The 288,358-nt window shown below is 40.2% G+C and overlaps 3 protein-coding genes and 2 long non-coding RNA genes across 6 annotated transcripts; 3 read left to right on the forward strand and 2 right to left on the reverse strand.

Annotated features, from left to right (window-relative positions):
• The first annotated feature begins 14,952 nt into the window (after positions 1-14,952).
• LOC130439073 (serine/threonine-protein kinase pim-2-like) lies at positions 14,953-19,188 on the forward strand. 2 transcript variants are annotated; one of them, XM_056771491.1, is made up of 10 exons: positions 14,953-15,261; positions 16,399-16,671; positions 17,015-17,109; positions 17,306-17,356; positions 17,500-17,875; positions 18,003-18,179; positions 18,318-18,406; positions 18,504-18,645; positions 18,816-18,908; positions 19,104-19,188. In XM_056771491.1, the coding sequence occupies exons 1-9, from the start codon at positions 15,051-15,053 to the stop codon at positions 18,878-18,880; spliced, it is 1,479 nt and encodes a 492-aa protein (XP_056627469.1). In that variant the 5' UTR covers positions 14,953-15,050; the 3' UTR covers positions 18,881-18,908; positions 19,104-19,188. The 2 variants fall into 2 exon arrangements, 1 of the variants encoding a protein (XP_056627469.1); XR_008909403.1 differs by lacking the exon at positions 19,104-19,188 and having other exon boundaries at positions 18,509-18,645.
• On the forward strand, positions 19,105-21,299 carry LOC130439452 (serine/threonine-protein kinase pim-2-like). Its single transcript, XM_056772070.1, has 7 exons — positions 19,105-19,461; positions 19,605-19,980; positions 20,108-20,284; positions 20,423-20,511; positions 20,609-20,750; positions 20,921-21,013; positions 21,210-21,299. Exons 1-6 carry the CDS (start codon positions 19,105-19,107, stop codon positions 20,983-20,985), a joined length of 1,206 nt encoding a protein of 401 aa, XP_056628048.1. The 3' UTR covers positions 20,986-21,013; positions 21,210-21,299.
• A 584-nt stretch (positions 21,300-21,883) lies between these two features.
• LOC130439263 (uncharacterized) lies at positions 21,884-22,415 on the forward strand. Its single transcript, XR_008909427.1, has 3 exons — positions 21,884-21,947; positions 22,077-22,147; positions 22,239-22,415. It is a non-coding gene; the product is annotated as an uncharacterized LOC130439263 (long non-coding RNA).
• Positions 22,416-37,318: 14,903 nt separating this feature from the next.
• LOC130439453 (protocadherin-15-like) lies at positions 37,319-173,134 on the reverse strand. The gene is made up of 38 exons (XM_056772071.1): positions 173,095-173,134; positions 172,828-172,941; positions 159,727-159,741; positions 159,390-159,455; positions 143,044-143,204; positions 142,704-142,859; positions 139,452-139,571; positions 138,845-138,955; positions 137,774-137,944; positions 125,090-125,198; positions 124,468-124,580; positions 121,109-121,315; positions 117,483-117,617; positions 113,036-113,185; positions 112,475-112,668; positions 108,991-109,123; positions 108,006-108,085; positions 106,397-106,490; positions 101,604-101,732; positions 95,149-95,454; positions 94,518-94,745; positions 89,694-89,810; positions 83,291-83,431; positions 83,063-83,175; positions 71,766-71,875; positions 69,565-69,705; positions 68,077-68,204; positions 64,071-64,286; positions 56,618-56,706; positions 53,781-53,957; positions 52,337-52,555; positions 51,818-51,826; positions 50,639-50,749; positions 44,792-44,813; positions 42,987-43,025; positions 42,708-42,781; positions 42,040-42,169; positions 37,319-39,984 (listed from the first exon to the last, which is right to left on the reverse strand). Exons 1-38 carry the CDS (start codon positions 173,132-173,134, stop codon positions 38,782-38,784), a joined length of 5,871 nt encoding a protein of 1,956 aa, XP_056628049.1. The 3' UTR covers positions 37,319-38,781.
• An 81,138-nt stretch (positions 173,135-254,272) lies between these two features.
• Positions 254,273-256,409, reverse strand: LOC130439323 (uncharacterized). The gene is made up of 4 exons (XR_008909440.1): positions 256,279-256,409; positions 255,240-255,423; positions 254,782-254,943; positions 254,273-254,687 (listed from the first exon to the last, which is right to left on the reverse strand). It is a non-coding gene; the product is annotated as an uncharacterized LOC130439323 (long non-coding RNA).
• Positions 256,410-288,358: the final 31,949 nt, after the last annotated feature.

Below are 288,358 nucleotides of genomic sequence, written 5' to 3' on the forward strand. Positions count from 1 at the left end.
GGAACAGCTTCGCTTAGGGACTTAATGACGTATGCCATTAATCCAACAATGTAGTGTAACATTTAAAACGGGAACATAAAAGGCATGTAAACACCTTAATCGTAATATAAGTTTACTCAGAATAAGGCAAATCATTTGATTACTGACGTCCATGTAAATGTGGTCAATAATAATGTGAGATATTGAGCTGTTGAAAACGATTTTCAAGCCGGAGACATCTGCTACAGTCTTCATTTGCTCTCACGTCAACATGGTTGGTCTCTGAGAGAAACGATTGTGATATTAATCTTTCTTTTCTATGGGAGCTATTCATGATACATCTCTCTTGGTGTTATTGCCGCATCATCTATTTGCCCGGCTTGCTCCTAATTTCCTGAGCTTCTCATCACTGTCAGAGAGTTGCTGTTTGATCTGAGAGACACCCTCTCTCTCTCGCCGTCTGCAGCCTGGGAAAAGCCGCAGGGACACGGCTAACTGTCGCTGACTGGCCGGGTGGGACGAGGGGGGTGAGGCGTGCGCTTTGAGAACATGAAAGACAAACGGCAGCGGTCTGCTGCTGCACCGCTGTCGCCAGGCCTGGCCGTCTGTCTGTGGGGACGGGCAGATGAGAGCCGCTGCTCCTGCTGGAGATGATGAGAGGGGGCGGAGCCAAACTATGAACTGTGATGTTTGGTTCGGTCTGACCAGCTGGTCTGGGAACAGTTTGCCTGGGAACTAAAGGAATAATAGAATAAAGCAGGGACTCCCACCAGAGGGTTCAAATAAATCTTCGAGGTCATATTGAGATCTTCACTCATTTTGCCTTTGGATTGCAGACTCGACAAATCTGCGTTCTGTTTGAAAAGAAATTTGAAAAAAATTTCACATTTTAACTCATCATTTTAGACTTGCGCGACTGACAAAACAAGTCATTCCTTTCGTGCGTGTCTGAAACTGAAGAATGAGGGGCACTTAGTTAATATACACGTTTCTGGTGTCTCAAACCACAAGCACAACAGCACACTCCCAAAACTATGTTTAAAATGTCTGGCATTCACTCAGGCTCTCAATACCCATAAACTACACGGGCCGGACGATTATTTGGATAAATGATGGTGTGTTAACCACAGTCATCATTACAATAGTTTACACAAACTCTGGTTTTACATCCACAGCCAGGTCACGTCTCCAGGATGAGGGCGGCCGGGCGTCATCATAAGTGACTGGATCTCTTGCGAGCTGCACGACAAACACAGCTGCGGTTATTCAGGACACACACATGCACTCCTGACAGAAACATCTCACATTCTTTAAAGAAACACTGTTTACTGGGAGCGGTGAAATGACAATATTGTGATTGTGTCATTGAAACGGCCTTTACAAAAGCAAATGTGGTAACGTTGACAAAATAACAGACACAACATATCATTAGAGATCCATTAGAAACTTTTGAAGTTTCTGTTGAATTCACACCCAAAGCAAGACTGAAAGAGGATCATGTTTGTTTTACTATGACAAACACCATTTACAATTTGTTGAAAAGACGAGAAAAGCACAGCTGATTTCGAAAGCCCGACTCTCTTCCAATTTAAATTATGTTTCAAGGTTTGAAGGAAAATTTAAAGCAACAATCCTAAGAATACACTTCTATAAAAATGTACTCTGAATTTAATCTGAATTGTTCTGAATTAAGGCATAGAGCAACTAGGATAAAAGACTGGAGATGGGGTCCTCAGTTGTTCCTTTATATTTCAACTAACAGATAATTATTGATTTCAACTAACAGATTATTATTGCCTTTCCGTATGTTTTCAAACTTGGTTTTTAAAATCTCATCCAAAATATTTTCCTTTGGGCCTTTATTGGGCTTGACCCCATAATTACTGCTTGCAACTATATTTATGATTATTATAATTGACATACAGCACATAGGATTTTGGCAACACTTAACAATAAGGTTCCATTCATTAACATTAGTTTATTAATTCATTACTTACAATTATCAACGTGAACTAACAATAGCCAATGCACCATTTATTAATCATGGTTATAATAAATGCCATTTTTTGACATAAGTTAATATATAACAAACAAACATGCCCAGACAATGAAGATAAACTGCATTGTTCATTGTTAGTTTATGTTAGCTAATGCATTAACAAATGTTACCATTTGCATCCTTAATGTAAAGTATTACCTAGACTCTAAAATCTGGCTCGCATTTAGTTTTGAATACAAGGTTGTTTGGGTCAGTATTATGATTACTGAAATATGCGTATTAAAATAATTTAAGATCACTTCATTCAGAATAGCTCTCCATGAATGCCACAGACGGATGAAAAGTTCACCTGCCAAAAGACTTTCCCCAAGAAGGTGAACGAAGGTTAATAACAGTCAAGCAAACATTTCTGAAAATCAATTTCAGAACGATAGCACTTTGACTTCATGTGATTCAAAATGTTCAAAGATTTGGGCTTTGAATAAAGCGCCAGAGATACACGACTAAGGCTGAGACGAAAGCCAGCCGCTGAACTCTAATGGGCCGCTTCTTTATAATTAACCTGGGAAAGGTCACAAATCAAAGAGTCTCATACAACACTGGCGCCACGAAATCTTCTCTTTCACCACTAATGACTTCACAGAGAGAACATGTCAATGGTTGACCTCTGTTTTATCACTTCTAATGCTAAATGCTATTATTATCATCCCAGGATTAAATTAAAAAAGCATCACCTCATATAAGTGTGTCCATATAATCGTTCATAATCAATAGAAATTCCATGCAAATCAGCCCCAAAAACACATGTATACTTGTGTATATGTACTGTATGTGCATAGTGCATGTGATATAAACATCACGATCGGCAGGGAATGCTTGTATTCTGTGAATGGGTCTGCTGGCGAGCTGTGTTGACCACATGTGTCTGTGCATGTGGTTGGTTTATACTTCAGAAGTCAGAGAGTATGACTGCATGCACGCATTAGCAAGCTTTGGGCTGTAAATCACACTTTACACGTGTGAATGAGAGTGTATTTCACAACAAATGATGAGTGTTCTTGGCACGAGTGTTGGGCAAGTTACTCTGGAAATGTGTTACTCAAGTGTGAAATGTGGAAATCAAGTTACTGTTCTGATTACTTTATTTCAAAAGTAACGTATTACATTACTAGTTACGTTACTAACGTTACCCCATCCCTCAAAAAACAAAATAACCTCTTTAGACTTCTCATGACTAAACTTTATTGGGAAGTGCACACTCTATCTCACAAAAAACTAAATCAAGCCTGTCTTTAATTATTTTAATAAATTATTTCTGCTTATTCCATAATAAAGCCTGTCATAAATAATAATGATAATGAAACTATGTGACGTGAGTGCGTGAGTGAATGAGTGAGTGTGTGTGCCCTGCGATGGGTTGGCACTCCATCCAGGGTGTATCCTGCCTTGATGCCCGATGACTCCTGAGATAGGCACAGGCTCCCCGTGACCCGAGGTAGTTCGGACAAGCGGTAGAAAATGGAATGGAAAAAAAAACTATGTGACAATTTAACTTAAAACGTTTTCATATGTTAACTGTAGTATTTCTATTCCTGCATGCTCCATAATGTAAAGTCTCTCCCTACTCTCTTATAACTTGTATATTTTAACTAACATTAGTTCATACGCATGTTTCTGTGATTTCTTCGCAATATAATAAACATGACAGCGTTAGAGCAGCAAATACTAGACTGACCAAACCAACTGATGCCAAAGTTATTTGTGACGGAAATCAGTTCTTTTCAAGTTCACACTGCATATTACGTGTGGACATGCTCCACTTTTATCATAAAATGGTATGATTTCTGTTTTTTCTTAAAGTCACAGTGAAACAAAATGAGATTTTTTAATGAGATATTGCAGTATTTACAGTTAATAAGTTTATCAATGTGGGTCATTTCTATTTAAAGTTCATGTACCCTCATAATCTTCAGTTAAAATCTGAAAATGCACTTCCCCCTGATAAGACTATCCATCTCAAATGAGGTTTATTTGATGGCTTGGGCGGACCATCAATGAGCTGTTCTTCCACATCCAATCAATTCGTGGTGAAAAACGCAAGCCCACTCGTTTTCTACTTTGAAATTCCCTTTTAGTTCGGAAAGTGATGTCTTCTGCACCACTCACAGTTTCAAATGGTTTTATATTCCAACAAAATACATATTCAGTTGGTCAAAGCTGTGTGACGTTTTCTCTTCATGGATAATACCAGCGACACTCATGATAACAAGGGATCAGAATACATCTTAAAATAATATATCTTTATTTCGGCACACAGGAGTTCATCAGGGCTAAAAAGTTACAGTTGTGAATGAATTCCTTTCAATACAAACAGAAGCAAAATTCAAACTTGTAAGCAGCCAATCAGAAAGTTCAACTTACAAATAACCAACGGGTATGATGTCATAAACCAATCACAAACTACTCAAACAAACAATCATACATGAACCAATATTCCACATACAGTCAGATAAAAAAAAGACACAATTTAATATATGTCATACACGTACAAGAAGTTAAACAAACTCAAACTTCATTTGGAAAAAGTGTTTATAAGAGTTATTGTAGGATCAATTCTTCATTCATCCCAATTGGAAACAACATTTTAAAATAAAAATCTAAAATGCCTCTCTTTATACTCTTCCATACTCTTGTTATCACATGTGTCGCTTGTATTATCCATTAAGTGTTTCTCTCACAAAAGAAGATATTTTGAAGAAAGCTGATGACGTTTCTCAAAATATCTTCATTTGTGCTCCACTAAACGCATGAGTCACATACAGATTTACAAAATATTCTTTTTGGCTGATGTCTCTGCTAGCGACTGTACGTCAAATGAAACCTTCAGTAGCCACACGCAGATGACGTCTGGAGATCACAGATGTTTCTCAGGCCCACATCTGTTAAGGGGAGATAATGTTCTAGCCGGTTTAATACGTACTGGAGAGAAAAAGGGTGTGGCCTGAGTGACTGACAGCCTCATTTGCATTACAGAGAGATCAAAACCCAGCCGGTGACTGACAGCACAGCCCACCATTGTTTCCCCATCACTCAGCTGATGGATGAATGAAGCTGTGCGCCCTGAGGATGTGATCCAGTTTAGTGCCGTTCTCTTTCTATAGATGGGAAACACGCAGCTGTCGTGTGCAGTGACGGCAACTGTATGATGACAATTGAAAAGTGTCGTTTCTCAAGTTCACACAGGTGTCTGAGCACAGTAACCACAGGCGAGACGCCTTCTGGACAAAGAGTTCTTGTCCTCATTTTGCTATTAAACATTCTTGCACTTTTTGGATACAAAAAAAAGTGTCTAAATACGATGACAGGCAACTGCTCTGGCTTTTACTTCCGACAAGAAGAACCCATAACAAACCGTACACCCTTATAAACAGCGTGGATTACACATCAGGGGACATGTGACGTGCCTCGTGGCAAAGTAATCTCTACAAATCTCTGGGCTTTGATCATCCGGTCGAGCCAGCCGCCCAAATCTGGATGTCAAACCTCAGATGTTAGCGTCATTTAGCCGTTGTCGTTTTAAGAGGCATCATCGGCGCCAGACTCAGCATTGCCATGATAAACAGAGAATAAAGCCTGGACTGCAGCGGGACTCGACCGCAGCCCTGAGCACTCAGTGTTTAACTACTGTTGTTGAGTTCAGGATCACACACAGAGCTGGCAGACGCTCTGTCCACCGCCACAACTCATGAGCTGTAAACTCAATGTGGGCTGTAGAGGTGAAATCATATGGATTTGTGTCAATTTGATGAGAAATGTTTAAGATCTTCGATAAGATTGTCTTTCGATTGCAGACTTGACTCATCTGAGCTCAGTTTGACACATTGTTGACGTCTTGTCTGAAACTCCATCGACAGAGACTTTTGTGAGATTTCTGACTCTTTTTCTCAAGAGAAATATCTGAGATTGATTGTTCTCAATAACTGAGATCTTAAAGAGATCTTTTCTGTGACAAACATTGGTAATGTCGGTTTGCTTCTAAATATATCGGATGCGGTACAAGTCATGCTAGTTGGTGACATACAACTTAATTTTGTTCAGCGAGGCGATTCGACACCCACAGATGCCTGGACAACACACAGCACTTCTGTTTGCTCTCAGAGCGCAAGCGGTGGAATAGACGCCGCGGTTTCCCTCGCGCACTCGGCCCTCGCCGAGACTTTTATGAGAGCGGATAGTCAAATTGTCATTTAAAAATCTGCGTTTAACCTCAGTCCAGCAGGCGCTTGTACCGCAGAGCGTCTCACTCCTCTCATCTTATTTCTCTTTAAGTAGAGGCCCTGCACATGAATCCTGGCGGACCGCTGGCCAGCTCATTCAATGCACAGAACACACAGGAGCTGAACAACTTTGTACTGCGATGAAAACACCAATAACAGAAACACAGTGAAATCTGCTGTCTGCTATAATAATTCTTTAGGAAACAGAACTAGCCATTTTGGAGGATCTATTGATCAGAAATGCAGTATAATATGCAAAGCTCTGTGTTCAGAGGTGAATAAAGATCTTATATAATTAAGCTTTGTGTTTTATTTCTTTAGACTGAGCTATTTCTATCGACATACACCGCCGGTCCCCTTACATGGAATTCGCCATGTTATTTCTACAGTAGCCCTAAACGGACAACCTGCTCTACAGACCGCTTTTCATAAAAACGTTATCTCCTTCGGCAAAGAGGCGAAAACTTGACGACAGCTTAATTTGGTGTCAGCCACCATATAGTGCTTCAAAAGGGAGGGTTGGAGTTAGCCATTGGTTGCAATTTGCATCCTCACCACTAGGTGCCACTCAGTGTTGGGGAATAGCTAATTACAAGTAGCGATGCAACTAACTTAACTATATTTTTCAGTAACTTGGCGGTAGCTCATCTACTTTTAAAACAGTGTAGATTTTCCAGTAGTTAATTACTTTTAGAGAAAGTAGCTGTGTAGGGTGACCAAAAGCTACATTCCGCTCATCCTGCAGGGCAACGCTGTGTAACGGCAAACTGAAGTGGTTTATTATCGCCATCTACTGCATTAACTATGTATTGCGGCTTTACACTTCACTGAGAAGAGATCATAAAGGACTTACATGAGTTGGTAAATATTTAAAGTTCAAAACAACCTTCCTATTAATTATTAAATATGAATCTTATGTAATAAAAGTAATAAATAAACAATACAATGATAATGGTATTGTTTTACATTGTTTTAAACTTCTCTATTTATTTAAAACATAAGTCAATAACACATGTGTATCACATCACATAAAAATATAGTATACTTAAATTGTAGTGTTTTACAGCTGAAAAACGGTGCTATAAAACGGTGCCATAATAAAAAATAGTGAGCTGTATCTGTGCGAAATAAAAAAGAAGTTTCAAAGAAGCTAACTACTTTTTTATAGTAAATAACTATAAAAAAGTGTTACTACGTTTTCAGATGGGTTGGTAATCTGTAACTTAACTACTTTTATTAATGAGTAGCTTGTATCTTATCTAACAACAATTTCAAATTAGCTTCCCAAACACTGGTGCCACTATATATAATTTGTGCTCAAGAAGATCTCATTCATACATTTTAGTATGATTTGCTTTCGCGTAAGTGACGTTATGGTTTGAGAATTGCTTTTTTTCTAGTAATCGCGCGTTTTTGTATGATTCACAACATACAAATTAAACCTCGTAAAATAGTTACGGATTCCTGTGAGATAAGGTTGTCTGCTTATGCTGGCATGAAAACAAAGGGGTGATATTTTGAATATACAGTACTGTATACTGTATATCCCGGATGACCTGGACAAGACCTAGAAATGTTGGAACAGACCAATCAAGTGTTCCAAAGAGCCCTGTAATAAGCTTATTTAATCTAAATATCATTTTTTTCCTTAATCCTTTTTTTTGCCAAACTTGGCACCATCTCCTAATGCAACACATTTGATCACTTCAGTAATTTTAAATCATTTATTTCACAAGATGGAACACATCTTGTTTTTTATTTAATTTCTAATTTGCTTTCCTGTGCTTTATGCCAACGGCTGTAATGTCTGCATTTCCCTCAGATGATTCCCACACCACCTGATCTCATCCTATAGACTGGATGACAATCAATGCTGGTTTAACGCTGGAGCAGGCAATCTTCCAATATCTTTTAAGATTGAATTATATATGTTATATTTAAAATAATAAAAATTAATCAAAACGGAAGATTTTCTGGACCAATGTTTACATCTTACATAGGCCTATTATGGTTCTATATCAGACCATCACACCAATCTTCCATCATTTGTGGCACAACAAATGCAAAACAAAAAACACACAAACCTTCTTTCCTATGACTGTCAATCAAGAAAGATGCATTATGTCCACAGAATGACTACTGCACAGAATGTACAGTATTATCCTGCAGAGGCAGACTGCCGATGTTAAGAAGTTGAACCTTGACCCCTTACACCTTCACAGACGAAAATATATATTAATATTGATCATGACATTTGATGATATTTTAAACACTACATTATAAAGAAAGCAAAATATAACAAAAATAATTTATGATAAAATACATGATAAAAGAGTCAATCGCCACCTTGTGGCTCTAGGGAAACAATGCGCAATTAAAGGTAAAGTTCACCTAAAAATTGAACTTTACCTTCAGGATATCTTCTTGTGTGTTCAACAGAACAAAAAAGCTTATAAAGCAAGTTTACCAAATATGGAAGTCAATGGTGGCCATTGATTTGGTTACAATCATTCTTTCAAGTATCTTTCTCTGTGTCCATCAGAACAAAGACATTTCTACAGATTTGGAACAACTTGAGGATGAATGAATGAAGACAGAATTTGTATTTTTGGGTGAATTGTTCCTTCAAACACATATTATATGGGAGGACACTTCCTGTTTTTATTCTTTGCCATGGCAACCGTAGATAACTAAATGCTGAATTAGCATCTGTATCTATGGGCCGCAATATTGGAACGGTGCGACCCTGTCCCTTAACGCTTAAAATCAAGCTGACTGTGTATGATTATGAAAACATATTTATTGTTGTGGAGATACAAAGATGACATCACTTACGATGTATACATTTGCTTAACATTATCATATGCATACAATGCATACAGAGTATAAATAGTTTGTTCAATATCATCAGCATGGAACATGGAAATGGATTGAACAATATTAAAGTAAAAAAGAAAGAGAAAACAAAAGAGAGAAAACCACAGTACATAAATTAAAGTGCCTATAAACTTTAATCGTTTTAGTTGCTTGCTTGTTTAACGCAGTTGAAATAGAATCCAGATACATCTTAAAATCTTTTAGGAAGACCAGAAACATCGGTTCATTATTGGAAAAGGCACACTTATTTGTGTAAAATTTGCAAAGAAAATAAATTTCAATTAAAATAAAACAAACATTGTTCTTAGTAGAATCAGAATAATATTATCCCAAAATAATTTCCTGATAAGTTATTGATAAATAATTCTCGATATTCTCATTTATAAATGTACTAATGTTTTTGTTCTGTGTTATGGCAGGACCAAAATAAATCAAAGACATTTCATGACACTTTGACACTACAAAATGAGCATCTTGTATCAATATCATTTTTATATTTCACCATGGGATAAAATGTAATAATTATTTTGAATGACACTTCCTTTGCTATATTAGTGAGAGCACATTCTAGTCATCTGTGAGTGACGTCAGTGGACCGTTCCAAGATGGCGGACGCGTCTACGTGCCTGGAGAACTTGGACGTGGCATCTAGTTATTTATATCTATGATGGCAACAACATTTGAGATACCAAAAATCTGACGATCTCAATGTCTTGAATAATGTGAGCCAGATAAGATGAAAACAGCATGCAATGTTCAAAATACACAAATTTGGTCCAAGTAGGAGCCATCCTGGCGCTCAGCTTGATGAAAACAAGTAACCCAATGTGTTGACCATAGGTGAATGTGTAGTCAAAAGCGGGCACAACAGACCCCCACCTCACACAAATGTTATTTTTTTGTCCAAGCATAATGGCTGACAGCTCAGAGTTTCAAGCAAGCTCCCCAAAAACACAGAAAAAGAGAATCACATTACCCCAAAGGGCCTGTGGCAGGTGCCTACGCACTAACAAACGAAGGAAGTTGAACAACTCTGAAAAGCGTACAGGTACTGCAAGCGGGGCGGCCGAAGGAGCACAGCGCAGTTTTCTGTATTCTTGTGACATGCTATATTACTGGTTATAGTGGCACGATGGCCAAAGCATATCTTCAAATGTCTGCCCTGGAGCCGTGCCTGATCAACCCCGTCATTACGAGAGCCAGACTGCCAAACTTATATTTTTCTATATACCCTGCCTTTCAGAAATAATAAAATGCTTGGGTGGGATGCCATCAGTTTTTTTCCTCCGAGTCTATGCGGCGTGCGTTTGCAAGCGAAGCCATTCTTTTTTCTCCTCAGGACGATCGCAAACATCTTTCAAACGCTAACTCTCTGTGTACGGATATAAATTACACAGGAAGAGGGACGCTCAGCATATAGTTTAGGAAACCAAAAACTAGCCAGAAAATGGCTCCAAATACATACAGCTCACAAAAATAGTTGCCGCGTCTGGTTTCGTGTTGCATGAATTCGTTTACTCTGCCGGTAGACTTCGCCTAGACGGGTGTCACTCGTAGAAACACACAATCTTTTAGGCGACACATCAATGAAAACAGCTCGACACTGAGGGTTTGATATTTGAGGTTCAGATGCGTTCTCCACACTCTGTGAATTTGACATGACCACGAAGCCATTATCATGGCCAAACGTGCGGCTGGGAAGATCTTGAACAGCAGCCAGCGGAGCGAAGGTGAAAAAACCCTGTGTTTATGTATTTGGGCCTTTTAAAGACACGCTCACACACCCCGACACTTTACGTTGGCTCCAGGACGTGCAGTTTGATACTTTGAAACGTTCTCTCTCTCATCCGACGGTTAATTATAGAATTGTAAATATCCATGACACGTAGGTAGGTGCCCATAATAACATACACGCCAGCTTGTAATTATTGACTTTATTTACTTTTCGGATGTTTGTTTGAAATAATGCCGCGCAGGGATGGAGATCTGGAGATCAAAGACCCGAAAACGTTATTAAGGTGAACTCATCAGGCACGGATAATCGTTTCAAGTGTAATTGCTTCGCCAAACCCAGACCAATCTTGTTTTTTCTTGCTCGTGGCATTTTTTATAGCATGATTCAGACGGTAGCGTGTCCCCCAAGGCCTGTTTAAAGACACAAGACAGAGGTCAGAGACGTATTACCTCTCAGCTCCAGTCGGCGACTTTATCGATGAGTTTAAACATGTTTACTGTCTTTGTTACTCCCTGAATCAACGAGACTTATTTAAATTGACCTGGAATTGAAATGAAACCAGATGACAAAGAATATGATCACATTTTACAGCAGATTCATTTAACACATGAGTTTGTTTTGGACTTGTTTGGTGCCGTCCCATGGTGAATCCTTCGCTCAAACAAGAGCTCTTGAAACGTCACTTGTTTTTAACAAATGGACACTTACGAAACCTAGTGGAGAAAGCGAGAACATCGAGAGCTCTGAGGTGTGCTTAAATAAACGTATTTTCTGTTCCACAGACACAATGACCTGTGAATGATGGTAATCATTAATGTCGATCTGGGATTAATATGTTGTCTAATGTAAAACTAAATTCACCGGCCACTTTATTAGGTACACTGTGGTCATAGAGGGATGGACATCGCCATCGGCTACAATGCTCAAGTAGGCCGTGGCATTTAAATGATGCTGAGTTGGTACCCAAAGTATAATAACAGGATGCAGGATGGTTACATGCTTTCATGTTGTTTAGGCCAAATTCTGACCCTACAATCTCAATGTCGCAGATGAAGTCAAGACTCATCAGACCAGGTAACGTTTTCCACTCATCTATTGGAACAGTTGACAGGTAACACAGTTGACATTTCGGAAATTTTAGTACATGGAGCTTGATTAACTTAATGTTTTCATATTATTTCTGTACATATTTATAAATTAAACATTTTATCCAAGTTCATCAGAACATGTTGATAATACAGTTGAAGGTCAATTAATCTACTCTATGTGCAGACAATAATATGGATGAAGTATTGAAGAGGAGAAGTTATGACACACTGTCTTCAAAATTCTCTTCGAAAAAGGAAATTACATCATTTGATGTTGGACATGTGACTCTGTAACAACCCATCGCTCATTTATTAGTTATTTTTTAGGGAGTAACAAGGTTGACACCGATTTCTAGGACACAGACAAAATGGATGAAATAATGGAGATGCGTGAGCAAAATACTTTTTGAAACACCTTTCTCATAATTTAATGATTTTTTGGGACAAATATTTACAAGAACTTTATACAGAAACATGTATATATTAGCTAATCCGAATAAAAATCGAACAGCACATGGACAGCTAATTCCAGTTTAGAATATGACATTTGTGTATGTCAAAAATCTTTTAACATAAACTATGTACATCAGAAATACCTCTTACTTCTGCCGAGATTTGGGAGCATGCATTATGGCCATTATTATATCCCATGATTCCACGGGAGGTGAAGAGCCACCAGTTGATGATCACCAAAAAGGCAATACGTACCCAAAAATGTAAGTACATGGAAAATGAACTCATTCAACAGGTAAATGATCTCAATGGGTCTCAGGAAAAACCGTGCTAAACACGAGCTCAGTTTATAATCTTTTCTGGAAATCTGGATAATATATACAAGTGCTGTTTCAACAGATTTCTACTTATGACTTCCACAACATCAACATGAACAAATATATAATAGGGTTAGATTTTAAGTTGAAATAAGTTTATTGCAGAATATCCACATACCATGTTGGAAAAGGAATCCTTATGTTTGTTTTCATTTTTGTAACATATTTGAAGAAAAAGATTTTGTGTGCATGTATGTGGCGCCATCGTCTGGTGTCTCAAATCAAAGCACTATAACGTATCCTGAAGTGAAACACAAATGACTTTTGTTTGAAACTGTGTCTATCTGGATAGAAACACAACATCATTGTCATTTTTAAACTAATGTCAATACTTTTCTATTTACGTGGAGTACCGAATCTTTTTTGCTGAAGTTAAATATGGTAAAATTTGTATTTATTGTCGTACAGAACTGTTAAAACTCAGGCTTGTCAAGCAATCAATTTGGCCTAATAATTGTGTACACATCACTTTTGTGAAATAATTGAAGGTCGATTAAATGCACATGATCAGTACACAGCTCGTTCACTTTAAAATCTAAATATTAAATATTACCTTGGGTCTTTTGTTCGATGATTCAAATAAAACAATCTCTACATGTCTGTGTTTTATTCTCGACTACTGCAATGTAATGTATTCTGTTGCTTGTCTTGTCTATCACTGAACATGGTGTCATCTAGTGGATTGTCACGAATAACATGCACAAATAATGGATTTCACATTCATTTTGAAGTAGACTATAACTGTCAATATATGAAGCAACTAGACACTAGAGTACTACTAAGTAGGTAGTTTCAGTACAGACCGTCACAGTGATTTCAGTTTTTACACACATGACACAACAGCACCTCTTGTCTGGTGAGATCAACACAAGTCCAGTTAGTGTTTCTGTGTTTAATACGGTTGAGTCTAGAGTTTTGTGTTTTTCTTCAGTCTTGTTTTTATGGTCTTCTCTTTTGGCTAGAGTTTGGGCTTTGGCTCTATTTTGTTTTATCTATAAAGTTATTTTTTATTTTACGATGAACTGGTGGTGGGGGTGTGTCTTCACTAAGTGTGACACATATTGTGTTGAAATGTGTTGTTGTAATTAATAGCCTCATTAAATGAATACATTCTTGTGAACTTGATGACCTTTATGTTTTTTTTGTCCAGTGACATCTCAATGGGGCCCAGAAAAAAACTTAGATATGATCTTATAGCCCACTGGAAATCTGTATAATATTCTGAATGCTTTTTTAACAACAAACAGATCTTACTTATGATTTACACCATATCAACAACATGGACAAAGTCACATTTAGGCTTCAATTTTAGGTCGAAATGTTTTTATTGAAGAAGAGCCACATGCACACACCCTCCAGAAGGAACTCTTACATTTAAAGCAAAAAAGTTTTGTGTGCATGTATGTGGCGCCATCCTCTGGTGTAAAAGCGCTACAACATATTCAAGTAAAGCACTAATGACTAAAGTTTGAAACTCTGCCTTTTTCTTTCTTTATCAAAACAAACCTCTTGGTTTTATATTTTGTTCTATGAAATGACATTAAGAAATTTTTGTGGTTCAGTTGTGTTTCCTAGTAAACTCTGGAAAGTTAAAATGGAGGATGCCATGTCTACACAATTATTACTCACGAACAATAATGCAATATTTGTCGATATTTGACAAGCGTTTCACTCCTTTTTATGATTAATGAATACAATATAATTATACAATAACATGAATTCTGACATTATTGACATTTATACCACAGACGCAGCGACAAACATAAAAATCTGCAAATAATGAATCTTACCTCATTTATCCTCATTTAGCGCTTTCCAGTTAAAGTGAACTAAAACAAAATAAATTCAGGAATAATCTACTCTTACTTTAATACAAGCAAACATAGACCAATGAAATCTTTGTGAAAAAGGTTTTTGTGTTTATTTGCTACAGCTTTCCTGTAGCTCAGTGGTAAGAGCATGGTTGTGGGTTCGATCCCAGGGGATTGCAAATAGCTATGTAAAATGTATAGAATAATACAATATAAGTCGCTTTGGATAAAAGCATCTGCCAAATGCCTAAATTTGAAAATAAATATAAATTTGAAATGTACAAAACAGTCAGGTGTGGTCCTTGATTCTGATTGGCTGAGCAGTGTTCTATTAGCCCTTCTATGACGCACTCAGCCTTTATATACACAGACAATTGTTATTTTGCTCATTCTGCTTCATATTCACTCACGGTTAACTTGCGCTTTATTGTTGTACTGTTGATTTAAAGTAAAGATGGGTCAGACTTTTGCTAAGTGCTGCAAAAAAGATGAATCTAACGATAGCAGCAGTGTGTACGAATTACCTGCGGTTGCAATCGACGACGTGAAAGAGAAAGAAGGAGGAAAGAAGAAGAAGAAAAATAAGTTTCTGAGATGGATAAAAGGCCGCAGAGTTCATCCGGCTACAGAAACACCTCCTGCGACCGCTGACAGGAGCGGTGATGGTCAGTCACAATATCAATACATTAAAGGGATATCGAGACAAAATGTTTTCAGTCAGAAGACATATTTAATCCATATTTCACAATAACAGTAAACACATCTGGCCTATTTAGTACGACGGCGTTTTAGTGCCGCATTAAAAAATAAAAATAAATCAAAGATTTTGACAATACAATCGAAATGTAACGAAAATAAACTCGTCGTAATACGTATTTTGTTTACGTGAAAGTTTTAGTATAAGAGTTGAAGTTTTGTGTAAGCACGTCTGAACCAGTGAGTTATTGTTAGTTCATGTCTGATTTGTTCTTCTGAATAAATACATTTTCCTACATAACCGCTGCAGTCCTTTTACGATTATAACTCTCCAAAAGACAAACAATTTCCTTATTGCTAAATCCTAATCTAAAGTATAAACAAATCCTCCACATACATTGTTTCTAGCAATTCTGTGATTTTTCTCAAAATATTACGAGTTTATTCTCGTAACATTTCGACTTTATTCGTAATTTAAATACACAAATGTAAATAGGAAATATTTTCTCGTCTTTAGTCAGAATTTGCCGAAACGTTTTGCTATTTTCACCCTGAGAGGAGTTTTCAACTTTCTCTCTGTGTTTGGCTCTTGTGTTTCGCTCCCAGTCACCCATCCATAAGTTGTGTAACTATATATGTTTGTACAGCTTTGTGTGTGTTTATATGACTCATTTCAGACATTAAGCACACAAGGACAAGACTCTAAATCTCTGAACATCAACACTAAATTACAATTAAGGATGATGATGACAAACCAATACAACAAAATATCAAATCAATAGCTCTTGAACTTTAACATTATATTGTATGTGTGTGAAATATTTCAGTCAATCTTTCATGACATTCATTAGATATTACTTGTATTTTAACTACTGATCTGTTATTGTTTTAGAAACACACGCGTCAGGCTTGAATCATTTATTTTTTAGTCTGGATGTTGTTATTTACCGCTCAGGTTAAGGTACTTTTGTCTTATGAAGATGTTAAATGTGTGATGATAAATTAAGAAAGCGAAATTTGCTCTGTCGCTTTCTAATACTCTAGTATCAATAGGATTGTTGAACATTTTATTTTATTTCATTGTTTGACATCATTTCTCTCTACAGATGTCATTTCAGGACGTCATCTCACTGGAGAAACTGAGGCGACTCCAGCCGTCACAGGTCCTGGAGTCCCGGTATCTCCAGACCGCTCTGTGTCCCACTCCGTTGATGATGTCGTTCAGATTGTCAGTATCATCCAGAGTGACCGGGATAAAGATGACCCTCCAAAATCATTCAGTCGAGAGTCAGACTGGGAACAGGAAATCCAGCAAACTCCAGTGAATCAGCCTGAGGAGAAGCTGGAATATGAAAAGAAGATGAATGGGTCAATAGAAGGTGAGTTTGCCTCCAAAATCCCAACACGCATAGACACTCTTCCTCATATGTTAAAGGCGGGGTTTCCGATTTCTCATAGCCATGGTTGATGTTCAAATCACCAAAACAGACACACCCCTACCCCCATCTTTGGCTTTGGTCAGCGCTCGGCTCGACTAATGTCCATCCTGTGCACTGTGTACCTTACTGCTGATTGGATACAGGGTTGTTTAGGTACTCGGCCCGACTTTGTCTAAACGAGCGTAATTCGTAAATCGGACACCCCGCCTTTAAAATATTGTAATATTGTTCATTAGGTTTGGAAGTATTTCTAATGCTTGACTTTTCATTTCTCTTTGAACAGAAATCAACTCCTGGCTGTATGAGATTGGGAATCAGCTGGGTCAAGGAGGATTTGGGACCGTGTATGAAGGCACCCGCCTCAGCGACGGCTTGAAGGTTTGACTTTTGCTACGTTCAATAGCTAGCAGATAGTTTTATCAGTGTGTTTTTGATATCTCACTCGATTACGTGTCTAATGTTCATGTTTAGACCGATCAAACATGATCTCTGTTGTTATAAATGTATGTCATGTGTGTTCATCATGAATGTTTGAGTGATCTGATTTAACTGTAAATCTGTTTCTGTTGTTCAGGTGGCAGTGAAATACGTCGTCAAGGACGAGGACACAGATTACATCAGCATCGTAAGTATTGATTGACATTCAAACATCTTCAATATTGTTTTCTTACACACACACACTTCTGTTGACTTAAGTTTGTTGAAGACTGAGATAAATCCTTGTTTGTCACCTTCATCTGATCCTGATAAAAACTCTCTTTCTTCCAGCCGGGTTATGATGAACCCATTCCTAGAGAGGTCGCTCTTCTGACTCTCGCCAGTAAGGGAAATGCTCAAGAGATCATTCAGCTTCTTGACTGGCAGGACTTTGAGAAGAATTACATCATGGTCCTGGAGCGCTTCACTCCCTGTGAGGATCTGTCTAGATTCCTCTATAAAGAAGGGAACAAAATTGACGAAGGGAGAGCGAGAGTCATCATGTGGCAGGCGGCAAAGACGGCGTACATGTGCTGCAAACGGGGAGTTTTCCACCGAGATATCAAATTGGAAAACTTCCTCATCAACACCGACACCCTACAAATCAAACTTATTGACTTCGGGTGCGGTGATTTTCTCAAGACGTCGGCCTACACAGAACGCATCGGTATGTTTCATCACTTCACACGTGTCTGTTATAAACAGCTCTTGATATAAATACTACGATGACATCATTCAGATTCAGTGCTCAACTAATGTAGACCAATGGCTAACATGACATCTTGTTTCTTCAGGCACAGAGGAATACTTTGGCCCAGAATTCTTTGAAACGGGCAAGTACTACGCAAAGTCCACAACGGTGTACTCGCTGGGTGTCCTGCTGTTCACCTTGTTGTGCGGGAGATTCCCAGACTCCATCGACAAGGACCAGATGAAGAACAAGATCTGGTCTGTACATGGCTTCTCTAAAGGTGAGATCTTCATCAGGTCCACTGAGATTCTCAATGATGTCAAACAGAACAAAATCAGAGCAGATGCAAAGTTTAAAGAGACATTCAGATGAATTGACAGTTTAAGGTTATAACTGACTTCTCTGTGTTTCCTCCCAGAATGCTGCAGTTTAGTTGAAGCCTGTATGATGGAGAACCCGAAAGAACGCATTCCTCTGAGAGATATCTGCGGCCACAAGTGGTTTCAGGTACTGATGATCTGCTCACATCTATTTCACTGATATTATTCTCATTCAATGAAGCAAAATATATTCAGATGAAACACTGACTTACTGATTATTTCAGAGCAGACATCAGACAGCCCAGCAGCAGAAAATCACTGAGAGTCCAGCCGAAAATGACGTCAATAGACTTTCAGAAGGAGAGATTCTACCCCCACTCGCTAGTGTCAGTCAGTCTGAGGACAAGAAGTATAAGTGTATTGAAGGCGAGTTTATCTCCATAATCCAAAATCATATTCTGTGTTTTCATTCAAGTTGTTTTAAAATTCTTTTAAGATCAAATAAGATTTTCTTCAAATAGTTTTTGATGAAGTTTTGCATACCATCCAGTAGGACAGTACTGCTTAGGCTTGACATTTCATTTATCTCTGAACAGAAATCCACTCCTGCCAGAATGGGATTGGGAAGAAGCTGGGTCAAGGAGGATTTGGTACCGTATGAAGGCACTCGTTTGACCGACGGCTTGAAGGTTTGACTTTAACTCTTTTTCTTCTGTCTTGTGTTCATGTTTTTATTATCTCGTTGTGTATTTGTGTTCACTATTTAGACCGATCAAACATGATCTCTGTTGTTATAAATGTATGTCATGTGTGTTCATCATGAATGTTTGAGTGATCTGATTTAACTGTAAAGTTATAACAGCCTCTTCATCTTCATTTCACAGAATGCTGCAGTTTAATTCAGTCGTGTCTGGGCTGCCGGCCGATTCGCCGGCTGGGCCGCCGGCCGATTCGCCGGCTGGGCCGCCGGCCGATTCGCCGGCTGGGCCGCCGGCCGATTCGCCGGCTGGGCCGCCGGCCGATTCGCCGGCTGGGCCGCCGGCCGATTCGCCGGCTGGGCCGCCGGCCGATTCGCCGGCTGGGCCGCCGGCCGAGTCGCCGGCTGGGCCGCCGGGCGAGTCGCCGGCTGGGCCGCCGGGCGAGTCGCCGGCTGGGCCGCCGGCCAAGTCGCCGGCTGTTTCTGTTGTTCAGGTGGCAGTGAAATATCTCAACAAGGACAAGAACAAAGATTACATCAGCATCGTAAGTATTGATTGACATTCAAACATATTCAATATTGTTTTCTTACACACACACACTTCTGTTGACTTAAGTTTGTTGAAGACTGAGATAAATCCTTGTTTGTCACCTTCATCTGATCCTGATAAAAACTCTCTTTCTTCCAGCCGGGTTATGATGAACCCATTCCTAGAGAGGTCGCTCTTCTGACTCTCGCCAGTAAGGGAAATGCTCAAGAGATCATTCAGCTTCTTGACTGGCAGGTCTTTGAGAAGAATTACATCATGGTCCTGGAGCGCTTCACTCCCTGTGAGGATCTGTCTAGATTCCTCTATAAAGAAGGGAACAAAATTGACGAAGGGAGAGCGAGAGTCATCATGTGGCAGGCGGCAAAGACGGCGTACATGTGCTGCAAACGGGGAGTTTTCCACCGAGATATCAAATTGGAAAACTTCCTCATCAACACCGACACCCTACAAATCAAACTTATTGACTTCGGGTGCGGTGATTTTCTCAAGACGTCGGCCTACACAGAACGCATCGGTATGTTTCATCACTTCACACGTGTCTGTTATAAACAGCTCTTGATATAAATACTACGATGACATCATTCAGATTCAGTGCTCAACTAATGTAGACCAATGGCTAACATGACATCTTGTTTCTTCAGGCACAGAGGAATACTTTGGCCCAGAATTCTTTGAAACGGGCAAGTACTACGCAAAGTCCACAACGGTGTACTCGCTGGGTGTCCTGCTGTTCACCTTGTTGTGCGGGAGATTCCCAGACTCCATCGACAAGGACCAGATGAAGAACAAGATCTGGTCTGTACATGGCTTCTCTAAAGGTGAGATCTTCATCAGGTCCACTGAGATTCTCAATGATGTCAAACAGAACAAAATCAGAGCAGATGCAAAGTTTAAAGAGACATTCAGATGAATTGACAGTTTAAGGTTATAACTGACTTCTCTGTGTTTCCTCCCAGAATGCTGCAGTTTAGTTGAAGCCTGTATGATGGAGAACCCGAAAGAACGCATTCCTCTGAGAGATATCTGCGGCCACAAGTGGTTTCAGGTACTGATGATCTGCTCACATCTATTTCACTGATATTATTCTCATTCGATGAAGCAAAATATATTCAGATGAAACACTGACTTACTGATTATTTCAGAGCAGACATCAGACAGCCCAGCAGCAGAAAATCACTGAGAGTCCAGCCGAAAATGACGTCAATAGACTTTCAGAAGGAGAGATTCTACCCCCACTCGCTAGTGTCAGTCAGTCTGAGGACAAGAAGTATAAGTGTATTGAAGGCGAGTTTATCTCCATAATCCAAAATCATATTCTGTGTTTTCATTCAAGTTGTTTTAAAATTCTTTTAAGATCAAATAAGATTTTCTTCAAATAGTTTTTGATGAAGTTTTGCATACCATCCAGTAGGACAGTACTGCTTAGGCTTGACATTTCATTTATCTCTGAACAGAAATCCACTCCTGCCAGAATGGGATTGGGAAGAAGCTGGGTCAAGGAGGATTTGGTACCGTATGAAGGCACTCGTTTGACCGACGGCTTGAAGGTTTGACTTTAACTCTTTTTCTTCTGTCTTGTGTTCATGTTTTTATTATCTCGTTGTGCATTTTGTGTTCACTATTTAGACCGATCAAACATGATCTCTGTTGTTATAAATGTATGTCATGTGTGTTCATCATGAATGTTTGAGTGATCTGATTTAACTGTAAAGTTATAACAGCCTCTTCATCTTCATTTCACAGAATGCTGCAGTTTAATTCAGTCGTGTCTGGGCTGGGCTGCCGGCCGATTCGCCGGCTGGGCCGCCGGCCGATCCGCCGGCTGGGCCGCCGGCCGATCGCCGGCTGGGCCGCCGGCCGATCCGCCGGCTGGGCCGCCGGCCGATCCGCCGGCTGGGCCGCCGGCCGATCCGCCGGCTGGGCCGCCGGCCGATCCGCCGGCTGGGCCGCCGGCCGAGTCGCCGGCTGGGCCGCCGGCCGATTCGCCGGCTGGGCCGCCGGCCGAGTCGCCGGCTGGGCCGCCGGGCGAGTCGCCGGCTGGGCCGCCGGGCGAGTCGCCGGCTGGGCCGCCGGCCGAGTCGCCGGCTGGGCCGCCGGCCGAGTCGCCGGCTGTGCCGCCGGGCGAGTCGCCGGCTGTGCCGCCGGGCGAGTCGCCGGCTGTTTCTGTTGTTCAGGTGGCAGTGAAATATCTCAACAAGGACAAGAACAAAGATTACATCAGCATCGTAAGTATTGATTGACATTCAGCTGAAAACATCTTCAATGTTGTTTTCTTACACACACACTTCTGTTGACTTCAGTTTGTTGAAGACTGAGATAAATCCTTGTTTGTCACCTTCATCTGATCCTGATAAAAACTCTCTTTCTTCCAGCCGGGTTATGATGAACCCATTCCTAGATAGGTCGCTCTTCTGACTCTCTCCAATATTGGAGATGCTGTTCCAGAGATCATTCGGCTTCTGGACTGGTAGGAGTTTGAGAGTGAGTCAAGGTCCTGGAGCGCTTCACTCCCTGTGAGGATGTGGGCGGTTTGTTCAAGTGTTATGGAGGCTGAATCGATGAAGCGACGGTGTACTCACTGGGAGTTCTCTTGTTTATCATGGTCTGCAGGGTGTTTCCAAACTATAATGACCTGTACCAGATGAATGAGAAGGTGTGGTGTGAGGACGGCTTGACCACAGGTGAGAAGATTTATTCTAAATTAGATCCAACAGATTTATTATTCTAAAACAAGTGTAAAGTTATAACAGCCTCTTCATCTTCATTTCACAGAATGCTGCAGTTTAATTCAGTCGTGTCTGGGCTGGGCTGCCGGCCGATTCGCCGGCTGGGCTGCCGGGCGAGTCGCCGGCTGGGCTGCCGGCCGAGTCGGCAAGAACAAAAAATGGGTTGGGGTGGGACAAAAAAAAAAACAAAGAAGGGAGTGGGGGTGGGGGAAAACAAGAGTACATGGGGGGCAGAACAAATGGTTTGGGACTTGGGGGACCAGTCTTTGACTGGGGTGGCGCTTGGGAGCGGGAAGACCCAGGGGGCTTGAGGGGGAAGTCCTGTGGGGCACGGTCTTAGTTCCAGAGGCCTTGGTAGGGAGAGTCTTGGCCCGCCGGCTGGACACGGCTATTACCCGGGTATGATGCCAGCTGTAGAACCGGCTGGGCTGCCGGCTGGGCTGCCGGCCCATTCGCCGGCTGGGCTGCCGGGCGAGTCGCCGGCTTGGCTGCCGGGCGAGTCGCCGGCCGGGCTGCCGGGCGAGTCGAAAACAGACGTGCCGGCATGGAACGCACATTTCAGAGTGCAATAACTGGCTATAGCATTGCTTTTTGGAAAAAACATTTCCTAAATGTCTATGAACATATTGAGGTAATGTTTTGATTTAATACAGTAAAATTAGTACACACAGCTCCTTTAAGGAACTCCAGAATCTGACTAACACGCCCTCTATGGTAGAGGCAGAGCTGGAGCTTGATGTGTGATCGTCATGAGTTTTCCTGGGGAAGTCACTGAAGTAGTTTAACAACTCTACAGTGGCAAAGCCCCAGGGACTGGTGAGGTCCTTTCAGAAATGTTGAATGCATTGGCTGTTGAGGGGATCTCTTGAATGACATGCCTCTTTAACATTGCATGGGAGTCTGGGACAGCTCCAAAGGAGTGGCAGTCAGTTTGAAAAGGGGGAAATGAGAGTTTTTGCCAATTACTGGGGTATCACTCATTCTGGTAAAGTCTGCTCCAAGGTGCTGGAAACTTTACTCTCATAGGGATCCTAGAGGGGGCCTGGGAGTATACCCAGCTGGTCTACATGTGCTTTGTGAAGCTGCTTGGATGAGGATTAGGACCTCTAAATCTGAGGCCATGGTTTTTAGCACGAAACCGATGGAGTGCCTGCTCCGGGTGGGGAACGAGTTCTTTCCCCAATTGAAGGATATTGAGTACTTTAAGGTATTGTACACGAGTGAGGGGACAATGGAGGTGTATAGAGTAGTGGGGGCGGTACTGCAGTCGCTTTATTGCACCATTGTGACAAACAGTGAGCTGAGTCGTAAGGCATAGCTCTCGAGTTATCGGTCAATTTTCTTTACATCCCTCACCTGTGGTCGTGAAGGATGGGGCACGACCAAAAGAACTCGATCTCCAATACAAACGGACGCAATGGGTTTCCTCAGGAGAGTGGCAAACCTCTCCCTAGAAGTTTGGCCATCCGTGAGGAAATTGGAGTAGAGCCGCTGGTTCTTCATGTTGAAAGGATCCAGTTGAGGTGGTTCGGGACTCTGGTAAGGACACCCCCTGGGTGCCTCCCCAGGGAATGTTCCAGGCACGTCCAGTTGGGAGGAGGCCTCGGGGTAGATCCAAGGCCTACGTGGAGAGACTAAATCTAGACATTGGCCTGGTAATGCCTCGGGATCCCCCAGTCAGAGCAGGTTTATGTGGCTCGGGATAGGGGAGTTTGGGGTCCCCTACCAAACCTTTGATTCGGATGAGCGGTTGATGATGACGATGACTTTTTAAGTATCCGACTGATATAAGAGGATGTTGCAACATCCATCAAATATAAAGTATAACCTCATTGACCATATGCTCATGGATTTTCTGTTTCACAGATCACAAAACAGATCTTTCTTGCATTGAAGCATTTCTTTCATTGCTTGTTATGTAATGTATACTGTATAATAACATTTGTTAATTTAGTGAAGCATCAGTTATAAAATACATACAATACGACAAATGCACGTGATTTAGACAAATGTTCTAGGATGATAAAAACAGATTTTTCCTCAAATTTAAACTGGTGATAAAAAAGACTTTTTATTTCCAATTAAAGACTCCATCTCTTCAGCCAATCCTTTCATTCCAGTTACAGATCAGATTAAATGTAAATGATGATCTCTTTCTGAGATGTTATGACCAGCAGATACTCTTAACTATTCTCTGTTTTTCTGTTTCTATCTCGGCCCCGGATGATCATCATGAGTTAACTAGAAACACCACTATCCCCTGCTTTATGGGATATGTCACGTTTTACTTGTAGCCTGGGAGAAGTTAGCCAACAGCTAACAGTAAGACGAAACGATCTAGTTCAACGGAAGTCTCTAAACCATCACCATGGCAGAGCCAGAAAATTAAAATAGAAAAAGAGGGAGTGATCGGACACGAGCTCGACCACAATTCAATATGTGACGAACTTACACTCAGCGATGCGAGCTGCAAGAGGTAACGGGTTGCAAAATATGTTAATTTTTTCTTACTCTCCTGTACTTTTGAGCTAATTAGTAATTTGGCTGTGCTCAGGTTGTTTATTGGCGCACTAACTTTACTGGTTCCCATTTTTTAATCGCAAGGTAGAATAGAAATAATGTAATGTTGCCGGTCTCAATAGCTTAAGTAGCATGATCGTGCCTCATCGCGAACTTAGTGTTATGCTTGTAAATGATGATTACCTAACCACAATAAAAATTTTATGGTCAAAAGTTACTGATTCCTTAGTTTATGCACGTAGACTAATGCTATCGGTATCTATAGTTACTTTTAGAGGTACTATTCCCATAGCGAGTTGAGTGTACGTTATTGATTGCACCCATTACACAAAGCACAACGCCTGGTCGCGAGTTTGTTTCTGAAAATATAACTACAGAAAGGATTTGTGTTGGTTACTGGTCCGTGTACGTTTTATTCATTTGATATCCTTTTTGAAATAAATTAATGGAAAATGAAAAATGACACGTACTTTCATTTTTCGTTTGCCGTTTAAAAAACGGATTTCGAAATCAATTTGGCATTCATACATGTGGGCGGCGCTATAACGCCCCTTTCACCCGATTGGTCAAATCGTACCATTCTGTACGGACTTAATTCTGCCCGGCAGAAGAATTCACCTCCAGTTGTTCGTTTTTTGGTGTATTGTCGCAACGCGAACAAATGCTTATTGTCAACTGTGCGTGATATTTACGCAGAAATCGTAAATCGTGTTGTACTGTACGACAGAGATTACAAGCCATGCAGTGTGCTGTATGCTATTACTTCGACATCTAACACACCTTTCATAGACGTTGATCGCAGAAAAGTGCTGTATAATTCCATGAGAGTGCTGCTGTCAGTGGGATTGATCTAGAAGGGTACCTATTTGTTGTAGTAGAAGTATTAATAAAGTTCCCTGCATCACAAAGCGCCCTGTGTAAACAAAAGGCAGGAACAATGCCATAAGGGGTCTGTATAGTGATGACAAGTAAAGTGGCTATAAAGACAAGCGAGCAATTTATGTTCCTCAATTATTTAAAAAAAATTGGAGATTAACTTTGTCTGAGGCTAAAAGTCTGCCTGCTTCCATCACCGGACAACACTCCCCATAATCCTTTTCACCACTCTCACCTGATCCCCATCATCTGGACACTATTCCCATCACCTGTCTACCCCTTGTTTTCTGTCTTATTTAAATTCTTCCTTTGGTTTTGTTATTTGTCCGGTGTTGAATGTGTTTATGGTGTTGTGCTTTTTCCTGTGTCTCTGTGGATTAAATTATACCAGTTTGGAGAATCCGCTTGTTTTGAGTGTTTGCTTCTCAAACCGTTACATCTGTATGTAAGTGTCTCTGTCCACACCTAGGCTACTGTACAGACTCGACTTTCAACAGAAAATTTAGATGTGCTTGTTTTTCTCAACAAAACTAATCTGCTTAATTAATGGGTTTTTCATTTTGTTTATTCAGAAATTGTTACAAAATCTAAACAATAAAACTAATAGTCTACCCGCTACGCGAAGTCTTCTTCAGCACATACCAAAGATTCTCAATAGGGTCAAGGTTTGGGCTCTGTGGTGCCCAATGAGTGAAAATGATGAATATGTTTCCTGAACCACTCTTTCATAATTTGAGCCCGATGAATCCTGGCATTGTCATGTTGAAATATGCCCGTGCCATCAGGGAGGAAAGAACCCATTGATGGCCTAACTTTGAGTCATTCAGTCAACTGACCTAATTTCTCTGGGCACATAACGTTGCTGAACCTAAACCTCAAATCCAATGGGAGGCTCTTACCTATTTTCTTTGTTGAATTCATGCAGTTGTTGACTGTTTTTGAACGGGCAGTGTATATAACTCTGCTTTATAAATGAGTTTCTCATTCGGTCTGCATGAGCTTTTTCAGAAATTGTTACAAAACCAAAATGATAGAACTATATATTTACATTAACATTTAGTCATTTAACAGACGCTTTTATCCAAAGAGATTTACAGAGAGTTCAGGGAGCAATAAGCAATTTGTCAAACAGGAGCAATCATACAATAGGTACTGATATAAATAAGACAAAGATAATTGGATAATATCTACAGTACACATGGATGTCCAGTTCACAGCATATCTTCAATACTGTATCACAACAGAAGCCCTAGTTTAGGCACAACACGGTTAGCATATCTATAAATCTGGTCACCTACAGATAGTCATTCCACCACCAAACACATACACACACACTGCTCCCTCAAGCTTTATCTCAAACATTTCCAAAACATAGTGATATGTAAATTCTCACAACCGGATAAAGCTGTTATTTTATACTGGTAACAAAGAGTCAATGTCTAAACTAAAAACTAAAACAAAAGACAAATGCTAAAACTATTGTTAATCATACATACAGTGAGGGAAATCATTATTTGATCCCCTGATGATTTAAGTTTGCCTGCTTACAAAGAAATGAAGGGTCCATCATTTTTATGGTAGGTGTATTTTAACTAATAGAGACAGAATATCAACAACAAAAAATCTGGGGAAAATTGTATATAAAGGTTATAAATTGATTTTCATTTCAGTCAGTGAAATAAGAATTTGATCCCCAAGCAAAACATAACTTTGTTCTTTGTTGAGAAACCCTTGTTGGCCAGCACAGAGGTCAGACATTTCTGATAGTTGGTCACCAGGTTTGCACATGTGTCAGGATATATTTGAGTCCACTCCTCTGTCAATCTTTAAGGTTTCTTGGCTGTCGCTCAGTAAATTGGAGTTTTCGCCTCCACAGATTTTCTATAGGACTAGGGTCTAGAGACTGGCTATGACATTTAATGTTCGTCTCCTTAAGCCACTCTTTGGTTGACCATAGTGGTGGAGAGGTTGAAATGGGAGATACAGATTCTGTTGGCAGGCCTCTTTTATATACATAACAAGATGATTTAGGAGTACTGTCTTAAAGTGACAGGACTAATCTGTGGGCCATGTAGGCACATAACCAATCTTTGGGGCCAGAATTCTTGCTTGTTGGAAGGGGATCAAATATTTTTTTCACTGACTGAAAGGCAAATCAATTTATAACCTTTATTTCCACTGATATTTTGGTTGATTTTCAGGTTCTATCAGTTAAAATAAACCTAAACATTATAGATCCTGCATTTATTTGTGAGCAGGCAAACTTACAAAATCAGTGTGGGGATCTAATAATTATTTCCCTCGCTGTACTTACATACATGCATACTGTACATATAATTTACTCAGATCACAATAATTATTGGGCAGAAGAATATTGATTGAATTATTTATTATTGGAATATACTGTAACTGATCAATAATTTATTTATAATAACTACACCAAAGGATGAAATTGAAGCTATCTAGTTGGAGCTAAGGAATCCACCCCTTCACATGTTTTTTATAGATGACATGAACTATTTCTCATTAAAGAATGTTCCCAATCATCATTACACAATGCTGTTTTAAGTTCAGCAATGTCCATAAACTTGCACTATAAAATTGTTGCTGTTGAAAGAAAATTATTTGTGATAAATTGACTCAAATTTCTAAAACATTTCAGGTCACATTTCGTTTGGTTCCATGTGATGTTGTGAGAATAAAATAAACGTTTTTGCAGAATTAAATTTTGTGTTTTACAAACTGACATACACATCTGCATGCAGGCTCCCAACTGTGCAGATTCATTTATGTTCCTTATGTGTGATGTTTGTTCTCAGACATACAGCTACAGACATACAGACATATTCATGGCAGTACAGATTAAATGCATAGATATATTTGTTACTTTATCTGTACGGAGAGTGGATCAAGTAGATTGAAAGAGACTGACACTCCCTCTTGTGGACAGAATTAAGAATTATGGTCATCATGGAATTTTTGGAGTTTGATCTAAATGATGTGTATCCAAGTTCGTGATATAGAGCCTATTCATCAAATTGTTTTATAACAATAAACATTAATATAAGTGAAACTTGGCCAAACTTGCATCAGGAGTAGACATTGAATTTATAGCGCATTAAGAGAGAGCGCATTTAGGCCACGCCCACACCGGGGAACGTCTCAGGTTACGACTGTAACCATTGTTCCCTGAGATAGGGAACGAGACACTGCGTCATGGAATGACTCTTTGGGGAACTCCATTAGCGTGACTTGTCTGAATCGTGTGTGAAACTAACTTTCGCTTTATAGTCGCATGATGATGACGTCACTGATGACGTCATGACCACCATGACTATCGGAAGGCATAAAAAGGAAGCGGAAGCAGTGCAAACCAGCTTCTGTAAAAAATGAAGCAAATGCTCCAGTCATAAGGAGTATGGCAAAGAGACGCAGTGTCTCGTTCCCTATCTCAGGGAACAATGGTTACAGTCGTAACCTGAGACGTTCCCTTTCGAGGGAACTCAACACTGCGTCATGGAATGACTCTTTGGGGAACGAAATACCCTCTACGCCATACGAGTTGTGGCTGTCTAAGTGTGAAGGTGTTATGCACATCCTAAGACATAAGTACCTGAGAACCAGGTAAGGAAGAAAGATCAAGATTGTAATATCTTATGAATGTGTGCGGGGAAGACCAGCCCGCTGCATCACAAACATCCTGCATAGACGCACCTGACAGAAGGGCCTGCGAAGAGGCCATACTCCTTGTTGAATGTGCCTTGATTCTCAGAGGTGAAGGTAGTCCACGCACCTCATAAGCCAAGGAAATGGCCTCCACAATCCATCTACTAATGGTGTGCTTAGAGGCCGGCTGACCTCTACTATGAGGTCCAAAACTAACCAACAGTTGGTCCGATTTCCTCCATATGGAAGATCTTCTAACATACTCTCCCAGTGCCCTGACTGGGCATAACAAGTGTAGTCTCTGATCCTCTGCTGACTCATGAGGTGGAGCATGAAAGGCTTGTAAAACTAATGTTCTGGCCACATTGCTTGGCACCTTAGGTACATACCCTGGTCTAGGGTGCAGAATTGCTTTTATATTACCTGGAGAGAACTCCAGACATGGTGGAGAGATTGATAGAGCCTGAAGGTCGCCTACCCTCCTCAGAGAGGTAATAGCGAGTAAAAAGGCTAATTTGAGGGACAAATACTTGTCTGAGCTACACTCAATAGGTTCATAAGGAGCTTGGGAAGCCCCTTCCAAAACCACAGCGAGGTCCCATGCTGGAACTCTAGCCTGAGGAGGCGGTCTGATCCTCAAGGTACCACGCAAAAACCGGGAAACCAAGGGGTGTCTCCCCAAGGTGCTCCCAGGCAGAGGGGAGTGAAAGGCTGCAATAGCTGCCACATAAACTTTCACCGTAGAAGGTGCAAGACCTGCCGAAAACCGCTCTTGCAGAAACTCCAGTACTGAAGCCACTGGGCAGTTAACTGGATCTAAATGTCTGTTATTACACCACAAGGTGAATAACCTCCACTTTAGAGCATAAAGTTTTCTGGTGGATGGAGCTCTAGAATTAAGAATGGTTTCAACAACCTCAGTTGACAGACCTTGATTCAACAAGCCACTCCCTTCAGCGGCCAGGCCCACAACTTCCATAGTTCTGGGCTGGGATGGCATATCGTGCCCCTGGCTTGGGTCAGGAGGTCCTGCCTGAGGGGAATCTCCCATGGCTGGCCTTCTAAGAGCATTAGAAGGTCCGAGAACCAGACTCGTGCAGGCCAATAAGGGGCTATTAACAAGAGTCTGATCCCTTCCTGTCGAACTCTCTCTAGGACCTGCGGGAGCAAAGCGATTGGGGGAAAAGCATACAGACGCCGCCTCGGCCATGTCTGTACCAGGGCGTCCAGTCCCAATGGGGCTGGAAGAAATATTGAAAACCACAGGGGGCAATGAGATGTCTCCTGAGATGCAAAGAGGTCGATTTCGGCCTGACCAAATCTTTCCCAAATCTGTTTCACCACTTCGGGGTGAAGTCTCCATTCTCCTGGCCTCAGTCCTTGTCTCGACAACATGTCTGCTCCCACATTTTGAACTCCAGGAATGTAAGTCGCCCTGATAGATAGAAACTTCTCCTGGGACCATAGGAGAACCTGGTGCGCCAGCTTGCAGAGAGGGCGCGACCTCAGGCCCCCTTGATGATTGATATAAGAGACCACGGCTGTATTGTATGTTCTTATTAGAACATGATGGTTCCTGAGGACTGGGAGGAAGTACTTCAAAGCTCTTATGACAGCTAACATCTCCAGGCAATTTATGTGCCAATGGAGATGCTGCTCTGTCCATAGCCCACTGGCTGAGCGACCTTCTACTATTGCCCCCCAGCCTGTGAGGGATGCATCCGTCGTCACTGTCATCCTGTGACATTGAGCTCCCAATTTTCGACCTTGATTTAGAAACTGTGTCTTTTTCCATATAGCCAGGGAACGAAGGCATCTGCGCGTAACCCTGATTATACGAAACGGGTTGCCCCTCGGGGAAAACCCTTTGTTCTTTAGCCACCATTGTAAAGGTCTCATATGCAGAAGGCCAAAAGGAATCACGTTGGACGCTGCTGCCATTAGACCTAATATTTTCTGAAAATGCTTGACAGTGTATGCCTGACCCATCTTGATTCTGGATATTGTTGTCAGGATGGACTCGACACGTGCAGGAGACAACTGTGCCTGCATCATGACTGAGTTCCACACTACCCCAAGAAATGTAATGCTCTGCTGAGGAGTTAGATTGCTCTTCTTGGCATTGAGCCTCAGTCCCAAAAGCTTCAAATGGTCGAGGACGACATCTCGATGTCGAACCGCCATTTCTTGAGACTGAGCTAGCACTAACCAGTCGTCTATGTAGTTTAATATGCGAATCCCCTGAAGTCTCAGTGGAGCAAGGGCAGAATCCATGCATTTCGTGAAAGTGCGAGGGGAAAGAGCAAGGCCGAATGGAAGAACTCGATATTGGTAGGCTCTGCCTCCGAAAGCAAATCTGAGAAACTTCCGGTGTTGAGGAAGGATGGATATGTGGAAATATGCATCCTTCAGGTCTATTGTGGTGAACCAGTCGCCTTTTCTGATTCCAGCCACAATAACAGGAATCGTAAGCATCTTGAACTTGTACCTCCTCAGAGATTTGTTGAGATATCTCAGACCCAGAATAGGCCTGAGCCCTCCATCCTTTTTCGGAACTATGAAGTACCGACTGTAAAAACCTGTCTGACTCTCGTGAGGGGAAACATATTCTATGGCCCCCTTCATCAAGAGAGATTGTACTTCCTGTTCTAACACCCGAGCCCGATCGGAACTCACTTCGGTGCAAAACACCCCTTTGAACTTTGGAGGGCTGACAGCAAACTGAATTCTGTACCCCTTCTCTATGATGCGGAGAAGCCATGGAGTCAGATTCGGCAACTTTCTCCACTCGTGGAGGAAGTGCACTAAGGGAGTCAGCGTGATGACATCGGCTTTGGGTGAATGCGGATCGATGCCTTGAAGTAATTGACCTGCAGGGGATAGTGGAACTATTAGCATGTTTACAGGGTCTACCATGGGTAGATTCTGTTGACCCCGTACTAGGGAAACTGACGTGCCCCGAAGCGCACTGGGCGGCGAGGTTAACGTAGTGGCCTCCTGAGGCACTCTTGGGGGAACCGGACTTGTCCACCCCCCCAGAATGGGTGCTATTTGAAGCGCTGAGGTACCGTCAGGACCTCTTGGCAGCAGCCTTCCGATTGGAGATAACAACTGTCCTCAAATCTGGCTTGATTTGCCTTGAGAACTTCTGGGATTGCGGTCTCGACCCCCAAGCTCTCTGAGGGGGAGTACGAGTAGCAACACTCTGTTTTTGCTGCTGCCAATGTAGAGCACTAGTAGTAGATGGCTGGGGCTGCCTTTGAGCTGCAGGACCCTGAGGGTAAGAACGGCGAGGTAAAAAATTTTGGAAAGCTGTTGCTTGACGCTTTGCCTCCTGAAAACGATCGACCACAGTGTCGACCGCATTCCCAAAGAGACCTTGGTCAGACAATGGTGCATCAAGCAGCACAGACTTGTCCTTCTCCTTAATACCAGACAAATTTAACCATAAATGCCTCTCTGTAGCTACCAGGGCCCCCATGGAGCGCCCAATAGCTTGGGCTGTCTGCTTGGTAGCTCGGAGAGTAAGATCTGCTGCTGTCTTCAGTTCATTAAGCAGGTCTATATCAATAACCTCGCTCTCTTTTATGTCCCCCAGCAGGTCGGCCTGGTATGCCTGTAAAAGACCCATAGTGTGCAGACATGAGCCAGCCCGACCTGCCGCCATATATGCCTTACCCACCAAATTTGACGTAATCCGGCATGGCTTGGTGGGCAATGTCGGAGGTTTCAATGATGATGCCGCTTCAGGTGAAAGGTAGGTGGCCAAAGACTCTTCCACCTTGGGCATCATGCCATAGCCTTTCTCTCTAGCTCCTATAACTGAGGAGAAACTAGTGGCAGTGGTGGAAATTCTGGAAGAAAATGGCTTTTTCCATGATTTAGAAACCTCAGTATGTAAATCTGGAAAGAATGGCAACACCCGACGTAGAGGTTGTGCCCGTTTTTTTAAGTATCTTTCATCTAATTTACTTATAGGTGTAAGTTGTTGTTGATATTGGGGCCAATCAACACTAAGCTTGGCTACTGCCCGTGTAACAACCTCTAATAGCTCCTCATAACCCTGGGAAAGTGGAGTTTCATGATCTTCAGTTTCTACTGCTTGCACACTAACACTCTCTAACTCCTCAGAGCTAGAGCAGTGCATAGAGCTTCCAGATGGGGCGGGAGAAGCCGCCATGCGGGCTCCCAAACCCTTTCCGGAAGCAATGGGATTTGAGGGATGAGAAAGGACCGAAGTCGTCTCACCCTCCAAAATATCCATCTGCGAACCCCATGACTGCAGACCACGCACTGCCTCGGCAGAAGCGGGACCTGAACCATGAGGCTTGCGAATACTGCCTGACTCATCAAACAGTGCTAAACGTGAGAGAAGAGATCTTAGCGGTAGCCACAAGCAATGTTCACAGGCAGCTCCCTCAAGAGCTGCCTTAGCATGTTCCATTCCCAAACATTTCACACAAAGCTCATGTGAATCCCTATCCGTAATAAAACGGGGGCAGGGAGGAACACATTGCTTAAATGCCTTCTTTGACATACGTTTCATATTGCTAATCTATCTAAGATAAACTAGAAACCTTCACACACACAAACAGACGCTTTGCTGAATGGCAGAAGCTGGTTTGCACTGCTTCCGCTTCCTTTTTATGCCTTCCGATAGTCACGGTGGTCATGACGTCATCAGTGACGTCATCATCATGCGACTATATAGCGAAAGTTAGTTTCACACGCAATTCAGACAAGTCACGCTAATGGCGTTCCCCAAAGAGTCATTCCATGACGCAGTGTTGAGTTCCCTCGAAAGGGAACAATCCAACCGCCTTTCTATTGCGGGAAAATACCACCTTGACATTTATGATTTATAGCAAAAAAACAGAACAATGCCTAAAACTGCTGTGTGACGGGTCCACAGCAAACAAGAGAAAGTCCAGTGAGCACGTCCCTCTTAACCTAGCGGGTGTAAGATATGCGAGGCTGTCTGGTGGTTGTCAGTATCGCACTCGTACAGACTCTTAATCTGATGGGTAGAATTAAGTCCGTACAGAATGGTGATCGATTTGACCAATCGGGTGAAAGGGGCGTTAATGCACCGCCCACATATACGAATCCCATATTGAATCCAAAACCCGTTTTTTAAACGGCAAACGAAAAATCGGGCCGAAATGTAATTTTTCGTTTGGTGAACTAAACGAAAAAATAAAAAACGAGTCATCTTTCAGTTTCCTATAATTCATTTCAAATAGGATATCAAATGAATAAAACGTACATGGACCGGGTCCGTGTACTTTTGCGTCCATTCCTTTTTCTTTTTTTAACAACTATATAAAAAACAAAAAATGTGCTTTTCTTTATATTTGTTTTCAAGTTAATGGAGAGATTAACCACAAACAAAGTACATTTTCTTATTTAAAATTATTTTATAAATGAAAATCAAATTATTGGTATACAACTATTTTTTCAGTTTTACAAAAATGCAATTTTTTTAAATAATTCTTGTCTAACTTCTGGATATTTAATGTAATGTATATGCAATTTGTGTTAGTTGCACTACGGATAGCTCGGGATCATGGCTTCAAAAATCTAAATCTTCTAACAGTCCTCGCCGAACAACCTCGTCCAACACCAATTTGAGACAGATGCTCAGCAACGTCCTTGTGTGTGTGATGTTTTAAAATCATGTCTGTACGGTTCCAGAGACATGGTGCTTCGCATTCAATGGTGCGGGAAAAAATATTTCCGGGTCACTAATTTGGCCTCAGAAAACTAGTACAATTTAATAATTTGTGTATTTTATAAATGTAAAGTAAGGTGCAAAAAGTCATAAACAAAAATCTGAAAATAAGTCAATATACATTTTTTTCGTAGAATGTTCTGAATACAGTTCTAATTCAAAATTTTGAATGTAACTTTTTTTTTTGCTTAAAATACAACAACCGTTTATATTTTATTTTTATCGTCATGGTTAAAAAAAGAAAAACGAATGGACGCAAAAGTACACGGACCGGACCGTTACTAAACACATTCACGTGCAAATGTCTTATGTAGCTAACGTTAGCAATTTAGCTGTTATGTAGCTAGCACACTATGCGCTAACGGCTAATAAACAACTGCTACCTCAGAATCTAGTTTGAGCTATTATTATAGTCCAGTAGTATAACCTGCGGGATCCAAAAGAGTGTTTTAGTACATGTACACTTTATGAAGCGACATGATGTTACAGTGGTTTGTGCTTACTCGACAAATTCATGTGTATTCCGCTGCTCAAGTGGAAGCTTAAACAGAGGCAATATTTACAACATTTATAACAGACAATTGCGCTTATCAACCACATGGGGGAACCATATACCAAACAGCTCATTGTTTGCTTAAGTTAATGATAAAAAGCTGATTAAAAAAAAACACTTTTTCTACGGACAATTCTTAAACCCACAGCTGTAATAGATCATTGTACCACTGTCAGGTTTCTGTTTGATGCTGTATTTTGTTCATGATCATCACTACATACAATCAAATACTTTCTTGTAAAAAGTTGTTATTAGACAGTGAAGTAATCATTTCCTTTCTTTCTCTTCATTAAACTGATGAGCGTTAAGTAATGATGACACAGTTTTTAGCAGGAATGTTTATTTCAGGGGCCATTTCTCCGTCTGGTAAAAACAGTCAAACATTATTATTAAAGGCAGCACAATGAGAGAAGTTTCTGCATTGCTTTTCATATACATCACTCTGCCAATAAAAATAAAGAAAATAAAAAAATACTGAAAAACAACAGAAGTATTTCTTCAGTTTGGCAAATATTTGTACCAGCTGTGGCCATATTCTTAATGTTTTCATTTAAATCTGTATTAAAACGCACAAAAATATAGCACTCTCAGGTTTGGTGCAAGTACATCCAAATGACTGTGACATTAAGTAAATGTAAACAAAGGAAAAAAAGTATGCTTTTTAAATAATAACAGTAAAATAAAACGATAAATAATGACAATAATAAATATTATGATGTTAATAAAGTATCACATATAATATTTAATAAATATTTATGAAAGCATACAGTGTATGTTAGCAACTTAAAAATGCAGATGACAACAATTAAAGGTGCATTAAGCAATTTCTGAGAAATGACACTAAAAACTGAAATCCAAACAAACAATTTTGTTAACATTTACTAGTCCTGACTGTGTACTTAGTTAAAAAAGTAGCCAATCAGCAGCAGGGGACGTGCACACCCATAATGAGGGAGGGCGGTGCAAAGAAGGCAGGATTGTTTCTTTTCACATTTCACATTCGATGGCGATTTGTTTTAACTCTCAACAGCACTTGTCAGAAACTGCTTACTGCACCTTTAACTGGGTTTGAATTTTAAGGTAAATATGAATGTAATAATCAATGAGAAAGCTCATTACTCAGGGCCCTGAACGCAATGATGTAATACTGAATGAAAGTGCAATTTCTTCCGTTTATGCTTTAAATTCAGCTTACGACAGAAGTCACAGTTTTGTCATGGGTATGTGCAGGTTATTCCACGGCCCCATCCACAGTTCCTCCTCATCGGACTGTGTGCGGTCACTGTGTGACCCTAAAGGGTCCCTCGCCTCGTGACTGTCCACCATGGACTCCTGTTCATCTCCGCTTTGTGTTCTTCCATCCCCTCCTTTCAGCACATTTGATTTTGAGGCTATACTCTCTGGTCCTGTGGTGCTGGAGGCCAGGGACCCGCTGGAGGGCCTGGTCACGAGGTTCTGTTCACCCGTAGAGGCGTCTGTCAGTACGGGGCTGTTTAACGGAAGCCGCTCTTCATGCGTTACAGCCAGTTTGTCCAGTTTCTTAAAGTGTTTCCCCAGCCGTACCGGAGAGGTCAGTTTGATGTTGTTGGTGTGCGCGACTCGCCGGGTCCGGATGATGGAGCCGTTCTGGGCCAGGTAAATGCTCCCGTTGATGTTGCTGTTGACGTTCGACAGGCGGTTCCTGTGAGATTCAGGGCAGCTTTCTTCTCCGGTCGAGCTGGTCTCATATTCACGGTCCAGAACCAGCTTGATCCGCTTTTTTCTGCCGTACTGAAAAAGATCAGAGATGTCAACAACAGAATAACAGCGGCCTTTTCACACAGCACACACATCACCAGCGGTTGGCTGTCAGAACACACGAGAGAGGCTGAACTTCCTAAAAATGTCTTACAATTTGTTCTGTAACTCTCTATCTCCATCTCTGTTTGAAACATGAAACTGCAGGTTACTTTACAATCTTATCATTAACAATCAAATGATGGGTTAGGGTTAGGGTTTTTTCTACTAATCAAACCCATTATAATTAGTTTGCCCTTCCTACCTATCTAGCATAAATAATAAATAGAAATTTCTCAAAATCTTTAAAGTCTTTACCTCTCAATACATCTCATACATTGAAGCTACAAAATCACATTGATTTCTTTTGTTTTGTTCTTTAAGATTTGTGACAGGAATCATGGCAGGAACGCGGCATCTATAAGAGCTGCCGCTCAAGCAGGTCTAATGCGCTTACTATTTTCACTACTCTTTGCATTCTTTTAAGACTTTATTTAACTCGCTGAAGACTGTGCTTGCGAAAATACTAGACAAATTGTGCTTTCTGGCACTTTCATGTGTGTTTTTGTTCATTCAAGCACCAAGGGGAAGTTAATACTGGTGCGCTGTCATACAGATTCTGACGCAACCGTTACACGATACGGAACCGCTGTCATGTTAAGAACCTGTCAATCTGTACTGGACGTGTCAATACAACCGTTTCAAATCGTGCCTAAATTGTTTAAAGGCTGTTATATGAATAAGAGCGTGATTATGTAAGTAGCGCTAGATAATTATGACAGAAAACGGATTGTTGCGATAATGGCGTTAAATAGATTTTTTGCGTTAATTCAAATTAAATGAATTGCATTTAACATGTTAACGTTGACAGCTCTAAATTAGACATAACTAGCATTGAAATACATAAAAAAACTAAAATTAAGATATTTCCTATAGTTTAGCCATTTCTATAGTTAATAAATGTTTTCCAGGTAATATTTAGCTCTAAAAAAAATTATTGGGTAGAAATTTTGAGGTTTTGTGAGGGGGAGGGGGGTCTTTGAATATTGTTGAACACAATTGGGGGCCGTGGAGTTGAGAACCCCTGGCTGAAAACAACAGGATTTGAAGAAAAATATCTTTCTTAGCACTACCGTAACTTCAGCCTCCCATGAAGATCATTAAGTCATTAAACAGAACTAGCAGAAAACACACCATTCACATCCACAATGAGCTCAGTTCAGGGTTTTTTTGTCTTTTTAACATTACAACAAAACCTCATCTTCTTGAACACTCACTGCTGATGTAAACTTTTGAAGGTTGACCTGTAAAGGTAAGACTGGAGAGAAGGAAGCATGCGTGTTATTTAGTGAAGGTTAAAGAGAAATGCCAGAAGTGAGTCAAAGCCCAGAGAGATGAAGGACACTTCAACACAGCAAATGAAGACGTATCTCAATCTTACTGAACACATCTTCTGAATCCTCCAAATCAACACTCTGTGTCACTCGGAGCGTCATCTGAAGCATCACTTCTGTCAGATGTTGTGTCTTCCTCGTTCTCAGCTATAGGAGGGAGTTTATTGATGTCCAAACCTCTACTGCTGGTCACAGACAAGCTGCTTGTGCTCTGGATGATATCATCTTGTTTTTCCTCTGAGGTAGGTCTGATTCTAGAGACACTTTCATTCATCTCTTTGTCTTCTTCATTGTCCTCATCCTCACCTCTCTCTGCCTGGGATCTGTAACTGGATGCTGATGATGTCTGTGAATCACTCTCTGAAGAGACAGTTGTAGAATTGAAGCTTTCAGAGGTGTTGCTGCTGTGTTTGGAGTGAGATAGTCTGACAGACACCGCTGTCTCTCCGCTGTTGTTTGAACGACTTTCTTGACTCTCTGTACTGGACTCGGACCCGTCCTCCGTCTCAGACGCCTCATCTGTTTCTGCCTCGCTGTCCTGCTCTGTGCCTGACTCAGTCTTTGACTCCGTGTCGTCTGTCTCTGTGTTTGTTCGGCTCTTTTTGTCCGAGTCAACATCTTCCGAGTCTAATGCGCTCATCTGAGCTCCCTCCTGGAGTCTGTATGGATAAGGTGTGAATGACGTGCCACTTCCGGTGTAAGACTGTGGAGTAACGTCTTCACTTATTCTACCTTTCTCCCGCTCTCTTTTCCCACTATCCCCAGGCATAGTCTCTGATTCCCTCTCTGACTCGATATGTGTCCGAGAGATGCTCCCGTTGGCGTCTCCAGTCCCGCTAACGTGGCTCAGAGAGTTTGGCAACATTCTGAGGTTATTCATCTGACTCAAAACTTTTCCAAGTCTTGTCTTTGCAGACGGCATTGCTTCTTTAGTCTGGAAATAGCTGCCGTCAATAACCATGCCGCTGTCCGGGCTGTTTGATCGCTGTCTCGTGGTTGGCTTGGAGACATCGATGCCTCCTCCATTCTCCTGGGGAAATATTCTGTTCTTTCTCCACAGACAGTGGTATGAGGCTGGTGGACCAGACTTTCTTTCAGAAAGTTGTTTTATGGGTGCTTTGAGTTGACTTTCAGTCTGTGAGCTGTGAGGGTGTGCAGTCCTCTCTGTTGGTTGTTGCTCAAGCTTTTGAGTCTGGTCTCCAAAAGCCTGTCTGGGGGGCCGGCGTGGTGCCGCCCCACCTGGAGGTGAAGCCAACCTTCTGCCTTTCCTGACAACCTGTTACATTGATCAGTCCAGGCAGTTTATCATTCTGAACGCTCAGATCAACATCTCAGTTCACCCGTCATTAATGAAACTTGCTACACAATACAGAACATAAACTTCAGGCCGATTCACATGACTCAATGAAAAGAATAGCACAACATGAGCTACTGCAGGGGTGAAACAGTTGTGTGACTTTTGATTAGAATATTTTCGTTACATTAAGTCGTTTCATAGTTTTCATAACTATATTAATAATATTATATCTTCTGGAAAAATGCCATTAAATAAACATTTAATCTGATTTATCGTTGACCAAGCCCAATCAATTAAATTATCAACAATTTATTGAAATAGGGTTTTAAATTTTATTCCAATTCGGAATTGAAATTAATTAAATACTTTAAATTAATTTGATCGATTCCTGTGTGCATACTTTCAGCAGTGTGCATGTGTTCACTCCAGTGTCATGTAAGTAAGAAAAAGTAATGAATAACTAGTTATTAATTACATATTTAAAAGTGTAATTAGATTACTGTACAGATGACTCTCTCCAAAAAGTATTTAATGAATTATTAATAATGAGTTTCTATATTGTAGATCAACCTTGATTAGTTCAGTGATTCAAGAAAAGACATGAAACAACTCTTTAGATTTATTCAAATAAATAATATAAAATACATAAAGTATTATTATTAACTGACCAAAGTGTTACAAATGTGAGAATTATACATTAAAGCACAGATTTTCAAGTTGGACTTTGAATGTGGATGTCAATTCCACTTGAACCCCAAATTGACCATAGTTTCATTATAGTAACTACAGTTTAGCCATGATGTAATTCAGTGGTTTTAACACAAATTCAGACAAAAGTGGTTGCTTTGTGTATATATACACAAAACAGTGCTCATAAATAAATATGTATTTGGCAAATCAGTCAATAAGCAGTCTAAATGACCATACAGGTTGATATCTTAATGTTTTACTTCAATCATTAAGGATCGGAATCGATAAGCAAAATCAAGAGCGATTAAATTCAAACGATACTCAACCCCAATATAAATGAACTCTAAACGTCTCTACTAGATAAATCTACATACTTGCATGCTCAAAAACAAATAAAATCACACCAAAAAGGAAACGAAAATCGTTTGACTAGTCCTGTATTCTTTTTTTTTTAATTTATGTTGCAGTTGTCTTTTTTAATATTATTAAACTGTTTTGGTTGTTTAGTGTTTTTTGTGGCTTTTTATCATCTTTCTTTCTCTGTGTTTTTGGTGGTCACATTGGTGCATGACGTGGACCTTGACAGACTTACATTGAAGCCATGCGAAAGGGCCTTGAGCCATAAACACAAGACAACTTTAAGGAATTGTTCACTTTCAACATACATTTTCATGATCATTTACTCACCCCTGTTATCATCCAAGATGTTTATGTATTTTTTTCTTTAATCGGAAAAAAATGAAGGTTTTTGACGAAAACATTTCAGGATTTTTCTCCATATAGTGACTTCAATGGAGTCCAAACGCTTGAAGGTCAAAATGACAGTTTGAGTGCAGCTTCAAAGGGCTTTAAACATACCAGACCATTTATAAAAGTCTTATCTAGTGAAACGATCGCTCATTTTGAAAAAATAAATAAACATGTATAAGTTTATAAACACAAATGCTGAACTTGCTCTGTTCTCCGAAGTGTGATCACAACTTCACGTAATACTTCATTACATTGAAAAGGTCACGCTTGACGTAGGCGGAGTCCAGAATACGCACACAAAATGACAATTTAAACAAAAAACTGACACAAAGACAATTGAATATGTGTCATTGAACATTCAACAACTTTTGAACGGTCCTCGTTCTCCACATTTGTAAACACTGACTCTGTGCTGCCTATGTCTAGCGTGACCTTTTCAATGTAATTACGTATTACGTGAAGTTGTGATCGCGCTTCGGAGAACAGAGCAAATTGAGCATTTGTGTTTATAAAGCAAATACATGAACATCTTGTATGACAACATGGGTGCGTCAATTTTCAAATTGATGAAGAAAACAGATAAAACAGTGTTACCTCTCCATCTGACTCGTGTGGGCTGTAGTAGTAGCTGCCGTCTTCATCCATAATCACCTCTCCATATTCGTCATACATGCCAGTGGGAGAGATGAGCTTCCGACGACTCCCATACTGAGGTAAGTCATAACTGAGACATCAATCAGAGAGATTCATTAACATACTAAAAACATACAAACGTTTCTGTCCCTCGGACACATCTACAGGCTCTTCACACACGGAACCATCCCATCATGAACATGTACAGATGTGTGACAATAACAGAATAAATGTAAAACTAACTCTAAAAGTGAAACTAAACCTGTACTCAGAAAGAACTAAATCCAATTTAGTAGCCAAAGTTCTCCATAAAGTTTATGTGAAAGGTCAGAGCAGGTCACGCAGTCTCTATGAACCCAACTTTATCAGATGTTTCTTGAGAAACTTCCAGTCACGCTCTAGTTAGATGTTCACATGAACTTTACTCAGAAAGGTCTTTTATCTTCTGCGATTGGTGTCCTCTTCCTCACAGGCCTTCGACCGTTCATTTCTTTGCATTTTCTTCTACATGTTATGATTCCATAAGGACACATGGAATTCAATCGTGATCTCAAAGAAAACACTTCTCGTAGCTGTTACTTTCAAAAAACATGTTTGGTGCGAACAGAGAGAGATGTGATTTCACTCACCCATGATCATAATTATAATAATCCTGTGTATAATAGTCCTGTCCTGGGTCAATGCCAGACTCCATCGACAGCTCCTGTGGTCAGAGAACACGTATAACTCAACATGAAAACAACTCAAACACTTTCTTTGTTTGGCAGGAGCAGGTGAAAACGATTTGCAGTAGAAATAAAGACACAGAAAAACATTCATATATGTACAAATTTGATTTACACGAAGCGGAAAATGTTGAAAAGTCCAAAAGAAAATGAGTTTGACAGAGAAATCGAAAGAAGTTCTACCTCTGGTCTTAAGAGAGAAGGTCGGAGCAACTGCTGTTGCTATAAATCATGCAGACAGAAGAGAAGAGAAGAGAAAAGAAGAAATATTACATTTAGTCAATGAAGAAGAGTACACTAGAGGAAAAATATTCTGATGATCATCAATAAAACAGTTTGAGGATAAAGTTGGATTTGAAATTGGAAGTGGACAAAATTCACATGCCCATATTTCACACTTTGGTTTCAAAAACAAAAAAATCACTAAAACATTTGAAAATGACCAAATTCTGTGGTGATAATGAAAGTGTGTAAAGAGCCGGACACAGAAGGAAAATAAAAGCTCTTGTCTCAAACTGAAGGGATTTATTTTGTGATAATAACCGTGTGACTGAACATCAATATGAATATTAAATGACAATTGGACATTAAATATTCATTTAAAGTAAAGAACGTCACCACAGAGAGTCAGGACAATAACACAAAGAGATCAGGGGCCTCATTTATAAAACGCTGCGTAGAAACCGTCCTTAATTAGACTTTACGATCATGTTGTACTTTTGAATAATAGAACGAACACATGCACAGAGAACACGCGTAAACCTCTCTATCAGATGTGAAATCTATAAATAAAAAATGATCTTGAAAATTGTGCCCAATTGTCAACTTAGTGGAATTGATATATGAAAGAGCACCTTTCAACGTCCAAATCCTACATGTCAGAATACACAATCAGGTTTTCCAGAGATCTGGGGCCGGATTCACGAAACATTCTTGAAAAAATTCTTCTTAAATTAGAATTTAAGAAAAAATATGGCAATTAAGAAAAAGTTAGGAATGTAATGTATTCCCCATCCCCCAAAAATAATCTTAAGAAAGTTCTTACATTTTTTCTCAAATTTTTCAAATTCTCGAAACAAAAGCTGTAAATATCATCTTAAAATGAAGAAAGCCTCAAGATTGTCTTAAATCTCTAAAGAAAAGCTGTTTCATACATGCATTTAGTTGTTTCACATGTGCCGTGTACTGTTTTGAGACAGAATTATAATTTTGAGGTTTATTTGCCATTAAGGAATATTTATATTGATATAATAATGACAAGGTCTGGCTCCCTTACATTAGCTTTCATTATTAAAAACAAAGTGCTTTTTACATAATTCTGGGATAAAGTGACTCGAAACGGAGAGGGTCACAAATATTATTGCGTAGTAAGTAGCACATAAAGTATAATTAAAATAATAAGTATAATTTTTAATGCTTGCTCACATTTTAGCTAACAATGCCATTCAACACATCACATGCTTATACCTACAGTGTATTAGAATGCGATGTGCTTGTTACACACAACAAGTTTAGTATATATAGTAGATAAACATATACAGTTACCACATGAGCAAGCGAGTTTTTAAGAAATATTTGAGATTCACACTTACGAACTTTGTATAATTTATCTAAAGAACAATCTTATGTTTTGTCTTAAGAACCTTTTTGTGAATCCGGCCCCCGAAGAATAACAAAACCGCAAATGATAAGTTTCTATTGTTTCTCAATATAAATAAATGTATTTATTTATCACTGTTGTCTTTTCATATTGATGTTATAAAGTAGAGGCAATAAGAACTGAACTCTGATTTTACTGCTTTATTTAAACAATGAATAAACTAAACGTATCAGCAAGTCAAAGTTGTGACAGATTCAGCCTTCAGCAAGATTAAATCTTTCCTCCTCCATCATCATTCTTATCAAATATCATCACTGATAAAAATGATGAGCAATAAAACTGTCTCAGGACGGGACACAATGCAATTGAAATGAATATAAATACAAACCTCCTGATGGCCGTAGCCTCTCCTGTGAGGAGATAAGAGAATGAAAATAAAGTCAGTGAGATTATCACGATAATACCTTGATATTTCATATCTAGAAAGTGTTTTAACATTCTGAGACTGTCAGTGTTGCACAGATTTAAATGCATGAGATGAGAAATGGTAAAGAGACCAAGAAGAAATGATGCAGGGTTACAAAGACAACTTAAATCTTTTACAGCTACCTCTGATAATTTGAATAACATTGATGTGAAATAAGAAATATACACATATCATCGTCTCATGTAGCTCACATACTGGAAACTCTTGATAGTTTTGAAAATGTTACCTATGGCCTTTTTTATGAGGAACAGTCTGAAGAAAGACGGTGATGAATGACAGGAGGAAACATAAGATCAGAAAATGAAGGTGTACACAGCCATCTTAACATCATATGACTTTGTTTTGTTCACATTTCTGTCCATACGCAAGCGTGCCTCTGCAGGACAATAACATGTTGGGCCAAAAATGAAAGATTATTTAGTGTGTTGAACGTCATTAGAATGGTGTTCCTTACATTGGTTAGAGGCTTCATCTCAGAAACTTGTGATGGTCAAAAGGCATTTTGATATTTGTTTGTTGTTCTCTCATTTGGAGTTCATCTCAAGCTCATTTATGAAACACTTAAATCTGAAATCACCACTGATTTCTGTAAAATGACCATGATGAAAACTTCCGTTGAGCCGCTGCAAGCATCACGGTGTCTCTGTAAAACACTACTAGAGAAAAACACACGTGATGACCTGCATCTCAAGAGAAATTTTTACAGTGATGGCAGATGAGTCATGTTTGTTTGGGTCTTGATTTCCATAAACATGTTTGGTGTATTATGCGTCACAGGTCACATAAATAAATGATTGTATGACATGGGAACATGGGAAGACATTTTGTGAGGATTCTAGTCTGGCTTGCTTAGGATTCTGTGTAAATGAAATAATGTGTTTCCCTGTTGTTATGCTGCATTCACACTTCATCTGTAGACATCAAGTGTATTCTGTTTTACTCCTTTATCTAAACCTTCAATGAAGTGCTTTCAAGTGTGCAACTTTGTTTCAATGTGTTCAATTTCCACCGAAACAGGAAGTTAGGGTGGGACATATTGAGCCAGTGTTTAGTTCAGAATGATGTCATGAAAATTACTGAACTGTATTGACAGAAATGAGAGCCTGTAAGTTTTGACTGTATTTGAAGTCCAGGTAAAGAGAATCCTGAGAATTGTTTTTAAACACATTATAGATGTTAGAAATGTATTGCTAAAACACATTACAAAGACTCAGGAGAAGATAGTTCTGAATTGTGGAGTTAAACCGTTAAACAGTTTTTCACCGTTTCTCTGTTTGGGATATTTTGGGCGGGGCTTGATGGAGCGTCCGAGCATGCATGGCTCGTTTTTGATTCCAAAACCCCCATAAAATGTATTCACATAAAGTCTACTGGGCTGGGGACTCGCCGTTGGTTGAGGGACACTTTGAATGCTCATATCGCCAAACGCACAAGCGCTCTCTCTCTCTCTGTCTGTCTTCTGCGTTTACACTTCATGTTAAAACAGCACTGCATTGGTTAATTATTCTTCATATTTCACCCAACCGTGGATAGAAACAACTCAACACTTCACAAGTCACTCAAGTAAAAACTTGCCTAATGGGCACATTAATATTTGTTCATTGTTTGGCAGTTGACTTGGCATGAATTTATGACTGCTTGAGCGTTTGATAATGAATCAAACCTGATCCAGCACATCTATTGAGTTACAATACTAAACCTACAAATGAAGAGAGAAATGAGAAGTGTTGGAAGTATAAGCTGTAGATAATCGTTTGAAAGAATTTCATATGTGTTTGAGTGCTTTACATGCAAATTACAAGATCTTTTCTGTGCCAGATATCAGTGGAAAAAAGAATTTAGAAGACAGTGTAAGGGGCTTTACCTGACGCAATGTGACGCCAGTGTTTTTGCTTGTTTCAGCCAGAAGCAGTTAGCATTTTCACTTTGTTTTAAACTAGCAGTTCGTTAATCTAGCAAAAGTGGATTCAGACACGCCCTAAGTGCAGCTGCGCCATGCGCTTCAGATCATATGCTTATAGATCATTAAAAAAAGCCCTAAATGTGGTGTCAATGCTTACAGACAAGAGAAAAAAGACAAATCAGAGTTCAGCGCATGCAGTGTTCCTCAGAGCAAAGCTTTATAGAAGACATTCATCCCAACCAAACCAGAGATGGTAACATGAGACTCTGTGAATTAGACAAGTGCTATGAGTCTGTGACAGAACTAAAACACAGCTTGAACGAATAAAAGGCCTCTATAGATGTTGCTCTAAATAATAAAACACAACTGCACAACTTTTCCAGACCAAATGAAAAATGCATCGATTACAAAAACTGTAAAGAATAAACACTTCACTTCATCCTATAGTATGATCAAACGCATTGATAAGACATGACAGAAATGTAGAAACAGTCTAAAGGAATGTTCACAAAGGATGTGTTGTTATCAGTCAATGATCCCATCAGAAACAAACAATGAAGCCATCCAGTAAATCTGTATATTTACAGTACATATAGTCAAAAGATATGATTATGCTTTAAATGTTCTTCTCAATTTATGACACCATTAGTTGTTTTTAACGTTAGAATGTGTCCTTTGTGAACTGCCTGACAGAGAAACAGCAACAAAGAGAGTGTCACAGGTTAGTGGATTGAGATGGGAAGCGTTTCTCTAGCTCCTCCACGAGCCAGTTCATGTTTGGATTGGGCTGTAATTGAGATGCTTCCTGTACAGGCTCCGCCTCGCCGGCTTCTGATTGGACAGACACTTCTGGTTTGAGCACAATCTTTGGAGGACGCTGCTTTTGATCTATTCGACTGTACATGTTGGCAACGGACTTCTCTAGGTCTGCTATGTTCTGGATGTTCTTAAGGATCCCCTTGAGTTCCCTCTTGGGAGGTTCCGGCTCCTGCGACGGAGGAGGTGTGGGGCGTAAGGACACAGGTCGGAGGGTTGAGACTGAGGGAAGAGGAGGAAGGACGAACGGAGAAACGGACACGGGGCGTGACAAGGTCGGGGACAAAGACGGAGGGAGGGGAGGAGGCGGTGGCAGAGCTGGACGAGGAGGAGCTGGGGAAGATGGAGGGTCGGGAATGGACTGGGATGGTGGACTGGATGTAGGTGGAGGAGATGGTGATGGTGGTGGAGGAGGTGGTGATTGTGGTGGAGGAGGAGGTGAGGGTGGTGGAGGAGCAGGTTTATCTGGAGGGTCTGGTATGATCTCCACATTGACCTCGTAGGACTCCACATCAGGACAGCCGCTCATTCTGCTGTACTTGCGCAGGACTGGCGGGGTGGGCTTGTGACTAGGCGGAGGGGTTCCGTCACTCTGAGTGATGATTATGGAGGGAGGTCTGCTGTTTGAAAACTGTGGGGTCTCAAAAACAGACAGAATGATCTCTGAAGACATTGACCCACGGGAGTCCTGACCTTGCTTCTGTTTTACCTCCTGCAGAGCCTGCTGCTCAAACTGACGGGCCTGTTCTTTTACAGTCAATTTAGGATTGGGATCTTCATCTGTGAACTCATCGAACCCCTCCAGCATTTCTTTACTGTCCTTCAGCTCGGACCTGAGCAGCTGTAGTTCCCACTGAACCGGGTCCATCACCACCCCTCTGCTCCTTAGGGCTTCGCTGCTTTCCCACTTGTGAAGTCTAGAGGGTAAAGTCCAGGAGTGACCTGAGCCTGACGATGGAAAGCGAAGGATAGATTTACTCAAACCTCTCATGCTGGGCGAATACAGTCCCAGAAGAAACCTCCGATGTTGATTCTCTGGACTGCTGATGGTGCCGTCATCATGGTACAGGGGGTTGGTAGTAGTAAGAGGGTTCTCGTCCGAAAGGAACGTGACGTTGCTCTCTGACTTGGGCAGGTTGTTGAGCAGGATCCCATTAGCGGTGGACTGCTTGTGTGCAGTGATGGCGCGGGATGCAAACGTGCTAATGAGACGCTGGCGATCGCCCTCCTTTAGAACACACCTCTTATTCCTGCTTTCAGCACATCCGCAAAGAGAGACAAAGACCGACTTAACAGAGAACGTGAACAGTGCTGTAGACTAAGAGGTGGGAGAGAAGCCGGCTATGAAAGCACTTACTTGGGAAAACTAGAGCGCTAACCACACAGTGGAAACATCCAATAAAGCAAAGAGTCAGTAAAGCCCACTGACACTGGTGGTCCTATAACAACACACCACAACTATCTACAGTATGCTCTCACTGCTAGGCAACTCATCGCAATGAAGGAATGTATGCAGTTGCTTTAAGACGAACATTACAAGCACAACCATGACAAGCTTTCAGAAAACCACATCTACACATTGTTTAAACTGTTGATAGGACAGAAATCTGTCTACTTACTTCGGTCTGATATCCAAGAAATGAAAACGAAAAAACAGAAAGAAAAAGTGCAAAGCATGAGTTAGTGAGACTGAAAAGCGTGTGGTTTCTTTGCACATTGACAAAGACATTGACTATTTGAACCACTTTACACCCGTCACAGCGACGTAACGGTATATTTAAACAGAATAGATCCCCTATATAAACAGCAGAAAAATATCACTTAGTGGACATATAACTATGACTCTAAAAAGAAAAGAAAGAAAGCTTTTAGCCTACTATTGTCTATTGTGATATTGTAAGTGAGGACTGTGTTGTAGAGATCAGACTACATGGACACTCATTCAGTTTAAGGGGATAAATCACATTACTATTGTTCCAGTACCAACAAAAGACATGGACCCAGAAAGACGTCTCACAACATCTTTATCTCTTACATCTGCAATATTGCTTTTTCAGCCATTTTAAATGTTATTTCATGCCCAATATTCACCAGGTCTGGGTCACATGACTAATGCCTGGCAAGAGAATTCCACTTCCTTTAATCTGATGATAAATGTGAAGTTCTATCTTGGCTTGTGCTGAACACAATGAAACCCTGTGACTGTGTAAACATGAAATCACACGTCTGGCTCATCCCATCATGAAGCCGTCTCTCAGCTGTTCTTTAATCTTTAGATAAGAGTGTATCTGACTGTGTCGTGCTGCCAGCAGCCACACTTATGACTGGATTGATTTCAAGAATCATGAGAAACATTAGAAGTAGACATCTTAGAAAGTTAATGACATAAAATTATAAGAGAAGGTCTTTAACGGCTCTTTGGAGAATTCGTCTTGATCAAAGTGATGCGTGACAGAGATAAACAGAAGCTTGATCGTTTTTACTACACATTTCATCCAAAGCAACTTAAAGCTTCTCTTCAATCAACAAAGATGAAGAGTATGGAGGTGTAAAATAAACGCAGATTTAATGAGAAATAGCATTGATCTTCAATAATATTGACTATTGATTACTGACTAGACAAATCTGAGCTCAGTTTGACACGTTGTTGACATCTCTTCTCAAACTCTGATGACAGACACATTTGGGAGATTTCAGGAGAAATCATTGAAACATTTGTGATTTCAGCATGTTAATGATCAAGTGAGTTCATTCACTTAAACTGGAGGTGATCAATCGTGAGCGGAAATCTTGCTCTTGGCAGTTTTGAATTGTTATAAAGTATTGTTTGAAGACTTTTGATGAGTTTTTGTCAATATTTTTGTCTGAATGTATCATGGAAGACAGAGTGAGAGTTATAATCTGCAATGTTGTGTGTGTAAATTAATAAAAACATTGTTGTAAACAGAAGTATCTCATAATAATTGTGATGTAGTGTCAAACAATATGAAAGTGAGTGAAGATGGATGTGTATATACAGTAATACTCACATTGTGCTGTCACCGAGTTCTTCATACAGATTATTGGTGGCCGCAGCGCCGCTTTTACCAGCCGGTAGAGCCATTTGAATCCGGGCTGTTTTTGCACACTCTGCCTGTCGTCTGGAAAAAAGATCATACATTCAATTTTATTAGGAAAGATTTGGGTATTAAAAACATTATATTATTTGTTCAGTATAGAATGCAGTATAGAAAGGCTCATTCTTGATCAAGACAGACTATAATCATTTGTAATTGTTCATATTCATTTTCGAAGACGTGGTCATTATGGACTTTATAAACCGGACTTTATGCTGTTTCTTCTGTCAGTTTGGAGTTTGACAGCTCACGTCTTCTTTCCCATTTATGACACAGAAAAGAGAGTAGAGTAGGGATGCATCGATAGCATTTTTTGGGCTGATACCCATTTTAACAAACAACTTTTGGCCAAGACCGATATTGGTCAATTGTATAAAGTACTACACAATATAAGATAGTTTTTCTGGATTACATTTATTTTACTGAAGACGAATTGGATCCTTTTAACATTTTAAGAGAGGCACAAGTGTAAATGTGCCTAAATGTATGTTAAGATAAAAATACAATAAGATAATATGATAATCTTCAAAAGTTATTTTTGCTATCCAATATTTCTTTTATTAAAAAACGTTAACTCAAATCTGATTTAAAATGGATCATTTCTTTAAATAAAGTCTGTGCAGTTGCTATTTACAGTAATTATTTTGCTCAGAGAAAAAAAATGGATATTCAGACATCCAACGCATCGCCTCCATGTAGTTAATTAATAAACCAGAGAAATATGAAATCAGTTTGATTTCTTCCCAAAAAACTCATCAATTATTTTTCTGGATTCTGTGTTTTCTTTTTTTGTGGTATGTTAATATGAAACAGTATCTTACATTTTTAAGTTTTTTTTATTTTGCTGTTTTAAGTCTACTTACATTTAATTACTAGTTTTGTACATTTTTAGTAGCAGGTTTGTTATGAGGTTAACTGGACATTTCTATTTGACGACAGACTTTAATTGTATCCATCGGTGCATATCCAGTGTACAGTCCATTCTTAAAAACACCTTCTGTGATCCAGTGAGGAGGATTTTTATTTTGGCCTTCTTCTTCAGAGAATAGCAATTTTACACATGCATGTGTGAGAGAGCAGTCAGGTACTCACTCTTTGAATCTGGCATTGGTGCATTGTGGGAAAAAGGTGAGAGAGACAAAGACAGAGGATTAGTCATGTAACAGGAAAAACACGACTTAAGACAAGATTTACCAAAATCTTGCAGCACAAAACAATCTTTTGGCGTAAAAATCTAATGTGGGTATTTACTTAAGAAACGCAGTTAAAATTAGCACTGAAAAGTTTCTGTGACTGAACTTATTTCATATGCATCTGTAGAAGTTTTCTCTTCAGACGCAAACATTATGGGAGGAAATATTTAAATGAATCACGCTACGCGATTTATTTTTAAGGATTGCTCTTGTCATCGTACCGGTATTTTCAGCTTTATGTAATGCCCAAAAAAGCACGTCCTATATCAAGACGTCCAAAATCCTATTATAATCACAATATGAAGATGCATGCAATGGTTATAGAGGGTTGAAATGTGTGTCCCACATGCCCTCGGTTCCATTAACAGAAAGTTTGATGATCAGATGTTGAGGTGATTTGTAAGATGGACACACTCACTGTCTGTAGGTGATGATGACGATGAGGATGGCAGGAATACAGCATATGATGATGATGACGGACAGGGCCAGCAGAGCTCCTTCAGTGTATCCAACAGAATGAACAGCTTTCTTCACACTCTCCACCACATCAGGTGTGCGGATCTCCAGAATGCGTCCTCCGCGACCCAAATAGGGCTGGAACTCCTTATTGATGTCCAGCAACTTCCCGTCCAGAAACCTGCAGAATCAACACACACAAGCACACGTTTGTACTACAGAGTTGTGATCTACACGTTCATAATAGATTGAATTCTGTTCTGTTCGGCCGTGTTTCTGTCATGTCTTGCTGTATTTCGCTTTATCATGAAGTGAGTATTGTGTGTTTAGAGGCTCTACTTTATCAAGCACTCACTTTCCTGATTGCACTATTGCGTCATCGTCGGGCAATGATATTTATGAGGCGAACACTGATGATCAAGTTTTATAATGTGTCTTGTGCCTCCCGCGTCTAATGGCACGTGTTATAACTGCTAGCTATACTTTCTTTGGCAGTTATACTATACAATCTCCATCTACCATCTGCACTGCTCATAGCTAAACACCAGAGGAAGACCTTCTTAATGTTGCTTGCGTTACAAATGAACAGTTACACTTCATGGTTTTCCCCATATAAGCTTCAGAATCATGCAGTCTGATGTATAAGGAAAGTTCCTTTATTTCAATGAGTTTTTTTTGAAAGGCAATAAAACCACATGTATCTGATAGGATGAGTCATGTGTGAACACATTAAATTGCTTTATTAAGTATAATATTATATTATGGTGTATTATTTTACATATTTCCATTTGATGTTTTATGTTTTAATATGACACAAAACTTCATTGTTTTAACATTTTTGTTTTAAAGTCCCCGTGAAATTAAAAAACTCAATGCCTATTTTTCATGAAATATTGCAACGTTTATTGTAAATAGTTTAACAATCTGGGTCATTCTCTTTTTAAAATTCATGTGCTCTCATAATCTCCAGTTAAAATCTGAAAGTGCACTTCCGTCCTGTAGTGACTATCCATCTTAAATGATGTATGTTAGATGGCTTGGGCAGAGCATCCGTTAACTCCTCCCCTTCACCTGTCAAAATTTTAGAAAACAACGCAAAGGCTGTTATTATACATCCAATCAAATTACAGAGAAAGAAGAAAGCCACGCCCTACATTTATGAAATTCCATTTCACTCTGAGATGCGTCAAAATATGGAAATAAAAACGAACGCAAGTTCCGGTTCACGGAGACTTTAAGAAGAGTAGAAGATAGTTGTAAAGGAGTAACTGGTTTAACTGGGGCAACACTTGTACTGTGGACACATCTGGCTGCTTGTGATATCCTTTTGATATTTAGTCACGACAGCTGTATTTAGGGTTAGACTGAAAGGTCAGAGGTTAAGATATTTGATAAGAGAAACTCACTTGAAGAGCTCTTGTCTTGAGATGGCTCTGTTGGTCAGAGGGTCGATTGCATAAATCATGAGGTCAGATTTGGAGTAATCTTCCTGTTCATTAACCTCTCCAAAACGATGAGGTCCAATAGACTCCAACACCACTTTAGCACCTGGGATCTGATCCTGGACATAGCGCTCCAAAATCCTGCGTACAGATAGAACAAACAAAACAGTCAAACGTAGCCCTGCTTAAGATAATATTTTATGAAAATCAATTTTCATAATAACAGCATTTGTGACAACGATTAGACAATTATTGCGATAACAACATTTTTGGGGTTATCATGGCTTAAATCAAAACAAACCAACTGCAGTTTCATTGATATTATTTGGAATGCATATTATTCAATTCTACTTAAATGTATTATTTAATCTACATTTGAGTCAAAGCTTAAGAAAACATAACACATCACTTTCATACAACGTCCGATCAGTGTTGGGTAAGTTACTCTAAAAAAGTAATTAAACACTAGTTACTAATGACATATTCTATAGTGTAATTAGATTACTGTACAGATGACTCTCTCCAAAAAGTATTTAATGACTTATTACTAATGAATTTCTATATCCTAGATCAAGCTTGATTAGTTCAGTGATTCAAGGATAGACATAAAACAGCTTATTGAATTCATTCAAATAAATAATATTAACATAAAGTATTATTATTAACGGACCAAAGTATTACAAATGTGAATAGACACATGAGACTCATGTCTCTGTGAGCAGGCAACCGTCCTCAGCCAATTACCTGCAGCGCTTCAGATATTCCCTTGACTGCCACAGCCCCGCGCGGCACAGGTGAAATACAAACACAAATAACACAGACGCGACTGATGACTCCACTCGGAGGAGAGGAACGGGAAACACGTTTGCCGTCTGACGGGTGAAGTTTGGACAGAAACTCTGTGTGTGTGTGTGTTTATGTCTCAATCGGCATTCAGAGTTTCTGTACATCCTTTCAAGTCCCAGGTTACCCAGAATGCCTTGCTTTCTCTCGGGTTTATTGTGTGTCACAAACCTTCCGAGATGTTAGTCGCCCCGAAAATCTTATTCCGTCTTTATTTACTCGCCAGCTTTTGAGAAAGTTTTTCTGCATCGTTCTTGAATGAGGTAAATGAATGAGGCTGGAGGCACGTGAGGGACAAGACATTAACCAAACACATGACATATGCACTATATTTAAAGACGAAAGCTTTGTGTGAGGGAGTCTCGAGTCACGAAAGGGCACGTTAACATCAGTAAAGGCACAAAGGTAAAATGACATTTTGAATTATACGCAAGTAATGAGATTTATTCATGACGATGAGGTGAATATTTACTAAATTTGGTGCGTTCATTTATTTCAACTAAATATGACATAAAACAGCTTCATGAACATTCAAACCCCTTCCTTTAAGTTTCAATGAAGACAGAAAGTCACACCGGATTGGAACGATACGCGGGGCTGGACAAAAAAACATCAAAATGTATTTTAAAATAAAATACCAAATACCTTACTTTAAAGTGTATGAAACTACAGCGGCCACATCATGTATCAAAATAACTCCTGTATTTTTGTATTTGAAGAATACTTTACAAGTGAGCCTGAAATTTCTTCACAAACCCTCCATCAATTGGCCTATTTGATCTGTCCCGTCACCATTACACTGATTCTGTGGATTAAATAAAGAATGTTTGATAGCAACAGCTTTTCTGTGCCCAAGGCATACAATATAACATGTGCAACCAGTTAACAGATCAAATATTCACATATGTCTGGCTGTGACCTCCCAGATGAAGGTTACCAACAGTTTAATGTTTTGCAGTTTACAAATGACTTGTGTTGTATCTTAATTTAGTTACTTGGTGTTTGGGAACAAAGGGCCTTCTGTGGATCAGCAACACTGACTCAATGACAAACATCATTCATAAGAAGACAACTGATGACACCTGTATTCAGAGCAACTAGTTTCTCAATAATTAACCATTTGTTTGTTAATAATAAAAAATAATAAACATATACTAATATATTATGTTTACACCATCACACTACTATAATAGCGTTAGAATGTAGTGTTGTACAACACTGAAATGTGTTCTTATTATTATTTTCCATGCACAACCGTGAACGGAAAGTAGCAAGCTAACATGGGGCTGCTGCTCGGTATAACAGTATTTAGCCAAGGCTACTAACACCAAGACCAAAACTGAACGTAAACACTTAAAAAAAAGAAAGCAATTTATGCAAAAGATTGATGGAAATCTTGCAGCCCGCACGTTTCCTACCCTGACCACCTTCTTCCAATTTTCTGTTCCTCTCTCCGGCAAACTACAGAGTCGGCACAAATCAGAGGCCTCATTTTTATGATGTCATCACATAGACTTCATACAAAGTATTTTGCAGTATTTTGCAAATACAAAAATACAAACACTGAAGAATTTTGATACTTTCATCATCAACCCAATCAAATACAAATGACAAAATACTATTTTGCAGTTTAAAAAGTATTTTAAATACATTTATCATAAACACTGCCGAGCCCCGTCGGCACGAGTAAAGACACAACTGTATTATTGTTTTGGGTGAACTATTCATGTAAGCTTCTTAATGGACGGATGAAACTGAAATAATAAGTGGACTTTCATTCTTAAAGGTCAGACGCTTCACCGCGTGTCTTCTGATTTAAAGCAAGAGTATTTCTTCCCAATATAAACATCCGGACCACAGGAGGCGGGCGCTCATGCATACATTATCATTCCAGCCATCTCCGTCTGTCTGTCGGGTTCTGCTGTATATCATGTGATGTGTGTGTCTGCGTGTGTTACCCGATCAGCCGATCCTTGTTCTGTTCAACTACAGTGGGCGACACGTTGGATACCACCACCTGCATGTCCAGCTGGTTCACCACAGACACCTGAGAAACAAATCAAGCTTTAGACATACAAGAGAAAGGAGATGATGTCTATGACACATATAGTGATGTGAATAAACATTAACACGAATAACAAAACACACACGTGTTTCTTAATCAGTTACCAAAGGTGTGTGTGGCCTGGGAAACCTCATGACAGATGAAATATAAATCTTCAGAATCACTTGCTTGATTTTCAAATCATTTACATTCTGTATCTGCCATGAAACCTTATTAAAGAAGTATATTTCTAACTTAACCTTTCCTTCTGTCAGCGCACAAGATGAATGTTTCATTAAAAGATACATATTTCTCTTCTTCTGTTTTTCAATCTCAAAAGATATGGAATTATGGTCGGATGATGGAGATAGAGAGTGATATCATTTTAGTGGGAAATGACAAAACATGAACATGTTTTAAACATTATAATGATGGTTTCTGTTGATGCCCTCATGTCCACATAGATTAAATGGATTTAATAGCGAATTTAGGAATAAAGAATTAAAACAAATTCGTAGACGATTGTGACAGTTGATCAAATTGTATTGAACACAAATTTCTTTCTTTGGGAATCTAGTTCCCTTTCGAGGGAACTCGCACTGCGTCGCCATGGCAACGCTTTGGGGAACGCCTCAGCGTGACCAGCTCTGAGCACGTGTGTCAACATCGTCCAGTAGTGGAACGCTACGTCATAGATGACGTATGGACCAGGAGGTATAAAACGACATCCGAAATAGTGAACTTCAGCTCTTTTCTTCTCAGCAACGGCTCTGTGTGTAGTGTGTGTTTGTCTAGTTAAAAGAAGCGTGAGTGTGTTCTGTAAAAGAAGTGTGTTTGGTTAGCCAGTTTGCTAACATGTCAGAGAAAAGTTTCAGACATTGTGATCCTCCTTGTTCGCGTTTTATCACGAGCAATGATACGCATGATCTCTGTGTAGTCTGTCTGGGAGCGGAGCATGCACAGTCAGCGCTCGAGGGAGCTGACTGTGAAGCCTGTGGACTTTTACCACAGCGTACGCTCCGTTCCCGTTCAGCACTATTTGATAAGCACGGCCAGGTGCGAGCTCCGCGTGGTGATGGTCCCGCTTTTGCCGAGGCAGAGCGGAATCTTCGCTCGTGGGGCTCGCAGATGGACGTCAGGGAGGCTGAAGAGACATGCTCCGGCTTCTCTTTACCCTCCGTAGCTTCCACCTCTCTCTCTGCTGAGTCGGGAGCACGCACTGCGGTTTCTCCCGCTCAGAGAGGGAGTCCGGTTCGGCAAAGTTCTGCATCTGAGGATGTAGACATAACTGGTATCGAAGCAGGAGAGTTAGATTGTGTTCCCCCTCTTGCTGCTTCGGTTCACGCCGATCTGGTGGAAGTCATGACAGCTGCGGTAGCCCAACTAACAATAGACTGGCCGCAAGATAAACCTAACGCTCGTCCTGAGAATAAGATGGACGAGCGATGTCTCAAGCATAACACACAACACTCACGACGCAAACTCCCTTTCTTTTCTGACCTACATCAGGAGGTGTGTAAGTCGTGGCAGCATCCATATACCGCACGAGTATTCACGCCACAGACTTGCATTTATTCTAATGTTCAGGGCTATAAAGAAAGAGGTTACGGGGCGATGCCGAGAATAGAACAGACGCTTGCGAGCTATCTGTCTCCATCCACGGCTTCGTCCCTAAAAGCCCCTACCTTGCCATCAAAGCCATGCAGGGTGACATCGACTTTGATTGGCAAGGCATTTGCGGCAGCAGGGCAGTCCGGGGCTTGCTTACACTCTGTGGCACTACTTCAGGCGTATCAAGCAGATGCGCTACGTGAATTGGTCGACACGGGACTGGTGGCGGCGGATGTTTTACAACCCGTCCGTCATGCTTTGGATGTTTCTCTCCGTGCTACTCGTGAGACTGCTCGTTCTTTAGGCCGTTCCATGGGCGCTATGGTAGCCACTGAGAGGCATTTATGGTTGAACCTCTCAGACATGAAACCATCTGACAAAGCATTTCTTCTGGATGCCCCATTGTCCCCTACGGGCCTTTTCGGCAACGCTGTAGATACCGTTGTTGAAAGGTTCGAGGAGGCTAAGAAAAAGGCTGCGGCATTTAAACTTTATCTCCCCCGCCGCGGACAAACTCCCCAGGCGGCGGGGCGAGAACAGCCACAGGCGTCCACTAGCTATCGTGAGCGTCAGAAGCAGAGTGTTGCTTCCCGAGCCCCACCCCAGAAGGATGGGGGTTCAGGAAGAAAATTTCACCCGCAGCCTTACAAACCTAGGACTGACCTGAGGGCAGTCATCCAGGCGAGGAAAGGGGAAAACAAGTAAAAGTCCTGACAGCCCATTTCCCCCCGAGGAGCGTGCGCTCGCACCTCATTAAACGGTGCCCGTTCCTCCTCGGTGTCCCCAGAGGGTTCAGCCGGCTCTGCCAATCGAGGTTTGCCGAGCCGTTGCAGTTCCCGTAATAATATCACCAGAGGCTGGCCCCAAGAGGCTAGTCCCCTTAGTTGACCATTTGGCAGCCTGGAAAAGTCTACCAAATGTGTCACAATGGGTCCTGCTTACGGTAGAGCAGGGTTACCGGATCCAATTTCAAATCCGCCCACCCCGCTTCAACAGGGTTTTGTACACCGAGGTGTGCCCTGAGTAGACTCTGGTGATGGAACAAGAAGTTCTAGCAAAATCGCATCTGTCGGTTCAACATCGAGATGTTGTTCTCGCACATATGGAGGAGCTAGGGCTGAGGCTGAATACCAAGAAAAGTGTGCTTTCTCCAGTACAGAGAACCATTTTTTAGGAGTAATATGGGATTCCATCACAATGCAGGCGCGGCTCACGCCTGCTCGTATTGTTGCAATCCTGTCAGCCGTTTGCAGAATAAAGCTAGGCCAATCACTGACGGTAAAGCTTTTTCAGAGGCTGTTGGGACTCATGGCAGCTGCGTCCAACATCATTCCTGTCGGCCTGCTGTATATGAGACCTCTACAGTGTTGGCTCAAAACCAAAGGGTTTTCCCCGAGGGGCAACCAGTTGCGCATTATCAAAGTGACACGCAGATGCCTGCACACGTTGAGAATGTGGAAAGAACCTTGGTTCGTTTCCCAAGGACCAGTGTTGGGAAGCAGTTGTCGGCGCGTTGCACTGACAACCGATGCTTCACTCACAGGTTTGGGAGCTGTTGTGGAAGGCCAATGGGGCCAAAACCGATAGGAGAGCCAATTTCGATCTTGGCACATAAATTGCCTAGAGATGATGGCAGTGTCTCTGGCGTTGACACACTTTCTCCCACAACTCAGAGACCAACATGCGCTTGTCAGGACAGACAACACAGCTGTGGTCTCATACATAAATCACCAGGGGGGTCTGCGGTCTCGGCAACTATACAAGTTGGCACCTCAGATCCTCCTTTGGTCTCAGAGGGAGCTGCTCTCCTTGAGGGCAGTCTATATCCCCTGTCACCTGAACCGAGGAGCAGACATCCTGTCGAGGCAGGGGCTGAGGCCGGGGGAATGGAGACTCCACCCAAGCTGGTGGAGCAGATTTGGATGAGGTTTTGCTGGGCAGAGGTAAATCTGTTCGCGACTCAGGTAAGTATGGCACAGGTGTGGCCGAGGTTTCACCTGTACGCCTTTCCCCTGATCGCTCTACTCCCGGGAGTTCTGGAAAGGGTGCGCAGAGACGGAGTTCACCTACTGTTGGTAGCCCCGTTCTGACCGGCCTGAGTGTGGTTCTCAGACATCTTAGACCTGTTGGAGAACTCTCCATGGGAGATTCCTTTGAGGAGGTACCTCCTTTCTCAAGCGGAGGGTCAGATACATTACCCACGCCCGGAGTTATGGAAACTATGGGTTTGGCCTCTGAGAGGGCTAGCCTTCTAGACACTGGTCTCTCAGCTGAGGCTGTGGAGACCATACTTAATTCCAGAGCTCCTTCTACAAGGAAGCTTTATGCCTTGAAGTGGGGAGTCGTCACTACTTGGTGTTCAGCTCACCGTTTGGACCCTGTAACTGCCCAGTTTCTACAGTGCTTGAGTTCTTACAAGATCCCTTTGCTGCGGACTTATCCCCATCTACTTTATAGGTGTATATGGCAGCCATTTCTGCCTTTCATGTTCGGCTAGGGGGCATACCTGTGGTAGAGACCCCTTGGTTCTACAGTTTCTTCATGGTGCTCGCAGGTTGAGGCCTGTGAGCTACACTAGGGTACCTACCTGGGAAGAGAACGGTAGAGAAAGAAATATCAATCACAGCTCTGCTAAATTAAAAGCAATTTTTAAAAGAGCTATGTTTGAACAAGTTAGACAGGGAATTACACAAGGACTAAGCGCTTGTCCGGGAATTTTCATCCATTCAGTCGCTCTTAAGTTTCTTACTCTTAAGACAGTCTTCCTGATGGCTATTACTTCTCTCAAGAGAGTGGGAGATCTTCAGGCCCTGTCGGTTTCCCCTACGTGCCTTGAATTTGCTCCTGGTTTGGTTAAGGCGTTCCTTTTCCCCCGGGCAGGATACGTGCCTAAGGTTATGGATGATGTACCGAGACCCATTACCTTGCAAGCATTCTGTCCTCCACCTTTCAGGAGCAAGGACCAGGAAAGGTTAAATTTGTCGTGTCCAGTGCGAGCACTGGACTCGTATGTACACAGAACTGCGGCTTGGAGGAAAGCGCAGCAGCTCTTCGTATGTTTTGGTTCACCGAAGAAAGGTCTGTCGGCAACCAAGCAAACCATCAGCAGATGGATAGTTGAGACTATCTCTCTGGCCTATGAGGCCTCTGGCAGACCATCGCCTTTGGATGTCAGAGCTCATTCTACTAGGGGTATGGCGGCCTCCGTAGCCTTAAGGTCGGGGGCGTCTATGCGGGACGTGTGTGATGCGGCAGGCTGGTCCTCTCCGCTCACATTCGTGAGATTCTATAGTTTGGACATGAATCTCACCCCGGGAGCCCAGGTGCTTGTGTCTTCCACGTGACATTTTTGTACACACAGACAGGCATTTGGGCGTATGGCGGTTTGGGTATTTCGTTCCCCAAAGCGTTGCCATGGCGACGCAGTGCGAGTTCCCTCGAAAGGGAACGTCTCGGGTTACGTCTGTAACCCTTGTTCCCTGAGAAGGGAACGAGACACTGCGTCACCTTGCCATACTCCCTACATCCCTGTAAGCCTTTTGCTTCGAAGTTTTTCGAGCTGAAGTTCACTATTTCGGATGTCGTTTTATACCTCCTGGTCCATACGTCATCTATGACGTAGCGTTCCACTACTGGACGATGTTGACACACGTGCTCAGAGCTGGTCACGCTGAGGCGTTCCCCAAAGCGTTGCCATGGCGACGCAGTGTCTCGTTCCCTTCTCAGGGAACAAGGGTTACAGACGTAACCCGAGACGTTCTTTATGTATGTCTTTGACTGAAGCTCTGTTTTTCTTCATGTTTTCAACATTTTTTCGTTGCATAACTTCAAAACTTCAATTAAAAGTAACACTTTAATAAACACTCACCTAAAGGATTATTAGGAACACCTGTTCAATTTCTCATTAATGTAATTATGATGGTGGTGTAATGGTGTGGGGGATGTTTTCTTGGCACACTTTAGGCCCCTTAGTGCCAATTGGGCATCGTTTAAATGCCACGGCCTACCTGAGCATTGTTTCTGAACATGTCCATCCCTTTATGAGCACCATGTACCCATCCTCTGATGGCTACTTCCAGCAGGATAATGCACCATGTCACAAAGCTCCAATCATTTCAAACTGGTTTCTTGAACATGACAATGAGTTCACTGTACTAAAATGACCCCCACATTCACCAGATCTCAACCCAATAGAGCATCTTTGGGATGTGGTGGAACGGGAGCTTCGTGCATCCCACAAATCTCCATCAACTGCAAGATGCTATCCTATTAATATGGGCCAACATTTCTAAAGAATGCTTTCAGCACCTTGTTGAATCAATGCCACGTAGAATTAAGGCAGTTCTGAAGGCCAAAGGGGTCAAACACAGTTTTAGTGTGGTGTTCCTAATAATCCTTTAGGTGACTGTATACACACTGCATACAAACAGATTATATTGTCCATGAAGAAGGTATACGTCCGGACAAAATAATTGAGACCAGAGTTCAACAACACCTCAGTTTTGAATAGTCTCGTTCTGTATTCCATTAAGATGTGATATCTCTGAAGTGTGAAAGTTGTCTGGTCAGGTGAAATATTATCACATCGGTTCTTCTATAATAGTGTTTATAGTGAATTTGTGGTGAGTTGACCTCTAAACTCTGACCATGATGTGTTTCAGCTCATCATCACTGTGGAGTTATGAAAAGCTCATTTATTTGACTGCTGTGCTGGTTCAGTATATTGAGTTCTTTTGTTGGATTGATTTATGGGTTTAAATGCCACTGGAGTGCCTGAGCCAACACCGAAAATCAATGTGTGTTCTGCATGAGCTTCAGGAGAGCTTCCCAGAGTGCATTTCTCCAATCAGACTCCACTAACAGAGGTCACGACCGCCGCTTTAACTCATTGATGGATTGCAGTTTACTGCTCTAAAGTTTAATCCATGTGTTTAAGCGGCCTCGGGAACGTGTATTTAAGCTGAAGTACTTCAATTCAACGCTTCAAAATGAATCCGAATAGGAATGATGCAGACAAAAAATGCAGAAATGCTTATATTGTATTTTGCCAAAATTTTGTTTAAAACAACTTTGTTATAGTTTACTAAATCTAGAACTAGTAAATCATTTCTAGTTATAACATAAATTACTGGCCTAAATACTAAAACTTAAAATAAATGAAAATTAGAAATGTCGCCTCAGCAATAAACTGAAATACTAAGACACTAAAATTATTAGCAGAAAATAAATAAAAACTAATCTTTCATAACAACAAAAAAATAAAAATAATAAAATAATAAAGTCACAGTAGTGCATAACATAAATTGCTAAAAGTAAAACATAACTTTTCAGTTCAACACAAAAAAAAATTAAGCGAAAAAAAGATAATTCAAAGTATTGATAACTCTTATTTAACTCTGATTTAAAAATATACTTTGTGATTTTTCATGATAATAAAAGCATATTTTACTGTATTCATTTATTTTTCATCCCACATAAACAAAAGTGAAGTATACTTGTATTTACTATATTAAACTCTACTATAATTCCTAGATACTATAGTTTTACTATGGTAAATATTAAGTGTTCTTCTGCAGTATTTTAGAGTTTCTTGATTTACTAGAGTTAGTCCTCCAGAATACACATTACGAATTCAAATATACTATAGTATTCTTCAATTTACTACAGTAACTACTATAGTATACAACAGTACACTCCGTGACCCTGAGTCTCTCATTGTTTGGATGAACAGAAAACTTTCTGCACGTTATACTCACCACCACCTGAGCGGTGCTGCTCAATCCTTTGCCGTAGTCGTCCGTGGCAACCACATGAAATTTGAAGTAGGAGCGTCTCATGTTCCTGTAGATGATGGCCGTCTTGATCACGCCTGTGAAGGGCTCAATAACAAATCCGTCTTTACCGTCGGCGGTCGGGGGGATGTTCAGTCGGTACGTCATGCTGCTGTAATTCCCTGTGTCTTTATCCAGCGCCTGCCACAAACAACACACGTGTGTCAAAGACTCCCAGAGAAAGAGCCACAAGATACTTCAGACCTACAAAAGCGAGATGTTCCACCAGTGACCTCCAGGGGGCGCTCAGAGCTCCAGCTTCATGACACTTTGGCTGGAGAGCACAGCTCAACATCTCAGCCCTTCACTGCGGTGACTATGATTTATAATAGCTCTTTACAAGCCGGGGAAATGCACGGCTCGGCAGATAGGCGGAGCCCCGGCCCTCGCAAACTCATTAACACCAATGAGGATTTCTTTAATATGCCTGGAAGAGTCATTTCAATGAACACACGCTGTGTGTTAAAGACCTCTGCAGAGCAAAAGCTCACGCTTTAAATGCTTATATTCAGCGGATAGGCTCGGACACAACACTTACATTCCCAAGAGAAGAATATTCAGTTCAGGAGATTTCATGTAGGTTTCATATAAGTATCAATTTAGTCTCCGGTGTTTCTCAAAAAATACGACCACAAAGAAATTAAACCACAAACAAATGAGAGCGTTCTCATAGAAATCCATGAAAATATTTGAGACATTTGTGAGACTTCTGCCTCTTTTTCTCAGGAGAAATATCTGAAACGCAGATGAGACTTAAACAGTCTCCAGTTGCTCTGTATTTCATCTCGCAATGTTCTTTAGATCTGATTTGACAAGGTATGGTGAACCCAGAACACCGACAGATGACATGAAGGAATTATCAGAATGAGGGATGAACAATGGTGACACATCTCACCAGAAAGAGAACAGACGCTTTCTGAGTAAAATCCGGCATTTCAGCAACATGCCTGTGCTTGGACCTGACAGAGAGGGAAGACATTTCAATTTTCAAAACTATTTAAGAGGGGTTTCAAAGTAGATTAGTCTAATCTATGAGCTGCTGAGCAGCCTGAACAAAAAACTATCCTAAGTGATTCTGTGGCCACCAAAACGTACGCTGGTGTGTGTGTGTGTGTGTGTGTGTTGGGCAGCATATTCAGCTTTTTGACCTCTGCCCCCTAAACTTCTCTTCTCAGAAATGATGGTAATCTGAACTTGAAATAAACGTGACCCTGTAACGCCCTCGGCTGTGTGCTTTAACTCAGTCTGGGGTCTTAAGTACTAAAGTCCTGGACATTATACAGCGAGCGGTCACCTGATAACATCATCGGTTCTTCTGGTGAACTGTAAGTAGGGTAAAGCCGTATGAGATGAACACCAGCGTGTGGTCTGAGGTGATCAGATCATGTCTGTGTCACGCTGGAGGAATTAAACAGGCCGACATTGAAAGGCCAGAAACTTTCAGTGCACAATGCAAATGCCATGCAGTGATCTGTTCTGTCAATATACGAAATAAATTCTATATTCTATTAAAACCACAACAGAAACCTGTTTCTTCAAATTCTATGTATACAGTACGGCAGGGCCGGCCGAAGCCTTAATGGGGCCCTAAGCAGAATTTTATTTGGGGGTCCCCATGTGTCCCCCCCGATACAATAGATTATTGTCAATGTTTGATTATTTGAAAGTATTCTTTAAATGTTACAAATTCAAATCAATTAGTTGTGTTTGGGATGTAAGAATGTCATAAAACACATAGATCTTGCATTACAAGTATTGTGATTGTCAAAACCAACACGGAAGTGAGTAAAACTGCAATTCTTCAATTGGCCACTAGAGGCTGGTTTCAAAACAGAGCAGGATCTCATTGAGCCCTGTGTTAAAAAGGTGAACTTTACAGCACAAAGAACATGTTTACAGCCTGGTACAAAAACATATTTTGGTCTATATAGGTAATTTTGCCCCTCATGACAACTGTGAGGGAGGAGATTGTTTTAAAACTCAAGTGAACATCGGGTAAGCTGTAACCCGATGTAAACATTTAAATATCTACCACCATTACATCGAGCTAAGTGGGCGTGGTTTGTTTCAGCAACGAGGCACGTCAGCTCCACCCACATCCTGCCTCTTTGTCCATTTACGATTATCTGTGAGTGTCGCGCGATGCTCTGCCTACATTAGGCTTCAATATTTACTCTTCACACACCTACGGGTGACATCATGGACTGATAGTGTCTCCTCATGAAAAAAGGAGGTTACTGGTTTAGGGGTGGAATAGTTCCTGCTCCTGGCCTACAAGACCACCACTGGTTCTGCACCCCCTGATCTTCATTCACTTATGCAGACTTATGTACCCCCCAGATCCTTACACTCTGAAAACGAAAAACGTCTTGTGCTGCCATCCCAAAAAGTAAAAAAATTGCTCTCACGAACCTTCTCTGGATCGATTCTACATTTGTGTAAATGATCTGCCTGCTGCTACAAGATCTGCAGATTCTAGCGCCATCTTTAAGAATCGACTGAAAACACATCTCTTCTGTCTGCACCTGAACAATCATTTCTGATTTCTATATCTTTTCCACAATATGTAAAAACTATTTTTTTAAACCTATTTAAGCTTAGATAAACTAAACTCTGTACACTGAAGTAGGCTTTGTGAGACATATTTTAAGTGCACTTATAAATTTTGTTTTCATAATGTTTAACCCAATTGCTTCCACTGTTTACCCAACTTGTAAGTCGCTTTGGATAAAAGCGTCTGCTTTATGACTAAATGTAAATGTAACAAATTGGCCTCATACCTGAATCTCTTCTGAAACCGAAAAATAAAGGGAAACAGTCAGAGCCTCATCCTTCACTATTAATATATGAACATGAATGTTGTATTTGATAAAATTTGTGATTGTTTTGTTTAAAACTTTTATTCTCAACCCCTGTACACATGCTTTCTCTTAAATCCTTTAAAGGGGTCATGATGTGAATGATCAATTAACAAATGCTAGGAGTGTAAAGCTATTACAACGTATTCATCTATACATCTCTCTATATCCTTGGTTCCCTTTAAGTACATGTGAACAGGGACACTGACGCTCTCATGAGAGAGAAAATCCTGCATCCATGTAAAAAACAGCCAAAAGAGGATAAAGAAAGATTCATGCTTCTGAAAGGAAGCGTTCTGAAATGTATTTTAACAAAGGGGGTGAGCAGGGTTCAGATGAGGGTTTTGTTCAGGTCAGTCAAGTTCTTTCCCACTTCAGTAAAAAAAAAAATTCTATATGGACAGTCAGAAAGAACTTCTCCACAAACCGCTGCACCGAAGCTGAATGCAAGATTTCTGTAGAATGTCATATATATTTGGCTTCCATTGATAAACAAATGCAGTTTTGATGTGTTTAAAACAATCATCAGAGGCTGTTCTCTCCTAAAACGAAAAGCTCAGAATACACTGTTGCTCAACACATGAGAGAAACAAGAGGAACGAGAGATCATAGAAAACACAGAATCATTGTGAGAGAGAGAACAGAGATGTGACGCAGAGACACTTCAGTCGTCTGGCTGATTGATGACTGATTTTCTGTCCCAGAGAATGTGATGCTGCCGTGTCCACACTATTGACAGTTGTGTTGGGATCTGTATCAGCGAGTCTCTGCGGCCGTGGCATTTTACACATCACAAGCTCTTCTTGATCTGATCTGGTCTCTCAGACCCCGGCTGATCGGATTTAAGCACCTCGGCTGAGACCAGAATATCCAACCGGCTACACCTCACGCAGCCAAATCTGCTATTGTTGTATTATCTGACAATTCTGACTGACACCTTACAAAACTAAAATGCCATTCTTGTCATTTTCATGTTTGGTGGGCGGGCTGTGAGCAGGAAGTGGGCAGGGCTCTGGGCAGACTCAAGGTGTGACACTATGCAAAGTACAAACAGTGAGGTTCAGACACATTACCTGGACCTGTAAAACCGATATGAAGGTCTTGGAATCTTCAGCAACCCCACCGAGATAAAGCGGCTTAGTAAACACTGGAGGATGATCGTTCTCATCATGCACCTCAATGAAGACCTTCGCGGTGTTACCTGCAAGCAAACATCACAAAAGATAATGAAAAAACATCTTTAAAATAAAGCTTTAAAAAATGGGCCATATACAAACAAGACATAGGGTCTCCTGAAAATCTTCAAACTTTTTCTTTATAAATAATGGTCTGTGAGACTGGGGAATATTAACCATTGAAAAATAAACTTATGAAAATAATCAATGAATCTACTGTTCATACATGTGTTTTCTTTCCCTTATGAAAATGAAACGAAAAAGTGTATTGGCCATATTTTTGGTTTTGACTGTAGTAAAACCATAATGTTATGTTAACTGTCGGAGCCCTTTTTGAGCCTACACGAAAACATATGTTGGAACTAAAATGGAGGTGACTCATGAATTCTTTGGAATACAGACTTACGGTTGGTCTCGTTTGAAAAAAGAAAAGTAGCTGATTATTGCTAAACACACACACACACACACACACACACAAATTTAAGGTATGTTGTTAGGTTTATTGTAAAAAATAAATAAAAAAAGTTATGTTTTTCTTTGATGAAAAAATACAAAAAAAAAAATACGGGTCTCAAAAGGATTACAAAAAAATCAAAGCACACTCTTCATTAAAAAGAATCAATTACTCTCCCTACATAAATTATAAAAAAAAACACCAAAGAAATCTGTATACTAGAGTCTTAGTATACATATCATCATCCAATGATGTATAGTTTGTCAAGATTCGATTAGAAATTACATGCACAATATTGACGCAAGCTTATGTGTCCTGTATACAGAACTGGTGACAGTTAACAGGCTACACCATGGTAAGTTTTCATAAGAGTTGAAAAATAGTAAGTGTATCATAATTAAATTGATATCAATCGACTGACACTGATATTTATGAAATCTTCATAAAAACAAACACCTGCAGTCCTGTGGTGACATCCCCATAACACTACAACAAATAACCGAACGGTGACACATCAAAATATTTAAAATATACGTATTAAAAACACTCTTGGGAATCAGTAAAAGCCGCTGAGATGACAGGCTGACTGGACCCAACTAATCATTTTATTTCATTACCTTGCTTGCATAATACACGAATGAATGAATAATCCATATATTAAAAGTGATATGCACTCAATATTCAAAGCCGTCTAATCAGCTTAATAACAGATGCTCTGTCTGAGAGGAAAATCTCTATAAATCAACTCCATACAGACGGAAGTGACAGCCTCAATGTGAGGCCTGAGATCTGATGAAGTGTTTACCAGACTCCAAAACAAAAATGCAAAATTACTTTACAGAGAAATGAAAACAATTCCCAGAGGAAGTTTAGAACTGGGTCATAAAGTCATATTAGATGTTTTATTGAGAAAACATGATAAAAAGCCTCACTTTTGGACGGTGCTCGTAGGTTGGATGACACAACCCTGATGGAGTTGGCTTCCACACGGAGGACGTAGCTGCCATTGCTCTCGTAGTCCAGCGGTTTGATGGTGCTGACTACTCCAGTGATGTTATTCACAATAAACTCACCTGTAGACAAGACAAACTGTGTCATCATTTTATAATCAAACAAATATATGACCACCCCTGCTGGTAATTTATTCGCCTTATGAATCAATATTTGCTCTTCACAGCGATTATTAAGTAAACAATTGTCATGATTCTGCCCAATCATGTCATGTTTCTCTTGATCTAGTGGCAGGATCATGACAGAGCCTCGTGTTTTATGTGGAGAGAGGCAATAATGGCCCTCATGACCTTCCATACACCCTCTCTGATCTCGTCTTTGTCCCCGTCCCCTCGTTTCCTGATTATTCCTCATTATTGATTTCATGCCCTACACCTGTTCCCTCTTGATTTGATCCCTTACCTAACGCCCCTGTGTTCTCTGTCTCCTGCTGGTTCATTTCGTGAAATTATATTTACATTTACATTTATGCATTTGGCAGACGCTTTTATCCAAAGCGACTTACATTGCATTATCCTATACTTTTATACATATGTCCCCTGGGATTAAACCCACAACCTTGCGTTGTTAACGTAATGCTCTTACTACTGAGCTACAGGAAAGATCACAGTGGTGAGTTCCTGTGTTTAGTTAAGTGTAGTCTAGTCTAGTCCAGTTATTTGTAATGTCAAACATTATCTTTAGTCCTGTCTAGTTTAGTAAGTCCATGTTCCTGGTTCTATGTCATGGTTATACCCTTGTTCTTGTTTTACCCCCTCGCAGGTTTTGTTTTGTCTTTAATATTTATTAAAGTCTTGTGTTAACCCACTACCCGCTGTCTGCATCTGGGTCCTCTGTTCCCGTCTCACCCAGACATGACAACAAATATGTCTCACCATCAGCCAAACATGTAGATGTAGATCATACGTATCATTCATTTGTTATAAATAAGCGTTTGTGAGCCCTCCACAGAGCTCCAAATATAAAGAGAGAATAATGAAAGGAGTTGTTTTGTAAAGCATTTGATTACTGGATTATCTGTAAATAGGACTGTTTTTCCAGATGTATCACATGATATGAAATGACTCAATCCAGGAGAAGATTTGTCATGCTCCCCACTCTTGCCAGACAGTAATTCCTGGCCCGGCTAAATCGGTGTCTCCGAACTCATCCCAAACGCTTTTCCACGCACTTGACTACATTGGGATTTCAGGTCCAAAGTGCACAAGCAGCTTTTGAGTCTCATTAACATTCATAAAGGATTAGCTGTGATCTGAGGTGATGTCATCTATTGAAGACGTCAGATACGGGCGCTTTGAAGGGTTCCATGATTACCTTGTCCTTCCTCTCTTCTTTCTAGTTCGCACGGATGAAAACAGCCTTTTGATTACCAATGCACGCTCCTTGATTCCGTCTAATGAGAATGTCCCACAACATTTCCCCATCGCTTCAAACCAGCGGCCGACGTATTCAAATGTGACGGCAAATTCCGGCTCCGAGCAGACAGGTGGAGGATTTTAAGCCCGCGCACACCCGTGACACACAACAGACGCAGAACTTTTAGCTTACAGACACCTAAGAGATGCACCCGGCGAGGATGTGAGCTTTCATTACGGCGTGGTTGAAGCGTTACAAACTGTAATTTATTACATTGCAATAATATCCGACTCATAAAAGAGCAATGTGACATTTCCGGCAGTCTTTCGGCAGGGAACTTTATGGAGGAGAAATAACGCGACTCATTTCTCGCAGTGAATGCATGAGATCTGTATGAGAGGAAAAGTCGCTAAGAATGAATTGCGGCACATGCTGCCGGAGTCCGTTTACCTCTCGATTCGATAAAAAAAATACACGCAGATGAATTAATAGTGCAAACACAGCCTAAAAAATGGTTGGTGAACACAGTGCCGCGCGCAGGATTAAGCGCGGTTTAGCATGACCGGGGCTGTACAGCATTCCTTCAAGTGAATATCTGAGTCTGCTCTTTAAAATGGCAAATGTGCTGGATATACGTCTGCTCATAAATCATGATTCTACTATATATTTAACAAACCGCATCTCTTTTAGAATGTGTGCGTGTCGGTGACATTGGTCTGAAAATGTTCAGTAGGGCTCAGTGGAGGTATATGAATGCAGAGCTCACCGCCCTCATTTCCTTCAATGATGGAGTAGACGATGGTCTGGTTTATAGCGGCTGCCAAGATGACTCCTGCCACCGTTCCCACGGGAGCGTTCTCGCTCACTGGAGAAAACCTGCGTACACATACAGAAATCCACATTAATGATGTATTAACACTGTAAACACAATGCATCATGTCACATCGCAATGTTTTCAGCGTCTTGTGCCTTGAGTGTAATGTTTAAAGATGAATGAAATGTTAGAACAATAACACTGGGGTTTTTATTTAGGTTTAGTGCTGTTTCTGTTTTTGTAAGTGAGTGTCTCTCATCCTCTCCAAACATCACGATGAGTTGACAAATAAATGTGTTCTATCGTGTCCTATAGAAAAAAAATGCTCTCCTATGCTATTTGATATACGTATACAGGGACGTGTTTACCATTTTGAGGGCCCTAAGCAAAGTCAAGACCTGAGGCCCCCCACACATTGTCTAACATTGTTTGAATTTCACAGGAGTATTGAGTACATGGAATTAATGAGACATATACAAATATAAACTGGATTTATTTCACCTTGAACAACATAATACGCAAAATTCTCTACAGTTTGTTATAAGAATAAACCTTCTCAGTTTTGGGATAATTATACAGAACACTTTTAGCTACAGTATAAGAGATTCAACGGTGCAATATTCTTCTTTTCATGCTTCTTTTAAAAGCATTGTTTTGCTAAAATAAGTATTAGATTTCTTTGCTTTCTTTCGTTTTGGAGCACCACTTTGATACTTGCGCTTCATTGCGTATATCTGAGTGTCTAAATCAAGTTTCAAATGATTTTACCGCTTGTAGCCACGAGAGGGGCCCCCAAGCTTGCAGGGCCCTACGTATTTGCGTGGTGGTTAACAACGCTAGTGTATATAACCATATTAATAATATAAAATATATTTTTGTCGTCATTATTTTCGTATTCGTATTATCTCTCACCGTGCACTATAAAAAATCCAACTTTGAAAATGTACCTTTTTTTGTTAATTAGCCTAAACATGTTTCTTATAAACATTATTTTGTTGACTGGACTTAGATTCTCAAGTTTTTTGACAAAATGCATCAAAAAGTCTGACCAACATACAAAACAGTGTATTCTGAACAAACCTTATTGCAAGAATTTGAAAGTTCCCAAGATGCATTGCAGCATTTTAAATCTGTGTTTCTTATTTGCTTTTCTTTTAAAGAGAAGTGTTTTACTTAAATATCGTTGTTCCTGTTAGTTATCCGTGTGTTTAGAGTTTTTTTCAATGAATGATGGTTTTTGATTGTAACCATGGTTGAGGTTTGTGTGTTCAATGTTGAGGTGTAAGTGTATGATATCCTGGCAAAACCGGTATAAACAGACTCAACACAGATCAAAACATTAGATCAAAGTGTCTGTTTAAGGCAGAAAACATGTCCAGTTTTAGTAGAAGACTAAATAATCAATCTTTATTCTCTATTTATGTTCAGTCAACAAAAATATTTTTGTTTTGTTGTTCATTAGGTAACTTTGGCAACTAATGACTTAAACTTTTTTAAGTTTGGTGGACTTCAGTCTCTGTTTGTTGACTCAAAAACGTCCTTGTGATAGATTGCCTTATTATTTTAACTTCTAATACTATTCCTATAGTAACAACTTTTGTACTTGAAAATGTGTCTCACACACAAATAAAAATAATACAATGTGTCTCACATCTTACAAAGATAATACAATAAAATTGTGCTTGTGGAAGAGAGATTCCACCTCCGCTCCGGCCCGCACTTTTCCCTTTGACAAATGAACTGGACAATCGTGACTGCCACGTATGGCGCGAATCCACCAAAAGGCATATGCTGATTCCAGATGGGGGAGGGAACATTACTTCCATTTTTCCCTTAGTATCCCATAATTTATAAATCATTTGAAAAGGGTTGGACACATTGTGGCTTTCAGAGACATTGTCACGTTCTATTTTGATGTGATCTGATGACATGAACAGAGTAAACAGTGTAAACAGCAATGCCATTGCAAACGTTGCTAGTTAAAGGTTCAGTGTGTGAAATTTAGCAGCTTCCAGTGGTGAGGCTGCGAACTGCAACCAACGGCTCACTCCACTCCACTGCACCCCTCACCTTTCCATGTACTACGGTAGCTGACACTGGACAAATATGTTATCATGTTTTCACTTTTTGGCCAAAGGAAAAGGAGATAACGTAAGTTATGAAAGTGTGCTGTAGAGCAGATTGTCCTGGCTACTGTAGAAACAACACAACAAATTCCACGTAAGGGGAAATTTTGCATTTCTGTCAATAGATCCACCAGAAAACTACACCCTGGACCTTTAAAAGAAATCACCAGTGTAATGCACTTTTAAAGCCACAGTACATGAAGTATAAACCCACTGCACAGATTGTGTTGCTTTGTTTTCTTTGACACCTTTTTAAGACAAATATCAAGCGCCGAGGCATTTCCCAGCATGTGAGGTGAAACGCTGTGGGACAGAACATCACAGTCAAGGACAGTTTGAATACAGCCGCTCATAATCCTGTTGCAGAATCGGCTTTACCGTTCAATAACACAATCGTGCTCGCACTCCGCACAACTTCTCCAAACTTTCCAGCGAGACACCTTCGTCCTTGACTTGAAGTGCTCAGATTTTGTTGTTTTGTTGTATTAGAAGGTAATTTGTGTCCCTTGAGTTTCTTTTGTTATTCAGGGCTGTGAGATGATACAGTAGCATGCATCTAATCCCTCTGTACAAACACCCGATCAGACCCTTCTGAACAGGGCCGACTGTGGCGTAGACGACAGCAAAAGGATCCGAGGGGCGCCAGACGAGAGCGCAAAAATCACGACATGTGAACAGCTTCTTGCATCACGGCGAATTTTGATTGAAAATTATGATTGATAATCTTTATGCGTTAATTATGCATGTGAAACGGAGAACAGCTAGTGTGATCTGTGCAGATAAACTTCACTCACCGACTTCAAGAGATGCTGCCACAACTTATGTTCGACTGTGGTCTTGTTGTTAAAGCACCTTCTTCTCATGCCGGGCTCATCGCCGGTTCTAAACACGAAGTCCACTTGGAGCAAGATGCTTATTTTGAACCATTTTACTGGTAACACAGACACTGTGTGCTGTTTTTGACTGCTTTCAACTAAGTGACCTGCAAAAAGTGTTTACTGGCACAGTGACTACAGGCCATACCATTTATTTAAGAAAATCTAAAACAGTAAAATAAGCTTTTATATGTGTGTCTCTATGGCATTGCGCAGCGCTGTACAAAATGTTTGAAAAACTTTCTCATTAACCTTTATCTAAATAATAATAATAATCAAACATTTGTTTTATGAGTTCTAATTTTCAAATACAGTATTATTGAGAAAACAATTTATGTTAACATCAATTTATGTTATATTAAAAAAAATATGAATTTTGCTTTTAAAAGAGTTAATTTTCAGATATTTTTATTAAATGATTTTGTATGGGAGGGGCGCAATCTAAAATCTTGCCTAGAGGCACCAACAGAGTCTCCTGACACTCTTCAACAGATTACAGAAAAACTTTCTTTCTCGCTTCACTAATGGTCGCTCAACACAAACACAAACTCAAGTGTTATAGACTAGTGAGGTCCAGCGGGCATCTGGCTCACATCACCACAACCTCCATTCCAATGCCATCTGATGACTTCTCTCTACTCTTCACCAAACACAAGACATGTTTATCACACAACACAACTACTTTTTTTTTGACGTTGACTTTTCTGTGTGTTAGATTAAGATGTAAAATCACTCTATCTAATGGAACTAATTTCAAACCTTTGGCCTTATCCTTTCAGACGTACAAGATGCGTGCGATATGAATAATCACACAAATACACTACAAGCTTTGCATGTAGATTTCAATGTTTAGCTTTGATGACGTGAAACATTGAAGACTGTTTAATTCTAATCCCCGTATGCACTCTTTGATCTCTGTCTTTATAAATGAATAAAAACCACAGGCCTCCGTCATCAATACTTAACCCGCTATCAGGGTACATTTAATCCTTCTATTTAATAAAACATAAGAGGCTTGTTATTCAGGATCTACATCAATCCACCAGAATAAAAAATCATTTAGGAAGATAAAGGATCTTTTCTAAATCAAAGGCAGCGCTCCTTAAAATCTCCGTATCGGATTGTCAAAAAGAGCAGCGCTGGTACAGGAATCTTCTCTTACTTGCGTGATGTCTTGGCGTGCCATATAAACTGATGTAAATGTTAAACATGTGTGTTAACATACTGCACGCATCTTTACGATTAACCTGAAATGCCTCCAGGGTTGTTTTTGGTGAGTGATAAAAGAACTTCAGCGTCACCCTTTGATTCTATTCATTGGTGTAAGGTTAACCAGAACATTCCCATCACTCCCACAACAACATGACCGGAGTATAAACAGCAAATCTGTCATTTCTAAACATTGGTTATTAAAGTGTTGCATTAGCAGTGGAAAAAATCATGGACACACACACACTGATCTAATGTCTGTGTCAATGCATACATGTAAATGAGTTAAAAATTCAAACTTAAAGTTTTGTGGCTTTTACTGTATTCATTTTGATGTTGTCAGAGTAAAAGACTTTTGCCTGTAAAACATTTAGCTATGAAAACTCTGTTTGTGGCATTTCCGCCAATAACCTGAGGGTAAAAATAAATGTCATGATAAAACTTGATTGGCTGATTAAACCCTTGTTAGGTGACATCATTCAAAAACTATATAAACAATATATATATATATTTCCTTGCAAAACAAGGTTGCCAATTTATCTGAATACAGTATCTGATGCCATGCATTTCTATGTGAATCTCATTCATTTCATCTATTTCATCCCCATACCGACCAGACAAAAGTTACTGTATGTACACCTCAGTATTAGCAGTGCAAATGTTGTGGGTTCAATATAATTTGAATGCATCATAAGCCACTTTGGATAATCATGTACAGTTTGGGATAAAATTGATAGAAACATCCAATTATTATTTCCGAAAAGCAACAGTTATCTGTTATAAATAATGTGCCATGAGATATATAAGAGCATATGATCAATTGTCTATTACAGTCTATTGTCACACCTGTCTTGAATGTAAATTTCCACCGGTTAAACCATCACACGGTGGGTTGAAATCTCTTTATACATTTGAGATCTACTTGTGAAGTGTTTTTCTCCTTCTCTTCTCTTTCGGTTAAACCAGCGCTGCACATCATGACATCACCTGCTCTCCTCCAGCTCAGCGTGACTCTTACTTCCCTCCTCGTTCCCTAAATCAGCACTCAACGCAGCACAAAACCAGGCCGCATTCACGACACTCTTCAAACAAAAGAGGCTTTCAAACGCTCCACCTGTGGATTAGCCGCTGACCTTTTCAAACTCTTTGCGATCGGTGCGGCTGGCGTGCCGGTGCCGTACTTTCCAAACAAGAGCTAAAGGGCAAACTTCATTCTGCTGAACTTACGTTTGAGAGGCTAAATCATCTTCCTCCATTTCAAAACAACTTTCACTCCGAATACATGAATACTGAGAGGCCAGCGTTGAGCAGAGACGATGTGGATCTGCAGGATTCAGTGATCGGTTCAGTGAATATTCTATGATTGCCGGTTTGCAGGTGACCTTCACTTCTTGTTTAAAACAATCATCTTGGGAACATATTGAATGTATACTTGAAATTAAAGAGGCAGGACAAAACATGGACGTGTCAATGGGTGAACTACAGCTTGCAAGTGTACATGAAGTCTTAAAGAGCTGCTGATGTATTATATCTCATTAATATTATTCAAGAAATACAGTAAAACCACTGTCATTTATTCTTCTAGCATTGAAAGTGTATTGATTGTTTTAATAAGCAAATATACTTAATAATAAAAAATACATGTAATAGTTTCATTAGACACATTCTGTTATTTTGTAACTCTGTGCGTAATGAAAGTTTTGTAAAATGTATAAAAAATGCTTGACTAAAAGTGCTGTCGAGAAATGAGATACAGTAATATGCTTTTTAAATACATGTTTGATTGTTTTGAAATGATATGAAAAAACTATAACAAAGCAGCCATTTAAATGTTACCCGTCTTAAATGTTTTAACACTGACAAACATTTTTTTTAAATACCATGTGAAGAATCCGGCCAAATTCAAATTGAATTGAAGATAAAAGGGCATTTTGAGTCGATCTTTGCCCCTCAATCCCTGAATCAGATTTTTCATTTTACACCAAACATTGCACATACGGTGCGAAAAATGTACATTTAAATACAAAATACTTCACCATTTTACATTCATCATATTTTCATACTCATACTTTGAAAATCTTACTTCACTTTGAATTTGAAAACATGGCTGAAAACACATCTCTTCTGTCAGCACCTGACCGTTCATTTCTGATTTTTATATCTTTTCTACAATATCAAAAAAAGCATGCTTATTTAAGCTTAGATTAACTAAACTTGGCTCCGTACACTGTAGTAGGCTTTGTGAGACATGTTTTTATTGCTCTTATGCTTTTTGTTGTCCTAATGTTTGACCCGATAGCTTCCATTGTTTACTCAACTTGTAAGTCACTTTGGATAAAAGCGTCTACTAAATGACTAAATGTAATATAATGTAAATGAATTTGAGGCTTCCCAAATGTTTCAGTGGTGTAACCAGCCCTGACCGCAGTGAGATGCTGTTTAAACTGTCATGAGGGTCAATGGTTTACACTGACGGACACAAACATCACAGACATGACACACGAGCGGATTATGAATCCCAACGGCTCCACTCACAAACTGAAGTGGATTTAAACTCTTGACTGATTTACATACACTGCACACTTTCAGAAGTTTACTAATCACATGCACAAGTGCCCTAAAACCAGATAAGGGTGCGCCGGAGATAAACGATTGAAAAAGCTATGAATATTTGATGAGAGGCCCTGCTGAAAGCCACAGACAAATGAATGTGCGGTGAAACATCGGGGGTTAATTGACCCGTTCTGGGATAAAAGTAACAAAAGTCCATTGAGATGATGAATGAAACATACTGTATGACGGCCTTTATTCTCACTATATATTCACCAGGAACTTCTTCAAGGCGTATATATGAAAGTCAAGGTGTGATGCAAGGTCCCAAAGCTTCAAGAGACAATATAAAGAACATATTTAGCTGTTGGCCGCTGATGAAACGTTGAGTTCTGAAGAGATGATGTTGAATATAATGGTTCTTGAATGGTGATCAGTGGGAAGTTTAGCTTGAGTGCTTTTACTATATTTGTTGATCAGTTATACAGTGGTGCTAAAATACACCGGCCTCAGCTACATTTCTCTCCAGGAAATAAAAAATGGATTGTGGCAGCGTGGTTAATGTTATCTGCTCACACACTCTTATCGTTGTTAAGACTAAAAACCTAAATCCAATCTAAAAACTGCAAAAACACAATTAGTGAAATATTTCAGTATGCTTTCATCATGATATAAATCTATATGCAGGTGGACAGTATTGACATTTTCATTATAGCACCCATTCAGATGATGTGATTAATGAAAACATATTGCTTCTCAAATCTGAAAGATTCAAAATGATTTAAATATCCAGACGTTCTACAAGAGAAATGAAGTACGTCAATAACCTTCTTAAACCTTTTTATCCTGCTAGACTTGTCATAAATCAATATCAGGAAGCCAATTTATTATGAAAAATAGAGTTTTTGTCCAACATTCCACAATAGAAAATTTACAACTCACGTTGGTTTACAATTTAAATCAAAGTCAAATCTGCTTCAGCAAATTATACTTTCCTTACCATGTGGTTGTCCTTCGGATGATATTACTTTTTTTTCAAGTTGCTTGTCCAGTCGGCTATATGGAAACATTTTATTATTTGATTAAATCTTTTTTTATGCTTTGTATATGATGAAATAATTGTAAAATTAAATATACATCTACGCCTAATTTTATATATATATATATACATATATCTTAAGATGAAACATGTATTTTGTCATTTTGTCTTAGAGAGAGACAGAGGAAGAGAGAGACGAAAAGAAAGAGATGCGATTTTCGTGTACTTGAGCTTCCAACTGTTCCTTTCTTTTCTCTTGTATTTAGAATAAATTTTAGTACGAAAGTTTTTGTGAATCATGATTTGTTCGTGAAAGCGTCCGTACGCAGGTTTCACGCACAAATTTGTTTTTACGCATGCTTAGTGAATGAGACCCATTCACTAGTCCAGGACAAGTGTTCATGTCGAGCCCTGCTTAAAGATCCGCTGAAGTGTCTTGAAGTGTTCAGCTTTGTTCAATGAGTTTTCACTGAATCAGGAAGTTTTTCCCTCTTTTAAAAGAGCCAATAGCGTTTTGTTCACCTCATAGTCTGTAATCTGATGAGAAACTGAAGTGCAAAGTGATGTCATAAAAATCATTGATCTGTATTGGCTGAAATTGTGGACTGTACATTTGTTATTTTGATCTTTTTGAGCACATATGATATAATATGCACTTAATGCCAAAAAACGTCAAATTGGATTTCATGGGGACTTTAAATTCCCATCCCGACATATCCCAAGACAACAAAAGTAGAATTATTGCATTATCTACAATGCAAATGAATCACATAAAATTACAATGTTAAGTACAAACACATGGCTGTGTATTGTTTCACATTTATGCAAACCTGATCTCAGAATTTAAAACACACACAGCTCAATTACATTCAGGATGAAGGAGAGCGCCAGTGGTCTGAGGCGGGTGGGATTCACATGCTAATAAGCAGCGCTGGGCTAATGGTGCTCTTGTTTGTCTGACCCTGAGCTGGTGGGACCACACAACAGAGGAACCACGAGTGTCTGCATACTAATCCTGCAGCTGCACTCGAGCTGCGCAGACGCATGGACTCGCGCACCCGCGCATCAAAAACAGCTCGCCGGGCGGCTGACCACACTCCAACGGCAGTCCACAGCAGATTTCATCTCACCAATGTGTCACGTCACATCAACTGATGTAGAGTAACTCCAAAGCATCACAACATCATCGCCGGCACTTCAAACTAACCTCACCGCACAGACGCTATCGTGGACACATCTTTCAAACAGAAATCGATACTTGAAGAAGAACGTCGAAGTCATTCGAGTCTGTCGTGTGGAGAGCCGGCCGAGCTGTTGAGCTACTAATCATACTCCAGAGACACGCTTCACATACATGACAAGAGCTGCTCATTCACTGCTGATCTAAACCGTGTAAAGAGTCTCAAACTGCACTTCACTGACACACACACCGACAGCGTTGTGATCACACACATCCAGAACACATCATCATATGTGAAATGTTTCACTGCATGAGAAACTGATTAATGATAAACATCCGTCAGTATTTTGTTGAAAAAAATAATATTTTCAAGAATGACTGTAACAGAAAAAAATCTACTATGATAGGTCAAAGTCTCCCAGAACTGTATAGTTTCCTCTGTGGAAAACCAAAGCAAAGCAGAATTCATCCAGCGGTATAAAGATGAAGCTGTGAATAGTGTGATCGAAGCTCAGCTGACGATTTAGTTGAAGACACAAAGATTCATGAAGGGTTTTTAGGAGACGAGCTGTGTGAAAGAGACACAAACTGCACATTTAAGTGGGCAAACAATATTGAGATGAAAAAGCAATGTCATAATTCTGTATTTCTTAAGACCTTATTAAAAACACTGTGCTCTGTCGAGGAATAATTGTTTGGAGTGCCAAACTCATTATAAGTGATGTCAATAAAGTATAAATACAATCAGGATGTGTATGCCATGCGTGTTTTTGCCAAACCTCTTTACATTTTCTCACATCTGAACTTAACTTTATATTCAAAGCACAACTACTGTACTCAACACACACACAGATGTTTTTTTAATGTTGGACATTGCTTTTTTTCCCTACAGTACACATTTTATTTCATGTCAGGTAAAAATCCCAGTTCAATTAATAGAAAAATGAACAAAACCCCATTTTGTCCAAACCCAAGCTATCTGGCAGAAGATTGTGTCTGAAAGCTATTGTGATTCTTTCAGCGCCGCAGAGCTGGGATCACGCCCGACCTTTCCTCGCCTCTGTAGGACACGGCTTTAATTCAGACCTTCGGCCGGTCTTTTCATCGCTGTGTTTCTGTCTCTGCAGTTCTGATTCATCAATAGATAAGGAGGATTCTAGATATCAAGGCCGTAGTTAAACTCGCCACTCCCTGCAGGCCGTCAAAGCCTCCGTTACACCATACAGCAACTCTTATACTGCACAAAATGACTTTCTTACTTAGTATTTTTCTCTTGTATTCTAGAACAAATGAATAAAAATTGAGGTTTACCTTTTTCTTAGTCACTAAATTCAAGGTTATTTTTCTTACTCCATTAGCAGATTTTTTAGCTTGTTTTAAACACAAATTCGCTGTAATTTCATATTTTGGGATTAAAAACAAGACTTATTTTCTTAGCTCATTTTTCTCAAATGCATCTTGATTCGAGATGTTTTTGCCATTTGTACAGGAAAACAAGACAAAAATATTAAGCAAGAAAGTCATTTTTTGCAGTAAAATAATTCATACATTCATTTTGATTGCAGATCAGTTTACGCCATCATGTCTACATGAACGCAATGATGAAAGGTCTGAATAATAAATTCAACAATATACGCTTCAGAATTTTTTGCTCTTTAAATCAATTTATGCGTCGATGAGTTCTTATGGATGGGACTGATTACCCCCCCCGTGTCAAATATATTACACATGTAATTTAATAATGCAGTAATGCATTCAGCCCAAATGTCCTCTGAGGAAACAACAGTGTGTGTGTGTGTGTGTGTGTGTGTGATGTAATGTTGTACTCCTGCAACACACTTTACCTTGCAGCTATATACATATTCATAAAGCTTATGATTAAAAACAATGTTGACGGTTTAATATTTGAATAAAACCGAGCCAGAGCCGATCTCTCCGTGGTGCTTTTCAGAAAGTCAACATGAAATATAAATGTACCCGATTTACTTTCAAGCGACAATTACTGGTGATGCTGTGCATGATTGTGTGTGTGTGTGTGTGTGTGTGTATGGTATACTGTACTTTTTATGCAGTTCTAATTTCTTTCATTACAAACAAAAAATGCTTTTGAAATGAATGACTTGGATAAAAACAGTTTTTTTTGCTGTCCTTAGGTCAGAAATGTCAGATGCATTGATGTAAAATGAGATTTTTTGTTTCCGGGTCACAATGATACAGAACTGGCTGTGAAACGTGAGGTTTTGCAGATGGTTGAGTGTGACGGGACGCACCTGTACTCTTCCTGTGTGAAGACTGGAATGACGGAGGGCTGCAGGACTGTGATCTCCACTAAAGTCTTATTGAACTTCATCGGCTCGCCGTCATCATAGGCAATAACCACCAACTGTTTGACAACACAAACAAAATCAATCACAGCAACAAAAAAAGGAAGGAACGTACGGAGGAATGATTCTACATAGTCTGGAGCTCCAGAAACGTGTTGTTTGTTGTGTACTCACGCTGAATTTTGTGTTGGGCTCCTCGTTGAGATTAACTCGGGTGAGAACGTTCCCAGACTTCTCCTCCACGTCAAAAATACTGCTGCTGTAAGGAAACAGCTCCAGATCCACTTTATAGTGAACACGACTGGCCGCTGTACCCTGCGTGACAATACACAAACTTTATAAGTCAAAGAAACATTGCCTTTGCACCAATACAACTAGATAAGCCAACATCTGTAAACACTGCAAAAACATAATCAATAAACTGAAATAAAAAAGCATCTTCACAAAGGACTGTAGGAATATACGACTAAATATTAAAAGAAAGAGTGGGGAGACGCATCTTCCTCACGACGTGTAATGTTGAAATATGATTTAAATTTAACAGTAAAATATGACAAGGCAATCTGCTTGAGCCGTGTCTTTATGTTCTCGTCACCACTGTGGTTTAAAGCCATCAGGCGTTCAGTGTAATTGATGTCAGGATGTGAAGTCCAATGTTTAAGTTCTTCTGAAGAACTCTTAGCAGGACTCGATATATCTGACAGACACAATTTGCCTCGTGCGAGTGTGTTTCTCTAAAGTCCCGCCACCCGCTGTGAGTTTCATAAGTCACGAGTCTACGAGCGCTGGTGTGATTCTGCTGTGATGGAGATAATTAGAAGGGTGAAGCCGGGTGAGAAATGGCGCCGGCGGGTGGGCCTGTGGATTACACACGTGACATCACACAACAGTGAATCCTCAGATCAGTGTCTGGAGGGTATAGAGGCGGGACGGGGGGCGAGGGGTTAAACCGCACTGCATTTATATTTCCAGGCTCTTTTCTCAGTCAGGAGAACATAACTCTCACTTCACCTTAATATTTCATGTCTTTTCCCTTGAAAGTAAATGGAGATACTTATTAGAAAGAAAAATCACAGATGAGGTCTTTTTTGTTATGATTTCTCCTAGACACCAATGAGATGAATTTGAGAGCAATTGGAAACTTTTTATTAAATGGATGGTTTATCCATTAACTCACGCTCATGTCATTTCATACCTGAATAAATTATTGTTCTGATGAACACGCAGAAAGATATTTGGAAGAATGTAAGTCATTTTCATGTCTGGGACATTATTGACTACCATAGTAGCAAGAATTAAATGGTTGTCAAAGGTGCCTGAGAACTCTTCGCTTTCTTAAATCTTCAAAATATCTCATCATGTGTTCGACAGAACCAAAAAATTCAAGATAGTGGATGATGTCACAGAATTGAAATTTGCTAACATACCTTACAGAATTTCACATGTGTTCATCCACATGTAAAAACTCATAGGATGACATGGGCAACATGTAATCGCATGTGGAGACATATTACCACATGTCATCCCATGGGTTTCACATGGGAATTCACACAAAAATGTTCCAAAAACACACATTTCCCATGTGATCAGGTGTTTTTTTGCACATGTGAATTTCGTGTGTCTTTTCTGCAAGGGATTCTTCCAAATATCTTTCTGTGTGTTCATTGGAACAAAGACATTTCTACATGTTTGAAACAACCAGAGGGTGAGTAAATGATGACAGAATAGTTCAAGTCTTATCTGTGTCTCAGACATTCCTCCTGAGAGAAAGAATCAGAAATCTAACAAACGTGTCTGTCATTAGAGTTTGAGAAGAGACGTCAACATGTCAAACTGAGCTCAGATTGGTCAAGTCAATATTATTGAAGATCTCAACATCCACTCAAACATTTTTCATCACATTGACACAAATCCTGATTATTTTACCTCTACAATCTATTAACATGGATTTAAATAATTAGTCTCATTTGTTTCTCTTTTGATATCTCTTAAATGAGTCTGTTAATGAAACACAACAGAGAACTCTTGAGCGATGAAAGAGCATCCTCTGATTTCATTGTGCACAGGAGAGTTTTGTTCATGAAGTGATTTGTACACGGATATAATTCTGATTCACTGTCGTGGGTAAAGACAGCTAATGAATAAAACACGGTGATGAGCACGTTATGATATCAGATGCTAATGTGAAGAGCCAGCTGACAGATGCTCTGAGAATAGAGAATTGAAGAGGGATGCCAGGACCACACTGACACAAACCTGCTCACCAGAACATCACATGTCACCAATGAAGACACTCCTGTTTACCCAAAACAAAACCATTACGTGTCAGTATGGACTAATCCTTTATATCAATGTTGTCTGAATGACTTCTCACTGGCTTCAACACAAACCGCTGAATCTGTGTAGAAGAGAATATGCAAAACGCCATCAACCACAATCATTTACATCGATGTTCAGAATACATATTTAGCCTCGAGTATGTTTTGTTGAATCTGTCACGAAACTTTAATGGTGCTGATTCTGCTACTGTGGTGCATTCAAGCTATAAAATAACTAGTCAAACACCATAAAAACAAAACTGAAATAAAAAAAAAACTAAACTAGTGTTACAGAGATCTTTTAAGATCAGGATTAGAGACTAGCCGGCGATAACAGAGAGGTGCAGAGTTGATGTGAGCTTTAAAAATCATCATCCTCAAAAGACCTCGCAACACACACACACACACACAAAAACACCTCAACCCACACAGACACACCTGGACACACAACACACAGTGAACAGACACAAGATCATTCACATTCATGAGAAAGTCTCTCTCTCTCTCTCTGTGGGATGTGTTATTGCACTTCTGATTCAAGCTGTTTATAGGATTTTGTTAATTGCGTATCACGTTATTACGTGAGATGGTAATTGAGAAACGTAATTAAACTCTTGATAGTAAAAGCCCAGCGGACTGAGATTACACTGCCATCACTACCACACGTGACTTTCACACTTTAATACCACGTTTCTGCATGCGTAACACACAATCAAATCTGAGCACAACACAATTTAAAGAGAGGAAAGAATTTTAATGCGTTTTTTCTGTGCGTTAAAACATATCCTCCTCTCTCTGACTAATACTAAATTTCATCAAAAGCTTAATATTGTGACATTTATAAATACATCCTTCTGTCCTGGCCAGCCCGACACAGCATCACTGGCTCAACCAATGACGTAACGTTTAACCGATGAGAGGAAGTGGGCGTGTTTAAGAAACATTGAAATGTGCTCTTCCACTGGTGACACAGATACGACTCACTTCACCCTGAAAACAGCACACGTCACATCTTTCTGAAATGGTGTTTGAGTGAATTGACTTCTTTCACACAGAACCGCACAAGACTGCTCTTAAAATGTCTGGAAATGGATTACAAGTAGGGATGTAACCATATCAAAATCTCACTGTACGGTAATACCTCGGTATGACATGCACGTTGAGATATTCATTGCGGTATTTCAAATGATGACTTAGAAATGGCCATAAGCATCCTCTTTCATTATTCTATAATCAAAAGTGTTGCTCTGAGATCTGAGTTATACGAGATGGGTGAAATGACCTAAAACTTCCTTTTATAAAATAAAATAACTGCACCAGATGGACCTTGACAAAGGTAACTTCTATTATTTTCTAACATTCTCTGTTAGGCCTGGAAGACCTCTCGTGTCATACAGTCATGTGACCATCATAATATTGAGACAATTTTGCTATTGCGATAACATGATATCGATAATATTGTTAAATCCCTAATTACAAGTGTAAAGTTGAAAAAGGAGTTGTGTGCTTTTAGTAATGCTTCTCAGCCAGCGCTGACCCATTGAAATGTCATTTATGGGTGTAAATAAGCGGTTGTGTAGTGTAGAGATTTAAAGCTCTGACTCGCGATGAAATCTAACTGCCATTCAACAATGAAGAGACCTTCACCAAACTGCTGCGGTTACTGTAAATAATATCAGCTTTCAGTCTGATCTGAAGAGCCATGAAGAGAATGTGAAGAGAACACAATGATCTGACATTAACAGACTCATCACTGAAGTCTTCACATATCACTTTCAACTCAATGCTGGAGTCACAAATCTAATGTAACGGGTGCTGCTGGTTAAGATGAGTTTATGCTGGTTAGGGCGGTAAGAGTGGTTCCAGTAGGTTTATACTGGTTAAGATGATTTAATGCGGGTTAAAGTGGTTAGAGTGGGTTTATGGTGGTAACGGTGGGTTCATGCTGGTTAAAATGAGTTTATGCTGGTTAAGGTAGGTTTACACTAGTTAAGATGAGTTTATGTTTGTTAGGATGGGTTTATGCTGGTTAAGATGGGCTTTTGCTGTTTGACATAGGTTTAGGTTGGCTAAAACAGGTTTATGATGGTTAAAACGGGTTTATGATGGTTTTGATGGGTTTTTACTGGTCTGCCAAATGAAATAAATGTAAATGTTATACTGGATTTGGTGGAATTGTGCTAGTTATGGTGACTGTAACTGAGACTACAGCAGATTCAATAAATGCTTTAAAAAACAATCAAAACGTAACAGGAAACAAAACTGTACTGAGCAGCCTGTGAACATTCAAACGGTCAAATGAGTACACTAGAGAAAGACCTTATTAATTTCTTTTATCTTGGAGCCCATGACAATTTTTTATGTACTTAATTGTAGCATTAATCACTTTTTAATCAGTTTAAATACTTTATACCACTGATACATTAAGCCCCTCTGAAAAACATTTGTTAACTAGATGAGAAATACATAAAGACTTCATTTCATTGAATTCATTCGATTTGTTCAATGTGACTATTTATATACAAACTTATCCAAATAAAACGACAGATTTTTTGTTTGATATTGTGCTTTGTAATCTATTTCACCGTATGACGTGCTCAGTCTTATATCAGCTCAGAGCCAGATGCCCTCAGAATCTCACAGTGATTTGTACTGTAACTGATGATGTGCACGACTGACGGGTGAAATTCAATTTCCAGTGGCAGCTGAGGCTATTGGCCTGTTCACCTCTAACCAGCTCGGACACGAGTGATGTATTATGGGTTGGATGCTGAAGCACAATTGCTGTGTTTTTTGGGCTGTTCTGATCGCAGTGGACGGAGAGGACACACTGACCACCGCATGAAGAACATGAACACACAGAAGTCTGGCAGCCCTGCAGTCCACACACCAGTGAACAATCACGAATGAGACGTCACGAAATACTCACTGACAGTCGAGGCAATATAACCAGAAACCCTCATCACCAAAATAAACTCTTTTACATTTGATTTGTCTATAACATGGAGTATAGAAGATATCACAGAAACACAGTAATGTGTAGATCTGACGATGTCAGTGTAAACAGGTCTGTCCTGTATTTAAAAGGGGAAGAAAAAACAGGAAATTAATTAATAAAGGTAAAAAGTATCTGGGTGTTGTTGTTCATTCCTCTGTTAAACACACACTTAGCTATGGCTAATATTTTCTCTTATCTTAGGTTTTGTTTTATTGACTTTAGCATTTGAAGTCACGTCACATTAGCATACATTCCCCCTCAGTCAAACCTATTCACATTCTCATCATACAAAAAGCAATAAAAGTATCCGTCAACCATCCTTAATCTTCATATTATCAGAACTTGAAGTACTCAAAGCATCTCCAGAAAATCAACAATACCGTTGTCAACATTCTTCGAAATATTTTCTTTTGTGTTCTGCAGAAGAAAGAAATCCCCACAGGTTGCATACAGAGGGTGAGTAAATGATAACGGAATTTTCATTTTTGGGTGAACTTTCCCTTTAAGTGCGATTTTTACTTCTGTGTCAGACGTATGCCGTAGACTACGCAGAGACACGTACCCTACGCCGTAGCCTGAACCGCACGTCTCCAAACATGTAATCCGACACAGAACACAAGCTCTGTGATTGGTCTGCTCGAAGCCCTTCCCTTCAGGTCCAAAAACTCAGCGAAAGTGTCAGTTTACTCATACGCATCTCCGAATGAATTATCTCAATAATTTACGTGTTTTTCTGTATTTAATACTCAAGCTGTAAAAGCGACTGTTTACTTGCCGCTATCACTGCTAAATGCTTCTCGAACAGCGTAGACAACAAACTGCTTCTTCTTCGGCTCTTGTCTTGGTTAAACAAGCAACACGCCTGTGGACACTGACACCTAGGGACCATTGCCTGTCGGCGCGGATAACGACACACAAGCGAAAATTTAAACCGACGGCGTTAAGGCTATGGCGTAGCTCGGACGCAGAACTAAAAATCTGCCTTTAGACAGAAAGACAACAAAGGACCAATCAAACTCAACCAAAATGCTCTTTGCAGAGGGAATGAGACTTGTTAGTTACCGTATGTTTTTATTCAGTGTTATCATTTCAAAATTATAGGAAATTTTGATTCATTGTTCCTGGAGTTTAGTGTAACTAGTAAAGCTAGACACTGGATAAAATCATCTGGTGAATCCAAAAATGTAATGTTATGCATGTCATAAGCCCAGCATGATAAAGGAATACACACAGACGCGCTCAATCATTCACGCCGGCTCACCTGCGGGTCAGCGTCTTCAGCATGTACAGTCGTGACCAGCGTTCCCTTGATAGCGTTTGGTGCCACCATCCCTCTGTACAGCGTCTGACTGAAGACTGGAGAGAAGTCGTTCATGTCCTGTTCATACAGAGAACATTAAAGAGTGTTTAGTGCCTCCTCGCCCAGCATCTTCAGTGACTCTTTAGTCTTTTGCAGCCGTCAGCACACGCGCTAGCTCCGAGGCCATTAGCCCGCTCCAAACACTGCAGCACTAAACAAAAATGGCATTTATTCAATAGTAGATCATGCAGTGCATTAGTGCCGTGACACTGCGCTCGGTGCCCGCCGACGACTGGGGAAAGCTTGGGTGCTCGGGTGATATAATTATAGTCAGCGAGAGAACGATGGAGACGGGCCCCATTCATTTTTAATATGGAGATATACATTTTTAACAACGACATTCAAGAAAGACTTACGGTGGCAGGAGACATGATGTCGGTGAAGGGATAGTTTACCCAAACATCACAATTCTCTCATTATTTTCTCAACCTTGTGCCAGCGACCCAGATATCACTTCAAGCATCCGAATTCATCATTAAATTACTCCAAACCCCTCCGGGATTCATTTTTCTGAAGCAATTCAGTACGTTTGAGAGAAAATAATTGATATTTTAAGCTTATCAATCGATAGGTGGAATTTCCATGAAAAAGTATACACATCTGCACACATGAGCTGTGACTGGTTTCAGAAGGCTGTGTCATCGAGGCTGTCTCGTTTCATAAAGGCAGGTGGGACACTCCGTAGGCACCCTTCTACTGCGACCTTCTTTCACGAGAATTCGGAGGACACGAGATCCTTTGTTGCTAGAGATAACCCACAATTCTTGTTTGAATAAACGGCAGCAGTTGCACATTCAATCAAATATGTGGTGTTTAAATGTGAGCGGTTTACAATTTGTGTCACGTTTTTTTTATCTTAGCAGGCATATGTTGTAAGTAGGTTTATAAGTGTTTAGTGATTTTTAAACATTTTAAAACTGTAAAAACATTTTTTTATATTTGTTTTACACTTAACCAACTTTTTACCTCTTAAAATCATGTATCATCAATTCATTTTAATTAATGGCGAGTGCAATGTGTTGTCATAGCATAGGTACTTCTGCCAGTTTGTCCTACGAAGGACGTCTGGTTTAATTCTTTAGAGGAGACAAGGACGCAGCCTTACAAAAGTCAAATCTCATTTTGTCTTCCCACAAAGCATCTGTATGACACACAGTCATGAGAAATGCAAGAACCAATAAGACTTAAAGTTACTGACTTGTCACCTTATTTGAATTGACCCTACTGATGTATGTTTCCATGGTTAAGCAACATATACAACACAATGGTTGTGTTAAAGTTGTGCTTTATAAATTGACTTGACAATTAATTTCTTATTCCAAAATATTCCTTTACCACAATTCATTGATACTTAAAAATCATTGTGTTCTTCAAAAAATCATGTTTAATAGCCGACAGCATAAAGATGACATTAACATTCTGTGTTTGACATTTAGCAGACGCTTTAATCCAAAGCAATTTACAAATCAGGTAGAAGCTAATGAACTACACTACCCATCATCCCGAGGAGAGATTGACCAATAAGAGAAGTTGCTGGAAATGAGAATCAGAAGTCGCTTTACACTTTCAATAAGTTTGCATGAATCTAAACATTTTGTTTACACTCAAAATATATTGCTTTTATACGAAAAACTCCATGATTTTCTTCTTTTTTGAAACACTTGAATACTGTGATTCATGACTTTGAACTCTTTATCGAATAATTTCAACATGTGAATCCATATACAAAAAAAACTAATTTAACTTCAAGTTGAGAAAGTGGAAAGTGAAAAAGCTCCATGGCAGAGAACTTATTTTTTCTCTAAACCTTATATTTGTGACGAAGAGAGAGAGAGAGAGAGAGAGAGAGAGAGAGTCATTGGCGGCTGTGAGTAATCCAGCAAACACAAGAGATGAGATGTGACCTACAGTAACACACTCAACAGAGCGAGCCGCTCCAGGTCCAAGGAGAGGCCGAGACACTTCAAATATCCAAATTACACCCCCCACCCATCATCCGTCCTGTGATAGTACACGTATTCAAACACGTCCTTGAGACTCCAGCACCGACTAATAAAACTAAGCTGTTGTTCACATCTCTGAAATCAAAGGTGTTGTGGAAAGCACTTTGGAGTGAAATTGCTGTTTCTTCACTCTTATTTCCCGCCCCACACATCTGCGTGTGTCTTCTCTCCCTATAGATAAAAGTCGGCTGTCTTATAGAGTTCCGTGAACATCTTCTCCATCAGGACGGAGTCTTGGGACCTTCATCAACATCGTAAGTCTCCGAGCATCAGGTAGCGTGTTCACTTCCCACGTTCGCTTAAGCTATTTCATTTTCCACATAAAACTAATTATCAATTACCCACAGTGTGCACAGAAGGAAAATTAATAAATAATCCCAGTGCAGAGACAATTTAAGAGTCTGGAGATACTCAGGAGGACGTGATGAACTCGGTGGTTTCTTGCATGAAAATGTTTTTCCTTAAACGCTTTTCCTTTGAAGCCAACGCTCGAGAGGGTTCGACTGCCGGCGGTTAAATAACAAAAATAAATACTTTAAAAAGATAAACAAATCTAAAATATGAAAGAATAGTTATTAGCATTCTTGGGATATGGTAGATTTATAGTGGGAGTCAGACGGAAATGTGAGAAAGCAGAATTGTGAGGAATTATGGGCTCTGATTCCAGTTCACAATTCTTAGGGGATTCAATAATGATTTGTTTTTCTGTGCAAAATCAAGGCTAGCTATGTTTACATGCAAACAAATAATCCGTTAATAATCAAACGGATAGTTTCATCTGACTGAAGTGGTAACAAAGTCATTTTATTTACAAATAATTCATGTATTGATTGCTTGGGCTGTGAATGGCCAACGACTTCCACATGTGATACGCATCACCAGGCATTTCTTTTTAGCAGAATTTAGTAACAATGTGATCTGTTTTGGACATTGACTAACCAATGTTAAAACAACTTTGATAACTGAATAATAAATGTGTTTTTGAATGCAAAAAACACACACAAACACACACACAACAAGATAATCAATTGTTAAGGATTACAAAAGATAATATTACAAATTTAGAATTCAGAGTAAATAAATTCAATTCAAACAGATGACATTGGTTTTCCAGAGATAACACATTACATGTGACAGGTGGTGTTAGATATTAAAGGGGAACTTCTCCCAAAAATGAAAATACTTTTATCATTTACTCACCGTGTCTTTGTTCTGATAAACACAGATAAAGATAATTGGAAGAATTATTATAACAATATATTTTGCCCCCATTGACACCCATAGTAGGAAAACATACTTTTAATTTTTTTTATTCTGTTGAACACAAAAGAAGATATTTTGCAGAATGTAAGACAGCAAACAGTTCTGGGGAACTTTTGACAACCATTGTATTTTTCCAACTATAGGAGTCAATGGGGGGCGAAATCTGTCGGGTCGTAAGCATTCTTCCACAGACGTTTCTACAGATTTGGAACAACTCGGAGGTGAACAAATTATGACAGAATTTTCATTTTTTGTATGAAATATACCTTAAAGCAGGTCTATTAAACATTCTATTAAACGCACATTTACTTCGGCTCATTCTCACATCTTGTTTATTTCAAATGTGCTACTGTATCATAAGCGAGCGGGCCATATTCAGCTGTGGGTATTACATTGATTTTTAATCATGCGTGATAGTTTTACAATGGGTAATGCAGATGCCCTGCTGCGTCACTTGTGTGTTGAATAAGATCAACAGATAACTCAACTGTTAAGTGAATGACACAAGAATGCACTTTCATGTACTGCGATCACAGATGCAGAGCGCGCTTGTTTTCACTTCATGATGGTTGAAACTTTTAATATAGAATTGTGGGGCGCGTGTTTGACCGGATCATGGATTAACCACAATTGGATACTTTACACGACTAATAATTGTAAAAATATTTGACGCATAACGATAAGCTCGTTTCAAAAGTGCTGCCGAATCGATTTGTGTAGATGTATCACCGAATCGATATTTTGAAGCCCTATTGATTAATATGACACATGACTGTTACATTACAGACAGCTTTTGATAATCCACGGCTGTTACTGTAAAACATAATGTGATTGATATGAGAAAAAATAGAGATGCACCGATACAAAATAATTAAACCGATACCGATATCTATCAATAGTGAATATTTCTCAACTTTCTGAATGTTATCAATTCATATAATGACTATTAATATTGAACATCATACTGGTGACACCCAATAGCTGATAGTGTGAAAAATAGCTTTTATTGACCAAAACCGATAATTGGCCGATATATCGGTGCCCCTCATATTTCAGTTAATTTCCTGACAAACACAGAAAGTGTGTGACTGATGCTTTCGCAATGTATTTTATAATTCTCATATATGAAATAAGTACCAGGCTTTATAACTAACAGTACATATAATGTACTTAGACCTCTGTTAGTCACTTAACAGACAGAACGTCTTCCCTGAAGAGTTATTGACATTCATCCAGTGTGTGGCCGATAATCTTCTGAGCCCTTAAACTCAGTTGACAACACAACAGAGGCCTTGTGGACCTAATGACCATTTCACACTTACTGACACATTAGCAATGCTAATCCAGTCTGTCTCCACAGGGCTTAGGATCCAGAACACCCGGCCAAACCACAACATACACCCGTGTAACAGAAACATACACATCACATGAGTCGAGGAAATGAAGGACATTCTCTTACGGTTATAGTGACGGTAACGGACGCTAATCCAGGCGGCATGTTTCCACTGCCTCCGTCTGCAGCCTCCACCACGAAGGTGTGTGTCGTGCCGTCAGGTAAGAGTTCCTCAAAGTCCAGCCGACGGAGAACTTTCAGCTCCCCGGTGAGAGGACTCAGAGCAAACATCTGTCTGGCGTCCACACTCCTGATACGATACGTCACGTTTGCGTCCAGGTCACGGTCCACAGCCTGCACGAGACACAGAACACTATATGTCCATTTCATCTGACTAAAGCACACGAGTGAGTTACATCTATGCCTAAAACACATCATGAAGTGATCCTGAAACAGAGAGAGAATTAGAAAGACAGAAAGAGAGATGAGAACCTGGAGAACGCAGGCCTTTGGATGAGACTGTGTGTTTGTGTTCATCTGTCTTTCACGTATAAAAGGTCTTTTTGTTAAAGTAAACAAACACATTCTAAAGAAAGCAGATGACTTTCTATGCAAGAATACAGCAGAAATTAAAACCAGGTCACGTCAAGTTAAACATTGTGTGAGCAGAGAAGTTTCCCAGAGGTGAAGTTCTCAATATGATGGTTTTGATCCGGGCTCGTGGGATGTGTTGAATATGCATGTGTACGTAACGTACGCTGACATTCAGGATGATCAAACCCGCCGGGCTGTTCTCTGGCAGAGTAACGTGATACGCAGGCTGAGAGAACACCGGGCTGTTGTCATCCACGTCCAGCACGGTGACGGAGAGCGTCATGGCGGCCCGTCGGGGATCTTTGGCTCCGTCCCGGGCCTCCACCAGCAGGTCGTAGTGATCACGTTCCTCACGGTCCAGAGGCGCGGCTGTGAAGACGCTTCCATCAGAACTGATCCTGAACAGATCCGTGTGAGTGACCAGATGGTAGCGCACCTGCCCGTTAACACCTGAGTCCAGATCAGTGGCCTGAGGAACACACATACACAATCAACACTTTATAATCAACACTTCAAAATCAACACTTCAATACAGTACAAAACACTTCTAATGTATATAATCAAATACACTTCTATATATTAAATAGACACACGCATGTGCACACACCCACCTGTCAACATAGTTATATATAAGAATTCACACACACAAGTGCACATTCAAACAAACAAACACACACTCGCGCACACTCACAGACACAAACATACTAACAACACACATGCGCGCACACACAAATCCACACACACACAAGTACATGCATGCAGACACACAGGCACGCCGCTCTCGCACACATACTTACAAACACGCAGGCATTCATGCATTGGGGCACACACACACACAAATACACACATTCAGGGTGCACCTGCTTCAGCAGCAGGATAATGAGACGGCAGTAAGATGTTTGACCTCCTGCAGGTGTACAGACAGGTGCACAAAGCTGATCTTTGACTTTCTGATGGTAACCTCTCTCTCTGTCTCTCTCTCTCTCTCTCTCTCTCTCTCTCTCCTCTCTCTCTGTCTCTCTCTGTCTCTCTCTCTCTGTCTCTCTCTCTCTCTCTCTCTGTCTCTCTCTGTCTCTCTCTCTCTGTCTCTCTCTCTCTCTCTCTGTCTCTCTCCCTCTCTCTCTCTCTCCTCTCTCTCTCTCTCTCTGTCTCTCTCTCTCTCTCTCTCTCTGTCTCTCTCCCTCTCTCTCCGTCTCTCTCCGTCTCTCTCTTTCTCTCCCTCTCTCTCTCTCTCTCTGTCTCTCTCTCTCTCTCTCTCTGTCTCTCTCCCTCTCTCTCCGTCTCTCTCCGTCTCTCTCTTTCTCTCTCTCTCTCCCTCTCTCTCTGTCTCTCTCTCTCTGTCTCTCTCTCTCTCTCTCTGTCTCTCTCTCTCTCTGTCTCTCTCTCTCTGTCTCTCTCTCTCTCGCTCTCTCTCTCTCTCTCTCTCTCTCTGTCTCTCTGTCTCTCTCTCTCTCTGTCTCTCTCCCTCTCTCTCTCTCTCTCTCTCTCTCTCTCTCTCTCTCTCTCTCTCTCTCTCTCTCTGTCTCTCTGTCTCTCTCTCTCTGTCTCTCTCTATCTCTCTACCTTCAGAACAGTAAAGCATCTCTTCCCCCTACGTGGCCACTCCGCTTTCTCCATTTACAGGCCTTAAATATCCCATTTAATGCCATCAAACAAACTCCCAACTGTGTTCTCCGCTATTTATCCTTCCAGCGCTTCTGCCTGAAAGGAGCTCATTGACACGCAGGCAAAGTGCTTTTGTGTTTCTCTGATAAGCCCTGAAACAAAGAGCTGGGAGACCGGCCGCTATAAATCCTACAGACAGATATAGAGACGCTTGTCTTCGCCAAAAAGGTCGAGCTCAAGCTCATCTATTACCTCCACGTCTGTGTTTTATAAAACACAATCTAGACACATCAAACCCTAAACTACGTATTTAAGGCAGTGACAAAAGGTTTATACAACGTGTCCCTTTCACTTGAACAGCATTCATGTTTGTGATGTTCTATTATGGTTTGACTTGTTACACATATAATTAATGTGCGGCAGATTCTGGGTTGGTGACATTGTTATTTCTAAAACACTCTATGATGTCTACACGCCTGTCAAAAGTAAAAGAGCAAAGTTTGTGAAGTCACTGAAATAAAAGGACTTTTTTAGAAATGAAATGAAATTGATAAGCCTTTACGGGCTCACATCATTGCTGCTCAGCGGGGACGTTCCTCGGGCTGAACATTTTCTATTATGGTTAACCCTCCTCCGTGTCATTTTTTGCAAAGTTAAAATACTTGTCACTTCAGTTTAATATGCAGAGACAACTATATGTAAACCATGTACACTCTTCAAAATAAAGGTCCATAATGGGGTCTTCACCGCGATTCTATAGAAGAACCATTTATGGTTCCACAGAGAATCATTCAGTCAAAGGTTCTTCAAGGAACCATCTCTTTCTCAGTTTTTATCATCTTAAGAACCTTTTATTCGCCACAGACAACATTTGGTGAAACAGAAATGTTCTTCAGATGTTAAGGTTCTTTATGGAACCAAAATGAACCATTTGAACGGTCTGTTTGATCGTTTCAACAACGTAAATGATTTTAAACGTACACTTATATTTTAGGAATGACAACCTCGCATTTGTTTATATTGTGCTGGTCAGACTGATCTACACCTCCCATGATGCACTGCAGGAGGACTCTTTGAAAGATGATCAACATCCCAGCCAGATAAAAGGTTTTACAAGCATTCATTGCCTTAATATATAATGTCAAATTCATTCAACAGACTGAGGCTTGTTTCTTATATAAGCTGTAAATTAGAGCACTGTTCACCCAAAATATATAGTTTTTTGTTTAATTTATTCACCTGAACCTCTATGATTTTCTTTCTTCAGCAGAAAACAAAAGAAGATCATTTTTGTTGCTAGTCAAACAACACTGAACTCCAGTGGTTTCCATTGTATGAACGCAAAACATTTCAAGACATTTCTCAAAATATCTTCTACGCCAATTTTCTTCTACTCCAAAATGTTCTTATTCCACAGAGGAAAGAGTCGCATACAGGTGAATACATAACGACAGATTTTTAGTATCCCTTTAAGGAGAGATGCCAGGTTTAATTCAATTGCAGTCATTTCTGTCACAGAGACAATCGTAGACAGCTTTTTGTTTCAAATATTAAAACAACATTGAACAACTCAAAGCATTCTGTAAAACTGATTTAAAACTACAAAAAAAGGATAGTTGTATAATAGCAGTATGAATATAACTGTCTGATAATCAATAACGGTAATAAAGGAATATTAATTTAGCAGACGCTTTTTTCCAAAGCGACTTACAGTGCACTTATTACAGGGACAATCCCCCTGGAGCAACATGGAGTAAAGTGTCTTGCTCAAGGACACACTGGTGGTGGCTGCTGGGATCGAACCAGCAACCTTTTGACTTACGAGTTCAGTGGTTTAACCCACTAGACCACCATCTCACATATTACATATTACAATCCTATGCCCATATTTTGATAGTAAATAGTGCACGTCTTACATCTTATGGAAAATATACAATCTTTCTTAATACTATGTATTATTTCTTTGCAATTTTTTCCAAATGTATTAACTTCTAGTGTTTACTGCAAATCTGCTTTGCAACATGAAAAAACTGATCTAGAAATATATTTTATCTAAAAATAGTTACAAAACTATTGACAATTAGCATACATTTTAGATTGGTATTTTAGCATACAATTAAGAATTCACTTCAGTTCTTAAAGACATTTAAGCGTAACACATAATGTAAAGTTATCGAGACAAGAAACAACAGTCGTGTCCAGATTGTAAATATGAGGTGGAGTTTGTGATGGAGGAGGGTTATTTGCCCATGAACAAGGCGATAAGCTGCTGTAAACTGAATGAAATTTAAACGGAAGTTATGATATCGTCACATCTCTATAGATCGATAAGGATCACCTTGACTCACTTGACCTGTCAGAACTCTATATGATTAATTTCTTGATTGAATGTTTCGGGACATTTTGTAATTACATATGTTTCTGACCTTTCCCTTTACTAATCCTGTTGTACAGGTCTGGAAATATTGGTGGCACTAAATGAGTATCATACTACTGTATTTTGTTGATTTGAAGCAAACTGACTCACTGTCCTCTGCAAATAAACAACAACAAAGCAAGTGTACAGAGACAGCAGGGATTTTTGTGGCAAGCTCGTGTAAGCGGTGGTGAACGCATTCATCTTCTGAATAATCCATGAAAGATACATTACACCTGAATGAAGGAGCAGCACAGATACGTAATGGAAGTCACAGAATGTTATTGATCGGTGATGCTGTATGTGCTGTTGCTGTTATGATGTTTGTCCTGTAAACACAATATGAGACCTTGAACGTCTCCTATCGCTGCACAACACTGAGATAATGCTGCTGTAAGTGATGTTAACAGAACAACACGCAATTCACAATGTGTAATGAGAAAACACACTGATCTCTGTCATAAAACACAGAACATGAAAAAGGATTCATGAGTCCGCCAAATCACAGAGATGTTGATTCGCACAGGACTTTTATTATCAAAGGACCTCGGTGTTCGACAAAATATGGCAGGTCATTTGTAGGGGAATTTTGAGTTTACAAATTACAGACATGGCCAATTCGCACAGACAACCTCTACAATCATTACAGATGACTAGAGGTCCCCAGGTAACACTAATCCAGTGAGAATAGGGCTAAAGAGGATGAACACGTCTGTTCCTTCCACATCAAAACAGAAAAAGTCCACAGTAAAAAATACATAAAGCTAGACGTCAGGTCAATAAACAAGCTCTCCAGTGCAGATAAGAAGAGCGGCGTCTCCGGTCTGAAGTCAAGAGACCTCACAGACGTTTACATTTGCCACGCTGTGGTACATTAAGAGTTATCTGACAGAAGGTGTGTTTCGGCTGTGATGTGAGACCTGTAATGATACGGACGGATCTCTGCTGCTTCACGCTGACTGTAGGGGACGTTTAGCCGGCGTTAAGCTCTCTGGACCTGATCCAACCTTTCTCACAGGAAAACGTGTTCGGAGCCCAAATGAGTTCGGGACATGTGAGGGTTGACAAATCAAGCTTCTTGTACGACGCCACACACATTGCTTGATAACAAAAGCTAAACAAGTCAAGTAAACAGGTTGATTTGTGCATGATTATTTAACAATTACTTTCAAGAAAAATATGGTGACACATGATTGTTGTAGTCACAGTCGTCACAAGGTCTTAACTGTGTTGTAGTGTATACAGATGTGATGTGCAGTAGATGCTGTGTGTTTAAGTTGGCGAGCGTGCCAGCATCAGTCTGTGATTATTGCTCTGACTTACCGTGACTCTATTAATCTCGACCACTAATTACAAGTCTCACAGCTTAACAGAGCCGGCAAAGCTCCTCATTACAGGACGTCCCCGAGGTAAGAAATTATTTAAATTACATTTCTTTAATTGGAAAATCATATACAGCGGCGTGGGCAGGGACTTTGGCGGGTAGGCTGGAGGTGAATGCCAGCGGAGCGAGCGATGGGCAGAGAGCGAGATGAGGGCACGGTAACACTTCGGCTGTTGGCATCATGCCCACGGCTTATTAACAGCGCTCAATCGAGACCTCTGAGAAGTGCAGACGTCATTCTCTGGAGGAGCAGTCACGCTCAATACAACACAGAGACGTGCGGAGGATTTACATTCCACTAACAAACTGAAGTGTTTCTGCATCCAGAAGAAACTGGTGTCACGATTTGATTTGAACAATATTTCTCTAAAAGCAAGTGGGTTCAGGAGCTGTTCTGAATGGTTATGAGGATGTGTGACACAGGGTTTTTTGTGGCAGGATCTATTCTGATTGTAACAAACACACATTTGTTCACATGTCATTAAAATCTATCCCTGTTTCGATCATGTTTTAAATGAGAATCGTTTATTATCTCAACATTTCATTAAACATGGATTAGATTCATTAGTAACACTTTACCATAAGATTGTGTTTGTGAAGAACGAGTTAATGCATTAGCTAACATGAACTGGTCTCAGCTTCAGACGTCACACCCACAGACCGTTGGCTAAACGTCCCGCCCAAGCTCACAACTAAAATACTTTATATGTACAATATTCTACACAAGCCACACCCCTGAGGAAACAAATCTCTCTTCACATACGCTAAACAAGACAAATGTTAATGATTTACAAAATCTTCCCATCAAAGATTCTTCCTCTGTATGCCGAGCAAGCAGTGTTTCTCATTTCATAAGTGCCACGCGTGTCTTTTTATTACAGACACGGCAACAAAAGATTACTGCTTAAGAGTGAAAAAATGAACTGAAAATAAATGACTCCCATTACCACCGTACAACCGCTACCATCACAAGTGAACTCCATAAATACCAAAAGAAACATGTACGATATAAGTCCATTATATATGCGATCACGCCTTTAACAACCAATAGCAACGCAGCACTTTCACCTTCATTTCACACCGTTCACCATGTTTCACTCCACAGAATTCTGCAGATCAGCACAAACCATAAATACATCAATAAAAGATGTGCAGAATGAGGACTCACTAGTAGAGAAGAAGTGAAACATCATGACTGTGTGTGTGATCTCACCTTCACCTGACCCACAAAAGCGTTGGTTTCTTCTTCCTGAACGGTGACATTGAGTGGCAGCAGAGGATCAAACACGGGGTCATTATCATTGACGTCAGTCACCACTATATTCACTGTAGCAGAGCAGGTCTGAAAAACAACAAACAAACAAACAAACAAACATTGAGGTTACATCTCTGGATGAAGCCGCTGGTCTTATAATCACGTCAACAAATCAGAAATTCTCGTCTTCAGGCCCACATCCCAACTGTTGAATTATGCAAGACAGCGTTTGTTTGCTTTCATAAACAATCATCTGATTAACGGACGCCCAACTCAAGAAATTACGAACATATTTGCATTCATCATCAGCTATGAATGGTGTCTAATGAAAAATGTCCACAGCTGTTGAGCGGATTAGTGTTTCAGTGTTTAGATCGCCTCAAACTGACGCCCGCCAGCCCATGATCACACCGCCGAAGATGATTCTGTCTCCTTACAAACAATAATTAACTGAAGAATATGAGCAATGAAAATACATGAACATTCAAAAGCACTCAAGAAATGGAAACGTGTTTAAAGTGTCAGGTGTCTGGGAACAGGAGCTTCATTAGACGTGTGAATCTCAAATCGAAAAACAGACAAGAACATGTCACCGTTGAAAAAAACAAGAAATTATATTTTGCACAAACAAGATAAACGCCTATTTTTAGGACCATTATGATGAAAAGTGACATGAAGTGTTTTACCCAGCATTTCAATATATATCATACTGCACATGACAAATAAAATGACAAATATAAAAACTTAGAAATTAAAGATTCATTTAAAAAACAAATAAAGAACTAAAGTATCTACAAAATCTTGGCAAGTGACTATAATTCTCATTGTATAAAGACACCTCAATTTGCAACATGTAGAGTATTTATGTATCAAAGTCACAAATTAAAAGTCAGATTGCAATCCAGACATTCATGACCTGATGGTTTCAACTCATTTTGTCTCATACACTCTTAAAAATAAAGGTTCTTCACAGCGATGCCATAGAACAGTCATCCTCAATTGGTGGACCTCGGTCCGGATCCGGACCTTTGCTTTGATTCATCCGGATCGCAATAAATAGCCTCCTTGACTCTTTTGGTTGTTTAAATTGAGCGGAACGGACAATCACATCACAAGCCCTCTCATGAACATGTATGTTATTTATCTTTTGCCGCTATATCCTCTTACATCTTTATATAGCGCCAAATGTGCTTCGTTTTAAATTTTAAACCTTTCCCCGCACGCGCTGCTTCTCTCCGCCAAAGACTCGGCACATGAAGAGCAGCAGACACGTGATTATTTTAACAACAGTAGTGCAGACACGCAGAGCAGGTAAACGGACACACAACAGGAAACAAAATGCAGCAAAAATTCTGTTGGATGATTTTATGTAGAGAAACGTAAAATTACTTTTGCTGGGTTTTCAAAAGCAGGGTCACATTTTGTAATGAACAACATTTTAAGTAGTTTTGGTATGAATGGAAATGCTAATGCAGTAAGTTCATTTGTTTTCTGTTTATTATTTACTGGTTAGAGCATTTTAATTGTTACATGACATTTGTTGTTTGTATGTTGGCAGTAGGTATTTTGTATTTTTTATTTGTGGATATCAAAATATAAAATAAATGTCCTGATTACAGATCATATATTTTATAAATATGTACAAGTGGGTTAAATTGATAAGATATTTATTGATTTTCAAGACCGGACCACTTGGAACCATTTTTGGTTCCCCAAAGCAGCATTCAGTCAAAGGTTCTTCAATGAACCATCTCTTTTTTACTTTTTTATAACATCAATAACCATTTTTCGCCACAAAAAACCTTTTCTGAAACAGAAATGTTCATCAGATGTTTAAGGTTCATTTTTTAAATTCTTCTATGGCATCAAAGAACCTATTAAAGCACTTTTTTTCTCCGAAACATTTGTTGTAGTTGTTAAATCTCTGGAGTTTATATCGCAGACAGGCATCAAGGAAAGCAACATTCCATAAATTCGATGTTTTCCCCCCTGTGGATTGAATGTATTTGTTAAAGGTTTAAATGCTGCTGTATTTGGCAGATTGGTCCTATAAATGTTTATTGTGAGTCAATAAAGCCTGCTGAGTTTGCACAATGCCGTTGAAACACATGATGGGTAACATAAGGTGACGTGATTCGTTTGTCAACAACATCACAAACAGGTTCACAGATAAAAGATTGTGTGATTGGGACCCGGGAGGATGGCTTTCATCTTCTGGAAATGTCAAGCTTGAAATTGTATTATTAAATCTGTGTATTTACAAAATCAAATCTACTCCAGCCATAACACGCAGTGTTAAAATAATAAAACAACAACAACGACGATTGAGTGATTTGATTAAATCACTTAATTACTCATTATAGAAATGAATCTCTTCTCTTTATTAAATGTGAAATATCATTAGTCGAGTCAATTCTATTCAACCGGAAAAAGCACTTTTTTTTCAAATTCTTCAATAGCTGGTCGTTGACAAAAGCTGCCGTGAAACACTCATGAATTGTGTATGTGTGTCTGCTCCATCAAATGTGCATCCAAACCCTCCGCACGTCTAAACGCGCACTTTTCTGCTGTAAAGGTCACCGGACGCATCCCAAAAGTGTGGCATCACTGAACGAAGGCAGAATGTTTTAGTGTGGCGGTCGATTCTGTCAATAGGAGTTCAGTGTTGCGTGGGGATGAAGAGGTCTCACTTGTGGACATTGTGTTTGTGTTAAAGTGACTCCTCTCTGTGACCACTGCTCTATTTTCAGAGTCAAGTAAAGAGCGCTTTCAGTGACCTCGGGGTGGATGGAGGTCAAGCGTGGATTTATTTTGCCATGTCTCCTCCGAGCTTCACCCTGGAAAGCACTGTTTATTAAACTGAATAATGACCGGCCGCTTTAGCAAAGGTCACAGTGTTTTAATGACTTTAACACGCCGCTCTTCAGCCCTATGTCTCAACTTTACAGTGGGTTTTGGGCTGTAAGCAGAGCAGAGGTCACGGAGAGTCACTGTGGGGAAATGGAGGTTTGGGAATAAAACCTGCCGCTCATCAGACTTTCATGAGGTAACCACACAGGGATATCCTCGTTGACAGAAGATTAAACCTCAGAGAGTTTGACCACTTAAGATGTGACATGAATGATTCTGGACTTATAAAACTTTTGTGCTCACGAGATTTGAGATTTCAAGCCACTTTTATTACAACAGCTTTAAATTGAATCCAACAGTAATCACAGAACGATATACAAAATTTCATCAAATCTCACATAAACCAAATCAGTTCAAATCTTGCAAGATCATTCATTACTTTATAATAATTCAAATCTATTCTGGATTCTGGATTTAACAGAAACACTGCCTTTAAATCATTTCAGACCTCATGATGATCTTTTTCTTTTCTTGTCGTATTAATTGCCATGTTGCATATCCCAATATAAAATTAAACAACTGACACTGATATTTACGACTGAGAGAGAGAGAGAGAGAGAGAGAGAGAGAGAGACCAGAGAAGGTTGTTGATAATTAAAAAGCGGGTTGAGCTCATTTATCTCCATCACTGCTGTATAATCACTCCATTGTAAGATGCAGCTCATTTTCCTCTGTTTACATCAATGACAGTGAGAGGCGAGAGACCGGGACACACCGGCCCCCAAACATCTACGACAAACCAAACCAACTCAAAGAACACTTTCACAAGAGATGAGAAAACCAAAGACAACAATCCCAGTGAAACATTGACTCGATTCATCGACTGACTGAATGTGTGCTTCTCTTTCACATTTAGAAACATTATATTAAAGGTCTAGAGTGGGATTTATAGCGGCCACTAGTGGCGAGTTTGAGAATTGCAACCATTTTGAAACACGACGGTGGCCACCACAGTACAAAAAGATGTCGTCAGCTGAGTCTAGCGATGATCAAGCTAAGCATTTCATGCCTGCTTTGCACAGCACGTTGAGCTAGCTAACAGTAAATACCAACTCTGTTAAAGGCGTTTGATATGACAGCAAGATGGCAGTATAGAGTAAGTTAGTAGACACTTTCCCCTCTTTGTAAAGTCAGGGACAACCGGTGTCATGAGATATTGAGTCCTCCCTCGATTTCTGTCCCATTTAGGACCCCGAGTGATTCAATTAGCTCAATTGGCTAAAAGAACGTCTATTTGGGTACTCTTCTAGCGCCTGATTCCAATTCTTACAAAATTACATTACGATTAATGTTACTAGAAGATTTCTAATATAACCATTAACGTATCTTACATTAAGTCCTTGCTATGCTAGTATGTATATGAGGTTATAGGAAGTGAAATCAAACAAATCTCCTTCTTACTTTTTAAGTTAATTTACGTATCAACTAGCACAACATAGAACTACGTGGTGAGCTGGCGCTTGCGAAAAAAAGCTAGCCAGCACTTACCGAACATTCACAATAATGAGAATTTTGACTCAGTCAGGGTCTTGTAGAGCTGTTTGTCCCTTTAGGACTACTGTATAAAACATGGCGGCAAATTGAATGTATGTAAGCCCGCTCTGCATGCAGATAGAAACAGTTTATTCTAAGATACCACAAACATTACGGTTCATTACGGCAGGTCTTTATACTCCTCTGAAGAAATAGTTTTGTATATTTTATTGCATTTCTGTCAATAGATCCTTCCTAAAAATCAGACTTTGCTCCTTTATCTGCTGATGATGTCATTGAGATCTTGCATCATTCATCTTTATGAGCAGAAGATTTGCTGAATATTTTCGGCTGTGACAGAGTCTTACCCCGTCTGGTTTTCCATCTGACGCGGTGACCGTTAGTGTGTAGTGATCAGTGATCTCTCTGTCCAGCGTCTTCGCCAGCAACAACACTCCAGACCTGCAAGTTCAGACAGTGATATAAAGGTGAAGACAATACAGCTTTAAAATTACAACAGATCCAGAGGAAAGCCATCGGTGGAGAAAGCTGCAGGAGTCCACTTTCAAACTGATAGAAAACTGGAAAAAGGTCTATATGACGAGCCAAGGCCAACATGATTTTCTGTTGAAATGATTTCATCAAATATATATAAATACACACACTCAGTCCAGCAAAAATTTATTTTACATTTCATTTTTATGTGAGACTTTTGCTGTAAACCTGCTCTTTCTTCTAAATTAAATGAACTAAAGTCACTTGACTGAAAGGTTTCTCTTGACATTACAAATCTTTTGATCTGAAGATTTTTGAATATCTAAATCATTTTGTCTGTATTGTAAATATAATTGCGCAAACCTATATGTTTCTTCCATTTTAAAGCAAAAACTGTATTTAATAAACCTCATGAAGCTGCATGATACTGTAAAATGACAACTGAAGAGATCATTTCTGCGAGATAATAAAAATGAATATTTAATTTATATAATTTCCAAAGTTACATTTTTGTTATTTCATTACTTTGAAAAGTTAACTATTATTCTGCAATGTGAAACAACAAGAATTCTCTAATTCTTATGTGAAATTTCATTTCTTGGTTTCAAAAAAATCGGAATGAATTATTTTGTGAGTAAAAGAAAAAAAAAGATGTGTTCGGCGTTAAAAGTCTAAATAGTCTGAGGATTAGATGGGTGACCCGGCTCACACGCTCTCCAGATGAATCTGATGCAGGAGGTGAGCGGCTATCTGAACTCAACTAATGAGAAAATCTAAACACCATTTAAAACTCTTACATTTCTTTCACTCGAGAATCTATCAAAGTCATTCTGAGCTTTAAAATTCCATTTTGCTGAGGAAAAGTCTAAACCTCCAGCCTCCACTAGACTGCTTTTTAAACATACACTTTATATAGCATCATGCAGTCCGCAGCCATACCATATCCACTGACAGTCGGACAGCTCGATGTGGAACTCTATGGGGAGCAGAAGGAGGATTAGATGGAAAGGAGTCGTAACACTGAGAGAAGCGCAGGTATTCACAGTCATTCTGCTCATTATTAAAGAGACAGTACGAGTTCATTAAAAATGTATCTTGTTTGTTATATTCTTCGTGGAGGATTCATAGCAGGATCAGATGCTTTACTTTAGGCTTTGATTGAAACCCTGAACACCAGACTAAAACATACTTTACTAAATGTATTACTAAAGAAAGAAAGAGAGAGAGAGAGAGAGAGAGAGAGGTTGATACTGTGATGACCCAATGCTGTTTGCTTGGTTCAATGAGAGCTCAATCCTAATAATGTCCCTAAATTTTGGTCATAAAAAATTTATGTATGTTTATTTTAGACAATGCAGATAGGAGAGAAGTATTGTAAATTGTTAGTCTTTTTCAATCAAATGAATGTCGAGAAACAAAAGCAAAACAAACTGTTTACACAGAAAAACTGGGGAAAGGCAAGTGTTTTCAGACTGAGCTTACGTATGTGAGACTTCAAAGACATTGTCTGGATCTCCGCTCAGGATGGTGTATGTAATGGGGTCTCTTTCACGGTCTGTTGCCTGCAGATGACAGACAACACTAATTCAATTATGCTCTGGAAAACCTTACCATCTGAAAACCAGCAAAAGACAACACAACACAAACTTCCTTCCTCTCAAAATATAACAAATATTACATTCTTGCATTCAATCTACATCACATTTATAGTATGACATTACTGACTACTTATGTGCTGTATAAGAGAATGGGTGATGTGGAGATGATGGGTAATGTGGAGACAGTGGGTGATTTTGACGATGGAGATGATGGGTGATGTTGAGAGGATGTTTAATGTGGAGAAGACGAGTGCTGGATATGATGGGTGTTGTGGAGAAGACGAGTGCTGGATATGATGGGTGCTGTGTACATAATGGATGATGTGGAGGTGATGCGTATAAAATGAGTGGTGGAGATGATGGGTGTTGTGGTTATGATGGATGATGTGGAGATGATGGATGATGTGGAGATGATGGATGATGTGGAGGTAATGGGTGGTGCAGATAAGATGACTGGTGGAGATGATGGTTGTTGTGGAGATGATGAGTGTTGGAGATAAAAGGTGTTGTGGAGGTGACAGGTGGTATGGATGTGATGGGTGATGCGGAGCAGATGAGTGGTGGAGATGATGGGTGTTGCGGAGCAGATGAGTGGTGGAGATGATGGGTGTTGCGGAGCAGATGAGTGGTGGAGATGATGGGTGTTGCGGAGCAGATGAGTGGTGGAGATGATGAGTGTTGGAGATAAAAGGAGTTGTGGAGGTGACGGGTGGTATGGAGGTGATGGGTGATGCGGAGCAGATGAGTGATGGAGATGATGGGTGTTGCGGAGCAGATGAGTGGTGGAATTGATGTGTGATATGGAGATGATGGGTGATGTAGAGAGGATGTTGAGACATTAAGTGACGTGGAGATGACGAGTAATTAACCTGTAAGTTGAGCAGTGTAGCTCCAGTCCTCATGGCCTCACTGATCTCCAGACTGTATATGAGCTGAGGGAAACGGGGAGGACTCTGGTTGTTGGGTGGCAGCACATCAATATATACTGTAGTGATGGAACTTCTGAAAAAACAACAAACCCAACTTTATTTATTTTCTATATTTATCTTACAACTTTCATTTGGTTTATAAAATATCTGTCTACTACACTATCTCCTAGTCATTTTTCATAAACACATCAGAGACAACTGGAACAGATGTAAATATCAGTCTGCTTCTCAGAAAAAGATCACTATACAGGAGCTGCATTAAAGAACAGCCTCTAACATTTCTGGTTTTGAAAAAGGTTATGAGGGAGAGAAAATGATTAGAGATTTTTCATTTTTGGATTGTTAATTCTGTAAGTGCCTTTTTAGTGCATTTATAGGGTCTGAACGCAAAATCCAGTACCAGCTCAGATCTGTACTTGCTCAGCACATTAGAAGATGGCACCATGTTTTATGACAAACTGTATCAAGGTGCTTATGAACTTGTGTGGAATTAAAGCAGCAGTGAACAGGTTTGGGGTGACATTTCAGGTTGGAAAGGTGTCCTTGTGGTGGATTTGTAAAGATGGATTTAATGCCAACAAACTTTAAAATAAGGGAAAAGAGAAAGGGAAAATAACTATCTGGTTCTTACGAGCTGAACCACCATCTGTCCAATTTCTGTAATAACACACCTGCTGCCTTCTGCTTTAGAATCAAGCCTCCATTAAAACAGAGTTCCGGCTCAGGATTACTCTCCGGAGGAGAACTTACACTTCTGTCAGCTTCTGTTCATTCATTCAGCAAACTGAAACTCCTGACGTTTGTATGATTTTATATCCTGGTTGAAGATTGACAGGTTTGATCCCTGTTGTGCTGCAGTGTGAGGATTATTCAAACATTTTTGAGACAAAAGTTTTGAGACAAGAGATGAGTCAATGATACTGTTCATACAGCAATTTGGGGTGAATTATTCCTTTAGGTAGAGCGCAACGCACCGCTCCATAATGTGAACCACAATCACACGTGACCTGACTCTCTGTCTCTGGGTTGTATTGATCTTGCGGTCAGAGAGAATTACAGAGGCCAGTGACTGTATGAAGGGGAGGAAGAGCCAATTACAGTGAAAAGGTCTTCATTTCTGCTCCTACATGTGTCAGGTGGACAAGAGCAGCGGCCAATACTCTCAAGTAAATTTCTGAAACAGAATATCTGTCCATGTGCTACGGTGAGCTTCAAAGGACAGACAGACACACAAGACTCACACTCTGTTGACTTCTTTTCATATGCGGCAAATGTGAAAGCTTTAAACGGCTCAGCCCCTACTTACTTAACTGAGCTTTTATCACATCACAACCCATCACGCTCTCTACAATCTCAAAACTCAGGACTTTTAATAACACCTAGAATAACTAAATCCACTAAAGGGGGTCGAGCTTTCTCATACGTAGCACCTAAACCCTGGAATAGCCTTCCTAATACTATTCGTTGGTCAGACACACTCTCCCAATTTAAATCTAGATTAAAGACACATCTTTTCAGCCAAGCTTCACTCAATGCAGAGTACAGCAGTGACGCTAATTATTCTCCTTCTGCCTTGGCCTCGGGATGCCCATCCTGAGGTAGGAAGAAATTCCGCCAGGTCCAGATGATCGACATATGCCCATCCCCACCTAGAGATTACGCCAGATACAGCTGCAGACTGACTGACCATCCCAGCTCCATCTAAGGCAATTCCACCACCAGCCAAGAGAAATACGACCATCTGAACATCCCAGCTCAGACCACTCCATCCCCAACCAAGAGCAAAGATGGACTACTTGTCACATTATGCTGAAGTTACAATACTTGGTATTTAATGCTAAATTTACATCACATGTCAGCAGTTTGAAGTTATAGCTGCATTCAGTGGCCCTGATTGGAGGTTCCTGTGTGGGTGTTTGTGGGGAGTGGGGGTGCTCGTTGGTTGTGGTTGTGGGGATTCGTCTGCTGGGGCTGTGTGGGTCCGGTTTGGCCTTGTTATGTGGTCGATGTCGGACAACAGAGGAATAAAGTTACAACATGCCATTACTATTTTCCCTGGTTGTTCCTCTGTTTTCTGGTGTTGATCGTGCAGTGGGACCAGTTGAACCTGCACAGTGTTCGTCGAGTGGGACTCCTGGGTTGCAGATGGTGGGCTCTCCCTCTTCCTCGTGGATATTTGCTCTGTGGCTTTTGGTCGGGGTCAATGAGTGCAGCTATGACACGTCAGAGGGGATCTGGCCCTCCCGGCTGAGTCTGGTTTCTCCCGAGGTTTTTTCTCCATTAATCAATCATTGGAGTTTGGGTTCCTCGCCACAGCAGGGCAGTGTTGGCTTGCTCGCCGGGAGACTGTTTTTGTTTATTAATTAGCTATTATTTTTTAAAATGATCCTGCTTGGTCTATAAACACCATGCACTGTGCCGTGTTTTACCTTCTGTTTTCCTGTTTGCCCCTGTAAAGCTGCTTTGGAACAATGCACATTGTGAAAAGCGCTATATAAATAAACTTGAATTGAATTGAAAGACAAGAAATGCTCAAACAACGACACAATAATGAGGTCAGTTGATGGGAAGCTGTATGCCCAACAAAAGATTGAAACGTCACAGATTGTCCCTTTAATTTAAAGAATACAAATGTTTGGTTTGCAGGCGGAGTAGGCGATTGATTTGTGTTTTTTTAATGTTTTTAAATGTCCTGGATTATGATGAACTCCCTGTTTGTTGTAGAGTCCAAACATTTGCACACTTGAAGTCTATATTAAGTTAAAATGACTGATGGAGTTTTATTATATTGTACTGTTGACTGTTAACTCATTCAGTGGAGCATCAACTATTCAAATAAATGAATGAATTTACTTTCTTTGGTATGTTATTTATAGTTGAATATTAATAAAAAATGAGAAAATTCCTCCTTTTGCTTTTGCAGGATATTGTATTTTTCAAGGTGATCTAAATTTCATAATCTTTGATGATGTAAAGTTGGTTTTATTGTTGGGTAAATATCATATTCACATATGCAAGTGGAGAAAATGTAAACTATTTAATCTATTTCTATGTGATTTTAGGAAATTGTTTAAGAGCTTTAATTATTTTAAGAAACAAAACAGAAAAACTATTTTTTATCATAAGTGTTTGAGCCTCTCTCATTATTGTTTGTTTGTTCTTCAGTTGTCTAAATTCCTGCTCCTCTACATTTTGTTTTTGATTTATTTGTTATTTTATTTATTTATCTTTGTGGATGTGCGTTACGGTGTTATTTATGTTGTTCCCGGCGTCTTGTGTTGTTGTTTGTATTGTTCGCTGTCTTGTATTGTACAGTTGAGCAATAAAAAAGTACTCCCTTTTGCAATGAATTGTGGGAAATATCAACCAATAGAGTGTTTCCAAACTAAAAAAATGCTTGTCAGCTGTAGTTGTAGTGACTGACCTTCTCTGCAGGACGGGTCCGTTGTCGGAGGCTCTGATGGTGAGGGCGTAGGAGCGGCCGACGGTCAGGTTGACGCCGGGCACCACAGTGATCAGTCCTGTGCGCTCATGGATGGTGAAGTGTCCCTGATCTCCAGCCAGGATTCTGTGGCTCACCAGCCCGTTGAGACCCTCGTCAGCATCTGCGGCTGTCAGCTAAAAAAATAAAATACATTTGTTATTTCTGAAATGCTTATTCAAACTAACTACACTACTGCAAGGGTAAATCTCACGGAAGACTGTGTTTGTGGTTATAGCTTAACTTCAAACCAACATCTGAAGAAATTATATTTTTCTTTCTAAATAGATTTTTTTCCTCTTTATAAAGTGACATCTAGCATCACACAAAGCTCTGTTGAATATTAGCGCGATACATCTTATCGATTTTTTCTTTAACTTCCAATCTTTCACACTGCAAACACGGACACAATTATATAGAAGCTTTTGGTAACGACACGAACGAAATGAAAGAACGATCTAAATGAGTGGATTAATGGTGGAAACTGGAGGAATTATTCATTACCTGTAAGACGGCTTCCCCCGGCTGAATGTCTGTATAAACATTGATGCTGTAGGAGACGTTTGGAAAGGTCGGTGTGTTGTCATTGGCATCGATCACCGTGATGTTAATAGTGGCCGGAGAACTCTGCTGAACCCCATCGGATGCGACCATCTGCCAATGAAGAACAATTTCACATCAGATCAGGTCACGGACTCGTGGTCAGATAAACAGTGCTGATGATGGTTGACATAAAAAAACATGTTTTTGTACAACCAACTTGGCTTTTAAATGTATTTAGTTTCAACGTACGATTTTAGTCAATATATAAAATATTTTTTACATAAAAAATCGTCTTTATAAATTGTTTTTCATTAGACACAGCCCGCATACATCAACATGGCTCTGAAGACAAATTTAGACCAAAGACTACGGCTGCTTATCGGCTGCAAACGCAGGATAAATGAGATTGTTGATCCTCCATTACTCTGGTAAATGAAGTTTATCTTGTACCCGAGCAGATAACAGCATCTTTAAGGAGTCATCTGTATGTGATGTGACACAGCAACATGACCATTGAGATCTTAACATCATCGCTCTCCGCGACATGACCAACTGCTTTCAGTTTTTGAATGAATCGCAGCTCGCCGGGCTGACGAGTGCCAAGAATTTTCGTCCCGTGAGCCACCCGACACATGGTCGCCTCAAAATCAGCATTCACACCGCTGCATTGTGGGGTCCTTACGGCGTAATCACACTCTTTATAACACTGAGAAAAACAGCCGTTAACCGTTGAGCGGCAAATGAAAACACGCTGACAAATGTGAAGCGACAGAATTGTGGAGAAAATGTTTCCCGGCTAGCTGGAAGTCAGGCCTGATAAGCTCCTCGCAGAAAATAAACCAACAAATAAAGAGATTTGATGTGACTGATGCATTGTAGTCGCGCAGGTCCAGAAGGTCATTTAGATGATGCTCAGGTGTGCAGACATTGAGATGATGGGAGATATAATACACTACAATCCTAAAGCAATGACACATTTAACTAAATACAAACACCAGCAATGCCAGAGCTGTTTTCTTTATATATTTGTGATCATAACATGGAGGGTGGGACATATTAAAGCACTTAACTCTTCTATGTAAGGGATAATGTACAGGCAGCTGGTTGTTATCACAGAAATAAGCCCAGAAAGTGTGATCAGAAGGATCTTCTATCACACTGATGGGACTTTTTTGCCTTTTTTACTGAATGCAGACCTTCCGCGAAGAAAATCTGTTTACTTTAATGTAAGAAATGACGTTTAAATGTCACGAACAGGCAATTTGATTGAATCATTTGTAAATATAATGTCATGTATGTTATCAAAAGACATATTTATATTTAATTAGTCAAATTGATATGCTGCAGGGGGGCACGGTGGCTTAGTGGTTAGCACGTTAGCCTCACATCTTCAGGGTTGGGGGTTCGATTCCCGCTTCCGACTTGTGTGTGTGGAGTTTGCATGTTCTCCCCGTGCCTCAGGGGTTTCCTCCGGGTACTCCGGTTTCCTCCCCTGGTCCAAAGACATGCATGGTAGGTTGATTGGCATCTCTGGAAAAATTGTCCGTAGTGCGTGAGTGAGTGAATGAGTGAGTGTGTGTGCCCTGCGATGGGTTGGCACTCCATCCAGGGTGTATCATGCCTTGATGCCCGATGACTCCTGAGATAGGCGCAGGCTCCCCGTGACCCGAGGTAGTTCGGATAAGCGGTAGAAAATGGATGGATGGATATGCTGCATCCGGGTTACTGTGTGTTATTAGTTTTGAGAGGTTGTTATCTAAGAATAATGAACCTGCAAATGTCGCGACTGGCCAATCAGAATCAAGCATTCCAACGAGCCGTGTAATAAAAATTGTCAAGAGCTTTAAGTTTTTATTCAAGCCAGAAACACGAGGTTAACCTAGTATACTTTAACCTATATACATACTAGTTCACCAAAAGAATAAACCTTTGTATTTAAACTCAAGTCATTCCACAACTGTAAGACCTTAACTCATCTTCACATCACAAATAAAGATATCAGTTTTTGAAAATAACAACTTCCACATACTCGTCAGTCTCCAACATGTGTCTGCAAGAGCAAGTAAGTATGTACTGTTTTGTTATGGGAAAGTATATATATTTTAGTGCATAGCAAAACTGTATGGACGCAGTTGGACATACTAACGCGAAATGGAAGTTGCTGTTGTTGCCTAGATGACAATGTGATCCTTAAATGCAAGAGCTGTATTTTTATATTCGTAACAGTTATGTACGTATTCATTGGTTTACTGTATGCTTACATTTAATAATGTAGCGAAGCATCTTTTATTTAATTTGTTTAATCCAGTGTAGCTTCACTAAACTCCGCCCTCTCGCCGTGAGTTGTGGGTAATATCAGCCGTTAAGTGTCCATGGATTCACACTTCCAATTTTCACCGGAAACAGTAGACCATCCGGGTGCTTGGAGAATACTCCTTCAGCATACTATGATTTGGGAAACACTAATTCTATTTTCGAATACTATTTAGGATGGATAGTATGCAAATTGGGATGCAGCAATAGACTATATCCACTGCTGGACCACAAAGACCATATATAGTGCACACTACCTAGCAAATTATTCTTTTTTGCAATAATAAAGGTAACTGACCTAAAAATGACCATTAAATGACTATTGTCTGTTTTTATTTATAATTATTAATGTATGTTATAAACAGAAGCCTTTTGCCCTTTTGCCCATCAGTCTGTATAAGAAGTTATATTAGCAGATTAACGTTTGCTAAGAACTAAATTATTGTTTCTGGCGTTTGATGTGTGTAACGCACGAGTTGTAAAATCTGAACTTTGGCAAAATAGAATAGAGCGATTTATTTGAGCAAATCGCGTTTGGTGGGAACGCTCTATGAGGCTTTATTCATGGCAAGAACTAGTCAATCTATACACAAGTCGATACATACACAAGTCAGGGGAGGGACAGTTTGGAATCCTCAATCAACCTATCCTGAATGACTTTGGGCAGTGGGAGGAAACGGGAGTACACTGAGTACTGCTACAAAATCAGATCACCCCGACATTCAACCACACCTCCTTACCCTTAACCCCGCCCCTTTAATGACATGTTGGCCAACCTCCGAAGAGATCTAAAGTCTTTTTATTAGTCAAACATTGGTGGTCGTACGTTTTTTCTCTAGTACTGTCACACTGAGAGAGGCAAGATATCTCTGGACACAATATAACTGTTTATCTTCATGTTTTTCAATTCAAAAATGTTTAAGGTTATGTCATACACACAGAAAGAGCATTTAAAGTCCCCATGAACCGGATGTTCTGACATATTTCCGAGTAAAAAGGAATTTCAAAGGAGAAAATGACTGGGCGTGGCTTGAGCTTAAGTCAACAGCTGTTGCATTCATTCTGAAATGAAACTGGCAGCAGACTGACAGCTGAAGGGGAGGAGTTAACAGATGCTCCACCCAAATCATCTAACATACGTCATTTGAGATGGATAGTCATTTCAGGGAGGAAGTGCAATATCAGATTTGAACTGAAGATTATGAGAGCACATGAACTTTAAACAGAAAATGACCCACATTGAAAAGCTATTTACTGTAAACGCTCAATTCCTGTTCATGAAAAAACAAGAATTGTCGTTTTTCATTTCACTGGGACTTTAAAGACAGTACGCCTGTATAAACAAGTGTGCCAACAGGCAGAATTGCAGTACATGTCTTTAAATAACCCAGAGGAACAGTAATGTGTATCTTTTGTTTGGGTTACAATGGTATGAACCAAACTATCATCATTCCTGATCCCACCTCCAAAAAATACTATTGTTTTTTCTCATTTAACAAGCAGACAGCTAGAATACATGCCGGTGTATCACAGTAATGTCAGTCAGAGATTACAACAACAATGAACGCTCATTTAAACTCATTCTCCAGTAAAACAGACACTGTGACACAACAATGCAGTGAAATAAGATTGTTTTCTTTTGTGTGACGTGAGAGAATCAGCCGATGCGACGGAGGTGTTTGTGAGATTTGTGCAGCTTGATTTATTATACTGCAACTTTAAACAATACTCTCTTAACTAACCACGGCAATTTCTTGTTTGCGCTTTATCTGCAATGGCTTCAATGTGATTTAGCTAAAAGAATTAAACTTCTGAACAATTAAATGATAAGAACCGCAACGTTTCCACTCAGAGAGAATAATGTAAACAAACACCACCCGTCCACATTCACATGAAGAAGACAATCTGTACATCACCACATGGCGTGTGCTTTAAAACGGATCTAAATTCCTTAAGCGTGTTATATGCTGTTTTAAAAATCATCCCTGAGCGAGAAAGCCGTGCGAGTTCAGTCCTTGACGTAAACGCTTGAAGCTGCAGTGACAGGGATGGAGTTGAGCAGGTTTGCCAAAGGAAGGTGGCACAGAGCCCTTACCGTCAAGCCATACGTCTGCTGTTCTTCACGGTCCACAGGCCTCAGCAGCGTCAGGTAGCGCGTGATCCCGCTGGGCGTCACTGAGAACATGCTGTTGTAGTTGTCCAGAGAGATGTGCACCATGGGATCTTTCGACTGCGGTGGAAATAAATCATCATAAGCTCCTCGTGTCAGAAGGCAAAGACATCAGAACATACAGACGGCTAAATGACTAAGTGATGAATTCACTAACAATAAGTTGTGCCACTTATGTGAGAGTTATCTCAGACTCTCGTTCACTATTCACTACCACCAGTCCTTCACATTCTCTTTAACACCTCGCTTTTGATACGAATGAGTTTTCTTATAGATTGAGTCTTTGAATTTGTGTGACGTGTCTAGTGATGAGAAGAGCATCAAAACTGAACCGCGTTTTAAAGAGATGTGATGCTGTGCAGTCGTGATGTTTGTGCCATTATCTGACATTTATATATGAATTTAAAGGCTGAAATTCATTCTCAGTGAATTCACCATCACTACACCAAGAATGTGTTATTTGAGTCCTATTGTGAAACACCACACGCAGTTTTAAGAGAATCTCTGAAAACAAGGTCAATAATCTCTGAGCGGCGTTGCAGCAGACATTGATCTCTCTGATGTAAATTAATCAGGAGCATTAATATCACCAAGAACCATAACTACAAAGATTAAGCTTAAAAAAAACATTCCAAAATTGAGACTCCGCACCACTATAATGATGTTACGATACAGTGTGATTTTCTTCAGCAGATGGACAATAAAAGACAAACAGACTATCAAAACTGATTCTAAAGGAAAGTGCTCACACAATTAAAGGGATAGCTCAGCAAAATGAAACTTCTGTCATCATTTACTCACTGTCAGATTGTTCCAAACCTACATACATATCTTTGTTCTGATAAAAAGTATTGAAAATAAATTCTATGGGAGTCAATGGGGGTGAGATCTGTTTGGTTACTGACATTGATCCGAATATCTTTCTTTGTGTTTTACAGAACAAAGAATTTTTTACAGATATGGAACAGTTTGAGAGTGAGTAAATGACAGATTTTTTATTATTTATGAACAATCCCTTTAAAAAAATTAACATGCATGGAATAAATAATGCTATGTCCGTGGAATACTTCTTTTTTTTTCCAGCCCAACGCACAGCCTTGCAAAGTATACTTCCTTCAAATCATACGCGTACACATGGGTGTTGACGCATGCGTGTTACATCAAATTGCATTGCCTCTTCCGGCCTACAGTTGTCAGGTTTTTGTTCTACTACCTTGAATCGATGCTCCCAGGACACCATTGTTACCTGGTGGTTTAACTAATTACTGAAAGAAATGGAATGCGCATGCTTGATCTGTGTGTACTTTGGACGCTAGTTAACAAAATTCTGGCGTTGTGCGTACTATCCCGATGTCGAAATTTCTGTCAGGTGTACTGTTTGTATAAAAGGGAACTATCCTTAAGGCTTAAGCATCCACTGGCGTGGATATATTAAAGTAGTTATCATTATAGAGCTAGTTAATCAACGTCGCTCCGTGTTGAATGTTGCGCCATCTTGGGAGGACAGCTGCTAGTGTGCTCAATGCAGTGTTTTGTTTGTCTTGCTTGATTAGGAAATATAACTATGGTAGATTGATCTTGCTGTGTTAAAAACTGCAATAGCATTACGCACAGTCGTTCATGAATAGCCCATGGTTCTTCACTATCGATTTCACCATATATCAAGCAAAACATGTAACGCTTCAGATCAAAACAATAATAGCAGTGGAGTTTGATCCTCCCAAGATGGCGGAGCCACTGAAACATGCAACATAGGGCGTGACGTCAGCTTCACATTCTCTATAGTTATAGTTATAATTCTTGGTGTTCTTCTACAGGAGTTACAGTCTTCCAAAAAGTCAAAATCCTTTCACAACTCAAAATAATTTATTTGGTCAAATAAAGTTTCTAATGATCTAACAATCATTTCATCTGCACTAGGCTGAAACTTTTAGGTAATGACCATAGAAACATTATGAAGATGATTTCATCTATCACTGAAGATCTCAGCTGTCTTCTCTGTGATTCTCCAATCATCAACATCATTATGATAAATTTGCGTCTTGTAATGTTGACATCAATTTCACATTTATTGCTGGTATAAGCACATGACCTACATTTTGTTTGAGCAAATTGCAAACCTCCTAAAAGAGAAACGTGAAATAAAATAGTTCATACTGTAATTATTTGCACCTCCCAAGATAAGCAATTTTTACAATCAATCATTGAATGTTCAGTTTTTTTTGGTTTCAGATGCTGTTTTGAACTGTGTTGATGACAAACACCTGCGATGTGATGACAATTCAACCTTGAGCAGTTTTCTTATTATGACATTCTGATGAGCATCTTCATGACTTTTTGTTGATAATACTGTACAATGAATTAACATTTGCTAATGCACTTGCTTACATAACCTAACAAAAGGGGATATCTTTTTCCAGCGTTGAAAAATCTTTAGCTAATATAAATACAGCTGTGTGTTTTTGCTTCATGTTAAAACAACAGGACAAATCTAAAAACAGGACTATATAAAGTTCTTATAAACGTAGGAATTTTCTGTTATGACTCAGAACAGAGACAACTGTCCGAATTATTATTTGCAAATACTGTTTGTGGCACAGAAAGGACAGATTTAAATTGCGACATAGTTCATTTTGCACCTCTATAGCCTCTTTGCTCTGATTTTTTCATACATTAGATTCATTGTCAGTCAGTTTAAAATACAAACGGCAATCAATGAAGATGCCAGAGAGTAGAAATCATGCAAAACATCAGACAAACTGAGAGAAAGAGACGAGACATCACACTGCATTCATTTATACCTACAGCCACATCTCCAGCTTTCAGCTTCACATGAGACACAAACACACACGTCATATAGTATTCTACAGACACCAATGAGGTCAACTCTCATGAACTTTCTAACGCATTTATCTGTTTTAAGAATAAACGCTTATGTATTATTTTTCATTCTATAGTTGTTCTTTATACATCATCATGTCTTCATAGCATGAGAATAAATTATTTTGGAATGACATGAAGGCGAGAACATAACATGAGGATCTTAATTTTACTGATTCTTAAAAGGAGAACTTCACCAAAATGGAAAACATCATATAAATCTTTTTTTTACAAAAATATCTGTCATGTCCATATAGAGATCATGTTAAAGCTCCAAAAAGCACAGACATCCATCTTTAAAGTAATCCCAATAATTTACAGTAATAAATGTGTGACGATATGTTTATCAAATAAAATATTGTTCTTTTATTACTTTAGGTTAGTCTAATGTACTGTATGTGCATTTTGGCGCTTTAATGATGGCGTTAAGCTACCAAAATTGAGTGAATTTCAGATGAATTAATCTATGAAGTACGTATCGCGCGTTTAAAGTCAATGATGCAGACATAATTACACTGAACGCTCATAAAGCTCCTCCTCAACAGTCCTGAGACTGTATCTGTGATGCCGTCTGCTATTTAATTTGGTTCTCTGAACGCTTCACAGAGCAGGAGCTTCACAGGAACATTTCCATACGCACACACGTCTCACGGGACACTTGAACCGCTCACCTCCTCGATGTCGTTGTCCAGAGCGATGATGGCGAGAGGGCTGGAGAGATTGGCACTGCTGGAGATCGTCGTGCCCGGCGGAGCTGATTCAGAGATGAAGCCCTGATAAGTGGCTACCTGGAAATACGGCGCCTGATTGTTCTCATCAAGCACCTCGATGTGGAGATTGGCGAACGCCGGCAGAGGATGTCCGTTATCTTGCTCTGCCTACGGAAAATCACACAACGCAATGGATGACGGACCCACACAACACCAAGTGTGAATCCACTGCTTTCATGGATTACGGCTGTTGCTCATACACAAGAATAACAACAGATGATTCACCAGGGCTTAACACTATCTGCAGACTTGCCCTTTCAAATGAAATAAAGAGCAGAGCTGATTAATTCAGGTCATTCCCAAACGTCCCTCATTGCACACCTGCTGCACATTCAAGAGCTTCACACGGCTGAAAATTCAGCGATGTGATTATTATATTCACAAATACCTCCTTTACCGGTGACATTATTTAAAAACACTTTCGGCTATACAAAAGTGAAATCATTTGCTGAACAGAGGTCTCTTGATGAAAATGTCATGAATTGATTTGCGAATTTTAAAATCGCATGGTTCGCGGCCCCATTTAAAGCTGAAGTGTGTCATTACTTTTGGTGTTAAATACTTTCCTCTGAAAGTACACACTGTAGTGCTTCCAAAACATCTCTGATGTTAGTTTAAGCAGATCGGCCAGCTTCACAAACATCAACAGCATCAGCTCATTTAATCACATTTACATTCTCAAGGTTTTACCATAAGTCAGTAATGCTGGGTTCACACCAAACACAAATTAAGTGATTTGCGCAAATAAATACAGTACATACAAAGTCAATGCAAAGACAAGTTGTAAATATTTGTCAACTCGCATTACTATTGGAAGAATAATGCTGGGTTTACACCCCAAAAAATTAAGTGACAAATATTTTTGAATTGTTTGCGCAGAAGATGAGATTGACGCTCATTTGCGTCTTTGCTTTGACTTTGTATGTAATTTACTCTGTAATGTCTTATGTAAATGACCTATGTCGCTTTGGATACACAACAAACTTTTCTCACGAGTATTAAAGAGCGTGGAACGCAATTGTTCACATTTTGTGTGAACCCAGCATAAGTCTTGACAGACATGTAAACACTAATTAATAGAAGCACCTGTTATGAACAAACTCTTCACTCAATAAACAAGAAATATAACATTTATTTATATCGTGTTGATTACCTCTCATGCCTAAACAGAATCCTCACAGGCTTTACTTTTAGATTTCACAAATTCTGGTGGTCTGGAATATCCTGTCTCACAGTGAGGATTTATTAAAAAGATAAATGAAGTTCCAGATGATGTCACTCACGCCCAGACCAACACAGTCTCACATTGTCACAAACTGTTATCTATTAATTTCAGTTTACTGACACAAATTTCCTCCTTCTTTCGTGTCAGTCAGCACAAAGTATTTTAATATGCTGAATCTTTCATATGTATAAATGTCGAGACCGTCCAAGAGAGAGGGAATCCCTGAGCAGGCAGCGATACCAAAAAACTCAAACTTTAATTACAAAAACAAAGAACCCACGTTGGGGGAAAAAACAAACTGAACAACGTAAATGACAAAACAAAACATCCCACGAGGGGGCAAAACAGGGCAACAGGAAAATCCAACAGGAATCAAGGCAAGGTACATCACAGGACAATGCATATCAGGTTATAAATATATAAATGTAAATACAGACTCAGTCTTTTGATTGAAAGTCGTGCTGAGTGACACAAAAAGAAAGTTGTGCCGAGTGACATTAAAAAATGGGAATATTTGTGTCAATATACACAAATAAATAGATTCTGAATTTTGTGTAAATCCCACGTTCTGCCATGAGACTGGGTTGCCCAGACACACATTTACAACAGTCACTGAGGAAACACTTGTCTCTGTCATTTAACAGTTTCTGTTGTTAACGCTTCAGGCTCAATTTGACAGTTTTGCGCTGTGACTTCTCATGATTCACTTGGCTGACAGTTATATCTGCAGTGGCCCCCGAACACACTTAAAACACGTTTAACATTCCACAAATGCCATAATGCACACAAAATATATCAAACCATATGCTACCAAAAAACACTCAGCACAATGTTTGAATCCATTCCATAGAGTTTCCCCAAATCGATTTATTTTTGTGTAAATATGTCGTCAGTTTCCTTCACATTCCCTCCTGTAGAGTGACCACAGGTGTAGAAGTTCACTAACATCTGACGTATAAGAGATGTTTGGAGAGAGATGAAGGCTGAGTTTGGGTTTTCAGCCGGAAACAGAACTTGACAGACAGACTGACAGTACTGTAATCTCATCAGAATCAATGATCAGCTGGTCAGCTGGTAAATTATACAGTGTTTATATCCAACACAACAATTCTGAATGTGGAAATTCTAAAATGTTTTGTTAATGTAAGAAAAAAGTTATTTAAAGGTTGTCATTATATAATCCCATCATCTCTGGATGCTTTAAAGGAACGTCAGCGTTCTCCATCAATCCCCACAGGATTTTGCAGAGATTTTTTGTGATTTCTGCCGCCAAAAATGCTTCATTTTGCAGCCGCATAATTAACAGTTTGCGATAAAACTGCAAAAAAAATTAGGTAAATAATAAGAAAATAAGAAAAAGTAAAAAAAAAAAACTTTTGCAAATTTGGTTACTCTTTAAAACTAGCACCTGTGAAAACATTATTTCTGCATTACTTATGATTAAAAGGCATGCAGCAGATTCATACTGAAGGTCTTGAAACCTTGCCCGCTTAATGCCCGCCCAAAAGGCCATTTTGACTGAAAGGGCAAGCAACCAATCACATATCGTTTCATGTCGTTTCATGTTTATGGTCTGGAACTGTCTATGCAATGAGTTTACACCATGAGCCTTGCATACTTTTAAGAAATCACAATTAGCTGATCGTGATGAATGTTCATTGACACCGAAATAAACATGATGTTGTTTCCAGGTGTGTTGTTTAAGAACGTGACACACACTGGTGAGGCTGACTTGACTCAAAGCAACTAGCCTGCACCTTTAGACAAAAAAGCGTAACGGCTAATGCTAACGCCTTCAGCGGAACGAAGGAAAGGATACCAGAGCAAATTGTAAGTGTTACAGACCCTTCTATCTCACTTCTATAGTATCATATATAACATTCCACACATACACAAACTGTTCTGTGTTATTCCTCCACGACGCATGAAATGAAAATGAACTATAATTGAAATAAAATAATAACAACCTGTTTGCTAAATACATCAGCCCAGCTCCGCAAGCATTCTCAAATGATTCCATCTTGGTTATTATTACCTTGATGACCAGATCAAAACGCTGCTGTTGTTCTCTGCTGATGGGCCGCAGGAGGAGAAGCTCGGCCGTGGTCCCATTCAATGAGAAGTAGTCCGCATATGACGCAGGTTTCCCTGAAAACACGAGATGAGAGCGAGAAGCGACAAGATAAATGACTCCCATTCAAGTGTATTGGAAATAATAACTCACAGGGGCATCGTGATTTAGTGACACGTTCAGTAGCATATTCATTTTCAAAGCTATACTTCAAACAGAAAGGTAAAGTAAAAGCACTAATGCACTCTCTCTCGCTCTCTCTCTCTAATAATAGCCACACATAATATTGAGTCTTCTGTCCACAGTTAAAAGCATGAGGTCGCTGTCAAAGCCGATGTTCTAACGTATCCCATACTGGAGGTTTAACCATTCCAGGGGCACGCTTGAGTTCCCCGGCATCAGCAGGGTGTCCTGAGCCCGCTGCTCTTCTTCCTGGCTTCATCTCGGAGCCCGGCGGGTGGCCGCACCTCGCCTGAAGCACAAATGCATTTGAACTCTGCTCGGCTTCCCCTGGAAAAGCACCGGCAGGGCCCTGAGTGCCAACAGAGACTGAATATAGACAACGGAGAGCCTGCGGGACACCTACCGATGAGGATGGAGTAGAGGATACCCGGGCGGTCTGATGGAGGCTGAATGTTTCTGTCCTGATCCACTGCTTGGATGGGCGGCGTCACATTGACCGGGTTCACACGACTCTGCATGCAGAAACACACATCGGCTTATATTAGTTCAATGGTATTGTTTTTTAATTTTGAATCGGTACAAAAAAGACACAAGATATTTTGAGCTATTCTATTGGTTGCAAAAAGTTTTACATAAAAATTAGTACCAAAACCCAGAACATCTCAAAAGAGAATTCCATCCATGGAGTTTATACATGAGTTCCCAGACGGCAAGGCAGTTTAAATGAATTATGCCATTACTGTTTTGCTTTTGTTGGCATTCATTTGGTTGTTTATACTGTGTTAATCAATGGGTCTCATTCACTTATAATTGTGTAGATTTTTCGTATTCACACGCACATTTGAACTTCTCACGAAAACGTTTTGCCTGATTCACAACAAGTACATACGCCCATGAACTTGTTTCTTTACCTCTTCCTAATGTTAGTAAATTTGGAGTATTTTAAATGAGCGTGCACAAGTTTAGTCATTTGCATAAAACACACCCAGTCCATCTCCATATTAGGGCTTTCCGCCTAACCTTTCCTTTACCGTCTGTCGTCACTTAAGTCAAAGAAAAAAGGTAAATTGTAAATTTAACAAAATAAAAAAAATGAAAGGCTGTGATCTTTACCTAATGTCATCTCTGTTTGAAACATACAATTGCATGCAACTTTTTTTTACCCAAGATGTTACGGATTGCAACTTTAAGACAAGAACAACAATCTGTCAGTGGGTTTGACAAACTTAAAAATGTAACATTTGAAAACAAATGACGCGGCCATTATTCAGTTTGGTGGTTGTATGAATCTTTGACAAAATGTTCAAAAATATTTAATTTCTGAGTCACTTTAAATAAGTCAAATAAATGTAAACGTATGCCTCTGAAATCCTTTCTTATTGATTCATTAATAATGCAAAACTGTTAAATCATAGAAAAAACAGTAATCTCACTGTGAAGACAAACACAAGCTTAATGTGAATTTGTTTTGTGATAGTTTTAAGTCAGTGAAACAAAGGCGTCTGCGCTGCGTCACATCAGCTCAACACGTGTAGCCAAGGCCTGGGCTCTGAAGAAAGCAGATGGCGAGGTGAGAGCCGTGAAACAACACAAGCATCGCATGTCAACACCGCCATCCACGTTCCCGCCCACCGCTGCACGTCTGTCTGCGAGAATCAAGGCTGCCTTTCCTCTCTGCCGTTTATGAGCTTTGGAGACGCGTCGAACACGTCTCCTGAGCCCGAGGGGGAAGTAAATCTCTCCCTGTCTCAGACAGAACATCAGCAGTCAGTAAATAAGCTCATCTTTAATTCAAGACACCTCAGTTACAGCCGGTGACGGGGGTGAACCCGGAAGTCAGCCCAGATCCATACATCTTTAGGACCACGGTCCCACGAGACCATTTGGGCGGGATGATGCTTTGACAGACAGACAATTAATAAATGAAGAATGATGTGTTTAAAAGAGGACGGAGTATTATCCATTAACAATCTTTTACTTTACTAAGATTATTAGAATAAATAATGGCGTTACATAAACAAGATTAAATCATGATTTCCAAACATTAAAATGTGTGTCACCGTGATGCGTTTCTTAGCAGAAGTTGACGCGAAGAGGAGAAGGCATCAGTGCAAATCACGACGTGCTATAAATAAACTCCAAATAAACCTGCACATCACAAATGCCAAGCAGCTGCAGGAAGAGAAATATCACCCTCCTCATTTCAACATCTCGGCCCGTCTCACTTCTGCTGCATAAGAACACAGAAGAACCTGGACACACACGGACGAGCGCGTGTATTCCTGCGAGAGTTAATAAGCAGTAGCAGAAATGAGCAGCAGGGTGAAGATTTATTTCTCACGGTTGCCCTGTAATTCCCAGCCCCTGTAATTATAATGCCTGTGACGGCCGTAAATCACTGACTCGCGGCCTCTTCACTGCGAACATTACCCATAATACACCTCCAGTCATCCATTATCCACACAGATGCTACATTTGTACAGTCACGAGAGATATTACTCATGGGGAAATGACTTGTTTTACTTAATGTGTTTGATGATATTACTTACGCGTGTCATTATTAACTAAAGTAGCTCACTACTCATTTCAGTGCGACCTTGAAAAAAGAAACTAGACTTTATTACCACATCTGAATTGTCCAGTGTGTTTGGATACTAACGTCTCCTTGACTCCTCAGATGCACTACGTGAATTGTTGCTGATGCAAAAACAGATCTGTGTACTTAAAGTCTCATTGAAATTAAAAATGTCAATGCCTATTTTATTTCATGAAATATTGCAGCTTTTATTGTAAATAGTTTATCAGTGTGGGTCATTCTCTTTTTAAAATGTATGTGCCCTCATAATATAGTTAAAATCTGAAAATGCACTTCTGTCCTATAATGACCATCCATCTTAAATGACGCAAGTAAGACGGCTTGGGCGGAGCATCCCTTAACTCCTCCCCTTCACCTGTCAGTCTGCTGCCAGTTCCATATCAAAATCCAATGGCAGCGTTATTACATCCAACCAAATCGCAGAGAAAAACGAAAGCCACGCCCCACTATTTCTCTCGTTAGAAATTCCATTGAAATGCGTCAAAATACGGAAGTGAAAACAATCGCATCTTCCTGTTCACGGGGACTTAAAAGCGTTAGTTCACCCAAAACTGAATATTCTGTCCTCATTTACTCCGCAGAACAAGAAAGAAGATATTTTGTAGAAAGTTGGTAACCTGAACATCACTTCTATTGTATGTACATTGCAAGTGAATGGAGGCCAGTTCACAACAGTCTTCAAAATATCTTCTTTTGTGTTTTGGGGAAGAAAGTCACCAGGTTTAAAAAGAATCGAGGGAGGGTAAACTTTTATTTTTGGGTGAACTATCTCTTTAAAAACTAATATCACTCAAACTGTACACAATGAACAAAAAACTGCTTAGTAACACATCGGAAATTGAGATTTGATGTTTATTGAACAGTTATATGAAGTGTGATTTGGACAGAGATAACCAGATGTCTTGTCAGAGATGGAAAGTCATGAAAAAGAGTGTACTCGATTTCTTTATCACGGACGGCTGAGTATGAGCAGTATGACTGAACCTGACCTTTCACTGCAGTTATTAGTCAAGAAGGAGACTCATTAACCTCCCACCAACTCACAACTGATGGAGAAAAAATAATCTTCAATGCCCTTTGAATAAACTTGGGACTGACTGAAGAGCATATCTATATTCCCCGGGTCCTATATTCCTTGGATTTATATCATACATACAGTAATAAACACATCACAAATGGACCAAACATAAGACCACATCTGACTACAACAACCAGCAAACTGAAGAACATATAATGTAGAAGTCTTGTCTTACATTCTTCAAAATATCTTCTTTTGTGCTCAACAGAACAAAAAAACATTGAGCAATTTTTCCTACGATGGGAGTCAATGGAACAGTCAAAGTTTAACTGTTCGGTTATAACCATTCTTCCAAATATCTTTCTCTGTGTTCATCAGAGCCAAAATTGAAGTAAAATAAACAACCAAGACTCCTGACTACACATGTTTTCTTTAGGATTAAATGAAAATGAATTAAATTAATTAAAAGATCAGATTTCTTGTTCAACCAATCAGAAGAATTTCTCTCCATTAATCAAGGTAGACGTTCACAGAGCAGAAACCAGAAAATCGAAACTGCATAAAAATGTGATGTGTAAAAACAGCATCATAACATTGATAATGGACGTCCAGTGTATGAAATGCATATGTTGAAAGCAGATGATCAAATTAATTTCATTTATGAAACGGCCTCAAGATCACAACACCTACAGTGTTTCCCGCTCTCAGCGGTGAAATGAGGATAACCCATTAGAGCAAAACCAGCCCGCACGCGCTCAATAATGGCCCGTACGCCGCAGTGGAAGAGGACAGAAAATTGCCGGTGTGACTGAGCTGAAATGGGCAGTAGAGACTGAAAACAGCTATTCATTTTTGCACTTCCAGTTCTCCCTTTGTGACATTTATACTGTGAAAGCGTCCTGCCTTCCCAAAGGTATTTGACTTCGGAGCTGAAGCATCTGTTTCCCGCACAGCGCTTCAGCTCGCCTCTGCTTGATCTTTCATGTTGAGTTAGGAGTGCACGGGCTCTCAGCGAGCCGATAAAACACCTGTCGGACACCATCAGTTTGTGCAGCTGAAAGCCTCGACACTTCCAAAATCTGCTTCTGCGCAACAGATGTGCCTCTCCAAAAACTGATCTGCTGAGATTTCACACTTCTATGAAAGAAATATCTAGTTATTTTAGTAGCTGCACGGGAACGTCCAATGAAGACAGACTGCTTGATTAGAAAGGAGATATTATTGCCTTTATGCCTTTGGCTGATGATTTCTTTAAAGCTGTTTACAGCGCATTCATTCGTATAAGTTGCTTCCCAAAAATATGTTAATCACAATACATGACGTGACGAGTGTTAAAATGCCATTCACAGAATTAATTTTTTGCTCATACAGTTCTCTCGATCAGCAAGGGCTTGAACCAGGCAAATAGCACCCCTTGGTTACATGATAAAAATCATATTCAATCATACCGCCAACTCCACGTGATGCTCTCACACTGTTCTCTTTCATCTCACTTTATATTCAGAAGATGTCAGCTTTTCTTTTAACAGGAACACCAGTGAAATTAAATACACTTAAATACATGGACTCCAGAAAGCATACGAGTCAGAGGAACAAAGAAGAGTGCAGACGTGTTGCACAGAGACAACTTAATAAAGAGGTGACGGTGAAGTGTAGATAATAGACACAGAACAGAACGACAGCTGATAAGAGAAGATGAGTCTGATCATCATCCATCCACAGACCGGCTCCTCTCATACGTGTTCTTAGATTCATCTGCGGACTGAAGAGATTCATAGCTTCTGCTGGTCAGATGAGCATGAACAGACCGAGCTGTAAAAGTTACATTTATTTTGTTTACAAGGCAGTGTGATTTTCCAGCATTATTTAAAGTCTAGAGACTACAATCTTAAAAATAAACATGCTTAAACGATCCTTCACAGCAATGTCATAGAAGAAACATTTCTGGTTCCCCAAAGAACCATTCAGTCAAGGTTCTTCAAAGAACCATCTCTTTCTTACCTTTTTATCATCTCAAGAAACCTCTGATGTTAAAGGTTCTTATTGAAACCAAAAAGTTCTTCTATTGCAGAAGAACCTTCTGATTTTTTGTATAGAAAAAGTGTACCGGGCTGTCAGAATATTAGACTTTCACTACACTCTTATTGTGGCCAAAATAAATTTAGCCAAGGTGGAATATAAATTCCTGATTCCGCTAGACATATCTGCAGCATTTGAAACTGTCAATCATCAGATCCTGCTAGTAACCCTGTCATCTCTAGGAATCTCAGGCACTCCTCTCCACTGGTTCATTGAGGGGCTCTTTTTCCACTGCTCACCAAATGATCACTGGGGTCCCTCAGGGATCGGTGCTTGGACTGCTGCATTTTATTATCTAAATAACATGTCTGGGACCCATCATACAGACACGTGGCTTCTCGTATCACTGTTATGCTGACAACACCCAGATCTAAATCTCGTTTCACCCAGACGATACTACTGTAGCAGCTCGCATTACAGTCTGTCTTGAAGACATCTCAGCTTGAATGAAAGAGCATTACCTCCAGCTGAACCCTGCCAAGACTGAACTACTCATGTTTCCAGCACACCCCACAGTGCAACACACTCTTTCAAAAAAACCAGGAACCTCAGAGTCATATTTGATGAACAGCGGTCCTTCAATAATCACATTGCAAAGACAACGCGCTCATTCCGATATGCCTCATTTAAATTAGAAAGGTTAGACCCTATCTCACTGAGCATGCGGCAGAACTCCTTGTCCAGGCCCTTGGAATCTCAAGATTGGACTACTGCAATACTCTCATTGGCTTGCTGGTCTTCCTTCAAAGGATATCAATCCATTCCAGCTGGTTCAGAACGCAGCAGCACGTCTCGTCTTCCAACTGCCCAAAAGAGCTCATGTGACTCCCCTTTTGATCTCTCTCCACTTTCTACCGGTTGAAGCCAATATCAGATTCCAGTCTCTAAGAATTGCCTACAGGAGAAACAGTGGATCTGCACCGGCATACTTTCACACCCTCCAAAACTCCTACACCCCATCATGATCCCTACGTTCAGCAAACCAGCGTCGTCTTGTATTGCCTTCTCATATTTTGAGTGTAGTTGAATTAACTTTAACTAATTAACTTTTTTCTTAAGCAAAATAGACCAAAACAAGAGGAAATGCGGTCTTAAAGCGTCAAACCTTAATTGTACTTTTAGAAAGGGTTTCGAAGGGTTTGAATCACATTTGTCATCGAGGTTTGTTCAGGTTTATTTCAGAAAAGCAACTGTACAAATTAAGTAAGTGACACAATGTCTGCTTAAGGGAAATAAATAAAAATGTTATAATGTTTTTTAACTGAAATGAGCCCGTATCAAACCTCTTGTCACTTTCAGTGCCATATTACACCTATTTTTTTGCACTTGTTTAATATACATTCTCCAAATATACTATTCTGTTTATAATGTGTGACCTGATGGCTTTTGTTTATAAATGTTATCTATAAGAGCTAATATCACACAGTGTATATACACATATACAGTGTATTCAGGTCTCACAGCATCAATGCTGACGTGTAACAGCCATTTCTCACAGCCCAGTCAATTCCAGATGAATAAAATCCCATTCTTGGCTTGTTTCATATCCGAGTATTCATCCAACAGATGCTTTTATCTAAAGCGACTCACAAATGAGTAACATGATGAGCCATTTGTCATGCAAGCGGTTGTAAACGCAGCACACAATGCTAAGTTACAGAACGCCCCCAGAATTACTTCACATTACTGGGGTAAAATGAGTTATGAATGCCATTTCAAGCAAAGGGACCCAACAATGCTCAATATTTCAGTCGAACATCATTTTCCTGAGTTTCCCTACAAAAATGAACTCAACATCTCCACACATCAAGCCGATCTGAGGCTGATTTAGGCTTGTATACCCCATGGCCATGATTTCATTTTTATAAAAGAGCTTTTATCACTGCTGATGCTGGAGGCTTAGTGCTGCTCAAGCAGGTGTAATGGTGGATAACTGTGACCTTTGACCTCCAGAGCTAAACACAACTCTCAGAACCTTCGGAAAGACAAAGTTAAGCCCCAAAAAAAAAAAATATTTGTTTACACTTGATTTTAATTTATCTCCCAATCACGAACGGTCTCTTAATAAACTCATTCATCTACATTATGTTTAGTTTCACTTCACAAATTCATTGTTTATTGTAATTAAAACCCACGTGAGTTGTGCACAAAGCAACTTTGCCTCAGGTTTGTGGTCTAACCCCCTTAATAATAATTAAAACCTGATCAGAAACTGAACGTGCCAGAGACTTTTTCCAACGAAACTACGTCTGCAAAACAATCAGGATCTGGAATTCCAACACAACAAAAGCAAACTTAAAGAAAATGCAACAGTTAAACGATAAAGCAACACAATGTATGGTCACATGTACGTTTCTTCTGAATGGTGGCACCGATGGCATTTCACTTGTGCTTTGATGATCATTTCACCACATAGCACTTTTTTAAATGTCTCATCTGAGTACTTTGTGTTTGCTTCAATAAGCTCTGAAGGTCAGGACTAGTTTCCAACAAAACTGTGTTGAAAGCATTCATTAAATTTCATCTTCTTACTGTTTGCAGTTCTCAAGTACTGTACCAGAATCACAGTTGTGTAACTCGGGTAAGTTATCTACATTACTCTTGTCTTCAAGTACGCTTGCTTTTAAAGATGACACACATGTATTAAAGTGGAAATAATTCTTCTGACTTCATTTATTCTAATATCCTAAAACTATTTTTGTTTAAATAATCAAGACCAATAGCGTTTTAAGAGGTGTTTTATACCGCTTCAATATTGCCAGTTTTTTAAAAGCTTGACAAATAATCAACCATCTACATAACTTTTCAGTGCATGTTTTTATTTATATAATTAGACCCAATAATGTTTTCTGAAACTCATAATAATTATCGTAAAAAAAAAGAAAAAAGTAACAACACCACCATTAAAGACCAAAAAGTGTATTAATAATTAAAGTCCCAGCCGGCACATGACCGACCTTCAACGTTGAAATATGGTTGAAATAATGACAGTTGTTGTTTCAACGTTGAAACAACGTTGATATAACGTTTAATGCTAAATGGTTGAAAACCAACCAGTACATTACCAACCTTCAACGTTGAAATATGGTTGAAATAATGACAGTTGTTGTTTCAACGTTGAAACAACGTTGATATAACGTTTAATGCTAAATGGTTGAAAACCAACCGGTACATTACCAACCTTCAACGTTGAAATATGGTTGAAATAATGACAGCTGTTGTTTCAATTTTGATTGAAATGCTAAATGGTTGAAAAAGGGTAATAAAAACACTTATAAATCAACTTTTTTTTACAAGATCCATATGTTGAATCAGTTAATGTATTTACAGAATAAATAATTTCTGCCTTTTAAATTTTTAAGATCATTATTATTATTTTATTATCCATTTACATTTTTATCTTCAACCTTCTGGTATAAATATTATCAACAGCAATAAAAGATTGCGCTGCTTTACCACACTGAAACAATTCCTATTGGTTATTTAACCTTATTTGCTTTGATTATGATTGGTTAATCTGTCTGTCATTCATGAAACTGGCCAATGAAACTGCGCGCGCCATTTTATGTTTGAAAATATGACCGTTATCCTGACCGTCTTTCTGATCTAGGACGTCATTTGAAGCGAGACTGGTCTGGCCAAGGGAAGAGCACGATAGAAAGTGGTCTGCGAGGGCGCGGGATCAAAAAGGTAAGTCTGATTTCACAAATATACGCAAGGTCATGAGTTAAACGCATTATGTCAGTTCTTGGAAAATTGTAAATGCACAGTTTTTTGAATGAATTTACTAATTCGATATTCAGGGAATGCTTTTCCACATTTGTGTCGCGGAGGGCTAACGTTAGTTTTACAGATGTCGATTGAGGCCTAACGTTACTCGTGCCGCTTCAGTGACATTTTGTGCTTTTGCGGTTGCTACTTCGATTTTAAAGGATAAGACATTATACGTGTGCACACAGATACAAAATTTCAGGAAAAAAAGTGTAACGTTACATAAGCTAAATTTTCCGTTTGTCGTCGTCATTACTGTCCATTCACGGTAATATCGCGAGATTGGAAGCGAGACTGGCCAAAGGAAAGAGCATGAAAGAGATGGGCGATATGGAAAACAATCCAATCGAGTTTATTTTATGTGTTAAATATGATTCACAATATTATCACGATTCTTTTTCATGTTAGTTTTACTGTTTTGCAAGTTGTCTGAGCAAATAATAGTAACGTTACTGCAATATGCTACTGCAGTGGCATATGGCCAACAGCATGACAGGGTCTGAAAATCCTGCTCAAAACGCTATGTTCCTCATCAAATGAATGACAATGGTTAGTAGGATTGTAAAATGTTTTGATGAGATTGATCAATTAATTATTTAATAATCAAATATAACGACTACAACTTGTCACCAACGCTGCCTCAGATGTGTGCTTGTCAGATGTGTGACTGTTGCGGACGTCCTCTTCCTGGAACAACGCACAAACGGCAACTAAACCTAATGAATTCACAATGATTTAATAAAATAGTGTTCTCAACCTAACAGTAGGACAACAATGTTATGTAATTCAAAAAAAAAAAATAGAACAGAATAGAATGGAAGAGAAAATTGGTATTACTGGATCAAGATGTTTGAATTGAAGCAGACATATATGATGTATAATGTGCGAGAATGACTGAGCTGGCTTATCGAAAACAGGGAAGCTACTGTGCATAAGGTCAATTGTGATCCTAATAACTTTGACATCCTTAAAAGCTTTTCCATAAATTTATAGAAATTTTGTTGATCTTGGCTGTTTTAATTTTTCCCTTTAGATGCAGTCGTCAATGCACACAACACAACATTAAGAAAGTGCTTTGTTGTTGAATGAGAATTTTTTTCAATTAATTATGTGAAAGTGTAAATGTGGAATATAGATGTATATTTAAATTCTAAGAAAATTATTTTTCCATTTGGTGTAATTGTTCAAAACTTTTTCTTTAGAAAATGAAGCATCTCATCCCTGCACTGCAGATTAATGAACATCTAATTGTTAGAAAGAGAATTTTTTTATGCCGTCCAATTGCAAATCATGTACAGCAAGTTTTATGAGTTGCTGAAAACACTATGTGTACCGAAAATCATAGTTTACATCTCAGTGTTTGACGTTTAAGCAAAATTACAGGTACGCCGGTGAAACAGGGTTACAATATCAACGTTGATTCAATTTGCAAAATCGAAAGGTGATTCAACGTCGACAGAAGACCATAACCCGAAAGGCAAGAGTGAAACGACGTCGCGATTTCAACGGTGAATCAACGTTGTTTCTTCCGCGGTGAAACGACGTCACAATATCAACGTTGATCCGTTTTGCAAAATCGAAAGGTAATTCACCGTTGATTCAACCATGGTACCTGACGTTGTTTCAACGGTGAATCAACGTTGAAATGCCGGCTGGGGTTATTGCATATTTTTATATTTTCATGGTGATGCAGGACTGCATATCATGTGACACACCACAGAGCCACAGCAGCTGTATGACTGATAGCCATTTTTACCCAAAATATTCACAAACTTGTTTACTATGTCATATAATATCTGATGTTCCGATTGTCAAATATGTGCATGTGAATGTGTTTTTTTTTAGGGCTGTCAATAGATTAAACTTCCTAATCGTGATTAATCGCACCCTTTACGTGTGATTAGCTGCTATTAATCGCAACGTATAGTGAAATTAACATACAGTATTAATTTTACCATGATTATTTTAAGCTGTCAATCAATAAAATTTTTGATAGCTAATCAAACACTGCATTTATTATCTCCAAATGAATATACTGTCCTGCACTTTTTATTTTGATCGCACATTTTATTCTTTATTACAAATAATGCTACAGATCAAAACAAAATAATCCTCCCAAGATGGCGGCATCACAGCAACAAGCAACATAGGGCGTGACGTCAGCTTCACATTCTCTATTTGAGCTACAGTATAAGCGGTATGTTAGTTTCTGCCACGGTTTGAGATCTGTAGGATTTACATCACATGAACTCATCCACTTCTCTCATAATACACAAATGTAAGTGCCTGGTGAACTGGAAGAAGAATAGAGCGGTCTTAATAATGGCTTACACAGAGACTGCGTATCTGATGTGAATAAAACGCATCCGTTAAATTACCATAGACATCAGTGTGTATTTTACAAACTCTAGATGTATATTGTGCTTGTAGGCACGTGTACTGTATATGTCTGCAGCCTAAATGAAACATTATGTGGTTGAAAGCACTGCACGGTTGTGATATGCGACAGGATTGAGTCCATCTCTGGCTCAGTGCCATTCAAAGTGCTGAATATTCTAATCACACCGATGTGATCGAACGCTGCAGAGACCAGCCTAGAATGATCACACTAGTGCTCTCGTACTTGAGTCCGGACTCAAGACATTTGTCTGTGGTCTCGGACTTGACTTTGACTCGTTGGTACCTACACTCGGATTTGTCTCGACAGAGTCCAATGATATTTTCTCTTTCCAAACAAAACCATTGATGAAGCATTTATGTTTGCTTGAGTTGGACTCTTGATTTTCATTAAGTTAATTCTCTTTCCTCTTTGAGTAGGTTACTTGTTGTGATGGGTGTCAAGCTGTAAAAAAAGTTTCTAAATAATACTAAATGAAATTATACTAAATGACTGATTTGAGTGTTCTGTTTGACAACGCTAAGATACTGTGCCAAATAAAAATGATGAAAAGTGAATTTAAGACATTAAGGACAGGTGGGAGCCCTACAGTTGACATACATCTGTTGTGGCGATGGAGAACTTTGATCCATGTGACACAAGAGCGCCTACAATGACATGTTTTGGAAATTCATGAGAAATGGCAAAAATAAACAACAAGCTGATTTTACAATATTGTCTGATTTTTAAAAATCCATGCACGGAAGTCCAGAAAACATACAAATGAACAAATTCACATGTAAATAATTATGTATTGCCAGCACCACATGGCTAGGTGCGGTCAATTATTTAAGATTATCACAATTATATATTATTTTCACAATTCTCTTTGGTGCTGGTATTAACTGGAAATCTTCATATCTCACAGATGATTCAGAGCTGTGTGACTTCTGACGGCTTCAGTTCTACACCCGAGACTAACAGACATGTGGATTAACTCTCAGTCCATTCATGAAGTCTCATTAGAGAAAATATTCACGAAAGCTTCTTCCGTTTTTAATTTGCCTCCTGTATGATTTTCCTTTTAAGTATTCACGATATGAGAGGCGCTCGGGCACACACGCACTGCTGCGTTACAGAGAACATCATTGAACTGTCATGAAATGGAGATGTTTCTCAAGAGCAGACATGCGAGGTTGGTGCCCCATCAGAATACAAACAGCTGCATGGTGACATCAGTACTCACGGGATGGGTGAGCTCCAGGATACTGGCGCGGTACGTGAGAGGTCTGCAGTCGCGGGTGTTGTCCACCAGACTGCAGGGCAGGAACATTGGACCCATGTCATCTCCATCCAACACATCCACTGTCAGCGTGGTGGTGGCGGTGAGCCGGTTGGCTGGATTCGGCGCTCTGTCCTGTTGCGAAAGACAAACAAGAGTGATCGCGAGTTTGAATCCCATTGAAATGGCCATCTATCTCACGATCCCATGGGTTTGACATGGTTCCATTAACACAGAAATATTCATGTTTCATATTGTGCTTTTGCGAATGACTATACGAATTTTATGTGACTTTACAGTGCACATGAACCGGAATTTGCAATCGTTTTTTGATACATTTCCGAGTGGAATGATATTTTGAATGAGAAAAATAGTGGGTGTGGGTTTCGTCTTTTTCTGCAATTTGATTGGATGTATAAAAACACCCGTTGCATTTTGAAATTAAAGGGGAGGAGTTAACGGATGCTCCGCCCAAGCCATCTAACGTACATCATTTTAGATGTATAGTCATTACAGGACGAAGTACATTTTCAGATTTAACTGAAGATTATATGCACAAAAAAAAGAAATTGGTAAAATATTTACAAAAAAGGCTACAATATCTCATGAAAAAATAGGAATTGTACATTTTTATTTCACTCGGACACTCAAATGCATCTAAGACATGCAATACATTTATAAAGATGAGATACAAATTTAGTGAGGTTTGCAACGAGTCAAAACAAATGCACACTTTTCTAGGGCTTAGTTCTTAGTTCCTGTTCCTATTCTGATTCCTCAACGCACATTATTTCAAAGGATAAACGGTTTTTGTCCCTTCATTTCGGTACAAAAAGTCTCCTTCAATTCTCAAGGGATCACATGGAAAACAAGTGCTGTCTGACATTTCTTCTTATATTCACACTTGTTGTCTTTCCCCCAAACACTGTAATAAATGTATGCTACAAACCATAATAAAATAACACACATGTAAGAAAGTGTCTGTTGCAAAAACACATCATCATTAGATTTCAGATATGAGCTGTACACACTTACGTTGGCCTGAATGATAACCAGGTAGCGTGTGATATCCTCATAATTCAGTCTCTCTCTCAGAACCACAGAGCCAGACAGGGTGAGGGGGATGTCGAATGTCCGGTTCGTGGTCTGTGGAGAAGGAAGAGGTTGGTCAGAAGAGCTTCCTGCTCCTCACACACACACACTCACTCATGAGATATTCATCATCCGTCTGCTTCAGTGAGGAGAGAATGCTGATGGAACAAAACTGATGGACTTTCAAAACCTCATGAGCCTGTTTAGCCGGACAGGTGCAGTACACATGTTTTAAAGAGGACGAGTCATCTCGTAGCGCTGTTTTGTGATTATCGTGGCAGAAGAATTAATAATAGATATTATCACAATATCTATTCAATTATGAAATAAATAATACTATCAGTCAAATTCATCTTTAACGCTATTTTGTGTGTTCTCTCTATTGGCTCTATGTGTTTTCAACCGTGGCTCACATTTGCGAGAGGTTAAATCTACCTCATGAGCACCCTGATATGCTTACTTCACTTAGAGTTTTTCTAAACTCATATGATTTCATCATGGTTGAATGCACAGAGACACACAGCACAGTCGGTGGGATGGGGTGGGTTACCTGGTCTTTGGGGTTGTATTGAATGGTGTATTCAATCTGTCCGTTGGGTCCATCATCAATGTCAACAGCCCCGTTATTTCCCGTAAACCCTGAGAAGATGGTGGTTCCAACGGGTGTCAACTGGAAGAGATAAAAACAAGTGTGCCATGAAACATGCGAGCTCATTTTCGTGTCAGCAAGACATTTTTTCCTCCTATCAAATGCCATTTCATCATCTGGAGTTTTTGCCTGAAGCGTGTTGACCGGTGTTAAACATCAGTCCTCTGTGAGACGCTCTGATAAGGCACAGAACGCTATCTTTCTTCTCTCATTCTGGCTGTCGTGGGGCCGTCCTCCTGTGGTGCGGCTCTCAGAAGCGAGAGGGAAAAGAGGAAGTAATGGCTTCCAACCTGAGGAGAAACCTCGAGGCATCTGGGAACTCAGGCGTTAGTTCCTGTGCTGCCTCTCTGACATGCTGACAAGACGTATTTAAGAGAAAAGAAGTTAAGAGAAGTTGTACAGATGGCTAGAGGAAAGCAATGGATGTCGATGTCTAAGATGTCGTCTAAGATGACGTTTTCGCTTCTAGAGAAGTTTGTCCGTTTAGTGTTACTGTAGAAACAACATGATGAATTCCATGTTAGGGGACCCGCGGTGTAGGTTGATAGTAATATCTTATTCTAAAGAAATAAATTATTATGCTTTATTATGTAAGGTCTTTATACACCTCTGAACACATTAGGGATGCAACCATATCAAAATCTCACTGTAAGATAATACCTCGGAATAAATTCAACGGGACAATATTTATTGCAATATTTAAAAGGACAACTGATGACTTGGAAACATGCCATAATCATCCTCTTTTCTTTATCCTCTAATAATAACTGTTGCTCTGAGGTCTGATTTACATGAGATGGGAGAAATTACCTAAAAAACCCTTTAATTAAATAAAATAACTGCATCAAATGGACCTTGACAAAGGTAACGTCTATGGTTTTTTCTAACATTCTCTGTTAGGCCCGGAAGACCTCTCGTGTCATACAGTCATGTGACCATCATAATATTTAATCAATTTTGCTGGGCGATAATATCCTTACATCCTTTAAACACATAGTAATGTATATTAGATTGGATTTGTGTCAAAAGATCCTCCTCACACTGGTCCTTTGAGTTAACATGGCCATTGGTCAAGTAAAATACCTCAAGCTCAGTGCAAAAAATGACATTCTTACTTAGTCTTTCTCTCTTGTTTCCCAGTAAAAATGTCAAAAAAAAAACAGACGCATTTTCTTGCAGCCTTTTTACCTTTTTCTTAGTCACTCAATTCAACATTACTTTTCTTACCCCATTAGCAGATTTTTTTGCTTGTTTTAAGCACAAATTATTCAGCCCATTATGAACACACAATACTATTTCCAGTAGAAGATCTTGCTATTCGCTTCACGCGTCCATCAAGTGCATTTCTCAACTTTATTATTTACTTCATGGTCTCTCTTAAGCTCAACAGCCTCCTGCAGCACTCGGCGGAGTCGGCAGCTCTGCGCTTGTTGACTGACAGACTGAGCCCTGTTAGTCCCCTTCATCTGCCCGTCAGTCATGCGCTTCACATTTCCCTCGAAATCGATAGTGGGCACTACAGGCTGGCGTTTTCTGAGGCCACTGACGCTTCCTCCTAATGAGGGAACTCTCTCCTGACGGCTCTCCGGGGAGGCACTTTCAATTAGCTGAAAGCCACACGCTCTCCATCCACTCAATCCAGTCTGAGATGATCCCCGGAGACCGAGACAAGATTCCTGCATACCCACCCCAACGCTACATGTTGAACGTGAGGGACGAATATAAACCGCAGTGCAGAAACGGACAGAGCTTTAAACTGCAGAGAACAATCATACACGGAGACATATGATGGTTTTGGAACCCTTTTGTGCTTGTTGTTTTGGTTCATTTGGTTCAAAATTATAATTATTAAATTGGCCAGAATTGTATTACTGGTGGAATGCTATGGGATGTCAGAATACAGCTCCCATCTGCTGTGAAAAACACAATGAAGTTAAATAAGTGATGAAAGGTGACTGGCAGATTGATTCAGCGGACTACGGCATTTCTGAGGTAATTACACGGCAGTCAAAGACTGAGAACATTAACAGATAAATGCTTCAGCTCCCAAGCCCACAAGTGCAATTCATTTACTACGAAATCTACCCGGCGTGTTTAAAACTTCACACTGGCACGATTCAACTGACCGACTTTCCAATTACACTTCCAATTAACAACAAACGCCTGATTTTAGCTCAGATGAAATACAGTGTAATACTGATACTGACGAGAAAATTACTCCTCATGTGGAAATATTATTATTAAATCTTTCAGGTAATAATTCTATTATAATCTAAATATAATAATAATAATCTTCTAGAGCAAGTGTCTCCAACCCAGCTCCTGAGGCCGGTCGCATGAACTGCTTACACCGTGTCTACACCGGAGACAATAGAATGAATTAGAACCCATTGTAATTAAAAATGTTGTCCACACCGGACGTGACGCAGTGCGGTGCGACAATCTCATTAGATCAAACCGCCTGTCGCATCGCACTGCGTCTGATGAAGACACGCTAGTAGATGTTAGTCATCTCAGTTTTTCACTTCAAGACTGGTCATAAATAATTTAAATCAGCTACATCAAAAGTTAGATTGGGTTTATTGAAATATGAAAAGTAAGACTTTAATCCTAACTGATTGCTAGTCTGTGAGAATAGCTCTTAAGAAGAATTATTTTTGGAATCATTTTAATAAAAACATTGAAACAGGTGAATGTAGTGGTAAGTGTCTGCGTGTCCTGATACTTTAAGCTGGAACAGAAAAAATAGGTCCAGTGGTGCTAGTGGAGACTCTTTCGGGTGTTAATGTCACAATTATTTTTTACCAAATGGTATTAATATTCTTTTTTAATTACTGTGTCTGGAGTTACGTGGTGTGTTGTGTAGCGTTGTGTGATTTGGTCTGGAGTGTGTCTAGGGTTGTGCATTTGTGTCGTGTCTGTTGTGTGACCGAATTTATTAAAATTCTAATAAGTCACTGTATTGACACTATTGTCCTTGACAGTATTTAAAATCCCATTCGCCCTCTCCACCAAACCATTTAAAGTTTATAAACGTTCATTAGAATGAACAGAATTTACAGAAAAGCATTGCTTACAGTGATCTCCAGAAAAACCTCAAATAAAGTGAGCAGGAGTCACATCTGCAGAGGAGGAACCTGTAGTCAAACTCACCTCATTAATGGCTACATAGTAGCGTGGCTGCTGAAAGCGAGGGAGGTTGTCGTTCCGGTCCCGCACAACTATCCTCACCTCGTGCAGAATCACCGTGCCAACAAGCTCATTAGTACACTGAACCTGCACTACAATGGACTGGATGTAGGAGGGCGGCTGCACGAGAACAAGGAGAGAAAATTAATTTGCATAGTGTGCATTCAGCAGCCAAGCGGGAAATGGCCATTTGGTTACAGCCCATTACAAAAGACCGCATTCTGTGAATAACTCCTTTATTTTTTAATCATAGTGCCTCCCAAACTGTTGCAATGAAGAGATACATAAAAAAAGATTTAATTACATCTCGGTCCAGAACTCGGCCCGTGCTGTTGAGATACAGACGCTGTTTGACCGGGTCAAGGATCACCCAGTAGTCGTGGTTGTCTCGTAAGGACAAAGAAATGGTTCGGTCGGGATCTTCTGCTCTGCCGTTGATCTGCATGTTCTCCACCAGAAGGGTTCCTGTGAAGATGACAAATGAACATTTTCAACTGCTCAGTACCTTCAAGGAGGTAATCAGACAGAAAAGAGTCCCTAAGATGAGAAGCGTCCCTGAGGACACATAACAGCTTGATGTGAGGAGCAGGTCCCAATGCGGATCTTCTTTTACAAAAATCTCACTCTTCACTCGGAATCAATTTAAATATTCAGTCTCAGACACAATGAGACACCTTTTATGTTATTGTGACATCATTGTGCATGACCAATCATCACTGTCCCCTGCATGTCACATGATGGAACGCTGAGCGGCACTTTTCAATGTTTGGTTTTCGATGTTTGAGGCAAGAGAAACTAGCAGAAGGGGAGATCTCAATTCTCACAGCTCTTTATTTCACATTTTTTAAAACAGACCGTTCTGTACACTCATTAACAGTTCTTCTTTTATTGATCCACTTTAAAAATTGAAAGAACATGAGGGGGAGTGAATGATGACTTCATGTTATGTTTTGGATGAACTATTCCTTTAATTTGCGAAAAAAAAACCTAGTTGCATTTCTCACAATTTCCTATATTATAATTAACTAAAAAAAGATGATTTACTAGACCTGGCCAGCTTCATTTCAATGAAATAACACAAAAGCAAATATAACGAGGCGCGAGAATAAGACGTTTTGTTCTTTTCTAATGACAACAGATGGAATAAAATAAACAAGTCATTTAGTGATCTTCGCTTTTCAGATTGGAGGAAAGAATCATGTGAGATCTCAACAATATCTTAAACTGTGCCCATAGTCTGCGATCAAACATCAGAGAATTCAACAGCTCTGTCTAATGTGGCCACAAATGTCTGATTTTCACTTCTCGTGAGGAATTTGAGAAGTTAATATTGAAATGAAATATAATTGAGAACTCTAATTAATCTCCTGTGCTGAGAAAGCTTTAAAACAATACTCTGAGATTCCACTTACATGAATCACACACGCACAAACACACGCACACACACACACACACACACACACACACACGCACACACACACACGCACCCACACACCCAACCAGCTAACATCTGAAAAGTTTTGATGTTGAAGAAGTCAGCGGCTGTGTGTAGACCAAAACTAGAACTGATACGAAAAAAAATTAGACAGTATCATATGAACAATAATAAAATGAAAAAAGCACATAACATAATAGCTATGTAACTAAAATTAACATAACACAACCTCCAATTGAAAATTATAAGTAAACTACAATAAAACTAAAATAAAACTAAATAAATAACACAACCTGACTTCTAAAGTAAGTGTCACCTCTGCTATGAATCAAAGAAAAGAAAGTCTGTTTTACTGCACCTATGCATTGTTGTTCTTTTGTTGAACAAATTGCTTTCTATAGTTTTCTCCTACTTTGTAAGTCGATCTGGATGAAAGCATCTGCTAAATGATTAAATGTAAAATAGATTCAGTTATACAGCCCCAGGAAAAAGCCATCTCCAAATGTTCATTTTCCAGATGTATTGTGGTCATTTCAGTCCAATGTTTGTTCAATTTCAACCAAATCAAACCTCAGGAGTGACAAAAGTCGTCCAACAGCAATGTAGAAGACTGACAGCATCACAAGACACATGAAAACTGTGGTAAAAGTCAATGTTGTCGAAAAGTTTTTTTTACTTTTCCTAAAAACATGTAGGAATATGAATGTTGTGTTGCTTAAAAGTAAATGTGAACTTGATATATTTGCAGTATTTATTGAGTCTGAAAATATCCAAAGCATCTTTTCTGTTATTTTCACTTGTTCTTGCATGGCCACGTCCGGTGTGGACAAAGTTTAAATTAATAATGGTTTCTAATGAGTTCTATTGTCTCTTGCCGCATCTCATCTTGCCGGTGTAGACACGGTGTAATAGTAAAACGGAAAATGGTCTTTGAGTTTTTGTTCCACGCCTATAAAAGTTCTGTTGGTTGCATTTTGTTCTTATGTTGGTTTAGAGTTAAAAACTGAAACATGAGGTGCTTGGGGCTAAAAAAACTATTATTCAATCTCCATCTTTATCTCACAGTTTATGACAGTCTGTGGTGAGAAGACCACCAACCCTGAGTTAACGTTTCTAACATTTTCATAAATGTAAGCTTTTATCTAAAGTGCAACAATGTTTCCATTTGATCAAAACAAGTGAAAATTGAAACATGACAACAGACGTCTAATTCTCCTGATAGAGCTACAAGAAAACAAAGACACAAGATATTTGAAAATAACAGCAATTCCTAAACAAAGGCAAAAGCGGAAAATGTCAATAAGGTAGTTTTCTGCGGTAGTTTTGAGCTCTTGCCCTTTTAAAGGTTAAATGAATGCATATGTGGGTGGTTTGTGAATAAAACCCAATGTCAGCACCTAACACTACAGTAACTCAAATGTTGAGAGAATTCAGTCTTACAAGTTTTGTGTGTGCTTGAGGAGAAAATACAACAGAAAACTCCAGCACTGACATCGCTCGAACGATATTCCTCCTCAACAGAGAATGAGAAGCGTCTTCTCTTTCCTCTGGCTGTGATTCCGTCTCTCTCTCTCATTCGCACTATTCCAGGTTGTTAATAACCTCCTCCCCTCCTCTCTGTTTAAAGCCGTGTCTCACAGCATGCGGCCAGATGGTTTTGTGTGTCACGCTGACGGCTGATGAAGGTGTTTTTAGTGCCGGTCCCTCTCTGTGCGCTCGGTCCTGGAGGTCTTCTGGCAGCTGGCCGGCAGCAGGCGGCGGCTCTTGCAAGCTGGCAGTGCACCTGTGCGGGGTTTGTCTGGCACAGCGTGTTGACTTATCTCTGCTCACACGTCAACATGTCGTCCGCCTTCACTTCATTGTTCTGCAGATTTTCTCCACACGGTTTCCATCCAGCGGTTTCATTCCTGACTCCCATCAGTATGAGTTCTGTTGTACGGTTGTGTTCAGCGGCTTTTTGTGATTGTGTTTTATGGTTCACATGGATGATGGTGTGAAAAGAGATGTAGTTTCTCATTCCCTCAGCTGGGAGAACAAATGCTAGTTTTATCAGACATGTATAAAGCGCCGGACTATTGTGTCCTGACTCTGAAAGACTATAAATACCATTTATATTCTTAAGCTGGTCTAAAAGAATGAATTATCCCGACACATTTGACCATTAACTAAGCCCCGCCATAAAAACAGCCTCTGACCAATTGCATCTTTACAACCGCTTCTGTCCGCCATTATCACACAAGCTTTGGAAAACATCTTATCTATGGACGTTCTGTTCGTTTTTAACATTACTTTAACAAGTAAGAGCAAACGCTGATGTACACCATGGATGAACCCTCTTTCCCTTTCTGTCAGTCTCTCGACGTTGTGTCGAGAACGACAGATGGGGTTCGCCCTTGAGAACCAATCAACTCTGACTACTATAGAAAAGGCCAATGAAATTTGGCGAATGCAATTTGCATGCCGGGCTCCGCCCCCGGAAATCCGGTATAAAAGGAGGCCGGCGTGCAGCATTCACTTACCTTTTGTTCTTCAGAGCCATCGCTCATGAGTACAACTCAGGATTCAATCCTCTACAACTACACGCTGGTGCTACGACGTGTTACAGCGGATCGTCCCTTCCTGCAACGACCTTCCCCTGGGCGTCTCGGCGGTTCCGGAGGTGTTAGAGATTTTTTCTAAAAGTCCTTTTCAGGACTGACTGAGCATTCTCCAGCGCGGCATGTCCCGCTGTTCTCTTGGGTGCGGCACCCTCATCGAGGAGGGGGATGGACACGATCGCTGCATTAGGTGTCTGGGCGTCCAGCACACTGAAGCAGCGTTCGTTGACACATCTGCCTGCACTGCGGGCAGATTGTCATTCAGAAGTTGCGGTCACGGGTGGCTGTCTTCCTACGGGAACCAGCCACCATTTCGTCTGCTACCCGGGCTGTGACATCTGTGGCTACGGCCCCGATGACCACCCACGTTAGCAGCGTTAGTGATACGGGGAACTCTGCGAACGTAAACCCGCCAGCCAAGTGCTCACGGGCCGATCGCACCCCGATTCGCTCTTCTGAACGTTCCCCAACCGGCGGTGGCATACCGTCCGGATCCTCACGCACACACTCGGAAACGATGTGTGACGTAGATGAGATGTCGCTCGCAGCATCGGAGGGAGACTGGCATCCGACTCTGCCGAATCCAAACTCCACCCCCAGCGGTCGAGTTCAGGAGGAAGCAGAAGTGATGTCATCCGTGCTAACCCGGGGATACGTGGTTCCCGAGGTCGGTGCGCGGTGCAAACCGCGCCCACCCCGGGTGCCATGTTTTTCCCGGAGGTGCATGAGGAGCTGTGTAAAACTTGGAACGCTCCACTCACGGACCGTTCCAGTGAAACCAGCTCCGGCTCCCTTACTTCCCTCGATGGTGAGGCAGCCAAGGACTGCGTCGAGATCCCCCGGGTGGAACGTCCGCCTGCGGTGCACCTGTGCCGCGGACGGCTACCACCTGGGGGGGGATCGACCACTCCTACCGTCCAAAGCACGTAAGACTTCGGCATCACTGGTGTCGAAAGCTTGCGATGTTGCGGGCCAGGCTGCCTCCTCTCTCTATGCCTTGGCCATCCTGCAGGTCCGCCAGGCCAGGGCGTTGAGAGGGCTCCACGAGGGTAAGGCCGACCCGGGTATAATGCAGGATCTCCGTGCCACCGCTGACAGCGCTCTACGGGCGACTAAGGCGGCGGCACGGGCCCTGGGTCGGACGATGTCCACGGTAGTGGTCCAGGAGAGACACCCCCGGCTATACCTTGTGCAGAAGAGTGACAGCAAGGAAGTCCGCTTTCTTGATGCACTCATCTCGCAGGGTGGGTTGTTGGTAACACCGTCGAGGACTGCGCTCAGCAGTTTTTTGACGGCGAAGCAGACAGTGGCAATTAACCACATTTTTTTCACGCCGCGACTCGGCCGCCTACAGGCCTCCGAGATCTCACGTGACGTCTGCTTCCCTGCAACCCAGGACCCTTTCGACATCGGCTCCGGTTCCTGTGCCCCCACAGGCGGCACCCCGGAAGCAGAGGTCGAGGGGGAAACCTCCACCCCGTCAGCAACCTCCTCGCGAGAAGGGACACTGACGGGAAGACCCCAGGGAGAACAACATCGGGCCCGAACCTTCACAGCCACGGCTCTGATCGGTCGGTACGGGACGACTCCTGCCTCGTCACCAAAGCCGGGCCCTTGTTAGGGCTTGGCGCCCACTTACTCACTGAGTTTTCTGTTCTCCCCGGGTTTACTTGCAGCCGATCGCACACTCCACTGGACTGTGCTCGGCGAACCGACCTCACACCCTGGCGAGGCGTGAGGTCGTACACATACGACAGCCGTCACCACTCTCAAACCGACAGTGCGTGCCGTTGTCCCGCCAGGCAGGTAAGCAGGCGACGAACCACCCCCCGTGGGAATGATGAAGCAGACCGTCCCCTTGGTCACCCTGTCACAGTCCCTGGGAGCTCGAGAGCTGCCCACACTGTCTCGCTGGCTAATGAGGGCGGTCCGTCTTGGTTACTCGATCCAGTTCGCCAGAGACTCACCCAAGTTTCGGGGCATCATCTCTCCCTCTGTCAGAGGCAGGGACGCCTCCGTACTTCGGGTAGAGGTCACCACCCTTCTGGCAAAACAGGCATCGAGTTCGTCCCTCAAAACCAAGATGTTCAGTGGGTCACCACCCACACTTCATCGCTCCCAAGAAAGACGGCGGGTTGCCCCCAAAGGCTGCGTACCCTGAACAGAGCACCTTCACAAGCTGCCATTCAGGGTGCTCACACAGAGGCGCGTCCTGACATCTATGAGGTGTCAGGATTGGTTCGTGGCAATCGACCTGAAGGACGCTTACTTTCATGTCTCGATCCTCCTCGACACCGGCCGTTCCCACGGTTCGCGTGCGAGAGGCGGGCATATCAGTACAGAGTCCTCCCTTTCGGTCTGTCCCTGACCGCCCTTTCTCCCTGAGAGGAGGAAGGCGAGCGGGTACTAAACTATCTCAGCGACTGGCCTATCTTGGCACACTCGCGAGATCTGTTATGTACACAAAGGGACCTGGTGCTCCGGCACCTAGGTCGATTGGGACTACAGGTCAACCAAGAGAGGGGCAAGCTCTCCCCAGTGCAGAGCATCCTCTTTCTCGGTATGGAACTCAGCTCTGTCACCATGTCGGCACACCTGTCCGCAGTTGTGCCCAACCAGTGTTGAACTGTCTGAAATGAACATTTTAGGCAGACAGCGGTCCCCCTGAAACAATTCAGAGGCTCCTGGGACACATGGCGTCCTCGCGGGTTAATACCCCTCGAGTTGATGCACATGACACCGCTCCAACACTGGTTTCAGAGTCGAGTTCCGAGGAGAGCGTGGCACACCGGCAGCAGGCGCATGGTGATGCCGCCCTGCTGCCGACGCACCATAACCCCTAGTCTTTATGACTTTTTCGACGGACTCAGGTCCCTCTGAGCAGGTTATGAGGCAGGTCGTGGTGACGACTGAAGTCTCCCTGCAGGGGTGCGGTGTAGTGTGCAACGGGCACGCAGGTGGGGTGTTGGACGAACCCCCGCCTGCGCTGGCATATCAATTGCCAAGAGTTGTGGGCTATGCTACTTGCACTGAGCAGGCTACGGCCTCTCGTGCGAGACATGCACGTGCTGTTCCGAGGACAGCACTATAGCTGTAGCGAATACAGATCGTCAGGGTGGCGTTCGCACACAGCAGCTAAACACAACTTGCTCGACGCCTCCTCCGGTGGAGTCAACAGGTGACTCGTTCCCTGCAGGCCACACACCCCGGGCAAACTGAACTAGACAGCCGACGTGCTTTCTCGCCAGTTTATGCCTCGTGGAGAGTGGCGACTCCACCCCCGTGCAGTCCAGCTCATTTGGAGGCTGTTCGGGTAGGCCCAGGTAAAACCTGTTCACCTCCCGTAACACCACCATTTGCCCGCTTGATAGTCCCTGCCCTCGGCACGGATATCCTTGCGCACAGCTGGCCGCGGGATGGGCGGAAGCACACCTTCCCCCCCCCAGGAGCCTTCTTGTACAGACTCTGTGCAAGGTCAGGGAGCAGGAGCACCAAGTGTTATTGGTTACACCACACCGGTCTAACCGCACTTGGCCTCAGAGCCGATGCTCTGGACAGCGACTCCCCCTGAACCATTCCCCTGACAGAGGACCTGCTCTCTCAGGGGAAGGACACGTTCTGGCATCCCAGATCAGACCTCTGGAACACCCATGTCTGGTCTCTAGACGGGACGAGAAGATCCTAAGATGGCTACTCCCCCTATACGGCTGAGACCATCACCCAGGCTAGGGCCCCATCTACTAGGCGGTTACACGCCTCTAGACGGTGCCTCTTCTCGTCCTGGTGTCTTTCTCAACGAGAAAGACCCACTGAGGTGCTTGATCAGGATTGTGTTCCCCTCCTCACGAGACTGGAGACTAACATCTCCCTTCCACACTGAAAGTGTATGTAGTCGCTATTGCCACTCATCACGACTCAGTCGGTGGAAAGTTTCTAGGGCAACACGACCTGGTCACCAGGTTCCTAAGCAGCGAGAGGGCGGAATCCGCCTCATCTCCGCTCCATACCCTCTTGGGACCCTAAGTGGTCCTGGGGAGCCTCAGGGCCCCCCAAAGAGCCCCTCGGAGGTTCACATCTTCCTCATAGAGTAAGACGGCCCTCCTGACGGCGCTCACTTCCTTCAAGAGGGTAGGGGACCACCGAGCATCCTCCGTGTCCCTGGATTGCCTTAAACTCGGCCCTGGAAACTCTCACGTTATCTTGAGACCCAGGCCCGGATGCGTGCCCAAGAAGTTCCCACTACTCCCTCCGGGGCCAAGTGGTGAACTTGCAGGCGCTCCCCATAGGGGAGGAAGACCCAACCCGATTAGTGTTGTGTCCAGTACGTACTGGACCGCACGCAGAGCTCTGAAGCTCTGACCAGCTCCGTGTCTGTTGGAGGACAGCAGAAGGGGAAGGCTGTCTCCAAACAGAGGCTGGCGCACTGGGTCGTGGACGCCGTTACGACGGCATTCCGATCTCAGAATCTCCCATGCCCATTGGCAGTGAGGGCTCACTCCACACGGAGTTTAGCCACCTCCTGGACACTGGCAGAAGCGCCTCTCTAGCAGACATCTGTAGAGCTGCGGGTTGGGCTATGCCCAAACACCTTCGCAAGGGTTAACAACCTTCGCGTAAACCCGGTGTCAGCCCACGTCCTGCGTGGCGACATGTAGGACTGGCATCCGGGGGGGCGTATGCCTGCGAAAGCACCTTTCCACCCTCTAACAGGTTGGGTCAGTGTGCTATTTACCTTTTCTTCTTACCCGAACACATCGCTAAGAAACTGGTACCTCACCAGCCTCCCTTCTTACCCAGACACTGGTTAAGAATAGGCATTCCATCCATCACCAAACAAGCACCCCCTGGGGGCTGGCTGGGCAGAGCAGCCTTCCCCCTTAGGCCGGGATACCATGTGAGCTATCACAGATAGCTCTAACCGGACCTAGTGCTACCGGACGTCTGTAACACCCCCTCCGTGGGCTGTTCCGTCTGATGTATCCTCATGAGAATGGTTCCCACTCCTGGTAACACATGAGCTTCCCCAGGTGGGCCTCCACCTTGCGGTTAACTACTCAGTCCGCACGTTCCATGCGTTCTCCTACAAGGACGAGACCATACCTATATCCACCATATTCCTCCCCACGGGTAGGAGGTGGCCTCTGTAGCGCTTCTCTGATTAAGAGTCGCGCTTACCCGGTGTAAACTGATCTGGACGGCCTCTCGCCTATAGAGAGCTAAGGCCCCGTCCGTGAAAGTTACCGGTCAGGGCTGTACCCATCTTTCTCCAAGAAAGCTCTGGAACCCCCCGACCACCACACTGGAAGGTTACAGTCTCACGAAAGCTTCGAGATGACACGCCCAGGCTTGTTACCGTCGCTTCGCTAGAGATTGTGACGCGATACAGCGTTGTGGCGTTTTCCATAGGCAACCCCATCTGTCGTTCTCGACACAACGTCGAGAGACCGACAGAAAGGGAACGTCTTGGTTACGTATGTAACCTCAGTTCCCTGATGGAGGGAACGAGACGTTGTGTCCCTTATGCCACGAACACGTATCGTATTCTGCTGCAGTTTGAGAGGTCTCAGGCTCTTCAGAACAAAGGTAAGTGAATGCTGCACGCCGGCCTCCTTTTATACCGGATTTCCGGGGGCGGTGCCCGGCATGCAAATTGCATTCGCCAAATTTCATTGGCCTTTTCTATAGTAGTCAGAGTTGATTGGTTCTCAAGGGCGAACCCCATCTGTCGTTCTCGACACAACGTCTCGTTCCCTCCATCAGGGAACTGAGGTTACATACGTAACCAAGACGTTATTGTTCTCTTGATGAATCTTAAACGAATCTCGAGATGTTGTGGATTGAACTCCACGTCAGGTTTCATTCCACACGCACATGTATGATGTCAATGAGAAGACCTACATTCACCTACACTAAATGAGTTCATGTTAATTATATTTGTATTGAGGTCATTGTGATTCACAATGAGGACACACAAATGATGGAAAGGTTCTGTTCATTTTAAAACTAATTTTAGTAGCAATCAATATCAAATGTTTTATTTTCTCTGCAAAACATACAGTTTGTGCAGATAGATTGTGCAGTCAAATTCGGGTGCCCCGATTACAATTAATTTATATGAATATGAATTATTTAAAATATAAATAGCTTTAATATATCATATAAAAAAAAAAAAAAAAAAACATTTGCTGTTATAGCTTTCCAAAGGTTTGAGCTGTTTCTATGTCTCATCAAAGATGGAAAGCATAAAAATCCATCAGGTTCTGTGCTGTTTTTTGTTAATGCTTAATTTGTTATTTGCTTATATGCATTTAATTGATTTATTTTCATATTATACATATATTTGTATGTTTAATTACAACAAATGCATGTAAAAAACGGGGTGCCATGCTTTCAAAAGGTTTGGGAACCACTTATTTAACCTGACATACTGTAAATGTTTACTGCCGTAAAAATACAATATATTGTGTTCAATGGGAAAAAGTAGGTATTTTATCCAGAAATATAACGTAACAAAACACAGCAAACCGGAAAATTCTTTAGATTCAATTCTAATTGACATTCTTGGCGATTTTAATCACAATTCTGCCTTTTGAACAATGCATGTTATTCTGGCTTATCAGCACCATTTGCATAAAAAATTGCATTCAAATTTCCAAAATAATACTAAAAACTATTAAACATTAATTTTAATTTTAATTAACTTGAATAGTGATGATTTTGTAGTTTTAGAGTTAAAAGCACACGTACATTTGTCTTTCCGTTTATTCCTACAGTCAGTCATTCACTGTGATATATTTGTGTTCGATGTGAATTTCCTGTAGACAAACAGGAAAATGTGTGAAATTCTTAGATGCCAGCTATATTCATTTAACCAGTTCTTTTTCTTTGTTTTCACTGAACAAAAATGTTCAAACAAACTGAGACGTTCTATATGAATTACGTATTACTCATGAGATCGATGAAGCTAAACAATCGATACTTTAACTTGAACTATTGTGTCTGTGTTTCACTTTGAGATTTGTGAATAAACAATGTTGACGCAGCCATAATAGCCTTTGAATATCTCCATAAAGAATCACAAGACAACACGTATCCGTAAGCAACTGGAGAGTCAGAGGAACCCAGACAGCACAAGCATGTAGTTTTGGTTGTGGCTGGACTGAACCCTTCACATCCGTCAACATGAAAGAGCTGAAGACTCAAACTTCACATTGTGTTTGTACTCAACACCAGCTTTTGTTGTGACTGCAAGGCTACATTTCTAAACCTGATGAGCGGAAACATTTGTCTCCCTGCGGAATGAAATAAGAAAACCATCTTGTACTTCTGCTTTGGAAAGTGAAAAAGCTGCTAAATAGCCTTAAGTCCCAGAGGCGCTTTCAACGGTTTTCTGTTGCTTACAGAGGAATACTGATTCAATTCAGCACGCTGTCCGAATGTCATACATGAACGTCAAGAATAAAAGTCTGATTTATGTGACCTTCACTTCACTTAAATAAAAACTTAAATAAAAACATAAACCGTTTTAAAGGGGCCGATCAGCCAAAAAAAAAAAAATCTCCAAAACTGTATTATTCAACTTTTTTATTTTATTTTATTTCAATTGAATATCTGGAAAAATTCGGTCTTGACAGCCGTCAAAACTCACTTTTTGTATTTGATTAAAGAAAGAAAGAAACGATGACATAACTTTGACTTTTGGGTGCAGGATTCTTTTCAACACATATTCAACTCTGTAGAAGCACAAGTAAATCTAACCATCTTTTTAGTCTATTCATGTAATATTATACATCTACAGTACACTGTGGCACATGGTAATAAAGACTGACGGATCAATCTGCATGTGTCCACACCGGCTGACCCCTCGTCCAGCGGTGTTTGAGAGACATTTACCTCTCAATAACCCCAACCTGATCACAGCTTCACATGAATCTCTAAATCTCATATAACAATGACAACAGCAAATGTTTCAAGGAGAAATGTTGACATCAAGAGAGCTGAATACATTTCATTTGTTTATTTAGATGATTATCAGAATAACACATAAAGTAGAGTAGACCTCACGCTGATCCAACAAACACGCTTGCTCAGTGTGAATTAGCCGTAATATTTTAACACTCCATCAAATCTCCTGAGCTATGAAAGAGCTTTGACATTTTCCTCTGGGTCATCATGAAGGCAGGGTCACATGGGTCCGTTTTCGGACACCGGATGGAAGACCGGTCAGCTTTAAGAGCTAGTCAATGGAGATGATGAGCTGATGCAAGGCATGTCACATGTAAAGGGATATTAATGGACACTATTCCACCCCTCATCCTTGGAGCTGGACAAGAATCTCCAACATCATCACCCCAGCCTGACCCCTATGACTACTAGCAGTCTATCTCACATACTGTAGATCAACAGTCGTTCCACCCGATGGACACATTCCGGCACTCAAACGCACCATTAATGACCCATCCTTCTCAGCCTTCCACCTTTTCTGCTATTGTGGACATTCAAGGAGACCTTCATCTCTCGGCAGGTTGTCTGGTCATCAGAGAAACGTCACCGGAGTCTGACAGTTAATCTATTCTTGACCAGATGCGGTAACCTCCAGCGTGCACTTCATCCGTCTCCAACACCCAACATTCACTGAACACTCACGACCCTCACAACTGTAATGAAGTGCTAATGTAACCGTTACCAACCTGTAATGGCCTCAATGAGGTACAATGCAGTTCTTCAAATGAAATCTTTCCTTTTAATTTCCATTGGTCTTTGATGCATTTAAACTATTTAAATTCTATCATTACTCAATACTTATGTGATTTAACCAGAGTACATGAACAGTGTTTATTTAATGAGAACAAAACAAGTCATTAAAACACATGTGCTCATTAAAGCAATAAGCCCCAAGAAGCAGCGGGTTTCAGTGTGTTTAATAACAGCTTAGGCCGTGTTCACACTTGACTTCTTTTTTGGAGCTGCTAGCGTCTGTTTTACATTATAGTCCTATGGAGTTAACAGTGTCTTCAAAATAGTCCTGAGCTCTTTTTTTAAATGACAGCGCCTTTTTTCTGCAGCTCAGAGCGTCTTTTGAGGTTAAAATAAGTTTAAATTTTCTGAAAAAAATGGCCTACGTCAAGCACTTTTTCACATCTATCCAATGACAAAGACCTGTCGTTTCCATAACAACATGCGAGGAACGCGATTGGTCGAGAAGGCTCAAGCTCGAAGAAATTAAATTCTGGCCAAAACGCGCGTTGGAGCATAGTTTTATATAAATGTAAGTTTAATTTCCACTTTTAATAACTTCTGATTGCATTTCTAGAGACAAATGAGTATTTTAGGTTTTAAATATGTGATTAGTTATAGCAAAGACGCTCTTAGTTTATAATTCAAATAGACTTCCATTACGCTGCCTATGAAGCCTGTCTCTCTGAGCCTCCTTCGTGCACAAACACTATCTTCGAACACTGCCGGCTGCTATTTGTAACCTCAATGCTTTGAATGTTTTTTCACAAAAATATTGTCAAATATTTCTTGTCAAAAAAGTCAAATGTGAACACAGCCGAAAGTCGTTTAATAGAGGCTTAGAACTCGGCTCTGCCAATCAGAATCAAGGACCAGAACCGACTGTTTTATAATCGTAGTTTTACCCTCATGATCGTCAGAGAAAAGTTGGTCTCCTGGTCACAGGATTTCAATGCTAAAACATTAATCACCATTTCCCCTTGACAACTTAAGAGTTTTCTTTCAGCTTTTCAAAGTTAATGCATTTTCAGCACAAATGAGCTTTCAAGAGGTTTTAAAGATAATGCACGGATCCGAGGAACAGACGAAATGAGAGGAAAACAGCACATTATGTGAAATTTCAGGTAAAGACAGCGTCACATTGCATACATTAAGCAGGATAATAGTTCTGGATGAATGTGATCCTTTACTCAAATAATTGCACGAGAAACTCGCAAGTCATCATCCATTAAATCTAGAGTTTCAGTGCTACAGGGGAGAAAAGAACTGAAGAAAATCACCAAAAAGAGTCTTGCACAACTCCAGCCAACTTATATAGAGGCCCTAAGAAAAGCTAATTTCCTTCATTTGACCAGAGGAACACTCCTAACTTCTGGACAAAAGCTCAATCTTACAACGTTTCATCAAACAGAGAAAATCATCAACACAGAAGTCAAACAGTCTCCTCAGGGGAATCATAATGCCAGAAACTTCCAGGAACTGTCAAAACTTAGTATCGTTCACCCAAATATGAAAATTCTGTTATGATTAATCCACCTTCAAGTTGTTCCACATTTGCATAAAATATTTTGATGAACACAGAGAAAGATATTTGGAAGAATGCTTATAACCAGACAGATTTTGCCCCCAATTGACTCCTATTGTAGGAAAAATGCTATGGTAGTCAATAGTGCCCCAGAACTGTTTGCTGTCCTTCATTCTTCAAAATATATTATATTGTGTTCAACAGAACAAAAAAATGATAAAGTAAGTTTTCCTATTATGGTCAATGGGGGCAAAATATATTTTGGTTATAAGCATTCTTCTAAATATCTTTCTCTATGTTCATCAGAACAAAGACATTTATACAGATTTGGAACAACTCGAAGGTGAGTAAACAATGACAGAATCTAAAGAGATAAGTCCACAGGCTCATTACCACCTTTACTATTCAAAGGTTTGTTTTTAAGGTCTAAAGCAAATTAACATTTATCATCTTATTTGTAGACTTACTGTAAAACAAAACGTTCATCTAGAGATCATGTTTAACTTGTTTTGCCTTTTTCATGTTGAATTTTCAATCAGAGATTAGACTTCTATGGAATGAAATTATAACAGTAATAATACAGTCTGTAGCTCATTGGTAAGAGCATTGTGTTAACAACGCAAGGTTGTGGGTTCGATCCCAGGGGATTGCAAATACCTATGTAAAATGTAGGACAAAGCAACGTAAGTCACTTTGGATAAAAAAAGTCTGCCAAATGCCTAAATGTAAATGTAATGTAACACAGTCAATACTTGTATGAACCGGCTGGCTGAGGTTCTGACAAATGAATGCTTGTTGTAAGTAGTCAGTTCGCGCATGTGACATCACTTCCTAAAGCTGAAGGTTCAAAGCTTTCAAATGTCTCCTGGAGGCTTTGTGCAGCGCCTCAGTGTTTGGACACACAGATACAAAGAGAATAAAAAGACATGACATGAAAAAGCCCATCAATGTGGCAACATACTGTACACTATCTATGACGCCATGCCCTGGTGAGGTGCATCATGGGACGTCTAAAGTAAGTGTGAAGAACAAAAATGGCTTTCATTAGTGCTGCCCATACATGGCTTTGTTCTGCACTGGATGCGGCAAATCTCTTCACATCCATCACTGTCATTTACCGCAAATGAGGGAGAAAACACACAGATTTTCCATAGCAGTTCATCTGAGATAAAACAAAAGTTGGCGGACCTGAATTTCACCGTCATTACCCATAAGCAAGGTAATCCCTTTTTATCATTATTTCTGCCGGACATCCATGAGATTAAATGAGAGTCAATGGAAAGGTTTGCTGAAGTCTCATCTGCGTCTCAGATATTTCTCTTGAGAAAAAGAGTCAGAAATCTGACAAATATCTCCCTCTTTAGAGTTTGAGAAGAGATGTCAACAATGACATCAAACTGAGCTCAGATTTGTCAAGTCTGCAATCAAAAGTCAATATTATTAAAGATCTCAGTTTGAACTCAAACATTTCTCATCAAATTTACACAAATCAAAATTAATTTACTCTTCATATATGTTTCTGTTTTTCTCTATTAAGAAATTTTAGGAAATCTGAGACTAGGGGTGTCACGATACATCGATATGGATCGATTACATTTCTAACGATACAATGCATCGATGCCACACATAAAATATCGATATGAGGTACCTTTATTTTGACACTGTCCGCGTCCTCATTCCTTGACGTAACGTCCGTCTAGGCATTTCCACCAAAGCGCGCATTTTCGTTTATTTTCGTCTTGTGAATGAAAAAACGCAAATGCGATGCAGCAACAACAAGGCGGTTGTAGCAGTGAAACCACAGCGAGAGAGGCAGAAGACATGATTGCTGTCGTTTGAGCTTAAAAGCTTTTCCTTGTATTTTTATAGTTTATTTATTTTTTATTAGTTTTTTCCCTACAACTACCTCAATCATCATTTGCACTATTGTTGAAAAACTGCTGCCACTTTAAGCTTTATTTTATGTGACATTTTTTCCCCTTTTTCTTTTTGTTATTTAAATTTTTTAGTTTGTTGTTGTCTAAACTAGCCTAGTAATTACAAAATATAGATTAAAGTAATTTAATCGAATCGCAAAATCTCAAAAAATTCTGATGTATCTGCAAATATCGCAATCGATATTGAATCTAATGGCGATGAACTGTCCGATTTACACCCCTATCTGAGACTACATTGATTTTTAACAAAGCAAACCAATAAAGAGCCATACAGACGTCATACAGGACATTTTAAAGTGCGCCGTCCCTTTAAACTCAACTGATGTTTGCAATTCTGACCACACGCTTCAAAAACTACCATCCTTCATTTTGCTTGAATGAAATCCCGAGAAAAAAAGAGAGAACTGAAAGCACACCTACCGTTAGAGCTCTCCTCGTCTATGGCCACAATGGTGGCAGGTGGGCCGGATCGGGAGAGCTTGCATTCTGAAAATCAAGGACAAAAATAAATGGAAAAGAAAAGAAAGACATCAGAATTTCACTGAGTCTAGACTGTGGCGTAACTCATACCAAACAAGACATTTCAATTTCAGGACACATTAAGTCACACAAGCGGCACATAAAGGAGGATCTATGAGTGGTGTAACCCATGCGACGGATAGATTTACAGTGTGACTTCTTTATGTGCATTTACACCGGACGGCCGAAGGGTTAATAGAGTTTTGCTCTCAGGAAGAAAAGAGATTCATCGTCTTACCCTCATACTGCCAGTCTGGAGTCAGAGATAGTGTCATCCGCAGAGAGCGCAGGGAGAAAGTGATGGAGAGAGAGAGGAGAAAGAGAAGCACAATATGAACATTTCCTCGGATGCTCGCGTGATAGAAACTGAGGTAAACAACGAGACTGTCGTTCAGCTGAGCTACTAGTTAGTGGGGTGCATTCAGTTCCAGCTTCACACTTTAATTCTGCCTAGTAGGACAAGTTCAACTCGTGTTGGTCTCAACCCCAAGCATTAATACAATGAAAAGACATGACACAGCAGACTGAGAAGAATATTGGTGGAACCACACGACAGGACCAACAGTGATGTTGATCCGAAGCTCTCTTCTGCTGCGCTGGATCACAGTATTTGGACTGTTAGTATGAGTCAGATCAGCTCTATATTTACAGAGAAAAACAAAGATGATTGACACTAATGTAATGTGTTCCCGACATGAGTCGATGCAGTTTTCAGAACCCTATATCAGCCATAAGCAAATGATCTACTGACACCTCTAACTTTGAAGATTCGGATCCAGAGAACTAGCAAAATGTAATTCATTTTAAAGGGATAATCAACCCAAAAAGAAAACTTTTTTCATGATTTATTAATCTCAATTTAGATATTTGTAAGAATTATAGCATCTTCAACTACTGTAGTAGGAAAAATTATTGTAGATTTTTTGGTTCTGTTAAACACAAAATTAGGTATTTGGAAGGATTTGTAAAAAAGGTCCTGGGGCACATTTTTTTAGCTACTTCAGAAATCTCACTTGCTAACACTCTTCTAAATATCTTTCTGTAATGAAATGTTAGGGATCGCTCAGAAGAACCCAATTGCAGGCAACGAGGATTAAGCGGTCAACACAATACATTAATTAAAACAACGAACAACACAAAAACTCATGATGGGGAAAACAAGACACGATAAATGGGAAACACAGGAACATAAAGTGACTACACTAAACTAACAAAGACCAAATAAAACATTTCACAAAACTATAATGAACTTACACTAGAATAGAGTTACTTTGACTTGGGGAAATATCGTCCCCGGAGACACAAAGGTATAACCACATGTAAGCACAAAATACACACTGAATACAATGACTGAGAACAGGACAATGAAACACAAGGGCGATTTAAAGGGGAGGAAATCAAGATGGGACAGGTGCGGGGCATGAGCTAATTAACAATCAAACTAAAGAGACGAAAAGGCGGGAACAGAGACGAGACCCGGAGAGAGCATGTGGAATGTCAAAATGGACCAAAATGCCTCTCTCCACATAAAACAGTTAATCCTGCCATGATTATGCCACAAGATCAAGAAAGACATGTCATGGCAATTTAATGTCTTTCTGTTTAATAGAAAAAAGGAATTGATACATGTTTGGAACAACTTGAGGGTTATTAAATGATGAGAGCATTTTCCTCTTTGGGATGACCATCCCTTTAAAGACAAAGAAAACCAAAAGAATGATATTTAGGTATGAAAATTAAAACTGTGCCTAATATATAATATTTACTTCTATTCCATGACATTCCATTACTTTATATTATATTATTGACAACAACTATAACCATGATGTCTATGAGGAGGCTAGGAAATCTATTGGATGTCACTTAAATATTTTTATTTCTGCTCCGAACATGCCGAAACATGTTTAACGTCATCTGGGTAAAAAAAATCACACAAATTTGATTTTGGGATGAACTAACCTAATAAAAGGGGTCATGCAAGGGGCGTCAATTGGGTATGACAGGGGCTGGTGACTGCCACACCTTAGCTGTCTGGTCAGTTCAATTCAAAGTAATATTTCATTACAGTATTTATTGCAGGAGCATGGGTGTCGGAAGCGCGAACCGTAGATGGCTTCCTCCAGAAAAGCATGTAAAAACAACCCCGTTTCACCAGCAGCTCCAGTGGCGCAGTACAAAAGACGCGTGACAAATGAGTTTGACTCTGCTGTGGAGCAAGTATGAATTTTTCTTGACATGTAAGAGGTCAACGTACTATAATAAACATCCTGAAAGTTTCAGTATTCCTCAACCAAGCTGTCATAAATGGTTTTGTAACGATTCTAAGTATGGCATAAAAGTTTCACGAAAGACCCCCCCTGCAGATGAACAACACCTGCCTCTGCATCACTGACTCTTTAGCCCCGCCCACTGATTTACACATGAGATGCCTGTAGCAGAAGGTGAGAACAGAGATGCTAACACAGCATCCTGACAGGTTTTAATTGCAATATTAAAGTCACTACCGGTTGCTGACTGGTTGGACCACCAGCTTTGTATGATATTTATAGTGTGAACTCATGTAAATTGGGAAGCTTTTTGACAGTCAACTGGACAGTCACTGTCAATGATCCCCCAATTAAACTAAATTCAACTGTGCGCCCATACACCTTCAGCCTTCAGACAGAGCATTGAGTTGGATTTTTGAGATGAAGAAGTTCAGTGGTAATATCAGCCTTTATATAAGATTAATGTCATCTTGCAATGTAAAGCCAACCATTTTTTCATATTTCATTAAAAAAATATTTCCTCTTTTGTCCTACTATAATACACTCACCTAAAGGATTATTAGGAACACCACACTAAAACTGTGTTTGACGCCCTTTCACCTTCAGAACTGCCTTAATTCTACGTGGCATTGATTCAACAAGGTGCTGAAAGCATTCTTTAGAAATGTTGGCCCATATTGATAGGATAGCATCTTGCAGTTGATGGAGATTTGTGGGATGCACGAAGCTCCCGTTCCACCACATCCCAAAGATGCTCTATTGAGTTGAGATCTGGTGACTGTGGGGCCATTTTAGTACAGTGAACTCATTGTCATGTTCAAGAAACCAATTTGAAATGATTGGAGCTTTGTGACATTATCCTGCTGGAAGTAGCCATCAGAGGATGGGTACATGGTGGTCATAAAGGGATCGACATGGTCAGAAATAATGCTCAGGTATGCCGTGGCATTTAAATGATGCCCAATTGGCACTAAGGGGCCTAAAGTGTGCCAAGAAAACATCCCCCACACCATTACAACACCACCATATTTGCATTAATGAGAAACTGAACAAGTGTTCCTAATAATCCTTTAGGTGAGTGTATATTACAGAAATACTGTATAATACCAATAAAAGTTTTGGAGCGATTTAAAATCTGACATACTGGAAACAAATTTGTACTTTATAACTCTTTGAAGAAAAGTTGTCTCACAAGCCTGTTTAATCCTAAAAGGTCTTCCAAACTCACTGTCAATACAGGTCAAACCTGGTCGGTTGTGTAAAGGGATAGTTCAGACAAAAATGAAATTTCTTGTCATTTCAAACAGCTATGAGTTTCTTTCTTCTGCAGAACACAAAAGAAGATATTTTGAAGAATGTTGATACCCAAACAACATTGAATCCCATTGACACTACATCTGAAAGACATCTGCATTACATAGTGCTAATCTGCAATACATCTCGGAGACGTCTGCTGTCAGATGTCATATAGACATCGATAAGATGTCTGCACAATGCTTATGATTTAGAATGGATGTAAAACTGCTTTTTCTAAGATGTTTAGCAGATGTTTTTACACAGCTGATGTATTCCAGATCTTTTCCAGTGTGCTAGCTGGGTTGCGTTCCATGACAGAATTTAGATTTCTGTGTGAGCATTAACCGAAGGCATGCAAACATCTTATTTCATTTATTTGAGTTTGTGTGCTTGGTTTTGCTTGTGCATTGCAGATAGAGACGACTGACTCTTGATCTACAGCGGCGAGTGATGAGACGGTGCTACACTGCAATCCTTGACTGAATGATGTGATAAACACTCCTTCAGAGAGGACGGAGGCAGATCTACAGCGGGACGCAGAATCTGCTCTCCACCCGCCGCTCTCTCTCTCTCCTCCCTGCACACCTTCACCCCAAAATTAATGCCAAGTTATGAGAGGAAGACAGCAGCGTATAAATCACAAAGAATCGACACCATGAATTCAGCAACACACATCAGTGATTATGAAGAAAATGGGTTTTTCTTCTGGGCTGCTGAATTTACAACAGAAGACAAGACAGAAATGAAATGTCCCGTTACACGAAGCGTTAATGGCTGAACACCCAACGAACGTCTAAAAAAAGGATACGCTAAACGTCGTTGGTGAATGACAGATTGATGTGTTTGTGTGGCTTTACGTAACATCAGCAGCACTGACACATTAAACCCGGGCGGTTTGGGCTCTCTTAGCAACCGTGCCCATGATGGAGAGCAGCGTATCAAAGCACAGACCAACTATCTAGTGTCCCTATAAAAGATTCATGACTCTGAGTCCTTTTTCTAGCCAGCAGAGGAAAAGCAGGACTCTGTTCGACAGAGAAGAACAGTAATTACTGCTGATGAACTCGGAACAAACAAAGCTTTAACACGCATCCAACATAACTTAAAAACACCAATAAAGCTTTATTTACCGGCTGTGGCATATTTATGTTGTTTGGCTCGTCGTAACTTGAACGGTGACCTAATTTTCTCAGCAGAGGTGATTCTGTCCAGTTCTCTTAAAGGAGCATTTCACCCCAAAACATTGTTCTTACTTTGACCATGAAAAGACACAGCAGGCAGGCGCCTTAAACAAAAACATACTGTCATGATTCTGTCTGGGTTTCCCTGTTTATTGTGGACTTTTAGTTTGTATTGCCTCAGTTCCTGTTTTTCTGTCGAGTGTTGTAGTTTGTTGTAGTTCTTTTGTTCATTGGTTATGTCATGAACGCTTCTCGTTACCCTCTGTATATATATCCCCAGTGTTTCAGTCGTCATTGGTCAGTCATTGTCTTTTGGTTTTCTTTGTTACTTGTTCTTGTATTCTTATTATTAAATAAATATACAGCACGTGGATCCGCTCCTTGTTTTCCCTCAGCTCAGCGGACCAATGCCAACTGAAACAATGAGGATATATATACAGAGGGTAACGAGAGGCTAACAAGACACACCTGAAAGTGATCATGACAAAACCAACGAACAAAAGAACTACAACAAACTACAACACTAGACAGGAAGCAAGAACTGAGACATACAAACTAAAAGTCCACAAAAAACAGGGAAACACAGACAGAATCGTGACACATGCGACTCATATGCCATTTATAAAACTATATAACAACTTTGTGAGAGCAACAGAGTGAAATATAAGAGATCTGTTGTGTTGTTACGGATTAGATTCACTGCTGGACATGTTCGGAGAGGTTTTGCTTACGTGCTCGAAAAAATGATAAAAAACGTATCATCAAAAGACAATCAACAATCAACGTTATGTCACTGCAAAACGTTATTAAACATAGGCAACATTTGGAGGCTACTACATGAAAATATCTGGAAATCCTCCATGTTTTGAACATTGTGAATTTCAAAATTCATAAAACTTTATTCTTTATTTGGAAAACATTTTGAATTTACTGCCTGGCCTTAGTCCCTTTGAGATCCCCATCCCATTTCCAGCCCTGGTTTGTGGTTATGAAACATATGAATCTATGATGCGCAAAACAAGGTGTGATATATGTGAAATCACATTTATGACATTGTGAAAATAAGAATGAGGCCGGACAGACTAGTAGACTCATACTGGGTTAAGAAAGGTTAAGACAGATGTTGGAAAAGTGGCTATATAATCAGTGAATAATGAATTCAACTTCCGTCTATTGCTCACATAAAGCTGTTGTTGGGATTCAAAAAAATTCAATTACTGTCATGAAGCGTTTGTCATTTTATTTAACAGCCTCTTAATGCCTTAATGTTGAATGGAAAAGATCTGCATTCTGCTGAACGTCCATTTTCCATTTAACAGGAGAAAGAAAGCCACAGGTCTAAAACAACATGATGGGCGTTGAATAATTTAGGTGCAAACTGTTTCTTTAAATGCATGGCAGCAGATACCTACAGAGTTTCACGGTAACGTCCAGGGTGTGAAAGTGAGATGCCGAGGGCCGGCCCCTCAGACGGGATGAATGTCTTAGATAAGATAACACACCTCTGAAGGTCTGAAGCCGATGGGAGTAATCACAGCAGAAATCAATACGGAGCATCAAGCCAGAACACAGAGGAAGGAAAGAGATCTCCAGAGCCGGACAGAAATGGTGCTTCAATACAGAGCTTGAGCGTCATTTCACCGCTATGTTATTTTCTTAGTGACACAAGATTACAGCCTCCAAATTGCTTTCTGAAGATTGTCTGAGTCCCCGTGGGCGCTCAGCTGTATTTCATTTCGATAATTTATTGCCAATTTGTTACCCTCTATTGTACTTTTTACATCGGCTCAATCTAACAGTTGCGCAATAACTACACAAGCCGTTAATGTTGTTCTGACTAAACGCTGGACTTCATCTGATCTGCAAGCCGGTGAATTTATTTCTGTGCATCTCATCTCCGCTCTGTACCTCTTACAGTACATACTTTATTTGATATTGCGTGTACTTGAAAGGCTTCTGTGACTACAGACATTTTACATAATGTGATGCACTTAACCACGGTTTTACTATGGTAACCATTAATTTGCTATGGTCTCACTATAGTGATCATAGTTTAACCATGGCATTTGTAGTAAAACATTCTGTAACATTAGGGTACCCTTTATAAATAAGTCATTTACAAATGTATTATGAAGCAGTTATAACTGCTTGAATAAAAAGAGGGATTCTAACGAAATACCTGCCAAATAGTGAGACATTTTTTTGGCATGTTATAAATGCTTAATAATTGAGTTTTTTCATTATTTTTTAGACCCGAAAGCAGATTTATTATTATCTTGATGTTGTTTCCAATATAGGCCTTCAGATGGGACACTGTAGGATGTTATGTTGTTTATCTTATATCTGCTCACTATTTGGAAGGTATTTTGTTAGAATCACTCTTTTTATTCATGCAGTTATAACTGCTTTATAATGCATTTGTAAACGACTTATAAGTTATTCAAATAACGAACACATTTACAGATGCTTCATAAAGTGTACCCTAATGTAAAGGGATGGGTACCGAGAACCGGTTCTTTTTTGGAGCGGTACATAATTGGGTCGATACCAGAGTATCGATAAGCTTCATGACAAACAATACTGTTATCGATATTTTTGTTGTTTTATCTCCGTGTATTCGGGAGTTAAATGGCGAATTGGAGGCTGCTGATGCCTGTCATTTTCCATCCCAAAATGATGTCCAAATGGCTGAAGTTTGCTGGACGTATGTGTGATATCTAGGGTCATATGGTTTCCGCGATTTATTCGTAATCTGCTTGTTTTGCGTGTTCATGAGTGAAAGAGTGGCATGGTTGCGCTTGTGGAGCTTTCACAACGAGGAATCTTCTGTCAAACACCCCTTTGCTGCAACCAATCAAAATAAAAGTCCTTTATTTGATAATAAGTTATAACATTGATTTTAATAATTCGGCCACATTTTTATTTACTAAATTTAATAAATTGAAGTAAATGTGCTAGTAATATTATAAAAATAGAACGAAAATATATATCTTGCTCAGAAAATAGTACTTACATTTATGTAGACCTAAAACCAGAACGGATAAAAGAAATACGGTCTAGCAGCCAAATAACCATAGTGATGTAAAGTATACATGTTGAATGACATTATGATGTGCTCCTATGCACTTGTTAAGTGCCGTAAGTGATATGCTAAGGAACACACACACGTTTTGTTATGTGACATTTTCTGTTTGCTAAGAAGCATTTGTAAACTTCAGTTCTAAAGCTCAGCTGTAATAAAGAAACTTAAAATGTTGAACATCTTTTCACATCATGTGTTTTTGAATTAAATTACAGAGGTTAGTATCGATAACAGTATTAATAACTACTGGTTTCGATAAAATCTTAACGATACCCATCCCTAGTAAAGATTTACCAAACTATCGTACAAACACTAATCCATCTGCTTAAAAACCCTGGTTACCATAGTTTATTTCCCTAAGAGACTGAATGTTTATTAAAAGTTTTGGGGTAATAATTGCTTCCGTCGAGTGTGTTTATTCTATCATCATTACCAAGACAACCTATTAAACTCATGTAATGGGATTTCTGGTATAAAATTATTATCACAACATAATACGGTTCATGCAAACGGCTATAGCCAGTTCACATAAGTGACCAATTTCGGTCCAAACTTTATCCTCACTAACCAAATTTTTAAGCTAATGAAGTCAGACGGTTAAACTGAATTTCTGAGCACCTTTAACTCATTCCCCTTTTTAAAAAAAAGTTGCCAGCCTACGCCAGCGTTTTTTTACAATTTCACCCAACTTTAATGGCTCACAGTAAATTTTCTGTAAAGAATATATGAACAAAAAAAGAACAGAAAAAAAGAACAGAATCTCAGCTTTTAAACAAATGAAACCATATTCTTCTATCTTCATTTGTTAATTTTTTATCACTCCGTAGATGTGGGTAGGTTTCTTCAAAAATGCATCACTTTGATTAAACAGCTGAGATAATTAACGTTTTTTGTCAAAGATTCCGCCCAGATCACACTCAGAACAATCATTAAAAACCACTAAAACATATAAGTTCTAGGTTCTGGGATTCTGTACTTTTTCCCAAAGGTGTGTAATAGCGCCACCTGCTGTAAAACAGTACAAACACTGATTGCCGTAATAACTCGTCATTGGCGGGGAAGCGTTTTTTTATTAAATGACGAGATAACTCGTCAATGGCGGTGAAAGAGTTAATACACAAAATCAGTCGATTGTACCCAAAACCAAAAAAGTACCCATCAGTGGTAGGATGACCGTGTGAGTTTCTGTGTGTGGTTGCACTATGAGGACAGAGGAACGCAGGATCTGCAGCATGACTGCAGCACACCGCTGCATCTCCAGCGGCACATCCATCACAGCTGAGGTCAAAGATCTCAACTTCTACCTCCTGAGTGGGATGGATGTCTCCTCGGGGAGCCATTCAGCACTGTCTGCTGATCTGCCCATTTTCATGTCTCCTATACATCAATCTGTCCTTGTGCCGATGTCAAATATGGAAGTCGGCAGAATGCGCACGTAAAGGCGCCTTTGCTTTAGAGCTTCAATTTTATTTGAAATTATTTTGGATTTCACTGCACGCATGTTGAAAGAGATGAAGTTTGAAGGACTTTTGCAGGGAGATGACGGCGGGCACAAAATAATTGGCTGCTTTAAGGGTTCATCATGCGGCCCGTCGCTTTAAACCCACAGGCACATTTACATACAAAGTCTCAATATAAAGACTGACCCCTTTTCCATGGAATTATTTTCCCATAATCAAAACCGACGACTCTGCAGCGTGTTTTTTATGATGAACCGCTTCTGACCTGAGAAAATATAAATATGTTGACTCACACCATGTGAGGTACCGAAAGGGAAACATTATTGCAATTCTAATGACCGTTCGGAGATAAAGCACGTCAGAGCTGCGAACTCTGATGAAAATGGATGAGATTTTATTTCCCGCAATTTATTCCCTTATTTAGCATTCAGTGGACATTGCGCTTCTGACCTGAGTCATGTCTCTGAACAGAGCGAGCGGCCGAGGGTGAGAGAGAGCAACCGTTCGGGTTACTGGACTTCCGAACCTGCGGTCACGGTTCAAGTGAGAATGGAGCGCATTCGACTCCGCTGTCAACTTTAGCCTGGTCCATTAATGGTATCCTACACGGCGGAATACTGGAAACCCGTGTCAGCAGTTCATTTTAAGTCAGCAAGCGCATAAATCCTGAGAACATACATAATCTAATAGAATCAAATCTCATTCACTTAGTGCACACAGAACCTCAGCGGCCAAAAGACGTCAGCGTGAGAGATTGTTTGAGAGAAAAATACACTAGATGACTGCGTCAGTATGGCAAGAGGTACTCTTATTTACCAACCACATGCAATCCAAGCATCACCACAGTGTTATAAACAAATCTCTTTTCAATATTTGTCGGCCTTTTTGAACAATTTTAATGCGTAATACAACTCAATCTCATGGCAATACAAAACAAGGTGGGTGATAAATGATAAATTTGTGCAATCTTATGTACGATCTGCTTTTGAACCAGTGATGGTTAAGTTTAGGAGTGGAGCCTCAGTCTGCTTTTTTAATAGAATAATAATATTCAGTTTTCATTTTTACTCGCAACGTATGAATGAAAATGAACTTGCAAATTCCCAAGATAATTACTAATTTCTGTGAAATCAGGCTGGTTATTAAAATAACTTAAAAAAAAGTGTTTTCGTAATTAAATCTTTCATTCAGTAAGATTAATTCACAAAACGTAATCTTTGTAAAGCGTGTAAAACAGTGATGTCTGGACTGCCGTGATACAATAATCTTGTTTATGAGATCACAGAAGTGGCCTCGACAGCAGAGGAGGAAATGTACCATTTACCTTCTTAAGTGCTAACGGTCCGGCTCTGCTTGTGCCGTGACCTGATCTGCATAATTCTTTTAATGAAGCAGGGGCTAAAACAACACAGACAGCATGTGTGAATCAAGCAGGACTCAATACACGCTCGGTGAAGAAAACACAGCTGAGAGAGTAACAGCGTCACTCGCATGAATCACGTGAATGATCTCTGCCGCTGAGCTGTCACCAAAACTCAATGAGTCTCAGTGTCTTTTGAAATGAAGCTCATTTTCACATAGATCAATTTCTCTAGATCTCACCTTGAACTGAAGGACTGAATATTTGAATCTGAGCAAGCAACAGCGAAAGAATGAATTACTGCAAAACCATTTAAACAGACTAGACCGATCTGAAGATTGAACTATATCTCATCTGGAAACTCTCTAGAGGCAAATAACCAGCCAAAAGACAAGTAATGATTCATTACTACCCAGTGTTGAGTCAAAATGAGATATATCTACTGTATCTGTTGGGTTAGAGAAATCTCTTATAAAATGTTGATATTTGACCCAACAATGGGTTAATTCAATTAATTACTTACTAAACATTTTTGTCTTGTTTTATGATAAAAAAAATGTTTTCTGATATAAGAAAATAACAAGAAAAGTGACCTAAGATTTTTATATTCAATAAAAAAAAGAAATGTATGTTAAAAACAAGTAACAAAAATTGCCAATGCGATTAGAAAAATAAACTTGAATTTAGTTTTACTTTTTCTTTAGTACCTCATTCAATATTCTTTTTCTCACCTGATTGGCAGATTCTTTTGCTTGTTATAATCATAATTCCTAATTCTTACATGTTCTTTCATAAAACAAGACTAAATATCTGAGGTCACTTTTCTGGTCAAGAAAATGTATCTTGATTTAATAATGTAAAGATATTTGATATTATAAAAGAATACAAAAATGCTAAGTAAGAATGTCATTCGTTTTTTTGCAGTGTAAGAGTTACATTGGTTGAAACCTGTGGACTAACAATGTTGAAAATAAACATACGGCAGATGTTAAATTAATCTAGAAACAGTCATGACTGCTGTCATGACTCATCTTTACACTTTTAATTCAGAAGATGGAGACTAGTCATACAAAATAAAATCTCATTTCCAACTTTTTACAGAAGGGGAGTCAAAACATAGAGCGTTTGAGCTTTCATATCCATCCGCTGCATCAATAAACCTTTAGAAACTGGACATGCATTCAACCAGCGGGAAATGAAATGTAACTGGTTTCCAGTGAGACGTGCATCACGGCCATTAGAATGACAACTGAATTTAGAGCGCTGTGCAAGTTTCTTCCCATCACGATCTGCATGAAATGAACATTTATCTTACTGTCATTATAGAGTCTGCCGAGAAGAACGCTTCCTACTAATTCATACAGTACAGAACGCTACAGAAAATCTCAATAGGCCGTCAGTAATGAAATATGTTTCAAACATATCAAAAATATTTCAAAATGTTATAAAACCCAAGTGAGCTGCCTTGCTGTGTGATATCAAAACAGAATGCTTGAAACACTACACAGGCAACATCTTCAGGTGTCATACAAGTAACAACAACAACAACAACAACAACAACTTCTTTCTTTCTTTCTTAAATATGATATTTAAATAATCAATAATAATAACCAATAATTCTCACACTTCACATTCCAGCTTGGATCAATATTTTATTCATCACAATGCATACTGGGATTTTCTCCTCTGTGATGGATACATGCAAATGCCACCAGGGGCATAAAGTTCAGAAGTGTTTTGAAAGGAGTTTAAAAAATATAAATCTGAATTTAGTCCCTCAACAGCATGAACACTGAAGATTAAGGATGCTCCGATGTATCGGCCGCCGATATTCATATTCATCAGTCGATATCGGATTCATTTACCACCACCGGCATATCGGCAATAGTTTGAAAAACTGTTATGTCATACCATGGATCTTCCACTGAGGTAGAAGTGTAAAGATGAGGCATGATAGCTGTTTATTTAGTAGACACTTTTATGTCTTGCACTATGAAAAACGCCGATACCGATTGTATATTATGGTCCTATGATTTCCGTGATGCAGAAAACACAGATGTAGCAAACACGGATGGAAAGTTTCATTTGAGAGAACCTGCTTCAAACTTTGCGGCAAGCCATCAAAATTAAAGTCCGTCGTCAAATAAAAGTCCAGTTAACCACATGACAAAACTGCAAAAAAATTTTACCAGACTAGTAATTTAATGCAAGTAGACTTAAAACAGCAAAAGAAACAAACATATGATGTAAGATAATGGTTCATATTAAAACAGTTGTGAACTGCATGGAGGCAATGAGTTGGATGTCTTAATATCCAATGTTTTTGTCTGAGCAAAGGAGTTATTGTAAATAGCAACAGCACAGACTTTATTTTCATAGCATGTTGTCTTGTATTGTATTTTTATCTTAACATTTATCTTAAAATCTTTACACTTCTCTTAAAATGTTAAATGGTTCCAATTCATTTTCAGTAAAATGAATTGAATGTAAAATAATTAGCTAATATTGTGCAGTACTGTATGCAATTGACCAATATCCGTATCGGCCGATAGGTGCTTGTTAAAATCGGTATCGGCCCAAAAAATCCTATTGGTGCATCCCTACTGAAGATATAATTTGATGTGAAAATTGTTTTCCTGGGTACATTCATAGGGGTCGTGAACAGTTGAAGAAACTCAGGTGGAGAAACGTACCTTCTGAATCCTGAGAACTGCTGGCAGCGGTGAGCAGAAGAACGCAGATGCCTATTCCCAACCACTTAAAGAGCCACGACCTCCGCGCATCTTCAAGCGTTACAGCATGCTCACCTGCAACCAAACGCATGCAGATTAGACAGAACCAGCGTGAGGGACAAAATGACGGACACAACGTACAAGACAAAACGTTTAAATACAGTGCATTTCACAACGCTCACTTTACATTTATTCATTTGACAGACAATTTCATCCAAAGAGACTTACAAGCAGGAAAGCATGTAAAGATTTTGTCAAAACGTTCCATCTCTTCGGGATTTTTTTTTCGGTCTGTTGTTTAAAAAGCAATCCCAAGAAACATTTTAAATGGATTGTGATGTTGAAACAGACCGAGTCAATTTCCCAGTCACTTTACATCATATAAATAACAGAAAGATTTGGCTTTGGGGACAAGATTCTGAGTAATAACGGCAGTGAAGAAGCGTTCGCTGCACATGTAACCTTTTCTTTGAAGTGAGCAGAGACAGATAACGTTCACCGGCTGAGAGATTTAACAACCCACAGCAAAGTGTGTGCCTTTGAAGTTTGCAACATGTCTGAGGGTCAACCAACTCCATCCCAGAAAAGAGGAAGAGAGCAACATGTTCTGACAGGTTTGGGATGTGAGGGAGAGATAAGCCTTGCTCCAGGAGAAATAAGGTCGCTTTGTTAAGATTATGAGTGATCGTGTCAAGAGGTAAACTGAGAACACCACTTTATACACTCGTGTGAGCTTGTGTAGTGTGAACACAGACAGTGACCTAAAACAACAACATCTGCACTCATTTTACATCTTAACAACAATTACAGTCGTATTTGTTTTTCTTTTTATTAGAGAAACATCTGAGAAAAAAGGACATCCTTGAAGGATAATTCCTTGATACATAAACCCATATTTGTGTTTGTTCTTCAGCCCGTTTTATCCCGGTGTTCAAGAATCAGAGATACAAAAAAGTCACTGACACAGATATACAGCATGAATAGAAAATAGGTGTCTTTCCAAACACATAAGCGACAGTGTGACAACGCTCGCTGGAACTATAAAAAAACACTGACTGAATCTATAATACAATCTTGACGGATTGGTTCTGGTTATCAGGACGTTGCTTTGCCAAAACTACAGAGGCTATCTGAAAACAACTCGTCACGATGCAGGAATCAAATCACATCAGGGAATCCAAACATACTGATGAAAAGTTTCATTTCAGATACGGGCATGAAGCTTTGGAAACTTCATTTTCAGACCACTCCACTTGTACGACATCAAAACGTCCGAGTCAATCATCTCCAGCCACACTCGCAGACTATCATTACCAACGGCCCTTTGTTCTTCGAAGCCGAAGACTCTTTAGAGACGCGGATGTAATTTCATCCTCTCTGTTGTCAGGACGGAACAAAGAAACAAAGGTCTTTCTCAGGACGCTCAAGGAAAGAGTTGTGCTTTGGGAAGACCATTGGCAGGTATGTCGAGGGACGCGTTTCCTTCCAAACATATTTTGGATTTCTGGAAATGAGTGTTTGTGTGTAGCCTCACAATGAAGCTATGCACCTTCGATAAGATAATGGCCTATGACCACTCAGAGACAACACAACACCTGTTTCCCTATGCCACAGTTTCACAAACAGAGATCTGAATTAATGCTTCCGAGGCTTGTGGAGATGATTCCGTACGCTCCCCACGGAAATCTCTCTTTATAAGCCAGATGTTCAGATGTAAATGAAACATTCAGTGTGAATCTGATAGATGAACTCAATTCTGACTGATTAGTATGTTATTTTTCTTCACGTTGACCTTGTTTACACCTGGTGTGTGTCATGTGATTCCATCTCAAGTGTTCAGATAAGAGGAGATCAGTGTTTACTCATGCCGTATAATGTGTCTTCTGTGACTCACCGGTGTATTGGAATAGGTCAATCAAAACTATTTTGTAATCCTTTCTTTTTATTTACTCACCGCATGTCAAGACCAACCCTGTCATGGTCCTGTACTTTTTGTAGTTGTCTCTAGTTCAGGCTGACAGGATCATGACAGCCCTGTGTCTTTTGTCTTAGCCCTGTCCCCTTGTTTCTTTATTCATTATCCCATTATCAGTTTACACCCTTCACCTGTTGCCCTCGTTATGCCTCTTTTGTTCCTCTCCTATTTAATGCGCTTGTGTTTGCAGTTCTGTGCTGGTTCGGTTGTCTTTATCCCTGTATTGTCCTGATGTCCCTGGTTTTGCTAAGTTAAGTTATGTATTAAGTCTTAAATTTTGTTATGTTATATTATTTTCTTCTTGTTTTCCCCCTCGAGGGATTTTGAGTTCTGTTTTTTCCATGTTAAATAAATGTCTTTTGTTGAAGAGCTGTCTGCACTTGGGTTCAGTTCCTGTCAGTTTCATGACAAAGCCAGTCTCATCATTCTGCTGCATATGAATAACTAGTGATGTACCGGAATTTCGGCTGCCGAAAATGGCATTATTGGCTAAAATATCTGGCGCCGCTGCCTCACTCTTCACTACTCGCGCTCACTCCACAACTCATTATAGCTGTTATCAAAGAGGTGATCACGTAAGGCCGTCATAACAAATGCTAAAACTAATAAATATGACAAGAAAAGCTCAAAACCAGCAGACAGCAAATGACACGCAAGTATGGGGATGCATGATTATTTATTGTCTGAGATCACGCGCATTGACTCGTGCGTGTTTTAAAGCCGAGCATTGAACTTAACAGACTTTTCACATAGATGTTAATGATCAGCGGAACGATCTGTCAGTAACTAATGATGTATCACGTGGACTGTCATCCGGCAGGTGCTGATATCACTGAAGCTTATTTTACGCATGTTTATATGAACTGAACAGATTTTGTCATCATGACATGTAGGGTGTGATCGTTGTTTTAAAAGTTTGTGCACATTTATTATTTCATTCGAACAATTTAGTCGTGTTTGAGCACGTAACCCCACCCCTAAACCTAAGAGTATGTGTATACAATATAAATCACAACAAATAACAGGCAGAGGCTAGATGCTATTTATTCCAAAAGTACAATTATTCCGAGCGTTGCTAGACCGAAGAACAGACCCAGAAGCGATCTCCTTCTCTGTCCGCCGTAAACTCCGACCCGGCTGCGCACGCACAGATTTTAAATTGCAACCAAAACGATGCATTGATTGTGAAACAGCATTCTCCTCTGTCTCGTGACTGTTGCGTCATTACGTTAGCGAGTATATTTTTGAATGAGTGGGGACTGATGCACACATTCCACGAGCGCTATTGTCTTCAGCATTTAAAACCTACTGTGCTTGCACAAGGATATCGTACGACTATAGTAGACTCAGAGTACACAACCTGATTGTAATGCTTTTATACTGGTGTCGGTCAGTGTTTTCAATTAACACCCGTAGCTTACTTCTGTTTGCTTGTTGCGTAATTTATGTCGTTGGGAAGCGGGTGGGTTTAGGTTTAGGATAGGAGTGGGGTAAGGTAAAATATCTATTAAAGTACAAATAATACATATTTATAAAATCATTCAGTTTTAGAAATGTAAAGAACCGAACGCATCTCGTTATGACGCCAGGCAAATGACTGAAAGCAACTGAAGGATTGGTGTATAATACGTACGCAAAATTGGACTTTAGCGTATGTATAACACACAATCGGACAGCATAAACTCATGTTATTAATACGCAGATGGAGGAGATCGGGTTGACACATGAAAACTGTGAAAAAAATCCAGGTTATCCCATTATTTCTAAATTTCTCCTAAAGGCATTTACAAATATGAATGTTGTATTGTTTAAAAGTGAATATGAACTTGTTTTCTTTTCAGTATTTGATGTCTAAAAAATATATAGAGCATCTTTTCTGTTAGTTTCACCAGTTTCTCTCATCTTCTGCAAATAAAAAACATATTTTTATTTGAGATTTTGGTAGATATACCTTTAGCAGTTTCACAGGATTAAACTAAATCTTTCATTTTAGAACATAAATAGGTAGTTAACTAGCAGATACTTTCAGTAAAGGACCTGTATGTAGCCTGTATGTAGCTTTTTTGGAGGATCTATGTGTATAAAGACCTTACATAATAAAGGGTGTGTTTATGACTTTAGACTGAGCTATTTCTATCTACATACACTGCGGGTCCCCTTACATGGAATTCATCATGTTGTTTCTTGTAGCCCTAAACAGACAAACTGCTCTATCCTTTCGTAAATACGTTATCTCCTTCGGCAAAGAAGCGAAAATGAACATAAACAAAAATGGAAAGATAAACAAGTTTAATCTTTTTGAACAGAAACACTGTATAATGACATAACCGTTCGATAATTTTATTTTATTGTTTCCTCACAGGGTCTCTTTAATGTCTTTTATTAAGTTAGGTCGAGATATTCTATGAAAAGTGCATCACACAATGCATTAAATATTAAATCTTAATAGTGCTTTATTGTTATGTCATTGGTAAGTGTGGCACAATATTTGTATAAGTTTGTAAGTTATTTGACATATTAGCCAGTAAAACCAGGTGAACTCAAAAACAGTGCTATTGATTTCAGTCACGCACAACACGTTGTAATGATGTCTTCTGAATTCATAAGCAGGGGCTTCAAGGAGACCTTACAAGGAGAAAGATCATGTGGTTTCTAAAGCTCTCTGAAGTTTTCTAAAACTACTGTTAGAAAACAGGAGCTAACGAAAGCCAACCACAATAACCAGAACTCAGCTGTGCCCAGAGCTCAACGTCCTTTTGTAAGAACTTATTTTCCCAAAGTTCCCAATCCGTGCCAGCACACCAGGCACTGGCAGACTGAAAGCACAATTAATGGAGAATTGTGGGTAATGCTCCAATCAGTCAGACTCTAGAGCTGAAGTGAGGGGGCTGGATTTCTGACAGAGATCAGTAAGGTAATGGGCCACACTGAACCTGTCAGCACAGCTAATCCATTACACCGCTGTGTGTGTTTCAGGAAAACAACGGTCAGAACATAATGAGGCAGAGGAGAAATGCAACGTGATGGAACGCTAGTGATTTATTATTTCACCAACCCGTAATTAACATGCCGTGGAATTAACGGCAAATGAAACGTTAAGCACCGGCCTGAGAGCTAGACTCAAAGTTTAAAGCAATGGATCGAATTCTGTCATAATTTAGCCTGTACACCTGGTAAGCATGAAGTGCATTGGTCTTTTACAATTTCATCGAGAAAAACATCTGTCAAACAAACTTTGCGCTGCCCCGTCAAAATAAAAGTCTTGCTAACTTTAACAAGTTATAACTTGCGCACATTTTACCATACTCCTTTGATTTTTTTAAAATTCGACAAGTATATTAATTACTTTGGTAAGAAAATGTGATGGTAAAATGATATATATTTTTTAAATATTACTTTATTAAAAAATGGAATTTCACTTTAAAAAGACCTAAAAACAAAAGAAAATGTGATGGTGATATACTGGATTATTAATATAGTTGTACATTATATACAACTATATGAATATTTTTTTCTTCATTTAAAAACACAGTGTCGGTGAAGCACAGGTTCACAGAGCCTACTTGCTAAGGTAAGTGACTATAATATGCTGTGAAAATAAATAATAATAATTAATTAAGTTTTTACACCATTCTTTAATGTACTTGCTCAATAATTGGTGTTAGTTCATTTTAACTCAAAATATTTTGAAAAGGATATGACCTTACAAATAATATGTGTCCCTGGACTACAAAACCAAATGCACAGGTATATTCGTAGCACTAGCCAGCAATACATTGTATGGCTCAAAATGATCCATTTATCTTTTATGCCCAAAATTATTAGAATATTAAGTAAAGAACATGTTCCATTAAACTCAAAAAATGATGTTGGATTCACATAAAAAAGTAATGTGGAGTGGTTCCACACAAATATGTGACCCTGAACAACAGTTTTATGGGTACATTTTTCGTGATTGAGATTTTTACATCATCTGAAAGCTGAATAATGTTTTTAATGTTTGTTAGGACGAGACACAACCGTTAAAACTCTGGAATCTGAGGGTGCAAAAATTCAAATATTGAGAAAATTGCCTTTGAAGTTGTTAAAGAAAGAGTTGAGTTATTAAGAATTTTGCAGACAAATATCCAAAAAACACTCGGCCAAAGTTATATTTTTTTCAGCTGAGTACTTACAATATCTCAAATGTTTCCAACTGCTTTTAAATCCTCAGAAAATCTCCATTGTAAACAGTGGACCGGGGCCGTTTAGTCGCCTGTCAATGGCGTCATATCCACGTTACCCTTTGTTAATGCGTTTACTGACCTAGCAACCCGCGTGACACGTAGACAAATGCGGAAGTAGTTTGTACCGTCGGTCCGTATAGCATTATTGCAAATGATGTGTGTACGTTCAAAACAACTTTTACAATGATTGATTTGAACACTTAAAACTGCGCAGTGTTATCACACCATCCAATTGGACAATTACTGTAACATCTATGACTAACAATTTAGTTTTAATTACTCGGGTATAATTCATTATAATGAAATAAAATGATTTCATCAAATGCAACATTTATTTTACTTTATTACTTCACCTCTTCCGCTAACATGATTTCTCGTTTCCGTCTGATATCAGCGGTGCCATTAGCGGTGGAGTTGAAGGCAACATATCCCATCATTCCACGCTTCTAAACAGCGTCATCAAGCTTCATTCTTCTCAATATTACTTTTTGTTGTCATGCATAAATTTATAATAAATTAACTGCATGTTAGTCAAAGCACAATAAGATCAAATCAGATGAAAGACATCACACAAATCCAATCTTATGCGAAGCATTCTGGGCACTGGAAATCCCCCTCAGTCATTTTGAATTAACTTGTTTAAATTGAGTAAACTGAACATTTAACTTCTGAGTTTAACTTAATAAACAGTATTTAATCAAATGAACTGCTGTAGCTTTAATCAATGGAGTTAACATAACATAACATAAATAAAATCTAAAATCTTTAATTAAAAGCTTAAAATTCATTCATTAGGTTAACAAAACATTTGTTATTAAGTGAACCAAAGTTTTAAACATATAAGAAGTAGCAAACTTTCCTCCCAATGTGCAACAGCCTTTAAATATTGTAATAAATAATTTTACTTAGAAGATAAAACAAACGGAAAGTTTGTTGAAGTCAGGCAGCATGCCACAAGAAAATGCTACAGCACTCAATTCTTTGATATTTCAAATGTTTAGAGCCATCATTAAAGAAAACCATTTGGGAATATTTTGTGTGTCTTCCATTCCGTTAATGCGCCTCCCAGTGAGCAGCTACGGTACAAACAAAGGTCCAATATTTTGTTAAGTTGACCAATCAAACACTTTTTTATAAAGCCGACGTTACTAATATAGTTCGTTTACGTCAATGTAGTTACGTGCATTCTTTATGTACTGTGAAAAAAGATGGGTTTAGTAAAACTGACAACACCGATAGTTCATATTTTATAATGAAGATACTTTGTATATTTCATACCGTAAATATATCAAAACTTTATTTTTCCAAAGGATATTTTTGTAGGAGGATGCAGCAAAATCGCTAACAAAAATTGCAGGAAACACGCCTACAAACTTCACTGGCTCTTTGAGAATTACCCACTCAAGTTTGGTCTCTATATGTAAAGCTTAGAAGTTACGCTTTCAGGTTCCTCTAGTCTCCACAACTGCAGTGATAAATCAATAGAGAGCATTAAAACAAACCTGCTTTTTCTTAGCAACGGCCTAATACAGCACCCCTGATGGACAAATTTTCAAGCCATTTTTTTTTTCTTTGCACCCTCAGATTCCTCCTCGGTTTTAAATAGATGTATCTCGGTAAAATATTGTCCTATCCTAACAAACGATACATAAATGGAAAAATCTGGGTCCCATATGAAATAGAGAAAGTGCAGATATCAGTTGGCAATAAGAATACATCAACAGGAAAGTACTGGAAATCATTAACTACAGTTATACTGTGAAAAAATACAGCATGCACTTTAAAAAAAAAACAATCTAGACCAACTATTTATCACGCTCCCACAATTTATATAAAACAGTGATATAGTAGATTGTAATAAACAACAACTTATCATAAATTGATATCTGTATGGGAATATATATGCAAATAAATGACACCCCATCTGTCTGTTCCCCATCCTACTGTTTAAGAAGACTTTGAATCGAGTGCATGACTAACGTGTGTAGCGCTTTAAAGAACTGTGGTTATATGCAAAACAACCTCATAAAAATGCCGCATTCAGAAATAAGAGCCTGCAAATTGTTAAAAAACATGGAAAGGGAAAATTCTATATTAAACTTTTCCCTGGCAAGTAGAGTATGTTAAGAATGATGTGGACTTGTTTTGGAAAGACAACTCACGGCCTACAAGAGCAGCCGAGGAAAAGCAGCTATAAATCATTCTGTAATGTGACAGGTAACCTACTAAAGGCCTACAGGCTGAAGTGTATTTAGTCTGAGAGAAAGAACAGGCCCGCGCTGCTTTAAGCCTTGACAAGAGTTTAGACCTGAAGCAAAGCCACAGAGGATTGTGTCAGAGACGAGGACCTCCATCACAGGGTCAAACTATTTCACACCCCTCACACTCTGTCCCTTCCAGGCTCTGCCAACCCCGCATTGAAAGCACAGACTGCACAAATCAGATGTGTCACGTGACATGTCTTTCATGTGAGCAGCCCTCAGTAATGACGCTGCCGCCACACGTCAGTGTTTAGACCAGGTGGCCGAGATGAACGTGAAGGTTGAATGCTCCCGAGTGTGTCGTGTGATGAGGGTTCTCCAGCTGAATGAGTCTTTACTATGGTCGCGCGAGAGCAGGACAAATCCTATCCTATTAGCCAACGTCTTTAATGAGACGGTCAGAAACGGTGAAACAATGATGGGCAGCGCTGTCATGGATCAACCCTCGCAAAGCAACCACCTCATGAAAACCATCACAGACCCGCAGAACATCACTGACACCGTATGCATTCCAAAAATAACCATAATAACCAAATAACCAAAATTTGTGCCAAAATCCTGAAGAGATTGACTAGACACACAACCTGTGACGTCAACGTGACGCTTTTGTTTCTCCTCCCATTTTAAAAGCCCCTCTAAAGAAATACTTTTATTTGGTTAATCGCATTGGTGTTGGTTTTCCCTAATATCATACGAGAACAGACCTGTGACGCATCGGTTAAAAACCAGCGTTCTAACTGACCTTAAAAATCCACCTCCACGTGTCTGTAAATATTTATAAGGGGTAAACACATCGTCATGGCGATAGACCCGCTCACCTGCTGCCTGGAGACCCATCACAAATAGGCTAACACATGTGCTGGACTCAATAATGAATGAGAACGCTCCAGTGGAGGAGATTATCCGTATACACGCACACATGCAAACTACATCCTGTTTGATAAAAAATAGAAATAACCCAAGAAAGACCATGAACGTTCTTGACAATCCAAACTGCATGCGGTTTTCTTTTCTTAATCCTGATGGGTAACTGCTGTAAAACAAAACTATTCCAAAGATAAGTGGATATACTTGTAGGTTTTAAAGTTCACGTTTCTTAAATGACAGAATCAACATTATTATTATTATTAAGATTGTTAAATGCCACATCAATGCAAGTAAGCACTTCTCACATGAAGTTTTACATCATTCAGCATGATAAACACAGGTACTACAGTAAAACATGTCACATGGTGTGAAGATTGTAAAATTGTGGAAATCTTCGGCAAACTCCAGCGTTTGGTCCTTTAGGAAACTGCGCCATAGTTTGATTATAGTCAACAAGCTTTTTTTTCTTCAGATTCAGGTTAGGTATTACTACAAATTAAACCAAACGTCTAAATGGTTGCTATAGTTAAATCATAGTTAGTGTTGGGGGGAAGAAATCCCGTGTTGGGTTTACATTAGTGACTGTAGTAACTACAGGATCACCATGGTACAATTCTGTAAAGGCTGATTCAACAGCTGAAGACAACACGGACAAACTTTCATGTCTATAATCTCACCTGCTATGAGTGAGTGTGAATGAGAAGTGATCTGATCCGCTTCTGTCACATTCACTCAAACGCATTCAACTCTTGAGGCAACAGATTGCGGGAAATGTAATAGGATGAACCCACTGTAATCCTGAGCAACATCTTCGCGTCGGGCTGAAACTGTGGCAGGACTCATTTCAAAACCACCAATAAATCAGTCTGACGCGTTTGCTGGCGTGCCAACGAGATCTGCGCGCGACTCCCACAGTTTTCCACGGACGGAACCGGGATCTACGGAGGATTTATCTCTCAAACTCATATCATTCACATCACACGCGAGCCGAACCCTTGTGCAGCCCACCCAAAGAGAAAATAAGCCCTCACCTGCTCATCCGACCATGGCAATAATATCCACAACATTTAGTCGCTCTGCGCGCAAATTCCCACGAACTTTCCTTAACGCGCGAAACCCGGGCGCATGACGCGTCTTACCGCGTCACTTGTAAATCCACGAAAATCCTCCTCAGATGCCGGTGTGTGTATGAGAGACACACACAGAGAGAGAGAGAGAGAGAGAGAGAGAGAGAGAGAGACAGAGAGAGAGAAAGAGAGAATGATCCACAGCAGCTCTGCTGCCCTCTGCCTTCACTACAACATTCCCACGAAGTTCCCTGGCGATGCGCACTTGTGCTCTGCTCTGATCTCCTCAATAGTGCATGTTTGTGTTTATATGGCGAATTGATCTAAATGACTCAATATGCACGTGCCTTGGCGTGGTAGTGGATGTCACGGGCATATCTGCGCTCGATAAGATGCGCAAAATGCACGGACAGACTCGTGCACTAAAACTGAAGACGTGTCCCTCTGTGTTAAAGACCTGAGAAGTGAAATCTGATGATGTCTAGATGTTCCAACTGTTGAGTGAGAGGCTTTAGGAGGGGCTGCAGTGGGGTATAAATATAGCCCCCGGGTTACAGTCAGGTGCGTATTAGGGCAGAGAATACTATCAGTCCATCTGTTCACTCAGTGGGATTACATTAAATCCTATTCAGCCCCTGTATTAAGAAAGCCATCCACCAAGAGACCATCAAACAGTCTACCGAGGAGAAAGAGAACTCGATAAGATGTATGAGAGCAGCCTAAAAGATGTTGAGAGCCTAAGAAATAAATCAAAATTGTTGTGTATTACAAGGACTGGAACAACATGGAGTCAACATGAAAAAATTACTGACACTTAAACAACTAAACAATTAAAAATGAAAAGAACTAAAAATGAACCTAAATACAATTATTGAAAATGCTCAAAAGATGCAAATTTGAGGTAAATCCCACCTATTTTTCTTATTTTGAAGGATTGTGAACTTAAATCATAATGATTTCTTTTTTCTGATATAGACGAGGTTCCTCATGATAATGGCACTGTTAACCAGAAGACAAAGAGACATTAATGCCTTGTTTATGCAAACTCGAGCTCAATTCAAATATTTAATGGTCACTTTTCACAATATCACTAATCCCCAAGCATAAAACGAATCCCTGCAAAACACTTTTTCACTTGATATCATGTTTTTATTATAATTTTTGTCACATAACATACTGTAAGTAATTGTGTTATGAATGCCAGTTCTTGTAGTTTTGCTCTGAAAGCAGTGTTTATGTGTACTGGTGTATCAGAGTCTTGTTGATGTAGTTTGTTTAGAAGTTTTATAATCGAGAGCAGATGTTCAGCAGTCCCACAATCTGAAAATAAGTGTTTTATTAGACGTTATACTGTATAGGTGATTTACCAAGCACATCTGTTCATTAAGTGATACATTTCCTTATTCCAGTGCTAATGATGTGAAAACCATTTCCCCACCATGAAAACAAGCTCTCCGGTAGAACAATGTGATGCGAGGTATTTTGATGTGCTCTCATCACCAACCCGAAGAGCATGTAATGCCACTCAATATGCATATTTGTGAAAGAGATGAGAATGCATTGAAAAACACTGTGTGTAATGCAGCTGTTCCAACAAAGAGCTAAAAAAACAACTCAAAAACTGCATTACAATTACAACCGAAAATAAGGACTTTTCATTTCATGGTTTCATGTTTTTTTGTTGTTGTACACTTGCAGTCTTTTTCTGTTATTTGATGGTTTTCTACAGTATTCATAAATATCACTTTAAAAATCCCATAGAAAAACTGAATTTTTCGGCATCTGGGCACCAATACAATACTGTAAAATAACAGTTCTGTTAAATAAAGATACATGTATTTCTTGAAAACTGATGTTGATTTAAAAAAACATCTGTAAAGACTGAACAAAAATCTATAAAATTAAAGTTTTTGTACTTTTTTTACTGTGAGTAACACAGAAGGTGAAGTGTTTTACTAGCACGAAGCAGAAGTGTAGTGCAGGCCCACTTCATTCGTTATTCATTTATTTCTATTCAAAGGTGATTCACATTGTCTGGAAGTTCTTTTCGTGTTTATCACAATATTAATTCTCCACCATTACCAAATCACTGCTCTCCGTCTCGAGACTCTTTAGTCCCCAGAGGAAACAAACAGCCAATAAGGTCTTGACAGTCTAGTGCCAAACAGCACTATTGAAAACCTTTTGTGCCAAGGGTTTATTCAAATGACACAAACTTCAATAACTTCCACCACTCTACGTCAATGCTCACAAATAACTAAGAGGCGAGCTGTGTAATGCTCCTAGGTCATTTAAATGCTTTTTAAAGGCTGAAACGTCCTTCTGCTCGCTCACATTTCAGTCCAGGAGGAACGAGAGTAATCTAAAAGCTTGTTTGCGTCCACTCTCTTGTTGGAGATGGAATTAGCAGGAGAGTTTTGCATTAATGAATGAGTGTGGCTGTGTGGAACGCTCAGCGCTGCAATAAAGAAAAAATAACACTTCACATGAAATCAGGTCTCGCGTCAGACCCGCTCGGATTAAATTGTTCATTTCTTTTGCTTAATGCAACACAAGAGTGGATTAATAGTGATCTCTCATTACTTCAAACCGTACTCATATATCCATCTTTGTTTTGCCTAATTCCTTTAGGGATCTCTATGTGGCTTAATTTCATTTGGACATTTGCCCAACTCAAGCACTTCTGTGAATATTTTCACCCTCTCCTCCAAAATAAATAAAACGAGCAGATTATTTATGTCATTAGTCAAATATATAAGCAGGTGCTTGAGTTTAACAAAATAGTAAAATGACTTTCGAAAATGTAGACAAAGTGCCATCATACAGCACAACTTTTAAATACATTTCAGTTTATGCAATGGCCCCAAAAGAATAAAATCATAAATCATTTTACATAAAACTAAAACTTTCAAAACATGTGACAATTATTGTAATGAAATATAACACAAACATTCTTCTCAAGAGAAACATTTTACAAAGTTTCAAATAACAAACGAATATTTTTTTTTAATTGCTGATATTCATATTAGACCAATGTAACACAAATGGAAGCCCAGCTTTGGAGGAAAACCTTTTTTTTTTGTTTCACAGTCGCTTTTGTTCTGCTCACATGTTAAGTCTAACTCAACGCAACCCACAATAAGAAGGGAATGAAGGTTGGTAGTTTCACTGTCTGTCAGACGCCCTTTCTTTTTGCCAAAGAAAAATGCACAATATGGAGGCTGAATGCAATAATCCATCAGCCAATGGTGATCATGAAATAATGAATCACCAATATATTGGCCCCTGGACTATGTCGGCCTACAACTAATCTAGATGCTATCTGCATGTCATACTTATAAAATATTTATTCAGTAGATTAATAAATCTGCTATTATTCTGCTGCTACAGAATTCTCTACGTATTTAAAGTGAAGTAAAGATCTTGCATCATTTGTTTGCAGATGGAACTTTCTTTGAAAAATTGTATCTAATGCAGGATGCACATGGAACCAATTAAATAACTATTAAAAACTAATACTAGTACTGACCAAGTCATATTGAAAAATAAATGAAAAAAGTAAAGAATAAGATTGAATAAAGAGGCGTGAAGCATCATTGTGTGCTGTCCATGGTGCTGAGCTCTGGTCTCTCTCCAGGGTGCTGTTTCAGGCCAGTTTTCTCAAGGTCTATAGCAAAGTTTTGCATCTGATTAACAGAAGCAACAGTACGAATTGCGAATCCGTTATTGTTCGTGAAGCTTTGTTCAATAATTCATCATTTTTGTTAAAAATGTAATTGACATCGCGTTACGATTTTTCAAGCAACATCTTCATAACATATTCAATGCTTTGAAAACACATTTTCTATGTCATTCATTTGATGTTATGCCACACGATTTCATTGAATTCACTTTGTCCCTGAAAGTAAAGGACCAACAAAACCCCACCAGCTAAACATTTAAGAGAAGGTCATCATGACGTGCAAACACATTCACAGAAGCTCTGAAACTGCATCTCATTCATTAACAACATGTCTGCTGCAATTAACATTGAGCTGTTATCGTCTGCACTAAATGGAATCTTGTTTAAAAGACACATTTGTGTGCTTTTCCAAGTGATTATGGCGGCAGTAAATCAACAAATGATGATCAAATAATGGAGAAGAACGTCATAACCTGCAATTATTCAGACATGTAGTGTACTCAAGTGCTCTTATGGTGCCTGGACTGCAGCGGTGAGATGGTCCAATAGAGACGCAGTAAAACATCACTCACAAGCCGCTGAAACTACATTAAGCATGATTTTTATAATGTGTTTGAGGTACCTGATTTGCATAATTCATTAAGTGAATCTTGTGTGCAATAGATTGTTCAGTAAAGTCACATGTGAGTATGTCTAAAGCTAGGCTTCTGAATCCTAAACTCAACCTCAAACACTGAAACATACCATGATGCTTGTTTGTGACATTTATCAATTATTTTATACGTATGTATATGTGTGGGTGGATGCGGTGTGATAATCTAGGTATTCTGTTTCTATATTTGGATTCACTTGAAAATATAAGCAGGTCTTTTTTGATCGGATTCCAACTTAATGCTGCTCTCAGGCCGAGTTGAGCGTTCGTTGTTATTATCATTATTATTTTATAAAAATATCTTGTAAAAATACATCACTCATTTAAAATGTTAAAGTTTCTCACTTTAAATTCCAGTTTGCTTGGTCTTGCTTGTAATTACATCATTTCAACTCTGCATGACTGGGGACTGAGTATTACTGTGTGCCTAGATGTCTGCACATGTTATTCTGTTATATTCAGAAAAAAAAAATTGTTTGCACAGCTATCCTGGAACTAAGTAAAGCCCCAGCATTTTGCTACTTTATGCCGATAGAAATTTACCGAATATACAAATGTCCAATATTCTGGTTGTAAAGATTAAAGTTGTCATATCTTAAGGAGAGATTGGATAATGCATCAAGAAAGTGATGTTGAGGGTGTTCTGTAACTGCACACCCGTTGAGATTTTTATATTTGGTCGACAGTAATAGAGTCTGACACCTTATTAATCTGTGATATCTTGTGTGCGCTGGTGCGCTGTGAAATGTTCGGGTCAGGTTATGAAATCTATAAGGTCAAGACCTCCATGAAATCAGCCAATAAGATGACTCGTCCATTAAACTGAAAGGTAACCGTGCCGTATATAACGTTAGGACTAATTGAGTTTCTGATGATGATGGAGCGAAGGTTTCAGAGTCTGCCGCATGACAGAGAGCAAAACACACTCACTGTCTGCTTCCAAATGTCAAAATCATCCTTATAGGAAAGTACCGCAGTATACTGATGATTATAACACACCGTACTTCTCTAAAGATAAAGCCTGACATATTTTAGGTCGGAGATGCATTATAAGAAACCAGGCATTTGTAGATGTATTCTCCTCAGAAGTGTAAACCGTGCAGTGCTATAAAAACAGGTTTTAGCATCATAAACAGCACGATATTAAGCAGAGAAATTGACTTAACCAATGGCGTGAGGTTGGGACGGGACTATCTGCTTGACCAATGGCAGACGGGGAAGTGATGTTATTTTACAGTCCTGATTAATGTCATTCTTGTTAAATTGATTCACCTTCAAGAGATTCTTCTAGACTATGAAACAAAACGAAAAGTTTTGTAGTTTCTAATCAAAGTTAGCCTAAAAATCCGAAGAACATTGTTCATCTTGGGTCACTGTGATGTTGATGTGAATGGAGAAAAATGAGGTTTCGTATAGATTCGCAGAAAACACCCCCTTGCTTTCTTAACGTATTACAGTAACAACTGTGGCTCACTCGCTGTTTATCTCCAGGAAACCTAAATTGACCTGCGTCTCCAGAGGCACAATTACCAGTGATTCATGTATCTTGCCAACTTTCCTTAGAAAACTTCATTAGAATCCACATAAAGAAGCTCCACAGAAACACAAGAGAGGGATGAAGAGTTTGAGTGAACTCACACTAATGAAGATAATCACAAGAGAACTTGAAGAAGACGGTGATGTCCTGCATGTGAGCTGCTCGATTGTAAGTGCCCTCAGACCGAGACTGGTCCACTTTGCTAAATTCACCCGAGAGAGACGACTGGGAGGATTTCAGCCGGTGTAGGAAGCTTTACAAAATCACTTTTGGTTCCCTTTCTGTCGGTCTCTCGACGTTGTGTCGAGAACGACAGATGGGGTTCGCCCTTGAGAACCAATCAACTCTGACTACTATAGAAAAGGCCAATGAAATCTGGCGAATGAAATTTGCATGCCGGGCTCCGCCCCCGGATATCCGGTATAAAAGGAAGCCGGCGTGCAGCATTCATTTACCTTTTGTTCTTCAGAGCCTTCGCTCATGACTACGAACTGAACGAATTCAATGAATTCTTCGTCTTCTTCTACTGCCGGATCTACGACGTGTAGCAGCGGATCGTCCCTACCTGCAGCGACCTTCCCCTGGGCGTCTCGGCAGTTCCGAGGGTGTGAGATTTATCTAAAAGTCCTTTTCAGGACTGACTGAGCATTCTCCAGCGCGGCTGTTCTCTTTGGTGCGGAAAGGAATGGATACGATCGCTGCATTAGGTGTGTGGGCGTCCAGCACACTGAAGCAGCGTTCGTTGACACATCTGCCCGCACTGCGGGTAGATTGTCATTCAGAAGTTGCGGTCACGGGTGGCTGTCTTCCTACGGGAACCAGCCACCATTTCGTTTGCTACCAGGGCTGTGACATCTGTGGCTACGGCCCTGATGAGCACCCATGTTAGCAGCGTTAGTGATATGGGGAACTCTGCGAACGTAAACCCGCCAGCTAAGTGCTCACGGGCCGATCGCACCCCGATTCGCTTTTCTGAACGTTCCCCAACCGGCGGTGGCATACCGTCCGGATTCTCACGCACACACATCGAGAACGACATGTCCCGCTGTTCTCTTGGGTGCGGCAGGGGACTGACACGATCGCTGCATTAGGTGTGTGGGCGTCCAGCACACTGAAGCAGCGTTCGTTGACACATCTGCGCGCACTGCGGGCAGATTGTCATTCAGAAGTTGCGGTCACGGGTGGCTGTCTTCCTACGGGAACCAGCCACCATTTCGTTTGCTACCCGAGCGGTGACATCTGTGGCTACGGCCCCGATGACCACCCACGTTAGCAGCGTTAGTGATATGGGGAACTCTGCGAACGTAAACCCGCCAGCTAAGTGCTCACGGGCCGATCGCACCCCGATACGCTCTTCTGAACGTTCCCCAAACGGCGGTGGCATACCGTCCGGATTCTCACGCACACACATCGGGAACGATAGGTGACATAGATGAGATGTCGCTCGCAGCATCGGAGGGAGACTGACATCCGACTCTGACGAATCCGAGCTCCACCCCCAGCGGTCGAGTTAGGAGGAAGCAGAAATGTCATTCATGCTAACCCGGGGTTCCGGAGGTGCATGAGGAGCTGTGTAAAACTTGGAGCGCTCCACTCTCGGACCGCTCCAGTGAAAACCAGCTCCACCTCCCTTACTTCCCTCGATGGTGGGGCAGCCAAGGACTGCGTCGAGATCCCCCGAGTGGAACGTCCGCCCGCGGTGCACCTGTGCCGCGGACGGCTACCACCTGGGGGGAATCGGCCACGCCTACGGTCCAAAGCACGTAAGACTTCGGCATCACTGGTGTCGAGGGCTTGCGATGCCGCGGACAAGGCTGCCTCCTCTCTCTTCGCCATGGCCATCCTGCAGGTCCGCCAGGCCAAGGCGTTGAGAGAGCCCCACGAGGGTAAGACCGACCTGGGTATAATGCAGGATCTCCGTGCCGCCGCTGACAGCGCTCTACGGGTGACTAAGGCGGCGGCACGGGCCCTGGGTCGGACGATGTCCACGGTAGTGGTCCAGGAGAGACACCCCCGGCTATACCTTGTGCAGAAGAGTGATACCAAGGAAGTCCGCTTTCTTGATACACTCATCTCGCAGGGTGGGTTGTTGGTAAAGACCGTCGAGGACTGCGCTCAGCAGTTTTTGACGGTGAAGCAGACAGTGGCAATTAACCACATTTTTCTCACCGCGACTCGGCCGCCTAAAGGCCTCCGAGATCCCGCGTGACGTCTGCTTCCCTGCAACCCAGGACCCCTTCGACATCGATTCCGGTTCCTGTGCCCCCACAGGCGGCACCCCGGAAGCAGAGGTCGAGGGGGGAAACCTCCACCCCGTCAGCAAACTTCTCACGAGAAGGGACACTGACGGGAAGACTCCAGGGAGAACAACATCGGGCCCGAACCATCACAGCCACGGCTCTGATCGGTCGGCACGTGACGACTCCTGCCTCGTCACCAAAGCCGGGCCCTTTTCAGGGCCTGGCGCCCACTTACTCACAGAGTTTTTCGGTCTCCCCGGGTGTACTTGCAGCCGATCCCACACTCCACTGGACTGTGCTCGGCGAACCGACCTCACGCCCTGGCGAGGCGTGAGGTCGTACACATACGACAGTTGTCACCACTCTCAAACCGACAGTGCGTGCCATTGTCCCGCCAGGCAGGTAAAAAGGCGGAGCCATCCTTCCCTCCGGGGACCCCCCGCGACAGATGGTTAGCTCCGCCAGCCGACGAACCACCCCCCGTGGAAATGATGAAGCAGACTGCCCCCTTGGTCACCCTGTACAGTCCCTGGGAGCTCAAGAGCTGCCCACACTGTCTCGCTGGCTAATGCGGGTGGTCCGTTTTGGTTACTCGATCCAGTTTCCCAGAGACTTCTGGCAAAACAGGCATCGAGTTCGTCCAAAATCAAGACGTTCAGTGGGTCACAACCTGCACTTCATCATTCCCTAGAAAGACGGCGGGTTGCCATAGGTCTGCGTACCCTGAACAAGCACCTTCACGAGTTGCCGTTCAGATGCTCACGCAGAGGCGCATCCTGACATCTATCAGGTGTCAGGATTGGTTTGTGGCAATCGACCTGAAGGACGCTTACTCTAATGTCTCGATCCCCTCGACACTGCCCCGTTCCCATGGTTCGAGTTCGAGGGGTGGGCATATCAGTACAGAGTCCTCCCTTTCGGTCTGTCCCTGAACTATCTCGACGACTGGCAAACACTCGTGAGATCTGTTCTGTACACAGAGGGACCTGGTGCTCCGGCATCTAGATCGATTGGGATTTCAGGTCAACCGAGAAAAGAGCAAACTCTCCCCAGTGCAGAGCATCCTCTTTCTCGGTATGGAACCAAACTATGTCACCATGACGGCACAGCTGTCCGCAGCACGTGCCCAGTCAGTGTTGGAACTGGAGGCTCCTGGGACACATGGCATCCTCCGCGGGGGTAAGACCCCTCGGGCTGATGCACATGAGACCGCTTCAACACTGGCCACAGAGTCAAGTTCCGAGGACAGCGTGGCACACCGGCAGCAGGCGCACGGTGATGACGCCCTGCTGCCGACGCACCCTAACCCCTTGGTCTTCCATGACCTTCCTCCGGGCGGGGATTCCCCTCGGGCAGGTTACGAGGCACGTCGTGGTGACGACGGACGCCTCGCTGCAGGGGTGGGGTGCAGTGTGCAACGGGCACGCAGACGCGGGGCGCTGGACGGGCCCCCGTCTGCGCTGTGCAATTGCCTAGAGTGGTGTACGCTCACGGTAACTAACACAACTTGCCCGACGCCTCCTCCTGTGGAGTTAGCAGGTGATCCGCTCCCTGCGGGCCACACACATCCCAGGCAGACTGAACCAGACAGCCGACACGCTCTCTCGTCAGTATACGCCTTGCGGAGAGTGGCGACTCCACCCCCGGTCCAGCTCATTTTGGGTGTTGTTCGGACAGGCACAGATAGACCTCTTTGCCTCCCATGACACCACCCATTGTCTGCTTTGGTACTCCCTGACCGAGGCCCCCCTCGGCACGGATGCCCTGGCGCACAGCTGACCACGGGACGGGCGGAAGCACACCTTCCCCCCCCCAGGAGCCTCCTTGCACAAACACTGTGCAAGGTCAGGGAAGAGGAGCACCAAGTGTATTGGTTACACCACACTTGTCTAACCGCACTTGGCTTCAGAGTTGATGCTCTGAACAGCGACTCCCCCTGAACCATTCCCCTGACAGAGGACCTGCTCTCTCAGGGCAAGGACACGTTCTGGCATCCCAGATCAGACCTCTGGAACACCCATGTCTGGTCTCTAGACAGGACGAGAAAATCCTGAGATGGCTACTGCCCCTCTATGGCTGAGACCATCACCCAGGTTAGGGCCCCATCTACTAGGCGGTCACACGCCTCTAGACGGCGCCTCTTCTCGTCCTGGTGTCTCTCTCTCTCAACGAGAAAAGACCCACTGAGGTGCTTGATCAGGATTGTGTTTCCCTTCTCACGAGACTGGAGACTAACATCTCCCCTCCAAACTGAAGTGTATGTAGTCGCTATCGCCACTCATCACGACTCAGTTGATGGAAAGTTTCTAGGGCAACTCGACCTGATCACCAGGTTCCTAACGGGCGCGAGAGGGCGGAATCCGCCTCATCTCCGCTCCATACCCTCTTGAGAGCCCCTCAGAGGTTCCGATCTTCCTCACCTGAGTAAGACAGCCCTCCTGTTGGTGCTCGCTTCCGTCAAGAGGGTAGGGGACCTCCAAGCATTCTCTGTGTCACCGGATTGCCTTAAATTCGGCCCTGGTATTCTCACGTTATCTTGAGACCCAGGCCCGGATACGTGCCCAAAGTTCCCACTTCTCCCTTCGAGGACCAAGTGGTGGACTTGCAGGCGCTCCCCACTGGGGAGGAAGACCCAACCCCATCCGTGTTGTGTCCTGGACCGCACGCAGAGCTTCAGTAGCTCTGACCAGCTCCTAGTTTGTGTTGGAGGACAGCAGAAGGGGAAGGCTGTCTCCAAGCAGAGTCTGGCGCACTGGGTCGTGAATGCCGTTACGACGGCATTTTGGTCTCAGAATCTCCCATGCCCATTGGCAGTGTGGGCTCACTCCACCGGAGTTTAGCCACCTCCTGGGCACTGGCAGAAGCACCTCTCTAGCAGACATCTGTAGAGCTACGGGTTGGGCTACGCCCAAACACCTTCGCAAGGGTTAACAACCTTCGCGTAAACCCGGTGTCAGCCCACATCCTGCGTGGCGACATGTAGGACTGGCATCCGGGGGGGCGTATGCCTGCGAAAGCACCTTCCCACCCTCCAAGAGGTTGGGTCAGTGTGCTATCTACCCTTTTCTTCTTACCCAAACACATGGCTAAGAAAATTGGTACCTCACCAACCTTCCTTCTTACCCAGACACTGGTTAAGAACAGGCATTCCATCCATCACTAAGCAAGCACCTCCTGGGGGTTGGCTGGGCAGAGCAGCCTTCCCCCTTAGGCCGGGAAACCTTATGACCTATCACAGATAGTTCTAACCGGACCTGTGCTATCGGACGCAGTAACACCCCCACCGTGGGCTGTTCCGTCTGTTATACCCTCATGACAATGGTTCCCACACATGGTAACCCATGAGCTTCCCCAGGTGGACCTCCACCTCGCGGCACTACCCAGTCCGCCCCTTCCATGCGTTCTCCTCCAAGGACGAGACCATATCATATCTCCACCATATTCCTCCCCACGGGTAGGAGGTGGCCTCTGCAGCGCTTCTCTGATTAAGAGTTGCGCTTTTCCCGGTGTAAAACCGAGCCGGACGGCCTCTCGCCTGTAGAGAGCTAAGGCCCCGTCCGTGAAAGGTTACCGGTCAGGGCTGTACCCATCTTTCTCCCAGAAAGCTCTGGAACCCCCCGACCACCACACTGGTAGGTTACAAGTTCACGAAAGCGTCGAGCTGACACGCCCAGGCTTGTTACCGTCGCTTCGCTGAGATTGTGACGCGATACAGCGTTTGTGGCGTTTTCCATAGATAACCCCATCTGTCGTTCTCGACACAACGTCGAGAGACCGACAGAAAGGGAACGTCTTGGTTACGTATGTAACCTCAGTTCCCTGATGGAGGGAACGAGACGTTGTGTCCCTTATGCCACAAACACGTATCGTATTCTGCTGCAGTCGTGAGAGGATCTCAGGCTCTTCAGAACAAGAGGTAAATGAATGCTGCACGCCGGCTTCCTTTTATACCGGATATCCGGGGGCGGAGCCCGGCATGCAAATTTCATTCGCCAAATTTCATTGGCCTTTTCTATAGTAGTCAGAGTTGATTGGTTCTCAAGGGCGAACCCCATCTGTCGTTCTCGACACAACGTCTCGTTCCCTCCATCAGGGAACTGAGGTTACATACGTAACCAAGACGTTTCATGTCATAATATTTTACATCATGCTTTTGTGATATGACATGGAAGCCATTACCTCTGCAGTTTATATTAGCAGTCATAGTTCTTCTCAAGTATTTCTTTCATTTCCCATAATAAAACACCTCAACTAAACGTCATGTCCATGAATTTATTCTATAATGTGGGTGTAATTAAGAAGGATATCCGCTTCGTGTCAGCCCCTCAATTTCTCGGCTAGTTTTATTCTGGGCTAATGACCGGCTGTATTAGCCCATTATCCATGAGTAAGTCTAAACTGAAGAAGAAGACACGATGACTATTGCTTAAGAAAACATATAATTAAAACCCAATAAAGGGTTACCATCACCCAGTCTCCGTCAAATTACCACGGCAACAGTATTTCCACAGGAAGGGAATGGGTTTAGAAACACAGTGTTGAAAAGAACAGAAAGCCTTTTACAACCACACTGCTATGTTGTCATTAAATATGCAGAAGTAGCAGAGAGATTTTCTTAAATGTTTGTTGGTGTGCTGGTATCTTGTCGGTCAGGGCTGTACATCTTTGGAAAGCAGCAGCAGTGCTGTGTAAGCAGAATCTCCCGAGGGTGAATTTGCCATCAACCCGACGTCTCAACACCGGCTGACACTTTCACTGGAAATGAGATTGCTGGCTTGATTTTGGAGAGGATGCTATTCTGCTTTCATCAATAGTTTCTACAAGCTCTTGACTCAATAGAGGGGCAGGTACGGTGGCCGCTGGGTGTCACTGCGCTGCAACAGAAGAAAACACATGCAAACACAAAAAAACACAAGCAAATTCAGAAAGCATTCGCGTTAGTTTGACGACACATTCCCTGCAAATACTCGCAACACAAGCAAACACAGAAACGCGCTGCAAATTTTCGCAACACAAACAAACACAGAAACGCGCTGCAAACTGCACACACGACAACGGAAGTGTTTCCGGGGGACCGCAAAAACTGATGCACTTCATGCGCTTCATTTTGACTGTTCAAATTCGTTAGTGGAGTTGTCAGCCACACTGACTATGTCGACTACAATACATTTTTAATCATTAATCATTAAACCATTAAATGTTTTTAACGTGACACTTGTTTAAGTAAGTCGAGCAATTACTACGTCTCATAGTTTTTGTTAAACTGTTCAAATCGACAGGCTAATAATATCCTACGGATGTACGTTAAGAAAGTTATAAAGCAACTACCTTCAATGTGGGTGACAACTCCACTAACGAATTTGAATAGTCAAAGTGAAGCGCGTCCCAATCAGGTGCATCAGTTTTTGCGGTCCCCCGGAAACACTTCCGTTGTCGTGTGTGCAGTTTGCAGCGCGTTTCTGTGTTTGTTTGTGTTGCGAGAATTTGCAGCGCGTTTCTGTGTTTGTTTGTGTTGCGAAAATTTGCAGCGCGTTTCTGTGTTTGCTTGTGTTGCGAGTATTTGCAGGGCATGTGTCGTCAAACTAACGCGAATGCTTTCTGAATTTGCTTGTGTTTTTTTTTGTTTGCATGTGTTTTTTTCTGTTGCAGCGCATTGACACCCAGCGGCCACGGTAGGCAGGCCACGTTTATACCTGCAACGACTAAGAATTCAATCCAGGTCGCATGACTTGACTCCCTCACATGAGATCCTTTTCCAGTCCATTTGAGCTCTCATCCTACTTCTCTATTTGGCTTGAGATTCGTTCATATTCAAAGGAATTCTCAAGGCCTTTGTAACTGAATGTCTCTTATTACATTTACACGCTTTAAATTAAAGGCGCATAAAATGTTCTTCACAGCAATGCCATGGTTCTTTAAAGAACCATCACTTTCTTACCTTTTTCTAATCCGAATAACTTTTTTTCACCAAAGAGAATCTTTATGGAGGCAGAAAAGTTCTTCAGATCATAAAGGTTCTTTATACAACCAAAAGGCATTGAAGCACCTTTTTTGTAAGATTATAGGTAACTCACGAAATCTTGGCCTTCAACATGTCAAACAACAAACAAAGTCTGTCACGTTTAAACCCATTCATTTCTTTTCACTTTGAGCTATTTTTCAAAACAGATATAAATAAGTCTTGCTACCGTAACAGCCTACAATTGTCATGAAATGGTTGGGAGGACGCAGATGCAGACAGGTGAATTAAACTTAAAGACTTTTCATATATAAAGACAAAATAAAACGCACGATTGGGTGAAAAACTACATTGAAGATGGACTCAAAAAAAAAACTTCCCGCCAGGGTGCAAAACGAAAGATGACCAAAATTACAAAGTCCACATGACAAAATCCACAAACCAGGGCACAGACAAGGCATGAAAACAACAATGATCCGCACAAGATAATACACAAGAGGGGCATTATATAAAGGAACCAACAACGGAAGATAACAATGGACAGGTGTAAACGAATGAAACACAGACGGGAAGCTAAATGAAGAATGGGGGCGGAGCCAATGACGAGACCAGAGAGAGTGCATGACAGGTCAAAACAAACAATGTCAGTTCCCTCTCTACACAAAACACGTGGCTCTGACATGATCCTGCCACAAGACTAGAAAATCAAAACAAACGGAGGCAGAACCATGACAAAATGTCAATTTCCGAAACAGATGTAGCCTTTGTCTTCATTTCTGTATTGTGACGTATATCCGAGTGCAACGGCTTCTGAAATGAGGAAAAAATGAAGCACTGGACTTGATTTCGCCCATCGAAAACAGCTAACAAAATGGCGTTAGATTGAATGGCAGTTTGAGTTGGTCATTGAAGCACCCCCCTGGCGCCATTCCTCATGACCGGACGAGGAGATAGGTGGTTTATATCGAATTTACAGGCCTATATCGAATTTACCTTTTATATCTAAAGTTCTGGAAAAAGTAGTTTCAACTCAATTATGCTCCTTCCTCCAAAGGAATGACATTAATGATGAATTCCAGTCTGGATTTCGAGCATGTCACAGTAGAGAGACTGCTTTGATCAGAGTTACAAATGATCTGCTTTTAGCGTCTGACCGTGGCTGTATTTCGTTATTGGTGCTGCTAGACCTCAGTGCTGCATTTGACACCATTGACCACAGCATACTTCTACATAGACTCGAAAATTACGTTGGCATTAACGGAATAGCATTGAAATGGTTTAAGTCTTATTTATCCGACCGTTTTCAATTTGTAGCAATAAACAATGAGGTGTCCCGCAAATCACAAGTCCAGTACGGTGTACCACAGGGCTCAGTCTTGGGACCCCTGCTCTTCGCATTATACATGCTACCTCTAGGAGATATAATAAAGCGACACGGAATTAGCTTTCACTGTTATGCTGATGATACTCAACTTATATTTCCTCGATGCCTCATGAAACCCAGCAGTTTCATCGAATAAAGGATTGCATAGTTGACTTAAAAATGTGGATGAGTAACAATTTTTTACTACTAAACTCGGACAAAACAGAAGTGTTACTTACTGGACCGAAAACTGCTATGCGTAACAACCAAGAATACTGCTTAACGATTGACGGATGCTCCATAAAATCCTCGTCATCAGCTAAGAATCTTGGCGTTGTATTCGACAGTACTCTCTCATTTGAAAGCCATGTCGCAAACACCTGTAAAATTGCATTTTTCCATCTTAAGAATATATCTAAATTACGTCATATGCTGTCACTTTCAGATGCAGAGAAATGAATTCATGCATTCATGACATCAAGACTAGATTACTGTAATGCACTTCTAGGTGGTTGCCCTGCGGGCCTATTACAAAAACTGCAACTGGTTCAAAACGCGGCAGCTCGAGTTCTTACACGTACAAAAAAGTATGAGCATATAACCCCGGTTCTGTCAACCTTGCACTGGTTACCTATAAAGCATCGCATTAACTTTAAGATCTTGCTTATTACCTATAAAGCCCTACATGGTCTAGCGCCTCTAGACGGCGCCTCTTCTCGTCCTGGTGTCTCTCTCTCTCAACGAGAAAAGACCCACTGAGGTGCTTGATCAGGATTGTGTTTCCCTTCTCACGAGACTGGAGACTAACATCTCCCCTCCAAACTGAAGTGTATGTAGTCGCTATCGCCACTCATCACGACTCAGTTGATGGAAAGTTTCTAGGGCAACTCGACCTGATCACCAGGTTCCTAACGGGCGCGAGAGGGCGGAATCCGCCTCATCTCCGCTCCATACCCTCTTGAGAGCCCCTCAGAGGTTCCGATCTTCCTCACCTGAGTAAGACAGCCCTCCTGTTGGTGCTCGCTTCCGTCAAGAGGGTAGGGGACCTCCAAGCATTCTCTGTGTCACCGGATTGCCTTAAATTCGGCCCTGGTATTCTCACGTTATCTTGAGACCCAGGCCCGGATACGTGCCCAAAGTTCCCACTTCTCCCTTCGAGGACCAAGTGGTGGACTTGCAGGCGCTCCCCACTGGGGAGGAAGACCCAACCCCATCCGTGTTGTGTCTTGGACCGCACGCAGAGCTTCAGTAGCTCTGACCAGCTCCTAGTTTGTGTTGGAGGACAGCAGAAGGGGAAGGCTGTCTCCAAGCAGAGTCTGGCGCACTGGGTCGTGAATGCCGTTACGACGGCATTTTGGTCTCAGAATCTCCCATGCCCATTGGCAGTGTGGGCTCACTCCACCGGAGTTTAGCCACCTCCTGGGCACTGGCAGAAGCACCTCTCTAGCAGACATCTGTAGAGCTACGGGTTGGGCTACGCCCAAACACCTTCGCAAGGGTTAACAACCTTCGCGTAAACCCGGTGTCAGCCCACATCCTGCGTGGCGACATGTAGGACTGGCATCCGGGGGGGCGTATGCCTGCGAAAGCACCTTCCCACCCTCCAAGAGGTTGGGTCAGTGTGCTATCTACCCTTTTCTTCTTACCCAAACACATGGCTAAGAAAATTGGTACCTCACCAACCTTCCTTCTTACCCAGACACTGGTTAAGAACAGGCATTCCATCCATCACTAAGCAAGCACCTCCTGGGGGTTGGCTGGGCAGAGCAGCCTTCCCCCTTAGGCCGGGAAACCTTATGACCTATCACAGATAGTTCTAACCGGACCTGTGCTATCGGACGCAGTAACACCCCCACCGTGGGCTGTTCCGTCTGTTATACCCTCATGACAATGGTTCCCACACATGGTAACCCATGAGCTTCCCCAGGTGGACCTCCACCTCGCGGCACTACCCAGTCCGCCCCTTCCATGCGTTCTCCTCCAAGGACGAGACCATATCATATCTCCACCATATTCCTCCCCACGGGTAGGAGGTGGCCTCTGCAGCGCTTCTCTGATTAAGAGTTGCGCTTTTCCCGGTGTAAAACCGAGCCGGACGGCCTCTCGCCTGTAGAGAGCTAAGGCCCCGTCCGTGAAAGGTTACCGGTCAGGGCTGTACCCATCTTTCTCCCAGAAAGCTCTGGAACCCCCCGACCACCACACTGGTAGGTTACAAGTTCACGAAAGCGTCGAGCTGACACGCCCAGGCTTGTTACCGTCGCTTCGCTGAGATTGTGACGCGATACAGCGTTTGTGGCGTTTTCCATAGATAACCCCATCTGTCGTTCTCGACACAACGTCGAGAGACCGACAGAAAGGGAACGTCTTGGTTACGTATGTAACCTCAGTTCCCTGATGGAGGGAACGAGACGTTGTGTCCCTTATGCCACAAACACGTATCGTATTCTGCTGCAGTCGTGAGAGGATCTCAGGCTCTTCAGAACAAGAGGTAAATGAATGCTGCACGCCGGCTTCCTTTTATACCGGATATCCGGGGGCGGAGCCCGGCATGCAAATTTCATTCGCCAAATTTCATTGGCCTTTTCTATAGTAGTCAGAGTTGATTGGTTCTCAAGGGCGAACCCCATCTGTCGTTCTCGACACAACGTCTCGTTCCCTCCATCAGGGAACTGAGGTTACATACGTAACCAAGACGTTTCATGTCATAATATTTTACATCATGCTTTTGTGATATGACATGGAAGCCATTACCTCTGCAGTTTATATTAGCAGTCATAGTTCTTCTCAAGTATTTCTTTCATTTCCCATAATAAAACACCTCAACTAAACGTCATGTCCATGAATTTATTCTATAATGTGGGTGTAATTAAGAAGGATATCCGCTTCGTGTCAGCCCCTCAATTTCTCGGCTAGTTTTATTCTGGGCTAATGACCGGCTGTATTAGCCCATTATCCATGAGTAAGTCTAAACTGAAGAAGAAGACACGATGACTATTGCTTAAGAAAACATATAATTAAAACCCAATAAAGGGTTACCATCACCCAGTCTCCGTCAAATTACCACGGCAACAGTATTTCCACAGGAAGGGAATGGGTTTAGAAACACAGTGTTGAAAAGAACAGAAAGCCTTTTACAACCACACTGCTATGTTGTCATTAAATATACAAGAAAGCAGAGAGATTTTCTTAAATGTTTGTTGGTGTGCTGGTATCTTGTCGGTCAGGGCTGTACATCTTTGGAAAGCAGCAGCAGTGCTGTGTAAGCAGAATCTCCCGAGGGTGAATTTGCCATCAACCCGACGTCTCAACACCGGCTGACACTTTCACTGGAAATGAGATTGCTGGCTTGATTTTGGAGAGGATGCTATTCTGCTTTCATCAATAGTTTCTACAAGCTCTTGACTCAATAGAGGGGCAGGTACGGTGGCCGCTGGGTGTCACTGCGCTGCAACAGAAGAAAACACATGCAAACACAAAAAAACACAAGCAAATTCAGAAAGCATTCGCGTTAGTTTGACGACACATTCCCTGCAAATACTCGCAACACAAGCAAACACAGAAACGCGCTGCAAATTTTCGCAACACAAACAAACACAGAAACGCGCTGCAAACTGCACACACGACAACGGAAGTGTTTCCGGGGGACCGCAAAAACTGATGCACTTCATGCGCTTCATTTTGACTGTTCAAATTCGTTAGTGGAGTTGTCAGCCACACTGACTATGTCGACTACAATACATTTTTAATCATTAATCATTAAACCATTAAATGTTTTTAACGTGACACTTGTTTAAGTAAGTCGAGCAATTACTACGTCTCATAGTTTTTGTTAAACTGTTCAAATCGACAGGCTAATAATATCCTACGGATGTACGTTAAGAAAGTTATAAAGCAACTACCTTCAATGTGGGTGACAACTCCACTAACGAATTTGAATAGTCAAAGTGAAGCGCGTCCCAATCAGGTGCATCAGTTTTTGCGGTCCCCCGGAAACACTTCCGTTGTCGTGTGTGCAGTTTGCAGCGCGTTTCTGTGTTTGTTTGTGTTGCGAGAATTTGCAGCGCGTTTCTGTGTTTGTTTGTGTTGCGAAAATTTGCAGCGCGTTTCTGTGTTTGCTTGTGTTGCGAGTATTTGCAGGGCATGTGTCGTCAAACTAACGCGAATGCTTTCTGAATTTGCTTGTGTTTTTTTTTGTTTGCATGTGTTTTTTTCTGTTGCAGCGCATTGACACCCAGCGGCCACGGTAGGCAGGCCACGTTTATACCTGCAACGACTAAGAATTCAATCCAGGTCGCATGACTTGACTCCCTCACATGAGATCCTTTTCCAGTCCATTTGAGCTCTCATCCTACTTCTCTATTTGGCTTGAGATTCGTTCATATTCAAAGGAATTCTCAAGGCCTTTGTAACTGAATGTCTCTTATTACATTTACACGCTTTAAATTAAAGGCGCATAAAATGTTCTTCACAGCAATGCCATGGTTCTTTAAAGAACCATCACTTTCTTACCTTTTTCTAATCCGAATAACTTTTTTTCACCAAAGAGAATCTTTATGGAGGCAGAAAAGTTCTTCAGATCATAAAGGTTCTTTATACAACCAAAAGGCATTGAAGCACCTTTTTTGTAAGATTATAGGTAACTCACGAAATCTTGGCCTTCAACATGTCAAACAACAAACAAAGTCTGTCACGTTTAAACCCATTCATTTCTTTTCACTTTGAGCTATTTTTCAAAACAGATATAAATAAGTCTTGCTACCGTAACAGCCTACAATTGTCATGAAATGGTTGGGAGGACGCAGATGCAGACAGGTGAATTAAACTTAAAGACTTTTCATATATAAAGACAAAATAAAACGCACGATCGGGTGAAAAACTACATTGAAGATGGACTCAAAAAAAAAACTTCCCGCCAGGGTGCAAAACGAAAGATGACCAAAATTACAAAGTCCACATGACAAAATCCACAAACCAGGGCACAGACAAGGCATGAAAACAACAATGATCCGCACAAGATAATACACAAGAGGGGCATTATATAAAGGAACCAACAACGGAAGATAACAATGGACAGGTGTAAACGAATGAAACACAGACGGGAAGCTAAATGAAGAATGGGGGCGGAGCCAATGACGAGACCAGAGAGAGTGCATGACAGGTCAAAACAAACAATGTCAGTTCCCTCTCTACACAAAACACGTGGCTCTGACATGATCCTGCCACAAGACTAGAAAATCAAAACAAACGGAGGCAGAACCATGACAAAATGTCAATTTCCGAAACAGATGTAGCCTTTGTCTTCATTTCTGTATTGTGACGTATATCCGAGTGCAACGGCTTCTGAAATGAGGAAAAAATGAAGCACTGGACTTGATTTCGCCCATCGAAAACAGCTAACAAAATGGCGTTAGATTGAATGGCAGTTTGAGTTGGTCATTGAAGCACCCCCCTGGCGCCATTCCTCATGACCGGACGAGGAGATAGGTGGTTTATATCGAATTTACAGGCCTATATCGAATTTACCTTTTATATCTAAAGTTCTGGAAAAAGTAGTTTCAACTCAATTATGCTCCTTCCTCCAAAGGAATGACATTAATGATGAATTCCAGTCTGGATTTCGAGCATGTCACAGTAGAGAGACTGCTTTGATCAGAGTTACAAATGATCTGCTTTTAGCGTCTGACCGTGGCTGTATTTCGTTATTGGTGCTGCTAGACCTCAGTGCTGCATTTGACACCATTGACCACAGCATACTTCTACATAGACTCGAAAATTACGTTGGCATTAACGGAATAGCATTGAAATGGTTTAAGTCTTATTTATCCGACCGTTTTCAATTTGTAGCAATAAACAATGAGGTGTCCCGCAAATCACAAGTCCAGTACGGTGTACCACAGGGCTCAGTCTTGGGACCCCTGCTCTTCGCATTATACATGCTACCTCTAGGAGATATAATAAAGCGACACGGAATTAGCTTTCACTGTTATGCTGATGATACTCAACTTATATTTCCTCGATGCCTCATGAAACCCAGCAGTTTCATCGAATAAAGGATTGCATAGTTGACTTAAAAATGTGGATGAGTAACAATTTTTTACTACTAAACTCGGACAAAACAGAAGTGTTACTTACTGGACCGAAAACTGCTATGCGTAACAACCAAGAATACTGCTTAACGATTGACGGATGCTCCATAAAATCCTCGTCATCAGCTAAGAATCTTGGCGTTGTATTCGACAGTACTCTCTCATTTGAAAGCCATGTCGCAAACACCTGTAAAATTGCATTTTTCCATTTTAAGAATATATCTAAATTACGTCATATGCTGTCACTTTCAGATGCAGAGAAATGAATTCATGCATTCATGACATCAAGACTAGATTACTGTAATGCACTTCTAGGTGGTTGCCCTGCGGGCCTATTACAAAAACTGCAACTGGTTCAAAACGCGGCAGCTCGAGTTCTTACACGTACAAAAAAGTATGAGCATATAACCCCGGTTCTGTCAACCTTGCACTGGTTACCTATAAAGCATCGCATTAACTTTAAGATCTTGCTTATTACCTATAAAGCCCTACATGGTCTAGCGCCGCAGTATTTGAATGAACTTCTATTGTATTACAGACCTCCACGTACATTACGCTCTAAGGGGTCCTGTCAGTTGGTAATACCTAGAATTTCAAAATCAAGTGCAGGTGGTAGATCGTTTTCTTATCTAGCGCCTAAACTTTGGAATATTCTTCCCTGCACGGTCCGGGAGGCAGACACACTCTGTCAGTTTAAATCTAGACTAAAGACTCATCTTTTTAATCTTGCATACACTACACCTCCATAATATTAATCCTCAGAGGATTTAGGCTGCATTATCTAGATCAACCGGAACCAGGAACACATCCAACAACAAATGATGCACTTGTTGCATCAAAGAGTGCAGAACAGTACTCTACTCTCAGCCAGTCTTGTCTCTTTGTTCCAAGGTTACCGCAGGATGCAGTTCATGCCCAGACCTGATGGCAGAGCTGAGAATGGAAAGCGGTGACCTGACAAGTGCTAAGAGGATAGAGCTGGATAAAGGACGCGACAACTTTGTTTTTCCTACAACATTTCAAATGCTATTAGATTGTTAATAATAATCTTTAATCCTTAATTTTTATATTTTTACTAAGCCTTGTTGTGCAAGCACTGTTGAGCTTGCGCAGAGGCAGCAGCTTTTGCCAGAGGGGAACTGGAATCCCCTGGTTGGGCCTGGGTTCCCCTGAGGGTTTTTTTCTCGATGGGAGTTTTGGGTTCCTCACCACCGTTTGCATATTGTTTTGCACTATCTGCCTGGCCGGGGGGGCTGCTTTAGAATTCATACTTGTATTAAATGTGTCTCATGTACAGCTGCTTTGTAACAATGAAAATTGTAAAAAGCGCTATATAAATAAAGTTGAGTTGAGTTGAGTTATCTTTTGACTAAAAATAACAATAATAAAACAGCACATATAAAATGAAAAGTTGTTTAATTAAATTTTGCGGTGACTTTAAAAAAGTTCCTGTTTGGAAAAAGATAAGATTATGTTTCTGTAGGTTTCTTTAGATCTTCATGAAATGAGCGTGATATTCAGTCGAATGACCACCGATGCACAAATTCCCTCTCTGTGTTAACATCTGCTTGGATGAGATAATGAGGAATTATTGGTTATATGGCCCTGAAAGCCATGTTTGCTTTATTTTTAATTACCTGTCAGTCCCTGCCAGCTGTAAGCTTAACAAATGTCATTGATCCGCAGAAGCATTTAAGCAAGAGAAGATTTGGCTGGGTCATCTAGATATTAATGACAAAACATAATTCCTCTTTATAGCACACTGCATCCTGAACGAGAGACTCTCGAGAACATGCACAACACAGCACCATGCTTCAGCCAGTCAGAAAACACAAGATCCACCTTAAAATCAAGCTAATGTTTCCCAGCACTATTAATCTGAAAGCTCATTTCCCTCACAGAAATAAAGCGTCTTCGCTGAATCCTTCACTTCATTGCGAATTCCCTCAAGCCTTAAATTTGTCTTATGGGGCAGGTCGAAACGAAATGAAATGAGATTTTACCAACATAACAAGTTCATTGTCTGTCAGCATTAACTACAGAACAGAAGCCTCTGATTTGAGTCCAGGTTAATGTCATTTAATCGACTTTGTTAAAAGATTGAAAAGACAATTCATTTTATCTAGCACACAGGTCGTTTTCTGTCTCACAGACTTCCCCAAATGTCTTTCCAACTGTATCAGAAGACGATGTTAAGGAGAAGTTCCCAGCATGCATTGCAGCATGAAGAAATGACAAAGGGAACGTTTGATTGGTTCCCTGTTTTCTCGCCTCTGTGCTCTTGTAGTTCCCTTTCTGTCGGTCTCTCGACGTTGTGTCGAGAACGACAGATGGGGTTCGCCCTTGAGAACCAATCAACTCTGACTACTATAGAAAAGGCCAATGAAATTTGGCGAATGCAATTTGCATGCCGGGCTCCGCCCCCGGAAATCCGGTATAAAAGGAGGCCGGCGTGCAGCATTCACTTACCTTTTGTTCTTCAGAGCCATCGCTCATGAGTACAACTCAGGATTCAATCCTCTACAACTACACGCTGGTGCTACGACGTGTTACAGCGGATCATCCCTTCCTGCAGCGACCTTCCCCTGGGCGTCTCGGCGGTTCCGGAGGTGTTAGAGATTTTTTCTAAAAGTCCTTTTCAGGACTGACTGAGCATTCTCCAGGGCGGCATGTCCCGCTGTTCTCTTGGGTGCGGCACCCTCATCGAGGAGGGGGATGGACACGATCGCTGCATTAGGTGTCTGGGCGTCCAGCACACTGAAGCAGCGTTCGTTGACACATCTGCCTGCACTGCGGGCAGATTGTCATTCAGAAGTTGCGGTCACGGGTGGCTGTCTTCCTACGGGAACCAGCCACCATTTCGTCTGCTACCCGGGCTGTGACATCTGTGGCTACGGCCCCGATGACCACCCACGTTAGCAGCGTTAGTGATACGGGGAACTCTGCGAACGAAACCCGCCAGCCAAGTGCTCACGGGCCGATCGCACCCCGATTCGCTCTTCTGAACGTTCCCCAACCGGCGGTGGCATACCGTCCGGATCCTCACGCACACACTCGGAAACGATGTGTGACGTAGATGAGATGTCGCTCGCAGCATCGGAGGGAGACTGGCATCCGACTCTGCCGAATCCAAACTCCACCCCCAGCGGTCGAGTTCAGGAGGAAGCAGAAGTGATGTCATCCGTGCTAACCCGGGGATACGTGGTTCCCGAGGTCGGTGCGCGGTGCAAACCGCGCCCACCCCGGGTGCCATGTTTTTCCCGGAGGTGCATGAGGAGCTGTGTAAAACTTGGAACGCTCCACTCACGGACCGTTCCAGTGAAACCAGCTCCGGCTCCCTTACTTCCCTCGATGGTGAGGCAGCCAAGGACTGCGTCAAGATCCCCCGGGTGGAACGTCCGCCTGCGGTGCACCTGTGCCGCGGACGGCAACCACCTGGGGGGGGATCGACCACTCCTACCGTCCAAAGCACGTAAGACTTCGGCATCACTGGTGTCGAAAGCTTGCGTTGTTGCGGGCCAGGCTGCCTCCTCTCTCTATGCCTTGGCCATCCTGCAGGTCCGCCAGGCCAGGGCGTTGAGAGGGCTCCACGAGGGTAAGGCCGACCCGGGTATAATGCAGGATCTCCGTGCCACCGCTGACAGCGCTCTACGGGCGACTAAGGCGGCGGCACGGGCCCTGGGTCGGACGATGTCCACGGTAGTGGTCCAGGAGAGACACCCCCGGCTATACCTTGTGCAGAAGAGTGACAGCAAGGAAGTCCGCTTTCTTGATGCACTCATCTCGCAGGGTGGGTTGTTGGTAACACCGTCGAGGACTGCGCTCAGCAGTTTTTTGACGGCGAAGCAGACAGTGGCAATTAACCACATTTTTTTCACGCCGCGACTCGGCCGCCTACAGGCCTCCGAGATCTCACGTGACGTCTGCTTCCCTGCAACCCAGGACCCTTTCGACATCGGCTCCGGTTCCTGTGCCCCCACAGGCGGCACCCCGGAAGCAGAGGTCGAGGGGGAAACCTCCACCCCGTCAGCAACCTCCTCGCGAGAAGGGACACTGACGGGAAGACCCCAGGGAGAACAACATCGGGCCCGAACCTTCACAGCCACGGCTCTGATCGGTCGGTACGGGACGACTCCTGCCTCGTCACCAAAGCCAGGCCCTTGTTAGGGCTTGGCGCCCACTTACTCACTGAGTTTTCTGTTCTCCCCGGGTTTACTTGCAGCCGATCGCACACTCCACTGGACTGTGCTCGGCGAACCGACCTCACACCCTGGCGAGGCGTGAGGTCGTACACATACGACAGCCGTCACCACTCTCAAACCGACAGTGCGTGCCGTTGTCCCGCCAGGCTGGTAAGCAGGCGGAGCAAAAACCTTCCCTCCGGGGACTCCCCGCGACATGGTTAGCTCCGCCAGCCGACGAACCACCCCCCGTGGGAATGATGAAGCAGACTGTCCCCTTGGTCACCCTGTCACAGTCCCTGGGAGCTCGAGAGCTGCCCACACTGTCTCGCTGGCTAATGAGGGCGGTCCGTCTTGGTTACTCGATCCAGTTCGCCAGAGACTCACCCAAGTTTCGGGGCATCATCTCTCCCTCTGTCAGAGGCAGGGACGCCTCCGTACTTCGGGTAGAGGTCACCACCCTTCTGGCAAAACAGGCATCGAGTTCGTCCCTCAAAACCAAGATGTTCAGTGGGTCACCACCCGCACTTCATCGTTCCCAAGAAAGACGGCGGGTTGCCCCCAAAGGCTGCGTACCCTGAACAGAGCACCTTCACAAGCTGCCATTCAGGGTGCTCACACAGAGGCGCGTCCTGACATCTATGAGGTGTCAGGATTGGTTCGTGGCAATCGACCTGAAGGACGCTTACTTTCATGTCTCGATCCTCCTCGACACCGGCCGTTCCCACGGTTCGCGTGCGAGAGGCGGGCATATCAGTACAGAGTCCTCCCTTTCGGTCTGTCCCTGACCGCCCTTTCTCCCTGAGAGGAGGAAGGCGAGCGGGTACTAAACTATCTCAGCGACTGGCCTATCTTGGCACACTCGCGAGATCTGTTATGTACACAAAGGGACCTGGTGCTCCGGCACCTAGGTCGATTGGGACTCCAGGTCAACCAAGAGAGGGGCAAGCTCTCCCCAGTGCAGAGCATCCTCTTTCTCGGTATGGAACTCAGCTCTGTCACCATGTCGGCACACCTGTCCGCAGTTGTGCCCAACCAGTGTTGAACTGTCTGAAATGAACATTTTAGGCAGACAGCGGTCCCCCTGAAACAATTCAGAGGCTCCTGGGACACATGGCGTCCTCGCGGGTTAATACCCCTCGAGTTGATGCACATGACACCGCTCCAACACTGGTTTCAGAGTCGAGTTCCGAGGAGAGCGTGGCACACCGGCAGCAGGCGCATGGTGATGCCGCCCTGCTGCCGACGCACCATAACCCCTAGTCTTTATGACTTTTTCGACGGACTCAGGTCCCTTTGAGCAGGTTATGAGGCAGGTCGTGGTGACGACTGAAGTCTCCCTGCAGGGGTGCGGTGTAGTGTGCAACGGGCACGCAGGTGGGGTGTTGGACGAACCCCCGCCTGCGCTGGCATATCAATTGCCAAGAGTTGTGGGCTATGCTACTTGCACTGAGCAGGCTACGGCCTCTCGTGCGAGACATGCACGTGCTGTTCCGAGGACAGCACTATAGCTGTAGCGAATACAGATCGTCAGGGTGGCGTTCGCACACAGCAGCTAAACACAACTTGCTCGACGCCTCCTCCGGTGGAGTCAACAGGTGACTCGTTCCCTGCAGGCCACACACCCCGGGCAAACTGAACTAGACAGCCGACGTGCTTTCTCGCCAGTTTATGCCTCGTGGAGAGTGGCGACTCCACCCCCGTGCAGTCCAGCTCATTTGGAGGCTGTTCGGGTAGGCCCAGGTAAAACCTGTTCACCTCCCGTAACACCACCATTTGCCCGCTTGATAGTCCCTGCCCTCGGCACGGATATCCTTGCGCACAGCTGGCCGCGGGATGGGCGGAAGCACACCTTCCCCCCCCCAGGAGCCTTCTTGTACAGACTCTGTGCAAGGTCAGGGAGCAGGAGCACCAAGTGTTATTGGTTACACCACACCGGTCTAACCGCACTTGGCCTCAGAGCCGATGCTCTGGACAGCGACTCCCCCTGAACCATTCCCCTGACAGAGGACCTGCTCTCTCAGGGGAAGGACACGTTCTGGCATCCCAGATCAGACCTCTGGAACACCCATGTCTGGTCTCTAGACGGGACGAGAAGATCCTAAGATGGCTACTCCCCCTATACGGCTGAGACCATCACCCAGGCTAGGGCCCCATCTACTGGGCGGTTACACGCCTCTAGACGGTGCCTCTTCTCGTCCTGGTGTCTTTCTCAACGAGAAAGACCCACTGAGGTGCTTGATCAGGATTGTGTTCCCCTTCTCACGAGACTGGAGACTAACATCTCCCTTCCACACTGAAAGTGTATGTAGTCGCTATTGCCACTCATCACGACTCAGTCGGTGGAAAGTTTCTAGGGCAACACGACCTGGTCACCAGGTTCCTAAGCAGCGAGAGGGCGGAATCCGCCTCATCTTCGCTCCATACCCTCTTGGGACCCTAAGTGGTCCTGGGGAGCCTCAGGGCCCCCCAAAGAGCCCCTCGGAGGTTCCGATCTTCCTCATAGAGTAAGACGGCCCTCCTGACGGCGCTCACTTCCTTCAAGAGGGTAGGGGACCACCGAGCATCCTCCGTGTCCCTGGATTGCCTTAAACTCGGCCCTGGAAACTCTCACGTTATCTTGAGACCCAGGCCCGGATGCGTGCCCAAGAACTTCCCACTACTCCCTCCGGGGCCAAGTGGTGAACTTGCAGGCGCTCCCCATAGGGGAGGAAGACCCAACCCGATTAGTGTTGTGTCCAGTACGTACTGGACCGCACGCAGAGCTCTGAAGCTCTGACCAGCTCCGTGTCTGTTGGAGGACAGCAGAAGGGGAAGGCTGTCTCCAAACAGAGGCTGGCGCACTGGGTCGTGGACGCCGTTACGACGGCATTCCGATCTCAGAATCTCCCATGCCCATTGGCAGTGAGGGCTCACTCCACACGGAGTTTAGCCACCTCCTGGACACTGGCAGAAGCGCCTCTCTAGCAGACATCTGTAGAGCTGCGGGTTGGGCTATGCCCAAACACCTTCGCAAGGGTTAACAACCTTCGCGTAAACCCGGTGTCAGCCCACGTCCTGCGTGGCGACATGTAGGACTGGCATCCGGGGGGGCGTATGCCTGCGAAAGCACCTTTCCACCCTCTAACAGGTTGGGTCAGTGTGCTATTTACCTTTTCTTCTTACCCGAACACATCACTAAGAAACTGGTACCTCACCAGCCTCCCTTCTTACCCAGACACTGGTTAAGAATAGGCATTCCATCCATCACCAAACAAGCACCCCCTGGGGGCTGGCTGGGCAGAGCAGCCTTCCCCCTTAGGCCGGGATACCATGTGAGCTATCACAGATAGCTCTAACCGGACCTAGTGCTACCGGACGTCTGTAACACCCCCTCCGTGGGCTGTTCCGTCTGATGTATCCTCATGAGAATGGTTCCCACTCCTGGTAACCCATGAGCTTCCCCAGGTGGGCCTCCACCTCGCGGTTAACTACTCAGTCCGCACGTTCCATGCGTTCTCCTCCAAGGACGAGACCATACCTATATCCACCATATTCCTCCCCACGGGTAGGAGGTGGCCTCTGTAGCGCTTCTCTGATTAAGAGTCGCGCTTACCCGGTGTAAACTGATCTGGACGGCCTCTCGCCTATAGAGAGCTAAAGCCCCGTCCGTGAAAGTTACCGGTCAGGGCTGTACCCATCTTTCTCCAAGAAAGCTCTGGAACCCCCCGACCACCACACTGGAAGGTTACAGTCTCACGAAAGCTTCGAGATGACACGCCCAGGCTTGTTACCGTCGCTTCGCTAGAGATTGTGACGCGATACAGCGTTGTGGCGTTTTCCATAGGCAACCCCATCTGTCGTTCTCGACACAACGTCGAGAGACCGACAGAAAGGGAACGTCTTGGTTACGTATGTAACCTCAGTTCCCTGATGGAGGGAACGAGACGTTGTGTCCCTTATGCCACGAACACGTATCGTATTCTGCTGCAGTTTGAGAGGTCTCAGGCTCTTCAGAACAAAGGTAAGTGAATGCTGCACGCCGGCCTCCTTTTATACCGGATTTCCGGGGGCGGAGCCCGGCATGCAAATTGCATTCGCCAAATTTCATTGGCCTTTTCTATAGTAGTCAGAGTTGATTGGTTCTCAAGGGCGAACCCCATCTGTCGTTCTCGACACAACGTCTCGTTCCCTCCATCAGGGAACTGAGGTTACATACGTAACCAAGACGTTTTCTTTATAACGGATAATAATGCTTTGCCAATCTCACAGATGAAAGTGCCACTTTCAATTCATAACAGTCTCAAAACATGAGTGAAGATAAATCTGATCGTTTTCCTATCTATGGAATAAAATAAGAGACATAATGTTTTGAAATTTAACAGCCTATGAATACTTGATTTTGAATTATTTTACTTTGGAAACCATGTATCTGAATTTATTTGTTTCGAATTTACCTCTACGAAATTTAAATATGAAAATTCTTGATTTCCAATTTAAAAACCTGAATTTAATGCTCACAAATTCCGATACAAAAAAAAAACTTACAGAATTTCAGATAAAATATTCAGATCGAAAAATTCAAGTTAAATATTCACATGGTAACATCCGGGCTACCCAGGATAGGAAAAACAGTTGAGCCCAGAGCCCGTCTGCAATTGAACCGAACCACTGAACCGAACCAATGAACCGAACCATTGAACCGACGTCGGGCGGCCTATCAGAGCACGACAACCTGACTGTCTGTCATGATCCAAGAAGAGGTCAAGACACGGATATTAAACCTGTTAAGAAGATGACTTCTAGGGAAAACGAAGGCGCTCCGGTAAGTTTGCTGTTTATGTACAATCAGACTCTACAGAACAAAAGTATGTTGTTGCTAATTATTTTTTGGAACTATTATTATTATTTTTTTTTGACGTCGGTCCGGTTCATTGGTTCGGTTCAATGGTTCGGTTCAATTGCAGACGGGCTCTGGGCTCAACTGTTTTTCCTATCCTGGGTAGGCCGGATGTTACCATGTGAATATTTAACTTGAATTTTTCGATCTGAATTTGAGCAGTTGAATTAGACATATGTTTTCTTTGAAAAGTATTAACTTGAAATTTGAGATCTGAATAAGAGCAATCGAATTAGATCAATCTGAATGTATTTTATCTGAAATTCTGTAAGTTTTTTTTTTTTCTCTGAATTTGTGAGCATTAAATTCAGGTTTTTAAATTGGAAATCAAGAATTTTCATATTTAAATTTAGTAGAGGTAAATTCGAAACAAATAATTTCGGATAAATGGTTTCCAAAGTAAAATAATTCAAAATCAAGTATTCATAGACTGTTACATTTCAAAACATTATGTCTTTCATTTGCTTCCATACATATCCATCATCCCATTCTCTGACCTTTACCGGCATCAGCGATATGATTGAGACGTGAGGAGATAGAAGCACTTATAAGCGCTCAATTAAAGTGGGCGGATTCAAAGATCAATTCAAAGGTTAAACTCTCTCTGGTTTCTTCAGATTATAGATCTGTTTCTGTTGTGACGGCACAAATGAGTTTGGCTACATTTTAACTATTGAAAACATTACTGAAGAGGCCAAAGTTAAAAAAGAAATATTAACACATCAATGTCTATTAGCACTATAGTTCTCATGTGAAGGTATACTGTAGGTAAAGTGTACATGTACGTTTTTATGAGGATAAACTCTAAAACACACAGGCCCGGTTTCACAGACAAGTCTTAAAGCTAGTCCCAGACTAAAATGAACACTTGACCGGTCTTAACTGAATATAACCTACCCTGAAATATCCTAAAATATATCAGTGCCATTGTTGTGTCTCAAGATGCACACCAGTAATGTAGGCAGTTTTACAAAAGCGAGAGAAATATCTCAATTCAACTGTAGTCCTGGTTTAAACTAAACTGTGTCTGTGAAACCGGCCCACAATCGATATTTATGTGAACTTCATGTTTTTCACACATGTGTTTGGCACATTTTAGAAGTGTCAGAAAGACAAAGGGAAGAAAAACACAAGATTGTGTACTTTATATCTGTTCTTCAGTATTATTTGAAAATGGAAATAAGTTCTGAGGTTTTTCTGTTTTTTTTCCATTCTACATTAGTTTTATTAGTGTTGTGTAAACTTCTGTTGGGACTGTATTATGTTTACACGCATAGAATATCTTAATCTCACACATTCCAGTGCTACTTCTCCAAATTACTTCATTTACACAGATTCATTCAACACATTTTTTTTAAGCGTTGCCATTACTTTATTATGTTCTGTTATTTAACTTAATCCGTTCAGGTTGGAACTAGATGAATGAATTGTGTCGTGTTCACACACAATTGTTAGAACTGGGAAGAGGATTTTCATTTCCGAGCATGCTTTCAATAAGATTACATTTTTGAGATTCATTTTCTTTGTTAAGTGTTTCTTGTGTTTTCCAGTGAAGAGAAACACTTGTTAGTGTTTAATGATCAATAAAAGCGTTTGAGATGTTTTTGAGTTGTACCATCATTCAGAAAAGCGTTGCCTTAGGTAGTGGGCGGTTACATTTTTTAATTAGATCATTTCTGTGAAGATGTTGATATCTTGTTACAGATTTGAGTTCATATATATTTCAATCAGCAGAAAGCCCACCTACTGGACAAAGAGGATCATGCATTTTTAATCGGTTATCTGTGTTATTGTGGAAATGAGTTTGTTTATCTCAGCGGTGTGTATAATTATGTCTAAACCACACATTACAGCGTTGCCCAACGATAATGGCACACACACTGGAATCATCACAACATAAAAACTCAAGGTACATTTCAGATGGGAAATAAAATAACATCTCGTGTTTGTGTTACGCTGAATCTCCTGGAGAGAGCAGCGTGTGTTAATGCCCAAGCACATCACAATTCACAGAGAAATGCAATAATATACTTTCCAAACTCAAAATCAATACACTTACTCTCTTAACCACAATCAATAGATGTGACTATTAATACAGCCCAGGTTTATAATAAAATTTGAAAAAAAATAAAAATACAAAATGTATGATAAATGTGTCTCTCTGAGGACATCTCTGAGTGTTCTAGTTGGTTTTAATATTGGAAGTCGGGATCACTGTGTCGAGCATGCAAATGCTCGCTCATCTTTCAAAGAGACACAAGCGATCCGTCCTAACTCTTTTGGGAGCGCCTGCATTTATTTGCATCATCCCAAGAGTCCTTCAGTCAGTCCGCCGCCCTATTATGACTCACCAAACAAAGACACATCCAGAGCTCAACTCTACCAAACGTTATTCAGCGCTCTGACACTTGACACATCGTTTCCATTATGTTTTCTAAAGAGACCTGGAATCCTAGCAGAATAAAATAGGACTCTGCCAAGCCAATGAGAGAGCAAAGGCAGCAAGGTTTTGTTGGAAACGATTGCTCTCCGGGCACCGCTGTTCACAGTCTGCCGAAACAAATATCAGAAATGAAGAGGATGACACAGTACCTGTAAAAGGCTGTGACTCTTTCAATACTTTTTGGTGTTTTATTTTGTGTAATCAATTAAAGACAAACTTATTCCTTTTTTCCTAAATTGACATACTTTCTTTTAAAACAGGAAATTCTGATGTGACATATTTAAAGCCTCAAGCCTTCTTAGCGCTGTAGTTTATGTCAGTGGTTGATGTGTTACTTGCTATTGCTAGTCAGTGGCAGGTGATGAGATGTGTAACAGCTTAACATTTTAGGAGAACACAAACTCAGACTCTCTTTGGGTCTTGATAAGCACCACGACATCACTGAAACTGAACCTGACACAAAATGATGAAGCTCTCCTGTTTTTGCCAAGTGGTTGATGTCCTTAGGACAACATCATGTTGACCCTGGGAAAAGATTTAAATCAATTGTTAAATCAAAACCATTGTTTTCACTTATCATTTCCCTCTGATTTTAGGGGTAAGTTGTGGATAGTGTTGGGGTTTGGTGTGGGTTTAGGTTTTATTTATATAATGGTTGTCCTTAGGTCAACAAAATATGTTGCCCAGAGGACATCAAGCACTTGGCAAAAACAGGTCGAGCAAATGATGATGGACATCAAGTACACATACCTGTAGTGAGTGAAGTACACTAACTGGATTTGAATTCTCTCTGCACACCAGCAGTGACATGAAGGTACACTTCTTATTTTGGCTTGAAAGGAACTACAAACCTATAGGGTCTGTATGTTTTGTTATGGATTTAAAATCCTGTTGCACCTTAAGAAAGAGAGAGAGAGCTGCAGACTCACTTCATTCAGAGGAAATCAAGCGTCTCCAGCAATTCAGAGATCAAAGCAGAAAGATGCTGGAGGTTCTTTTTCTCTAAATAAAAAGCTTTCACGGCAGCATGTGAGCTTGTCCTCAGATATATTTGATTAATAAACCCAGTTACACGCTGTTTGCATAACCGTCCCTCAATCTGTGAGTCTGAACTCCTGAACGATTGACAGAAACATGAGCAGGTGCTCGTAAGCCTGAAAAGGAAAGAAAATCTGTGAAAAGCAGTTAGGATATCAAAAAAAGTCAGTCTTCATGCCTGGTCCCGGTCAAACTGTACATAAACAATAAATAAAAAGGTTATTCCAAGGGGGGAATATCTCTTTGGGAATTACCCACTCAAGTTTGGTATGAAAGCTTAGAACTTAATCTTTGGGGTTCATCTACTCTACACCACGTCCTTAAAGCAGTAAGCTTATAGGGAGCATTAAAACAAACCTGTTTCTTCTTTGCAACGGCTGGCTACAGTCTCTGATGCACAACTTTTAAGGCGTTTTTCTCAATATTTTAATTTTTTACATCCTCAGATTCCAAATTTTCTAATAGTTATGTCTCGGCCAAACATTGTCCGATCCTAACAAACCGTAAATCAATGGATGCTTTATAAAGCTTCAAAAAGCTTACTAATGTTAAAATCTCAGTTTCCAAACATTGGCCCTTCGACCCGGTTGCAAGACAACACAAAAGGAGTAATCTTCATTCAATATTTTTGGTTTGCACATGTCATTTGATAATGTTTGAGAATAAACTCTTCTGGTTAGGATTAGGCATTAAATATTTATTTTGGTTACATTAAACATTCACACAGCAAATACAACCATTTAATTAACCTCCAGTGATTGCAAAAGTTATAAGTGAATGTTTAAATCAATGGCTATTTTAATAAAACGTTAATGATGATTGATATAAAGATGCACCCAGTAAAAATTCATTAAATTGATGTCCTTTTTGACTGACAGAATATATCAGCCCAGATCATCGGCCGATGGTGTAAAAAATGTGCTTTTATCGACTGATACTGATTATAGACCAATATGTCGGTACATCATATCTCTAGAATAAACCGAACAACTGAGACTGTACTGTTCTAAGAGAAGATCTGATCTCTATATGACCAGTGAAAGCACAAAATCAGCAACATGAAGCAGTCAAAGTTCATGCGGTTCTCTGTCCATCACTGAAGTGTTAAACGACTGGAGATTTGAGCTTTAAGGCTATAAATTGCATCATTTGCTGTAACAGACCTTTGATAACGCACCGGTGGAGATCAAAGATTTGTCAAATACCTGGAGGCTCGGACACTCTCTTACTGATGTGGACGTTTCATTCGCATCCCGATTCATTAGAGAAGCACATTCTCACAGAAGAGAAGAGTTTGGATGCTTATAACCGGCACAGTTCCAAGAACCGCTTTTATTCAGCACAAAATTATTCAATTAAATCATTGAAGTGATTGAAAGGACAAAAATAGCACACATATTACACCCTCAGTATTCAGAACACCTGCCTGGATTTCAGGATTCAAAGATTTCTTTATTTCTGTAAGTGACGTGCCTTCATCTTCAGAGGTCACGATTCATCAAACACAGCTCATCTCGTTCATTCATGGGCTCTTGAAACACATTCGACACATCCCAGCAAAGAACAAGAGCAGCGAGATAATGACGGCCCCTGAGACGCCACAGTCCACAATTCACACAACAACATGCTCTTTTTTACACATAAGACTCTGAAGAAAGTTCTATTAGTCAGAGAATTATGTATTTGCTTAGTGCATGAGAACAAAACAAATCACCGTGATACAGGGGTGCCGCCAGAAATTCTGGGCCCTATGGAAACCAACATTTCTGGGCTCCCTACAAATAGGAAAATAAAAAGGGGGTCTGCTCTTCTGGGCCCTAAATCAGCCTGGGCCCTTAGAATCGTCCTAACCTTCCACCCCTTTACAGCGACCATGCCGTGAGACAAGTGGAAGGGGAAACACTTTCATTATGAATTGAAAATAAATGAACTAAATATTTTTGGAGCTTTCAAAGAGCTTGTGCTGAAGCTAATGATCCATATTATCTAGCAGGATCACAATTCTTTACAGCATCTGCAAAATGTGTTTTTCAGAAAAAAAAAAGTATGACGTCTGCGTTTACATGAATCCATGATGCCAACGATTCCAGATCTGGAGAGAAACATACGCACATAAAGCTTTAGAAACAGCTGGCTCCCCTAACAACAGCATATCAACAGAGACACAGAGCCTGAGAAGAATGAAGCAATCTGATGTTTGAGCATCACAGAGTTCAGTGACGAGAACCACCAAACTGAGATCAAATACATCATCTCTGTCAGTTAATGATTTTCACATTCACATGTTAATTGTAATTGTTTCTTAACTGATTGGTTGGGCAGATATTTTTAGTGGCTCGCATCTAAATAAAAGCAAAATCACGATCTAAGCCAATGGCAATTTCACAGAAAGCAACGATGTTAAATAGTTAAAATTAAAAACTATAATTTCACTAATAAAAATAAATGAGTGTTCAATCAAATAAAATAGTTCCATTAGCCGAACTGTGATGTTTCCAGGCAACACATTGAACTGGCACATTAAGATTTATATCATATAATATCACAGGTGGTTAAGATAACACAGTTTTCTCCAGCCTTAATCCATCTGTTTATCGCAGTAGCGGGTTGAAAGTGCATACAGAATGAACTCAATATATCTCTATATAGAGAATGTCCATAATTTAACTTGAATATACTTGAATAACTGCTGAAAACATGGAAAGAACATTGTACGTTAACAGCGTCATGTTTGTCACGCTCAGTTGGAAAGAGCACCAAGGGAAGTTAGAATGATGAGAGCCGCTTCCAAACTCATCCATCATGTTCCTCAGTAGATTTCCCAGCGTTGCAGGGATATAAATGCGAGTCATTTTAGAGAGGAGGCCTGCGAGCGGTGAACTAGCTCGGCCGTCATCTTCGAGTGACAAATATTGTATTCTTTTAACTCTGGGTCTCTTTGTCACGCTTGTTACGGCCCACCGAGTCACTCCATCGATCAGCTACGCTGCTCAAACCAGCATGAAGTCTCTCATTTCTGCCTAATAAATCTCTGACTCGTCCTGTGGAGTCCTATCGTGCACATGTCTCATTGCGGATGTCAAACTCTTCACTACATTAACACTAATTCCGCCCCTACACCTACACAGACAATGAATCTCATTTACTCATTTAATCTCATTCAATGCCGCAGATTTAGGTTTTAATCAAATGGAGTATAAGTCTCACTTACGCACATGTGAGCAACAGTGTTAGTTGCATCCTTCATGTGTGTGTCAGTCTGTGTCTCTGTGAGCTGTTTTCACACTCATGTTCATAACCTCACAGCTCAAGGCTATTGGAGGATGACACCATTCGATCGATGTGTTCGCCATTGCCAAAACAAGTCTTAGTAACATTACGACCCATGCCAAAAGACACATGTTATTTTAAGCCCGTTTTCTAACAATTTGGGAGTTGATGCCTGAGGTTCAAGTGCAGCTGAAAAGTCAAATTACTTTATTGAAATCAAATCTGACTCCTGTTAATTACCAAATATAAATATTAATGATCACAACAGAAGATTAACTAGACAGGACACCCACCTTCTTTAACATCATGGGTTCAGTTTTTAAATGGCCGAAACAGTGATCCCAAGACACAAAGACTTGTTATCTTAATTAATCTTCAATTAAAAGATGCACACACGCACACTCATCTCAGCATTGTGGACGTGCCTAATGTGTCTGCTCCTTATGAAGAAGAGAACCCTGAAAATGATTTCTATTCTGTAACACATCACCACAATACACCATTATCACTCAAAATGACTTGAACATTCTATGTTTTTTTTTAATACACAGACACATCAGTTGTCCGTAAAGGTCATTTACATCATTCTTTGTATAGCTGCAACAAATTCAGAACATATTTTGTTAAAGATTTTCAAACTGTGGGTTGGGACAGTATTGATTTCTTACAATAAGGTATTTAGAATTAAAGTTATATGTGAGCCTGGATCACAAAACAAGTCTTAAGTAGCGCGAGTAAGTTATTTGTAAAAGCCCGAAATACATTGTATGGGTCGAAATTATAGATTTTTCTTTTATGCCAAAAATCACTAGGATATTAAGTCAACATCATGTTTCATGAAGATATTTTGTAAATTTCCATCCCTTAATACATAAGGACTTTATTTGTAAGCGGATGGCATACTACAGCGCCTCTTATTAACAGCTTCAAAGGCAAAGACTTCTTTGCAGCCTCAGATTCCAGAGTTTCAAACTTTTGTATCTCCACCAGAACCTATACTTACAAACCAAACATCAATAGAAAGCTTGTTTATTCGGCTTTCAGATGATAAAAAATCTACATTTCGCATTATATTGACCCAGTTTTGCTGTCACCTTTTATTCATACATTGACTAAGGGCGTTTTCAAACTGGGCTCGTTTTCTGCGGTCCGAACTTGAGTGCGTTTGTTCCCGGCGCCCCTGCAGTGTTGGTTTGGTTTCAGACTCAACTTGATTCTGTTGAACCCTGGTGCGTTCGTCTTACGTCATCAAAAATGTGCAGTGCACATGACAGAAAACAGAACACGGATCAATATATTGTGTTTTATTCATTTGGTGCTATTGTGGGCATCAGAGTAAATTACATTTGCGTTGACGGTATGAATGTTGAATGCAGACGGCTTTCTGCTGCTTGCAAACAGACTATTTTCAGGTACTCCTTCAGGTACTATCGGGTTTGGTAGCCAGGTGCGCACCCAGGGGGGTAGTTTATGGGGGGGATGGGGGGAGGTAACCCCCCCAATATTCAAATCCATCAGTTACAACCCCTCCAATATTTCAACATGAAAATCACAGTAGATCAAATGAAAAATATGTAGAATTACTTTATTTTGTGACAATAATTTTGTTCCTAATCAAATATGAGTTTGTCATAATAAATTAGACAAAAAATACCATTGAACCGATTGGTAACGCCCAACCAATGAGTTGCACGTTCACCAAAACAACGCGAGTGGTCTTTGAATAGGAGAGCACACGGGTAACTTAACGTACGCCAAAAATGAAGAGAAGTGCTGCACAGCGGACTATATTTAACTGCTGGTCAGAGAGGGATAATCAGGGATGGGCAGTATTTCAAATACATGTATTTAAAATACGTATTTGAAATACAAAATAGTATTTTGTATTTTGTATTTTAAAGCCTTTGGAAAAATCTAATGTAATTTGTATTTAAATACATTTAAGATGAGTATTTTTGTATTTTCAAAATACTCAAAATACTTTGAGCCAGTCAACCTTTTTATCAGGGTGTTTTCGTGCATCAACCAACATAATTCAGGCCAGACACGCCCTTCCCCAGCCCTAACATTCATGCACGTGAGCTTCAGCTGTAGCTACAACCCAACAATCTGTATTGATTGTGTGCATCTGTGATGACACTGATTAATGATACACCACACAAAATCTTTAGCTTTTAGTAGAAAAAAAACAACCTTTGGTTGAATAATGCCAAATTCTAATTTTATTTATTTTTTATTTAGACAAACTTTCTATTTTTGTTACTGAGTTTGAAGTTATGATGGTGATAAAACATCCATCCATCCATTTTCTACCGCTTTTCCGAACTACCTCGGGTCACGGGGCATCAAGGCAGGATACACCCTGGATGGAGTGCCAACCCATTGCAGGGCACACACACTCACTCATTCGCTCACGCACTCACACCCTACGGACAAATCTTGCCAGAGATGCCAATCAACCTACCATGCATGTCTTTGGACCAGGGGAGGAAACCGGAGTCCCGGAGGAAACCCCCGAGGCACGGGGAGAACATGCAAACTCCACACACACAAGTCGGGAGCGGGAATTGAACCCCCAACCCTGGAGGTGTGAGGCGAACGTGCTAACCGTTAAGCCACCGTGGGTGATAAAACATAATAAAATAAAACATTTTATAGAGTGTCTTTTTTTGTAGTTATGTATTTCCTACCAGGCAGGGGAAGGGAAGCGGTAAATAAAATGAAAACGAAAGTTTCTTAGCAGTTAAACACATCATGCTTTTTGGCATTTAGAATAGGCCCAGATAGATTTTAGCCTAATAGGGGTACCTGCACTGAATCACCAATTTCACATGTATTTTGTGTATTTTCAAAATACAAAATACTGTATTTGTATTTAAATACATTTTTCCACACAGTATTTTGTATTTGTATTTAAATACACTTTTCCACACAGTATTTTGTATTTGTATTTTAAATACATTTACATGTATTTATGCCCATCCCTGGGGATAATGCATGTACTGAGAATGAGGTATGAGAATATTGTGTAATAATAGCTAAGTACACACCATATATGTTAGCTAGCTAATCCATTGCAATGTTTTTAGCTATAACTATCAGTATAACAAGTTACCAAAGCAGCCATCTGTTTTGCTAGTTCATTTTTCAATAGTGTCTGTGTAGTAGAGTAGGCGGGGCGAGACCGTGGTTCGAGTCCGGTGAGTAATTGTGAATTAGCGCCAGCTGTGCGCACACCGGCCTTGAATCACGTAGGAGATGGTAGAATATAAAAGGAACGAGCGACCGGACCGTCGAAGAGAGAGGACCGGGCCCGAACTTGTTTTACATTTGTATTTGTATTTATATATATATATGTTATGTTCGCCGGCGGTCGTCCGTGAGGGGCCGCCGGCTGTTATGTTAATTTATTAAATGTTTAAATGTTTGCCGGTTCCCGCCTCCTTCCTTCCCTTTTAATGAATTTTGTTACATTGGTGCCGAAACCCGGGAGGAAGGAGAGACATGCTGTCGGAGAGTCCCCGCCTACTCTACTACAGTCTGTAATTATCAATGACAAAAGCATTCACATTGATGTTTGTTTTCTTCCTAAAATAATCTGACTTTTGAAGGAATTGGATGAATGAATAATTTAAGTAGCTCACTCATTAAAACAGTGAGCCGCTGCCGCCTACTGGCACTTTCAATACTTAATTTCTTTCTTTTTATAATCTCTTCTATGTTAGAATTTATGTCAGTTTAACATACTGTAACACGATTCAGACATGGAAAGAAGGAGGCGGGAACCGGCAAACATTTAACAAAGTTTTAACATAAATAATAACAGCCGGCGGCCCCTCACGGACAGCTGGCGAACAAAACATAAATACAAACACAAGAACATAACTATAAACGTAAAACATGTTCGGGCCCGGTCCTCTCTCTTTGATGGTCCGGTCGCTCGTTCTCTTATATGCTCCCAATCTCCTACGTGATTCGAGTCCGGTGTGGGCACAGCTGGCGCTCATTCACAATTACTCTCCGGTCTCGAACCACGGTCTCGCCCCGCCTACTCCGTTACATACCCCCATCACCCCTCACAGGCCGGGGGTACCCCCGAGACTGTGCATGCTCCCTCCCCCTCCATCGGGGGGGGTTTGGTGGGGGGTATGCAGCGACGAGACGAGACAACGGAGATGGGAGCCCTCGGAGCGACCGGAAAGAGAGATATAAAAATTATAGTCCGGTTCCCCGACATGCTGCTGCTCGTTCCTCAACCAGCCGGGGTACTCTCCTTCGTGGTGCCTTGCGGTGGCCCTGGGGCTTCGGTGGACGGCTCAACCGTCCGCTCCCTGGCGGCCGGCGGTGGCTCCTCCTTTATCTGGGAGTCGGGGCGGGTTCCCCGTCCCCTGCTCCTCCCCCTTGGGCGGACGGACGCAGGCTCCGGCCTCTGGCAGGCGGTGGCCTCACTCGGCACTTCCGCCCCCTGCTCCTCCCCCTTGGGGGACGGACGCAGGCTCCAGCCTCTGGTGGATGGCGGCAACTCCCCCGCTCCCGCTTGGACGAAAGCCACCCCACCTCGAGCCAGGGGCGCGGCATAAAATCCACAGAAGCTTTGACGGTGGCTGCACTGTGCACTTCCGTTTCCCACTGGCGGACGCCCTTCGTCCGTGCTGCCCGAACTCCCCGTCACTGCGAGACCACTCGGCGGCGAAGACTCTTCGACAGCATGTCTCTCCTTCCTACCGGGTTTCGGCACCAATACAATACGATTCAGACATGGAAGGAAGGAGGCGGGAACCGGCAAACATAACAAAGTTTTGATATAAATAATAACAACCGGCGGCCCCTTACGGACGACCGCCGGCGAACAAAACATAAATACAAACACAAGAACATAACTACAAACGTAATACATGTTCGGGCCCGCTCCTCTCTCTTCGATGGTTCGGTCGCTCGTTCTCTTATATGCTCCCAATCTCCATGTGATTCGAGCCCGGTGTGCGCACAGCTGGCGCTCATTCACAATTACTCACCGGTCTCGAACCACGGTCTCGCCCCGCCTACTCTACTACACATACATTCTAAATCATTCCATCTTAAAGACATCTTCTAAAAGGAAACGTCCTATAGACGTATTGCAGATGAGCAAACATCTGTGATGTTCGTGTGATATCTGGGACGTTCAACCCCCCCAATGTTCAAACAAAATCTACGCCCTTGTGTGCACCCCTGTCTTCCCTTGACAGCTTTCACATTAGTGATTCTTCATGCGAACCGAGCCCCGTTTCGAATTAAACTTCGAGTGTGAAAGCGACAGAAGTCTATTGAAAAAGAAAACTAAGATCAGTGATAGCGGTGATGTGTCGTTTGAAGCTTACTGGCTCTCAGCTCTTATGGTAAAGGGGGCGGGACTCTTCTAATGCGGATTTGATTGGACAAGAACTTAGCGTGATGTCATGGAACTTCTAGATTTGTTTGAGCGGACGTGTCAGACTGTTTTGAACAAGTACTGTAAATGAGAGGGAAGAGAAAAATATTTTTTAAAGCTTTTACGTTATCTCGTTAAATCTTTGCGTCGCCCCGAGAAACATTGCGTTATATCGCAAACCATTTTGAATTCGGACCAACACTTCATGTTTAATGTTCTGCTGGCTGAGTTTAAGACTAGCTCCTTAAACACTGGTTTAGAGACGCAGATTCCCAGACTAATAACTAGTGAGCTGAACGTTCTTATAACACAAATTACACCTCATTCTACGTAACGTAAACAATGAACTTGAACTTAATTTTCCACAAATCGAGATGATCGAAGATCATTAGGCTACTAAAAATAGTAATAAACTTCAGTGCTACATAATGTGGTATGACTAAAACCAGTTTACATTCAGTAGGAGGCCATTAATGTGTAATCTGAATTTGGTGAGACTACAGTGTGTAACATTTAATGACATTTTTTTAATATGCTTTCCGGATTTACAGTCCCTTTGTAGAAGGTCTCTTTGGACTACTCCAAGTCGCCTGCTCATATAGAGATACATTTATAGTCTCGTTTTGAGGAAGACTAGGTTGTTGATCCCAGTCTATGGAATAATGTGTTGTTTGTCTTATAACAACGTTTAGCTAACAAGTTATGGGTCCAGGAATGAACGGCTCCATTGTTAATGTACGGAGCAGAATATCAGGACGTTTGAATGTTTTCCGACATAAGGCAAAAGTTTTAAAAAATATTTTTCACTTCCCTCTCATTTTTTTCCACCAACATGTCCCTAAAAAGGCTCCGTATTTTTGCGTTAAAACACAAACATCAGTACTATTGCAGGAATACCAAAGAGATTCACAGACAGATATAAACTGAGACCATAAATTGTGTGCAAGATTCAAACTTACAACCTCTTGCACTTTAAGAACAGATATTACTCTGGGTTACTGGGTTCAGGCTCTAATAGGGGCTGGAATGTTGGAAGTAGCCCGGCTTCACAACTGTAATATTCGAGGAATGATTTTTACAAGACACACACGCACATGCACACACACATACACACACACACACAGACACAGGCACACACACGCACACACACACACACACGCACACACTACTAGAGGACAAAGGGCCAGAGAAACACGTGCAAACGGCCTCATCATTTGACATCCTACACAAATGATAGCCTTTGGGTTCCTGGAGCATGATTGATCGCAATGCCTCTGTGTGTCTTGTGAATCATAATACTGTGATATTCTGTGCAGAATAGTGGAGCGGAGACATCACCTTGAGCTGCGATAGAGGGTAAACTATTGGCATATTATAAAAATGAAGCACTACAGCAGCTATTGCAATTTTCTCTCAACCTCCCCACAATCCTTACACATAATCAGAGCTGTCGATCGCTGAGGAAAGACGCAGCGCTCTGAGTAAAACAGCGGCTTTATTCCGTTCATCCGCACTACATTAGAATAAAGCCGTTCCATTGAGTTAAAGCTTTAAACAATGATGATGACTTGTGTTTCCCAGTTTCAAAGCACCTCTTCTCCTCTAGACTTCTCTGAATGAAGGCGGTTTTATTCTTCACAAGCTTGAGGTTCAATCTCTTGGTGAGGGCTCTGTTAGATGCACCATGAGGGAACGTCTAATGGCTTTGCAGGAGGGCTTTTACTACAGTTTTTGGAAGAATGATGTATTTGTGGATAACAGGCTGCATTTTCTATATATTCAGATCTAAACTCATTGAATGGGTCACAAGCAGGAAATAAAATGGGTTCTTTTATTCAGAAAACTCAGGAGAAACACTTTATTGTTGCCTGTTTAAATATCATTGATATATGTTTTTTTGTAAATGTAGCTCTTATAATATTAATGTATGATTAAAGCTTGATTTAAATGAATGTGTGTTTACTTATATACAATAAATCAATTTGGTGTGTTGGATTAGCACCATAACATCTGAAACCAGTTGAATCAATAAACAAAGACGTATTGAGTTGTTTGTCCCTAAATCAATCCATTACAGGCTGAACTTGATGTTTTTCTATCACTGCATTCAACAAAGTGCTGTAAAAACCTGACAACATATTCTTCAAAAGTTTCTTTAGAATACGAAGAGTTTATTTCCAAAAAGAGATAACTCCGTTTTGAAATGTATAATGTTATCATGTTTTTATTGGGTTAGTTATATGTGTTCAATTTTTGAGTTATTATGGCTTAAACCAAATTATACCATGTCTGTTTGAATACTGGATTCTGATTGGCTGGAAGGTGTGCATTAACGCACGGGTAGCAACATTCAGTTTGATTACATTTAAAATGAACTGAACTAACCACCGTAATATTCACCTTTGATCTAAAGTCACACTGTAAACATCAATAAAAGCTTTAACTTGGCAAATAACCATGGTATAAACAGGATAACCCACGCCTAGCCATGCTTTAAAGGATTTTAATGCTCTCCGCTTCGCGTCGGGTGGTGCTTCGCCTCCACGTCCTGCATTAAAATCCTTTAATGTACGGCTATCCGTGGATTATCCCATACATAAACCCCCTGCAGTTTGATTCATATTAATTGAAATGCACAAGTTAACTCTTCATATGTTGTCAGATGATGGCACGTCCTGGGAAGAGTATCATTTCATGACATGTGATGGCCCTGATCAAAAGGCACAATGTGAGGATATTTCTGCTGTTATTAATAAATACATCCACCTCCGTGTATTCCAGAACACTTTCCAATTATTTCAACCTCAATTCAAGGACAAAGGCTGAGGACACATTATAATGTCATTTGAATATGCAAATGAAGACGAATCTTATGTTGACATTTACATTCATCTTTTTTTCGTGTTTCACGTCTATTTCAAGGACATTGCATTTGAACTTCTGTGCCCTCTGCATTTATTCTCTGAATGGTGTTATAATGATGTACGTCTACAATGGATATCGCTGGTATTGGAGTTCATTATCTGACCTAATCAAATCTATCTGGCTCATTACATCCTCCACTTAAACAAACCCAACCAGCAGAATGGACAATTTTATTTAGCAGCACGTGTGTGAAAACTCTATCAATAACTTTTCAAGAATAATCGGATATTGAGAAAACTCACACTCACAATAAAGTTATCTTCAATGTTATGTTTCAAACAGAGATGGCGATGTAGAGGCAAACGGTTGTAGCTTTAAAGATGATGTAATTATTTTGATGTCAATATATGTTTTCTTGTCTAAGTGTCAAACAAAGATTCAATGAAAACATAAAACATTCAAAGGTTGTGCTTCTAAAACATGATTATAATTTTTGCAGTTATTAGTTTTGCAAATTCGTTTTGTATGAGTAATAAAACACGTCATGCTGTTAGCAGTAATTGTATGTGATGTATTGAAGATGGTCTAAACACAAACTCATTTATGTTCTGCTGTGGCTACTGCAAATCATCTCTGATTATTTCAAAACTCTCTGGAATAACAAGATGGAATACATAATGAAGAAGTTTGCTAAAATGAATCGTAGATATAAACATTAAACTGTTGCAGTGGTTTCTGCGTTCCTGTTTCATAGCAGAAGCTTTGAGGTAATCTACAGGCAAGTTCAATAGTGGGGATTGGTTTAGGTCAACGTTTATTTTACTTTTCCCAGCAATTGACTGTAGATTATCTCTTGTGGGAAAACTCAAATATAATCCAAACTATGTAAATGTACACAATGCAGCAAGTTCAGTACATGAGATGTGAGACAGTTTCCCCAATGGCTGCAGGTCAAACTCCGGTCGTGAGACTGAAGAAATGTTGCCCATGTTGACAGAAGTCCCATAATATATCAACCTTTCTCTACTGCTGGAACATTCTCTGTCCTGTCAACAATACATGTTAGATGTTTTATGTTAAAAATGTTTCACACTGGTCTTGCATTCCATTGTTGAAAAAAGTATGGCTGTAACACACATTTTCTCTTTAGTACATTATCTTTCCAAGAAACAACAGGACAAATCTTTCAGCTTTTCTTTCTACGCAATGTTGTGGGACAACTTGTTAAGGGTGTCCATTAGGGGTCTGACACTATATCGATATGGCGATGTATCGTCGTCCCTCTCCGTGAGATACGAGAATCGATAACTGCGCCAAATATCGATCTTTTAATTCATTAATAAAACAAGACGCTCTGAATATATTCCCAAGCGTTATTACGTCATGTGTCCACTGGGTGGCGCTTTACACGCAAACGAGGGAAACGTGAACAAACTAGAGAAAGAGTTTAGGATTGTGTGTAAAATAACATAGGATCCATGCATATTTGTAAATGAAGGTTAATGTGCTAAGGCAAGTTGCTGCACTCAAATGTTCTTTTTAGGGTTCTTTTATTTAAGATGGTGAACATGTTAAATTTAGAAATGTTTAGCAATGTATGGCGATCCGTATCGTAGGGTGCCCTGTGACTCCCATTCCTAGGACATTTGCTGAAAACATTTGTTTTTTAAATACTGTTGGAGAAATCGTGTAAAAATGGCTGAATTGTGTGGCTTTTCAGGTAATATTACATACTTAATTAGCATCATATAGTGATATTTAAGTTAATCAAATTTGACTCATCAGAAGGTTTGTTACAGAAGTCCAATGGTGTAGCTGGTTACGCTATTTGAGATTTCAATTTTGAAAGGATGAATGGACACCTACAGTATGTAAACACATATGACCTTGATGAGAATGTTTCAAATTAAATTTTGAAAGTTAATACTTATTTTTAGAATGCTGATGAAATGTATTCTTGGGGTCAGATGACATGCATGCCTAAGAATATCCACACACCCTACAAATATCAAATGATCTCGCTTTTAAAAAGAGTTTTCTAACCTTTACATGCAGCAATTCGTTGCCTCTGTGATTTCATTTCCTGTCACACGTCTTCATGCATAATATAGACAAAATTGCTTCTTAAAAGGTGGTTACACCACATTGACACTTTATGAGTTTGACTTGACTCACACGATTCCCCAAATGTATTACTTTTAATTTTATTTACTATTAAATAGAACTATTGTATGATTATGCAAAGCTCTGACAAGGTGAATTTTTTGGTATCAAGTTTTTACGGTTACACCACATAGACAATTCTGGAATCATTTCCCAATTATTCTCCCAAAATGAATTAAAACCAGAATTTCAGTCCTGGTCCTCTGAAAAGAGAATGTATGGAAGTAATTTGCAGCTTTATGTTGAACGGTTAACCCTTTTAAATGTAAATATATCACAGGGACACAACAAAGTGAGCGACGCGTCATTGACCCCTTTTTCAAAGTATAAGCAGGAGTATGAGCAACGCTTGCCATGGTACCCACTTCTGCAGTGATGCCGACATCTGTGAGATGAGTCACACCCTGCTTTTAAAGCTTTAGACCTCAATTTCCTCAATGGGTGGTTGACATAAATGCCCTAATTGGAGACCAAAGAATATATGACATTACTATAAAGACATCAGGAAACAGGACGCTTTAAAAGAGACGGATTCAAAAACAGGCTTTTAATGACAAATCTCTCAGTCGAGGGTGAATTAACATGAGAAATGTGCCGTCGGGGGGTGGTTTTCTCTACGAGATGTGAAGTATAGAGTGAAAAGTGTCTCAGTGGAAGCTCAGAGCACCGCGTCTGCATTACCACATGACACTTTAAAAGCTCAAACACTGAACGAATCAGAAATTGTGTACTGAAATATTGACGACCTGAACCGGAATTAATTCAATGGCCATTATGTACAATAACTGTCAATGAATGAATGAAACAACAGACATTTTTAATCTGACTGTATTTTAGCATTCAGTACACGCTCTCTACATCTTCACAGCAGAGGGTTGTGAGAGACAAAATAACAGAATACAAAACAGAATTTATGAGAATCCTTATAGTTTTTAAAATATACATTTGATATTGAAAAGATATACGCGCACAGATGTGCACCAAAGTGACCTTGAGTTGTGTTCAAGGACAGATTTTGTATCGGGAATCATTTGCAAATCAATATATTTGAAACCAAATATATTTATGAAACTTTCCTTAAAAATGACACAGCATGGTTTCAGTAAAGCTGAGCCCTAATTATTGAAGAAAACAATGGTGTTGGTTGCAAACAATATAACGTCTCAAAGTCTGTTTGCAAAGTGCTTTAATGAAATGCTCAGACAGGTAAATCGTGTCAGTAGAGATGCGACTCGACATCAGTCTCAGATAATGACGAGATTGAACTCGGTTCATTAAACCAATCATTGGTGACATCCTCATTAATATATGAAGTATGTTCCTCTGTTCTGCTGTAATTCAAATGAGTCATCTCTTCAATTAGAGAATGTTTTTAATTTATTACATCATTATGTTTAATCACGCAACCAGCCTTGACTTTAGACATCTACAAAATATGGTTAAATGTGGCTGTCACTTTTGTTCTGAGATCTTTATCCGGTTCTGTTTACACACAGTTTGCTTCTATATTGGGAACGATAAACAGTGATTTACATTGAATCTGTCTAGTTTGTACTGACACAATGTCTTTGCAATTCAATATCTTTTGACAAATTCATTTGATCTCATTCATAGTATGTTGTGGCGCTTTCACCCAGGTGATGGTTAAGTTTGCGGTTGGGCTTTTATTATTGTTTTATTTCTCTTATATAATTGTATATTTTTGTATGATTCACTTTGTAGAAATTGAAAATACCCAACTTTCATATTCCTGTGAGATCACACTGCTTGTATAAAGAACAGAACAAGTTGTTGTTTAAAGTAATATGACTTCTGTTGAAAATAAAGATGTTAGGAAAAATGTCTTTTGCCAAATGAAAGTCATAGGGGTTTGGAACGACTGAATAAAATAAAAACAAAATTGCATTTTTGGGTAAACCGACCCACTTCCTGTGATACAGATGGAATAGGGTCCAGTCTTGTGAGTCTGCACTTCTCAAAATGTTCTACTGTTCATATTTTGGATAGATTTCATTGTATTGTTTTTGTAGACTCTCAGCCCTGTTTATTTTACCATTTTAAATCAGTTCTGTAGATTTTCTCTAAAAATTAACATTGGAGTTTTGATATAAAGCTAAATCTAATTGGCGGTCTCATTTATTAAAACACAAAAGCCAAGAACAGCGTATTTCTGTGTGTAAAAAACTCAATGTCAATGAATGTCAGACTCTGATACAAATAAAACCTGATGCAGTATTTACCAATTAGTCCATTTAATTCATAAATATTACAAGCATGCCAACACAGCACTGACGCCTTTGATTTATTTCCAACAGGCCTCTCACATGTTGTCTGACAATTTTTCACGGCAGCTTAGTGCCTCAACAGGACCATCAAATATTTACGGTAAAAATCCCTTTAACTCAATCAGAAATCCTCCTCAACACCAGCAATAATGGCATCTGAAGAAATTGTCACCAGAGGAATAATGTGAGATCCTCCTCGATGTGGATTTTAGGATGACAAGAAGGTTTTGAAGTAAACAATGTGATGGTGATGCAGGCAGCATGAAGGCTTCTTGTGTACCATCACAGTCCAGATGTATAAATCATTGTACTTTTTTCATTTTTGGGTGAACTGTCCCTTTAAATGACAAAGATAGATGGTTTCAAACAAACAGACCAATGAACTACATACAGACAAGTTGCGAGCCATTGGCACGTTTTGGTTGTGATCAGTATTAAGAAGAAAAACACAACTCCTGCCTTCCTCTTTTAGTCACCTTGAATCAATTTAAAGTGTTAAATAATGACCAAGTTAATTGAAACATCCTCTTAAACGTATTAGAATGGATTGCTCTTCTCACACACATTTTGGTGTTCAAGCAGAAAATAATTCAGTTAAACACCTGGGCTGCACCAAACAGACATTAATACAAGACTTGTTATTTGCACCTGGCAAAGTAACACAAGCTGATGCACCACACTGTAAGTGGCCTCCTTGGGATTAAACCTACATTAAACCAAGGCTCATTTTAGAATTACATTTAAATCATCATTTTGAAGGTGGTGTTATGATGCCTTCACAAATAACCGAAAATGTACTTGAAAATGTAAAAAAAAACTTTACATTGACACCAAGTCACCACATGGGTGGGCTCCAAAAACTTGAACCGCACTGAAAGAGACGTGATGTACAGAGGAGAGAATATCTGATTTGACAACGCCACACTTCTCTCTCATGACCACTCCAGATGACAACTGAACAGATGTGTTGGCACTTCAGACATGAGAAGGCATTTATCACATCACCTTTATCTTCACGATGTATGCTGCCATATTGCTCTGGTCCACGTGGTTCTCAAACTGTGGTACTTGAGACCCCTGGTGGTGCGTGACACGACAAAATTAAAAACTCTTTTGAATTTCATGTTTTAAACACAATGACAAATGTTTCATACAGTACGTGATCGATAAATACGGAACACATCAACCTATCTGCATTTTTTATATAAAAGCTAGTTGTATGAATGATTGTTTATCATTGGTGTATGTAACTCCGGAGCGTGACGGGCAGCTCAAACACAGAGCGAGAGCAGACAGACCCTTGTAAGGCTCTAACTCTCTCTGTTCCGATGACCTGCATGCAAATCAAGTTTCTTAAGTATGTTTGCACTTGAAACAGTTTAAACTGTTTGCTATTGAGGTAAAGTGCCAATTCAACACGTGTCTACATCTACTCGAGGTTAAATCAATGTGGTGCACATTGTGATTTAGTTTTGACAAGCCGCTGCAGTAATGTGTGCATCTCAGTTTGTTACAAACATCTGTTCTCTAAAAGTTTAAGTATTCGTACATGTTTTTGATCTCTGTTAAATATTCTTTCCACACGTGTTGTCTTTCTGCAAGACCCCACAGAGTTAATAAATCCGCCATAAAAGTCATTTACAGATCCCAGTTTACTTGTGCACTACAGAAAGTGTTTTGAGTCCACGATTATTAAAGACGGACTTAAAAAAAAACATGTTCTTAACCACAGGTAAATAAACAACCTTCACACACAGTGAAGTGACACACATGACTATTGTCATGAACATGGGTTGTGAGGACAAGGACAGATGACCCAGACGCAGACAGCGGGTAAGGGGAAGACATTTAATAAAATATAAATACACAACAAACCCCCACGAGGGGGGTAACATAAAACATGGCAACAGGAACAGAGACTAACTTGACTAGACTAATAAGAACACCTGACATTATACAACAATAAACTTGACTACACAAAACACAGGCACTCACCTCAGATGATACAAACAATGAACCAGCACGACACAGAGGCATTAAATAATGGGACAAATCAAGAGGGGAACAGGTTTAGGGCATGATCTACTTAACAACCAATAATGAGATGAAAGGGCGGGAACAGAGACGAGACCTGGAGAGAGCATGTGGATAGCCAACTGGGACAAAAATATCCAAATTTCCAAGATAAATGAATATTCCACATTATATAAAATGTATTTATGTAAAATGAAGTTTACACTACTTTAATTATTTAATTACAGGTAAATGAAAACAGTTTGTATTATTAATGACACATTAGAATTGAAGGACGATGTTTGAAGATAAAGATTCACTGCAAGTTTGAGTGTTTATTCATATGATTTTCTATGGCGGTTTTATTAAAGGTGGTACTTGATCTGAAAAGACACATTTACACGCGTCTACTTGATCAGTTGCTTATATAAACAATCTTTCTGACTCATGTCCCAATTTGCAGTCCATGCACTCCATTCACTGTGATACAGTCAAGCAATGTAGAGAATAGTACATTGGGGTATGGGGGCCTTTTCTGATAAAGCTTATGTAAATTACAGATACCATTAAAGGGGCTATTAGACATCTCATTTGATAGGTACATTTTTTTTTACGTCATGAAAAACCTTTTATGGTTTATTATTGCAGTTTCCCCTAGGAATATGCACAGTGCCACAACAAACCTGAAATACACCGACTACACAGAGACATACTGTACATCTGGATGTTATACCAGGAAAGCAATATCAGTTACTCTGCTGGCAAAGAGCATGTTAAAAACACAATCTCATCCATTTTTCATGAGCCAACTCAACCTTCTATTTCACAGCAGATGCTTGTTCCCTTCCATCAATTTACCAAAAAAAGTATGAACAAAGAATTTGCATAAGTGCACATGAGCAATTCAATGAACTTTTCAGTCATGTCCAAATTCAGAATCCCTTAAAGGGATACTTCACTCAAAAGTGAAAATTCTGTCATCATTTACTCACCTCCATGTTGTTCCAAATCTGTATAAATGTCTGTGTTCTGGTGAACACAGAGAAAGATATTTCGAAGAATGCTTATGAACAAACAGATCTTGCCTCCATTGACTACCATAGAAGAAAAAATACTTTATCATTTTTTTTGTTCTGTTGAACACATAAGAAGACATTCTTAAGGAGAATGTAGGACAGCAAACAGTTCTTTTGACTTCAATTGATTTTTTTTCCTACTATGGGAGTCAACAGAGGGCAAAATCTGTCTGGTTATAAACATTCTTCCAAACATATTTTTGTATGTAACGGGATGTGCGTCATTCGTCCAACTCGTTCATCAATAAGTTGACCATGTTAAGCATGGAAGCCAGCACGTTCAACATTGTATAGAAGTCAGAATGCATCACGTATGATAGCTCCGCTTTAATATATTTAAAAAATCGATTGACCTTGCCAAACCTAAAATATTTCGAAACAATTCAAAGTTTTTACATTGGGTAACTTTTGAAACATTTGTTAAAACTGACATTTAAAATGAAAAGTATTCTTTATAAAGAACCATATATGTTTGCAGTTACATATTAACAAGGTAGTCAGTTGTGTTTAATAAAAGAGTAACACAAAAAGATCTAGCTTGTAATGGTGTGTAGCTTTCGTCCCAACTGTCCTTACCTGTTGTCATAATCTACTTTAGTTTGAAGTAACAGGGCAGAGAGATCCTTATAATTACAACACTGGGTTTAATTTCCTTGATTATGTCTTCTAGTTGTTATTTATAAATAAATAAAAGGTTACAGTGTTTGCCAATGCCATTTTGTATAATAATAGATTTAACATTCGTGTTAATAATAAATATCAATCAATAGAATTTCACAGTAATACTTAACGTTTTTTATTATCCTTTTATGGTACAGTGCTTTAATTTGTGCTTTATTTTTGATGATGATAAAGCACTTCGGGTTTGATGAAAAAACATCAGAGATCTCCATCGGTTCTGAAAGAGTATGATCTGTACGCCAAAGGTGTTTGAGTAGTCGTCTTATAAAGTCTTTCAATTTTGATTTTGCACTAAACAAAACTAAAAAAATAGGAGAAAACATCTCCAGAAAGGCCTTTGAGCTATGTGTATGGTGAATTACTACTGAATCCTGGTCTATTGAACCACTGTCTACTAGATCAGTGAAGATCTTCAGCAGAAATCAAAGAATGAGACTTTCCTCTTTATGTTTCTATATTGACAGCGTGAAAAGAAATGAAAAAGAAAAAGAAACAAAAAGAAACATCCTCCAATGCGCTTTCATAATTCTTTACATAATTATCATAACATTTTCTAAAGGCTCAAGACAAAAATATTAAATGTATGTGTGTCAGTTAGATAACTGCTGCTTGATCACACCTAACAGAATATTGTTGAAATTTTAAATTGCATTGCTGTGGTTTAACATTTGAATCCTTCACCAGCAAGTTTAACAAAACCTTGAAGGTAACTTGATGTTTGAAAAGTTTTATTTTTATAAAAAAAGACAAAAAACAGGGGCAAAGAAGACATAAATATCATGTAAATAAAGTACTCAGCAGAAGTTTGGTCATTGGTTTCTCTTTACAGTTTTCTATTTTTTATGACTCAATTACCTGCAGAGAGAAAGTTTTATTATTGGAAACTTGCTAAGTAATGAAATATTATTTTTCTTCATTTAGTTTAAATTTACACTAATATTCTATACATTTAAAAACTTTAAATTATACAAACAGCGACACACCTTCTTACAGTACATGATGTTTTGAAGTAAAATCTTTCATTTATTAGTGACTATTGCAGAAAGCACATTTGCAATTCCACATATCAGTCAGCCCCTTTCACAATTATTGTTATCACAGGATTAAAGTTATTCGGTAATCAACATCCTTCAAAATTTATTATTTTGTGTTCGGCAAATGAAAGTCATTTTGAATAATAGGTTTAAATTTTTGTATGAAATATCCCTTTAAATAAGTAACTGACCTACCAAAGATAAAAAAATGTTGATTAGAGTTTGTGCACTAATAATAGTGACCGGTGCCTGAGCGAGGAGCACTTATGATCATTTGAAGGATTGTAGTGAGGACCAACTCGCATATTAACACAATCAGTCTCTAACAATATAAAGGCCATTCATGTGGCCTCAAGTCTATAAGAAAGTTGATGGGAGTCAAGTGAGCTAAAATCAATGAATGAAGTGCACATGCATCTGCAAATCCTGCTGAATGATGCGCATGAGATAAAAGACATCATAAACCATCTCTGCCTGTTACTGATGTGATGATGTGATCATTCTTCAGTTTTGTGTGTTTAGAACCACTGAAGCCTAAGAGTGACCCTGTTTAATGCATTATATTCTACAAGGTGGTTGTTGGATTATTGAGCTGAACACAGAGAGTATCAATAAAGCCAGAGAAATTAACGTTAGGTTCTCTTAAATAGATTTTTAATCCACAAATATTTATTAAACCATTAATACTTTCACAAATGCATAAATGAATGCGTCTTTATCTGACAGCACAAAACGACATGGTGTCGTTTTCATAATAATCGGTAGAGGGCTCTCAAATTTAAAATGTGAACTGTTGTCGTAAGCTTCGTGCACAAACAACCTATTAAGTCGTTTACTTGGAGGACAGGCTGCTTTAAGAATGTTCTCTCACACATGAATCTCTTCCTCACGTCAACAGAAAATAAGAGAGAATTCAGCCCGCATGACAGATGTGAGATTACATCGCTTACACTTTCATGGAGATACTAGTGTGGTTTTGTGATAGTTTTTATGGATTTCCAGCACGGTAGACAGAGTTGGCAGAGTAGCCTACAAATTCTTATGTGCTTTGCAAACACGGCCAACAACTGTAATTTTCTGCACTTTGAACATAACCAATAGTTTAAGCCTCTCCAGACGCTTTATATCTCGACAGCTACAATATGATGATATTGAGCAAATATGGAAATTTGCCTCTCTAAAATTGTGTATTCACTTGTTGCACCGCAGTCTTTCATTAAACGTTTGAAAAGGTTACTGCAAAGGATTTCACTTTATGTGCAAATGCTCGTCTTATTCATAATCTGTTGCCTACAGAGAATCAGGTGACAGATGTTAAAGCAGGTTTATTCTCCAGTGACGTATGTGACAAACATCGCATAAACATTCATATTTTACTGCTGTGTGTTACTGTGAGTGTTTCTTCACAATAGATCGTCATATTTTGATAATTCAATTGATCAATGAGCTTCATGTAGTGATGAGAATTTATTAAAGGAAATATGATTTATCTCTCTCCATCTTGCTCTCTGAGATATGTTATTACTCAAGGTGATGGGATTGAGTTCGAGTAAGTCATTGGGTTGGGCTGGTTATTGAGGTGTATTGTCAAAGTAATTGCAATATTCAGTTGGAAGAGTGAAAGGTTTGAGCGTAAAGAGAACTGGCACATTTTCTTATCTCAAGTTTTTTAACCTTTCTCATGTAGGCAAAGGTCGACCGTTATTTCTATCAATATATTATGCTGTCTTTTAATAGAGATATTATTCTTAATAGATTGTGCTTTGCCAGTTCTTATGCTTCACCTTGTGTTACTGGCTGTTATATTTCACTGTCTGCTTTGATAGATCGAGTCAAAGAGAAGGTGACAGGCCAAAGTATAAAGAAAAAACTAATGCAAAGAGGATGATTGAGGTTATATTCTGCAAAGAGTGCAGTTTTTTTCTTCAAATGACAACAGATTGAACTGAGACATCAGGAGACATTACAGCAGAGGACACCAGTCAGGGCAAATTGTTTAACTGCCATCATTAGGAAGATTTCATGAACGGTGTGTTTTTTCTGCGTCAATTAGGCAATGTTTACACGGTGAAAAACTGAAAAGTTTTTCCTTTGCGTTTTCGAAAAGTTTCATGTACACATGACAGCGTCATCAAAACTGTCTGCATTTACACGGATCCAGGAAAACAGATAAAACGTAGTATGCACGCCAGGCCAGTGGATGGTGATGTTGTTGTGTAAAGGAACAGGACGTGCCTTGGCACATACACATGCACAGTTATAAGGCAAAAGTGTTTTTTTATACCATTGGTCGATGTATGTGTGTTTAAAGTCTGGCAATTGTAAATAGTGTGTCTCCGATGGTCTCATTGTTGCAGCAAATCCACAATTTTAGGGGAAGCTTTAATACACAGTCCAGCAGCGATAGCTCACAGTACGGGCTTGTTTTGGCTATACTCGCACGAATGAGCTTGCAATACGCATGACGTCATCCTTTTCAGAAAGTTCCGTCTTGCAGTTTACATGGACACGAAAAAGGCAGCGTTTTCAAAAAGTTGCACTTTAAGACCCGTCTGCAAACGTTTGCGTTTAAAGTCCCCCAAATTGTTGTTTCCGTCTAAACGAACGGCCAGGACACATACATTTTTTACATTTTAAGTTGCAAACGGTCTCATGTAAACAGCCCCTTAGATCCATTAATAATAGACAAGTGTCTTTTCCTTCTACTTGCTTTCATATTTAAAGGGCCAGAGCTATGAGAGTGATGGGTGTGAGGACGACGTGCAGTGGCCCAACAGCTGGTGTAGTATTGATGTCATGGGTCCAGTGGAGTATACTATACTCAGGGATAGGGCTGTGCCATACTGAAGAAAAATGACATCGCTTTGGATAGAAGCGTCTGCTAAATGACTAAATGTAAATGTAAATACGATAGTGCTTTAAGTCTGGAAATTCAATTTAAACCAGAGATGTATAGAAGTAAAGTATTTTTACTTTGACTCAATTTTTTTTTTCAAATATCTGTACACTTCACGCGAGCGTTTTTACTTAGAAAATAAAGAATAAAGCTACTCTTCTTTGCCTTATACGTGAATTCAGTATTTGTTTCAAAGAATTTACTTTTAAGAAAACTTTCCCAAAAAGTTCAAATACTTAGAGGAAGAAATTCAAATATTTAAATCTACTTTAGTGTTAAAAGTTATACAAACATATGATATAGCCTGTGCTTTATAATGTAGTGAAGGATTTTTTTTACAAAAATGATATTTAAAAATGTACTTGAAAGGAGAAATACTTAAGTACTACAACACTGACTTAAACGATATTAAAATAAATATAAAAAAGTAAAAATTCTACAACCAACATAGCATAGGTTTCCCATTCTTTCTATTTATAGATCATCTTCCACACATCAGACACAGTCGCTCTGCTTTCTGAGTTATAAAAAAAAGATTCCAGCTCTCATTGTCGATGTAATTCCATTTGGATGGATGAAAAATCTTTACTTTTTAAAAATGTATTTCAGGTAACCGTAGGGTGACCATATGAGCCATTTCTCATGAGTCTTCCGGGAGTCGCATTTGTCAACCGCTAAGTCATAGAGGTTCTCACATTACATTAAAAAAAGGATTATAAAATTAACATTTAACATCGCTTAAGACATATAATCATTGAATGATTATATGCGACTCCCGGAAGAGGGATCCGAATCCCAAGGACACGTCTGGGAGAAATGTCTCATATGGTCACCCTAGCTAACAGTCATACATGCATTCATGCTGCCTCTGACATAAAGCTCAGTCATAAAATCATACAAGAGATAACAAGTGCAACTCATTAATATTTGTTTCATATTGCTTTTGAAAATAATAAATGACACACAATCAAAAGCTTTGATTGTAATGTTCCAACTAACTTCAGGTCTGCTATGATAAATGACATTACTGGTCTTTAAACACTTATGATGTGGGTGTTCTGTCAGTGTTTCCAAAACAAGATTGACTAAATGTCAGTGTTTTGCTTTGGGAATGTATAGTGCAGTATGTGTGACATAAATAGATAAATTGATTTCAGGAAGTATAAAATCCCTTAACAATACTGATCTGTGAGTAAGGTCAGACACACACTCCACACAATGAAGCCCCTGAACACCAGACATGGTCTCAAACACTAAAAATATTCTTAATTGATAAAAATATAAAATCTAAAAACAAATTCATCACTATATACATTAAAAGCTCACTCTCTTCTCATATTAGACCCGTATGCATAAGTTAGGCACATTAGGCCACTTACAGATTTGAAACCATAATTATTTTTCTCACGAAATGAGCCCGTTTCACAATCATTTTGATGCGTTTAGTCAGACAAATACCTTTTATGCATATCAAGTTCTCCTCTGAGAGGAAGTGGGGCATTTATATGATTGAAGATTCTGTTCTTGATGTGGTCGCTCCTATTAGAAAGACTCCAGGGGGTTTGTAAATCATCCGCCACTCACACAAAAGCGTGGATTCAATATTCTCTGGATAATTTAGGTGATTCTTGTATCTAATTGGCCATAAATCTACATTTACAATGTGGAACACTGAGACCGACACACTTTTGAGACCTTCATTTATTGCCCACCGAGAGAACACAGAGAAATCCTGAAGTGATGCATGAATTTGGGTTCTTGAAAGACCTTGTGAAGTCAGTGCAGTTTTCTTGTCCTCTTATAAAAAAAATAGCCAATAGGTTTGCATCACAGCATTGATCCTCCATTTGCTAAACTGTGTGGATATGACAAAGGTTTTAACAAGCAAGTAAGAGTGTTTTCTGGATTGTGAGAGGCATCAGTTGTGAGTTTATATTGAGTCGCTCAACACAGTCGAGTCGATTTGACTGTTTTGTGACAGGAGAGCCGTCACATCTGTCACTGTGAGTGATGAGTAAAAGACACCATTTCACTATATTTATATCACCAGTCAGACAAGTGAGCGTTGAGTCTGAAATAAGTGAAAGCTCTTGCTTCAGGCCTTCCAGCGCAAGACTGTGGAACTCATTTTTTTATTCTTTAAATTCAGAAACCTTGATTCTTGCTCTCTTTGTTTTAAGAAAAAAGACTGATCGTTTCTCCTCGACACAATTCTCACAGTCATTTACGCACTGGAGATAAAAGACATCACTTAATAATCTTCATATGGCGTAACTAAACCAAATCAGATCAGTATTTAATTCAACAATCTCGTGAAGAAATCTATATCTATATTAATCTATATTAATTTATTGAAGGGAAAAGTCTCTCGCCACTCTGATTCCACATGAAGATTTTCTCCACAATATCAGTGTCAAGACTCATTAAAGCACAATTAAAGTTTGTCTGCTCAGTAACACGAGAGCAAGAAAGAAAAATGCTGCAAGTCAAAGGTTTCTGTCAAATTAGCCCACGCGGCTGTAACGGCACAAGAGTCTCCGTCCGTTTAATTGCCTTTCTGACTGGAGTCTCAAACAGGGAACAAAAAGACAGAAGCCCATTTATTTTTAGCCCCGTCTTGGTTTTGCTGGTGCATTTAGATGAATGCAATTCTCAGATATAAAAATAGAAAATGTTGACGTCTCTGCGAGGTTGTCGATATGCAAAACCATGTTTTTGCCCCTTGCACCCACTCATTATTTAAATTTAAGTCTTTACATCTGAGATCCTCCCGAGGACGTGATTTTGAGGCTTGAAGTAGATGAGATGAGTAAACCATCATGTATTGGCACAGTCTGAATGGATCTTATTTTACTTTTTGTAAGTTTGCTTTCTAAATTTTGCTGTCACACCATATAAGACACATTTACGATTTATAAGTCAACTTCTCATTTGCAGCTGGAAATTAATTGGGTTTTATGTCAACAATATTTTTAACAGACCCTTTCAATCCAATGTTAAAAATGTGACATTTCTGTGTATTACACCAGACATCAAAATCTGTTAATTTATGATGTGTGTTTTTAAGAAAACTCTTCGTATATTTTTTAACAAGCATTTACAGAAGTTTGATGGTAGATGGCAAACCAGCTATATTCATTCTGTCCACTGGAAAGAAAGTACATTTAATCTACTTAAAGATACTCATCAACATGAATCTGCATCTCAAGGCAGTGTGGACCACCACGTCTTACCCTGTTCTCGCCTCTTAGCATCTTTACCTTAGACACTATTTGAGGTCATTCCTGTGATGAATTCAGACCTGGGCAAACACACTTTACACAGCATCTTTACCGGCCCACATTTCAACTCATGCAAGACTCTGAGACCACCAGCAAAAACATGTTTTTCAAATCTAACACTGTTTCCTTACAAATGATATCATGAACATATGAACAAATTTTCAGCATCTCTCCAGCTGGCGTATGCTCCACAGGTTTGTGTAAAACCTGATGATCCGTGTTCTCACAGCATGATGTCAATACATATCCCGAGAACATTGTGTGGCCTTAAGGAGAAGCGATGACAAAACATTGTTTTAAAAAGAAATACTTTGCAGTTGTGTTGCACTATTGTAGGTTTTTGTCTAAAAAAAAAGTGCGGTATATTTTCAGGATTAATTTAAATGAGATTTTGAATCACATACTTTTAGAGCGACCCCGCTGTACATGTAACTTCATCTTGTGGCGTTTGTTTATTTAACTGTGTGTCATGTTATATTGCCTGTGACATTAAGCTCATAGCTGAAATAAAGCTTTTTGACAACGCTCTTAACCGGCTTTGCTGAATATAGAGAGCTCACCTGCTGGTCACGGACTGACAGAATTTTCCAAGGCAAATGGATAAAAAAACTTGAAGAAGTCTTTGGTACTTATTCTCGTTCTCAGTAAGTGGGAACACAGCTGGCAGTCTGCTTTGGGTGTGATTCTTGCGTGACCTATAATATCCATCCATCCATCCATTTTCTACCGCTTATCCGAACTACCTCGGGTCACGGGGAGCCTGCGCCTATCTCAGGAGTCATCGGGCATCAAGGCAGGATACACCCTGGATGGAGTGCCAACCCATCGCAGGGCGACCTATAATATATTAGAATTAATTTGTAATGGATTGCTTGCTTTGAATGAGGAAGAATCCCGCTGTGAATCCGGTTCTTGAATTAACATGAAACAGCAGAAAGTTAAAGGTGGGGTGCCACTGTGTTTCACACATTCTTTACAATGTTAAATGTGCTGGCTTCTCAAGCTTGGCATGGTCAACTTATTAAAATGTGACGTAGTATTTCTGTGCTCTATACACTCCCCCAGTGTTTGTATAGGTTTCGTAACAACTTTTCTTAGTCCCTTATTGGACAATTCTCCCGTAAAAGCATACCCACTTGTCATCCCACCAGAGCGTGATAAGAGCATGCCAATGCGTCAACCAGGGAGAGCGGTTGAAGGAGCATGCGCACACGTTAACCAGCTGGAGCAAGAGAGAGAGAGGTGAAGTTCTGGTGTTGTTATATATGAATGTTATATAAACGGTGGATATAATGCTGGATTTGGAGATGGTTTGAAACGTGCTTTAGTTCCGCCCCCCCCCCCCCCCCCCCGGACGCAATCAGGAGGTCGTCTGTTTTCGGATATAATCATACAGCTGTATCTGTCTTATAGTCTGTTTTATACCATATAGGTACTGAAGATTAAAATGAGATTGGCAGAAACTGTGTGTGTTACGTCCGCTTTAAGGGAACACTCCACTTTTTTAAATAAGCTCTCCAGCAGAGTTAATTATTTGAGTTTTACCATTTTGAAATGTATTCAGCTGATCTCCGGGTCTGGCGATAGCACTATTAGCATAGCTTCACATAGATCATTGAATCCAATTAGACCAGTGGCATCGCGTTCAAAAATGATCAAAGAGTTTCGATATTTTTCCTATTTAAAACTTGACTCTTCTGTGGTCATATCATGTACTAAAACAGGCGGAAAATTAAAAGTTGTGATTTTCTAGGACGATATGATTCGGAACTATACTCCCATTCCGGCGTAATAATGAAGGAAGTTTACTCCCGTAACATGGCCGCAGCAGGTGCAGTGACATCACGTGCTGCATTTCCAGATTTGAAGCATGTGAAAATGCGCTGCGTGATATCACTGCCATGTTTGGGCAGTAGATTTTGAGGCGATGCTACTCGTCTAATTGGATTCAATGATCTATGCTAAGCTATGCTAAAAGGGCTTAACGCCAGACCTGGAGGTCGGTTGAATAGATTCAAAAACGCTAAAACTCAATTTATTAAATCTGTGGGAGTTGGAGAATGAGCCTAATTCCAAGAAAAGTGGAGTGTTCCTTTAACAGACGGTTGCAATAAGACCTGTTGTTTCTGTCACCAGAACATCGATGGTCATTTAATTTTTATTGATTTGTTTATTCTGTGTTTATTTCATCTTAGTGTACAACATTTTTGAATCAATAGTTCTTAGTATCTTAGTTTTTGCTTTGTAATGTGATAAAACCCACATAAGAGGTGCAACAGATGTGATTTTGGGCTCATGGTCCATAATCCAGCCCTGATACTGACCCAAACATTTTCCATTAAAATTAATGAATCAAAACATTGTATTTGTTTATTTGAAGAAGCGTGAGTTTGTTTATTCATCACATAGGTTTGAGTGTAAAGACTGTATGCCTATAAGGATCAAATAACTATAAACTGACCAGCTGCTGAAAGTTTAGTTTCAGGTTTTATTGGTTTTTACTCCACTTCTGTTGAACATCTGCTGTTTCCTAGAGGATTATACACAGTTGTGACATTGAAACACTTGTAATCAAGTTAAAAAGTTTGTTCATCAATTACATGAAACATGTGACAGGTTACTTCTAAAAACTTTGGTACACATTTTAATTTCACACCTTTGGATATTTTGACTCAATTGTGTAATTTAGTATGGTAAGTACACTCGAGTTAAAGTCTTTGGTGTTGTAGCTCAGGTGATATCAGACATCTCTATGGACTGTGTCAGGATGTACATGCGTGTGAGTTTGAGGCCGCATCCACATGAAGCCAGAGCTTTCCCTATTTGATCTTCTTTTTTCCTTTTCACTGCGTCATCTCAAGAAATATCTGCATACAGGCAAAACTGACTCAAAACGATGTAGTATACACGCCAAATCAGTCGCCACAGAGATACGCTAAAAATGGAGAAGAAGATTTGGATATTAAACTTGCGCGCTTGGGTGATGACATCATCGTTTCAGAAAATATACGGATCTGATGTACACACAAAAACGCAAGGGTGATGTTTTCAGATTTATCCACTATGGGATCCAGTTTCAAAATATAGGTTTCAGGCTCCCAAAACTGCAGATCTGTTTGAACGAAATGCAGATACGAAACAAAATCTTTGAGTATACAGCTATCCGCGTCTCTGTGTTGATGGCCTCTGAAAATCTGCTGTAAAGCTATACCGTCTGCCGGCATCTTTGTTACTCTAATGTCATTTGGAGTATTAGTTTCTCAATTTCACAGCATTTGGAAACAAAAACCAAAACATTTAGAATGTTAAAGGCAAATTTGTAACCTATTGGCATTAAAATGTTTAAAATGAAATGATGTGCATTTTAAGCAGAAAAACAACAGCTCCAGTGTTTAATAGTATGTCTTTTAGGGAAGTCTTGACCTTTCCAATATGGCGGCACGTGGACATATCTCAGCAGTAGACGAACTTACACACACAGAACCTGATTTTTCCAGTATCAGTGCTGAATCGGATGAAGAGCTTTTAAGATACCGTGGTATAAGCAGGATAAATGATTGTGGACTGTGAATTATTGAAAGTAAATGCATGCTGTGATTCACATCATGGTTCTATGACCATCTCAAGGTGTTCATTCATTTTAAGCTGTTTCGAGATTAACCAGGAATGTAACAATCCGTGCTTATGTACCAAGGTTTTACTGAATTATGTGTAGACTTGTACCTCAAGAATTAAACAAACATAGACCACAGCAATATTGTTGTTACATTGAACATAGAAATATCCACTGACCCGTCAAAGACCTGTCAAGACACGACAACACTACTTGATAATTAGTAGAGCTGCGTACCCTACGCCGTAGCCTGACACGCACCTCTCCAAATATGTATCAAGGCGTCAACTCAACGGGGACCCTACGTGGACCACAAGGGCTGTGATTGGTCTGTTTGAGCCCCTACCTCAGGTCAAAAAACTCTGCGATAGCATCATGTCTACTCAAACGCATTTCATGAAAGAATTATTTAAGAAAATTATTTGTTCATCTGTAGTTTACATCTCAAGCTGCAACAAAAGTGACTGTTTACTTGCCGCTATCACTGCTATAATGCTTCACAAACGAGCTCATTCTTGTTCGGCTCTATTCTTAGTTACACAAGAAACACGCACATGGGCACGGACGCCTAGTGGTCATTGCCTGTCGACGCGGACAACGACGCAGAAGTGTAAATGAAAACAGACACATAACCTACGGTCTAGAGGCTACGGCGTAGGTCCTACGCAGAGCTAAAAATCGAGCTTTACACAGCTTTTTTCTTCCGGCTTCTCAAGACCAATGAGATGCCAGATGAGGTGTGGAGAGGATCCGGAGATTAACCGGACAGACTCTGTTGGGTCTATTAACTCATCGACTCGGGTCTTTCAGGTGGACTCATAACACAGATAGCTGATTTACATGCTCATGTGACACATGTTTAGGGCTCAGACAGACAGAATGAGAAAGATGAGCAGGGCAGTGTGAGAGATGAGGTGAGAGGCTCATGTGTCTTTAAAGCCTCCTCATATGCGTGTCATCCATGCGGTGAGGGTAGCGAGGCCCATGCATTTTTAATCCAGTCCTGTGAAGAGGATTTGCATGATCAGCCACAGTTACTTCAAACAGTTTCACCGTGCAATGATGTCTCAATCATAAACTTTAGACCATGATTTATAAACAATATCTGCATAAAACCTGCTCATCTCATAAACTTCATTATATTATCAGCACTCAGTGCTTGCAAGCTGTTTGTACATTTCATTTCATTTGAGATCACTGAACTAACAATCACCTCTGCGTCCATCCCCTTCAAATCTGAGATGAAAACTTTGTTTGTAGAATGAAATACCTGCGGTATCTGTTGCTTATTCACAGCGTCTCTGCCGTATCTTAACGTGTTTGTGAGATTGACTTGACCGAAGTGCAGGAGTCTGTTGAAATATGAGTGTTTTATATTTCAGAGATATTTAAAGTTAAGCAGCCCTGACATGTCTTACGAAGAACCGACATAAAACACATTTTCAAGAATTTCACATTTCCTCAGTAGGCTTTGGAGTTCAAAACCATTTTCATCAGGAAGCTGAATTACTCGTCACCTATTTATTAACATCTCAACTGAGGTGTTGAAAGTCTCCGCTGTTGTTTTCTGCTGAAATCATGCCAGTTCAGTTGGAGATCCATCATATCACTCTGTACAGGTGTGAAAGCTGTAATGCCTGCTGATAAAAACAATAGAACCCAACACATGACCAGCAGAGACACACAGACACCATTCTAGTTGAAAACCAATACAACTCCCATTATGACTGTGTCACGGGGAGAACAACGACACGGACACAAAGGTTACAATAAATGGCCATGGAGGGTACTTTTATTGAAGGCTCCTGAGGAGACAGGGAATACACCAAGGTGATGCCGGTCAAAGGTGCTGCTGATCCTCAGAGGAAAGTGACAGTCGTCTCGGGGTCTCGTGCACGAGTGAGTCGAGGTAGCATCCGGGTCAGCGCTATAGCCCGCAGTATGACTCTGGTGGTTCAGTCTTTTCTTCAGCCTTCTGATTCTAGGGGGAGATAACACGAGGCGTAAGTACGTTGCTCGGTAAGTTTGTGGAGATCAAGCTCCCCTTCCCTTAGAATGCCAACAGCTTTTATAGCTGTTGGGATTGTGCCTTTAACGACCGGCAGGTGTGTCTCATTGATTTCCCCCGTCTCCATGGCGACGCTGATTGCGTAACGGGTGACTCGTCACAGACTGTTACATCCAGCAGGATATCTCTGGTGGTTTCGGTTGGGGTCATTGTCAAGGCTGTATTGATAGTGTAGAGAATCACAGCATGCAACTTCATGAGTTTAGTAACACGCTATCTGAGGCACTCCTATCCTTAAGGATGTCATGCAGGGGCTCATTGTCCGGAGCTCACCAATTGATCACTGGGATCCCTCAGGGATCGGTGCTTGGACCACTCCTTTTCTCCATCTACACAACATTCTTGGGACCCATCATACGGGTACACAGCATCTCCTATCACTGCTATGCTGATGACAACCAGATTTACATCTCATTTCATCCAGGAGATATCACTGTAACAGCTCACAATACAGCCTGCCATAGAATACATCTCATATTGGATGAAAGATCATCACCTCCAGCTGAACCCTGCCAAGACAGAACTACATATTTCCTGCACATCCCACGCTGCATCAAGATCATGTTTGATGATCAGCATTAATCACATTGCAAAGGCGTTCATGCCGATATGCCTCATTTAACATTAGAAAGGTTAGACCCTATCTCACTGAGCATGCAGTGGAACTTCTTGTCCAGGCCCTTGTAATCTCAAGGTTAGACTAATGCAATACTCTCCTTGCTGGTCTTCCTTCAAAGGCTATCAATCCACTCCAGTTGGTTCAGAACACAGCAGCACGCCTCATCTTCCAACAGCCAAAAGACCTCATGTGACTCCCCTTTTGATCTCTCTCCACTGGCTACCGGTTGAAGCCCTTATCAGATTCAAGTCTTTAATGCTTGCCTACAGGACTAACACTGGATCTGCACCGGCATACTTTCATACCCTCCAAAACTCCTACACCCAATTAAGATCCCTGCGTTCAGAAAACCAGCAGCATCTTGTATTGCCTTCTCAAAAGGGCAGTAAATCGCTTTCTCACTCATTCTTCTTCACAACTCCTCGTGGAACATTCTTCGCTTATTTGCTCCCTGAACTTTGGATAAAAGCTTCTGCTATACTAAATGTAAATGTAAAAATGCTAAAGCCAAAAATCATAACACTGTTATTCTCTAATATAAATTATAACAATAAATGAATATTATCATAAGGATAAATTGCTATGCTTTAACAAGGCACCCTCATTAGGAGCTGTTTGTGTCTAAAAGTATTTAAGCCAATAATTACACACCGCCGTACAACCCCCACTCTCTTTACGAATTACATATTCAGGTAGATATAAATCAAAGTACAATGAATGATTTTTTAAATTCTTTTTGAGTTCATTATTTAATAGATAAAACAAAGAAGTATTTAATATGTGATTATTTTTTAATTGTCATCTGGATACTTTAGGAGGGGCCCAAACATTTTTGGGGGGAACAATGCCATGCAGTTAACTATAAAACAATGAAATGCTGATTTTATGTAGTTTGCAAAAATATATGTTTTGCCAAAATATTTAGATTTATGCAGACATGGATGTAAAATGTATGTAGTACATGTAAAATACAAATCAAACAGCAGCATTTATTTGGCAGACATTTGGTTTAAAATATTATTTTATCCAAAACACAAAATCTTTTAACGAAAAAATTAGAACTGAACGTGCATAACTAAATTAAGTCTCTTGAAAACAGACGATTTTTAATGAATTAGATTTTTTATTATTTTAAAATGTACTCAGTGCACCTATAACATCACAACCTTACAGAAGATTACAGAATTTAAAGAGATTACAGAATTATACCATGCTCAGCACAAAAGTTCTTCCATTTCTTCTAAAGTGCTGTGATCATGATATTTATTACGTGTGCAGTCTTCCGGTGCAGAACTTGTGGCACAAATTGAAGCAAGTTCTGTTGCTGCAGTCTAAAGTCCTGAGCATTCACTAATGTTTATTTGTGATAAAATCACAGAAGATATATCAGCTGTGAAGGAGGCTTCTCTCCTCTGACGGTTAACTCAGAGGAGAAGCTTGTGTGAATCTGTGTTACTGTCATGTGATGTCATCAAGGCTGGATCAAGAACACATTGGGCCCATGGGCTATGGCAAACCCTGGGGCTCCCTGCATTGTATTGCCACTCAACAGAATCTTTTACAGTGATTATTACATTTTATTGCTATTATAATTACTTACAATTTTCTTATTATTTAATCAAATTTTCTATCATAGTAATTTAATAAAGCATAATGCCCCACGAAGCAGTGTGTAACAGCGCATTTTATAACAGCTAAGGGCGTTGTGGCATGACACGAAGCGGAGTTATTAAAACCCCCTCAGCTGTTAAAAAATGCACTGTAACCCACTGCTTTGCGGGGCTTATTGCGTTTATAAAATTATTATTCTATATGCATGTCAAGATCTCATAAATAAAAATAAATAAAAGGATATTTAGGCTATGTAATGCGGTCAGCTGTTATAGATCAGGGTATTTTAGCTCAAGGACCAGAACTGACTGTTTTATCATTTTAAATTTAATTTATATTTTATATAAGCACAAGTTTGCATACTAAACTCTCCAGGCTATTAAAAACAACATTAACATTAACTTCAGATATAACTTCAAACAAACAGGTTTACAAATTCAGCAAAAACACTTGCGATCACTTCCTTAATGAGTATTTTACAATAAATACTCTAAATAGGGTCTTACCATTAAAAAGTCTTCTTTCGAACTTTAGCTGAGCAGAAAACCTTAATGAAATGATTAAAACCCATGCTTTTTACCATGTCACATTCAAGGGACAGCCGTGTTAAATGGCTCCGTCGTTTTTGACTCACTGTTGACAGCAAACAAGATTTAATAAAAGATAACTTTGAGAAGGAGTGCTCTCCTCACCCTCAGATTTGTCACTGATCAGATGTGTTGTCTGAAGTAAGAGCCGGCGCCAATAATATTGTAAACAGTCATAAAACCCTTGCTAACTAACTGGTTGGTCTTAAGAACAATAACTTACTGCTGCTGCTATTTCACCTTCAACATGTAAAGCACATTGATCTGTGACATGGGAGATGCTAAATGTGTATTGCAGCACAGACGTTTTGTCCGAAAGGGAACTGAAGTTATTTACTTCATTTTGGAATTTTATCTGTAAGACTAGCATCACGTTTTTCCTTTTCAACTTTATTTCTCCTTTTTGCACACCACTATAACTTTTGTGAACCCCAGCGAGCAAAGCGGAAAACTTCATGTGCTCAAGATGATAAAGCAAAGCGCAAAGAGGTGTTTCCCGGCGTGACGGCACAGACTGTAAAGTGATTTTGATTGGACAGTGAATGATATCACTAAGGAACAGTTTCCAATAGTTTCTTGTTATTTTATAATCAACCACCTATATGAATAGTCAATCAATGATGTAAGGACAGCTCCCATTTCCTCCAGCCAATCAGGGGCCAGCTCCTTCCGCAGGACCTGGGGCTACAGCCCCACCTAGCCCTTGTGTTAATCCGGCCCTGGATGTCACAGCTCCTGTCAATCACAGCATCAGTTTACAGTCAGCTCCTTGTTAAGGGTATTCTCACAAAATGTTCTTTGTAGTGGAAAAGCATTCTGTGAAAAAGGAAGAAATCAAGAGTTTGGTTGCAAAATGAGATTGTGTATTCCAATTCATTTTAATCAAACTGCAGTTGGTTTGTTTTGTTTTAAGACATAATAACCAAAAAATATAGCTAACTAACACAATTTAAAAAATGATAACATAATAAAATCATGATTTTTGGAGGTATCTTATTTTAGAACCAAACTCTTCAAATTGTTCTTTTAAGAACCTTTGACTGAAGGGTTCTTTGGAAAACCAAAATGTGTTCTTTTATTGCGTCGCTGTAAAGAATCTTTTGTATAGCTCCTTTATTTTTTAAGTGCAAAGGGTTAATGAACAACAATTTAAAGTCATTTATACTGTTGTTTTCAACATAATATTCATTTCTGAGGAAAAAGATTTTTGCAAACACTCTCAGAAAAAAAAGTACAAAACGGTACCTTTAAGGAACAAAAGCTTGTCACTGGGGTGGTACCCTCAAAGGTACATTATTGTACCTTGAGTCAGGGGAGCAAATTTGTACCTTACTTGTTTGTACCTTCTACGGGCCAATACTGTACCTTTGAGGATCAATAATGTACCCTAGACAAAGGTACAATAAAGTACCTCTGGAAAAAGGTACAATTTTGTCCCATTAAGGTACCGCCCCAGTGACAAAGCCATTTTGTACCTTTAGGTGGCAAAAAAGTTCCTTTTTATTCCTTAAGGAGTGAAAGAAAATGTAGGCAAACAACAACTAACTGAATTTTAGACATTTATTTTAGTCCATATATGGAAAACAGTTTAATTCACAGATTCAATAATAATTCATCTCACAACCATACAATGTAACATCCCAAAATAAAATGCCACAATGTTTAGGATGTCATGTCTGATATAAAAAAAACATTTAAAAAAATTAAATACATTTTTAAGAAGCATTTCATTGACCAACTGACAACTTCATACTGCCACTCCAAAAACAAAACAGCGATATAAGAGAATAGATACAGGGAATAAAATAACCATTTCCTTCTTTGTCCTTTAAGAAAGGGTATTTCAAAATCAGGGCCTTACACACTTTCACGTAGTCGTCATTGGTCAGAAACCTGAAACAGCGATGCAAAAGAAGGTGAGGAATGTAACAACAGACATAGTATTAATAACTAAAATGCCGTGATCCAGTTAGGTTGCAAAACTTACATTTTGATCAGGGCCATGGTTTCATATAATGTTCTTATGATTTTGTTGTGATCGGATCTCTCCATTTTGCATGGCGGTTTTTGGTCCAACTTTGTCTGAACATCTCTGGGAAATTTAGGAATGATGAAAGCTGCTGGGAAGGCTGATGATGGGATTGCATGACTATGATGAAATAAAACAATTTCATCTTAAAATGTTGGCAAATTAACCACACAGAAACAATACAAGTTAAAGTCCTGCAGAGTAAACGTTACTTCATTAAAAGTGTGCAAGTATCATCAGGAAAATGTAGTTAAACATTAAACTACCAGAGTAGGGTGAATTCAGATCCAGATAAAAAACGTATTTAGTGGTAACCTTAAAGCTATATTATATTGCTATGATATATAGAGTTATTTTCCATGGTTCTACTTAGGCCTAACGTTATAACAATGACATAACATTACTGTTACCGGTACCTTGATTCCGGTGTAGCCTTCTCTGAATGTACCGGGACAGGCTCGAGGGTTAGTGTCACGGTTTCTTTCCACTGCTGAACAAATCGGTTGAATTTTGCTTGCTTCTTAAACGATCCTTCAAAGAGGTATGAAACAATTCTCTCAGTCAATCCATAGTCCACTGCTTCTCCATCAACTGCATTATCTAGACAATAGAGAAAAGAAAAACAGCAATGTTAACAACCATAGTGGTAACAGCATACAACAATTTAAAAAGGCACATTATGTCATAATGTAACGTTAATGTAAGTCAATGGGGCAAAAAATAGTTTTGATCGTTTGATTCATTGGGTATTTTCCCTAATTTCTAGAGGTACGGGCTTGCCGTTTGGTCCGGACTTTGAGAAGCCCTAATATCCATATAAAAACACATTGAAAGTATTTAGGCGTAGCTAACGTTACCTCATTAGAGACGCTAGAAATGCGTCTCTCTCTCTCACACACAGTTGTAATGTTAACGTTATTGCTACTCGAAAGGGAGGTTAACCGTTGGTCGGTTCTGTCAGTTAACCTGATGTTGTAATTTAACGTTAGTCTTACATGGTTTTACGAAGATGGTCTAAAGACAGTTTGTCGAGAAAATAAAGAATTTCAGAACAAAACTGTTGGGCGGCAAAAACGTTTTTTTAATCCATCGTTCTCCTCTGACGCAGTCCAGCTAGCTAACGTTAAGTCAGAACTAAATACTTTTCGGCGGCAAAAACGCTTCACATCCAACTCTGACGCAGTCGTATTATAGCTAACGTTGACGTTAGCTCGATGGTGAACTGTAGCTAAGATAGTACTTATAATAATAGTATGTGGAATGGCAATATGAGACATAATACTGCTAATGTTTTAACTAACTAGTTAACGTTAATAATGGCAATCGTCAATGTCGAGTCTAGCAAGCTAATGTTGACAGAGTATGAACTTGGGTAGCGTTAACATTAACAGTAAAAGTTAACTTCCAACTTTGAATTAACACCACAAACACTGATTAAAAATTCAAATACTTTACCTTTGAATTTACTTCACTCCTCTTCAGTGACCTCTATCCCAAAATGAAATAACTCCGTGATTAAATCCTCCGTGGATAAATGTCGCAGCGCCATCCTCCCGAATTTGATCGACACCTGACCGAGACTGACAGTTGGAATCACTGTCGATTCACTCATGTATCCTTCCGCGCTGCTATATTTATGCTTCCGCCGAGTCGAGCTCTGGCCTATAGCTAGATCCTTTCAATAGAACAATTATTTGTCTGTTTCATTCTAATATAAATAGGGTAAAGGGTTTGAAAATCAAATTCTTCAATACTGTTTGTGAATATAAATAATTACATAATCCTCATTAACATGATTAAAAATGATTCAAAGGGACACTACACACACACACACACATACACAAAAGAAAAAAACATTCTGATTTATTTTGCCCATATCTCAAAACTTTTGGTTTAACAATTATTGAGTTATTGAGTTTGATAGTATAGGTAAACTTGTGTTTCTATATTGAGAGATGACATTTTCAGCATCCACTAATTCCTGCCATTTTACATTTAAAAATTAAGGTACAAATATGTAAGGGACAAATATGTACCTTACAGCACGGAAAGCACACAATGTACAATGGAAGGTGCACAATTGTACCTTAAAGGTGCACAATTGTACCTTAAAGATACATTTTTGTACCTTTAAGGGTACATATGCAAAGTTTGTACCTTAGGGAACAAAAATGGACCTGTATTGTACCTCTTTTTCCAACAGTGAACAGTTGAAAACAACTAATTAAAAATGGATTTAACTTGATTTAAAACAGCATTAAATGCACTCATCTCCTAGTCAAAAAGCCAATGAATTTGCAACAGCTGCTGTAGCATTTTGACATGCCAAACATGTCATTTATTTAAGGGACAAAATAAATGTCATTTCTCTAAATAAGTATGAAGAATTTTGCAAAAAGGATTTTGAATCTTTCAGCACATTTTAGGTTTTACACAAAAATCTGTTTCCCCCATGTTAAAACATCCGTCGAATTAGAACTAAAAACATCGGCATCAAAAAATGATTAATGTTTCATGATTTGTTACATTGAATTACTAAAAGCCTTAGTAGATTTTGACTCTTTACTGTGTTTAGGTGTATCCCATTAGAAAAAATAGGAAAAACACTAAATTAAGGCCCAATCCCATTTCTATCCCTTACCCCTACACTTGTCTTGATTGTCTTATGGTTGGATGGGCAGGGGTAAGGGCCATAAAGCCTTTTAAACTAAAAATTTTCGGGACCTTACTTCGAACGAAGGGGTATGAAATTTTCCAACATGGCTGCTCATGCGAGTATAATGTAAGCCTTTATTTTTGCTTCAAATATGATTTAAACAACAAATCATCATGTCTGTATTCAATTAATGTTGTGTTCAGTTTCTTGTATTGAATACTTTATAAAAAGTCACAAAATGTTGCTAACGTAACTGATTGCACGAAAGAACTGCAACATATACAACTGCAAAAAAGTACCTGTAACCAGGGCGTCTCCAGAATGCAATCACCCCGGTCACATTTTAGGCTGTTATCCATACAAGTGATATGACTACATATGACAGCAGCTCCTTTGAAGTTTGTGATAAACATTGCCGCCTCTCCAAACGATCAGGGACTTTTTTTTAGGACTTCCCCTTGCCACTCTGTTTTAAGGGGCCAGGGGTAGGAGATGGCTATAAAATAGAATTGGGATTGGGCCTACGTTTTATTGACACTAGTAAATTTGTACAAAAATAAATGTGTTCGATGATTTCTTAATAGGAAAATTAAATGAAAGTAGTTTTTGGTTAAAGCTTTGGGTAATTTGAGGCAGTTAAGAGCTCTTATAGACCCTAGGAAGAGATATATGTCAGATTTCTGAGAAACCAGAGAAACACCTGAAAAACTAAAGTTTGTGCTCCATTTAATCTCAATACGATTTAAGAAAAATATATACATTGAAAAATGTTACATCCTGATTTGATTTCCATTTCTACAAATTTCCAATAAAATGCAGTTGACCTCACAGCCCAATCAGAGGAGGTCGTCTGAGATATGATGAAGATGGAGCTCGTGTCTCAGGTGGAGTTGAGGTTGTTGGACTGCTGTCTTGCTGTTGTCTCTCTGCTTGCTTTGTCAGCTGTCAGCTTGTTCCCTGAGCATTAGAGAAGCTTTGCACATGCTTGTCTGCTCTTATTAGAATCAACGGCTGAAAGTTTTTCCCCAAATCTGCAAATGCAAACCGGTACAGCTCTCACTCTCATATAAAAATGACCTCTAAAAACAGGGGCATTGATGGATTTAAAGCTCTACTGGGGCACAGGCCCCCATTACGTTTTGGAAGCGGCTATTTGCACTAAGTGAAAACAGCAGTAGGTTCTGTTTACACTATGCTGGGGCACAACAGATTTATACCGGGGCACATACCCCATTAAAAGGGGTCTAGCGAGAACGTGAACGTTATTGCATCAGATAATACATAAGGTGGCTTTTATTGTAAAGAATGTCACAAGCATACCTTATTTAAGAGTCGCTTAAGCATTTTGGTTAAAAAAATACTTTCCATATTGAGAATAACACTCTGCATAAACGAATACATCAGAAGATGTAAGATGTGCATGGATAAACTTGCTGTAAATATTCAGCAAGCTTTAATCCAGTGTTTTCCAACCCTGATCTTCAGGGCAAACATTCCAGAATGTTTTAGATCTCTGCCTATATAAAACACCTGATTCAACTCATCAATCAAGTGTTTCATATAGGGAGAATGTGATGGGTTGCCTGTAGGGGGATCGAACCCAGATCCATGGAATTCAAAGTGTGAGGTATTTCTCACTGAGCTAGTCCCAAGGGTTTAAACCCAATCGCAGAAGATCAGAGAGTCAACAGGCTTTAGTCATCAAAATGAAAAGCTTTACTTTGTAGACCAAAAAAAGAAAGTTTGAAACAAATTTGGAAAGCTGTCCTTCCAATAAACAAGTAAAACAAAAGTAGACTTGAGGGTCTAAAATAAACTCAACATAAGAACAAGTAACTCCATTACTGCTCAACCGTGAGAAACAAGGGATAAACGGATCAAGAATGAACACAAAGGCAGAGAATAAACTGACTTATGAAGGGTCAAACACAGGTGTAGACAATCCGGTGATGATGAGGTGCTGAATGAGGCATTGTTGACCTCTACATGCCTGGAGCGACCAGAGTCCATAATGTGGGTGCCATATCCCATATTCAGGAGGCTCAGGGAGAATGACCCCTGCAGGCCAGGATAAACAAATAGTCCTAAAAGAACAGACACGTTATGGAGAGAGCTAGAACATTCTGGAAGGTGTGCCGCGATGACAAGGGTTGGGAAACACTGCTTTAGTCGGTGTTACACAATATTTGATTGATACTTCCGTAAATCCTCAACTAAGACCAAACAGGGACATTACACACTGTAAATATGATGATGTTTATTCACTTCAGGTAAAGATTTAGCTCAATCATTCTTCTGAAATCCATCAGTGTTGCCCAACGGCATTAGCAGAAGTTCCAACAGTTTTAAACTACTTGTTTACATTCTACATGTCAGAAGTGTTTCTTGCAGATTGAACAGACCTGCCATGAAGGCAAATAAAGCTCATTGCTATGTAGATCATATACATCCAGTGCAAACTGAACATTGTTAATTGACACAGTGAGCAGTCATAATATAGGGTGCAATTCTCGCTATAAACAAACCATTAACTATAAATGTTTCTTCAATAAACTCTTAACTAGTTGCTTATTAATAGTTAGTTAGGTAGTTGTTAGGTTTAGGTATTGGGTAGGATTATGGATGTAGGATAAGGTCATGCAGAATGTATGCTTTAATAAACAGTCAATATGCCAATAATAGGCATGCTAATAACAACTAGTTAATAGTGAGAGATGTCCCCTATACTGAAGTGTTACCAGGATTTGTTTTTATATATCTGATCACATACAGTGTCAGGAAGAAGAACCCAAGAGCGGGCGGCAGGTACAAAACTCAAAACTTTATTTAACAGACAAAAGACTCACGATGGGGTAAAACGAAACCGAAGATGCACTTGAAAACAAAGACTTGACTATTATCAGGAACTTCGACAAGACTAGGAGCAAGGTATCAGGACACGAGGTAAGAATACAATCAAGACTGACCAAAGCAACCAAACAAAATGAAACAGGACAGCAAACACAAGGGCACTTAATAGGGGAGCTAACAAGGGATAATCACACTAGGCAGGTGGAAGAGATAGTTACAGGTGGGAGGCTAGACAAAGGGGCGGGGTCAAGACAAGACAGGGGAGCACATGGCCATCATAACAAACAATGGCCATATGCTTTTGATATGCCTCTAAGATTGTCATGCTCAGACTTATAATACAGACAAAATTTGATTTTGCCTTTTGCCAGTCATCCATTTTTTCAAGAAAAATAACAAATAGACTTAAACTGAAATAGATTATTGATTTGAGTATATGGATATTTGTTGCATGTAGAGAAAACCTGATTTAGGTCCAAATTGGGTTTGGAAACAGCAGATATAAATAAATGTGTAAATGTGTGTGTGATGACTGACAGCTCTGTGTGTGTCCACTGAGACGGGCTGTTGAAATGAGCTCTGGTGCTCAGGGCTTGGCATCATCTCTCCCCTCCAACACCCTCAACCCACAAAAGCCAACAGCATCTGCCGCCAATTCTCTCTGCCAGACCCTTTCAGCCTGTCCCTTCGGAGGACCACTAAAGAGATTTCATATATGAAGAGGACCTGTGATCTTTCGCTAAATCCTTTCATTCGTCTTCATGCATGCAACATATGACAGTCACATAATCTGTTTTGAATGAATTTATAAGAAGAAACAGATAAACAAATTTAAATGTCACAGTTCTTTCTCCTAAACAATAAGATTACATCAATAGCAAATGTAAAATTTCCTCTTAACAATCAGAAATCTGACAAATGTGTCTGTCATCAGAGTTTGAGAAGAGATGTCAACAATGTGTCAAACTGAGCTCAGATTTGTCATGCCTGTCAATATTATTAAAGATCTCAATGTGAATTTAAACATTTCTCATCAGATTTACTCAAATCCAGATTATTTTATCTCTTCAATCTGCATTCATTTATACCTCCATACTCTTCATGTGTTTACACAATTACACTCTCATTTCATTCTCATTTTATTTATCATAAGCAATTTTAGGAGAAACATCTGAGACTTAATTGATTCTTGAAAAATGAAATGTGATTGAGCAATAACACTCATCTGAGAGCATCTGTGGTGCAAATGACAAGATGGAACACCTCAAACATTTTGGAAAATGTTTACATTGTAGAAAGCGTGCTAATATCAAATATCTATTGTAATATTACGATGTGTAAATGGTGTACAGGATAAATGTACAGTGGAATATTTTTTCCCAAATGTTTAGGCTGAAAAACAACATTTGTAAATAAGGCGTGTGGTAATGTGCGCTGGTGTTGTCTGTAAATGGAAGAAACCGTGATGATGTTGTGAAACAGTATGGCAGATGTGCTGGAATGATAAGGCGTGAATGTTGTGTAGATTGATGACAGCCCTTCATTTCTCACACGGACAACATTACAGCTCTATTAGAAAGTGCTGTCTGATTGGTATGCATTAAAACAAGTCTTTGGAATAGCATTAGGAGTGAGCTTTTAACCTCTCACTGAACCTCCATCCGTAATTAAAACTGTGATTAATGCAACTGATTATCAGATCACGTCTGCTTCCATATGCCAGTGAAGCCGGCAGAGCCACTCTGAGAGAGAGAGAGAGAGAGAGAGAGAGAGAGAGACAAAGAGAGAGACAGAGAGAGAGACAAAGAGAGAGACAGAGAGAGAAAGATACACAAAAATATTTGATTCCAAAAAGACTTTCCTTTAATTTTCTTAAAAGCAACTGTGTTAAATCTTTTAATGGGTAGTGTATATAAACCTCTATGGAAGTATGCATTATCATATTTTAGTTTCAGTGCAAAATATCATTGGAAATTTATGAATTCATATTTACAAAAATGTATTTACTAGATGCTTTTATCATAAGTGATTTTTTTAAGATGAAGGGACTGGAAAATGAATTACAGAAAAATAAACACATTTTCTAAATATGGAAACAGAGACATTACTTCAGGTACATTCAGAACAGGTCTGTTTTTACTTCGCATGAAGAGTTGAGGAAAACTGCAAAATTCATTTTTGGAGCTGTGGTCTCTAATAATATCTTTAATTACTGCATCCATTGGGAACAACTTCTGGGGTTGGTGGATACCTCTTTTGAAGTAATGTATTTTTTCAGCAGGAATTCAGTGATTGAACACAATTGTAAATGAAAACACAATTAAAACTCACTTGTGACTTGAACAGAATCAATCTCTCAAGTTAACAGCTAATGCCAGGACAGACAGTAATAGAGTAATAGACGTTGCCGATATATCCGCACGAAATGTGACATTTTTTATTAGCAGCATCGGCCCATGTTTAGAGTAATGTCATGTGTTGACCTTGGATGTTTAAGTCTATTGTAATGCTACATGCTAGTAATTAGACACGTAATACACATCATTTATTAGGTTTCACCATTTTTTCTGTCATTTATCAAATCAAAATGTATTTATAAAGCACAATAAAACCAACAGTAGTTGACCACCATGCTGTACAATATCATACTATAATTAGCATAAAAAGTATACATACAGTATGTAATAAAGACCGCAATGCAATGAGAAAAAAAAATCTAAAACCAGTAAATGATGAGGGCCCAAAAACTTTAGGAACAGTTATATGTCTGTAAGAAACAATGTGTTTTTTTAATTTGTATTTAATTTCAGATTAAATTAGTTTGTGGGAAACCGTTAGATTATTCCACCGTTTTGACCCAACAACTGAAAAAGTTTGGTCGCCTCTCAACTTTATCCGGAATCTCAGGACCATAAATAAGCTTTGTTCAGAAGTCCTCAGTGAGTATTTTGATTAAAGAGTTCACAGAGATATTAAGGAGCTGATCCAGTCAGAGCTTTACACACCAAGAGCACAATTTCTAAAATCAATTCTATATAACGGACCGACAGCCAATGCAAAGAGCACAATTCATGGGTGATTTGATTAAACTTCCGGGTGCCAGTCACAAGTCGGGCCGCTGCATTTTGAACCATTTGGAGTCGACTTATATTAGATCGACTTATTCCAAAAGAGAATTAGAATAATCAAGCCGAGATGACACAAATGCAGGGATCACTCTCTCAAACTCTGGAAAACATAAAAAACACTTGGCTTTAGATAGCAATCTTAGTTGGAAAAAACTTCTGTTTATCAAAAATAACACCCATGATGGCCTTACATAGGAGGCCAAGTCTCCTAAATCATAATCACCGGTGTCTGAAGACTCCAAAACAATCTCATTAAGATGCAAAAAAAGAAAAGAAAACCAAGATTTAATGTCCATCAGACACGGAGCTAAGGTTCTCAAGGCCGGTTAAATTTGGGTGATATCAGCATAGAAATGATATGACACCCTTTACTTGGCAAAAATTAATTCCAAAGGAAGCATATACTGTATAGCAAGAACAAAACAGGAGCCAAAATGGAGCCCTGAGGAACTCCAAACTTCAAGGCACAGATGGATGAAGAGAACCAAACCAAGACAAAAAGAAAAAGTTCTATCTTCAAATTATGATATAAACCAGAGCAGAGCAAACATTTAATGCCCAAATTGTGCAAGGTGTGAAACAAGGAGATTGTGGTCAACGGTATGAAAAGCAGCACTTATATCTAGAGTAGAGGCATCATCGAGTCCCCTGAGTCTACAGATAATAAAATATCATTTAAAACTTTTAAAGTTTAGACTGTCTTCCTGAACACAGATTTAAATTTTTCAAAAGTATTATTAAATTTCCAAGGCTTTAGAGATAAATGATCAAATAGGTCTATAGTTTGACAAGGCGGCTTGGTCTAGATTAGATTTTTTGAGCAGCAATGTCTAATTTTCTTGATTAGACATTGGAGCTGCCTTTTGCCACGCAGTTGTTTGTATAGGGTGTATAGGAGTGGGCTGAGAACACATCCTTGTGGCACTCCAGTGATAAGGGTCCGTGATTAGGAGGTATTGTTGCCAATTTTGACTACCTGGCGTCTGCTAGACAGGAAGTCCAGGATCCAGCTGCACAGCATGTGTTCTTTTCTTTCCAGGTGGGACAGAGCAATGTATAGTGTATGTGCAATGGCATCATAAGTGAAGAGGTTGTTGTGGTATACAAACTGTAGTGGGTCCAGTGAGGAGGCAGAACACAGCAGATGTAATCTTTTAATAGCCTCTCAAAGCATTTGCTGATGATGGAGGTCAGAACAACAGGATGCCAGTCATTTAAGGCAAGTAACTGGTAACTTTGATCGCACCCCGATTTGTTGATCATAAAAAACACACCTCCTCCTCTACTTTTCCACGAGTGGTCTTTCACCAGATATGACAACGTGTTTCTTTCCATCTGAATCAGTGATGGAGTTGTTTATATACCATTGTTTTAATATATGTCTTCATCTACGTCGTTTTAGAAAGATTAAGTACATAATAATGAAATGTTGCAGTGTGATCCAATTAATAGAAATGGCTGTTTCTCGTCAGTGTGATTTCATGGCAGAATCTGCACTTACAGTGTCTTTCACAATGGTGAAATGAGGCTGAACTCGATATAAACTCAGCATCTTCGTAATGCGAAAATTGTTGTTGTTAATTAAAAAAACTGTAATTTGTGCGATGTTCTGATGGGATGCTGACAGCAGGGAGAAATGCAAGAAACCATGTAATTATGCGTGATAAGGCTGTCGTGTTGGGCTGCGCTAATGTAAAATCATTTTCTGAAGTCACATCTGTAGTTATCCAGAGATTAAGGAACTGGGTCTGAATATGATCAGAGAATCCGGTAAGAAACTTCAACCAGGGTCTTGAGAAGAAACACACAAAAAAAGAATAGAGGGGTGATTATAAATGTTTCATTCTTTTCTCTAGACAGAGCTAGATTGTCAAAGAGAATAACTTCATTCACTCAGTGGAAGATTCTTTCTTTCTTTCTCTCTGTGGTACATGCCATGTCCTCTCCACGGACAGACGTTTCCCCAGGAATTGAGACACAACCCCTTATCTTGTATCGGTTGTTACCTCCCTCCACCTGCGGGCGATACAGGTCATTGAGCCCTTGTATGAGAGGATAAGCGCTTGTTAGAGCGAAGCGCAGTGGATTGTGTCAGGCACGAGAGGTCTAACAGTCCATCATGCTCGAGGCTGTTTGGCATCATGTGCTCATTTATATAAATCATTCTGATATTCTGATATAATCACAACGGGCAGAACCCAGAGAGAGTGGAGAACAACTCCAAGACAAATTTTATTTAATGGTGTGTTTTGTATATTATGCTGCGACTCATATGAAATACTTCAATTCTTAAAAGGAACCTTGGGTATTGAGAGATGTATGGCCTAATATATTAACACTGACATTGACTTTATAAATGTGACATTAAAAACAGTGTTACTGTCACAGTATTCATAAACTTTGAAATAATGTTGTTACTCGGAGGCCGCCAATTTTTCCGTCAAAATCTGTGATGTTAAAATGGTCGCACCCTAAACCGATCTCATGTTTTCCATATCTAACAGTAAAATATGAGAGGCTGTATGTACTCTTGACAAAAGCCAGCCTGCCATAAAAGAAGAATGCGTTTAGTAAGCGTCTGTTCAAGGTAAACGTGCATTAACTCATATCTTTGAACTACCGTCTTAAAGACAGTTAGCACTATTTATTACATGACAGAGGAAATCGGGAGCATAAGAGGACGAGCGACGGGACTGCTGACGAAAGAGGACCGGGCCCGAACATGTTTTATGGTTGTATGTATGTTTTACTTCCATGTTTTTGTTTTGTGATTTGTTTTGTTCGCCGGCGGTCAGTCGTGAGGGGCCGCCAGCTGTTATTATTTATATTACAATTTTATTTAAATGCCTGCCGGTTCCCGCCTCCTTCCTTCCTTTTATTGAGCCTCATTACAGTCTGCTTAGATTTAAAAATAAATACATAGAAATGCCATCAGTGTTTGTTTGGTGTTTTCCACTTTGTTCCCAATGTAGGATCAAGAGCAAGGTTTCGTAACCATTGCAGCTCTAAACATAAAATGTTAAATCGTCCAATACTGTCACGGTTATTAATATCAAAATTTGTCATCAACACCGGTAAAATATGTTCTAAGTGAAATAAATAACTACATGACCAGTGGACTTTCTACATAGCATTAAGAGTAGGAATGCAACAAAGAACAGCATGCAAATTCTCTCTTATATCTTATGGATATCCATTTAGATTTTTCTGTGTTCATTTATTTGTTAACTGTATCCTTTATTCATTGCAACACTGCTGACTGGGACGGTGCTTTTAATCTAATTGTGAGTCATTGTGGTGAATTTAATAAGTGAAAGTTAGAGAAACTGAAAGCAGAGAAACGGGTCAGTTTATCGTGATGGCACATTCATCATTGCAGTATTAGCATGCATAATATCATCTCACGCATTCACTGAGAGCAGAAGCTATAATTTTACTTTATTTGCATAAACTGCAATTTTCAACAATTGATTTGGAATCAAAGCATATTGTCTTCATGTTTGCAACATGACACAAATAATAGTCTGCAATTATACTATCAGCCTGTCCTAATCCACAAGCCTTTTGTTTCGTAACTTTAGGAAAGAACGTTACATCTCAGAATTATTTCAGATATTTGAACATTTAATAAACAAGTTTGACTTTTCCACGATTGTAAATCTTACTGCTAGATCACATAATGATATTCTTTAGGGAATTGTTTAATGGCAATTTTATTGCAACAGTTCAAACTGAACCGTTTTCTATTCCAAAAGATTCAAAAATAACGGACTGATTCGGTCTGTGTGGAAGAACTGGACTGACATTTGAACCCAGTTGTGCACCTTTGGTGTGACTTTAAAAGCAGACAAAACCTCCTCACTTTGACGCCAGTGACTTGTACATTGTGGTTCAGGAAAAGGCCGTTCCAAACCTATTGCAACAGAGATGAAAACAAAATTTATTTCAATGTCATTTGTGGAAACACCATTTTGGATTCTTTTTATTTGATCACTAGTGTGTTATTTCTGTGTAATCGTATCAGAGTTATTATAAGGGATGTAACAATAACAAAATCTTACTGTACAATAATACCACGGTATACAGCCTATGGTGCGATGTTTATTGCCTTGTTTAGAAGCACAACTGATGAGTTGGAAACGTGCCATAATCATCCTCTTTTCTTGATCCTCTAATCATAAATGTTGCTTTGAGGTGTGAGTTGTATGAAATGCGTCAAATGACCTAAAAATCCCTTCAATTAAATCAAATAAAATAATTTCACCAGATGGACCTTGCCAAAGGTAACGTCTATGATTTTTTCTAACATTCTCTATGTAAGACCTCTCGTTTCATACAGTCATGTGATAATTTTACTATTACAATAACACTATATCGATAACATTGTTACATACCTACTTATTATAGTTTTGATCATTTTAGGCCAATTTTTGATTTGATTTTTACATTTTATTGCTATAAACTTATTTCAGTTTATTACGGAGGCAACGTTGAAATTTTGTTAGTTTATTTATTCCAATAATTTGAAGGCCAATATTTAATTTGATTTCAATAAACAAAAACACTTTTTAAACTAAAACAACCTTGTGTAAGATCCTTGTGACGTTGAGACCAGATGCTTCTTTCGTGAGATATCCCTGAGGTTAGACCTGTGTCCACTGGATATCCGGCTGGTTTTCTATCCATTTGTATCCACTCAGGACAGCACAGAGGGAATCATTTCACACGCCGCTCACATAATCACATCACTGTTAGGTTTATGAATCTATCTACACAACATTCTCTCTTTTTCCAGGAAGCTTTTCGTTTCTTTCAGTGCTGTAGATTGTCAATAAAATTCCAGCGATTTTACTCAGACAAAATATATGGAAACCCAATTCTCTTTCGCAGTGACAAAGGAAATATAGTGTCTGGGCCCTGGTATGAAAATAGTTAATCGTGATGCGATTAAGACGTAAGGTACAGATAACAGAAGGTAAGAGAGAACAGATTATGAATCACAACCCCTGGGGTGCGTTTCCCGAAAAGCGACATAACTCGCTGGTTAACCACCGATGCATCCTTGAGGGGTTACGACTTTTTTCCAAAACCGTAGCAACTGTCAGAGATCAATTGTTTGGTTCAACAATCTAGTTGAGTAGTGACGTCTACTAATGAATACATTCAGATCGAATAATGCCAAATTCTTGCTTAAAATACTAAATAACATACTGTGCATTTAAGGAGAACTTTTTATGTTGTATTTTTGTTATCTGTGGTTTTATTGTTGGCTAACGATGCTTAGGGTTGTGTATGTGACCACCATTGTGTCTTTTAGTTTATCAGGAGTTGAACACATCTAAGAAGGTGTCTACAGATCTGCATGTATTGGAGAACGAATCAGAGAAATTTTTCTGTTGACCAAATGGAAGACAGACGTCTAAATGGTGCTCAAGTTGTTTTAAAGTGTCCATTAAAAGTGACTTCTTCCCTGAAAACCTGAACTGCACAACATCTCTTCAATGTCACAGAAGTTTCAGAGAGATTTCTACTGCTGAACCATAGTGCCGTTCAGGAACGTGTCATCTGTTCCTCAAACACACCTTGATGCACGATGGTGGTCGTTGGTATTTTTAGAAACCCAGCGTGGCCTTTGCCTTGAGTGAAGCTAAAGGAAGTTTCTGTGGTCTCAGCCGAGTAAAATCAAGGTCGGCCCGAGGCGGTGAGGAAGGGAGCCGGAGGTGAAGTGTGTTCCAGTGGCGCGGGCGACACCCACACATCTGCCGTCATGCTGAGCCGCCGCTCCTTTGACTGTAACACGTCACCCCGCTGCTTTCACAACAAAAGCAGACAGGAGAGATGACAGCTGCCGTCTGCTGCGACAAGCGTGCGTTGAGACAATGCGATGCTCTTCTCATGCTGATGTTCTGAAACAAAGCTGCTTCAGACAGAAATACTGTGTGATTGTGGGATGTTTTAAAATCACTTTTAATTTCACGGTTTCACTTGACACATTTCTCATGTCTTTTTGTGTGTTTTCAAAGATCATTTACTGCCTATAGAAATCATACTTTTTGAAAAGTTTGGTTCAAAATGAGAGCTCTTTATTTTTTTTAATAACAAATCATGTTTTTTTGTTGTTCATTCCAATTACTGTCAATCAAACTGCAGTTGGTTTGTTTTGATTTAAGACGTAATAGCTCAAAAAATACAGATAACTAACAAAATATAACACGGTTAAAACACGGTAAAATAATAATACAAATCTTTTTTGACAGAGTTAACTCATTTTGTAAAGCAAACTTTCATATTGAGTTGTTGTATTAACTGTAAAAATCATTGTTTCACGTCTTGACTCCATTGAGTAATAGGGTACAAACAAAGTGCGCACACGTACTGACATTCAGCTTCTGTCAAACGTTGTCTTTAATTTAAAATCGAGTAAAATCTTAGTAAAAGTGTTTCCGATTAGAGTCTAAATTTCTCAACCAATTGCCAAAGTGTGACATGTGCCCATATCGATTCAAAAGATTAAACGAACATCTTTCTGAATGTTATTAATTCATATAATGATTAATCTTTCTTTGTAAAATGCATAAAATTGATCATACTGATTTCAAAGTTAAGGATTCATCAGTTTACATAATGTATACATTGGTCTAAATACTATCATAACATCTAAGTTGAAAATTAAATATTCTTTATTTTTGACAAAACGTTCCATGTTTCTGTCGTGATACTCACATTTCCGGTAGTTGTAATGTTTGATAGTGACTTTCTTTAAAGTTACACAGATTTTCAGACTTTTGAACACATTTAATTCAATATGATAAGATAGATCTGCTCACCATGTAGCTTATTAGAGAGAGGGACACAGTAATGACTCTTATTGTGGGGTGTGGCTAATCTCAGCCAATGGACTAAAAATACACTGTTTCGGTAGTGACATGAAAATCCAGGACACATTTTTTAAGATAAAGTTGAATCATTTAAATATAAAATATTTTTTTTGGAACATCAAAAGATTCTTTTTAAAACAACAATGGAAAAAATGGAAAAAAATGCTATTACATCTTCATAAATTGAAATTTTGTGGTTTGAGACACCCATCTCCCAATTGAAAGTACGCAATAAATTATGATTTTATATATATTAAGCATAATGATATTATTGTGGGTTTCAATAGATAATTGACGGATCTTAGTAAACAACTAAGATTTGAATACTTGAGTGTTTTTTAAATGTGTTTTTTATATGGGACAGCAGTTTGGCCCATATAGTATCAACATATGTTTCTTTTCTGAAAGTTCATGAACTCTGATGTAGAGTAATTTTATAAAGGATTTTGTTTTTAAATATATTATAATCATGACCTCAGGGAATCAGTGCACAGACTAATAAAATGATTCACAGCAGCTTCTCATGTATTCACAACGCCTTTAAGATCATTAGACTTTAAATGCATTTCATGTCATCTGTGTTTATAGTGCTGTTTGAAACCAGCGTGATCCAGCAGATGTGCTTCATGTTTCTAATACTTGATTTCTTTACTGCCTTTTGGATTTCTTAGCTAAATACTTTTCAGAAGTAGACTAGAAAAGCTGTGACACAATTAAACAAAACCATCATTTCAAATCATATATTGCTTTATCAATTCGCATCTAAAATGATCAGTCATGTGGCTCTTGACATAGTTTGCTGTGTGATTTATGTTCCCTCAACTTCTTCTGTTCAAGTCATTGTTTTTGTGCTTTTCTCATAAAACTGTTATCTTCCTCCATTAACCAACAGACTGTTGCTCTCTACAGTAGTTATAGAATCACAGTTGTTGTATTTTTATTTTTTTACTATACCACTTTCCAAACCTACAGTGAATGTACACACACACACACACACAATCATGTAAATGTCTTACCCATCGATGATGTTCACATGCTGTTTACACTGGTTGAAACGTTCAGAGTATATCGGTAGTGATTTTATTCCACCTGAATATCATCATATCAACACAACATATAATATGGGAAACAGTTGGAAACCGAAATGAAAAGAGGACACAATCATGTGGGAATGTGCGTATTACTGCATCATAATGCAGATGGAGCCTGCAGTGAAAAGAGAAATTCAATAGTCATAAACAGGACACACAAGCAGTGACAATAATGTACCATATACAGAAAACAAAACTGAGCTGTTGTGATGTGTACCATACAACTGAACCTTTACTGTATATCTGCTTGAGTGTTTAAAAGAGACCGTTCTACAGCTGTTATATTGTGTGGTCAAGTTTGAAATGGCTGAGATTTTGGATTTTATGAGGATTGTTGTGCTTGATCCGGCTGAAACCAGTAATGTTGACAGCATGTGAAGATTCACCACAGAGACAGAGCTTCAGTCCTCACCATCGCCCGGCTCAGTGGGTGATTCTGCAGACGTGGCTGAATCCTCTCATGTTCTTGATTATAGTAGAGGGATGTGTGCTATTATTATAGACTGTTTCTTTGGACGAGCGTGAGACTGACCCCCAGTTAACTTCCGCTTTGTATTTGGCTAGTGTCTAATAAATAACTATTTATATTTAATTGAATTCATGTTAAAATTAATTTATATTATTATTTTAGTGTATAATAATTGTATTACAAAATATGATTTTGTTGAATTTTGTTGTATGTTCATTATATTAAATAAAACAATTTGTTGAATGGTTCCTATAGTTCGGTCACATTTGAAGTCACGTGAGCCGGAAGTTGCGATCGTTTTACTTCTGTATTTGGACGCATTTCCGTGTGAAATGGAATTTCTAATAAGAAGAATTGTGGGTGTGGCTTTCATCTTTCTCTGTGATTTGATTGGATGTATAAAAACAGCCGTTGAATAGAGAGGCTAAGAGATTATGTATCTTTGTATGCAAAATCCAGAAACTAATTAGCATTTCTAGGACTTCTGCTTACACCGCTCCAAGTTATTTTGGAAATAAGGTCTGTGGTTAACAAAACGTCTATAAATATTTTCACGTTTTATTCTATGACATAAAACACACCAGTTACAACCCACTTGTTGCCTTATTAAAGCCTTATTGTGTCTTAAAAACTGCGGGTGCTTACAAGTTGCTAAAACCAACTACTTCTTTAAGCGGGGACGTTAGACGTCATCGCGCATATAAAGCTCACAAAAAATGCAACATGGGCTCAAATCTCTTAAAACGTAGATGTGGATTCATTCACGAAGTAATTACTCAATTACTGATGCTTCACCCAAGCCCTCTAATATACTTCATTTGAGATGGATAGTCATCAAAGGATGGAAGTGCATTTTCAGATTGTAACTAAAGATTATGGAAGCAAACTATTTTTTAAAGAGAATGAACAATAAACGCTGCAATATTTCATGAAAAACTGCGTTGACATATTTCACTGGGACTTTAAACAAACCGTATGGTACGTTGAGATCTAAACAAGTTTAGTCTAGTAACACTTTTTGTTGGTTTCTTTTAATTGTTATCAGAAATAATCTATAGGCGTTCTAGTGTTTGTGAATGTGTGGAAGTTCATTTGGGGTCACAAAAGTGTGGATGCGCTGTACCGTTTGTTTATGTTGTTCAGATGAAACCTTCTATACCATTACATTATTCTCTCTCTTTCTATTCCTTTGTTGATGGTTGAGATTGTGTATAGATAGCTTTTCAAAACATCAATTTCTACATGTAAATCACAGGAACAGTTTGGTGAAGCAGATATTACATTATAATATAAAGCATCACATACCCATTTTTTATCAAATATTACTGATTTATTTGAGCTTTTATTTATTTTTGTTGCCTGACTTCATTTGCTTTATTTGTTATTGGCTTATATGACAGCTGGTGTGTGAAGTATTATCCTGAAGCACATCAGTCTGCAGGGCTGTTGGCAAAATCACTCACTGCTTTGTACTTTAATTCCCTTTGCTAATGTTTGTAAAGATTTGATCTTGTTTGAAACTTACCGGCTGCTGTGTAATTCTGGATATTGTATCTCTGTCTGCTCTACTGGATCCAAGCGGTGCGGTCTGAACCCAAAGTTGCTCTGTGGGGGACTGCTTGCTTCCTAAAATAATTATCTTACATTTGCCCCTTATTCCAAAACAATGGCACTGTTTAAAGCCCTCTTTGAAGAGCAGAAAGCCTTTACCTTAAGCCTTTAATGTGATATTTATCGGTGCTTAATTCATGTTTAGGCAATGAACTCTACAAACTTTTTTTTTTAAATGAAACTTTCTGTGTTGTTGTGAATGTTTGGTCTGAGCAGGAGTGTAGAGTGTTATTATTGAATGCATGCCTAAATACACAGTTTATCTAAAAAGTTTTACCCTAAACTTAGTAGGTGTGTCCCATAGTGGTGCGTCCCAAATAGTGCACTTATGCCCTATTCCTACGGTATTTTGTTTGTATAAAGAGTGTGAGTTGTGCGTTCACGTTGAAAATTCTAAAAGAATGAAATTCACTTTAAATACCTGGATGATGCACTCATTCAACTGTAAACATTGTGTTGTGCAATTTACGCCTTTTGCCCTCATCTGGACACCAAATATACGTCCGATTAGTATAAAACTATTAAGTATTCAATTTGGGACAATACACTTCTTAAATTCATAGTGCATAGTTTAAGTGCATTTGTCATTTGGGACACAAATACAGACCCATATGGAATATAAAAGCTCAGCCTTCTGACCTCAATTAACACAAAACAACCTTATATCATGATGAACTACTGAATAACGCTGTGACTGATCATTTCAGAACGTGTGTTTGATAGAAGTCATCATAAATATTTGTTCACAGTTTTTGTATTGGTGCGTTTCTATAACAGTTCTGACGCAAAGTCTTTAACTTTTGAGCATCCAGTAAGTCATCCTTCTGTGTTTGAGCTACTGATACATGATCCTCAAATCGATATAGTGTTAAAGATCTCAGTATGAACATTTCGCCTCAGATCTGATAAAATAATGTTGAGTTCTCATGATCAGTGTGTCAGAGCTCTTGAGACATATGATCACTACATGGGCCACAGATATGATGTTCTTCTTCTTATATGATACCACTCATTCATTTATCATTTTGTGATCAACTAGTTGATGTGTAATGGTAGTACGATCTTGATGTTGTTCCGTTTTAGTGAGCAATTTCACAGACTTGATCAACTTGACCTCAGATCAGTGATTAACTCGCTCTTCTGTTACAGATCACTGAGACTCATCATTTCATCTACATTCTGATATTAAATGAGAATCTGAAGTGTCGACATTGTTGCGTGAACACTTTATAAATAAAACTGCTTGTTGTATGTGTTTAGAGCTTTCAGAAAAGCAATACATTTCACATCACTGATTGGATGAATCACAGATATACAGTCGTGGAAAAAATGAAGAGACCATATCACATCATCATTTCTAGATGAATTGTGGTCATTTCACTCCAGTGTCTGTTGAATTTCAACTAAATCAAACCTCAGGAACGACACAAAGTCATTCAACAGCAATGTGAAAGACTGACAGCATGACAAGACACATGAAGACTGTAACACATCTCAATAAAATGGAAGGAAGGAGGCGGGAACCGGCAAACATTTAAACATTTAATAAAGTAATATAACAGCCGGCGGCCCCTCATGGACGACCGCCGGCGAACAAAACATAATATAAATACAAACATAACATAAGTTCGGGCCCGGTCCTCTCTCTTCGACGGTCCGGTCGCTCGTTCCTTTTATATTCTCCCATCTCCTACGTGATTCGAGGCCGGTGTGCGCACAGCTGGCGCTAATTCACAATTACTCACCGGACTCGAACCACGGTCTCGCCCCGCCTACTCTACTACATACCCCCATCACCCCTCACAGGCCGGGGGGTACCCCCGCGACTGTGCAAGCTCCCTCCCCCTCCCTCGGGGGGGGTGGGGTGGGGGGTATGCAGCGACGAGACGAGACAACGGAGACGGGAGCCCTCGGAGCGACCGGAAAGAGAGAGGGGAGAGAGGAAAAAAAAAAAATCGGGTTCCCCGACATGCTGCCGCTCGTTCCTCAACCAGCCGGAGTACTCTCCTTCGCGGTGCCTTGCGGTGGCCCTGGGGCTTCGGTGGACGGCTCGACCGTCCGCCCCCTGGCGGCCGGCGGTGGCTCCTCCTTTATCCGGGAGTCGGGGCGGGTTCCCCGTCCCCTGTTCCTCCCCCTTGGACGGACGGACGCAGGCTCCGGCCTCTGGCAGGCGGTGGATCACCCGGCACTTCCGCCCCCTGCTCCTCCCCCTCGGGGGACGGACACAGGCTCCGGCCTCTGGCGGACGGCGGCAACCCCCCCGCTCCCACTTGGACGAAAGCCACCCCACCTCGACCCAGGGGCGCGGCAGCAAAGGTCGCCGTTCCACCGAAGTTTTGACGGTGGCCGCACTGTGCACTTCCGTTTCCCCAGAGCCACCGCTTCGGGCAGCCACTGGCGGACGCCCTTCGTCCGTGCTGCCCGAACTCTCCGGCACCGCGAGGCCACTCGGCGGCGAGGACTCTCCGACAGCATGTCTCTCCTTCCTCCCGGGTTTCGGCACCAATGTAACAAATCTCAATAAAATGGAAGGAAGGAGGCGGGAACCGGCAAACATTTAAACATTTAATAAAGTAATATAACAGCCGGCGGCCCCTCACGGACGACCGCCGGCGAACAAAACATAATATAAATACAAACATAACATACGTTCGGGCCCGGTCCTCTCTCTTCGACGGTCCGGTCGCTCGTTCCTTTTATATTCTCCCATCTCCTACGTGATTCGAGGCCGGTGTGCGCACAGCTGGCGCTAATTCACAATTACTCACCGGACTCGAACCACGGTCTCGCCCCGCCTACTCTACTACAAAGACTTTCATAAAAATCCAAAATATCACAAGTAATTTTAGAACTTTTCTTAAATACATGTCGAAAAATTAGTTGTATTGCTTAAAATCGAATATGAACTTGTTTTCTTTATGGAAGAGAACCTCTTCTGTTATTTTCAATTGTTTCTCCAGTTTTCCCTTTCTACAAATAAATGCAAATAGAAACAATATTTGTATTAGAAATTTGGGAGGAACATTGTTAGTAGTTCACAGACCAAAAGAAAAAAAAACTTTTTATAAAAACACATACCTGTAAATAGAGGAAAACTGAAAACAATTTTGAAACGGTTTCTAATTTTTTTCTGCAGCTGTATATACGAGTGGGTTGTATTTTAGCATTTTAAACATTTTAAACACGTAGACACGTCCGTCATTTTGAAACAGTCCACTGACGTCACTCACAGTTTGCCATGATGACAAAATGCTGTACACCTACTTGCTTTGATAATAACTACGGTTGCAAACATCCAGTTGGTTTGCTTTTGAGTGTTCATGGACCGCCTTGGCAGGGTTGCCAGATCAGCTTAACAAAATCTTATGGCCAATTCAAATTAGCCTGATGTCCCTATTCCAAATAAGAGAACTTGACTTTCATAAATAAAATCATCTTTAGATAAATCATCCTACAGCAAGAGTAAAAAAGTAGCAGACTTGGCAACACAAATTCACAGATCAGCTGAAACCGTGTAGAGGTTTATGGGAATCTGATTGTATTTATTTATTTTTGTTTAATGGAAACAAATTCAAATTCAGATGGATCTGTCGGAAATGGTATGAACTTTTATATGTGACCCTAGAGCACAAAACCAGTCTTAAGTAGCATGTGAACATTTTTAGTAATGGCCAATAAAACGTTGCATATGTCAAAATGACAGACTTTTCTTTTATACCACAAATCATGAAGATATTTAGTAAATATCATGTTCCATGAAGATATTTTGTATATTTCCCACTGTTAATATATACAAACTTTATTTTTGTGAGCAATATGATATGCTAAGGGCTTAGTTTGGACAACTTTAAAGCCGATTTTCTCAATATTTTCACCCTCAGATTCCAGATTTTCAAATAGTTGTATCACGGACAAATATCGTCCTAACCTAAGAAAGCACACATGAATGGAAAGCGTATTCATTCAACTTTCAGGTGATGTAAAAATCTTGGAAAAATTGACCCTAAAGACTGGTTTTGCGTGACGTGAGGCTTAACAAGCGGATCGGATACCAGGCTTATTAATATATAGATCAGCATTCATAATTTCTCTAAATTGACTATTTATAGTAAGCGAATATTCCTTACAGGTATGAATATTTTTGGCGCACCCTACTTTTGGCTTTCGGGCGCACGTACACTTTCAGTCAGGATCCTATAATTAGTCTTATAAAGGAGACCCCAGATCAATATTGAGGACTGAAGACAAACAGTGAGTGAAGAAGCCAGGGGGATGATAATCTGGGCTGATCTGGAAAAATCAATATATGAAGAACCTCGAGGAATAGAAGAAAGGTCAAAGTATGTTGACAAGAAGAGGGAGTTCTTCCACCATCTCTTATCCATTTCATTTTTTCTGACCTCTTAGAGACTATTTACATAATTCCACAGCTTCCAAAGGATGAAATATTCAGATGACTATCAAACAAGCTCCGCCCGGAGAACATCTATTAAAGCAGAACCAACCGCAGATTTTGTTGATTTTCAAGTTCCTCTTCTTCTTCTTGTGATGCGCATCGGTTTCCTCCGACTCCTCCCTCGAAAGTAACGATTGGGCCATAAAAAATTGTAGCTGTGTTCCCTTCTGTGATGAATGCGGTGAAAAGTGAATTTTTATTGTTGCTGCAGAGTGGTCAAATGAAGACACGAGCCCGCCGGTTCCCTGAGTGCCCAGAATGGCAATACATATCTTTTTCCAGATCAGCAAGTGCTCAATATTCTGATACGTCTTGAACAGCAGTGCTCTTGCCCCGGGCCATTAAAGAAGCTTTTAGCCGTGTGTTTGCTTTCTGATAGATATCACAGAAGAAATCTCTCCGACAGCCCTGGATTCTGGAAACTTTATTTAACAATAGTTGTGATTTGAACTTGTTCATTTAATATGATTCATTAATATTGAAAGAGTTATTGTGGACAACCCTCCAAACCTCTCGCTGTAGGATGAAGCCGTACAATGTGAAAGTGTATGAAACACCACCTCTGATTCACCTCTGGTGGACGTTTGCCAGACACTAGAAATCCCTCACAGCACCTTCTGTTATGAGTCGCATGCTTTCATCAGAATTGCCCTGTATCCAGCCCAACATCATGTCAATTGTGTTCTTGGCTCTGAGAGCAAACAGAGACTCCAGACACACACTGCAGTCTTACAAATCAATTCTTACCATCTACAATGTTGGATTTCAGACGGTAGAGGGTCAGAAAAATGCTCTAATGATTTCAGGTCATTCTGTAATTACGCATTTGGCAAAAAAAGGTGAAGAAAAAAGTTATCTCTTACCAAACCTAAGATATGATCTTAAATAAAAGCCTCAAAATCACATACTTGTTTATTAGCCAATGGGTAATTTGGAAAAGCAGATGTGGGAAATATTCATGTTTATGGTGATTTAGAAGATACACACCCTGAGAGACAAAGGACACATCTGTTCTCCTCTTACATGTTGTAAAAACTTGCCTCTCTCTCTCTCTCTCTCTCTCTCTCTCTCTCTACCTCTCTCTTTCTCTCTCTACCTCTCTCTTTCTCTCTCTCTCTCTCTCTCTCTCTCTCTCTCACTCTCTCACTCTCTCTCTCTCTCTCTCTCTCTCTCTCTCTCTCTCTCTCTCTCTCTCTCTCTCTCTCTCTCTCTCTCTCTCTCTCTCTCTCTCTCTCTCTTCCTCTACCTCTCTCTTCTCTCTCTCTCTCTCTCTCTCTCTCTCTCACTCTCTCTCTCTCTCTCTCTCTACCTCTCTCTCTCTCTACCTCTCTCTCTCTCTACCTCCGTCTCTCTCTCAAGATTCAAGATTCAAGATTCAAAGGAGCTTTATTGGCATGATAAAAGAAAATGTACATTGCCAAAGCACAAGATTAAATATAAACATGCAGAAATACAGATTAAGATTTGCACTAATGGACTACTCTCATAACTGCATTAACTCATCTACTGCACTGTAACTTTAATAACTGCACTAACTCACCTACTGCACTGTAACTCATCTATTGCATTATTGCATCTATCGCATAACTAACTGCATCTACTCATCTATTGCACTATAACTTCAATAACTGCATTAACTCATCTACTGCACTGTGACTGTATATCTGCATCTACTCATGTATTGCACCGTACCTTTAATAACCACATTAACTCATCTACTGCACTGTAACTTTAATAACTGCATTAACTCATCTACTGCACTGTAACTGTATATCTGCATCTACTCATGTATTGCACCGTACCTTTAATAACCACATTAACTCATCTACTGCACTGTAACTTTAATAACTGCATTAACTCATCTACTGCACTGTAACTTTAATAACTGCATTAACTCATCTACTGCACTGTGACTGTATATCTGCATCTACTCATGTATTGCACCGTACCTTTAATAACCACATTAACTCATCTACTGCACTGTAACTTTAATAACTGCATTAACTCATCTACTGCACTGTAACTTTAATAACTGCATTAACTCATCTACTGCACTGTAACTGTATATCTGCATCTACTCATGTATTGCACCGTACCTTTAATAACCACATTAACGCATCTACTGCACTGTAACTTTAATAACTGCATTAACTCATCTACTGCACTGTAACTTTAATAACTGCATTAACTCATCTACTGCACTGTAACTTTAATAACTGCATTAACTCATCTACTGCACTGTAACTGTATATCTGCATCTACTCATGTATTGCACCGTACCTTTAATAACCACATTAACTCATCTACTGCACTGTAACTTTAATAACTGCATTAACTCATCTACTGCACTGTAACTTTAATAACTGCATTAACTCATCTACTGCACTGTAACTGTATATCTGCATCTACTCATGTATTGCACCGTACCTTTAATAACCACATTAACGCATCTACTGCACTGTAACTTTAATAACTGCATTAACTCATCTACTGCACTGTAACTTTAATAACTGCATTAACTCATCTACTGCACTGTAACTTTAATAACTGCATTAACTCATCTACTGCACTGTGACTGTATATCTGCATCTACTCATGTATTGCACCGTACCTTTAATAACCACATTAACTCATCTACTGCACTGTAACTTTAATAACTGCATTAACTCATCTACTGCACTGTAACTTTAATAACTGCATTAACTCATCTACTGCACTGTAACTGTATATCTGCATCTACTCATGTATTGCACCGTACCTTTAATAACCACATTAACGCATCTACTGCACTGTAACTTTAATAACTGCATTAACTCATCTACTGCACTGTAACTTTAATAACTGCATTAACTCATCTACTGCACTGTGACTGTATATCTGCATCTACTCATGTATTGCACCGTACCTTTAATAACCACATTAACTCATCTACTGCACTGTAACTTTAATAACTGCATTAACTCATCTACTGCACTGTAACTTTAATAACTGCATTAACTCATCTACTGCACTGTAACTTCAATAACTGCATTAACTCATCTACTGCACTGTGACTGTATATCTGCATCTACTCATGTATTGCACCGTACCTTTAATAACCACATTAACTCATCTACTGCACTGTAACTTTAATAGCTAATGTCTGTAACTAATGCACACTCAAGTCACTTGCACTATTGTATAGTCTATATTGTTATCTGTTCATAACCTCCTGTACATTAATGTTCACAGTATATAGCCTTCTGTATATATTGTTCATAGTACATACCGATTGTCATATTTTCATAGTACATGCCCAACGTAAATTATTTTCCTAATATTGTATTCTGTATTTATTCACACTGTATATCAGCACTTGCTAATTGCACTTCTGGTTAGACCTAAACTACATTTCGTTACACTGTACCTGTATATGTGTAATGACAATAAAGTTGAATCTAATCTAATCTAATCTAAGATCAAAAATAAGATAGAATAAAATTAAAAGTCTATAAGTAAAAATCTATATATATATACATCTCAATATAAACAGAAAAACAGTTTTAATTAAAGTTCTCAATAAGGGTGACAGTGTCAGTTTGTGTGTGTTGTCCTGTCAGTGTTGTGTTGTGTTGTGCTGGTTGTTCTTTGGTCGTGGCAGGACTTGACATATCTTGCAGCAGGTTTGAGCTTCTCTCTTTCTCTCTCTCTCTCTACCTCTCTCTCTCTCTACCTCCGTCTCTCTCTCTCTCTCTCTCTCTCTCTCCACTTCTCTCTCTCTCTGTGTGTGCATTGTAGAACAATGTTTAAATTGCACATACACATTCACATATATACAGAATGTGTGTGCACATAAAGAATAAGACATGACACATGAGTGTCTGATCATTTGAAAGAGTTAAATCTCTCTACATCTTTGACATTTTGTTTTGATGTTTAAAAACATCTCTCGTGTAGAGCACTTTGATAATGATTATATACAGAAGAATATCACATTATCAATCTGAATATGCTTGTGTTTGATCAGGGGCAAGAGGACATTTGTGTTAAACATATTAAAAATGAAATCATTAAATGAAATCAATTTACAGACAGACTGTATTTTTCACGATCCCAGTCCTTGTTTCCTCTGTGTTGGTGAACTTTTCTGTTACTTCCTGTTCTGTGCCATGTTTTGTAGTCCTCTGTAGTTTTTAGTGTTAATTAGTTCCTGCAGGTGTGTCTTTATATCTTGTTAGTTTCTATGCATTTAAACCCCAGTGTTTCCTTTGTCTGGTGTGAGTCGATGTATTGTGTTTTTGTTATGTTTCATGTTCTTAGTTAGCCATGTGGATTTTGAGTTTCTTGGTTTTGGTCCTTATGTTGTCATGGGTTAATAATCTTCATCATTTACTGTAAATGGATCAGCAAGCCTTAATTGGATAACCTGTCTAACCCTCCACGTTACAGTAACAGTTCCTATTCATAAAGGTTTCTGGGCTTTATTCGGTAACACTTTATAATAACTGCACGCTATGAAACATTAGTTAAGCATCAGTACATAGTTATTTAATCATTTATGAAGCATTGGCCCCACATTAATAGACATTAGTAAGCAGTTTATAAATACAGCTATAAATGCTTTGTTCTTGATTTATAAGCATGTATATAATATGCTTAATAATCAAATTTTCATACTTTATTAAGGATGATTTCATCATTTCTAAATTAAGGATTACATTACTTACAAACCAGTTAGTTAGGAGTTGTCAGTGGTTCATGAGATCATTTAGAAAGTGTAAGTAAATGATTAATAAACTCTTTGAATGCACATTTATACATCTTATTATTCTGACATATAGTAACAGTTACTTAATTTGTTAATAAATGCTTTTTAACACACATTCCTGCTGTAATTCATGATTAATTAAGGTAGTTATAAAACATTTACTAGTTGTCAGTTAACTATTTTTGTGAGCTCATCTAAAGTGAGGACTGTGTATGCCTTGTAAAGCGTTTACAAATGAGAGTTGCATATCACTTCACGGTTACATTTTTTCTGGAGGTGTGCAGGAATTTAAAAAAAATCAGAAGTTTATTTTTCATTTTATATCAATTCATTTAATGTTAATTTATATGTTAGGTTGTACAATTTTAATTTTGCAGAGGTTTATTTTTTATTTTATATTAAATCGTTTATATTCATTAATATGTACAGTTGTACAGTTTAATTTCTTGAAATAAATATTTCTATGTTCTGCATCCCTCTTTGTTGTGTTTTTCCTATTTCTGTTTAGAAGATAACTGAGCCTTTAACTCTCATATGTAAATGCTTTACAAGGCATACATAGTCCATAAATGAGCTCACAAAAATAGTTAATGACAACTAGTAAATGTTTTATAACTACCTTAATTAATCATGAATTACAGTAGGAATGTGTGTTAAAAAGCATTTATTAACAAATGAAGTAACTGTTACTATATGTCAGAATAATAAGATGTATAAATGTGCATTCAAAGAGTTTATTAATCATTTACTTACACTTTCTAAATGATCTCATGAACCACTGACAACTCCTAACTAACTGGTTTGTAAGTAATGTAATCCTTAATTTAGAAATGATGAATTCATCCTTAATAAAGTATGAAAATTTGATTATTAAGCATATTATATACATGCTTATAAATCAAGAACAAAGCATTTATAGCTGTATTTATAAACTGCTTACTAATGTCTATTAATGTGGGGCCAATGCTTCATAAATGATTAAATAACTATGTACTGATGCTTAACTAATGTTTCATAGCGTGCAGTTATTATAAAGTGTTACCCTTTATTCTTCAAACTCACCTGCCGTTCGTAAAGACATGAATTAATATGAAATTCAAAATAAATGACTAATTATTATTAATTATTATGTATTGATATGGATCTCTGCATAGATAATTAGGTGATACACTTGTATTGGTGGTTAATGTCTGTGTACCTTTGTCTTATTCACGTGTGTGTGTGAGTAGGTATGTGTATACAGTTGAAAGAAAAAGTATGTGAACCCTTTGGGCTTACTTGGATTTCTTCATAAATTGGTCATAAAATGTGTTCTGATCTTCATCTAAGTCACAACAATAGAGAAACACAGTCTGCTTAAACTAATACCGCACAAAGTAACCGCATCTCAATCGGGTTGAGGTCAGGACTCTGACTGGGTCACTCCAGAAGGCGTATTTTCTTCTGTTGAAGCCATTCTGTTGTTGATTTACTTCTATGCTTTGGGTCGTTGTCCTGTTGCATCGTCCATCCTCTGTTAAGCTTCAGTTGGCGGACAGTTGGTCTTAATTTTTCCTGCAAAATGTCTTGATAAACTTTGGAATTCATTTTCCATCGATGACAGTAATCCGTCCAGGGCCTGAGGCAGCAAAGCAGCCCCGAACCATGATGCCCCCTCCACCATATTTCACAGTTGGGATGAGGTTTTGATGTTGGTGTGCTGTGCCTTTTGTTCTCCACACATAGCGTTGTGTGTTCTTTCCAAACTACTCAATTTTGGTTTCATCTGTCCACAGAATGTTTTGCCAGTAGTGCTGTGGAACATCCAGGTGCTCTTTTGCAAACTTCAAACGTGCTGCAATGTTTTTTTTGGACAGCAGTGGCTTCCTCCGTGGTGTCCTCCCATGAAGTCCATTCTTGTTTAATGTTTTCCTTATTGTAGATTTGTCAACAAAAATGTTAGCATGTGCCAGAGATTTCTGTAAGTGTTTAGCTGACACTCTAGGATTCTTCTTCACCTCATTGAGCATTCTGCGCTGTGCTCTTGCAGTCATCTTTACAGGACGACCACGCCTACGGAGTGTAGCAACAGTGCTGAACTTTCTCCATTTGTAGACAATCTGTCTTACCGTGGACACATGGACATCAAGGCTTTCAGATATACTTTTGTAGCCCTTTCCAGCTTTATGTAAGTCAACAATTCTTGATCGTAGGTCTTCTGAGAGCTCTTTTGTGCGAGGCATGGTTCACATCAGACAACGCTTCTTCAGAACAGCAAACTCAAAACCGGTGTGTGTTTTTTATTGGACAGGCCAGCTTTAATCAACACATCCAATCTCATCACATTGATTGGACCCCAGGTTGGCTGACTCCTGGCTCCAATTAGCTCTTGGAGAAGTCATTAGCCTAGGGTTTCACATACTTTTTCCACCCTGCACTATGAATGTTTACATGTTGTGTTTAATAAAAACATGAAAACGTATAATGTTTGTGCGGTATTAGTTTAAGCAGACTGTGTTTCTCTATTGTTGTGACTTAGATGAAGATCAGAACACATTTTATGACCAATTTATGAAGAAATCCAAGTAAGCCCAAAGGGTTCACATACTTTTTCTTTCAACTGTATGTATTATATGACTTTGTGTATATGTACTACCTCACTAAACAAGAAAAAGACCTTTACTTTCTGTCAAGATTGTCTGGTAAATATTTTTCTCCAATTTAAAAATCAATCAATCAATAAAAAAAAGTTCAACTTTTATCTGGCATATAGGACTAGTGATCTTTTGCTATCACACATATGAACAAAATGTGCAATGTTAAACAACATCGCTGACCTGTTACCAGCATGCATTGCAGCATGAACAAATGATGTGGTTACTATTATAGAATTATTGTTGTTGTTTGCGGATTCAGAGTCTGTTGTTTACCATTATTGAGGGTTTTATGCTGTATGTGAAAATCTATTGATGTGTTGAATTTTAGTTTTCAATGGCTCAGAATCTGCTTTATGATGTAACACACACAATCACAACACATGCAGATGATGCACACAGAGGCTTAAGATGTCAACACACAGTCTAATCGGTCTTGAAATAAAGACAGAAGAGGAAAGCGAAGGACTGAGTTATTTTATTTTCTATTGTACTGAACTAACATAATTATTAATTATTCATAATTAGGCTATTACAAAATGACAAGAGCCATGTCATGCTCTATTTTAGTTTCTTTTGTCAGTTTAGATGTTTCCATTATATAAAAAATCCACCAGCCCATCTGATGTCTCCACACGTACACTCTTAGAAAAGGTTTTTCAAAAGGTTCTTCGATGCCATAGATGTTGGTTCCATAAAGAACCTTTAACATCTCAAGAACCTTTTTGTTACACAAAAGGTCCGTCTGTCGAAAAAAGGTTCTTAAGATGATAAAAAGTAAGAAAGAGATGGTTCTTTGTGGAACCTTTGACAGAATGGTCCTTCTATGGCATCGCTTTGAGGAACCTTTTAAGCACCTTTATTAATAATGTGTATTAACTGTTATTTTCCTACTGAAAACATAATGTGAGATTCCAGCTGGATCACTCGTCAGACGTAAAAAGGATCCGATAGATCATGAGAAATGCAGATCCTCCACAGCAGGTTTTAATGACCCATCAAAGATTCATCTGAATTATTAATCACATGCGTGTGTTTGCATTATCACGCAGACCCGAATAACTGATGGCACGTGGACACCGATCCATCGCTGAAATGTTCAAAATCAATCCCTTGTTAGTTGTGAGTGTTTTCAACAGCTTTAAGAATGCAGAGCAGAATTCCTCAGAGCCTCAACAATGAATCATTCAGCAAATCATTGGGTGTCAGAACGTGAGGATGCTGGATTTCCCCGAGGCGAGATGTGAGTTTCTCATCCCTTCTTCATGAGAAGAAACACCAGCTGATCCAAGAGCTTCATTTAATCTCATTATCTGTCTGTTCACACCTTTTTTACTGCTTTTAATAAACACATTAAGACATCAGTTCAGCCAAGAGTACAAAATCTCTAATCAAGCTCTAGAAATGACATCCCCATAAGACAGAAAAACCACTGATGACACCTCTTCAATATCTCAATGATTTCTTTAAGAGATCGCTAATGAAATAGAAAGCAAATGTAAACTTTTGCTTAATTCTCATCTGCGTCTCGGATATTTCTCTTAAGAAAAAAAATCTGAAAGGTCACAAATGTGTCTGTCATAAGAGTTTCAGAAGAGATGTCAACAATATGTCAAACTGAGCTCAGATTTGTCTGCAATCAAAAACTCAAAAATATTTATCATCAAATTACAATGTTATTTGTTCCATATTTATATCTTCTGAGCAATTTTAGAAGAAACATCTGAGACGAAGTTGATACTCAAAAGAACTCCAAAAATGTCTTATTAAATATACATCATCATCTGACATCACAGGGTTTGAGATGACAGAGTTTTTCTTTAGATTACGGCCCGTAATGTAATTAAACAGGATTTACAGCGTAACGTATTGTAACAATAATGTACCTCTACAGTAAATATCTGTAGATAAAGGGGAACAGTGTTCAAAGTTTGGGGAATTAAGAGGTAAGAGTTTAAAAAATATATATTTATGAGAGAACGGCATTCTATATAAACATCAAAATCAATAACAACTCATAATTAAAAGAATTAAGTTGTTTTTTTCATGCTTGCTATAAAAACAAAATGTACGGAATTAATATCCACAGCAGTTTATTTATGGGTACATTGTGATTACAAAAATTATGTGTAAATTCACGCTAATATTGTTGTATAGCATACTGCTGCTCATGCAAACCACAAAATATTAAAATAGTCACCCAAAAGTATTTGCAGAATAAATCTACTTCTTTATACCTTAAACTTTGCATATTGTTCCTCTTGAAACACAATGTACTGTAGAGGAACATTATTGTTACTTACAATTAGTTACGCTGTAAATTTAATTATTTAGTTTTAATTGTTAGAAATTTAATTGTTAGTTTAATTATGCGTTACATTGTGGGCCGTAATCTAAAGCGTTACCACGTAAATTAAACCTCTTAGCTTGTTCATCCTCTTGCGAGTGCATTAAAGGACAGGATTTTTAATCTATCTACTCTAAACTAAGTATATTCTGGATTTTTTTGGGGCGCTCTAGCGCTGCAAGGTCAGACAGAAGTGATGGAATGGCCGGTTGGCATCAGCAGGATGTGCGTCTGCTCTTACAGGGGTTTGGTCAGGACCATCACAGCGTAGCAAAGCCATTCAAAGTTAAATGATGCAAAGCATTCTTATCAAATTTCTGTGAAAGCAAGCAGCCGATCAGCTTTAATCTCTTTTGGAGAGGTTTAGAAATCCTTTTAAGGTTTTTCTTCTTTCTCTCCTTGACCGAGGTTAGTGGATCTCCTGACGCTGCGGGACCAGCAGCTCATACAGCAACAACAGATTTCAAACAGTAACGTTTTGCTGAAAAAAGAAAGATGAAATGGTTTAAATTATTACATTTTTGTAATAACTGGCCATGTTCCACCTGCTTTCTGATCTTCTGACATTAATATCCAGGTGAAGTGTTGTTTTAACCCTAAAAATAAAACAGCTACAATAATATTATAATAATAATAAGCTTAAATGTTGATATCTTGCCATCATGGCCT

This window comes from Triplophysa dalaica, chromosome 17, assembly GCF_015846415.1.
Source record: "Triplophysa dalaica isolate WHDGS20190420 chromosome 17, ASM1584641v1, whole genome shotgun sequence".
In the NCBI taxonomy this organism is placed as follows: domain Eukaryota; kingdom Metazoa; phylum Chordata; class Actinopteri; order Cypriniformes; family Nemacheilidae; genus Triplophysa; species Triplophysa dalaica.

Bases quoted from the DNA above. Each gene is read 5' to 3' on its own strand.
- LOC130439073 (XM_056771491.1), top strand. From the start codon at position 15,051: ATGGGTCAGACTTTTGCTAAGTGCTGCAAAAAAGATGAATCTAACGAT. The intron at 17,357-17,499 runs GTAAGTATTGAT...TCTTTCTTCCAG, and splicing joins ACACAGATTACATCAGCATC to CCGGGTTATGATGAACCCAT. The intron at 18,646-18,815 runs GCGAGTTTATCT...ATCTCTGAACAG, and splicing joins GAAGTATAAGTGTATTGAAG to AAATCCACTCCTGCCAGAAT.
- LOC130439452 (XM_056772070.1), top strand. From the start codon at position 19,105: ATGCTGCAGTTTAATTCAGTCGTGTCTGGGCTGCCGGCCGATTCGCCG. The intron at 19,981-20,107 runs GTATGTTTCATC...TTGTTTCTTCAG, and splicing joins GGCCTACACAGAACGCATCG to GCACAGAGGAATACTTTGGC. The intron at 20,751-20,920 runs GCGAGTTTATCT...ATCTCTGAACAG, and splicing joins GAAGTATAAGTGTATTGAAG to AAATCCACTCCTGCCAGAAT.
- LOC130439453 (XM_056772071.1), bottom strand. From the start codon at position 173,134: ATGGAACGTTTTGACAAAATCTTTACATGCTTTCCTGCTT. The intron at 108,086-108,990 runs GTTAATTACTCG...TGTCATCTGCAG, and splicing joins CTACACTGCTCAACTTACAG to GCAACAGACCGTGAAAGAGA. The intron at 83,432-89,693 runs GTGAGCCGGCGT...ATTGTCACGCAG, and splicing joins CTGAAGACGCTGACCCGCAG to GGTACAGCGGCCAGTCGTGT.